The sequence below is a fragment of the Podarcis gaigeae genome (genome assembly GCF_964106915.1).
Source record: "Podarcis gaigeae genome assembly, chromosome: 7".
Taxonomy (NCBI): Eukaryota; Metazoa; Chordata; class Lepidosauria; order Squamata; family Lacertidae; genus Podarcis; species Podarcis gaigeae.
In genome coordinates, this window is record NC_139683.1 from 83,660,147 (window position 1) to 83,904,900 (window position 244,754).

Sequence of the window (244,754 nt, forward strand, 5' to 3'; positions counted from 1 at the left end):
CCTGAAAGGTTTGGCGGTCGAAACAGAAGGCTTTTTATCACAGGACAAGAAATCAGCCCTCGACAACTTAACCGGCACAAAAAGATTTTTTTGAAAATATCCCTAAGCCCCGGGGTCACAATTTCAGCCAAAATCTGACTTTCGGCAATTCACTCAAAAATGGAGCCAAACAGTTGCAAATGCTCCCCTGAAAGGTTTGGCGGTCGAAAGAGAAGGCTTTTTATCACAGGACAAGAAATCAGCCCTCGACAATTTAACGGGCCAAAAAAGATTTTTTTGAAAAAATATATAAGCCCCAGGGTCACAATTTCAGCAAAAATCTGACTTTTGGCAATTGACTCAAAAATGCTGCCAAACGGTTGGTAATGCTCCCCTGAAAGGTTTGGCAGTCGAAAAAGAAGGCTTTTTATCACAGGAAAAGAAATCAGCCCTCGACAACTTAACCGGCAGAAAATGATTTTTTTGAAAAAATCCCTAAGCCCCGGGGTCACAATTTCATCAAAACTCTGACTTTGGGCAATTGACTCAAAAATGATGCCAAACGGTTGCAAATGCTCCCCTGAAAGGTTTGGCAGTCGAAAAAGAAGGCTTTTCCTCACAGGAAAAGAAATCAGCCCTCCACAACTTAACCGGCACAAAAAGATTTTTTTGAAAATATCCCTAAGCCCCGGGGTCACAATGTCATCCAAACTCTGACTTTCGGCAATTGACTCAAAAATGATGCCAATGCTCCCCTGAAAGTTTTGGCGGTCGAAACAGAAGCCTTTTTATTACAGGAAAAGAAATCAGCCCTCGACAACTTAACCCGCAGAAAAAGATTTTTTTGAAAATATCCCTAAGCCCCGGGGTCACAATTTCATCAAAATTGACTTTCGGCAATTCACTCAAAAATGATGCCAAACGGTTGCAAATGCTCCCCTGAAAGTTTGGCGGTCGAATCAGAAGGCTTTTTATGACAGAAAAAGAAATCAGCCCTTGACAACTTAACCGGTAGAAAAATATTTTATTGAAAAAATCCCTAAGCCCCGGGGTCACAATTTCATCAAAATTCTGACGTTCGGCAATTGACTCAAAAATGATGCCAAACGGTTGCAAATGCTCCCCTGAAAGTTTTGGCGGTCGAAAGACAAGGCTTTGTATCAAAGGAAAAGAAAGCAGCCCTCAACAACTTAACCGGCAGAAAAAGATTTTTTGAAAAAATCCCTAAGCCCTGGGGTCACAATTTCATCAAAAATCTGACTTTCGGCCATTGACTCAAAATTGGTGCCAAATTGGTGCTAATGCTCCCCTGAAAGGTTTGGCAGTTGAAACAGAAGGCTTTTTATCACAGGAAAAGAAATCAGCCCTCGAAAACTTAACTGGCAGAAAAAGATTTTTTTGAAAAAATCCCTAAGCCCTGAGGTCACAATTTCATCAAAACTCTGACTTTCGGCAATTCACTCAAAAATGATGGCAAACGGTTGAAATGCTCCCCTGAAAGGTTCGGTGGTCGAAACAGAAAGCTTTTTATCACAGAAAAAGAAATCAGCCCTCCACAACTTAACCGGCAGAAAAATATTTTTTTGAAAAAATCCCTAAGCCCCGGGGTCACAATTTCATCCAAACTTTGACTTTCGGCAATTGACTCAAAAATGATGCCAATGCTCCCCTGAAAGTTTTGGCGGTCGAAACAGAAACCATTTTATTACAGGAAAAGAAATCAGCCCTCGACAACTTAACCGGCAGAAAAATATTTTTTTGAAAAAATCCCTAAGCCCCGGGGTCACAGTCATCAAAACTCTGACTTTCGGCATATGACTCAAAAATGATGCAAATGCTCCCGTGAAAGTTTTGGCGGTCGAATCAGAAGGCTTTTTATCACAGTACAAGAAATCAGCCCTCGACATCTTAAGCGGCAGATAAATATTTTTTTGAAAAAATCCCTAAGCCCCGGGGTCACAATTTCAGCCAAAATCTGACTTTCGGTAATTCACTCAAAAATGGAGCCAAACGGTTGCAAATGCTCCCCTGAAAGGTTTGGCGGTCGAATCAGAAGGCCTTTTATCACAGGACAAGAAATCAGCCCTCAACAACTTAACGGGCCGAAAAAGATTTTTTTAAAAAAATATATACGCCCCAGGGTCACAATTTCAGCAAAAATCTGACTTTTGGCAATTCACTCAAAAAGGGTGCCAAACGGTTGCAAATGCTCCCCTGAAAGGTTTGGCGGTCGAATCAGAAGGCCTTTTATCACAGGAAAAGAAATCAGCCCTCAACAACTTAACCGGCAGAAAAAGATTTTTTTGAAAATATCCCTAAGCCCCGGGGTCACAATGTCATCCAAACTCTGACTTTCGGCAATTGACTCAAAAATGATGCAAATGCTCCCGTGAAAGTTTTGGCGGTCGAATCAGAAGGCTTTTTATCACAGTACAAGAAATCAGCCCTCGACATCTTAAGCGGCAGATAAATATTTTTTTGAAAATATCCCTAAGCCCCGGGGTCACAATTTCATCTAAACTCTGACTTTCGGCAATTCACTCAAAAATGGTGCCAAACGGTTGCAATTGCTTGCGTGAAAGGTTTGGCGGTCGAAACAGAAGGCTTTTCCTCACAGGAAAAGAAATCAGCCCTCCACAACTTAACCAGCAGAAATATATTTTTTTGAAAAAATCCCTAAGCCCCGGGGTCACAATTTCAGCAAAAATCTGACTTTTGGCAATTGACTCAAAAATGCTGCCAAACGGTTGGTAATGCTCCCCTGAAAGGTTTGGCAGTCGAAAAAGAAGGCTTTTTATCACAGGAAAAGAAATCAGCCCTCGACAACTGAACCAGCAGAAAATGATTTTTTTGAAAAAATCCCTAAGCCCCGGGGTCACAATTTCATCAAAACTCTGACTTTCGGCAATTGATTCAGAAATGGTGCCAAACGGTTGCAAATGCTCCCCTGAAAGGTTTGGCAGTCGAAAAAGAAGACTTTTCCTCACAGGAAAAGAAATCAGCCCTCCACAACTTAACCGGCAGAAAAATATTTTTTTGAAAAAATCCCTAAGCCCCGGGGTCACAATGTCATCAAAACTCTGACTTTCGGCAATTGACTCAAAAATGATGCAAATGCTCCCGTGAAAGTTTTGGCGGTCGAATCAGAAGGCTTTTTATCACAGTACAAGAAATCAGCCCTCGACATCTTAAGCGGCAGATAAATATTTTTTTGAAAAAATCCCTAAGCCCCGGGGTCACAATTTCAGCCAAAATCTGACTTTCGGTAATTCACTCAAAAATGGAGCCAAACGGTTGCAAATGCTCTCCTGAAAGGTTTGGCGGTCCAATAAGAAGGCCTTTTATCACAGGACAAGAAATCAGCCCTCAACAACTTAACGGGCCGAAAAAGATTTTTTGGAAAAAATATATACGCCCCAGGGTCACAATTTCAGCAAAAATCTGACTTTCGGCAATTCACTTTAAAATGATGCCAAACGGTTGCAAATGCTCCCCTGAAAGTTTGGCGGTCGAATCAGAAGGCTTTTTATGACAGAAAAAGAAATCAGCCCTTGACAACTTAACCGGTAGAAAAATATTTTATTGAAAAAATCCCTAAGCCCCGGGGTCACAATTTCATCAAAATTCTGACGTTCGGCAATTGACTCAAAAATGATGCCAAACGGTTGCAAATGCTCCCCTGAAAGTTTTGGCGGTCGAAAGACAAGGCTTTGTATCAAAGGAAAAGAAAGCAGCCCTCAACAACTTAACCGGCAGAAAAAGATTTTTTGAAAAAATCCCTAAGCCCCGGGGTCACAATTTCATCAAAAATCTGACTTTCGGCCATTGACTCAAAATTGGTGCCAAACAGTTGCAAATGCTCCCCTGAAAGGTTTGGCGGTCGAAAGAGAAGGCTTTTTATCACAGGACAAGAAATCAGCCCTCGACAATTTCACGGGCCGAAAAAGATTTTTTTGAAAAAATATATAAGCCCCAGGGTCACAATTTCAGCAAAAATATGACTTTTGGCAATTGACTCAAAAATGCTGCCAAACGGTTGCAAATGCTCCCCTGAAAGGTTTGGCAGTCAAAAAAGAAGGCTTTTTAATCACAGGAAAAGAAATGAGCCCTCAACAACTTAACCGGCAGAAAATGATTTTTTTGAAAAAATCCCTAAGCCCCGGGGTCACAATTTCATCAAAACTCTGACTTTTGGCAATTGACTCAAAAATGATGCCAAACGGTTGCAAATGCTCCCCTGAAAGGTTTGGCAGTCGAAAAAGAAGGCTTTTCCTCACAGGAAAAGAAATCAGCCCTCCACAACTTAACCAGCACAAAAAGATTTTTTTGAAAATATCCCTAAGCCCCGGGGTCACAATGTCATCCAAACTCTGACTTTCGGCAATTGACTCAAAAATGATGCCAATGCTCCCCTGAAAGTTTTGGCGGTCGAAACAGAAGCCTTTTTATTACAGGAAAAGAAATCAGCCCTCGACAACTTAACCCGCAGAAAAAGATTTTTTTGAAAATATCCCTAAGCCCCGAGGTCACAATTTCATCAAAACTGACTTTCGGCAATTCACTCAAAAATGATGCCAAACGGTTGCAAATGCTCCCCTGAAAGGTTCGGTGGTCGAAAGAGAAGGCTTTTTATCACAGAAAAATTAATCAGCCCTCCACAACTTAACCGGCAGAAAAATATTTTTTTGAAAAAATCCCTAAGCCCCGGGGTCACAATTTCATCTAAACTCTGACTTTCGGCAATTCACTCAAAAATGGGGCCAAACGGTTGGTAATGCTCCCCTGAAAGGTTTGGCAGTCGAAAAAGAAGGCTTTTTGTCACAGGAAAAGAAATCATCCCTCGACAACTTAACCGGCAGAAAAAGATTTTTTTGAAAAAATCCCTAAGCCCCGGGGTCACAATTTCATCAAAACTCTGACTTTCGGCAATTGACTCAAAAATGATGCCAAACGGTTGCAAATGCTCCCCTGAAAGGTTTGGCAGTCGAAAAAGAAGGCTTTTCCTCACAGGAAAAGAAATCAGCCCTCCACAACTTAACCGGCAGAAAAAGATTTTTTTGAAAATATCACTAAGCCCCGGGGTCACAATTTTATCAAAACTCTGACTTTCGGCAATTGATTCAAAAATGGTGCCAAACGGTTGCAAATGCTCCCCTGAAAGGTTTGGCGGTCGAAACAGAAGGCTTTTTATCACAGGACAAGAAATCAGCCCTCGACAACTTAACCGGCAGAAAAATATTTTTTTTGAAAAAATCCCTAAGCCCCAGGGTCACAATTTCAGCAAAAATCTGACTTTTGGCAATTGACTCAAAAATGCTGCCAAACGGTTGGTAATGCTCCCCTGAAAGGTTTGGCGGTCGAAAAAGAAGGCTTTTTATCACAGGACAAGAAATCAGCCCTCGACAATTTAACGGGCCGAAAAAGATTTTTTTGAAAAAATATATAAGCCCCAGGGTCACAATTTCAGCAAAAATCTGACTTTTGGCAATTGACTAAAAATGCTGCCAAACGGTTGGTAATGCACCCCTGAAAGGTTTGGCAGTCGAAAAAGAAGGCTTTTTAATCACAGGAAAAGAAATCAGCCCTCGACAACTTAACCGGCAGAAAATGATTTTTTTGAAAAAATCCCTAAGCCCTAGGGTCACAATTTCATCAAAACTCTGACTTTCGGCAATTGATTCAGAAATGGTGCCAAACGGTTGCAAATGCTCCCCTGAAAGGTTTGGCGGTCGAAACAGAAGGCTTTTTATCACAGGACAAGAAATCAGCCCTCGACAACTTAACCGGCAGAAAAATATTTTTTTGAAAAAATGCCTAAGCCCCGGGGTCACAATTTCAGCCAAAATCTGACTTTCGGCAATTCACTCAAAAATGGAGCCAAACAGTTGCAAATGCTCCCCTGAAAGGTTTGGCGGTCGAAAGAGAAGGCTTTTTATCACAGGACAAGAAATCAGCCCTCGACAATTTAACGGGCCGAAAAAGATTTTTTTGAAAAAATATATAAGCCCCAGGGTCACAATTTCAGCAAAAATCTGACTTTTGGCAATTGACTCAAAAATGCTGCCAAACGGTTGGTAATGCTCCCCTGAAAGGTTTGGCAGTCGAAAAAGAAGGCTTTTTAATCACAGGAAAAGAAATCAGCCCTCGACAACTTAACCGGCAGAAAATGATTTTTTTGAAAAAATCCCTAAGCCCCGGGGTCACAATTTCATCAAAACTCTGACTTTTGGCAATTGACTCAAAAATGATGCCAAACGGTTGCAAATGCTCCCCTGAAAGGTTTGGCAGTCGAAAAAGAAGGCTTTTCCTCACAGGAAAAGAAATCAGCCCTCCACAACTTAACCGGCACAAAAAGATTTTTTTGAAAATATCCCTAAGCCCCGGGGTCACAATTTCATCAAAACTGACTTTCGGCAATTCACTCAAAAATGATGCCAATGCTCCCCTGAAAGTTTTGGCGGTCGAAACAGAAGCCTTTTTATTACAGGAAAAGAAATCAGCCCTCGACAACTTAACCCGCAGAAAAAGATTTTTTTGAAAATATCCCTAAGCCCCGGGGTCACAATTTCATCAAAACTGACTTTCGGCAATTCACTCAAAAATGATGCCAAACGGTTGCAAATGCTCCCCTGAAAGTTTGGCGGTCGAATCAGAAGGCTTTTTATGACAGAAAAAGAAATCAGCCCTTGACAACTTAACCGGTAGAAAAATATTTTATTGAAAAAATCCCTAAGCCCCGGGGTCACAATTTCATCAAAATTCTGACGTTCGGCAATTGACTCAAAAATGATGCCAAACGGTTGCAAATGCTCCCCTGAAAGTTTTGGCGGTAGAAAGACAAGGCTTTGTATCAAAGGAAAAGAAAGCAGCCCTCAACAACTTAACCGGCAGAAAAAGATTTTTTGAAAAAATCCCTAAGCCCCGGGGTCACAATTTCATCAAAAATCTGACTTTCGGCCATTGACTCAAAATTGGTGCCAAATTGTTGCTAATGCTCCCCTGAAAGGTTTGGCAGTTGAAACAGAAGGCTTTTTATCACAGGAAAAGAAATCAGCCCTCGAAAACTTAACCGGCAGAAAAAGATTTTTTTGAAAAAATCCCTAAGCCCTGAGGTCACAATTTCATCAAAACTCTGACTTTCGGCAATTCACTCAAAAATGATGGCAAACGGTTGCAAATTCTCCCCTGAAAGGTTCGGTGGTCGAAACAGAAGGCTTTTTATCACAGAAAAAGAAATCAGCCCTCCACAACTTAACCGGCAGAAAAATATTTTTTTGAAAAAATCCCTAAGCCCCGGGGTCACAATTTCATCCAAACTTTGACTTTCGGCAATTGACTCAAAAATGATGCCAATGCTCCCCTGAAAGTTTTGGCGGTCGAAACAGAAACCATTTTATTACAGGAAAAGAAATCAGCCCTCGACAACTTAACCGGCAGAAAAATATTTTTTTGAAAAAATCCCTAAGCCCCGGGGTCACAATGTCATCAAAACTCTGACTTTCGGCAATTGACTCAAAAATGATGCCAAACGGTTGCAAATGCTCCCCTGAAAGGTTTGGCAGTCGAAAAAGAAGGCTTTTCCTCACAGGAAAAGAAATCAGCCCTCCACAACTTAACCGGCAGAAAAAGATTTTTTTGAAAATATCACTAAGCCCCGGGGTCACAATTTTATCAAAACTCTGACTTTCGGCAATTGATTCAAAAATGGTGCCAAACGGTTGCAAATGCTCCCCTGAAAGGTTTGGCGGTCGAAACAGAAGGCTTTTTATCACAGGACAAGAAATCAGCCCTTGACAACTTAACCGGCAGAAAAATATTTTTTTTGAAAAAATCCCTAAGCCCCAGGGTCACAATTTCAGCAAAAATCTGACTTTTGGCAATTGACTCAAAAATGCTGCCAAACGGTTGGTAATGCTCCCCTGAAAGGTTTGGCGGTCGAAAAAGAAGGCTTTTTATCACAGGACAAGAAATCAGCCCTCGACAATTTAACGGGCCGAAAAAGATTTTTTTGAAAAAATATATAAGCCCCAGGGTCACAATTTCAGCAAAAATCTGACTTTTGGCAATTGACTAAAAATGCTGCCAAACGGTTGGTAATGCACCCCTGAAAGGTTTGGCAGTCGAAAAAGAAGGCTTTTTAATCACAGGAAAAGAAATCAGCCCTCGACAACTTAACCGGCAGAAAATGATTTTTTTGAAAAAATCCCTAAGCCCTAGGGTCACAATTTCATCAAAACTCTGACTTTCGGCAATTGATTCAGAAATGGTGCCAAACGGTTGCAAATGCTCCCCTGAAAGGTTTGGCGGTCGAAACAGAAGGCTTTTTATCACAGGACAAGAAATCAGCCCTCGACAACTTAACCGGCAGAAAAATATTTTTTTGAAAAAATGCCTAAGCCCCGGGGTCACAATTTCAGCCAAAATCTGACTTTCGGCAATTCACTCAAAAATGGAGCCAAACAGTTGCAATTGCTTGCGTGAAAGGTTTGGCGGTCGAAACAGAAGGCTTTTCCTCACAGGAAAAGAAATCAGCCCTCCACAACTTAACCAGCAGAAATATATTTTTTTGAAAAAATCCCTAAGCCCCGGGGTCACAATTTCAGCAAAAATCTGACTTTTGGCAATTGACTCAAAAATGCTGCCAAACGGTTGGTAATGCTCCCCTGAAAGGTTTGGCAGTCGAAAAAGAAGGCTTTTTATCACAGGAAAAGAAATCAGCCCTCGACAACTTAACCGGCAGAAAATGATTTTTTTGAAAAAATCCCTAAGCCCCGGGGTCACAATTTCATCAAAACTCTGACTTTCGGCAATTGATTCAGAAATGGTGCCAAACGGTTGCAAATGCTCCCCTGAAAGGTTTGGCAGTCGAAAAAGAAGGCTTTTCCTCACAGGAAAAGAAATCAGCCCTCCACAACTTAACCGGCAGAAAAATATTTTTTTGAAAAAATCCCTAAGCCCCTGGGTCACAATGTCATCTAAAACTCTGACTTTCGGCAATTGACTCAAAAATGATGCAAATGCTCCCGTGAAAGTTTTGGCTGTCGAATCAGAAGGCTTTTTATCACAGTACAAGAAATCAGCCCTCGACATCTTAAGCGGCAGATAAATATTTTTTTGAAAAAATCCCTAAGCCCCGGGGTCACAATTTCAGCCAAAATCTGACTTTCGGCAATTCACTCAAAAATGATGCCAAACGGTTGCAAATGCTCCCCTGAAAGGTTCGGTGGTCGAAAGAGAAGGCTTTTTATCACAGAAAAATTAATCAGCCCTCCACAACTTAACCGGCAGAAAAATATTTTTTTGAAAAAATCCCTAAGCCCCGGGGTCACAATTTCATCTAAACTCTGACTTTCGGCAATTCACTCAAAAATGGGGCCAAACGGTTGGTAATGCTCCCCTGAAAGGTTTGGCAGTCGAAAAAGAAGGCTTTTTGTCACAGGAAAAGAAATCAGCCCTCGACAACTTAACCGGCAGAAAAAGATTTTTTTGAAAAAATCCCTAAGCCCCGGGGTCACAATTTCATCAAAACTCTGACTTTCGGCAATTGACTCAAAAATGATGCCAAACGGTTGCAAATGCTCCCCTGAAAGGTTTGGCAGTCGAAAAAGAAGGCTTTTCCTCACAGGAAAAGAAATCAGCCCTCCACAACTTAACCGGCAGAAAAAGATTTTTTTGAAAATATCACTAAGCCCCGGGGTCACAATTTTATCAAAACTCTGACTTTCGGCAATTGATTCAAAAATGGTGCCAAACGGTTGCAAATGCTCCCCTGAAAGGTTTGGCGGTCGAAACAGAAGGCTTTTTATCACAGGACAAGAAATCAGCCCTCGACAACTTAACCGGCAGAAAAATATTTTTTTTGAAAAAATCCCTAAGCCCCAGGGTCACAATTTCAGCAAAAATCTGACTTTTGGCAATTGACTCAAAAATGCTGCCAAACGGTTGGTAATGCTCCCCTGAAAGGTTTGGCGGTCGAAAAAGAAGGCTTTTTATCACAGGACAAGAAATCAGCCCTCGACAATTTCACGGGCCGAAAAAGATTTTTTTGAAAAAATATATAAGCCCCAGGGTCACAATTTCAGCAAAAATCTGACTTTTGGCAATTGACTAAAAATGCTGCCAAACGGTTGGTAATGCACCCCTGAAAGGTTTGGCAGTCGAAAAAGAAGGCTTTTTAATCACAGGAAAAGAAATGAGCCCTCGACAACTTAACCGGCAGAAAATGATTTTTTTGAAAATATCCCTAAGCCCCGGGGTCACAATGTCATCCAAACTCTGACTTTCGGCAATTGACTCAAAAATGATGCCAATGCTCCCCTGAAAGTTTTGGCGGTCGAAACAGAAGCCTTTTTATTACAGGAAAAGAAATCAGCCCTCGACAACTTAACCGGCAGAAAAAGATTTTTTTGAAAATATCCCTAAGCCCCGGGGTCACAATTTCAGCCAAAATCTGACTTTCGGCAATTCACTCAAAAATGGAGCCAAACAGTTGCAAATGCTCCCCTGAAAGGTTTGGCGGTCGAAAGAGAAGGCTTTTTATCACAGGACAAGAAATCAGCCCTCGACAATTTAACGGGCCGAAAAAGATTTTTTTGAAAAAATATATAAGCCCCAGGGTCACAATTTCAGCAAAAATCTGACTTTTGGCAATTGACTCAAAAATGCTGCCAAACGGTTGGTAATGCTCCCCTGAAAGGTTTGGCAGTCGAAAATGAAGGCTTTTTAATCACAGGAAAAGAAATCAGCCCTCGACAACTTAACCGGCAGAAAATGATTTTTTTGAAAAAATCCCTAAGCCCCGGGGTCACAATTTCATCAAAACTCTGACTTTTGGCAATTGACTCAAAAATGATGCCAAACGGTTGCAAATGCTCCCCTGAAAGGTTTGGCAGTCGAAAAAGAAGGCTTTTCCTCACAGGAAAAGAAATCAGCCCTCCACAACTTAACCGGCACAAAAAGATTTTTTTGAAAATATCCCTAAGCCCCGGGGTCACAATTTCATCAAAACTGACTTTCGGCAATTCACTCAAAAATGATGCCAATGCTCCCCTGAAAGTTTTGGCGGTCGAAACAGAAGCCTTTTTATTACAGGAAAAGAAATCAGCCCTCGACAACTTAACCCGCAGAAAAAGATTTTTTTGAAAATATCCCTAAGCCCCGGGGTCACAATTTCATCAAAACTGACTTTCGGCAATTCACTCAAAAATGATGCCAAACGGTTGCAAATGCTCCCCTGAAAGTTTGGCGGTCGAATCAGAAGGCTTTTTATGACAGAAAAAGAAATCAGCCCTTGACAACTTAACCGGTAGAAAAATATTTTATTGAAAAAATCCCTAAGCCCCGGGGTCACAATTTCATCAAAATTCTGACGTTCGGCAATTGACTCAAAAATGATGCCAAACGGTTGCAAATGCTCCCCTGAAAGTTTTGGCGGTAGAAAGACAAGGCTTTGTATCAAAGGAAAAGAAAGCAGCCCTCAACAACTTAACCGGCAGAAAAAGATTTTTTGAAAAAATCCCTAAGCCCCGGGGTCACAATTTCATCAAAAATCTGACTTTCGGCCATTGACTCAAAATTGGTGCCAAATTGTTGCTAATGCTCCCCTGAAAGGTTTGGCAGTTGAAACAGAAGGCTTTTTATCACAGGAAAAGAAATCAGCCCTCGAAAACTTAACCGGCAGAAAAAGATTTTTTTGAAAAAATCCCTAAGCCCTGAGGTCACAATTTCATCAAAACTCTGACTTTCGGCAATTCACTCAAAAATGATGGCAAACGGTTGCAAATTCTCCCCTGAAAGGTTCGGTGGTCGAAACAGAAGGCTTTTTATCACAGAAAAAGAAATCAGCCCTCCACAACTTAACCGGCAGAAAAATATTTTTTTGAAAAAATCCCTAAGCCCCGGGGTCACAATTTCATCCAAACTTTGACTTTCGGCAATTGACTCAAAAATGATGCCAATGCTCCCCTGAAAGTTTTGGCGGTCGAAACAGAAACCATTTTATTACAGGAAAAGAAATCAGCCCTCGACAACTTAACCGGCAGAAAAATATTTTTTTGAAAAAATCCCTAAGCCCCGGGGTCACAATGTCATCAAAACTCTGACTTTCGGCAATTGACTCAAAAATGATGCCAAACGGTTGCAAATGCTCCCCTGAAAGGTTTGGCAGTCGAAAAAGAAGGCTTTTCCTCACAGGAAAAGAAATCAGCCCTCCACAACTTAACCGGCAGAAAAAGATTTTTTTGAAAATATCACTAAGCCCCGGGGTCACAATTTTATCAAAACTCTGACTTTCGGCAATTGATTCAAAAATGGTGCCAAACGGTTGCAAATGCTCCCCTGAAAGGTTTGGCGGTCGAAACAGAAGGCTTTTTATCACAGGACAAGAAATCAGCCCTCGACAACTTAACCGGCAGAAAAATATTTTTTTTGAAAAAATCCCTAAGCCCCAGGGTCACAATTTCAGCAAAAATCTGACTTTCGGCAATTGACTCAAAAATGCTGCCAAACGGTTGGTAATGCTCCCCTGAAAGGTTTGGCGGTCGAAAAAGAAGGCTTTTTATCACAGGACAAGAAATCAGCCCTCGACAATTTAACGGGCCGAAAAAGATTTTTTTGAAAAAATATATAAGCCCCAGGGTCACAATTTCAGCAAAAATCTGACTTTTGGCAATTGACTAAAAATGCTGCCAAACGGTTGGTAATGCACCCCTGAAAGGTTTGGCAGTCGAAAAAGAAGGCTTTTTAATCACAGGAAAAGAAATCAGCCCTCGACAACTTAACCGGCAGAAAATGATTTTTTTGAAAAAATCCCTAAGCCCTAGGGTCACAATTTCATCAAAACTCTGACTTTCGGCAATTGATTCAGAAATGGTGCCAAACGGTTGCAAATGCTCCCCTGAAAGGTTTGGCGGTCGAAACAGAAGGCTTTTTATCACAGGACAAGAAATCAGCCCTCGACAACTTAACCGGCAGAAAAATATTTTTTTGAAAAAATGCCTAAGCCCCGGGGTCACAATTTCAGCCAAAATCTGACTTTCGGCAATTCACTCAAAAATGGAGCCAAACAGTTGCAAATGCTCCCCTGAAAGGTTTGGCGGTCGAAAGAGAAGGCTTTTTATCACAGGACAAGAAATCAGCCCTCGACAATTTAACGGGCCGAAAAAGATTTTTTTGAAAAAATATATAAGCCCCAGGGTCACAATTTCAGCAAAAATCTGACTTTTGGCAATTGACTCAAAAATGCTGCCAAACGGTTGGTAATGCTCCCCTCAAAGGTTTGGCAGTCGAAAAAGAAGGCTTTTTAATCACAGGAAAAGAAATCAGCCCTCGACAACTTAACCGGCAGAAAATGATTTTTTTGAAAAAATCCCTAAGCCCCGGGGTCACAATTTCATCAAAACTCTGACTTTTGGCAATTGACTCAAAAATGATGCCAAACGGTTGCAAATGCTCCCCTGAAAGGTTTGGCAGTCGAAAAAGAAGGCTTTTCCTCACAGGAAAAGAAATCAGCCCTCCACAACTTAACCGGCACAAAAAGATTTTTTTGAAAATATCCCTAAGCCCCGGGGTCACAATTTCATCAAAACTGACTTTCGGCAATTCACTCAAAAATGATGCCAATGCTCCCCTGAAAGTTTTGGCGGTCGAAACAGAAGCCTTTTTATTACAGGAAAAGAAATCAGCCCTCGACAACTTAACCCGCAGAAAAAGATTTTTTTGAAAATATCCCTAAGCCCCGGGGTCACAATTTCATCAAAACTGACTTTCGGCAATTCACTCAAAAATGATGCCAAACGGTTGCAAATGCTCCCCTGAAAGTTTGGCGGTCGAATCAGAAGGCTTTTTATGACAGAAAAAGAAATCAGCCCTTGACAACTTAACCGGTAGAAAAATATTTTATTGAAAAAATCCCTAAGCCCCGGGGTCACAATTTCATCAAAATTCTGACGTTCGGCAATTGACTCAAAAATGATGCCAAACGGTTGCAAATGCTCCCCTGAAAGTTTTGGCGGTCGAAAGACAAGGCTTTGTATCAAAGGAAAAGAAAGCAGCCCTCAACAACTTAACCGGCAGAAAAAGATTTTTTGAAAAAATCCCTAAGCCCCGGGGTCACAATTTCATCAAAAATCTGACTTTCGGCCATTGACTCAAAATTGGTGCCAAATTGTTGCTAATGCTCCCCTGAAAGGTTTGGCAGTTGAAACAGAAGGCTTTTTATCACAGGAAAAGAAATCAGCCCTCGAAAACTTAACCGGCAGAAAAAGATTTTTTTGAAAAAATCCCTAAGCCCTGAGGTCACAATTTCATCAAAACTCTGACTTTCGGCAATTCACTCAAAAATGATGGCAAACGGTTGCAAATTCTCCCCTGAAAGGTTCGGTGGTCGAAACAGAAGGCTTTTTATCACAGAAAAAGAAATCAGCCCTCCACAACTTAACCGGCAGAAAAATATTTTTTTGAAAAAATCCCTAAGCCCCGGGGTCACAATTTCATCCAAACTTTGACTTTCGGCAATTGACTCAAAAATGATGCCACTGCTCCCCTGAAAGTTTTGGCGGTCGAAACAGAAACCATTTTATTACAGGAAAAGAAATCAGCCCTCGACAACTTAACCGGCAGAAAAATATTTTTTTGAAAAAATCCCTAAGCCCCGGGGTCACAATGTCATCAAAACTCTGACTTTCGGCAATTGACTCAAAAATGATGCCAAACGGTTGCATATGCTCCCCTGAAAGGTTTGGCAGTCGAAAAAGAAGGCTTTTCCTCACAGGAAAAGAAATCAGCCCTCCACAACTTAACCGGCAGAAAAAGATTTTTTTGAAAATATCACTAAGCCCCGGGGTCACAATTTTATCAAAACTCTGACTTTCGGCAATTGATTCAAAAATGGTGCCAAACGGTTGCAAATGCTCCCCTGAAAGGTTTGGCGGTCGAAACAGAAGGCTTTTTATCACAGGACAAGAAATCAGCCCTCGACAACTTAACCGGCAGAAAAATATTTTTTTTGAAAAAATCCCTAAGCCCCAGGGTCACAATTTCAGCAAAAATCTGACTTTTGGCAATTGACTCAAAAATGCTGCCAAACGGTTGGTAATGCTCCCCTGAAAGGTTTGGCGGTCGAAAAAGAAGGCTTTTTATCACAGGACAAGAAATCAGCCCTCGACAATTTAACGGGCCGAAAAAGATTTTTTTGAAAAAATATATAAGCCCCAGGGTCACAATTTCAGCAAAAATCTGACTTTTGGCAATTGACTAAAAATGCTGCCAAACGGTTGGTAATGCACCCCTGAAAGGTTTGGCAGTCGAAAAAGAAGGCTTTTTAATCACAGGAAAAGAAATCAGCCCTCGACAACTTAACCGGCAGAAAATGATTTTTTTGAAAAAATCCCTAAGCCCTAGGGTCACAATTTCATCAAAACTCTGACTTTCGGCAATTGATTCAGAAATGGTGCCAAACGGTTGCAAATGCTCCCCTGAAAGGTTTGGCGGTCGAAACAGAAGGCTTTTTATCACAGGACAAGAAATCAGCCCTCGACAACTTAACCGGCAGAAAAATATTTTTTTGAAAAAATGCCTAAGCCCCGGGGTCACAATTTCAGCCAAAATCTGACTTTCGGCAATTCACTCAAAAATGGAGCCAAACAGTTGCAAATGCTCCCCTGAAAGGTTTGGCGGTCGAAAGAGAAGGCTTTTTATCACAGGACAAGAAATCAGCCCTCGACAATTTAACGGGCCGAAAAAGATTTTTTTGAAAAAATATATAAGCCCCAGGGTCACAATTTCAGCAAAAATCTGACTTTTGGCAATTGACTCAAAAATGCTGCCAAACGGTTGGTAATGCTCCCCTCAAAGGTTTGGCAGTCGAAAAAGAAGGCTTTTTAATCACAGGAAAAGAAATCAGCCCTCGACAACTTAACCGGCAGAAAATGATTTTTTTGAAAAAATCCCTAAGCCCCGGGGTCACAATTTCATCAAAACTCTGACTTTTGGCAATTGACTCAAAAATGATGCCAAACGGTTGCAAATGCTCCCCTGAAAGGTTTGGCAGTCGAAAAAGAAGGCTTTTCCTCACAGGAAAAGAAATCAGCCCTCCACAACTTAACCGGCACAAAAAGATTTTTTTGAAAATATCCCTAAGCCCCGGGGTCACAATTTCATCAAAACTGACTTTCGGCAATTCACTCAAAAATGATGCCAATGCTCCCCTGAAAGTTTTGGCGGTCGAAACAGAAGCCTTTTTATTACAGGAAAAGAAATCAGCCCTCGACAACTTAACCCGCAGAAAAAGATTTTTTTGAAAATATCCCTAAGCCCCGGGGTCACAATTTCATCAAAACTGACTTTCGGCAATTCACTCAAAAATGATGCCAAACGGTTGCAAATGCTCCCCTGAAAGTTTGGCGGTCGAATCAGAAGGCTTTTTATGACAGAAAAAGAAATCAGCCCTTGACAACTTAACCGGTAGAAAAATATTTTATTGAAAAAATCCCTAAGCCCCGGGGTCACAATTTCATCAAAATTCTGACGTTCGGCAATTGACTCAAAAATGATGCCAAACGGTTGCAAATGCTCCCCTGAAAGTTTTGGCGGTCGAAAGACAAGGCTTTGTATCAAAGGAAAAGAAAGCAGCCCTCAACAACTTAACCGGCAGAAAAAGATTTTTTGAAAAAATCCCTAAGCCCCGGGGTCACAATTTCATCAAAAATCTGACTTTCGGCCATTGACTCAAAATTGGTGCCAAATTGGTGCTAATGCTCCCCTGAAAGGTTTGGCAGTTGAAACAGAAGGCTTTTTATCACAGGAAAAGAAATCAGCCCTCGAAAACTTAACCGGCAGAAAAAGATTTTTTTGAAAAAATCCCTAAGCCCTGAGGTCACAATTTCATCAAAACTCTGACTTTCGGCAATTCACTCAAAAATGATGGCAAACGGTTGCAAATTCTCCCCTGAAAGGTTCGGTGGTCGAAACAGAAGGCTTTTTATCACAGAAAAAGAAATCAGCCCTCCACAACTTAACCGGCAGAAAAATATTTTTTTGAAAAAATCCCTAAGCCCCGGGGTCACAATTTCATCCAAACTTTGACTTTCGGCAATTGACTCAAAAATGATGCCAATGCTCCCCTGAAAGTTTTGGCGGTCGAAACAGAAACCATTTTATTACAGGAAAAGAAATCAGCCCTCGACAACTTAACCGGCAGAAAAATATTTTTTTGAAAAAATCCCTAAGCCCCGGGGTCACAATGTCATCAAAACTCTGACTTTCGGCAATTGACTCAAAAATGATGCAAATGCTCCCGTGAAAGTTTTGGCGGTCGAATCAGAAGGCTTTTTATCACAGTACAAGAAATCAGCCCTCGACATCTTAAGCGGCAGATAAATATTTTTTTGAAAAAATCCCTAAGCCCCGGGGTCACAATTTCAGCCAAAATCTGACTTTCGGTAATTCACTCAAAAATGGAGCCAAACGGTTGCAAATGCTCCCCTGAAAGGTTTGGCGGTCGAATCAGAAGGCCTTTTATCACAGGACAAGAAATCAGCCCTCAACAACTTAACGGGCCGAAAAAGATTTTTTTGAAACAATATATACGCCCCAGGGTCACAATTTCAGCAAAAATCTGACTTTTGGCAATTGACTCAAAAATGCTGCCAAACAGTTGCTAATGCTCCCCTGAAAGGTTTGGTGGTCGAATCAGAAGGCCTTTTATCACAGGAAAAGAAATCAGCCCTCAACAACTTAACCGGCAGAAAAAGATTTTTTTGAAAATATCCCTAAGCCCCGGGGTCACAATGTCATCCAAACTCTGACTTTCGGCAATTGACTCAAAAATGATGCAAATGCTCCCGTGAAAGTTTTGGCGGTCGAATCAGAAGGCTTTTTATCACAGTACAAGAAATCAGCCCTCGACATCTTAAGCGGCAGATAAATATTTTTTTGAAAATATCCCTAAGCCCCGGGGTCACAATTTCATCTAAACTCTGACTTTTGGCAATTCACTCAAAAATGGTGCCAAACGGTTGCAATTGCTTGCGTGAAAGGTTTGGCGGTCGAAACAGAAGGCTTTTCCTCACAGGAAAAGAAATCAGCCCTCCACAACTTAACCAGCAGAAATATATTTTTTTGAAAAAATCCCTAAGCCCCGGGGTCACAATTTCAGCAAAAATCTGACTTTTGGCAATTGACTCAAAAATGCTGCCAAACGGTTGGTAATGCTCCCCTGAAAGGTTTGGCAGTCGAAAAAGAAGGCTTTTTATCACAGGAAAAGAAATCAGCCCTCGACAACTTAACCGGCAGAAAATGATTTTTTTGAAAAAATCCCTAAGCCCCGGGGTCACAATTTCATCAAAACTCTGACTTTCGGCAATTGATTCAGAAATGGTGCCAAACGGTTGCAAATGCTCCCCTGAAAGGTTTGGCAGTCGAAAAAGAAGGCTTTTCCTCACAGGAAAAGAAATCAGCCCTCCACAACTTAACCGGCAGAAAAATATTTTTTTGAAAAAATCCCTAAGCCCCGGGGTCACAATGTCATCAAAACTCTGACTTTCGGCAATTGACTCAAAAATGATGCAAATGCTCCCGTGAAAGTTTTGGCGGTCGAATCAGAAGGCTTTTTATCACAGTACAAGAAATCAGCCCTCGACATCTTAAGCGGCAGATAAATATTTTTTTGAAAAAATCCCTAAGCCCCGGGGTCACAATTTCAGCCAAAATCTGACTTTCGGTAATTCACTCAAAAATGGAGCCAAACGGTTGCAAATGCTCTCCTGAAAGGTTTGGCGGTCCAATAAGAAGGCCTTTTATCACAGGACAAGAAATCAGCCCTCAACAACTTAACGGGCCGAAAAAGATTTTTTGGAAAAAATATATACGCCCCAGGGTCACAATTTCAGCAAAAATCTGACTTTCGGCAATTCACTTTAAAATGATGCCAAACGGTTGCAAATGCTCCCCTGAAAGTTTGGCGGTCGAATCAGAAGGCTTTTTATGACAGAAAAAGAAATCAGCCCTTGACAACTTAACCGGTAGAAAAATATTTTATTGAAAAAATCCCTAAGCCCCGGGGTCACAATTTCATCAAAATTCTGACGTTCGGCAATTGACTCAAAAATGATGCCAAACGGTTGCAAATGCTCCCCTGAAAGTTTTGGCGGTCGAAAGACAAGGCTTTGTATCAAAGGAAAAGAAAGCAGCCCTCAACAACTTAACCGGCAGAAAAAGATTTTTTGAAAAAATCCCTAAGCCCCGGGGTCACAATTTCATCAAAAATCTGACTTTCGGCCATTGACTCAAAATTGGTGCCAAACGGTTGCAAATGCTCCCCTGAAAGGTTTGGCGGTCGAAACAGAAGGCTTTTTATCACAGGACAAGAAATCAGCCCTCGACAACTTAACCGGCAGAAAAATATTTTTTTGAAAAAATGCCTAAGCCCCGGGGTCACAATTTCAGCCAAAATCTGACTTTCGGCAATTCACTCAAAAATGGAGCCAAACAGTTGCAAATGCTCCCCTGAAAGGTTTGGCGGTCGAAAGAGAAGGCTTTTTATCACAGGACAAGAAATCAGCCCTCGACAATTTCACGGGCCGAAAAAGATTTTTTTGAAAAAATATATAAGCCCCAGGGTCACAATTTCAGCAAAAATATGACTTTTGGCAATTGACTCAAAAATGCTGCCAAACGGTTGCAAATGCTCCCCTGAAAGGTTTGGCAGTCAAAAAAGAAGGCTTTTTAATCACAGGAAAAGAAATGAGCCCTCGACAACTTAACCGGCAGAAAATGATTTTTTTGAAAAAATCCCTAAGCCCCGGGGTCACAATTTCATCAAAACTCTGACTTTTGGCAATTGACTCAAAAATGATGCCAAACGGTTGCAAATGCTCCCCTGAAAGGTTTGGCAGTCGAAAAAGAAGGCTTTTCCTCACAGGAAAAGAAATCAGCCCTCCACAACTTAACCAGCACAAAAAGATTTTTTTGAAAATATCCCTAAGCCCCGGGGTCACAATGTCATCCAAACTCTGACTTTCGGCAATTGACTCAAAAATGATGCCAATGCTCCCCTGAAAGTTTTGGCGGTCGAAACAGAAGCCTTTTTATTACAGGAAAAGAAATCAGCCCTCGACAACTTAACCCGCAGAAAAAGATTTTTTTGAAAATATCCCTAAGCCCCGAGGTCACAATTTCATCAAAACTGACTTTCGGCAATTCACTCAAAAATGATGCCAAACGGTTGCAAATGCTCCCCTGAAAGGTTCGGTGGTCGAAAGAGAAGGCTTTTTATCACAGAAAAAGAAATCAGCCCTCCACAACTTAACCGGCAGAAAAATATTTTTTTGAAAAAATCCCTAAGCCCCGGGGTCACAATTTCATCTAAACTCTGACTTTCGGCAATTCACTCAAAAATGGGGCCAAACGGTTGGTAATGCTCCCCTGAAAGGTTTGGCAGTCGAAAAAGAAGGCTTTTTGTCACAGGAAAAGAAATCAGCCCTCGACAACTTAACCGGCAGAAAAAGATTTTTTTGAAAAAATCCCTAAGCCCCGGGGTCACAATTTCATCAAAACTCTGACTTTCGGCAATTGACTCAAAAATGATGCCAAACGGTTGCAAATGCTCCCCTGAAAGGTTTGGCAGTCGAAAAAGAAGGCTTTTCCTCACAGGAAAAGAAATCAGCCCTCGACAACTTAACCGGCAGAAAAAGATTTTTTTGAAAAAATCCCTAAGCCCCGGGGTCACAATTTCATCAAAACTCTGACTTTCGGCAATTCACTCAAAAATGGGGCCAAACGGTTGGTAATGCTCCCCTGAAAGGTTTGGCAGTCGAAAAAGAAGGCTTTTTGTCACAGGAAAAGAAATCAGCCCTCGACAACTTAACCGGCAGAAAAAGATTTTTTTGAAAAAATCCCTAAGCCCCGGGGTCACAATTTCATCAAAACTCTGACTTTCGGCAATTGACTCAAAAATGATGCCAAACGGTTGCAAATGCTCCCCTGAAAGGTTTGGCAGTCGAAAAAGAAGGCTTTTCCTCACAGGAAAAGAAATCAGCCCTCCACAACTTAACCGGCACAAAAAGATTTTTTTGAAAATATCCCTAAGCCCCGGGGTCACAATTTCATCAAGACTGACTTTCGGCAATTCACTCAAAAATGATGCCAATGCTCCCCTGAAAGTTTTGGCGGTCGAAACAGAAGCCTTTTTATTACAGGAAAAGAAATCAGCCCTCGACAACTTAACCCGCAGAAAAAGATTTTTTTGAAAATATCCCTAAGCCCCGGGGTCACAATTTCATCAAAACTGACTTTCGGCAATTCACTCAAAAATGATGCCAAACGGTTGCAAATGCTCCCCTGAAAGTTTGGCGGTCGAATCAGAAGGCTTTTTATGACAGAAAAAGAAATCAGCCCTTGACAACTTAACCGGTAGAAAAATATTTTATTGAAAAAATCCCTAAGCCCCGGGGTCACAATTTCATCAAAATTCTGACGTTCGGCAATTGACTCAAAAATGATGCCAAACGGTTGCAAATGCTCCCCTGAAAGTTTTGGCGGTCGAAAGACAAGGCTTTGTATCAAAGGAAAAGAAAGCAGCCCTCAACAACTTAACCGGCAGAAAAAGATTTTTTGAAAAAATCCCTAAGCCCCGGGGTCACAATTTCATCAAAAATCTGACTTTCGGCCATTGACTCAAAATTGGTGCCAAATTGTTGCTAATGCTCCCCTGAAAGGTTTGGCAGTTGAAACAGAAGGCTTTTTATCACAGGAAAAGAAATCAGCCCTCGAAAACTTAACCGGCAGAAAAAGATTTTTTTGAAAAAATCCCTAAGCCCTGAGGTCACAATTTCATCAAAACTCTGACTTTCGGCAATTCACTCAAAAATGATGGCAAACGGTTGCAAATGCTCCCCTGAAAGGTTCGGTGGTCGAAACAGAAGGCTTTTTATCACAGAAAAAGAAATCAGCCCTCCACAACTTAACCGGCAGAAAAATATTTTTTTGAAAAAATCCCTAAGCCCCGGGGTCACAATTTCATCCAAACTTTGACTTTCGGCAATTGACTCAAAAATGATGCCAATGCTCCCCTGAAAGTTTTGGCGGTCGAAACAGAAACCATTTTATTACAGGAAAAGAAATCAGCCCTCGACAACTTAACCGGCAGAAAAATATTTTTTTGAAAAAATCCCTAAGCCCCGGGGTCACAATGTCATCAAAACTCTGACTTTCGGCAATTGACTCAAAAATGATGCAAATGCTCCCGTGAAAGTTTTGGCGGTCGAATCAGAAGGCTTTTTATCACAGTACAAGAAATCAGCCCTCGACATCTTAAGCGGCAGATAAATATTTTTTTGAAAAAATCCCTAAGCCCCCGGGTCACAATTTCAGCCAAAATCTGACTTTCGGTAATTCACTCAAAAATGGAGCCAAACGGTTGGTAATGCTCCCCTGAAAGGTTTGGCAGTCGAAAAAGAAGGCTTTTTATCACAGGAAAAGAAATCAGCCCTCGACAACTTAACCGGCAGAAAATGATTTTTTTGAAAAAATCCCTAAGCCCCGGGGTCACAATTTCATCAAAACTCTGACTTTCGGCAATTGATTCAAAAATGGTGCCAAACGGTTGCAAATGCTCCCCTGAAAGGTTTGGCGGTCGAAACAGAAGACTTTTTATCACAGAAAAAGAAATCAGCCCTTGACAACTTAACCGGCAGAAAAAGATTTTTTTGAAAAAATCCCTAAGCCCCGGGGTCACAATTTCATCCAAACTCTGACTTTCGGCAATTGACTCAAAAATGATGCCAAACGGATGCAAATGCTCCCCTGAAAGGTTTGGCAGTCGAAAAAGAAGGCTTTTCCTCACAGGAAAAGAAATCAGCCCTCCACAACTTAACCGGCAGAAAAAGATTTTTTTGAAAATATCCCTAAGCCCCGGGGTCACAATTTCATCTAAACTCTGACTTTCGGCAATTCACTCAAAAATGGTGCCAAACGGTTGCAAATGCTTCCGTGAAAGGTTTGGCGGTCGAAACAGAAGGCTTTTCCTCACAGGAAAAGAAATCAGCCCTCGACAACTTAACCGGCAGAAAAATATTTTTTTTGAAAAAATCCCTAAGCCCCGGGGTCACAATTTCATCTAAACTCTGATTTTCGGCAATTCACTCAAAAATGGTGCCAAACGGTTGCAATTGCTTGCGTGAAAGGTTTGGCGGTCGAAACAGAAGGCTTTTCCTCACAGGAAAAGAAATCAGCCCTCCACAACTTAACCGGCAGAAATATATTTTTTTGAAAAAATCCCTAAGCCCCGGGGTCACAATTTCAGCAAAAATCTGACTTTTGGCAATTGACTCAAAAATGCTGCCAAACGGTTGGTAATGCTCCCCTGAAAGGTTTGGCAGTCGAAAAAGAAGGCTTTTTATCACAGGAAAAGAAATCAGCCCTCGACAACTTAACCGGCAGAAAATGATTTTTTTGAAAAAATCCCTAAGCCCCGGGGTCACAATTTCATCAAAACTCTGACTTTCGGCAATTGATTCAGAAATGGTGCCAAACGGTAGCAAATGCTCCCCTGAAAGGTTTGGCAGTCGAAAAAGAAGGCTTTTCCTCACAGGAAAAGAAATCAGCCCTCCACAACTTAACCGGCAGAAAAAGATTTTTTTGAAAATATCCCTAAGCTCCGGGGTCACAATGTCATCAAAACTCTGACTTTCGGCAATTGACTCAAAAATGATGCCAATGCTCCCCTGAAAGTTTTGGCAGTCGAAACAGAAGCCTTTTTATCACAGGACAAGAAATCAGCCCTTGACAACTTAACCGGTAGAAAAATATTTTATTGAAAAAATCCCTAAGCCCCGGGGTCACAATTTCATCAAAATTCTGACGTTCGGCAATTGACTCAAAAATGATGCCAAACGGTTGCAAATGCTCCCCTGAAAGTTTTGGCGGTCGAAAGACAAGGCTTTGTATCAAAGGAAAAGAAAGCAGCCCTCAACAACTTAACCGGCAGAAAAAGATTTTTTGAAAAAATCCCTAAGCCCCGGGGTCACAATTTCATCAAAAATCTGACTTTCGGCCATTGACTCAAAATTGGTGCCAAATTGTTGCTAATGCTCCCCTGAAAGGTTTGGCAGTTGAAACAGAAGGCTTTTTATCACAGGAAAAGAAATCAGCCCTCGAAAACTTAACCGGCAGAAAAAGATTTTTTTGAAAAAATCCCTAAGCCCTGAGGTCACAATTTCATCAAAACTCTGACTTTCGGCAATTCACTCAAAAATGATGGCAAACGGTTGCAAATTCTCCCCTGAAAGGTTCGGTGGTCGAAACAGAAGGCTTTTTATCACAGAAAAAGAAATCAGCCCTCCACAACTTAACCGGCAGAAAAATATTTTTTTGAAAAAATCCCTAAGCCCCGGGGTCACAATTTCATCCAAACTTTGACTTTCGGCAATTGACTCAAAAATGATGCCAATGCTCCCCTGAAAGTTTTGGCGGTCGAAACAGAAACCATTTTATTACAGGAAAAGAAATCAGCCCTCGACAACTTAACCGGCAGAAAAATATTTTTTTGAAAAAATCCCTAAGCCCCGGGGTCACAATGTCATCAAAACTCTGACTTTCGGCAATTGACTCAAAAATGATGCAAATGCTCCCGTGAAAGTTTTGGCGGTCGAATCAGAAGGCTTTTTATCACAGTACAAGAAATCAGCCCTCGACATCTTAAGCGGCAGATAAATATTTTTTTGAAAAAATCCCTAAGCCCCGGGGTCACAATTTCAGCCAAAATCTGACTTTTGGTAATTCACTCAAAAATGGAGCCAAACGGTTGCAAATGCTCCCCTGAAAGGTTTGGCGGTCGAATCAGAAGGCCTTTTATCACAGGACAAGAAATCAGCCCTCAACAACTTAACGGGCCGAAAAAGATTTTTTTGAAAAAATATATACGCCCCAGGGTCACAATTTCAGCAAAAATCTGACTTTTGGCAATTGACTCAAAAATGCTGCCAAACAGTTGCTAATGCTCCCCTGAAAGGTTTGGTGGTCGAATCAGAAGGCCTTTTATCACAGGAAAAGAAATCAGCCCTCAACAACTTAACCGGCAGAAAAAGATTTTTTTGAAAATATCCCTAAGCCCCGGGGTCACAATGTCATCCAAACTCTGACTTTCGGCAATTGACTCAAAAATGATGCAAATGCTCCCGTGAAAGTTTTGGCGGTCGAATCAGAAGGCTTTTTATCACAGTACAAGAAATCAGCCCTCGACATCTTAAGCGGCAGATAAATATTTTTTTGAAAATATCCCTAAGCCCCGGGGTCACAATTTCATCTAAACTCTGACTTTCGGCAATTCACTCAAAAATGGTGCCAAACGGTTGCAATTGCTTGCGTGAAAGGTTTGGCGGTCGAAACAGAAGGCTTTTCCTCACAGGAAAAGAAATCAGCCCTCCACAACTTAACCAGCAGAAATATATTTTTTTGAAAAAATCCCTAAGCCCCGGGGTCACAATTTCAGCAAAAATCTGACTTTTGGCAATTGACTCAAAAATGCTGCCAAACGGTTGGTAATGCTCCCCTGAAAGGTTTGGCAGTCGAAAAAGAAGGCTTTTTATCACAGGAAAAGAAATCAGCCCTCGACAACTTAACCGGCAGAAAATGATTTTTTTGAAAAAATCCCTAAGCCCCGGGGTCACAATTTCATCAAAACTCTGACTTTCGGCAATTGATTCAGAAATGGTGCCAAACGGTTGCAAATGCTCCCCTGAAAGGTTTGGCAGTCGAAAAAGAAGGCTTTTCCTCACAGGAAAAGAAATCAGCCCTCCACAACTTAACCGGCAGAAAAATATTTTTTTGAAAAAATCCCTAAGCCCCGGGGTCACAATGTCATCAAAACTCTGACTTTCGGCAATTGACTCAAAAATGATGCAAATGCTCCCGTGAAAGTTTTGGCGGTCGAATCAGAAGGCTTTTTATCACAGTACAAGAAATCAGCCCTCGACATCTTAAGCGGCAGATAAATATTTTTTTGAAAAAATCCCTAAGCCCCGGGGTCACAATTTCAGCCAAAATCTGACTTTCGGTAATTCACTCAAAAATGGAGCCAAACGGTTGCAAATGCTCTCCTGAAAGGTTTGGCGGTCCAATAAGAAGGCCTTTTATCACAGGACAAGAAATCAGCCCTCAACAACTTAACGGGCCGAAAAAGATTTTTTGGAAAAAATATATACGCCCCAGGGTCACAATTTCAGCAAAAATCTGACTTTCGGCAATTCACTTTAAAATGATGCCAAACGGTTGCAAATGCTCCCCTGAAAGTTTGGCGGTCGAATCAGAAGGCTTTTTATGACAGAAAAAGAAATCAGCCCTTGACAACTTAACCGGTAGAAAAATATTTTATTGAAAAAATCCCTAAGCCCCGGGGTCACAATTTCATCAAAATTCTGACGTTCGGCAATTGACTCAAAAATGATGCCAAACGGTTGCAAATGCTCCCCTGAAAGTTTTGGCGGTCGAAAGACAAGGCTTTGTATCAAAGGAAAAGAAAGCAGCCCTCAACAACTTAACCGGCAGAAAAAGATTTTTTGAAAAAATCCCTAAGCCCCGGGGTCACAATTTCATCAAAAATCTGACTTTCGGCCATTGACTCAAAATTGGTGCCAAACGGTTGCAAATGCTCCCCTGAAAGGTTTGGCGGTCGAAACAGAAGGCTTTTTATCACAGGACAAGAAATCAGCCCTCGACAACTTAACCGGCAGAAAAATATTTTTTTGAAAAAATGCCTAAGCCCCGGGGTCACAATTTCAGCCAAAATCTGACTTTCGGCAATTCACTCAAAAATGGAGCCAAACAGTTGCAAATGCTCCCCTGAAAGGTTTGGCGGTCGAAAGAGAAGGCTTTTTATCACAGGACAAGAAATCAGCCCTCGACAATTTCACGGGCCGAAAAAGATTTTTTTGAAAAAATATATAAGCCCCAGGGTCACAATTTCAGCAAAAATATGACTTTTGGCAATTGACTCAAAAATGCTGCCAAACGGTTGCAAATGCTCCCCTGAAAGGTTTGGCAGTCAAAAAAGAAGGCTTTTTAATCACAGGAAAAGAAATGAGCCCTCGACAACTTAACCGGCAGAAAATGATTTTTTTGAAAAAATCCCTAAGCCCCGGGGTCACAATTTCATCAAAACTCTGACTTTTGGCAATTGACTCAAAAATGATGCCAAACGGTTGCAAATGCTCCCCTGAAAGGTTTGGCAGTCGAAAAAGAAGGCTTTTCCTCACAGGAAAAGAAATCAGCCCTCCACAACTTAACCAGCACAAAAAGATTTTTTTGAAAATATCCCTAAGCCCCGGGGTCACAATGTCATCCAAACTCTGACTTTCGGCAATTGACTCAAAAATGATGCCAATGCTCCCCTGAAAGTTTTGGCGGTCGAAACAGAAGCCTTTTTATTACAGGAAAAGAAATCAGCCCTCGACAACTTAACCCGCAGAAAAAGATTTTTTTGAAAATATCCCTAAGCCCCGAGGTCACAATTTCATCAAAACTGACTTTCGGCAATTCACTCAAAAATGATGCCAAACGGTTGCAAATGCTCCCCTGAAAGGTTCGGTGGTCGAAAGAGAAGGCTTTTTATCACAGAAAAAGAAATCAGCCCTCCACAACTTAACCGGCAGAAAAATATTTTTTTGAAAAAATCCCTAAGCCCCGGGGTCACAATTTCATCTAAACTCTGACTTTCGGCAATTCACTCAAAAATGGGGCCAAACGGTTGGTAATGCTCCCCTGAAAGGTTTGGCAGTCGAAAAAGAAGGCTTTTTGTCACAGGAAAAGAAATCAGCCCTCGACAACTTAACCGGCAGAAAAAGATTTTTTTGAAAAAATCCCTAAGCCCCGGGGTCACAATTTCATCAAAACTCTGACTTTCGGCAATTGACTCAAAAATGATGCCAAACGGTTGCAAATGCTCCCCTGAAAGGTTTGGCAGTCGAAAAAGAAGGCTTTTCCTCACAGGAAAAGAAATCAGCCCTCGACAACTTAACCGGCAGAAAAAGATTTTTTTGAAAAAATCCCTAAGCCCCGGGGTCACAATTTCATCAAAACTCTGACTTTCGGCAATTCACTCAAAAATGGGGCCAAACGGTTGGTAATGCTCCCCTGAAAGGTTTGGCAGTCGAAAAAGAAGGCTTTTTGTCACAGGAAAAGAAATCAGCCCTCGACAACTTAACCGGCAGAAAAAGATTTTTTTGAAAAAATCCCTAAGCCCCGGGGTCACAATTTCATCAAAACTCTGACTTTCGGCAATTGACTCAAAAATGATGCCAAACGGTTGCAAATGCTCCCCTGAAAGGTTTGGCAGTCGAAAAAGAAGGCTTTTCCTCACAGGAAAAGAAATCAGCCCTCGACAACTTAACCGGCAGAAAAAGATTTTTTTGAAAAAATCCCTAAGCCCCGGGGTCACAATTTCATCAAAACTCTGACTTTCGGCAATTCACTCAAAAATGGGGCCAAACGGTTGGTAATGCTCCCCTGAAAGGTTTGGCAGTCGAAAAAGAAGGCTTTTTGTCACAGGAAAAGAAATCAGCCCTCGACAACTTAACCGGCAGAAAAAGATTTTTTTGAAAAAATCCCTAAGCCCCGGGGTCACAATTTCATCAAAACTCTGACTTTCGGCAATTGACTCAAAAATGATGCCAAACGGTTGCAAATGCTCCCCTGAAAGGTTTGGCAGTCGAAAAAGAAGGCTTTTCCTCACAGGAAAAGAAATCAGCCCTCGACAACTTAACCGGCAGAAAAAGATTTTTTTGAAAAAATCCCTAAGCCCCGGGGTCACAATTTCATCAAAACTCTGACTTTCGGCAATTCACTCAAAAATGATGGCAAACGGTTGCAAATGCTCCCCTGAAAGGTTCGGTGGTCGAAACAGAAGGCTTTTTATCACAGAAAAAGAAATCAGCCCTCCACAACTTAACCGGCAGAAAAATATTTTTTTGAAAAAATCCCTAAGCCCCGGGGTCACAATTTCATCCAAACTTTGACTTTCGGCAATTGACTCAAAAATGATGCCAATGCTCCCCTGAAAGTTTTGGCGGTCGAAACAGAAACCATTTTATTACAGGAAAAGAAATCAGCCCTCGACAACTTAACCGGCAGAAAAATATTTTTTTGAAAAAATCCCTAAGCCCCGGGGTCACAATGTCATCAAAACTCTGACTTTCGGCAATTGACTCAAAAATGATGCAAATGCTCCCGTGAAAGTTTTGGCGGTCGAATCAGAAGGCTTTTTATCACAGTACAAGAAATCAGCCCTCGACATCTTAAGCGGCAGATAAATATTTTTTTGAAAAAATCCCTAAGCCCCCGGGTCACAATTTCAGCCAAAATCTGACTTTCGGTAATTCACTCAAAAATGGAGCCAAACGGTTGCAAATGCTCCCCTGAAAGGTTTGGTGGTCGAAACAGAAGCCTTTTTATTACAGGAAAAGAAATCAGCCCTCGACAACTTGACCGGCAGAAAAAGATTTTATTGAAAAAATCCCTAAGCCCCGGGGTCACAATTTCATCTAAACTCTGACTTTCTGCAATTCACTCAAAAAGGGTGCCAAACGGTTGCAAATGCTCCCCTGAAAGGTTTGGCGGTCGAATCAGAAGGCCTTTTATCACAGGAAAAGAAAACAGCCCTCAACAACTTAACCGGCAGAAAAAGATTTTTTTGAAAATATCCCTAAGCCCCGGGGTCACAATGTCATCCAAACTCTGACTTTCGGCAATTGACTCAAAAATGATGCAAATGCTCCCGTGAAAGTTTTGGCGGTCGAATCAGAAGGCTTTTTATCACAGTACAAGAAATCAGCCCTCGACATCTTAAGCGGCAGATAAATATTTTTTTGAAAATATCCCTAAGCCCCGGGGTCACAATTTCATCTAAACTCTGACTTTCGGCAATTCACTCAAAAATGGTGCCAAACGGTTGCAAATGCTTCCGTGAAAGGTTTGGCGGTCGAAACAGAAGGCTTTTCCTCACAGGAAAAGAAATCAGCCCTCGACAACTTAACCGGCAGAAAAATATTTTTTTTGAAAAAATCCCTAAGCCCCGGGGTCACAATTTCATCTAAACTCTGATTTTCGGCAATTCACTCAAAAATGGTGCCAAACGGTTGCAATTGCTTGCGTGAAAGGTTTGGCGGTCGAAACAGAAGGCTTTTCCTCACAGGAAAAGAAATCAGCCCTCCACAACTTAACCGGCAGAAATATATTTTTTTGAAAAAATCCCTAAGCCCCGGGGTCACAATTTCAGCAAAAATCTGACTTTTGGCAATTGACTCAAAAATGCTGCCAAACGGTTGGTAATGCTCCCCTGAAAGGTTTGGCAGTCGAAAAAGAAGGCTTTTTATCACAGGAAAAGAAATCAGCCCTCGACAACTTAACCGGCAGAAAATGATTTTTTTGAAAAAATCCCTAAGCCCCGGGGTCACAATTTCATCAAAACTCTGACTTTCGGCAATTGATTCAGAAATGGTGCCAAACGGTAGCAAATGCTCCCCTGAAAGGTTTGGCAGTCGAAAAAGAAGGCTTTTCCTCACAGGAAAAGAAATCAGCCCTCCACAACTTAACCGGCAGAAAAAGATTTTTTTGAAAATATCCCTAAGCTCCGGGGTCACAATGTCATCAAAACTCTGACTTTCGGCAATTGACTCAAAAATGATGCCAATGCTCCCCTGAAAGTTTTGGCAGTCGAAACAGAAGCCTTTTTATCACAGGACAAGAAATCAGCCCTCGACAACTTAACCGGCAGAAAAATATTTTTTTGAAAAAATCCCTAAGCCCCGGGGTCACAATTTCAGCAAAAATCTGACTTTTGGCAATTGACTCAAAAATGCTGCCAAACGGTTGGTAATGCTCCCCTGAAAGGTTTGGCAGTCGAAAAAGAAGGCTTTTTATCACAGGAAAAGAAATCAGCCCTCGACAACTTAACCGGCAGAAAATGATTTTTTTGAAAAAATCCCTAAGCCCCGGGGTCACAATTTCATCAAAACTCTGACTTTCGGCAATTGATTCAAAAATGGTGCCAAACGGTTGCAAATGCTCCCCTGAAAGGTTTGGCGGTCGAAACAGAAGACTTTTTATCACAGAAAAAGAAATCAGCCCTTGACAACTTAACCGGCAGAAAAAGATTTTTTTGAAAAAATCCCTAAGCCCCGGGGTCACAATTTCATCCAAACTCTGACTTTCGGCAATTGACTCAAAAATGATGCCAAACGGATGCAAATGCTCCCCTGAAAGGTTTGGCAGTCGAAAAAGAAGGCTTTTCCTCACAGGAAAAGAAATCAGCCCTCCACAACTTAACCGGCAGAAAAAGATTTTTTTGAAAATATCCCTAAGCCCCGGGGTCACAATTTCATCTAAACTCTGACTTTCGGCAATTCACTCAAAAATGGTGCCAAACGGTTGCAAATGCTTCCGTGAAAGGTTTGGCGGTCGAAACAGAAGGCTTTTCCTCACAGGAAAAGAAATCAGCCCTCGACAACTTAACCGGCAGAAAAATATTTTTTTTGAAAAAATCCCTAAGCCCCGGGGTCACAATTTCATCTAAACTCTGATTTTCGGCAATTCACTCAAAAATGGTGCCAAACGGTTGCAATTGCTTGCGTGAAAGGTTTGGCGGTCGAAACAGAAGGCTTTTCCTCACAGGAAAAGAAATCAGCCCTCCACAACTTAACCGGCAGAAATATATTTTTTTGAAAAAATCCCTAAGCCCCGGGGTCACAATTTCAGCAAAAATCTGACTTTTGGCAATTGACTCAAAAATGCTGCCAAACGGTTGGTAATGCTCCCCTGAAAGGTTTGGCAGTCGAAAAAGAAGGCTTTTTATCACAGGAAAAGAAATCAGCCCTCGACAACTTAACCGGCAGAAAATGATTTTTTTGAAAAAATCCCTAAGCCCCGGGGTCACAATTTCATCAAAACTCTGACTTTCGGCAATTGATTCAGAAATGGTGCCAAACGGTAGCAAATGCTCCCCTGAAAGGTTTGGCAGTCGAAAAAGAAGGCTTTTCCTCACAGGAAAAGAAATCAGCCCTCGACAACTTAACCGGCAGAAAAAGATTTTTTTGAAAAAATCCCTAAGCCCCGGGGTCACAATTTCATCAAAACTCTGACTTTCGGCAATTCACTCAAAAATGGGGCCAAACGGTTGGTAATGCTCCCCTGAAAGGTTTGGCAGTCGAAAAAGAAGGCTTTTTGTCACAGGAAAAGAAATCAGCCCTCGACAACTTAACCGGCAGAAAAAGATTTTTTTGAAAAAATCCCTAAGCCCCGGGGTCACAATTTCATCAAAACTCTGACTTTCGGCAATTGACTCAAAAATGATGCCAAACGGTTGCAAATGCTCCCCTGAAAGGTTTGGCAGTCGAAAAAGAAGGCTTTTCCTCACAGGAAAAGAAATCAGCCCTCGACAACTTAACCGGCAGAAAAAGATTTTTTTGAAAAAATCCCTAAGCCCCGGGGTCACAATTTCATCAAAACTCTGACTTTCGGCAATTCACTCAAAAATGGGGCCAAACGGTTGGTAATGCTCCCCTGAAAGGTTTGGCAGTCGAAAAAGAAGGCTTTTTGTCACAGGAAAAGAAATCAGCCCTCGACAACTTAACCGGCAGAAAAAGATTTTTTTGAAAAAATCCCTAAGCCCCGGGGTCACAATTTCATCAAAACTCTGACTTTCGGCAATTGACTCAAAAATGATGCCAAACGGTTGCAAATGCTCCCCTGAAAGGTTTGGCAGTCGAAAAAGAAGGCTTTTCCTCACAGGAAAAGAAATCAGCCCTCGACAACTTAACCGGCAGAAAAAGATTTTTTTGAAAAAATCCCTAAGCCCCGGGGTCACAATTTCATCAAAACTCTGACTTTCGGCAATTCACTCAAAAATGGGGCCAAACGGTTGGTAATGCTCCCCTGAAAGGTTTGGCAGTCGAAAAAGAAGGCTTTTTGTCACAGGAAAAGAAATCAGCCCTCGACAACTTAACCGGCAGAAAAAGATTTTTTTGAAAAAATCCCTAAGCCCCGGGGTCACAATTTCATCAAAACTCTGACTTTCGGCAATTGACTCAAAAATGATGCCAAACGGTTGCAAATGCTCCCCTGAAAGGTTTGGCAGTCGAAAAAGAAGGCTTTTCCTCACAGGAAAAGAAATCAGCCCTCGACAACTTAACCGGCAGAAAAAGATTTTTTTGAAAAAATCCCTAAGCCCCGGGGTCACAATTTCATCAAAACTCTGACTTTCGGCAATTCACTCAAAAATGATGGCAAACGGTTGCAAATGCTCCCCTGAAAGGTTCGGTGGTCGAAACAGAAGGCTTTTTATCACAGAAAAAGAAATCAGCCCTCCACAACTTAACCGGCAGAAAAATATTTTTTTGAAAAAATCCCTAAGCCCCGGGGTCACAATTTCATCCAAACTTTGACTTTCGGCAATTGACTCAAAAATGATGCCAATGCTCCCCTGAAAGTTTTGGCGGTCGAAACAGAAACCATTTTATTACAGGAAAAGAAATCAGCCCTCGACAACTTAACCGGCAGAAAAATATTTTTTTGAAAAAATCCCTAAGCCCCGGGGTCACAATGTCATCAAAACTCTGACTTTCGGCAATTGACTCAAAAATGATGCAAATGCTCCCGTGAAAGTTTTGGCGGTCGAATCAGAAGGCTTTTTATCACAGTACAAGAAATCAGCCCTCGACATCTTAAGCGGCAGATAAATATTTTTTTGAAAAAATCCCTAAGCCCCCGGGTCACAATTTCAGCCAAAATCTGACTTTCGGTAATTCACTCAAAAATGGAGCCAAACGGTTGCAAATGCTCCCCTGAAAGGTTTGGTGGTCGAAACAGAAGCCTTTTTATTACAGGAAAAGAAATCAGCCCTCGACAACTTGACCGGCAGAAAAAGATTTTATTGAAAAAATCCCTAAGCCCCGGGGTCACAATTTCATCTAAACTCTGACTTTCTGCAATTCACTCAAAAAGGGTGCCAAACGGTTGCAAATGCTCCCCTGAAAGGTTTGGCGGTCGAATCAGAAGGCCTTTTATCACAGGAAAAGAAAACAGCCCTCAACAACTTAACCGGCAGAAAAAGATTTTTTTGAAAATATCCCTAAGCCCCGGGGTCACAATGTCATCCAAACTCTGACTTTCGGCAATTGACTCAAAAATGATGCAAATGCTCCCGTGAAAGTTTTGGCGGTCGAATCAGAAGGCTTTTTATCACAGTACAAGAAATCAGCCCTCGACATCTTAAGCGGCAGATAAATATTTTTTTGAAAATATCCCTAAGCCCCGGGGTCACAATTTCATCTAAACTCTGACTTTCGGCAATTCACTCAAAAATGGTGCCAAACGGTTGCAAATGCTTCCGTGAAAGGTTTGGCGGTCGAAACAGAAGGCTTTTCCTCACAGGAAAAGAAATCAGCCCTCGACAACTTAACCGGCAGAAAAATATTTTTTTTGAAAAAATCCCTAAGCCCCGGGGTCACAATTTCATCTAAACTCTGATTTTCGGCAATTCACTCAAAAATGGTGCCAAACGGTTGCAATTGCTTGCGTGAAAGGTTTGGCGGTCGAAACAGAAGGCTTTTCCTCACAGGAAAAGAAATCAGCCCTCCACAACTTAACCGGCAGAAATATATTTTTTTGAAAAAATCCCTAAGCCCCGGGGTCACAATTTCAGCAAAAATCTGACTTTTGGCAATTGACTCAAAAATGCTGCCAAACGGTTGGTAATGCTCCCCTGAAAGGTTTGGCAGTCGAAAAAGAAGGCTTTTTATCACAGGAAAAGAAATCAGCCCTCGACAACTTAACCGGCAGAAAATGATTTTTTTGAAAAAATCCCTAAGCCCCGGGGTCACAATTTCATCAAAACTCTGACTTTCGGCAATTGATTCAGAAATGGTGCCAAACGGTAGCAAATGCTCCCCTGAAAGGTTTGGCAGTCGAAAAAGAAGGCTTTTCCTCACAGGAAAAGAAATCAGCCCTCCACAACTTAACCGGCAGAAAAAGATTTTTTTGAAAATATCCCTAAGCTCCGGGGTCACAATGTCATCAAAACTCTGACTTTCGGCAATTGACTCAAAAATGATGCCAATGCTCCCCTGAAAGTTTTGGCAGTCGAAACAGAAGCCTTTTTATCACAGGACAAGAAATCAGCCCTCGACAACTTAACCGGCAGAAAAATATTTTTTTGAAAAAATCCCTAAGCCCCGGGGTCACAATTTCAGCAAAAATCTGACTTTTGGCAATTGACTCAAAAATGCTGCCAAACGGTTGGTAATGCTCCCCTGAAAGGTTTGGCAGTCGAAAAAGAAGGCTTTTTATCACAGGAAAAGAAATCAGCCCTCGACAACTTAACCGGCAGAAAATGATTTTTTTGAAAAAATCCCTAAGCCCCGGGGTCACAATTTCATCAAAACTCTGACTTTCGGCAATTGATTCAAAAATGGTGCCAAACGGTTGCAAATGCTCCCCTGAAAGGTTTGGCGGTCGAAACAGAAGACTTTTTATCACAGAAAAAGAAATCAGCCCTTGACAACTTAACCGGCAGAAAAAGATTTTTTTGAAAAAATCCCTAAGCCCCGGGGTCACAATTTCATCCAAACTCTGACTTTCGGCAATTGACTCAAAAATGATGCCAAACGGATGCAAATGCTCCCCTGAAAGGTTTGGCAGTCGAAAAAGAAGGCTTTTCCTCACAGGAAAAGAAATCAGCCCTCCACATCTTAAGCGGCAGATAAATATTTTTTTGAAAAAATCCCTAAGCCCCGGGGTCACAATTTCAGCCAAAATCTGACTTTCGGTAATTCACTCAAAAATGGAGCCAAACGGTTAAAAATGCTCTCCTGAAAGGTTTGGCGGTCCAATAAGAAGGCCTTTTATCACAGGACAAGAAATCAGCCCTCAACAACTTAACGGGCCGAAAAAGATTTTTTGGAAAAAATATATACGCCCCAGGGTCACAATTTCAGCAAAAATCTGACTTTCGGCAATTCACTTTAAAATGATGCCAAACGGTTGCAAATGCTCCCCTGAAAGTTTGGCGGTCGAATCAGAAGGCTTTTTATGACAGAAAAAGAAATCAGCCCTTGACAACTTAACCGGTAGAAAAATATTTTATTGAAAAAATCCCTAAGCCCCGGGGTCACAATTTCATCAAAATTCTGACGTTCGGCAATTGACTCAAAAATGATGCCAAACGGTTGCAAATGCTCCCCTGAAAGTTTTGGCGGTCGAAAGACAAGGCTTTGTATCAAAGGAAAAGAAAGCAGCCCTCAACAACTTAACCGGCAGAAAAAGATTTTTTGAAAAAATCCCTAAGCCCCGGGGTCACAATTTCATCAAAAATCTGACTTTCGGCCATTGACTCAAAATTGGTGCCAAACGGTTGCAAATGCTCCCCTGAAAGGTTTGGCGGTCGAAACAGAAGGCTTTTTATCACAGGACAAGAAATCAGCCCTCGACAACTTAACCGGCAGAAAAATATTTTTTTGAAAAAATGCCTAAGCCCCGGGGTCACAATTTCAGCCAAAATCTGACTTTCGGCAATTCACTCAAAAATGGAGCCAAACAGTTGCAAATGCTCCCCTGAAAGGTTTGGCGGTCGAAAGAGAAGGCTTTTTATCACAGGACAAGAAATCAGCCCTCGACAATTTCACGGGCCGAAAAAGATTTTTTTGAAAAAATATATAAGCCCCAGGGTCACAATTTCAGCAAAAATATGACTTTTGGCAATTGACTCAAAAATGCTGCCAAACGGTTGCAAATGCTCCCCTGAAAGGTTTGGCAGTCAAAAAAGAAGGCTTTTTAATCACAGGAAAAGAAATGAGCCCTCGACAACTTAACCGGCAGAAAATGATTTTTTTGAAAAAATCCCTAAGCCCCGGGGTCACAATTTCATCAAAACTCTGACTTTTGGCAATTGACTCAAAAATGATGCCAAACGGTTGCAAATGCTCCCCTGAAAGGTTTGGCAGTCGAAAAAGAAGGCTTTTCCTCACAGGAAAAGAAATCAGCCCTCCACAACTTAACCAGCACAAAAAGATTTTTTTGAAAATATCCCTAAGCCCCGGGGTCACAATGTCATCCAAACTCTGACTTTCGGCAATTGACTCAAAAATGATGCCAATGCTCCCCTGAAAGTTTTGGCGGTCGAAACAGAAGCCTTTTTATTACAGGAAAAGAAATCAGCCCTCGACAACTTAACCCGCAGAAAAAGATTTTTTTGAAAATATCCCTAAGCCCCGAGGTCACAATTTCATCAAAACTGACTTTCGGCAATTCACTCAAAAATGATGCCAAACGGTTGCAAATGCTCCCCTGAAAGGTTCGGTGGTCGAAAGAGAAGGCTTTTTATCACAGAAAAAGAAATCAGCCCTCCACAACTTAACCGGCAGAAAAATATTTTTTTGAAAAAATCCCTAAGCCCCGGGGTCACAATTTCATCTAAACTCTGACTTTCGGCAATTCACTCAAAAATGGGGCCAAACGGTTGGTAATGCTCCCCTGAAAGGTTTGGCAGTCGAAAAAGAAGGCTTTTTGTCACAGGAAAAGAAATCAGCCCTCGACAACTTAACCGGCAGAAAAAGATTTTTTTGAAAAAATCCCTAAGCCCCGGGGTCACAATTTCATCAAAACTCTGACTTTCGGCAATTGACTCAAAAATGATGCCAAACGGTTGCAAATGCTCCCCTGAAAGGTTTGGCAGTCGAAAAAGAAGGCTTTTCCTCACAGGAAAAGAAATCAGCCCTCGACAACTTAACCGGCAGAAAAAGATTTTTTTGAAAAAATCCCTAAGCCCCGGGGTCACAATTTCATCAAAACTCTGACTTTCGGCAATTCACTCAAAAATGGGGCCAAACGGTTGGTAATGCTCCCCTGAAAGGTTTGGCAGTCGAAAAAGAAGGCTTTTTGTCACAGGAAAAGAAATCAGCCCTCGACAACTTAACCGGCAGAAAAAGATTTTTTTGAAAAAATCCCTAAGCCCCGGGGTCACAATTTCATCAAAACTCTGACTTTCGGCAATTGACTCAAAAATGATGCCAAACGGTTGCAAATGCTCCCCTGAAAGGTTTGGCAGTCGAAAAAGAAGGCTTTTCCTCACAGGAAAAGAAATCAGCCCTCGACAACTTAACCGGCAGAAAAAGATTTTTTTGAAAAAATCCCTAAGCCCCGGGGTCACAATTTCATCAAAACTCTGACTTTCGGCAATTCACTCAAAAATGGGGCCAAACGGTTGGTAATGCTCCCCTGAAAGGTTTGGCAGTCGAAAAAGAAGGCTTTTTGTCACAGGAAAAGAAATCAGCCCTCGACAACTTAACCGGCAGAAAAAGATTTTTTTGAAAAAATCCCTAAGCCCCGGGGTCACAATTTCATCAAAACTCTGACTTTCGGCAATTGACTCAAAAATGATGCCAAACGGTTGCAAATGCTCCCCTGAAAGGTTTGGCAGTCGAAAAAGAAGGCTTTTCCTCACAGGAAAAGAAATCAGCCCTCGACAACTTAACCGGCAGAAAAAGATTTTTTTGAAAAAATCCCTAAGCCCCGGGGTCACAATTTCATCAAAACTCTGACTTTCGGCAATTCACTCAAAAATGATGGCAAACGGTTGCAAATGCTCCCCTGAAAGGTTCGGTGGTCGAAACAGAAGGCTTTTTATCACAGAAAAAGAAATCAGCCCTCCACAACTTAACCGGCAGAAAAATATTTTTTTGAAAAAATCCCTAAGCCCCGGGGTCACAATTTCATCCAAACTTTGACTTTCGGCAATTGACTCAAAAATGATGCCAATGCTCCCCTGAAAGTTTTGGCGGTCGAAACAGAAACCATTTTATTACAGGAAAAGAAATCAGCCCTCGACAACTTAACCGGCAGAAAAATATTTTTTTGAAAAAATCCCTAAGCCCCGGGGTCACAATGTCATCAAAACTCTGACTTTCGGCAATTGACTCAAAAATGATGCAAATGCTCCCGTGAAAGTTTTGGCGGTCGAATCAGAAGGCTTTTTATCACAGTACAAGAAATCAGCCCTCGACATCTTAAGCGGCAGATAAATATTTTTTTGAAAAAATCCCTAAGCCCCCGGGTCACAATTTCAGCCAAAATCTGACTTTCGGTAATTCACTCAAAAATGGAGCCAAACGGTTGCAAATGCTCCCCTGAAAGGTTTGGTGGTCGAAACAGAAGCCTTTTTATTACAGGAAAAGAAATCAGCCCTCGACAACTTGACCGGCAGAAAAAGATTTTATTGAAAAAATCCCTAAGCCCCGGGGTCACAATTTCATCTAAACTCTGACTTTCTGCAATTCACTCAAAAAGGGTGCCAAACGGTTGCAAATGCTCCCCTGAAAGGTTTGGCGGTCGAATCAGAAGGCCTTTTATCACAGGAAAAGAAAACAGCCCTCAACAACTTAACCGGCAGAAAAAGATTTTTTTGAAAATATCCCTAAGCCCCGGGGTCACAATGTCATCCAAACTCTGACTTTCGGCAATTGACTCAAAAATGATGCAAATGCTCCCGTGAAAGTTTTGGCGGTCGAATCAGAAGGCTTTTTATCACAGTACAAGAAATCAGCCCTCGACATCTTAAGCGGCAGATAAATATTTTTTTGAAAATATCCCTAAGCCCCGGGGTCACAATTTCATCTAAACTCTGACTTTCGGCAATTCACTCAAAAATGGTGCCAAACGGTTGCAAATGCTTCCGTGAAAGGTTTGGCGGTCGAAACAGAAGGCTTTTCCTCACAGGAAAAGAAATCAGCCCTCGACAACTTAACCGGCAGAAAAATATTTTTTTTGAAAAAATCCCTAAGCCCCGGGGTCACAATTTCATCTAAACTCTGATTTTCGGCAATTCACTCAAAAATGGTGCCAAACGGTTGCAATTGCTTGCGTGAAAGGTTTGGCGGTCGAAACAGAAGGCTTTTCCTCACAGGAAAAGAAATCAGCCCTCCACAACTTAACCGGCAGAAATATATTTTTTTGAAAAAATCCCTAAGCCCCGGGGTCACAATTTCAGCAAAAATCTGACTTTTGGCAATTGACTCAAAAATGCTGCCAAACGGTTGGTAATGCTCCCCTGAAAGGTTTGGCAGTCGAAAAAGAAGGCTTTTTATCACAGGAAAAGAAATCAGCCCTCGACAACTTAACCGGCAGAAAATGATTTTTTTGAAAAAATCCCTAAGCCCCGGGGTCACAATTTCATCAAAACTCTGACTTTCGGCAATTGATTCAGAAATGGTGCCAAACGGTAGCAAATGCTCCCCTGAAAGGTTTGGCAGTCGAAAAAGAAGGCTTTTCCTCACAGGAAAAGAAATCAGCCCTCCACAACTTAACCGGCAGAAAAAGATTTTTTTGAAAATATCCCTAAGCTCCGGGGTCACAATGTCATCAAAACTCTGACTTTCGGCAATTGACTCAAAAATGATGCCAATGCTCCCCTGAAAGTTTTGGCAGTCGAAACAGAAGCCTTTTTATCACAGGACAAGAAATCAGCCCTCGACAACTTAACCGGCAGAAAAATATTTTTTTGAAAAAATCCCTAAGCCCCGGGGTCACAATTTCAGCAAAAATCTGACTTTTGGCAATTGACTCAAAAATGCTGCCAAACGGTTGGTAATGCTCCCCTGAAAGGTTTGGCAGTCGAAAAAGAAGGCTTTTTATCACAGGAAAAGAAATCAGCCCTCGACAACTTAACCGGCAGAAAATGATTTTTTTGAAAAAATCCCTAAGCCCCGGGGTCACAATTTCATCAAAACTCTGACTTTCGGCAATTGATTCAAAAATGGTGCCAAACGGTTGCAAATGCTCCCCTGAAAGGTTTGGCGGTCGAAACAGAAGACTTTTTATCACAGAAAAAGAAATCAGCCCTTGACAACTTAACCGGCAGAAAAAGATTTTTTTGAAAAAATCCCTAAGCCCCGGGGTCACAATTTCATCCAAACTCTGACTTTCGGCAATTGACTCAAAAATGATGCCAAACGGATGCAAATGCTCCCCTGAAAGGTTTGGCAGTCGAAAAAGAAGGCTTTTCCTCACAGGAAAAGAAATCAGCCCTCCACAACTTAACCGGCAGAAAAAGATTTTTTTGAAAATATCCCTAAGCCCCGGGGTCACAATTTCATCTAAACTCTGACTTTCGGCAATTCACTCAAAAATGGTGCCAAACGGTTGCAAATGCTTCCGTGAAAGGTTTGGCGGTCGAAACAGAAGGCTTTTCCTCACAGGAAAAGAAATCAGCCCTCGACAACTTAACCGGCAGAAAAATATTTTTTTTGAAAAAATCCCTAAGCCCCGGGGTCACAATTTCATCTAAACTCTGATTTTCGGCAATTCACTCAAAAATGGTGCCAAACGGTTGCAATTGCTTGCGTGAAAGGTTTGGCGGTCGAAACAGAAGGCTTTTCCTCACAGGAAAAGAAATCAGCCCTCCACAACTTAACCGGCAGAAATATATTTTTTTGAAAAAATCCCTAAGCCCCGGGGTCACAATTTCAGCAAAAATCTGACTTTTGGCAATTGACTCAAAAATGCTGCCAAACGGTTGGTAATGCTCCCCTGAAAGGTTTGGCAGTCGAAAAAGAAGGCTTTTTATCACAGGAAAAGAAATCAGCCCTCGACAACTTAACCGGCAGAAAATGATTTTTTTGAAAAAATCCCTAAGCCCCGGGGTCACAATTTCATCAAAACTCTGACTTTCGGCAATTGATTCAGAAATGGTGCCAAACGGTAGCAAATGCTCCCCTGAAAGGTTTGGCAGTCGAAAAAGAAGGCTTTTCCTCACAGGAAAAGAAATCAGCCCTCCACAACTTAACCGGCAGAAAAAGATTTTTTTGAAAATATCCCTAAGCTCCGGGGTCACAATGTCATCAAAACTCTGACTTTCGGCAATTGACTCAAAAATGATGCCAATGCTCCCCTGAAAGTTTTGGCAGTCGAAACAGAAGCCTTTTTATCACAGGACAAGAAATCAGCCCTCGACAACTTAACCGGCAGAAAAATATTTTTTTGAAAAAATCCCTAAGCCCCGGGGTCACAATTTCAGCAAAAATCTGACTTTTGGCAATTGACTCAAAAATGCTGCCAAACGGTTGGTAATGCTCCCCTGAAAGGTTTGGCAGTCGAAAAAGAAGGCTTTTTATCACAGGAAAAGAAATCAGCCCTCGACAACTTAACCGGCAGAAAATGATTTTTTTGAAAAAATCCCTAAGCCCCGGGGTCACAATTTCATCAAAACTCTGACTTTCGGCAATTGATTCAAAAATGGTGCCAAACGGTTGCAAATGCTCCCCTGAAAGGTTTGGCGGTCGAAACAGAAGACTTTTTATCACAGAAAAAGAAATCAGCCCTTGACAACTTAACCGGCAGAAAAAGATTTTTTTGAAAAAATCCCTAAGCCCCGGGGTCACAATTTCATCCAAACTCTGACTTTCGGCAATTGACTCAAAAATGATGCCAAACGGATGCAAATGCTCCCCTGAAAGGTTTGGCAGTCGAAAAAGAAGGCTTTTCCTCACAGGAAAAGAAATCAGCCCTCCACAACTTAACCGGCAGAAAAAGATTTTTTTGAAAATATCCCTAAGCCCCGGGGTCACAATGTCATCAAAACTCTGACTTTCGGCAATTGACTCAAAAGTGATGCCAAACGGTTGCAAATGCTCCCCTGAAAGGTTTGGCGGTCGAAAGAGAAGGCTTTTTATCACAGGAAAAGCAATCAGCCCTCGACAACTTAACTGGCAGGAAAAGATTTTTTTGAAAATATCCCTAAGCCCCAGGGTCACAATGTCATCCAAACTCTGACTTTCGGCAATTGACTCAAAAATGATGCCAATGCTCCCCTGAAAGGTTTGACGGTTGAAACAGAAGCCTTTCTATCACAGGAAAATAATAATAATAATAATAATAATAATAATAATAATAATAATAATAATAATAATAATAATAATAATAATTTATTATTTATACCCCGCCCATCTGGCTGGGCCTCCCCAACCACTCTGGGCGGCTTCCAGAAAAGCCAAAAATACTGTAAAATATCACACGTTAAAAACTTCCCTGAACAGGGCTGCCTTAAGATGTCTTCTGAATGTCAGGTAGTTGTTTATCGCTTTGACATCTGCTGGAAGGGCCTTCCACAGGGTGGCCGCCACTACCGAGAAGGCCCTCTGCCTGGTTCCCTGTAGCTTTGCTTCTCGCAATGAGGGAACCGCCAGAAGGCCCTCAGCGCTGGACCTCAGCGTCCGGGCAGAATGATGGGGGTGGAGACGCTCCTTCAGGTATACAGGACCGAGGCCGTTTAGGGCTTTAAAGGTCAGCACCAACACTTTGAATTGTGCTCGGAAACATACTGGGAGCCAATGTAGGTCTTTCAAGACCGGTGTTATATGGTCTCGGCGCCGCTCCCAGTCACCAGTCTAGCTGCCGCATTCTGGATTAGTTGTAGTTTCCAAGTCACCTTCAAAGGTAGCCCCACGTAGAGTGCATTGCAGTAGTCCAAGCGGGAGATAACCAGAGCATGCACCACTCTGGCAAGACAGTCCGCAGGCAGATAGGGTTTTAGCCTACGTACCAGATGGAGCTGGTAAACAGCTGCCCTGGACACAGATTTGACCTGTGCCTCCATGGACAGCTGTGAGTCCAAAATGACTCCCAGGCTGCGCACCTGGTCCTTCAGGGGCACAGTTACCCCATTCAGGACCAGGGAATCCTCCACACCTGCCCGCCTCCTGTTCCCCAGAAACAGTACTTCTGTCTTGTCAGGATTCAACCTCAATCTGTTAGCCCCCATCCATCCTCCAACCGCCTCCAGACACTCACACAGGACCTTCACTGCCCTCACTGGTTCTGATTTAAAAGAGAGGTAGAGCTGGGTATCATCCGCATACTGATGAACACCCAGCACAAACCTCCTGATGATCTCTCCCAGCGGCTGCATGTAAATGTTGAAAAGCATGGGGGAGAGGACAGAACCCTGAGACACCCCACAAGTGAGAGCCCAGGGGTCTGAACACTCATCCCCCACCACCACTTTCTGAACACGGCCCAGGAGGAAGGAGCGGAACCACTGTAGGACAGTGCCCCCAGCTCTCAGCCCCTCAAGACGGTCCAGAAGGATGTTATGGTCGATGGTATCAAACACCGCTGAGAGATCCAGCAGAACTAGGAAACAGCTCTCACCTTTGTCCCTAGCCCGCCGGAGATCATCAACCAGTGCGACCAAGGCAGTTTCAGTCCCATGATGAGGCCTGAATCCCGACTGGAAGGGATCCAAATGGTCCGCTTCTTCCAGGCGTGCCTGGAGTTGTTCGGCAACCGCTCGCTCAATCACCTTGCCCAAGAATGGAAGATTTGAGACTGGGCAATAGTTGGCCATTGTGGCCCCATCTAAAGATGGTTTTTTAAGAAGCGGTTTAATGACCGCCTCTTTCAGCGGGTCTGGGAAGGCTCCCTCACGGAGGGAAGCATTCACCACCCCACGAAGCCCATCGCCCAGTCCTTCCCGGCTAGCTTTTATAAGCCAGGATGGGCAAGGATCCAGGAGACAGGTGGTTGGTTTCACTCGTCCAAGCAGCCTGTCCACATCCTCGGAGGTAACAGATTGGAATTGACCCCACTCAACTTGACTAGATAGAACTCTAGCACTCTCCCGCCCCGGCCCTGCTCCCACGGTGGAGTCTACTTCTTCCCGAATCTGAGCGATTTTATCTGCAAAAAAAACTTTGCAAAATCATTGCAGGAGAACATGTGGCCCGTACTGGGCCCCGATGTTGCAGGTGGTTCCGCTAAATTGTGAACCACCTGAAAAAGTCTCCTGCTGCTGTTTTCTGCAGATGCAATAGAGGCAGTGAAGAAATTTTTCTTCGCCGCCACTACCGCCACTTGGTAGGCTCGACGTTGAGCTCTAACCTGTGTCCGGTCAGATTCGGAATGAGTTATCCGCCACCGGCGCTCTAGCCGTCTCAACGATTGTTTCATTGCCCTCAGATCCGTGGAAAACCACGGGGCTCAGCCCTCGACAACTTAACCGGCAAAAAATGATTTTTTTGAAAAAATCCCTAAGCCACAATCCCTAAGGTCACAATTTCATCAAAAATCTGACTTTCGGCAATTCACTCAAAAATGGTGCCAAACGGTTGCAAATGCTGCCCTGAAAGGTTTGGCGGTCGAAACAGAAGGCTTTTCATCACAAGAAAAGAAATCAGCCCTCGACAACTTAACCGGCAGAAAAAGATTTTTTTGAAAAAATCCCTAAGCCCCGGAGTCACAATTTCATCAAAACTCTGACTTTCGGCAATTGATTCAAAAATGGTGCCAAACGGTAGCAAATGCTCCCGTGAAAGGTTTGGTGGTCGAAACAGTAGACTTTTTATCACAGAAAAAGAAATCAGCCCTTGACAACTTAACCGGCAGAAAAAGATTTTTTTGAAAAAATCCCTAAGCCCCGGGGTCACAATTTCATCAAAAATCTGACGTTCTCCAATTGACTCAAAAATGGTGCCAAACGGTTGCTAATGCTCCCCTGAAAGGTTTGGCCGTCGAAACAGAAGCCTTTTTATCACAGGACAGAAAATCAACCCTCAACAACTTAACCGGCAGAGAAAGATTTGAAAAATTTCTCACTGCCTGTGATGGGCCCAGTGGCCATGATCTTCATTTTTTTGACGTTGAGCTTCAGACCATATTTTTCTCTCTCCCCTTTCACCCTCATTAAAAGGTTCTTTAATTCCTCCTCACTTTCTGCCATCAAGGTTGTGTCATCTGCATATCTGAGACTGCCTACTAACTATAACTCTATATAGAAAAATAGTGGGCGGGCAAGGGGCAAAAGCCTCCTGTGGCCCAATGGTTCTCTGTTCAAAATTACTACCTTTCTCAACCTGTTTTTTCTTACTAAAAGTGCCTTCGGGGACCATTGCACATTTGCATGGAATGAATGTTGACTTGAAGTTGCTTGTATTTGACACATATACCACCCACAGTCTACAGTGGTACCTTGGGTTGCAGACGCTTCAGGTTACAAATGCTTCAGGTTACAGTCTCCGCTAACCCAGAAATAGTGCTTCAGGTTAAGAACTTTGCTTCAGGATGAGAACAGAAATCGTGCAGCAGCGGCGCGGTGGCAGCAGGAGGCCCCATTGGCTAAAGTGGTGCTTCAGGTTAAGAACAGTTTCAGGTTAAGAACAGACCTCCAGAACGAATTAAGTACTTAACCTGAGGTACCACCGTATATGTTTAACAGTGAGGGGAAAACTGGTCTGAAGAGGCAAAAATAATAATATTCACATATACGGTAAAGTGTGGGGAACTGTCCAAAGTATTGTTATGAGCAGATGTTGAGCTAGATGGATTCTAGAGTTCCTTTCAACCCTGTGATTCTTACTGTAAGCGATGAGGGCTGCTAAGGTGTTCAGACTGGTTGGACAAGTATGGTATTTTGCTCAGTACACTAAGGAAATGTGTTGCCGTGGAAACGAATTTGTCAGACAAACTTCCAAAATAGCAAGGAAACAGGCAGAGACTTTCCCCACATTTTGGACGGTGGGAGGAGGCAGACTAGGTCTACGTGCAATGTGGAAACTATCAGACAACATTACAATTTGGAGTCAGATGAGAGCTGAGTTTTCTAGTCGTTGCTGACTCTGGGGTTGCGACGCTCATTTCGCTTTATTGACCGAGGAAGCCAGGGTACAGCTTCCAGGTCATGTGGCCAGCATGACTAAGCCGCTTCTGGCAAACCAGAGCAGCGCATGGAAACGCCTTTACCTTCCCACCAGAGCGGTACCAATTTATCTACTTGCACTTTGACGTGCTTTTGAACTGCTAGGTTGGCAGGAGCAGGGACCGGACAACAGGAGCTCACCCCGTCGCGGGGATTCGAACCGCCGACCTTCTGATCGGCAAGTCCTAGGCTCAGTGGTTTAACCCACAGTGCCACCCGCGTCCCATTGGGGGGCACTGATAAGTTACCATAATTCCCTAGAAAACTGATTTGGGAGCAGTGAATATCCCTATCTATTGGGAGAGTTTGAACCGCGTGCATCCACCTGTGATCAGTAAATAAACTCATAGAGATGACAAAACACCAGGAATTGCTTTTTATTTTATTTTTTTGTGTTTCTGTATATGTCACTAATCTGAGTTCATTTTCAGATGGGAAAAAACGAATACTGCACAAGGCTTTGCATAAATATCAAGTCTCTTGTTGGATGGCTATATGTCATGAATGCTTTAGCTGAGATTCCTGCACTAGCAGCAGGTTGAACTAAATGACCCTAAGGAGGTTGTAGCAATGTTTTCAAAGCATTTTGCGCTTCTTTGAGAAAATACCCTGCATGAGCAGAAAACCGTATTTTTCGCTCCATAGGACTCACTTTTCCCCCCAAGGGGAAATGTGTGTGCATCTTATGGAGCGAATGCAGGGGGGAGGCAGGCGGGAAAAGCCCCCAAGCTTGTGTACGGCTCTTGCAGGCTTTTCCCCAGGAGGGAGAAGGGACTGACTGGCCGCATCAGTCCCTTCTCCCACCTCCTAGAAAAGCCCACAGGAGCCACCCACCCTTTAAAGAGCGCGTGGCTCCTGCGAGCTTTTCTACGAGGTGGGAGAAGGGACGGACGCAGCCAGTCCGTCCCTTCTCCTTCCTCAGGGAAAAGCCCCCAAGAGCGGCGCGCTCTTTAAAGAGTGTGCGGCTTCTGCAGGCTTCGGCAGGAGGTGGGAGAATTCCCCCACCTACTAGAAAAGCCAGTAGAAGCCATGAAGCCCCTTTAAAGAGCGTGCAGCTTTTGCGGGAGGTGGGGAATGCTCCCAGAGCTTGTCGGGGCTGGTGGGGGAAGCCCGGGCTTCCCCCGCCAGCCCCGATAAGCTCCTGAGCAGCTCTGGGGTAGCCCGCAAAGCCTCTGCAGGCCAGCAGCGAGCCTTCATCCCGCTGCCCTGCGGAGGCTTCACATGGCTATCCGTGGCTCTGTCCCTTTCCCCACCTCCTGCAAAAGCCAGGGATAGCCGCGCTCCCTTTACAGAGCCGCGTGGAGAAAGGGAGCGGCTTGTGAAAGGGAGCGCTGAGCAGAGCCTGGGATGCATACAGACTCTGCTCAGCGCTCCCTTTAAATAATTTTTTTCCTTAAATATTTTTTTTCTAGAAACTAGGTGCGCCTTATCATCAGGTGCACCTTATGGAGCGAAAAATACGGTAATTAAAGCTGCCACAGGAGAAGGCTGGAAGGTATAGCCCAGCAGAAAGCTCATTTCTAAAAGAAGAAGCTGCAGGGTTTCCCCTCTCCTTGGGGGGGGGCAAGGCTGGTTTCCCCACACTGCATGTTTTGTGCCTCTCACCCCCACACTTAAGTGCGCTGTCTCCTTTGTTGATTTTTTTCCCCATGAGTAAAGGTTACAGCATTTGGAACTTTTTAGCTTAGCAAAAAAGTGAGGACATAATAGAAGGGAATACAATTATGCATCACGAGGAGAAAATGGACATGGGCAAAGTGGGTTCTCCTTCATGGAGAGCACGTGTTGCAGTGGGTTTAACAAGGCACCTCTCTGTTGCCGGGCAGGTTAGTTTGGATGTCCACCATTGTGATTGGGCTCCTCTGGTTGTTGGGGAGATTTTGATGTTGCCAATTATTGATTGTATATTCAATTATAAGTTATATATTTCCTGCGCACAGCGTTGAGCTTCCTCTTTCTGTTGCGTGCATCAGATCACCCGCCCACCCTCCCTAATTTTAGGGCTTGTGTGTCTGACCTTGCTATGCCTGTCATGGGGTCGTCTGCCGTTGGGGCAGGGGCCTGGCAGGAATTTTGTCCATTTGGCAGATTGGCTGGTGCCATTTGGTTTTTGCCTACTGCGTAGCAAATCGTCACAACTTGTAAGGTTGCGGTTAGGCATTGGTTTTATGAATTGGTTGGTGGAGGAGTAAGGATTGGCGGTGCCTGCCCCTCCAATGCTGCTGCTGCAAGGGAATTCCATTAAAGGAATCCAGGGGCTCACCATGCTCTTGTCTGAACCCCTGTCAAAGGGCTAGGGCCACGCAAGAGCCCCTGGGAGCATCTAGGGAGAGGTAAGGATCTGGCACCCAGCTCTATTCTCCCCAAAAAAATGTTTTCCCATACTGACTTCGCAGGCTTGTGGGTGTCAGTTCTGTCCCTAGGCAGGGACAGATAGTCACAACCAATGCCTAAGCAGCCACTCACATTTGGCCAAAATTGTGCCAAAAATATTAAACAAAAATTCTGTGTGAAGTGTGAATTTATTTGAGGACCTCGACACGCAAACGTTTCTTTCCCTCTCATAATGCTATAGCCAAGGAATCAGCCAATGAAACTGAATGGTTGACAATGCAGCATCTTCCATAGTTCATCTGTGCACAATCGGCTATTGGCACAGCATCCTCCCCACTTGTGAATCCCATCAGCTGCCATTGAGTGGCAGACTGCCTCTGGCAGTGTAGAACAGAATGCAGCCATCATGGCTAGTATAAGGGGGTATGGGGTTGCTTGTGTGTAAAGCGCAAACTGCTCCGAGCTGACTTTCCCCCCAGGCTGGACAGTCAGTACACCGTGACTGTCTCAATCATTGGAAGAATCCGTCAGTGGGCGTTTCCTGAATTTCTTCCAACATAAGAGTTCTTTCACACCCAATCGTCGTCTCCCTTCTGTGCATGAAAGCTGTCTGCGCAGAGTGGGCATCCCCGGAGGAGGTTCTGTGCTCTCCCCGCTGGTTTCACTGGCAGAGTCATGGAGCCTTCTCTCCGCAGCTCCCTCGGACTCCCCTTTCTCCCTGGTGTCACCTCTATCTCCTTCCCCAGTGGAAGCGTCCTCTCTCCCTCTGCTGGTTCCCTCTCCAGCATCATCATTTGGGAGCCTCAGCGCCACCCTTGGCTCCGATGGCAGTTCCCTGACAGCTAGCATCCATTGATTGCCTTATCCATAAAGTCCATCAGCCTTTGTTTTTAGGCAAGTCCATATGTCCTCTGGTATTTGGGGAACACCATCGCTCACCATAGCTTTGCCTGCAGAAGGTCTCCAGGGTCAATCTGCAGGTGATAAGAGAGAAGCCCCCATTGGGAGAGCTGCTGCCTATCAAGGTAGATAACAGTGGGTTAGGAAGATACATTCTAACCTGGTCAAAGGCAGCCTTCCTATAGAATTGGCAAACCAAGCAGGCCTCATTCCAAGTTTTTCAACCTTGGCACAAGACAATTTCCCTGGAAGCAGATACCGTTTTTTTCGCTCTATAGGATGCACTTTTTCCCCTCCAAAAATGAAGGGGAAATGTATGTGTGTCCTATGGAGCGAATGCAGGCTTTCACTGAAGCCTGGAGAGCAAGAGGGGTCGGTGCGCACCTTTTTTTTTCTTTATTCCCCCCCCCCTAAAAACTAGGTGCACCCTATGGTCCGGTATGCCCTATGGAGCGAAAAATACGGAATTCTGCCATGTGTCTTTCCATCCTTCAGCACGTTTTCCTTGCTGCTCAAGATACAATTATTCAGACATGCAGTCCATGTGTCTGTCATCTGTGACTCATCCTCTTCTTTCTTCTACATCCAATTCAGTCATTTCTTCCTGTCCAACTGACTACAATAATAGCTTTCCCCTTTGAAGTTGTTCCTTATCTATCCTACTGCTTTCTATGCTGCTGTGACTGACTCTCCCATGCAAAATAAACAAAAAATGTTTGTGTGTGAATCCTGACTAATCAAACAGCAACATAAAGCAAAAAAAATCAATAATAAAATAATAAAAATGAAGGTGGCAGGCTTAAATAAACTTCATGATCAGTCAATATATGCCCCAAATCTAATAGCTGTGTTCCCCTCACAGAGCTGCAAGCTCCAGTTCCCAAGGAAGAGGAACTAATCTCTCAGCACCCTTAATAAACTATAGTTCCCAGGATTATAGAGAGCGACTCATGACTGTGTAAATAGGTTTGATATTGCTTTAAATGTATGGTGCAGATGGGGCCTAAAACCACAAGGAGAGGAACATCTGGGGCAGAAGGGAGAGGGCAAGGAAGACCTTACACAAGAATGGGTGTATTATGAAGTCACATAGAGCTAGAAGGGACTTGAGTTCAACATTCTGCATTGCAGGGGCTCGAACCCATGACCTTGACCATACATGCATACATAAATGTATGGTTTAGATGCAACTGCAGTCTAACCTCCCTGGAAACAAATCAGAATGAATGTGCAATCAAACGAGTTGCCCAAGCCTTAAGGTTTCTTTATTTTCAAAGGGGCGATGGTTGTAGCCCCAACCTTAAGGCTTCTTTGTTTTTAAAGGGGTGATAGTTGTAGCCACGCTTTTACATGTGAAAGCGCAGGCATGTGTTATCAACCATTTAGTTGATGAGCTGGTAAAGCGCAACTATGCCCTGATTGATCCAGTGTTTCTGAGACAAATCAGAAGTGAGCTCAATGTAGAGGATGTAATTGGTGGACTGGCCATTTGAGTGGACAGTGTGCCTCTCCCAGCACTGGTTTCGAATATGGCACACAGGTAAATTCCCTTGTGTAGAATTTTGGTACCCTCACCAGGTTTCAGCCAAATGATGGGCAGGGAGTCATAGAGGGTTTTGGGAAAAGGCTCTCCAATCCGCATGGTCTCCGTGTCCCAACAGGGCCCTTCCAGATAAAGCCCTTTCACATAGGCTCCATCTTCAGGCAGTTGAGTCATACTGTGCTCCTGTATCATCCCCTAAATTGGGTGGGGGAAGGAGAGAAGAGATGGGGTATTAAAACATGGTCTAGGTCTTGTGGAAGGAAGGTTCTATCCAGTGCTAGTTGCTAGCCATGGCAAGGAATGTCTCCTGTAGGTTACCAAGTATTATTTTTGCATAGTACACAGGAGCTCTTAAACATGGAATGAAATGGTTTTACTTACCTGAAATTCAAGTCCAGTGTGATCTATTGTGATGCCGTATTTCCTGGCATAGTTCTGTGAAACTATGACAACTGAGTAGCAGTTGGAACCATAGCAACTTCCAACAAGATCAAATGTTGGGGGTTCAATATGTATCTTCCCCATGTTGACTGCAATGAACAGTTGGGTGGCTGGAATGATTTTCTCCGGTCTCAGGCATCAGAAGATGACCATGCAGTCAAGACCTATGAACAGATTCCATTCAACGGAAAACTCTTCTTTATGAAGTTTGGCAGACTCATAAATCATTTTGTATTCCACAACATTGGACTCCAATGTCCTTATAGAGTTGGTGTCGGACAACTTGATAACGGAAAGCTTATTGCCCTTTTCCATATTTTTGACCCACTTGTTGGCTTGTCCTTGAGGATCAATCATTAAAGCCCTTCGTCTTGAGATGGAAACAATGATGCCATTGTCAATCGAAAAGGAATCAATTGGCAACCCAACAATCTGCCAGGCACAGATCTTGACTGGTTTCGCTAAATTGCTACTCAGGCTGAAATCAGAAGAAGAAGAAGAAGAAGAAGAAGAAGAAGAAGAAGAAGAAGAAGAAGAAGAAGAAGAAGAGTAGTTTGGATTTGATATCCCGCTTTATCACTACCCGAAGGAGTCTCAAAGCGGCTAACATTCTCCTTTCCCTTCCTCCCCCACAACAAACACTCTGTGAGATGAGTGGGGCTGAGAGAATTCAGAGAAGTGTGACTAGCCCAAGGTCGCCCAGCAGCTGCATGTGGAGGAGCGGGGACGCGAACCCGGTTCACCAGATTATGAGTCTACCGCTCTTAACCACTACACCACAGTAGAGCATGGGACTTTCTCCTCCTTGCACAAAACCAGCCATTTCTTCTGAAATTCTGTATGGTAATCAACAGTAAAGGCTTCCTTTACCACCGTCCCTGAAGATAACAAGACATCCCCAGTGAGGTCAGGGTGCCGAAGTCCTGGCAAGTGTGTTGCTTCCGTCCAACTATCCTTCTTGCTTCCCAAGCCACTGTTCAGCTTTTCAGCCCTGTCCAGCTTCTGAGAGCATTCGTCAATGCTGTTTTCAAGTTCTTTCTTCTGGTTATTAAGTTCTTCACGTTCATCGTTCAGGTCCTGGAGGCGGTCCATCACTTTCTTGAGTTCTGCTCGCTTCGTATTGAGCTTCTGCATTTTTGCAGTGAACAAACCTTCATCTTCCCTGAGTTGTTCCTGTTTTGGGGCTCCTTTGTGACACGGTCGTGCACGTCCATAGCTCTCACCCCGTTGCACGAGCCTTCGCAGGTGAATGATACATTATTTATGACAGCTCTCTGAAAGTCCGAATGGTTGATGAACTTCTCTCTAATTCTCTTAGTTAAAGCTGGTGGGATATTACCTTTGTCATGAGTCTTCAAGCCTTTGTGGAATTTCAGATCCCCTAGAGCCTTTTTGGAACTACCTGAAATTTCACATAAACACATACATATTAAAATATTTTCAAAATAAGAATATCTCATGAAAAAAAATCTGGAAGATTTTCGACCGCCCTCCTTTTACCCCGAAATAGTTTTTTGAGCAGCCAGGTGATTCTTAAGCCAAAGCAAATGGATAAAGTAATATCATGACTCACTTCCCAAAACAATTGTATCTATGGTCCATTTTATTGCATTGAATGCAGGGGAGGCTGATGCCCATTGGACTTTTAGGGCAAACTGTGGGAGAGTCAACAGTGGTGGGGAGGTAGAGCCAATGATAGGCAGAGTCAACTAATTCTAGATTTCTCCTCTCCCTCCTTCCTGCTGAGTTCTATAACAGCAACACTGGGGCTGAGGAGGAGCAGGTGCAGAAGGGGGCTGTCTAAGGACAGGCTTAGCTTGGAGGGGCAGTGCCCCACTTGCCCATATGGACTAAAGTCTACTGGTTGAATATCTCAATATATAATATAAAGTGAGATGATGACAATGCTCAATATCAGCACATGACAAACCCCACCCCACCCCATAAATGATTTTTGGTTGTGTTTGGTTTTTAACAGCTTCCACTTGGATCAGGTTTTCTTTCTGTCTTATGTCTCAAGTGCTTCATGACCAACTTGACAGGTCCTGGTGGATTCTGCATGGATTTGACAAGGGAGGTATTTGTCAGCTTCAGGTTATCGATAGCCGAAAGGGCAGCTTCCAGGACTGGCATTGGCTCCGGTAGGTTCCCCTTGCACTCCTCCTGTAATCGCATCAAATATATTCGCAGAACATGGTCAGGATGCTACCGCACAGTCCAGTGGAACGAGAACTTTGCAAGAGCAACCCTTTCCTTTCTTACTGCAGCTGTAGCCACTGGATGTGCCTTCACTGGAATTGATTGAGGGCCCTCTCGGTGGCTGGTCCCCTCCTGTCAAATGCACTCCCTGGCGCAACGGGCACATGGTCACCCAAAGAGTTTTAGAACTCAGTGGGGATTTGAACCCTGTTTGCCCTGGTCTAACACTCTAACTGTATCACACTCACTCCCTTGTGACCCCACAAAAGCGGAGCAGTTTTAGCCCAATGTTACTTTTAGCATATGTGTGTTTGGAAGAAATAGTTTCTCCCTGCTCTGGGGTAAATAGCAGTCCTAGGGAGGCAAATCAGATCTGGGGGGGGGGGCAAGTGGTTGAATTCCCTCTCAGCAACATCATGTTCCCAGTGTGACCATCCCCTCTTATGTCGCTGCTCTTTAGTTAGAAACCAACCATGGAAGGGCACATCCTGTGCTGACAGTGCAGCCCTGTGCATATGTATTCAGCTCCCGTTGCTCAGTCCCTGCTCCTGCCAACCTAGCAGTTCAAAAGCACGTGAAAGTCCAAGTAGATAAATAGGTACCGCTCCAGCGGGAAGGTAAACGGCGTTTCTGTGTGCTGCTCTGCTTCGCCAGAAGCGGCTTAGTCATGCTGGCCACATGACCCGGAAGCTGTACGCCGGCTCCCTCGGCCAATAAAGTGAGATGAACGCCACAACCACAGAGTCGGTCACGACTGGACCTAATGGTCAGGGGTCCCTTTACCTTTAAGTCTTACTGAGTTCAATGGGGCTTACTCTCAGGTAAGTTGGCATAGTTGGCATAGGATGGAGAACCCTCTCTTCCTCTCTCTCTGGCCTTCAGAACTCTCCTATGGCAACACCCCCTCACTTTGTCCCCCAATTGTTTTTGTCTGACTGGACTGTGTCCATGAACTCTGGCAATGTCCCTTGCTTGTCTGGATGGGGTGTGGATATGAAGAAACCAGCCAGCTGTACAAAAGGTAAAATGGGCATTTGTCGCCCCTTCCACTTCTGTCTCTGGCCCTGCCCACCACTAGCATGTGGCCCTCAGAAGGTTGCCTGGGAGGAGATGTGGCCCTTGAGCTGATAAACATTCCCACACTTGAAGTGCAACCTTAGGACTAGAGTCAATGGTAGTCCTGCTCAGAGCAGATTCACTGAAATTAAAGGACAGAACTAACTTGGGTTTCTTAATTGCAACGAGCCTACTCTGAGAAGAACCAGCATTGCATACATTCCTCCAGGGAAACCACAGATAGGGCAGAAGCAGCACATAGCTGATAGCTCTTTACACCTCTCTTAGTTTGGATTTCTCATTTATAACGCTGCGCTGTTGGAAACATGAGCTCTGATGGGGAGGGAGCGCCAGGCTGCACATCACAATGACCCGAATACCCTGAGCAATAGCTGCAGCTTCATTGGCCTCCTTCTCATCTGCAGCCACAAGCTCCTTCTTGGCATCAGAAACCTCAATGGTTTCCTTTTCTATGTGGCTCACCCCTTTATCCCTTTCTGCGGAGGTCTGAGTCAATTCCGAGTGAAGAGCTATAAGCTCCTTTGGCATCACTGCAACCTAAAGAGGACAATCAAGGTAGAGGGCATAATCAAGATATTAATTCCTTACTGTTCCAATCTTCAGTTCACCACATTTCCTAATCAATTTCAGATACGGGAGGGAAAATGATGACAAAAATGCACCAGCATTTTAGTGTGCAATTAGGTACCAGAATTGGTCAGTGATTTTGCTTTCTAACTAATCAGGAACTGTAGTTTGTTAAGGGTGCTGGGAATTGTAGCTCTGAAAGATACAGTTCCTAGCATTCTTTGGAAGAAGTCATGTGCTTTCAACATATGGTGTGTACACAGCCATTGTCTTTGAACAGCCCTGTTAATAAGACTGAGCTTGCAATGGATACTGCAGATAATGAAAACAGTTACAAGTTTCCATATAATCTACCTGTTCCAGTACACACTTGCTTGTGAAACTCCAAAATCAAGCTTTTGAAGGTCCACGGGATAGCAGTTTGTCATTGTATCCACTTCTTGCATGTCGGCCCTCTCATCTGCTGCAAATATGTTAGGCATGTCCCCCGTGTTCAATAGCACGTTAATGTCCTCTACAAAGGTAAAGGTAAAGGTACCCCTGCCCGTACGGGCCAGTCTTGACAGACTCTGGGGTTGTGCGCCCATCTCACTCTATAGGCCAGGGGCCAGCGCTGTCCGGAGACACTTCCGGGTCACGTGGCCAGCGTGACATCGCTGCTCTGGCGAGCCAGAGCCGCACACGGAAATGCCGTTTACCTTCCCGCTGGTAAGCGGTCCCTATTTATCTACTTGCACCCGGAGGTGCTTTCAAACTGCTAGGTTGGCAGGCGCTGGGACCGAGCAGCGGGAGCGCACCCCGCCGCAGGGATTCGAACCGCCGACCTTTCGATCGGCAAGTCCTAGGCGCTGAGGCTTTAACCCACAGCGCCACCTGCGTCCCTCTACAAAGGACTCGTCTTTTATTCGGTTATCGCATAAAAAGAACACAGTGTTTTTGTTGGCCACCTCTGACTGCAGCATGTCCTTCTTAATTTCCTCTCTCCAGTCCTCTGTGGTGTTGACCTTCAGGAGTTTGTCGTAATTGCAGAAGGCTCCCAGCTTGGTGGCACTCCCAACATTGCCCGCATTCCATAACTGAATGACAGTGAAGTTGCAAACAAAAGACTTTGCATGAAACACATGTTTCGCTAAATCAAGAGAAAAGCCCTCTGTGCACCAGATAAGCTCAATATAGGACTTGCCGATCAGAAGGTTGGCGGTCCGAATCCCCGTGACGGGGTGAGCTCCCGTTGCTTGGTCCCTGCTCCTGCCAACCTAGCAGTTCAAAAGCACGTCAAAGTGCAAGTAGATAAATAGGTACCGCTCCAGCAGGAAGGTGAACGGCGTTTCCGTGCGCTGCTCTGGTTCGCCATAAGTGGCTTAGTCATGCTGGCCACATGAGCCGGAAGCTGTACGCTGGCTCCCTCGGCCAATAAAGCGAGATGAGCGTCGCAACCCCAGAGTCGGTCACGACTAGACCTAATGGTCAGGGGCCCCTTTACAGAAAAGGAAAATATTAAAATGACAACATATTAGGTTGTCAACAACAAATATCCTATGGCATCTGACAACAGAAGAGGGAGAAACAGAGTTTCAAATTGAAGATAAAAGGTTAAACGGTTGAAATGGATGCTGCTCATTATTTCTCCACCATCTTCATTCATAATTCAATGGCAAAGCACATGGCTTTACACATTGGTCCCTGGCATCTCCAACACCTGAAACCCTGGACAGCTGTTGCTAGTCATTGAAGACAGGGCTAAGTTAGATGGACCAGTGACAGCGACAGCTTCCTATTTTGCTAACCATGGAGGTTTTTAATCAACCTCCTGATCCTAAATCAAGTGTCCCTTCAGATAACAAACACACAACAGTACAGGATTCTATAGCAAGAGCAGTGGCAGTCGAAGATAGTGACTAGATGTGGTTGGGGGAAATGTGTTAGGGAAAGAGTTAATGTAGTCTGGAATCCTAGGATGTTCTTTTTCAGTTAGGTCTGTTATCAAGTGCAGAGAGGGAGTTTTACTGTGAGTTTGCTTTATACTGCTATGTGCCTCAGAATAAGTCTGTAAAATCTCAGAAATCTGCCAGGTTCTCTTGTGTGTGTGTGTGTGTGTGTGTGTGTGTGTGTGTGTGTTTTCAGTGCTTTTTTCGGGGGGGGGGTTACGCAGGGGTATGCATAGTCCTGAACATTTTGTGACTCTAACGGGAGAAGAAACTAAACATTTTATTTTCTTCTCTATCACGGTGAATCATCACTACCATTGCTACTCAGACAGAAGCGAGCGTTTAATGTGTGAAGTAGGAGTTGGAATCTACCCTCAGGTAATGCATGTTTTTTGCACTTTTGTCCATTTACTATATTTATTTTCTCTGATTTGAACTATAAAATGGTGATTTCTTGAGTCAAAATGAGATTACCCCAAACATTTTTAAAGAAAAAATCACTGTATGCTTTAGTATACAAACTGAAGTAATGTGCTATGTTTAAAATCCTGGAGCAGCTTCTGCGCATATAAAAACCACAACAATGTGCTTTCTTGAAGAGAAGCACATTCCTCACGGACCATTTACCCCAGAAAAGTGGCCTCAAATCTCAAATCCAAAATTTCATCAGCAATGGCACGGATGGAAATAATGGACAGGTAACTTGTGAAACGCCCTGTAAGAAACAAAGGAAGACAGGAAGTCTCAGGGCAGCTTTGCCCTTCCTTCTGGTGACCCCAGGCAGATAGTTGAAACTGCTGGTAAAGGTGTGGCAAAGTCACGTCATGTCAGAGGTTGTACGTCTCCAACTCCCAGCATCCCTGACCACTAGTCACTTAGGGATGATGGGAGTTGTAGTCCAACAGTATTGGGGACCCAAGGTTGAGAAAGGCTGTCCTATTGCATTTAATCTGACATCATACCTGTAATATCATTCCTTCCACCTCCTGGAGGCCCCATTGCTGAAAGGAGCAGAACCTCAATAAGAGTGAGCCTTGAGGTGCCCTTCTTTTTTTCTTTTTCTTTTCTTGCATTGAGGAGTTCTTTAATCAGATGCAACACTAAAACGTCATTACAGTGTCATGACAATCCACATTACCATCTGCTCGATTTTGCACTCTCCCCACAACAAAACCAATTCTAAAGAGAGATAGAGAGCCAACCCATATGTCCGCACCTGCCAGACAGCTAGACCCTAAAGACGCTTCTTTGTAAAAAACCAACTTGGAACACCCCCAGCAAACAATCTATTCATTCATGGAATCTTTTAAAAAATACAAGGAATTTCCTGTCCTCATCTGTAAACCTCAGAAGCCTCAAGTCTTTTGTTGCTGTTGGTACAATGGATGCTTTTCTGGATTTTCTGGATATTGAAGATGTGTGACTCCCCCAATCTGTACTCCCTCCCAAACTGAACACAAGCCTTAGGGCGGAGAGAAGGACAGGGGATATGAAGAGAGACACGCACAGATTCAGTACATTATTTTGGTATTCTCTTGGAAATAAAAGAGACAGGAGAAAAGAAGTTGCGAGTCTAGGAGATGGTTGGGATGGAAACAGAGAAATGACAAGTGTCCCTACCCATGCTTCTAAGGGTCTGGGGAGACACGGAGGAGACGATCTTCCCGGTGGAGTTGATAGTCCCTTCGCTGTCCAAGCTGAAAATCCCAACAGGATTTTCTTGCCGTACCAGGAGCAGTGATCACTCCATTGCCTAAGGAGTTCTATAGGAGGATGGGCTCCATACTGCTCCTTGGCAGGCACATTTAAGTCACATAGGGGGAATATTGATGCATTTATATTCCAAAGACAAAAACTAACTCCCTCTTCCCATCAACACAATCAACCAAAAAAGGGAGAGGATGAGAATGAGGCTATTAGCCTCAATGGTCAGGGGCAGTAATGCTTCTGAACACCAACACCAGAAGCAGAGTAGTGCTCTTGTGCTCAAATTCTACTTGCAGGCTTCCTAGAGGCATGAGGGTAGCCAGGATGTTGGGCAAGATGGGCCATTGGCCTGGTCCCGGAGGGCTCTTTGTATGTTCTTTAGAGAAGGGAATAGAGCCTTTTCTATATCAAACTTTTATTTGTTATCAAAAGCTGTGGGGGAGGGGGATGAATGTTTTTCAGAATGAAAATAGCACAGGGAACCTCCCACTAGGCCTGGGCGATATATTGATACACCCCCAGTCTCAGGGCCAGAGCATGATAGCACCTTCACCCAGCAGTATCTTGTGGTCAGGTTACACCTGTCATATACCACCAGGTGAAGGTGCCATTGCGCTCTGGTCCTCAAACTGAGGGAGAAATGAGTTGTGATGTCCCAGAACCGATGGAGTTTGTTTTTCAATTGATGTGCTGGGCACTGACGGAGGAGGGACCATGTCTGAAACAGAAATCAATTCAATAACTACCGTATATTCAGTATTCACTGCTCTTGTTGATTTCAAGAGCCAGTGTGGTGTAGTGGTTAAGAGCGGTAGTCACGTAATCTGGGGAACCGGGTTCGCGTCTCCGCTCCTCCACCTGCAGCTGCTGGGTGACCGTGGGCCAGTCACACTTCTTTGAAGTCTCTCAGCCCCACTCACCTCACAGAGTGTTTGTTGTGGGGGAGGAAGGGAAAGGAGATTGTTAGCCGCTTTGAGACTCCTGAAGGGGAGTGAAAGGCGGGATATCAAATCCAAACTCTTCTTCTTCTTCTTCTTCATTGATGGTAGTCCTGCTCACTGCCAATTTGCATTGTGTTTCCTTTGCACTGAAATCATTAATGTGGAACAACGTAATAAATGGTTCTATCCAACTTAGTTCTACTCAGAGGAGGCCCCTAACAGGGTTATTTTTGAGTACAGCTTGCAATGTAGGTCCCGGGCAGCTGCTCAGCTGCTCTGACCTTTGATGGTGGTCTGGCCAGTCAGATAAGGCCAGCCTGAGCAATTATGAGGCAATCAATGCAAATGGTTTCCCTTTACTCTATCAGGGATTGTTTGCTCTTCCTTCATAATATACTTTGTCCACATGGTCCATTGTCCAATGGCTAGCTTATGGAAGTAAATGTTGTACACAGTCCATCAAGAAAGCTCCGTACAAGGCAGCAAGGTTGACTTTGCCTGTTATTTCAGATTGCAAAATTTGGATATGTTTCTATGTATGCTTTCTAACCAAACAAAAGCAACCCAAATGCTGCCAAATCATGATTTTGGCACAGAAGGGCAGCTACAGCAGTAGCCCACCAATAATTTCTGTCTCCCAGTCGTGTAACAATAGCAGCAACTCCCCATTCCACACATCACTTTCACCGGTGCAAAAATAAAGAAAAAGTAAAAACCATAGGGAAGACCAGGAATGGATTTTCTGTGAAAACAAATTCCTAGGTAGGAAATTTGCAGTCAGAGGCAGGGATGGAAGGCTCTGGCAGTTTCAGTTCTCTTTCAGTTACTCTTAAGGCTAATCATAGAGTTCCTATGACCTTCTAGATATTGTTGAATATGAACTCTCGTCATCATCTTCTTCTTCTTCTTCTTCTTCTTATTATTATTATTATCATTATTATTACTACTACTACTACTACTACAGTGGTGCCCCGCAAGACGAATGCCTCGCAAGACGAAAAACTCGCTAGACGAAAGAGTTTTCCGTCTTTTGAGGTGCTTCGCAAGACGAATTTCCCTATGGGCTTGCTTCGCAAGACGAAAACGTCTTGCGAGTTCTTGCAAGTTTTTTTCCTTTTTTTTTTCCTTTTTCTAAGCTGCTAAGCCACTAATAGCCGCTAATAGCGCTAAGCCGCTAAGCCGCTAATAGCCGTGCTTCGCAAGACGAAGAAACCGCAAGACGAAGAGACTCGCGGAACGAATTAATTTCGTCTTGCGAGGCACCACTGTACTACTATTTTATGTATATTGTTGCTTTTATTACCTTTGTATCAACATGCACCATTTTATGAATTGTTGCATACAACCCTGGGATTCTTCAGGCTGAAGGGTGGGGTATAAATTAAATAATCTCAGGTCATACTGCTTGGGGCTTATGGGAGCTGGAGTTCCCCATCCCTGGTGTTCAGGATGATCAGTTCCTTTCTTAATCTCTGGGACCTATTACAAAACCATTCAATGCCCATACTGGAGATATGCTGCTTCCTGGTGCATAAGCAAAGCCACTTATTTAAATTTGCACAAGTATATGTGTTTAAACAGACCTCTTTCTGGAAATACGTTATTCTTCATCAGCTTTATGCTTTTGGGACGTGGCGTTGATGGTTATCATCCATTCCCATCAAAACTTCTTGGTAATAAAGGTCACATTTCTTTCTTCCCTCAGCATTGGTGCACACTATGGCAAATAGGAATAGACCCTGCACCCACCGAGTGGAGATGGTCATCTATTAAAAAAGAAGAGATGAAGATGAAGATTGTTCTTTGACAGAAGGCACAGTCATCCATGTAGACCTGTGTCTTGGGGCAGATCCAGTAATCCTGGGCTCCACTCTGTCATGTGTCAGCCCTCTTCCAGGCCTCCAGCGCCTAAGCTAAATCCAACCTACACCCGGAATCAAGAGCTGGTGGGGCCAACCAGGAAAAGACCACACAGCCACAGAATGGACATAATCTATTTAAAAAGAAGAGCAGATGAAGATTGTTGCATGGCGAGAACAATAGAATTTCATTATGTGCAAGGACCGTTACAAAAACACGTCAGCTACAATAGCTTCAGAGAATGAAACACTTTTATTAAATTATGCTAAGAATAATTCCCACACGGTGACAAATATTCAGCATATGCTTGTTTGGTAAATTTCTTCATAATTCTTGCCAAAAAAGAAGTCTTTAACAATGTTTGCATATATATGTCTGCAGTTGCAATAATACTTGGAACTATTGTGGTCTCCCTGATATTTGCTAAACTGTATACTGTACAGTACTGCTAAAACTTACCAATCAGTTTTTACTGTTCAGGTCTGGAAACCAGCTACAAATTTGCTGGTGGATGGGAAAGGTTGGCTCTTCCACACAATTGACTCAGTAACACGTACACATTTCTAGTATGCTCAAAACACTTTATTGGTGTATTTCTCAGCAATGCTGCCATTTGCACATAACGGGGAGCTGAAGTCAAATGTGCTGAGTAAACCTTTGTTTTAAATTGGGGATGTGGGAGTGTGCTTCGTTACTGAGGAGCATGTGAAAGGCTTTGCAGGGCTGCCTGGTTTAAAGAAAACAGCAAGAAGGGCGAGTAGAGTATGGGAATATCTGTCTGTCTATCTGCTTTGTGTGAGTGATGCTTCCCACAGTCGGGGTGCTGCTCCGAGTCGGTTTTATTCGGAATATTGACACGACGTGCAATGAGAAAAGTTCTTGGGGTGGTTCACAACAATAAAATACAGAAATACCACTATTTAGCTGCCCTTTATGGGCACGGGAGTCAACCCCACGGAACTGGAGACGTGTGTCTGGTGGTCACCTGGTGTCTTTTTCCCGCATTCTTGCAGGTTGGGGTTGGCAGAAAAGACACGTGTGTGCGTGCACACGTGTGAATGAGCGAGCGAGCGCGGGGAAGGAATGTCGAAGGCCAGCCGGGCCCCGTCCCTTTGCCCTCTGACCCGGAGGATCCCTGGCCCTCCTAGCCAAGGAACACGCCGCCCCCACGGCAAAGGAGGGCGGCAGTTTGCTGGGGAAAAAACGCTTATTAAAGCTGAATCAGTGGAAACATCCATTTGGGTTTTCCACTGATTGACATTTGCTCCAGTTGAGCTTTTAAGAGTGTGTTTTACAGGGAATGCTCCACAGCAGGCTTCCTCAAAGATGTTTTGTAGTTTTGAGACTACAGTTCCCATCCCACTGGTCCTGCTAGCTAGGAATCATGGGCGTTGTAGGCCAAAAACATCTGGAGGGCCAAGGTTGAGGAAGCCTGCTCCAGAGCTAGAAAGAGGTGATCAGAAACAGAGCTTTAAATTGTGGGTTGTGCCAGGAAAGAGCGGAGGACAGATGAGTGTGGATCAACCCTAAATTATTCCAGGAAGACATTATAGAGAAGGGAAAGGGCTGCTGATTAATCCCTGGAGTTTGCTAGCCCTGTGTTTGGGTGCACAGTATCTTAGGGTGCTGGCCATCTCCTCTGGATACCTCCTTCAGGGACAGGGGTATTTAGCTGTCTACTGGAATGCTTAAGCAGGGCCTCCACTTACGCTCAACCTGCATGTTTGTAAATAAACTCAAATATTACAAAACACAAATTAAGTCTCCAGTGATTTCCTTCCAAAGGAAACCAAACCTGGGTAGGCACCACACCTGGGAACTTTCCACTGCTCAGAGAAGAGCAAATATATTGGGCTGCTGCAAACTTCCACTGAAGAAAGTCAGGAGTGTGAAACACAAGGATGTTTGGTCTAAATGGGAATATGTGTCTGTTTGTCTCTCTGCTTTGTGTTCGTGACGCTTCCCTCAGCTTGGGTGCTGCTCCGAGTTGGTTTTATTCAGAATATTTACAGGACGTGCAGTGAGAAACGTTCTTGGGGTGGTTCACAACAATAAAATACAGAAATGCCACTATTTAAGCTGCCCTTTATGGGCACGGGAGTCCACCCCACGGAACTCGAGACGCGTGTCTGGTGGTCACCTAGTGTCTTTTGCCCGCATTCTTGCAGGTTGGGGTTGGCAGAAAAGACGCGTGTGTGCGCGCGCACGTGTGAATGAGCGAGCGGGCGCGGGGAAGGAATGTCGAAGTCCAGCTGGGCCCCGTCCCTTCGCTCTCTGACCCGGAGGATCCCTGGCCCTCCTAGCCAAGGAACACGCCGCCCCCACGGCTGGCTTTGACGCGCGCCCGAAGCTCGGCAGCCGCCGCGCGGGCCTCGGTTCCAGGCGGGACCGTTAGAGCGGGCGGGCGGGCGGGCGGGCGCCGAGCGAAGCGTCGCCATGAAACTGGTAGCGGCGGCGGCGGCGCTGCTCCTCTTCGTGGCCGGCCTCGGTGAGTGAGGGCGGGCGGGCTCCCTCACGCGCGCGCCCCGTTTAGGGACCCGGACTGGACAAGCCCAAGTTGTGGCCTCCAGGCGCTGTTGGACTCCAACTTCCATCATCCCTGTCCTCTGGGCCTGCTAGCTAGGGGATGATGGGAGTTGTAGTCCAGAAACACCGGGAGGGGGGACACCCCAGCTTGAGAAAGGCCCGAGCACCTGTGAGCTGCTGTCTATCACAAAATGAACACGCTGCCTGATTGTTTAAAAAAACCCTCAAGGCGGTTTGCAAAAAGATAAAAGCACTGAGAAGACCTACAAAAGTTAAAATGCTAAAACGGATTGACTCAACTTTCTGAGCGTCTCTGAGCAGGAGCGTTTTGCGCAGGCGCCTGCTTGATCTCAAGAGGCAGGGAGTTTCCCAGGGCAGGTGCTGCCACACAAAACGATCAGGCGTTGAGCAATAAGCGGAGCAGGTATTGTAGGTAAACGGGTCCCTATCTGAAGATAGTATGTGGAAGTTCAGTGTTCAAAGTATTCCATGTATATTCTCAGCCATCCTTAAAACGGCACAGAAAATTAGTCCGCTATTACCATTACAGTGGTGTCCCGCAAGACGAACGCCTCGCAAGACGGAAAACCCGCTAGACGAAAGGGTTTTCCGTTTTGGAGGCGCTTCGCAAAACGAGTTTCCCTATGGGCTTGCTTTGCAAGACGAAATGTCTTGCGAGTTCCTGCGGGTTTTCCCCCCTTTTCCTAAGCCGCTAAACCGCTTATCAGCTGATCCGCTAAAAGCCGCTAATAGCGCTAATCCACTAAGCTGTCAATGGGCTTGCTTCGCAAGACGAAAAAACCGCTATACGAAGAGCCTCACAGAAAGGATTAATTTCGTCTTGCGAGGCACCACTGTATAACACTATCTGAAGAAGTGTGCATGCACACGAAAGCTCATACCAAGAACAAACTCTGTTGGTCTCTAAGGTGCTACTGGACAATTTTATTATTTTATATATATATTTCTACTCCGTCAGATCAAGCCACCTACCTGAATCTGGGTCCCTATTTGTTAAGGGCTTTATTTTGATCTTGGCCAGTGCCGATCTCCGAACGCAGGCACTCCATGCTTACCAGGTCTGTCAGCAATTACGCTGCATAATTCTGCCCTAACTGCAGCTTCCAGCTCAGTCCCGAGGGAAGCCCCACACAGAACACAGAGGCATCCTAATAGAGATTGGGTACAGCAGATTGTTTAAGGCAGATGTGGGTATCTAGTTGTCAGATTACTATCTAGGAAGAGGGGTCAACCTCAGTGTGGAGGAAATGTCCTTTAAAATCTGTCTCTGCCTTGAAACATAGGAACCTAGGAAGCTGCCTTAACCGAGTCAAACCATTGGTCCATGTAGCTCAGTATTGTCCACACTGACTGGCAGCAGCTCTTCCGGATTTCAGGCAATAATCTCTCCCAATCCTAGCTGGAAATGTCAGGGATTGAACCTACCCCTGGCCCAGGGCCCTTCTCCCTTAAGGGAAGAGTAGCACTTGTTGTTTAGTCGTTTAGTCGTGTCCGACTCTTCGTGACCCCATGGACCAGAGCACGCCAGGCACTTCTGTCTTCCACTGCCTCCCGCAATTAAGTCAAACTCATGCTGGTAGCTTCGAGAACGCTGTCCAACCATCTCGTCCTCTGTCGTCCCCTTCTCCTTGTGCCCTCCATCTTTCCCAACATCTTTTCCAGGGAGTCTTCTCTTCTCATGTGGTGGCCAAAGTATTGGAGCCTCAGCTTCACGATCTGTCCTTCCAGTGAGCACTCAGGGCTGATTTTCTTCAGAATGGAGAGATTTGATCTTCTTGCAGTCCATGGGACTCTCAAGAGTCTCCTCCAGCACCATAATTCAAAAGCATAAATTCTTCGGCAATCAGCCTTCTTGATGGTCCAGCTGTCACTTCCATACATTACTACTGGGAAAACCATAGCTTTAACTATACGGACCTTTGTTGGCAAAGTAGCACTTAAAATAGTGCAAAAATGGTATCTCACATCAGTACAATCAGCCCATTTTCGTTACTCCTGCTCACCAAACTGTTGTGGGGAGTTAAGCTCATATCAACACATATTTGAGGTGGGAAAGTTCTGGGAGGAAAGTATTTGTCAAAATATATCTCAAAATGTCCAGAGCTGATGCTCCTCAAGTCTTCTCATGGGCGATGATGTTAATGTATGGCTCAAACCTCTAAGTTCTCTTTTCATAATGAGATACTAGAAGAAGTTGTAGGGTGCATCTCTGACAAATTAGTACAATAAAATATGGCAAATAGCACTTGTGGGGAAATCGACACGAATAAAATTGGCATAAGGTTTGAAACATAAATTCTCTTGAAACAGATTGGTATAGCTTTGTTATGCATATGGCTAGAAATGAAAACGGACTAAAAGTTTTTGGTTAATGAACTGTTTATTGCTTTCTATACAAATGGTAGTCTGGGATAAGAACTTATTGTGTTATTTGGATATTATTTTAGATGTATTGCCTTCTGGGTTAGCTTGGGATACAGTATTTTATTACTTGTGTACAATGTCATTATATGTATAAGAATTTAATAAATGGGGAAAAATAGAAAAAAGAAGAATGGTACTGATAAAGGCACAAGGGTTTGTCTTTCCTACGTCTCTATTCGGTTAGCAATCCTAATTTATATGACGTAAATGTATATAGCATTTCTAGAGAGACAGCCCCCTTCTCCCAAGCAGGCTGCAATATAATCTAAGGACCTCCAGACTAGTTTGTTGTGGGTGTAACCTGCCACAATATCATTAAGGGTGTTTCCAGACTCACTGTTTTCATGTGGGATTCAGCCATTTCTCAGCGAATTCAGAATGTGCAACTGAATGTGATTGGATGTTATTCTTAGGTGTCTTACGGTGCTGTGAAATTTGCGCCTTATAGACATTAAATGGTGATTAACTTCTTAGCATTTTTCCTCTTCTCCAGATTGTCAAACCTTTTTGGATATCACAATTCCAAAGAAAATTCCATCCAACATGACTGAAGATGGTCTAGGAGAAGATGAGGTATTTGGAATTAAGAAATATACTTATTCAAAAGTTTGTGCTATGGAGTGAACATCTACTCAGTGGATGATATTTTGCACAGTGATTCCCAAGCTTGCTTCCCATGGGAGTCAACTAGATACCTCTGGAAAACCCACAAACGGGGCACATGTTCCACACCTGGGGTCCTCCAGGTGAGTGAATGAGCAGAGATCCTCATGTGTGCACTTTACAGTTGTGCATAAGAATCTTTGGCTCCAACCGCCTCCAGACACTCACACAGGACCTTCACCACCTTCACTGGTTCCGATTTGAAAGAGATGTAGAGCTGGATATCATCCGCATACTGATGAACAACCAGCCCAAACACCCTGATGATCTCTCCCAGCGGCTTCATGTAGATGTTAAAAAGCATGGGGGAGAGAGGAGGGAACCCTGAGGCACCCCACCAGTGAGAGCCCAGGGGTCTGAACACTCATCCCCCAACACCACTTTCTGGACATGGCCCAGGATGAAAGAGCGGAACCACTGTATAACAATGCCCCCAGCTCCCAGCTCCTCTAGATGGTCCAGAAGGATGTTATGGTTGATGGTATCAAAGGCTGCTGAGAGATCCAGCAGAACTAGGAAACAGCTTTCACCTTTGTCCATAGCCCACCAGAGATCATCAACCAGCATAAGCAAGTTACAGATAGGTAGCCGTGTTGGTCCGCCATAGTCAAAACAAAAAATTCCTTCCAGTAGCACCTTAAAGACCAACTAAGTTAGTTCTAGGTATGAGCTTTCGTATGCATGCACACGAAAGCTCATACCTAGAACTAACTTAGTTGGTCTTTAAGGTGCTACTGGAAGGAATTTTTTGTTTTCAGCATAACCAAGTTTCAATTGCATGATGAGGCCTGAATCCCGATTGGAAGGGATCAAAATGGTCCACATCCTCCAGGCGTGCCTGGAGTTGTTCAGCAACTCGACAAGACAGGACTCTAGCACTCTCCCTCCCCGGCCTTGCTCCCATGGTGTAATCTACCTCTTCCAAATCCGAGCGACTTTATCTGCAATAAAGCCTTTGCAAAATCGTTTCAGGAGATCTTGGGGTCTTTATCAGGGCCTGATGACAAAGGTGGTTCTGTTAAATTATGAACCACCTGAAAGAGTCTCCTTCTGCTATTTTCTGCAGATGCAATAGAGGCGGTGAAGGAAGTCCTCTTCACCATCGCCACTTGGTAGGCTCAACGTTGAGCTCTAACCCGTGTCTGGTCAGATTCAAAATGAAGTTTCTGCCACCAGCGCTCTAGCTGTCTCAGTGATTGTTTCATCACCCTCAGCTCCGGGGAGAACCACGGGGCTGTCTGGGCTTCATGCAGTCGGAGAGGGCACTTCAGAACCGGACAGTCGACAGCGCTGGCTCAGCCAATCGCTGGGCAGCAGCAACAGAAGCAATCCTTAAGAGCCCTTCAGGCCCTGCCCCAAGCCAGGTGGAAAGAGGCCAGGCACGGCCCTTCGGGCTCTTCTCAGGCAGTCCTCCTGAGATAAAGAAGCTCAGCCAATCCCTGCCATAGCTTTTCTGCCATCATCAAATACATTTCAATAGAGACTGTTCATTTCATTTGTAAAAATACTGTTTCAACATACCCTTCTGATTGATTTTTTTGTTTTCTTTTGAATTGTCCAGAGCACACAGACTTACATTATTACAATAAAAAAGAAGACATACACAATTCACCTGCGGCAACAGTAAGTGACCGCCTAGTCTTAACCCTTTGGCTTCTGTGTGTGGGATGTAAAGGTGCAGCCAGGTGCGACATTCCGACAGAGGACTGACGACCTCCATGTTCTAACTGGTTGCTGTGACAACCAGTTTGTCCGGTTGCTGGTAGTTTTGAAAGATAACTGCTCAGCTGCAGTCACCTCAGGACCAACTTCCCTCTGGTATAGTTTATTTGCTTGTTATGTAACCTAAGCCTGCCTTCAGTTCCAGTTCAGTAAACCTGAATGAATCTGAGAGTAAAATAGCGTTATATTGACATGAATCAGATTCATGTGTGTATTCTTTAAGAGGGATTCAAAGGGATTTTTAACCAGGAGGGCATCTTTATTAGTAGAACTCAGACAAGTCAGCAACAAGCTGATCGCTGCATAAACTTATAAAGGGGATTGTTTAACTCTGCTAAAGTAAACCTTCCCACAATGGGGAGGCTGTAGCTCAGTGGCAGAGCATGGGCTGTGCATGGAGAAGGTCCCAAGTTCAGTCTCCAGGGTCTCTAGGCAGAGACCCCGTCTGAAACCCTGGAGAACCATGGCTTGTCTTAGCGCGACACGTGACCCAGGCCACTTACTAATCTGCTCCTGATTTTGATTTCAGGCGCCCATAATGGCTAGCTCCAGAAGGTGATCAGATTGGGCCTTTTCTAGTCCACTACTACCTCAACAGGGCCACTGGTCTTATTTTGCTCAGAACTGTTCAGAAGGTCAGAGGCAGTATGAGAATTCTCAGTTTATGCCTGCTAGGCAAAAGCGCCCCAGAAAAGATTTATTTGTTTATTTCTTAGGAAGCATATTACCCAAACTGTTCAGAAGCAAGCTCCCGGAATGGGTTACAAGGGGTCAAAGAAGCCCAGTATTAGTAGTAGTAGTAGTAGTAGTAGCAGTAGTAGTAACACAATAAAAATGACAACACATACATACCAATGGAACTTCCCAAGAAACCAGCATGGTGGGGAAAAATTCCAGGAATGATTAAAAATGGATGAATCTAATAGGCACTGAAAGGAAAAGAGAGATGACATGCTAGAAGCCTCCTTGGAGAGGGAAACTGATAAGGCTGCAGGCGCCATGAGGCAGTAAGGGGTACCGAGAGAAAGGCCTAAAGTTCACGTGAGATTCTGCCCCCCCCCCCCCCATTCAAATTCTGGAGCCAGCCCGGAGTATAATTTATATTGTTATTCCTATTTCTGTCTTTAAACACCAGCTTCCAAAATGTCATTCCACAATTCCAACATGCTGTTATGCTTTAGTGTGACCTGGAAACAGAAGTCAGGAGAAGACTATGTGGACACCAACTAATTTAATTTATTCTTTTTCCTTAAAAATAATAATACATGTTTTATTAGTTTCATATAAAACAAATATAATAATAGCAATAAAGAAATAACACTCAGACCACATTGCTTATTAATTGCCAAGGACATCAAAAGTAAATAAAATATTTAGTTCAACATCCCCTATGGTGTCTCTTGAGAACAAGCCTTGGATTTCCTCTGTGGAAATTAATGGTTACTATTCAATCCAGTGGGAGGAAAAGCAAACCACTTCAAAGGGAGACAGCATTGTGGTGAGAACAACCCTCCCTCCATTCCCTGACACTGTGTAATCATAGAATCATGGAATTGTTGAGTTGGATGGGACCCTTGGGTCATCACCGCTTGCAATGCAGGGATCTCAGCTACAGCATCCACGACAGAGGGCCATTCACCCTCTGCTTAGAAACCCCCAATGAGAGAGAGCCCACAACCTCCCAAGGTGATCTGGGCCTCACTTATGGGAAGCACTGCAGTAAAGAGCTCGGCCTCCATCATTGTGATAGGCAGTTTGCTACTAGTATTTATGAATGCTGTACCTCTCCACTTAGCACTGCCAGCATATTTCAGAAGCACCCCCTGTTTCTGTTCCTCAGCTTGCTAGCTGACAAAGACAAAGTGCAGCGTTCTAGGGGATCTTCATTAGTTACCTCTTCAACCCAACCCTATGAGACTTTTCCCAGAGGGAAGTCAGTGATTCTTTTTGCAGTGCCAACGTAAATATCATTTTGTTGTTTTCTTCACAGAACATTTTTGCCCAATGACTTTTGGGTTTATACGTACAACCGAGGAGGCTTTGTTAATCCCAGTTCCCCACATATTCAGGTAAAGGTTCTTAATTGTGTTTGCATGTCATTTCAGACATTTATTGATTGATTTTAAGTGTTTGTACACCACTTGTCAGATGCATCACCTCCCAAAGCAGTGTACAGAATTTTGAGGCAATACAATATTGTTATGGGTGTGTGGGGTACCATGACTCTCCTAAATTCCTGCATGCAAGATTCTGCCCCACCCCCCAAATAAGCAGTGTAAAATACAGGCTAACCCTGTTTTTCCCCCCGATGGAGAATTCCCTGGCAGATAAGTCATTAAGAAACAAAGACTGCAAAGCAGAGGCTGTGTCAGCTACAAAGGGGGTATAGTTAGCAAAGACAATGCCAGAGTTGGGCAGTAGAAATTTCAGAATTACCTTGGGCCTGAAGTAAGCAAATAGAAAGGAAGTGTTGGTTTTGCAAACTTGAAGGCGGCGGGGAGCGGGGCAGGGGGTGGGGAGATGCCGGAGCATGAAGTGAGTGCGAGGAAAATCCTCTCCAAGCAGAAGGGTGGCAAGCAGAAGGGAGATATGCAGAGCTATGGCTGAGGTCTCTTTAAAATCTGAGACGCAAGAGATCCTCTAGGATCTCACCCATCTAGAATCAGGTTGTATGTATGTGTAAATAAACCATATATCATAAAGACACCCCATTCTCCACTGTGCCTCATTCCCAAAAGGAAACCCAGACCCTGGGTTACAGTGTGCCTGCAACCCCTGGAATATCACACTGCTCATGGAGATTGGGGTGGCGTGTAACAATAAAGATTTAACTTCACCACAGAAGAAGATTGTGCGGAAAGGGCATTTTGAGATCAGATAAACCCTTCAGTTTAAACATTGCCAAAAGCCTGGGGGCAAGTCAAAAAAATAATGCATATGGCATTTGTAAGGAGGTGATGGGCAAGCTTCTCTGGTGAGTAATTTCCAAAGGAGGGGTTTCGCAGCAGAACACCCCACACACCCCAGTTACCTCCCACAGCTTGCCTCAAATAGCCCAGGGACTTGCAGAAAGGTCTCTGAAGGAGTTGGTACACAGCTTTGTTGCGCTTCTGCATCCATTGCTTCCACTTAAGGCTCAAGTGGTCTCAGTTGCATTGAGTGCCCAGCTGCGCCCCATCTGGAGAGGCATAGCCTAACTTCTGCAAAATATGCTCTGGTAACCTTTAGCTTAGATTATTGCAAACCCCATTATATGTGGGGTTGCCTCTGAAGATGGTTTGGAATCTTCAGCTGGTGCAGAATTCAGCAAGTAAAGGTAAAGTAAGAGACACAGGTGGTGCTGTGGTCTAAACCACTGAGCCTCTTGGGCTTGCCAATCGGAAGCCTGGTGGTTCGAATCCCCGCAACGGGATGAGCTCCCCCTGCTCTAACCCAGCTTCTGCCATCTTAGCATTTCGAAAGCACACCAGTGCGAGTAGATACGTAGGTACCACCGTGGCAGGAAAGTAAATGGAGTTTCTGTGCGCTCTGGCTTCCATCACGGTGTTTCTGTTGTGCCAGTAGCGGTTTAGTCATGCTAGCCACTTGACCCAGAAAGTTGTCTGCAGACAAACGCCGGCTCCCTCAGCCTGAAGCAAGATGAGCGCCACATCCCATAGTTCACCTCCAGGGGTCCTTTACCTTTACCTAGAGGGCCGCAATATGAGAATGTCTGGGGTGGGCCCCTGCTTATGGAATGCTCTCCCAGGAAGGCTCACATGGCACCTTTGTTACATATCTCTGGGGGCCAGGCAAGAACATATTCCTCTTCTCCCAGGCCTTTGGCTGATTAAACAATCTATGGCCTTTTAAACGGTGGGTGGTGGGTGGTAGTTATTGTTTTTGCTTGTTACTACAATAATCTATTTTTGTATTTTTACATTGAAAACTGCCCTGTGATCCTCAGATGGAGTGCACAGATTTGATAGATAATAGTAATTCCCATGAACAGCACAAATAACTGTGGCTGGGCTCTCTCTTTCTAAGACAAGCTATCATTGGCACATCGACTTGAATGGATAGAAGATGGTTAGAAGCACAATTCTGGGGGAATTGAAACTGTGCGGCAGGAGGGGGAGGGTTAAAAACTGCATGTAAGCCTAGTTGATAGAGAATTTCAATTGTGTAAATGCTGCATCAGTTGCTTTTTTCTAATTTAAAAAAAATAACTTTAGAGTGAATGCTTCTATCAAGGATACATACAAGGGTTCCCAAACTCTGTTGCAATACTCAGCACCTGTCATGGGCTCAGGTAAGAGATTTCAACAGCCTAAGTCAATTATCTGTCAAGCCTAGCAGCAACCTGTCTCTGGCATAATCCAGGCACCAGATGTTTCACAAAAGTACATGCACTATATAATAATAATAATAATAATAATAATAATAATAATAATAATAATAATAATTTTTTATTTATACCCCGCCCTCCCCAGGCAAGGCCGAGCTCAGAGCAGCTTAAAAGCAATAATAAAAACAAGATGAATGATTACAAACTTAAAAACAAAAATAAAATATAACATTAAAATAATGGAACATTAAAATATTAAAATGTAGCCTCATCGCAGGAGGAGAAGGAAAAGAGGGGGGGGGAGAAAAAGAGAGAGAGGGACGGAGGGAATCAAATTGGCTCCAAGCCAAAGGCCAGGCGGAACAACTCTGCCTTACAGGCCCTGCGGAAAGAAATCAGATCCTGCAGGGTCCTGGTCTCATGAGGCAGAGCGTTCCACCAGGCCGGAGCCAGTGTTGAAAAGGCCCTGGCTCTGGTTGAAGCTAATCTAACTTCCTTAGGGCCCAGGACCTCTAGGGTGTTGCTATTTATGGACCTTGAGGCCTATATGTCCTGTCTCTCCCATCCCCACCCTTGTGTTTCACACTCCTGACTTTCTTCAGTGGAAGTTTGCAGCAGCCCGATATATTTGCTCTTCTCTGAGCAGTGGAAAGTTCCCAGGTGTGGTGCCTACCCAGGTTTGGTTTCCTTTGGAAGGAAATCATTGGAGACTTACTTGTGTTTTGTTCTTATTTACAAACATGCAGGTTGAGCGTAAGTGGAGGCCCTGCTTAAGCATTCCAGTAGACAGCTAAATACCCCTGTCCCTGAATGAGGTATCCGGAGGAGATGGCCAGCACCCTAAGATACTGTGCACCCAAACACAGGGCTAGCAGACTCCAGGGATTAATCGGCAGCCCTTATGCCAAGCGTTTCCTTCTCTATACATTCATACCTCGGATTGAAGTAGCTTCAGGTTGAGCATTTTCGGGTTGCGCTCCGTGGCGACCCGGAAGTAATGGAGTGCATTACTTCCGGGTTTCGCCACTCACACATGCGCAGACACTCAAAATGACGCTGTGCAGAAGCAGCTAATTGCGTCAAAGTGCAAGTAGATAAATAGGCACCACTCCGGCGGGAAGGTAAATGGCATTTCCGTGCACTGATCTGGTTTGCCAGAAGCGGCTTAATCATGCTGGCCACATGACCCAGAAGCTGTACGCCAGCTCCCTCGGCCAATAAAGCGAGATGAGCCCCACAACCCCAGAGTCGTCCGCGACTGGACCTAACGGTCAGGGGTCCCTTTACCTTTAAGCTCACCTTTCCTATAGTCTCCTTGAACCTTGGGTAGTACTTTCTCTGTTTTCCAGAGGGCTGTTGCAGTTTGAGAATGTCAGCTATGGAGTTGAGCATTTGAAAGACTCGGCTAATTTTGAGCACCTGATTTATCAAATAAACAACAAAAACCTCCAGAGTCTACTTAGGAGAGAAGATTTGCCATCTACAGAAAGACAACTGGGGAGCGAGGGCATGCCTTATAAGTTGCTCTCAGATAATGCGGTAAGTGCTAAGAGGTTTCTTTCATTCTTAAACAGGCCTTTAGAAGTGATTACCATCAATATTCATGTTTTATTTGGAGTCTTCCCTGAGAACTTAGGTTAGTAGGCTTACAATTCAGATGCAATGCAATAAATAGACATTAGCTACTGGGGTTTGGAAAGGTGTATTTTCCTTTGTGTAATGGGAATTGGGGTTGCTCGTGCGTAAGTTGCCTCTACTCTTGGCAAAGTTGCCTGGTTAAACCTTTCCCTGGCTGCACAGCCCTTACTCCGCGGCTGTGTCAGTCACTGGCAGAATCCATCAGTGGGCGTGTCCTGAACTACTTCCAGCATAAAAGTTCTTTGACGCCAAGTCTCCGCCTAGCCTCCCTGCGCGGAAGTCTTCTGCGCAGGGTGGGCGTGGCCAGCGGAGGACCTGTGCTCTCCCCGCTAGTTTCTGTGGAAGAGTCCTGGAGCCATCTCTCCGAAGCCCTCCCCTGCTCCCCTTTCTTCCTGGTGTCACGCTGATTTCCTTCCTCAGTAGATGAGTTCCCTCTCTCCCTGCTGGGCCCTTCTCCGGCATCGCTGGGAAGCCTTTTACCTCCACTCCTGGCTCCGATGGCAGTTCCCTGACACTTTGTAAGCTCATTCCATAACGTACCTGTACTGGATGTCTGTGATGTACCTGTACACAGGATATGGAGAATTTTTTTTTTAAATTAAAAAGAACAGAAAAAGGCAGTGGCATAGCATTGGTTGCTGGTGTCCGGGAGTGTGCGTGTGTGCATGTGCCAGGTGGGGGGAGGGTGCACGTGCACTGGGCGGAGGGATGCCAGCCCAGCCCTCAGTGCTGATGCCACCGAAATGATTCCATCCCCAATGGAGCAGAGTGGGGCCATCCTGAGCCACCTGCCTGTGTTTCTCACCCGAGGCCTTTCTTAGTGGGCCCTGTCTGAGGGTAGTGCGGATAGTGGCAACCTGAACATGGGACTTTTCACTGGTGACTCCCCAGTTGTGGAATGCTGTCTTCAGGGAGGTGCACATGGCACCATCATTTTAAGCTTTTAGGTGCCAGGGGAAAATGTTCCTGTTCACCTAAACATTTGATCCCTAATTGGGGTTGTATTGTATAGCCGGTTGTGGTGTTCATCTCTTAGTAGTATGGCATAGGATTTATCCTTTCTATAGTATTGCAGAATGAACACTTCTAGTTTATTTTTCTTTTTGATATCTGTTTTAAACATCCGTACTTGTATCCTTTTTATGACGCCTTAAGACATTTTATCTAGTAAATGGTGAATAAATGTAAGAAATAATAATACCATCAGGTTGACTTGATGGCCCTCTTGCTTTGACTCTCATCTTCATGTCTTGACCAATACCTGCTTGCCTCCAGACATCAAACCCTAACGCTAAACCGTATCAAAACACCTTTCTGGCCACAGCTGTGCATATTTTCCGAATGCGGCTTTGGATTTTTTAAACATTATCCACACTCCTCTGCTGAAACCCTTAGACAGCAATGGGACTTGGGTGCATTGGTGCCTATTCTGGAGAGATTTTCTGTAGATGAATAAATTGGGAAAGTGAGAACCACTGTTAGGTGAACTGGGCAAAAGCACAGCTTTTGAAGTGATTTTTTTTTAGTGGAGCAGCTTGATGCAGGCTTGGTTCTAGTAATCTGCTGCTAACATTAACCCATTTTGTATAAAAACTCCAGGGACCAAAATACAAAAATTATTACTAAATGTAATTTATTTTGTCTTTCCTCAGCCACTGTCAGATGTCACTAGAGTACACAGATACATAGAAATATATATCGTTTTGGATAAGGGTTTGGTAAGTTACAGACCACGAGAAACACATCTTGTTGGAATGCTAACAAGGGCAATTCATTGAACCAGCATGGTGTTGTGCAGAGGTTTTCAACCTTTTTGAGTCCATTCTCCCTTGACCAACTACCGTATTTTTCGCTCTATAAGATGCACCAGACCACAAGACACACCTAGTTTTTGGAGGAGGAAAATAAGAAAAAAAATATTCTGAATCTCAGAAGCCAGAACAGCAAGAGGGATCGCTGCGCAGTGAAAGCAGCGATCCCTCTTGCTGTTCTGACTTCTGTGACAGCTGCACAGCCTGCATTCGCTCCATAAGACGCACACACAATTCCCCTTACTTTTTAGGAGGGAAAAGGTGAGTCTTATAGAGCAAAAAATACGGTACATTCTTTCTGCGGCTGCCCTGTGGGGAAACACACTCCAAGCCTCAGAAGCCAAGTTAGTCACCCCTTGCCTGCAGCCTCTCACCCCTTTTCGAACACCCTCTCTTGTGGGGTATTCCCTCAGCCTCCTCTTTTTGGGAGTCCTCCAGGCAGCTGCTGCCACTGCCCCTGGTCTCTGAACTACCCCAAAGAGGCCCTGGGAAGAGGATGCCCCCAGCCTTAGTGGCCCAATGGACATTGGCCAAAGGTGAACGTGAGGCCAGCTCCTTACTCACCTTGGGAGACTGCTGTGGGTGGCGCCAGGCCTGCAGGGCGGAAAGGCTCCCTTTGGCACGGGGTACTCAGCTCCCAGGAAGGCATTGCACACAGCAAGCACAAGAAAGGCCATCATGGCGCCTGCCTGCCCGGTTTCCTACTTATTCGTCCATTCTGAACAGTAAGGGCTGGTGGACTGGCTGGCTGGGCTCCCTCACCCACTTGCTTGCTTACTCCGAGGCCACCTCAGCTCCTGGCAACCAGCATCCCCTGGCCAGCCTCAGAGGCACCATTCGCCTGTGGAGCTTGTAGCCAGGGTTGCTGTAGCAAACACCTCCTCCTTTGGGAGGCAGAGACACAAGAGGCATCAGAGGAGGAGGGAAGGAAAGAGGGACAGAGGCCAGGGTTGCCTTCGGCACCCCTGGCCATCTTTTAGGCACCCCAGGGTGCCATGGCACACGGGTTGGAAACCACTGGTGTAGTGGATAGAGTGTTGGTCTTAGATGGTGAGATTTGGCATATAGGGTCAACTTGGCCTAGCCATTTTCTTTCAGTCTAATCTGGTTTGCAGGGCTACTACTGAGTATAAAATGAGATATATTAGCAGTAGACTGCAATTTAAGCATGACAGAAGGTTGTTGAGGACCCTGAAGAGCATCTCACCCTGCTAATATTGTTTGATTCACTGCTATCCTACAGACACACATGCCCTGAAAGGCGAGCTCTAAGTGCATTCAAAGCACTTCACATCTCTTTTCCATATATGGTGGCCCAACGTTTGGTTCAGCTCTCAGACCAAGTTGCATATGACCCAGTGTTCTGTTGCCAACACTGGCAGTCTACCATAACTATTGTCTATTTTATTGTTTATTTTTGCTATGATGCATGCAACTGTTTTTCTCTCCAGTACAACTTTTTGGGTGGAAACAAAGAAATTGTAACTGACAGCATAGCACAGCTTATTGGTTTTGTCAACAGTGTAAGTGACTGCCATGTTTTGTTTTTCTTTTGTACTAACAAGAACCACTTGGATGTTTAACTTGGCTATCACTCTTTAACAGCCTTGTCTTGCAAGCATCTGCTCTGGCAAAATAATTGCATAGCATTGGATGATAGCTGTACATGCACACTCATGAGGTCATGGCTTGTGATCTTATTTAAGGTTACCAGATGTCCCCGTTTCCTGGGGACAGTCCCCGGATTTACAAATCAGTCCCTTGACAAATTCCATCTGTTTAGTAGGAAGTTGAAAAGTGTCCCCAGATTCATTGAAAAAGATATGGTAACCTTAATCTTATTTCAACATTACAATGTTACATTAAATGTTCATCTTGGAAAGGGAGCATATAAATAATGTATGCAAATAAATAAATGGCCAACGCTGATCATTATGTTCTGTTATGTTAGACAATTAGGTCTTGATCCAGCTAAATTAGTATAGATTACATTCCATTTAAATTGAGACACCACTTAGTTGTGACTAACTTAAATAGCATGCATGGTTTCAGTGGTACTGACCCTACAACAGAAGACAAGATTGGCATGTCTGACCCTTTTAGGACATAATGTTAAACCATAGTTTAACATGGTTTAAACAAACAGAGGTGCTCAACATGATGTCTTCCAGCAATTATTAGATCACAGCTCACATCTGTCCCAGCCAGACCTACATTGGCTCCCAGTATGTTTCTGAGCACAATTCAAAGTGTTGGTGCTGACCTTGAAAGCCCTAAATGGCTTTGGCCCAGAATACCTGAAGGAGCATCTCCAACCCCCATCGTTCAGCCCGGACCCTGAGGTCCAGTGCCGAGGGCCTTCTGGTGGTTCCCTCACTGCGAGAAGTGAGGTTACATGAAACCAGGTAGAGGGCCTTCTCAGTAGTGGCACCCGCCCTGTTGAATTCCCTCCCATCAGATGCCAAGGAAATAAACTATCTGACTTTTAGAAGACATCTGAAGGCAGCCCTGTTTAGGGAAGTTTTTAATGTTTGAAGTTTTATTCTGTTATTAATGTTCTGTTGAAAGCCGCCCTGAGTGGCTGGGGAAACCCAGCCAGATGGGCGGGGTAGAAATAATAATAATAATAGGCGTATGTACAAGATTCCAGTAGGGTTAAGTACAAAAAAATAATAATCACTCATCAGAAACCTGCATCTAACACTTATGTTACGTGTAGTATAACATTCATGAATCCTCATTTCATGTTGCCGAAACCTGGCTACTATCTCCATCTTATCTGCCCCACCCCAATCCTGAAGGTTTACATTTGTCTGAATGGCCACTCCCTACTAACAACCTACAGATTAATAAGATTAGATTGAATTATCTGATACCAAGATGTGGGTGACTGATTCTATTTGTCACAGCAGTCGCCATTTGCTGCCCACCATCGACATGCACCCGGACAGTGTGTGTGTCGCAATGTGTGAACTGTGGTGCCCCCCCCCAGCTGTCTGGAGGCTGCCTCCCTGAGGCCACCCCCTCATTTGCCTCATGGGCACACCAGCCCTGAGCCCCTGGCTTCTTGCACGTGTGATGGCAATCTGGTGCGCCCTGGCACAAATTAGGAGCAGGCTCTTACAATCACCCAAATCTTTATGATGAATTCGTCAAAAATTAAGTTGGAACCGCTGAACATGTATTTTTCTCTGCCTTTATTTGAGCTTGCATTCTTTCCATCTTTTCAGATGTTTTCTAGCCTTAACATTACAGTTGTTCTATCTTCTTTGGAGTTCTGGACGGACCATAATAAAATCTCAACATCAGGAGAGCCCGATGTGTTGCTACGGAAATTTTTACGTTGGAAAAATTCATATCTTGTTCTACGGCCTCATGATCTGGCACTTTTGTTAGTGTAAGGAGATATATTTTCTCATATAGAGCACTCTAATACTGCTATAGCATGCATACTCATCTACACTGAGAGATAGTGACTCACTAACGTAGGCACTTTCTCCCTGGGGCTCTGGGTGCCCAAGCACCCACAAGATTTCACCTATAGAGGCTGGGCACGCACAAAATACAGGGTCAGGGGCGTGGGCACCACACCCCATGGAAGAGAGAGTGCAGAGTTTGGGCGGAGGGTGGAAGAAAGTGTGGATTTCGGGTGGGAGGGGTCCAGTCTCCTCGCTGCTGGAGCTCACGCCCTGCACTACGACATCATGATGTGGGGTGTGCTGGGCACCCACAGTGTGGGGCCCGAGTCAGTGTTGTTGTTCTCTAACATTTCAGAGAGGCGTCTTTCTGGCGAGGATTGAGCCTGGAACCTTCTCCATGGAAAGCAGGCATTCCACCCCTGAGCCATAGCTTTCACCCGTTACTGAAATACAGTGGTGCCTCGCAAGACGAAATTAATTCGTTCTGCGAATTTTTCCGTCTAGCGAATTTTTCGTCTTGCAAAGCACGAAATCCCATAGGAATGCATTGAAAATCAATTAATGCGTTCCTATGGTCAAAAAAAGTCCAAACAAAGCCAAATTTGGTACAACAAGAGTTTATTAAGTGCTTTTTAAAGTCACACATACTGTAAAGAGCATTTCAAAATACAAACCCAGATTTTTTTTAAAAAAAACAGCAGAGTGGCCCAATGGTTACAGAAAATCATAAACATGCAGAAAAAACCCACAAGCTTCCAGATTCTTGAAACCCCCTCCCCAACTGTTCCCCCAGCCACCCAGCACACAGAAATTCAAATCTAGATTTTTTTAAAAAAAACAGCAGAGTGCCCCAATGGTCACAGAAAATCATAAAAATGCAGAAAGAAAACACACAAGCTTCCAGATTCTTGCAAACCCCTCCCCAACACCAAGTCCTTGAATTCCAAACACCCCAATCCAAAATCCAACCCCCCCAAAAAAAGTTTTAAAAGCTTAACTTACCAAATGGCGGCAAAAGAAGTTTTGGAAAAGTTTCAAAAATCACCAAAGTCTTTAAAAACCTCAAAAAAGGCTACTATGTACACTGCATTCTATGAGTTGATCCCCGAAGTCAAGTCGCAACTGTAATAACAGTGTTAAGAAAAAGGAAACAAACTTTCAAGACATTTTCGTCTTGCGAAGCAAGCCCATAGGGAAATGCGTCTTGCGAAGCAGCTCATAAAACGGAAAACCCTTTCGTCTAGCGAGTTTTCCATCTTGCGAGGCATTCGTCTTGCAGGGCACCACTGTATTTATCATAGAACATTGTGCCCTTCAACAATATTTCTTCCTTAGAGTAGGTAGCAAATATAAATAACATAGCCTTCCATTAAAATGCAGTGCTGTGCAAACTAGTTTCAGTCCACTTCATATAGCCGTTTTGCATGTGCTCACATTTGACGTGTGTTGTTTGCACATTCCATGTGCAGAATTCCACCCCACACACACACTGAAAAATCATCCCAAATGTAGTAGTTTTTTAAAAAAAACACTTACATGGTGGTCTGATGGATGACTCTACATGTTTTCTTTTGTTTAACAACTCAAGCAGCTAGAAAATGATAACTGCCGTATTTTTCGCTCTATAAAATGCACCAGACCACAAGTTTTTGGAGGAAAACATGAAAAAAATATTCTGAATCTCAGAAGCCAGAACAGCAAGAGGGATCGCTGCGCAGCGAAAGCAGCAATCCCTCTTGCTATTCTGGCTTCTGGGATAGCTGCGCAGCCTTGCATTCGCTCCATAAGACGCACACCCATTCCCCCTTACTTTTTAGGAGGGAAAAAGTGAGTCTTACAGAGCAAAAAATACAGTATGTTCTCCCTCCACTGTCAGTGGTAGAATGCCTCTGAATACACTTGGTGGGACTCACAAGTGAGAAGAGTGCTCTTGCGTTGAGACCCTGCTTGGCCACTGAGAACAGGATGTTGCACTAGATGGGCCTTTGGCCTGATCCATTAGCCAGGCTGCAAAAGGGGGCTGCAAAAGCATCTGGGAGTGTTATGGTGTATTCTCTCTCTAATGGGCTTCAGATGGGAAAAGCAGGTGGCTGCTCTGATGGCTGTTGAGGGGGGTAACCTTTTTACTGTACTAATTTCCTACAAGGGTTGTCATGTCACCATGCCTTGTTGCTGCCACATTCCCTGCTTCATGTGGCTAATGCCTGTTTTAAAAAGGAAACTGTGTTAATGTCAGCCCTCGGACCATTTAGTGGAAATCCTGCCCACTTTCCTAGGAGCATGCCCTGTTGAGCTTAATGGGACCTACTGCTGGGCTTGGGATTGCGCTATTAGGATCAAAGGATTTTCAGCCTTTTTGTGCAGTTATCTGAAAAATATAGCATTGCAAGAGCGCCAGCAGCTGGCCATAGAAAGTGAACCGACCTTTCCATAGGTAAAGCTGAAATAAAAAGTGCCTATGATTAGTCACTGTGTTGTAGATAGCATACCAGAGTTAAACCAGAGAGACCTGTTTCCAGATTCCTCTTCAGCCATGAAGCTCACTGAATAATCTTGGTCCACCATTCTGTACAGTGGTACCTCGGGTTAAGTACTTAATTTGTTCCGGAGTTCCGGAGTTCCATTCTTAACCTGAAACTGTTCTTAACCTGAAGCATCACTTTAGCTAATGGGGCCTCCTGCTGCCACCGTGCCACTGGAGCACGATTTCTGTTCTCATCCTGAAGCAAAGTTCTTAACCCAGGGTACTATTTCTGGTGGTGGAGGAGACTCTTGAGAGTCCCATGGACTGCAAGAAGATCAGACCTCTCCATTCTGAAGGAAATCAGCCCTGAGTGCTCACTGGAAGGACAGATCCTGAAGCTGAGACTCCAATACTTTGGCCACCTCATGAGAAGAGAAGACTCCCTGGAAAAGACTCTGGTGTTGGGAAAGATTGAGGGCACAAGGAGAAGGGGACGACAGAGGACGAGATGGTTGGACAGTGTTCTTGAAGCTACCAGCATGAGTTTGACCAAACTGCGGGAGGCAGTGGAAGACAGGGGTGCCTGGCGTGCTCTAGTCCATGGGGTCACGAAGAGTCCTAAACGAATAAACAACAACAACTATTTTTGGGTTAGCGGAGTCTGTAACCTGAAGCGTATGTAACCTGAAGCGCATGTAACCCGAAGTACCACTGTATTTGTTTATCGAGGAATAAATCCAGCATTGCGTTGTTACAAATGTTATGTCAGTGCAAGCATTTCTGCTTGCCTTATGGAACCATCTCCCCCCCCTCCCCATGCTGTTCTTGGAGTACTCAGGATCCTGCCCCCAGTCAATTAGAGGGCATGGGGGAGATGGGAGAAAGCCCCATTGTGCTAGTTTAAGTCTTTGCACAAGTTTGGACCAGTTAGTTGAGTCCAGCACAGTATTTATTTCGTGCCCTTCCTCACAAAGCATTTTGTCACAGAGTTGCTTGAGTTCATTGGATGAAGATGTGATGAAAAATGTCTGCATATGAAATAATAGTTGTGCCACGTTAAATGCTCTTCATGTGGGGCAACATAAGGAAAAGAAATCAACTGTATCTTTGGACAACTGTAGGATGTTATGTTCACATTATCGATGGATCCAACGGAAAGCCAATTTAAGATATCTAAGAGAAAACTCCAACCAAAGGGTATGTGAGAGACAGAGGCTTCGCCAACCTGCTGCCCTCCAGATGTTTTGGATTACAGTTTCTGTCATATCCAGCAATCTGTTGGCTGTGGCTGATGAGAGTTGGAATCCCAAACAACTGGACAGCACAAAGTTGGCATAGCACCTGTCATAGATGCAAGACAAAACTGCACAAGAAAATGGAGTCCTTCTCTTATAGAATCATAGAGTTGGAAGAGACCACAAGGGCCATCGAGTCCAACCCCCTGCCAAGCAGGAAACACCATCAGAGCACTCCTGACATATGGTTGTCAAGCCTCTGCTTAAAGACCTCCAAAGAAGGAGACTCCACCACACTCCTTGGCAGCAAATTCCACTGTCAAACAGCTCTTACTGTCAGGAAGTTCTTCCTAATGTTTAGGTGGAATCTTCTTTCTTGTAGTTTGGATCCATTGCTCCGTGTCCGCTTCTCTGGAGCAGCAGAAAACAACCTTTCTCCCTCCTCTATGTGACATCCTTTTATATATTTGAACATGGCTATCATATCACCCCTTAACCTCCTCTTCTCCAGGCTAAACATGCCCAGCTCCCTTAGCCGTTCCTCATAAGGCATCGTTTCCAGGCCTTTGACCATTTTGGTTGCCCTCCTCTGGACACGTTCCAGTTTGTCAGTGTCCTTCTTGAACTGTGGTGCCCAGAACTGGACACAGTACTCCAGGTGAGGTCTGACCAGAGCAGAATACAATGGCACTATTACTTCCCTTGATCTAGATGCTATACTCCTATTGATGCAGCCCAGAATTGCATTGGCTTTTTTAGCTGCCGCGTCACACTGTTGGCTCATGTCAAGTTTGTGGTCAACCAAGACTCCTAGATCCTTTTCACATGTACTGCTCTCAAGCCAGGTGTCCCCCATCTTGCATGGGAAAGCATAGAAGCACAGCTCAGGGGCCCCTGCCAGGCAAAGTTTCCCTTCTACTGAAAAATTCCAGCAGATGTTAGAGCTAAATAGCAGATTGCTCACCTGGGATTGTGGGCAAATGATGGTGGAAGGGACCTGCTGTGGCAACAAGACCTGGGAAAGCCACTGTGTCTGTAATGTTCTCCACACCTTCTTGATTATGTGAAGACTTTGCCATTTCTTTTGAAGACACCATTCCTTTAGCTACTCCACCATCTCCTTTTGTGTTTTAGTTACAGGGAGAAACCTAATTATATAGGAGCAGGATTTATGGGGAAGCTGTGCCTCCGGAATTTTGATGCAGGAGTTGCTCTGGTACAGTATTGCTGAGCTTTCTTGGCTAAAGTGTATATGTTGCCTGTCTTGGATTTAGGGATTGCAGGGGTGGGTAACCTGTGACCCTTCAGAATGAACATGCTCTGCAGACACACCCTTAGGGTATGAACAGGGGTGCCTATTCAACTTCCCTGTCTTTAGAGGAAAGCACAATACGATCTTAGGTTCTACAAAATGAACTTAAATACAGTACCTTGGGTTAAGAACTTAATTCGTTCTGGAGGTCCGTTCTTAACCTGAAACTGTTCTTAACCTGAGGTACCACTTTAGCTAATAGGGCCTCCTGCTGCTGCCATGCCACTGCCACACAATTTCTGTTCTCATCCTGAAGCAAAGTTCTTAACCCGAGGTACCACTGTGCTGAGAAGCTCCTAAAATACGGTCCTAAGAGATTTCTTTGCATTTAGTCACCCATAATGGAGTGGAATAATCTGGTTCCTGATTCCAGTTTTCCCTTTTCCTTCTAGTATCAGAAGTCCATGAGCAAAGAGCCATTCTCCGTCATCCTGGCCCAATTGCTGGGCCTTAACCTGGGGATGGAATATGACAACGGCAAAGAGTGCAAGTGCCCAGAAGGCTTCGTCTGCATAATGAACACGGAAGCAGTGTAAGTACTATGACTATTGCACTGAACAGCTCATAGGTAGTCCTACAGTGTTAGGACATAAGCCTCTGCTTGCACTTTTGATAGTGGAAGGCAGCAGTGGAGCTTATCTCCTATCTCAGCACTGTACTGAGATTGGAGAATACAGAAATGATGGCTACTCTTCTGCAGTTTACCATCAAAGAACAGGCACAGGCTTATCTCCTGTGGTTTGTCAGGAGACATTCATGTTGTCAGAACAACATTCATTTATGTGCTGCCCGTCTGACTGGTTGCCCCAGTCACTCTGGGCGGCTCCCAACAAAAAATAGTAAAAGCACAATACAACACCACACACTAAAAACTTCCCCTCAAATTCTGGGACAAATTCAGAGGCCAGGAAAGCCTAATTATGCCTGTGGGTCTGATGTTCCCCACTCCTGCCACAGCGGCGTAGCGTGGGTTGTCAGCAACCGGGGCAAGGCAAGTAATTTGCGCCCCCTAACCCCTAACCTGCCGCCGCTGCCAGCTTCTTCTTGCTGCTGCCTGGGCTGGGGTATTTACGGTTAGGTAGCCACGGTGACGGCGGCAGGTCCGTGTCAGGTGATCTGAGGCGAGTTGCCGCTGGCGCTGCCGCCCAAACGACGCCGCTTGCCCAAAGGAGGAGGAGGGCAGAGAGGCGAGGAAAATGCAACATGGCCCAGCAGCTGCAGCAGCAGTGGCGGCGGCAGGGCTGTGAGGAGGGGCTGCCTGGCGCGCCCTCCGCGGCCCTGACGCGCGGGGACCGCGTCGAGCGCTGAGAGCCGCTGCCTGCTGGACGCCTTCAGCCCGGACGCGCGCACAGCTCGTCGGTTCCGCGAGACATGGGGCTCTGCTACAGCCTGCGCCCGAGGCTCTTCGGCGACTCCGGAGGCGGCGAGCGCCCCCCCCCCAGATGTTGCGCCCGGTGCGGCCGGCCCCCCCTGCACCCCCCACGCTACGCCACTGTCCTGCCATAAGGGGTAAAGTTCTGCTATACCTGTGTATAAATAAGGCTTGTGCATCAGCAAACTTTGAAGAGCCAAAAATCTTCCACTGCTATTGATAGATTTGGTATCTGCTGTTATCATTTTTTACCAAATGTAACTGGGAAAAATCCAGTAAGTAGAAAGTGCAAAGCTTGTTTAATACTGGTAAAAGGTAAAGGGACCCCTGACCATTAGGTCCAGTCATGGCCAACTCTGGGGTTGCGGCGCTCATCTCACTTTATTGGCCGAGGGAGCCGCCGTACAGCTTCCGGGTCATGTGGCCAGCATGACTAAGCCGCTTCTGGTGAACCAGAGCAACGCACAGAAACGCCGTTTACTTTCCCGTCGGAGCGGTACCTATTGATCTACTTGCACTTTGACGTGCTTTCGAACTGCTAGGTTGGCAGGAGCAGGGACCGAGCAACGGGAGCTCACCCCGTCGTGGGGATTCGAACCGCCGACCTTCTGATCAGCAAGTCCAGCGCCACCCGCGTCCCTTAATACTGGAGACCTCAAGATAATTGGAGGTGGTTTTAAAGAGGGATCATGCTGTGTACACTCATTTCTCCTTTTGTCTCTAGACAGCAAGTTCTTTCAGGTCTTTTGCATTCTTTCAATAATTGCAAAACACCCACAATTTACATTTAAAATACCTGGCTTCCCTCCAAGAATCATGGAAAGTATACTTTGTGGTTGTGAAGTGTAGCTCTGTGAGGGATATACAACAATTCCCAATATTAATTGGGAGAAGTCATGTGCTTTAAATCTATGGTGTGGATGTTAACCAGCTGAAAGTAGGACAAAATAATGGTCATATTTAAAAACTGGATCCTACCTTTTATTGTTTTATAGTGATTTAATATGATGCCTCGGAGCCATGTCTGCAACTATGCAGACTGTAACAAAACTTCTTGAAAACTTCATAAAAATGTTAAAAGATTTTTATTTGTTTGTTTTTTGGTGGAAAGAAATGTTGCTCGGGTCACCTTCCAGGTTTCAGAAACTGGCCTGGCCTCCTGCTGCATGTGAGGAGCTTGCCCTATACTCGAGTAGGACCCTGGCAGAGACACATGCCCGACTGGCATGTTTTCTCCCTCCTGGTCAATCGGAGGCTTCAAAAGCTTTCTTCTGCCTGAACATCACAGCGACCAATGCCAACAGATACCGGCACACTTAGGGATCCGCAGAGTTTGCGCAGCTTACGTAACAGACCTCAGCAACTCAGCATTTTGGCTAATCTACTTTATTTACATATAAACACACAGAGAGCACTGCAACATGGCTCCCTCTCTCTCTAGCATCAGACAGCAAAGAGAAAGAACAAAGGACAATAGTCCCACTTCACGGAACACAGTACAGTGGTACCTCAGGTTACAGACGCTTCAAGTTACAGATGCTTCAGGTTACAGACTCCACTAACCCAGAAATAGTACCTTGGGTTAAGAACTTTGCTTCAGGATGAGAACAGAAATCGTGCGGCGGCAGCAGGAGGCCCCATCAGCTAAAGTGGTACCTCAGGTTAAGAACAGTTTCAAGTTAAGAACGGGCCTCCGGAACGAATTAAGTTCTTAACCTGAGGTACCACTGTAACACAAACATCCTGTCTCCATCACTTCCCACTCTGTGGAGTCAAAACATACCACGTCATGTGAAAGACAACAATCCCATGACTGCAATCATGGAGCAGGAATTCTAACACTTCACTCGGCAGCCCTCCATTCAGCATGCATAAGAAGGGGCCCCTATTTTTATTTTTGTATTTAAAAATGTGTTAAATGTGTATGTGTGCTTGCCATATAATAATATCAGATTCATCTTACTATGTTTCAGACTTTCAAGTGGAATTAAAGCTTTTAGCAGCTGCAGCATTGAAGACTTCCAATATTTCATTAAATTCAGGGGAGCCCACTGTCTCTCTAACCGACCTAATTTAAAATTGTTTTATAAGAAGCGCAGTGCCAGAAGCAGAGCGCTTTGTGGGAATGGTGTTCTGGAAGCTGGAGAGAAGTGTGACTGCGGCTCTGAAGAGGTCAGTATACCTCCTAAATGTTTCCCAGGTTTGTTCATTTGAATGTGTGTCCTGCCCTGTTCCAGGGGTTTTGGGTTGATTATTTAAAATAGAGAAGCAGACATTTAGAATAACTCCCACCTACCTCTGCCTGACGCGGGTGGCGCTGTGGGTTAAACCACAGAGCCTAGGACTTGCTGATTCGAAGGTTGGCGGTTCGAATCCCCGCGACGGGGTGAGCTCCCGTTGCTTGGTCCCTGCTCCTGCCAACCTAGCAGTTCGAAAGCATGTCAAAGTGCAAGTAGATAAATAGGTACCACTCCAGTGGGAAGGTAAATGGTGTTTCCGTGCGCTGCTCTGGTTCGCCAGAAGCAGCTTAGCTGTCTGCAAACAAATGCCAGCTCCCTCGGCCTGTAAAGCGAGATGAGCGCACAACCCCAGAGTCAGTCACGAGTGGACCTAATGGTCAGGGGTCCCTTTACCTTTACCTTGACCTCTGCCTGCCTTCCACTTTTGCTCTGGGAAGCCTCCAGGGCTGCTGCAAACTCCCCTTTTGGAAAATTGGCAGCTGCCTTAAACCAAGTGGCTCTCCAAGGTTTCAGGCAGTATTCTCTCCCAGTCCTACCTGGAGATAATGGGGATTGAACCTTGGAACTTCTGCATTCAAAGCCGATGCTCTAGCACTGAGCTACCGTAAGGTTACCAGATTTTTTTTCAATGAATCTGGGGACACTTTTCAACTTCAAACAAAAACATCTTGGAGGTCCCAGGCCACAGAGAGATTAGGCTGGCCTCATCCAGAGCCAGGGCTTTTTCGGCTGTGGCTCCGATCTGGTGGAACGCTCTGTCACTTGAGACTAGGGCCCTGCAGGACTTGACATCTTTCCACAGGGCCTGCAAGACAGAGCTGTTCCACCAGGCCTTTGGCCAAGGCACAGCCTGACTCCCTCCTTTGGCAATCTTCACAGAACTCTAGCCCAATGGTTGCCATCAATTTGATTTGAATTTATTTTATAATGAAATGTTTTTAGAATGTTGTATTATTTTATTGTTGTTAGCCGCCCTGAGCCCGGCTTCGGCTGGGGAGGGCGGGATATAAATTAAAAATTATTATTATTAACTTCAGTAGGAATGATAGGATTTTGTCAGGGGACTAATTTGTAAATCTGGGGACTGTCCCTGGGAAACAAAGATATCTGGTAACCTTAAGCTACGGCCCTTCTGGTTGCTTCTGCCTGCTTCTGGTGTGTTTAAATTGGAAAAATACTTGTCGCATTCTCTTCTAGCACAGCTTTTGAAATTTAAAAATATCAACAACATGGTTATCAAATGAAAAACTAAGTAGCAGTTACCGTATTTTTTGCTCTATAAGACTTACTTTTTCCCTCCTAAAAAGTAAGGGGAAATGGGTGTGCGTCTTATGGAGCGAATGCAGGCTGCGCAGCTATGCCAGAAGCCAGAACAGCAAGAGGGATTGCTGCTTTCACTGCGCAGTGATCCCTCTTGCTGTTCTGGCTTCTGAGATTCAGAATATTTTTATCTTGTTTTCCTCCTCCAAAAACTAGGTGCGTCTTGTGGTCTGGTGCGTCTTATTGAGCGAAAAATACGGTATTTGAAAAGCCAACCAAAGCCAACAGGAGACCATATATGTGAAGACCAGTTTACTGTTAGGAATTTAAAACTAACCCTATATCCAAACAACAGTACAAAAAGCTCATTGGCTTAGAGCCAGGTTAGTTTAGGAACCGATATATATCTGCCTAGAATTAAATTTACCTTCAGGATGCCTCATGGGAATTGCTTTGTATATTAAAAATAGTATTATAATCAGGTTTATTTGAGTAAAATTTGAAGTCAGCCTTTCCCTCTTGTCTTTTCCTGCCTTTTGAAATTCCTCTGTGTTAAAAAGCATAATGTAGCAGAAAAGATTTGGGCAGATTCCATGTATAAACCTTTACTTTTATTTATTTAATAAAATTTATACACTGCTTGATTATAAAACAGCAACCCTCAAAGTGGCTTACAAAAAAAGCTTTGGAGTTTCAGCTTTTACTTTCATATTTTTTTTCACTGTCTAAACTTTTTACTGACCCCAAACAAAAAGCTGTATGATTTTTGTTTTCAGGAATGTAAGTACAGTAAATGTTGTACTAGCTCATGTACATTTCTCCGTGGAGCAGTGTGCAGCAATGAATTGTGCTGTGAAAATTGTCAGGTAAGATGCTAAAGTACACTCTTCACTGCCTTGGCCACACATTCACCTCGGTTTGTTTGAATCAACACTACAACTTCCTCTGAATTTTATCTCCGTAACCTCTGTGTTGCAGCCAATGCTCATCCTACACAATGCTGGCCCATCAAAGTTAATGGACATGGCAAGTTTAGTTTGATTAATTTCAGTGGGTCTACTGTGAGTAGAACTTAGTAGGTTACAACCATTTACAGCCTGATGTAAGATGCTAATTACAGTGGTGCCTCGCAAGACGAAAAGAATCCATTCCGCGAGTCTCTTCGTCTTGCGGTTTTTTCGTCTTGCGAAGCAAGCCCATTAGCGGATTAGCGCTATTAGCGGGCTTAGCGGATCAGCAGCTTAGCGGATCAGCTGCTAAGCGGCTTAGTGGATCAGCTGATAAGCGGCTTAGCGGATCAGCTGTTAAGCGGCTTAGCGGATCAGCTGTTAAGCGGCTTAGCGGATCAGCTGATAAGCGGCTTAGCGGCTTGGGAAAAGGGGGGAAAGGAAAAAAAAACCCGCAGGAACTCGCAAGACATTTTCGTCTTGCGAAGCAAGCCCATAGGAAATTCATTTTGCGAAGCACCTCCAAAACGGAAAACCCTTTCGTCTAGCAGGTTTTCCGTCTTGCGAGGCATTCGTCTTGCGGGGCACCACTGTAACTTTGAACTGCAATCAGATCAAGGAAGAATTTCCTTTAAAGATGGAATGCCACTTTTGAGGATTTCCATATCAGCATTAAATACTGGTGTTGTTCAAGCGTAGCGAAAGAATCTCAGGGTCTCAGCAACAATGTAAGCACTTACACAGGTGAATGTGAAGGTTTACCAGAGTTCTGCAGGCCATGTAGGAGAAATCCAAATCTCAAAAAGGAGACACAGTTTTATTGATTGCAAAGCAATGCACATGACCACCAGGCTAATGCAGTTACAGATCAAAGACTGCTCACTGCACTCAGAATTATACCTTCAGCGGCAACTCATCTAGCCTTCTGGCAGAAGAGACTCTTGAACCTTTTCTGCTCAGCCCAAGGCAGGGCTTCACTAATCTCTAGGGAAGAGGCAGGATATAAATAAATATATAATAAAATGGTACTACTACTACTGAAGCACGCGAACGTAAGCAGGTACTTGCTTGGTGTTAAATAAGGATCAGGCAGACTCAGCAATGGAGAATAAGAAGGTGAAGTTTATTGCCAGGCAATAAGGACCCAGTTTGGAATCTCTTCCAAAAGGAACTGGGACCCCGACTGACAGAAATCCAGAGGTCTTATACCTGAGCAGATCACGGCAAATCATAGATCATGAGACAACCATGAGGCAGTCACGATATTGTCAGTGAAAATTAGCCAATTAGCAAGCTTCTTGCCATGCTACCAGCTCCTGGTCAAGCACTGGTCAAGCACCGAGTTCTAGTTCTGCTTTCCGATGGTTGCAGTGACGCTCTGTCTAACCTCTCCCCTAGTTATGACAGGACAGGGAGTTTGGAGATTTTGCGGTTTTGCTCTTCCTGTTCTGTGGATTAATTTAGCCTGTATCTGAGGGGATTTTGTACCAGAATCTCTGATTCACGTTTTCCCCTTGTCCAGGGAACACAGATGTTTGTCGGGGAAAGGTCGGCTCCTAATTTTGCTGTTTCAAGCAATATGCAGTTAGCTAAGGCACAGCTTCCCTTTGATTCAAAATGGATTATAAAATACTGTAAGCCCTGATTATGTGTGAGCATATATGAATATATTGATTACTGATAACTGATTATATGGATAGCATAGGGGTAGCCCTTCTTCCTTGCCTCACTACTACTACTAATAATAATAATAATGGATCAGTAAGTTAGTCCCACAGTCTGTTTCCCATGGGATTCTTCATAAAAGCCTTGTTGCTCCCATTGCTCTGTCCTAGCTCCTACCAAGCTAGCAGTTCGAAAGCACACCAGTGCAAGTAGATAACTAGGTACCACTGCGGCGGGAATCCTCCTCAACCCTAGCTGTAGTCCTCCATGAAAAATGCTATTGATACTTTCCTTCTTCCTTTTCCTTTTCACCTAGTTCAAGCCAAGAAACACAATCTGTAGAGCAGCTATAGATGGTGTCTGCGATTTCCCTGAGTACTGCAATGGCAGTTCAGCATCCTGCCCAAGCAATGTTTATGCCCAGAATGGCTATAGCTGTGCCTCTGATTCTGGCTACTGTTATGGTGGATCCTGTCAGTCGGCTGATCTACAGTGTCAGGATCTTTTTGGTGAAAGTAAGTGAGACAATTTGCTTTTTTGCTTCTTTTAAAAACAAAATGAAATATTTACCCTTAAAAACAACAAGCAAGCAAGCAAACAGCATCCTTCTGTAACCAAATTGTGTGCGCATGCCCATTCACACCTATACCATGAGCATTCCTCAGCTTTTATACCAATTTGCCCAGCCAATGAGTCCTGGTTTTCTCTTGGACTCTTTGAGCAGAATTCAGCGTCATACTATTTAGATTGTTCCATCCAATGGCGTAGTGTGGGGGGTGCAGGGGGGGCCGGCCGCACCGGGCGCAACATCTGGGGGTTAGGGTTAGGGGGCGCAAATCCACGGGTTAGGGGGCGCAAATCCATGGGTTAGGGGGCGCAAATTACTTGCCTTGCCCCGGGTGCTGACAACCCACGCTACGCCACTGGTTCCATCAACAATGCAAGCATTTCTGCTTGGCAGATGAAATCATCTCCCCACTCCTCCCCCCACACCCTGTTTTGGGGGATCTCCTGACACACCTGCCCTTTTGCCTGAGCTGGCTGGAGGGGGAAGCCCATGACATTAGCAACTAGTCCCCAATATGGCTGGTTGCCAAGGCATGCTTCTTCTTAGTGCAGAAGATGGCCACCAGAATTCTGACTGGTATGGCCAGGTTTATGCATTTTATGCCAACTTTAAAATCACTCTACTAGCTACCTAACTACACTTAGGCACAAGCCAAACTGTTGTTAGTTACCATGCCAACCTGTTCAGTTAGGTTGTTTTGGTGAAGCCCTTCATCAAATGCCTTTATGAGGAATCCTGCTGAATCAGATCAAAGGCCTATCTGGTCAGGATACTGTTCTCACGGTAGCCAACGAGATGCCTATAGGAAGCCTACAAGTAGCTCTCCTGCTCCTTCTGCCTCTTTCTACAGGAGGTTATACTGCATATAGATCCGTCATAGCTAGTAGCTATTTATAGACCCACCATTCATAATTTTGCTAATCCCCTTCTAAATCCATCTAAGTTGGTGGCCTTCACTACATGTCGCAGTGATCTCCATTGTTTAACTATGTGCTACATGAAGAAAATATTTTAAATAACTAAATAATTCTGCTTCAGTGAAAACAACGAGTCTTGCAGCACCTTCAAGGCTATCAAATTTATTATTTGCAGAGGCAAATCCAATATATCAGACTTTATGCATCAGACTGATATGTTTTTACACATATGAAAATACCTGTTAAGAGCATTGCTAAAAGAAAACTATTAAATGTTTCATTTTAGTCCTTCTAATCAAAATCCTTTTAATATTTATAGAGTCAAAAAGTGCTCCACAAGCATGTTATGAAGAAATTAATGGTGAGACAGATAGATTTGGACACTGTGGGATTGACATAAGAAACGGATTTAAGACTTGTTCTTTGCGGTATGTGATTAGGAAACAGAAGAAACCGTGGGCTGGCGGCTAGGGCATCTTCTATTGTACGGTGCATGTTTTTACTGTTGATATAGTATTAAGGTAGCCAGTGGGCTGTCATGACCCTCCCACAGGGACTAGGACACCCAGCTGGAGGCTCCTGTGTCACTAGCTGAGGGACGGCACTGGGTTTCTGACCCTGACGCTGGTGGTCAGTCCCACTAAACTGTGGTTGACAGTCAGGTGTCTGCTGAACCACATCCTACAATATCAAGGCCAATGGTGCTGGAGCCAGGATTGTCACGGGCATCTTTTTCCCCAAGACCAAGTAACACAGTGTCTCCCACACTGTCAGTCCAATGGTGCAAGAAGCATACCAGATGGGAGGTCATGGAGGTTTACAAGCCCTCAGTTCACTACCAAGTAGGGGCAGATCTTGGTGATATGGTGCCCTGTGTGAGGCCCAAATTTGACGTCTTCCCCACTCCATTCAAAGCTGCTTCCATCATCCAGGGAAGGGAGGCACCGAGCTTTGGGAAGGAGGCACAAGTAATTTCCATTACTTATTTTCTTTTAACTTATTTCCCAGACCTCCCTTTCTTGTATTCCAATTCAAATTGTTAGATCAGCAAATCCTCACCATTAGTTTTTTACTTATTTCTAAACCTTTTTTTTTTCATATCTCTTAAGCATTACAGTTGGAAACCACTTAATTTCTGTCCAACATCATTCTAACATTCTTTAATTTTACAATATTTCTGTAGATAGTCTTTAAATTTCTTCCAGTCTTCTTCCGCTGACTCTTTTCCCTGGTCTTGGATTCTGCCGGTCATTTCTGCCAGTCCCATATAGTCCATCACCTTCATCTGCCATTCTTCCAGATTGGTTAGATCTTGTGTCTTCCAGTATTTTGCAATGAGTATTCTTGCTGCTGTTGTGGCATACATAATATTATGTCCAACATCTTGTGCCCATTTAATCATAACAGACTTCACCGTTTCATCCTGAGTGTTCCATTTCAACAGCAAGTTATACATCCTTGACAAAATCTTTGTTTTGGGTTCTAACAATTCTGTTTCTAATTTTGATTTTTCCACCTGGAATCCAATTTTCTTGTCCAGTCAAATCTGATATTTTGGAGGTGAAAAGAAACAGATATTTCCAATACATAATCCCCAACTCTTTGCAAATGTGTGATCCTGTTCTTTTCTCCAAATGCCTTTGACAGGGATATCAAATGTGGAAAGTTAATTTGCCTCTATCCAACCAGAAATCCTTATGTTGACATGGACGTTCCAGTTCTGTACATTCCGTTCCAAGATACCCTTTGTATATCCCTGGACCTTCAACAACCAGAGGGCTTTCCGGACCCAATGCTGGTGAAAGAGGGTACAAAATGTGGAACTGAAAAGGTAAGGGATACAATCTGACTTAAATGTAGTCACCAGTGCGTATGGTGTCCTAAAGAGCAGCACAAGCCAAAAGGAAGACCACTGGTCTCATGCTTGAAGAACTTAAAATCTAAATTTCCACTATGAGGAGACGGTATGATGGGCTGGGAGTGATGGGAGAAGCAGAGATGGAAATCAGCAAATGCAGTTAGATGTTGTTTGTTCATAAAATGCCTAAAGCGGGGGGGGGGGGGACCTCAAGGCCAGGGGGCTTAATTCAACCCTGCAGATTTTCCTGTCTCCTCAGGCCATGCCCCCTCCACAGATCTCTTTTTTAAAAAAATAATTTTTATTAAGTTTTCCATTTAACAATCCAATCATATCACATTAATTATTCCAAACTATACCAATACATATCATAAAGTCCAAATATTTTGCCAAATTATAAATTTTTGTTGAGGGTTTCCATGCTTCGAATTCAGTAAGGATAAGGATCCAGTCGTCTCATATTTCTGCTGCTTTTAGTATTCGCCGGTCCCATCTTTCAATCTTCTTGTTGTTATCCTTTTTCTTCTTAATAGCCTCTGAGTTGTTTCCACAGGTGAGTTAAAGTAAGCAATATTATGCTTCTGTGTGAACTTTGTAAGGCTCTCCCTTTTTTTAAAAAAAGCTGGTAAGTCTTTTGTTTGCAATAAATTCTCATACGCTGATCCAAAAGTCCTCCTCGGGCGGCAGACGCCATCATTCTCAGTTCTGATGAAATAAAATCTAGGCGTTTGCTCATTAATTTTCCCAGACAGCTTGCATCATAAATTGGGCTTTCCAGGGAAGATTTCGCCAAGTCAAACTTAGAATACAAACATGATAACAGAGTAATGGCTCGCCTCCCCCTCCACAGATCTCACCCCTCGTTGGCCATGCCCTGTGCCCTCCTGGACTGCTTTTGCTCGGCTGCAACAAGTCCCTGAGCAGTGCTGACGCCTCTTGTTGCCTGGGTGGAAGAGGGAGAGAGGGGTGCGCATGTGAACCCACACAGCACGGCCACAGACTTGCATGGATGGCTTCTGTCACCCCTCTTGTTCCATCCACTTTAGCATATGGCCCTTGGAAGACTAGTCGGGGGGGGGACGGTCTTTGGCCTGAAAGGGGTTCTTTGTCCCTGGCCTTCAGGTATTTACATGTTTGGCTTCCTTTCAGTTGGGGATGATGCAGTGTTCCTGGGGGCTCCGCATATGCCCGTTAGGAATGCTCCTCCTGCCATGGTGTTCTTCCTCCAGTTCTTCCTCTTCCTTTTCCTCTTGCACCAGACTGAGACCAAGCAAGAGTTGCTACTACTGTTGATTGCAAAGGGGAAGCAAGTGAGAAAATAGCTGCTCATTGCAGCGGCCAGAGACATGACCACTATCCTCCCCCAGCTTGTACTCCCCCTAGCAGCCACTTGGGACACAAGTGGCGCTGTGGGTTAAACCACAGAGCCTAGGACTTGCCAATCAGAAGGTCGGCGGTTCAAATCCCCGCAACGGGGTGAGCTCCCGTTGCTCGGTCCCTGCTCCTGCCTACCTAGCAGTTCGAAAGCACGTCAAAGTGCAAGTAGATAAATAGGTACCACTCCAGCGGGAAGGTAAACGGTGTTTCCGTGCGCTGCTCTGGTTCACCAGAAGCGGCTTAGTCATGCTGGCCACATGACCCGGAAGCTGTACGCCGGCTCCCTTGGACAATAAAGCGAGATGAGCGCCGCAACCCCAGAGTCGGCCATGACTGGACCTAGTGGTCAGGGGTCCCTTTACCTTTACCTTTACCTTTACCTTAGCAGCCACTTGCCACTCACTCCTTAATCTGCCTGTAGGCTTCATTAGCTGCTCTCTGACTTGCTTTTAAAAACAAAAAACAAAATAAAGATCTTTATTGAAACTTAACATATATACATAATAACCAAAATTCCCAATGATTCCCTCACATAAAATATAATATCTAAATTGCAACAGCTGCATAATTATACACTTAATTATAAGACCCACCTCCCACCCTCTACTTCCCTCCACAGCAATTCGACTTCTTTATATTTCTTTCTACCTTATTTCCATTGCATTCTGTAATAAATTATTTTTGTTAAATTCTGATTTTTCCTTCTTTCTTTATTTGTTTTGTTATTGCTTACATTTTTTATTCTAAGCCTATTAACATGTCAATTTTTAGAACAATATTTTGACATATAATCTTCGAAATGCTTCCACTCCATTCTTAACTTTTGATTTGATTGATATCTTATAATTGAAGATAATTTTGTCAATTCTATATACTCACTTAATTTACAAATCCACTCTTCCTTTGTTGGTGTGTCCTGAGATTTCCATTTAGTAGCAATCGCTACTCTGGCAGCTGTGCCCTCTGACTTTCATAGAAGGTGGAGGAGACTGGAAGAGGAAAAGGTTTTTAGGCATCAGTGCTGGACAAGAGGATGGGATGAAAGCAGGGCATTATGGTTAATCTTGTCCCCTACCCCCAACCTCCCATGATAATGCGGTTTTCCTGTAAAAAGGGTAGATCTGGATTAATGGAGGAGGGGAAAATACAGACTAGCACTTCGATGCAGATGATGTTGTGCATACAATGGAAAAATCTTGCATACAGATCTCGCAATAAACACCTGTCTGGAAACACTCATAGATGCGGTCTGGTGAATGCAAAAGGTCTGTTGCAGGGCAGCAACTCTTCTAAAAACTGAAAAATGCTATTGATTTATTTATTTTTAAGGTTTGTCTCAAACAAGTATGTGAAAAGTATGACGTCCTGAAATATGATTGTGATCCTACAAAAACGTGTTTGGGGCATGGAGTAAGTAAAACGAATGTTATATTTTCCATGTTAGTGTTTCTGCTGTAAAAAGGAGGTGGTGGTGTTTTCCCTCAGAAACTATTTGGTGTTTTCTTGTGTGCCTGAAGTTGGCTGTACATATGCAAGAGATTGAGATAGTGGAGTGGACTTAAGACTACAGCTGGGGAGTTTCATTTTTTACTAAAACCACTTTGTGGGTAGAAAACTAGCGCAGCAAGAAGAGCTCAGGTTATCCTTCTAAATGCTGTGTTAATTTTCTGCTTGGAAGGAATTAATATAGGAACTTTTCTTTAAAAATCTCCAATCCATAGCTTGAAGTGGTACAGCCAGCTCTTACCGCTTTAGGATTCTTCGACTCCATTCTCCTTCATGTGAAGATATCCAGCCGCAGACACTCAGGGTTCTTGACAGTTTCTGAGGGCAGCCATAGAGAGAAGAAAACTAGATGACACACTGTCCCCCTTCCTGCTTCCTGAGCTCCAACGTACCATCAGTGGTGGAGCAAGAGAAAGCCTTTGCAAGGTATCTACCTTTGCATCACAGTGCTGAGCTGGGAAGAGAGACAGCGTTTCTTAATCCTTATGGAATGCTGGCCTGGGAGAATTTTCTCTCTTCCCAGCACACTGGTGGGAAGGGAACCCCCCCCCCCATCTTCCGCAGGTGTGATTCTATGATTTCATGTATGTTTGCGCGGGGGGGGGGGGGAATAGAGCTACTTGCCTGCATGTGTGTCTCTGGTCAGCATGTGTACTAAGCATGTGTACTTTATGTGTGGTAACTTCAGAATTTGCATGATCGCTGTTGCCACAACCACTGTTGGGTTTGTAGAGGGTTGACCAGTCGTGAATGTAGCCCATGGCCTGAAAAACATTAGCCACCACCCCTGACCTAAATGCATGCTTTCCGCTGCTAATTGTGAGATCAAGGCATCTGTTAACACATTCTAAAACATGACTTGGTCGTGGATAGAGAAATTGATCTGGCATACATAACAGAGACTTGGTGGGACATGGCAGATGGGGCTGTTATTGCTTCTGCTTGTCTACCAGGTTTCTCTTAAGCACTGCAACCCAGGGTATGTGGGTGGCGGAGTGGTGGTTATTGCGGCAATTTTTAGGAAGTCATTAGTTTTCACCGGGCATCCTATTAAAGAGACTCAGTTTCCTGAATGCATGTTCTAGAAGTTGGGCAGGATTCCTATTGGGGTACCGACTCCCCACTGAACCAAGAATTCCCTGCCTGAGCTGCTTCAGGTCATGGCAGATGTTCTGCTGGAGACACCTAGGCTGGTGGCCCTAGGGGATTTGAACATCCATGCTGACATGACCTTACACGGGACTGCTTGGGACTTCATCGAAAGCATGGCCTTATTAAAGATTGTGCGCCCTTAAGGGGAGAGGTACAAGGAATTTAAATCCTGTCTAAAAATTACAGTTAGGGGCTTGGAGGAGGTGGAGATTGAGAGATGGCGGGAAAGGACGGGAAAAAACCAGGAGGAACACCAACAGAGAGGAAAACCTCACGACAAGAGGAAATTAAGGACCTAGATATATTATGGGTGAAAATAAAGGAAGAATTTAAACAGAACGAGACCCACTTGGAGAGAAAACTTGCAGAAATGCAGGAATCCATTGATAAGAAGATAGAGGGTGCAGTTGGGGAATTGTCAAATAAAATAAAAGAGTTAACGATTAGATCAAAGTCCCTAGAAGATTCAAACAAAAAAATGCAAAAAGAGATGAAAGATCAGAAAAAGGAGATAGAGAAATTAAAAGAGAATTTCGGGGAATTGAGCAAGAGTCAAGACCAAGTTCTGGACAACTTAGCTTTGACGGAAATGAAACAAAAACAGCTAAATTTAAAATTTAGAGGTGTAGAGGAAGAAACTAACGAGGATATTAAAGGAAAAATGATTAAAGAACTGGCGAGGTGGCTAGCTTTGAAGGAAGAGGAGGTTGTACAAACAATAGAAAACGCCTTTAGAATAAAGATAAGACCTAAACAAAATAAACTAAAAAAGGTGCCAGGAGATTGTCTGGTGATTTTCAAATCGATAGAAATGAGGAACATAATTTTAAGAGAAAGTTACAAGAAAAAACTCGTAATTGGTGGAAGACCAATTATCATTTTTAAAGAAATACCAACCAGACTTCTGCGCAAGAGAGAGGGTTACAAACAGTTAGTAAATACACTAAATAAAAATGGTATACAGCACAGATGGGAATTCCCTGAAGGGATTTCCTTCTTCTACAAGGAAAAAAGATTTAAGATTACTGAAATTCAGGAAGTGAGCAAATTCCTTCGCAGGTATGAGAAAGACCTTGGAAGGACGGAGGAGAGAGGTGGTAGAAAAGGCAGAGCCATGGAAGAGAAGGGCAGCACGGAAGGGAGAGGAGCGGGGGAGGGAGGGAGAGGAGTGGAGGGGGAGGAGGAGGGGGAAGAAGTAGGAGAAGAGGGGGTGAGAGAGGAAGACGAAGAGACAGAAAGTAAAACCACCCGAATTTAAATTTCCGGCTTAGTTGCAGATAAAAGTCAAAATGATCTTAAAAATCTTAACATGGAATGTAAATGGTCTGAATGAAAAAACCAAAAGAAATAAAATAGCAAATGTTTTGAAAAAGAAAAAAACTTGATGTTATATGTATACAAGAGACCCATGTGGCCAAAAAGCATAAACATGTTTTGGTAAACAAAAAGCTAGGAATAGAATTTATAAACTCCGCGGCAGTGAAAAAAAGAGGCGTAGCAACATATGTCAATGAAAAATGGGAACCTAAATTGATCTATAAGGATGAAGAAGGAAGGATTTTGGGAGTACAAATCAACTTCCAGGGAGAAAAGATAAATGTGATAAATATATACGCTCCAAACTCTAATAAACCAGAATTTTTTAAGAAACTAGAACAAGTCTTAACAGAATTAGAAAGTAACAGGACGATTTTATTGGGAGACTTTAATGCAGTCCCGATACCAGAAATGGACAGACAAACAGAAAAGAAAAAATGGAACCAAGGGAAATTACCAAAATCATTTCAGGACCTGGAAGAAAACATGGATTTAATAGATATGTGGAGATACAAACACCCAATAGAAAAGCAGTTTACATTCTTCTCAGAGGTACATAAAAGCTGGGGTAGAATAGATCAGATCTGGACCTCGAGAGAACTTACTTTAAGAGCCATGAGGTGTGAAATCCATCCAAGAACCCTCTCTGACCATAACTCAGTATCTTTGGAAATAAAGGGTGTAGTACAGGGGGGTTTTAGATGGAGATTGAACGAATACTTACTAGATAGTGATGAGGTGATTGAAAAAGCCAAAGTCACCCTAAAAGAATATTTTGATCTGAACCTCAATGCAGGAACAAATATAGAAGTAGTATGGGACGCCAGTAAGGCGGTCCTCAGAGGCTTTTTCATTCATCAAAACAACTATAAGAAGAAAAAAAGAGAGCAAAGGAAGGATGAAATTCTCAGACAACTAAGGGAGTCTGAGAAAAAACTAATAGAAAACCCGAAAGATGAACAAAGCTTACAAACAATAAAAATACTACAAACACAATACTCGATGGTCACAAATCAAGAGATTGAATGGAAAATTAAATTAACGAAGCAAAAATATTTTGAATCAGCAAATAAATCGGGCAAATTACTGGCCTGGCAATTGAGAAGAAGACAAAAGCAAAATGTGATAAATAGAATAAAGGTAGATGAAGAATTGATAGAAGACCCAAAAAGAATACAAAAAAGTTTCCTAAGATTCTATGAGGAGTTATATAAGAAAGGAGAAGAAAATCCTACCCAAATAGAAAAATATCTTGCGAAATGCAAAGGGAAGACCGTAACAGAAGAAGAAAGATCTCAACTAAACAAACCCATAACAATAGAAGAAATTCAGAAAGCGATAAAAAAAATGAAATTGGGTAAGGCACCGGGACCAGATGGCCTTTCGGCCAAATATTATAAAGTTTTAGGAGACCAATTGATACCAACGCTTTGTGCTACCATGAATAACATTTTAGGAGGAGGGACCATACCTGAGTCTTGGAGGGAGGCACATATAACATTGATCCCTAAATCAGATACGGAAAAATTGAATATAAAGAACTATAGGCCGATATCCTTGTTGAATAATGACTACAAAATTTTTGCTGACATCATGGCTGATAGGTTGAAAAAGTGTTTAATAAATTTAGTCCATAAAGACCAGGCGGGATTTCTCCCAAACAGATTCTTGAAAGACAACGTGAGACATATTTTAAATATAATTGAATACTTGGAGGTTAACAACGTCGTTCCAGCAGTATTGATTTTTATAGACGCGGAAAAGGTGTTCGATAATGTCTCCTGGACGTTCTTACTAAAATCTTTAGAGAAGGCAGGGATAGAAGGGAAGTTTATGAAAGGAATAGAGGCAATATATTCAGCCCAATCTGCCAAATTGGTAATAAATAATAACATCTACTTTTAAAATCGAAAAAGGAACAAGGCAGGGATGTCCTCTCTCCCCGCTTCTATTCATCATGGTACTAGAAGTACTAGCGAATAAAATAAGATCGTCTCCAGGGATCCAAGGGATCAAAGTAGGAAGAAAAGAATACAAACTCAAAGCCTACGCAGATGACTTGGTCTTATCCCTAGAGGACCCTAAAGATAGTATTAGCAAAGCGCTGGAGATAATAGAGGAATTCGGCAGGTTATCCGGCTTTAAATTGAACAGATTAAAGACAAAAATGCTGATAAAGAATATGGGTAGTGATGAAAAAGAAGAATTAGAGAGACAATTTGGAATTAAGGCAGCTAAAAAAATAAAATATTTAGGAATATGGCTTACACCAAAAAATATAAATTTAATCCAGGACAACTATTCGGCAACATGGAAAGAAATTAAAAAAAATTTAGAGGTTTGGGGCAGAATTAAAATCTCATTGATGGGTAGGATGGAGGCAATAAAAATGATTGTTCTCCCAAAAATGTTGTTCTTATTCCAGAACATCCCAGTAATTAGAGGACTTAAAATATTTAAGGAGTGGCAGAGAACCCTCTCAAGATTCATATGGCAGGGGAGAAGGCCGAGGATTAGATTTAAATTATTAACGGACAAAAAAGAGAGAGGAGGCTTTGGAGTCCCAAATCTAAGATTATATTATGAGGCTTCCTGCCTATGTTGGATTAAGGACTGGATAACCCTAGAAAATACAGACTTACTGGACTTGGAAGGGGCAGACAACAGGTTTGGATGGCACGCCTACCTGTGGTCAAACAAAGAGAGGGCCCATAAAGGGTTCTCAAGTCATATCATTAGGGGCCCATTGCTTGAAGTTTGGGAAAAAAATAAAAAGTTGTTAGAGTGGAGAACACCTTGGTGGCTGTCCCCAACTGACATTTTAATAACCAAAAAGACAAATATGGAAGAGGAAAGACTGACATATGAGGATTTATTGATAAGATCTGAAGATAGCTGGAAACTAAGACCGTATGAGGAGCTGAGAGGAAGATTAACAGGTTGGATCCAATACCATCAAATAAATTCAATATGGACAAGAGATAAAAAAATTGGAATGAATGAAAAGAAATCTAAGTTCCAGATCGAAATAATCGAAAGTAAAACTAAGTTACTATCTAAAATGTACGACATTTTATTGGAATGGGATACAAAAGATGAGGAGGTTATTGCGGCAATTTTTAGGAAGTCATTAGTTTTCACCGGGCATCCTATTAAAGAGACTCAGTTTCCTGAATGCATGTTCTAGAAGTTGGGCAGGATTCCTATTGGGGTACCGACTCCCCACTGAACCAAGAATTCCCTGCCTGAGCTGCTTCAGGTCATGGCAGATGTTCTGCTGGAGACACCTAGGCTGGTGGCCCTAGGGGATTTGAACATCCATGCTGACATGACCTTACACGGGACTGCTTGGGACTTCATCGAAAGCATGGCCTTCATGGAGCTGTCCCTGAATAACTCTGACCCTACTATTTACCACTGTGGATGTGGGTGATCTGACATTAAGTTCCAGTACAACAAAAGAAGTGCCAGGGTCAAATCACTTCCTGGTGCAACTAGACTTCTCTGTAACCCTTCTCCTCTGCAGGGAGGTGGGACTGATTCGAATGGTCACTTAATGGATCCAAATGACTTCCAAAGAGTGGTGGGAGGTGTCTTGTTCCCATGTTGATGGCCTCTCAGCTGATTCCCTCTGGATCCAGCCATTATGGCCAATTATTATCTAGTCTCAGCTCTTCCATTCTTGGGCAAGGTAATTGAGCAGGTGGTTGCTCAACAACTCCAGGCATGTCTAGAGGGTGGGGAACATTTGGATCCCTTCCATTTAAATCAGAACCAGTGAATGTCTTGTGTGTCTGGAAGCAGTTGGAGGATGGAAGGCAGCTAACAGATTGAGGTTGAATCCCAACAAAACAGAAGTACTGGTCCTGAAAGACAGCCCTGAATGGGGTAACTGCCCTTGAAGGACCAGGTGCTCAGCCTGGGAGTCACAGCTGTCCATGGAGGTGCAGGTTAATTCTATTTTCAGGGCAGCTGTCTACCTGCTCAATCTGGTATGCTGGCTGAGACCCTACCTCCCTGCACACATGTCTTGGTTATCTCTCAATTGGACTACTGCAGCACACTCCTTTGAAGGTCCAGCTCCAAGGGCCTTCTGGTGGTTCCTGTGAGAAGTGAGGTTACAGGGAACCAGGCAGAGGGCCTTCTCAGCAGTGGTGCCCTCTCTGTGGAACGCCCTCCCATCAGATTTCAAGAAGTTAAGTAACTATTCAACCTTTAGAAGACATCTGAAGGCAGTCCTGTATAGGAAAAAATTTAATGTTTAATGTTTTAATATGTTTTTATATATGCTTGAAGCAGCCCAGCGTTGCTGGGGCAAACCAGTCAAATGGGTGGAGTACAAATAATGAAGCTATTATTATTATTATTATTATTATTATTATTATTATTATTATTATTATTATTATTACTGCTACTACTACTTTACCCTTAATTTTATTTTAGACTAGAGCTGAGGCCCTACTCAGGAAATAATAAGAATAAAGTTTTCTTAAAGCATATTTTTCTGTTTAAGATAAAGCACGTAAGCAAGGAGTAAATGTTTGCTATTCCTCCCCCTCTTCAGATTTGCAACAACAAAAGAAACTGCCACTGTGATCCAGGATGGGCACCTCCAAATTGCAAGGAAAAAGGAGGTCCCCTCGGAGGAAGCATTGACAGTGGGCTTCGCATGCTGGCTTCTGGTTAGTAAAAGCAGGACCCTCCATCCTGACAAACAGCTCTGCTGCAGTAGTTTCCAAACTGTTTAGAATTAGGACCCACCTTTCACCTCAGCCTGAAACCATGGGACTGGGTTTGATTTTTGTTTTAACCCATTCATTCCCCTCTTTATTCTTCCCTTGAATTTTCTGTCTTTCTCAAGGCAGAAAGATAAGAAGTGACAACACATCAGCTTAATAATCACTCCTTCTTCCAAAGGAACTTTAGGATTGTAGGCTGTGTGTTTATGAGAGTCAGTGAGTGAAATGTTTTAGAATTCTTGGTACCTGAACTAAACTGCAATTCCCAGGAAATGGGGGAAGGGCGGCAGTTAAGCTGGTATAAAATTGGTCTATGTTTTTAGTACAGTGGTGCCTTGCAAGACGAAAAGAATCCGTTCCGCGAGTCTCTTCGTCTTGCGGTTTTTTTCGTCTTGCGAGGCAAGCCCATTAGCGGATTAGCGCTATTAGCGGCTTAGCGGATCAGCTGTTAAGTGGCTTAGCGGATCAGCTGATCTGCGGCTTAGTGGATCAGCTGTTAAGCGGCTTAGTGGATCAGCTGATAAGCGGCTTAGCTGCTTGGGGAAAAGGGGGGGAAAGGGAAAAAAACCCGCAGGAACTCGCAAGACATTTTCGTCTTGCGAAGCAAGCCCATAGGAAATTCGTTTTGCGAAGCACCTCCAAAACAAAAAACCCTTTCGTCTAGCAGGTCTTCCGTCTTGCGAGGCATTCGTCTTGCGGGGCACCACTGTATAGACATAACCCCTCTCTCTATCCCTGTATTTCTAGTTCTTTTTCAAAGAGCAAAAGTGAAAAGCAAATGTTTTAGTACTACTGCCCCTCTCTAAACCAGGCTGTGATGGACTTGTGGATTCTGATGGGCCAGCTGAATCCCTGTGGGCTAGTACAAAGTCAATGTGGGTGTACTTGCTGATGTACAATTAACTGGGCCAGATCAAAACTTATTGGTGCCAGAGTAAAAAATCCAAACAGTACCTTCTTCTTCTTGTAATAACCCTGGAGCACAGGAGACACTTTACCAGGAGAGACTCTTGCCCAAACTCCAGTGAAAGGAACAGGAGCTGTACATGAGGATAACACTTAGACACAGAAGAGAGAGAGAACACTGCAGAGAAAGGGGCTAACACATTCCTAGTGCTACCCTGTTACTGCTTTTCTGCTGTAAGCTGCAAGCAGAACTGCAACTGATTTCTTACATCATTAGTAGTAGGGCATTTTTCTTTGTGTATAACCTGCTATGTTCTGCTGACACCTGTGGATTTGACATAACTTCTGTCTGCAGCTTCACTGTGACCTTTGTGAAGGATGCCATTTTATAACCCCATTTTATATATATTTTTAAACGGTCTTTTAATTTAACACTTTTCCAGCTCTCTGATTATTTTTAATGAAAGAGAGGAATAGTGCTGTAAAACTGTGTTACTACAATATTACATTTTTATACCTCAATAATGCTAAATTAAAAAATAAAAAACCTTTCTGGTTGTTGCTGTTTTAGCAATGTGGAAAGAGTTTGCTTCCTAATCTTTAAAAAATTCTAAAAAATTGGAGCATCAGGCGGTGCCACACTACAAATATCTAATGCGGAAGCTCTCCTGGTTCAGTCTTTGCTGTGAAATTTGTTTCCATCTAGATATTACAGAAAGAGCCATAGAAGACAACATGCGGACGTGGGTGCTCCTGAGCATATTTCTCTTTCTGCCCATTGTGGTTGGGTCAGCCGTCCTGATTGTCAAATGGGCACGAATCAGCAACTACTTCATAGAGGACAGCGGGTCCCTAGGTGATTCTGAGTAAGTCACTTTGGCCACAGTTTATCAGGGCCTGCCCTGTACACACCTGAAATCTTCTGGTCCACCAACAATTTGGACAAGTAGGACCTGCAACAGAATGCAGTCTTATTCAGCCATGACCACCTCCACATGCCCTTTCCCCTCTCATCCACTTTTGCATTGGGCTGTGGGGGGGGGTTGGGGGGAGTCCCTTGCTTTTTCCTAATATTTTTGTGGTGTTTCTGCAAACCTTGGGGTTCGTCTGAGCCTGCTGATGTGTCAGAGGTGCCATTTCAGCTACATAATAACACAGATAGGAGTTTGCTGTTAGTATACAGTGGTGCCCCGCAAAACGAATGCCTCACAAGACGAAAAACCCGCTAGACGAAAGGGTTTTCCGTTTTGGAGGCACTTTGCAAAACGAATTTCCCTATGGGGTTGCTTCGCAAGACGAAAATGTCTTGCGAGTTCCCACAGGGTTTTTTTGCTTTTTTTGCCCTTTTCCTAATTCGCTAAGCTGCTTAACAGCGATCCGCTGATAAGCCGCTTCTCAGTTGAAAGCTAAAAGCCGCTAGACCGCTAATAGCGCTAATCCGCTAAGCTGTCAATGGGCTTGCTTCGCAAGACGAAAAAACCGCTAGACGAAGAGAATCGCGGAACGGATTCTTTTTGTCTTGCGAGGCACCACTGTACATCGGGGGGGCTGTATCCCTCCAGATGTGGTTGGCCATACTGGAGGGAGATGATTTCCAACAACAAAAGAAAGAAAAGCAAGGACAGGAAACCTGTGACCCTCCAGGTGTTGTTGTACTGCAACAACCCATTACGGCTAGTGGTCAGGAAAGATGGGAGGTGTAGTCCAGCAACCTTTGAAGGGCCATAGGCTGCCCACCCCAGTACATATAATAATAAGTAATTTTCAGACTGTATAGTAAAGCTAGCTCCATGACAAAGCCAAGGTATGTTTATCTGTCTATAATTGAGGTTAAGTACCAGTAATCTTAATTCTCATTACATTTCAGTTCTTATACTAGATCCGATGAATATAGCATGTCAGACAAAACAAGGTAAGCTTCAACTAACTTAAAGTATACTGATTAAAAAGAAACTAATTTTCCTTCCAGAGCTGGCTGCAGTCTAGAAAAGGATCACTCCCTAATTTATTTTCTCCCTTGGTGATAGTGAAACGTGGATTAAATTGTCTAGTTTTCCCCACCAATTAAAGAAGGACTGGGTTTCTCTGCAAAATCTGCATGTTACCTTTCCTTCCAAGGAGCCTCAAGGGAACACACAGTAAAATAAGACCTGAAAACAAACTATTCAGTCTCACTCTACACCAGTCCAAAAATTAGAAGTCAGCTTGGGATGTGAGGGCGATCTGGCTGCGACATCTGTCACCCCACTGATCGCCAGGGTTGATCCGGCTGATCTAGCTGGGTAGGCGGGTGTCCCCTTCCCCCCTCACCGCTCCATGTGCATCCCTCCCGAAGCTGTGCGCTCGGTGGAAGAGGACGACCATCCCAGATAGAAGGAGTGTATCGTTCTTCGGTCAAGGGTATACAATAGCTGCGCTCCGCTGCTAGAACCTCCAGGCGAGCTCAAAAATTAGAAGTCAGCTTAATAGTCACAATAGACACAGCATTCCTGAAAACCATCAAAGCCTACCAATCCTGGACTCCCATCAGCAACGATGCCCACAAGCTGCCCCCTGCACCACTGCATCATCTGACACACAGTGTGCATCACAGTGTCCCCCCAATGGCACAGATTCAGTGGCACAGCCAGCAGTCAGCCCCCTACTGCTTGTCTCCAGGCTCCCTTACAAGCCAGACTGCTTGAACTCACAGCTGTTGTTCTTTTAGCACAACACACAAAGGGGAGGAAGGAGAACCCCCCACAACACAACACCCATATAGCTCTGGGCTTCGGGGGCCTTCAAAGAGCACTCACATTTGTCCTGAGCCGAGACAAAGGTTCAGGGCCTCCCCACAAGGTTCCAAGGCCAAGAGTGGAAGATGCAACAGGCAGAGTCACAGACACCGCGCAACAGCCATCAGCCTCCAGTTGATCACTGCACTGAGTGACAGATTGTGATGCAGAAGATGAGAGTTTGTGCCACATCAAGGTTGAGGTGGAAATACCCTTACTCAGCTTTTGTATACAGTGGTGCCCCACAAGACGAATGCCTCGCAAGACGGAAAACCCGCTAGACGAAAGGGGTTTCCGTTTTGGAGGCGCTTCGCAAGACAAATTTCCCTATGGGCTTGCTTCGCAAGACGAAAATGTCTTGCGAGTTCCTGCAGGTTCCCCCCCCTTTCCCCCCTTTTCCTAAGCAGTTAAGCCGCTTATCAGCTGATCCGCTAAGCTGATAAGCCGCTAAAAGCCGCTAAACCGCTAATAGCGCTAATCCGCTAAGCTGTCAATGGGCTTGCTTCGCAAGACGAAAAAACCGCTATACAAAGAGACTCACGGAACGGATTAATTTCGTCTTGCGAGGCACCACTGTACCTAACTGGGGGGAAATCCAACAGTGATGTCAGGGGTAAAAGAAAGGGAACTTTTAGAAGGCTGCCAACATTGATTCCAGCCCAGAGCATTTCCTGAATCAGTCAGCCAAAGCAACACAAATGGATGACACAGCTTATGGGGCATTAATTTCCCCTGAGACCCTCATCATTAACACCAAGAGGAGTCCATCAGTACCTTAGAAAATGGCAGCAGATTATTTGGGCAATTTTTATATTAGGGCACCAGCTTGATGTTAGGAACACTTTTGCTATAACACAACCCCAAAGAGGTGGGCCTCGCTTGTGGTTGACATGGAACATGAGTTGGGATGGATCATACCGCTTGCAGGAATCAGTCGCACAACCCCAAGCCTTTCTTAACAAGGAGGAATTTTGCTTGTCTCCTGGAGGGGACTGTCAGGCAGGATTCCAAAGAATTAAAAAAAAATTCTATGGGAATATATGACTATGAGTCTCCTTAAATTATAGATCATAAATATATAAATACTACAACTACAAACAAAAGACTCATTAAATACTGTCCTATTAATGACAGCGATGTTTGCTTTTTCTTATTTTCTTTTGAATTTTTTGTTTACAGCATTATACATTCTTATATTATTATTCATCATTACTCAATTTTAACTGTATTTAGTCTGTTTAAAATATATGATAGTATTTGTTCTAATCGTTTAGATACTGTTTTCTCAATTCACATGGTTTCATCAATTCAAAAATGTTAAATGGCACACCTAAAACTCTGCCAGCCTTCACCACTGTGGTGCCCTCCAGATGTTTTGGAGGGCAGCTCCTGTTGGTCTCAGCCAGCATGGCCATTTGATGCCAGGGCTGAGGGGAGTTGTGGTCTGAAACATCTGGTGGGCACCACATTGGTGAACGCTAAACAAAGCAGTGACAGGCATTGCTTGGGAAACTGTTTCATAACAGCAGCAGCACTTCCAGGCAAAGCCCCACACTAGATCTTGCCTCCCATAGGAAAGGTACAAAGCAGGGCCAGTCCACCCAAGAGGCAAGGGGAAGCGACTGCCACAGGCAACAGGATTCATAGGGGCAGCAGATCTGGCCTCCAAAGTAGGCACCACCACCTCCTCCTGCTGTGGTGGCAGTGACAGCACTCCTTGGAGGCCGGATCTGTGTTTTCTTTGGCAGCCCACCCCCCATGCCACCTCTACAGCAGCCTCTTGGTGAACAGGTCTCCTCCGACTCTTGTTCCCAATGCACAGCTTTATTCCCCCCAGTTCGTGATGTAGATCTTCACTCACAGGCAGGAGGTGCCAGTTTGTGGTTTGCCTTAGGGGCCAAAGTGTCTTGGGCCAGCCCTGGTACAGAAATTTCAAAGACTATGCAGGGAGTGGAGAGGCTTCTATGGGAGAAGATGGTTTTCCCAATCTCTTCTCCGTCTTTCTGGGTGGTGCTAAGGAAATGCAGATGCACCATTTATTTTTTTGCCTCATTTTGTGGATTCTCCTTATTGTATTGCTCCATCATGTCTTCTCTCCTCTCTCCTCCCTCCCTCCTGCTGCCCCTGGCATGTGAGTAGCTTGAGCAACCGAGAAGACACAACGTGACCAGACCTGGGCCGGGCTCCTGCTGTTTATATGACTTGTAGCTGCCTAATAAATTACTGCTTGCTTATACAGGTGAAAAGTATTCTGTGAATGGTTCTCCAGGTCCTTCTTTGCATTTGGATACAGCATGCAGGGGCTTCATTATGGGTTGGCATCAGCAGGTGTATGCTGAGACTGCAAGTCCTGCCACTTACCCATCAAAGCTCTACCTAAAAGCAAAGTTTGTATTCTTAGGCACACATCCAAGCATTCTTTACAGCTAAAGTTGCCCCCCCCCTCCAACCAACTCTTAGGCTTACCAGCTGTGTGGAAAACAGAAATGAAACCTTTACAGTGGTACCTCGGTTTACGAACTCAATCTGTTCCAGAAGTCCCTTCTTAAACCGAAACCATTCTTAAACTGAGGTGCACTTTCCCTAATGAGGCCTCCTGCCACCAGTGCCCTTCCACCGTTCTGATTCCGTTCTTAGACCGAGGTAAAGTTCGCAAACCGGGACACTACTTCCAGTTTTGCGGAGTCCGTAAACCGAATCACTTGTAAACAGAACTGTTCTTAAATCGAGGAACCACAGTACTTTGTTCCCTTCTTCCAGCTTCACATGGATTTTTGTTTGTGAATGAAACTTTGTCGCCTCGCACACTACTGCTAAGACAGGTGATCTGGGGGGGAGGAGCAGAATGGCAGCGCAAATCTTATGTCCCAGCCAACCTAATTTACTGAGGGCAGCTCCTCTTTTCTGGTACCTATTCTGGTAATTTGGGTTTGAGGACACATTGTGGCGCAAACACACACAAAGGGTGGCAAAGCGGGGCTGGCATGGGATGTGGCCTGGGAAGACTCTTAGATCTAGAAAGCCGCATGTGACCTGGAGCCTGAGGTTCCCCATTCTGGGTTTCATTTAATCAGGCCTCCCATTATCCAAAGCCACCAGGCTGATGTCTGTGGAAACTACAAGTCAAACAGCTGCGCTGGCCGCACCAAAGTGACCACCCCAAGGCACAAGCCCAGGTGGCAGGGTCCCTCCCTTGGCCTCACTGATGAGATCTAAAGGAAAGCACCAGCTTGGCTGCAGGAGTTGCCAGATGGAGGTGTACAAGGTGCCATCCAACCGTTTTAGAGACTGCACTCTGGATTTGTGTAGGGCTCCCTGATGATGCCTTGCAAGGCAGCAGAGATTTCAGATCAGCTTTCCTTCTACATACAGGGAACGAGGCAGAGGGCCTTCTTGGTAGTGCTGCCCACCCTGTGGAACGCTCTCCCAGCAGATGTCAAAGAAATAAACAACCATCTGACATTTACAAGACATCTGAAGGCAGCCCTGTTTAGGCCTTTCTTCTTCTCCCTGGCAAGCAACTCCTTCCTTCTTTCCGTCTTCTCTCTGGCTTCCAACGCCTTCCGTCTTTCCTTCCTTCCTTCCATCCAACCAACCAACCTTTCCTTCCTTCTATTCTTCCTTCCACCCAGCCTTCCTTGCTTGCTTCCTTCTTCTCTCTGGCTTCTTTCTTTCCTTCCTTCTTTCCTTCTTCTCTGCTCAGAGAAGAGCAAATATATTGGGCTGCTACAAACTTCGACTGAAGAAAGTCAGGAGTGTGAAACATAAGGATGGGGATGGGAGAGACAGGACATACAGTGCATGTACTTTTGTGAAACATCTGGTGCCTGGATTATGCCAGAGACAGGTTGCTGCTAGGCTTGACAGATAATTGACTTAGGCTGTTGAAATCTCTTACCTGAGCCCATGACAGGTGCTGAGTATTGCAACAGAGTTTGGGAACCCTTGTATGCTTGATAGAAGCATTCGCCCTAAAGTTATTTTTTTAAATTAGAAAAAAGCAATTGATGCAGCATTTACACAATTGAAATTCTCTATTAACTAGGCTTACATGAAGTTTTTAACCCTTCCCCTCCTGCCCAGTTTCAATTCCCCCAGAATTGTGCTTCTAACAATCTTCCATTCATTCATGTCACCACCCACCACCCGGCGTTTGTCTGCAATAATCTAAGCTAAAGGCCTTCCTCTCAGTACCCCTTACCGCCTCATGGCGCCTGCAGCCTTATCAGTTTCCCTCTCCAAGGAGGCTTCTAGCATGTCATCTCTCTTTTCCTTTCAGTGCCTATTAGATTCATCCATTTTTAATCATTCCTGGAATTTTTTCAACCATGCTGGTTTCTTGGGAAGTTCCATTGTTATGTATGTGTTGTCATTTGTTATTGTTTTACTACGACCACTACTACTACTAATACTAATACTGGGCTTCTTTGATCCCTTGTAACCCATTCCGGGAGCTTGCTTCTGAAGAGTTTGGGTAAGATGCTTCCTAAGAAATAAAAAAATAAATATTTTGTGGGGCGCTTTTGTCTAGAGCAGGCATGGTGCGTAAACTGAGTATTCTCACTTCCTCTGACCTGCTGGACAGTTCTGAGCAAAATAAGACCAGTGGCCTGTTGAGGTAGTAGTGGACTAGAAAAGGCCCAATCTGATCACCTTCTGGAGCTAGCCATTATGGACGCCTGAAATAAAAATCAGGTGCAGGTTAGTAAGTGGCCTGGGTCACGGGTCGCACTAAGACAAGCCATGGTTCTCCAGGGTTTCAGACGGGGTCTCTGCCTAGAGACACTGGAGACCGAACTTGGGACCTTCTCCATGCATAGCCCATGCTCTGCCACTGAGCTACAGCCTCCCCATTGTGGGAAGGTTTACTTTAGCAGAGTTAAACAATCCCCTTTATAAGTTTATGCAGCGATCAGCTTGTTGCTGACTTGTCTGAGTTCTACTAATAAAGATCCCTTCCTGGTTAAAAATCCCTTTGAATCCCTCTTAAAGAATACACCCATGAATCTGATTCACGTTAATATAACGCTTTTTTACTCTCAGATTCATTCAGGTTTACAGAACTGGACCTGAAGGCAGGCTTAGATTACATAACAAGCAAATAAACTATACCAGAGGGAAGTTGGTCCTGAGGAGACTGCAACTGAGCAGTTATCTTTCAAAACTACCAGCAACCAACAAACTGGTTGTCACAGCAACCAGTTAGAACATGGAGGCCGTTAGTCCTCTGTCGGAATGTCGCACTTGGCTGCACCTTTACACCCCACACCCAGAAGCCAAAGGGTTAAGACTAGGCGGTCACTTACTGTTGCTGCAGGTAAATTGTGTATATCTTCTTTTTTATTGTAATAATGTAAGTCTGTGTGCTCTGGATAATTCAAAAGAAAACCAATCAATCAATCAATCAATCAATCAGAAGAGTATGTTGAAAAAGTATTTTTACAAATGAAATGAACAGTCTCTATTGAAATGTATTTGATGATGGCAGAAAAGCTATGGCAGGGATTGGCTGAGCTTCTTTATCTCAGGAGGACTGCCTGAGAAGAGCCCGAAGGGCGATCACTGGCCTCTTTCCACCTGGCTTGGGGCAGGGCCTGAAGGGCTCTTAAGGATTGATGCTGTTGCTGCTGCCCAGCGATTGGCTGAGCCAGGGCTGTCGACTGTCTGGTTCGAAGTGCCCTCTCCGATTGCATGAAGCCCGGAGCTGAAGGCGATGAAACAGTTGCTGAGACGGCGGGAGCACCGGTGGCAGAAACCTCATTTTGAATCGGACCGGACACGGGTTAGAGCTCAACATCGAGCCTACCAAGTGGCAACGGCAAAGAGGACTTTCTTCACCGCCTCTATTGCATCTGCAGAAAATAGCAGAAGGAGATTTTTTCAGGTGGTTTGCAATTTAACAGAACCACCTTTGTTGAATCCCGACAAGACTGAAGTAGAGTTTTGGGGGGACAGGGGGCGGGCGGGTGTGGGGGACTCCCTGGTCCTGAAAGGGGTAACTGTGCCCCTGAAGGAGCAGGTGCGCAGCCTGGGAGTAATTTTGGACTCACTGCTGTCCATGGAGGTGCAGGTCAATTCTGTGTCCAGGGCAGCTGTATACCAACTCCATCTGGTACGCAGGATGAGACCCTACCTGCCAGCAGACTGTCTTGCCAGACTGGTGCACACTCTAGTTATTTCCTGCTTGAACCTCTGCAACGTGCTCTACGTGGGGCTACCTTTGAGAGTGAGCTGGAAACTACAACTAATCCAGAATACAGCACCTAGACTGGTGAATGGGAGTGGCTGCCAAGACCACATAATATTGGTCCTAAAAGACCTACATTGGCTCCCAGTACGTTTCTGAGCACAATTCAAAGTGTTGGTGCTGACCTTTAAAGCCCTAAACAGCCTCGGCCCAGTATATCTGAATGCTCTCCCACCAGATGTCAAAGAAATAAACTACCCTCTGACGTTTAGAAGACATCTGAAGTCAGCCCTGTTTAGGGAAGTTTTTAATGACTGATGTTTTAATGTATTTTTAATCTTTTTTTGAAAGCTGCCAGTCAGTGTGGACAATACTAAGCTAGGCAGCTTCCTAGGTTCCTATGTTTCAAGGCAGAGACAGATTTTATAGGACATTTCCTCCACACTGAGGTTGACACCTCTTCCAAGATAGTAATCTGACACTGGATACCCACATCTGCCTTAACCATCTGCTGTACCCATCTCTGTTATGATGCCTCTGTGTTCTGTGTGGGGCTTCCCTCAGGACTGAGCTGGAAGCTGCAGTTAGGGCAGAATTCTGCAGCGTAATTGCTGACAGACCTGGTAAGCATGGAGTTCCTGCGCTCAGAGATTGGCACTGGCCAAGATCAAGGTAAAGCCCTTAACAAATAGGGACCCAGATTCAGGTAGGTAGCTTGATCTGACGGAGTAGAAATATATATACATAAAATAATAAAAGTGTCCAGTAGCACCTTAGAGACCAACAAAGTTTGTTCTTGGTATGAGCCGTTTTCCTATGGCATGAAGGCTGAAATTTCAATTCGGTGGAGGAGGATCAATATATTAACTGATATGCATGAAATTTTAGATATACTGTAGCTATATAATGCCTATTATAGTAAGGTAAGACCTTTGGAACAGGCATTTTCAATAAAAAAAATTATGAACCACCTTAATGATTTATCATCCATTCCCATAAAAACTTCTTGGTAATAATGGTCACATTTCTTTCTTCCCTCAGCATTGGTGCACACTATGGCAAACATGGTTGGATAGTGTTTTTGAGGTTACCAGCATGAGTTTGACCAAACTGCGGGAGGCAGTGGAGGACAGAGGTGCCTGGCGTTCTCTGGTCCAGGGGGTCACGAAGAGTCGGACACGACTAAACGACTAAACAACAACAACAACAAATGGCAAACAGGGAAAGACCCTGCACCCACCGAGTGGACATGGTCATCTACCGTATTTTTCGCTCTATAAGACGCACCAGACCATAAGACACACCTAGTTTTTGGAGGAGGAAAACAAGAAAAAAAATATTCTGGATCTCAGAAGCCAGAACAGCAAGAGGGATCGCTGCGCAGTGAAAGCAGCAATTCCTCTTGCTGTTCTGGCTTCTGAGATACTGCGCAGCCTGCATTCGCTCCATAAGACACACACACATTTCCCCTTACTTTTTAGGAGGGAAAAAGTGAGTCTTGTAGAGCAAAAAATACGGTATTTTAAAAAAAAGAGCAGGTGAAGATTGTTCTTTGACAAAAGGCATAGTCATCCATGTAGACCTGTGTCTTGGATCCGCATCCAGTAATCCTAGGCTCCACTCTATCATGTGCCAGCCCTCCTCCAGGCCTGCAGTGCCTAAGCCTAATCCAAACTACACCCGGAATCAAGAGTTGGTGGGCCTCAGCAAGGCAACCAGGAAAAACCAAGGAGCACAGAGTGGACTTGGTCATATGTTAAAAAAAGAAGAGCAGATGAAGATTGTTCTTCGACAGGAGGCCTAGTCAACAACTTGAGTAGGGATCAGTGAGTTCCGCCTAACAAACTACTTACTCAGCATTCATCTTGATTTGCTTGCACAAAGCTTATGCAGAAGTTAGATTATATCTGGACTTTATAGAGCAATCTGAATGACTGAGCACTTCAATCCAATTTAACTGCAGCAACCTAAATCTCCTGTGCACACTTGAATCCCTCCCACAAAATACCAACAAGGAGGTGGCCAGAGAGAATGGCAGCTTACCCAGACTGGTGCTCAGCTGCGACTAGGTGGCTGGCAGCTGGGGAATTCCTATGCCGACCGCTTGGATTGGCAGGCTTTCCCACCACCCATTTATTTGATTCCTGACCAATACAGCCAGGCTAAATAAAAGGCTTCCAATTCTTCTCATTGTACTTGTATTGTTATTTACGTTTAACACACAGCCTTCTTTTACCCTAATTTGTTTTCGTGTACTCTAACAAATTAACATTTGCACATTGTATTTTACAAGGATCAGTTTAATTCCGCAAGGAAATTGTTATTTGGACAATATGTTTTTAGGTAATCTTTGAATATTTTCTTTTATTTACAAATTCAATGAACGATTGTATAATAATGCAAATTCTTTCTTGTCTTAATCTTTTCTTTTCTTTTTTATTGAATTAAAATACAAATATATAAACATACATAAAGATAATTAAAAAATAATAATAATACAGCAGTCTAAGTGGGCTGGTCTTCACCCCAGTCTGCCCCCAGCCTACAAAGGCTGGCTGTGCCCAATCCCAGTCGGCTGAAGAACATCCCTCCTTTCCCACCCTATTCAGTAATACTGTGGGTTTTGTAGGTTTACCTTTTGCTTCCTAGGGTACTGTGTTTGTGGGCCCTGCTATGGTTCTATAATGGTTGCTGTTTTGGAACCGGGAAGCAATTGGCCTGCAAACAGATTGGCCCCATTTGCAGGTTTTGCTTTCCCCATAGCAACAATCACAATTTTTGCTATTTGTTGTTAATATCCGTTGAAAATATTAAAATTTCCTTTTCTGATGGTTATTTATTAAAACAGGGGTCAGCAAACTTTTTTTGGAGGGGTCTGGGTCACTGTCATCCACATACTGCCAGAACCACCTTTTGTGAATCAAGAGCAGTTTCCCCTCTTTACCTGGCCTCATAGTCATTGTGGATTAGCAGGAGATGCTGCAGAATAGAAAGGAGATGCTGCTCTGCGTTGACTCGTTAACTTGCAGGTTTTGCCTAAACCTAATCCAACCTCCACCTGGAATCAATAATCCACAGGGTGGACATGATGAACATAGCTGTCAAGCGTCCCTTATTTGGCAGGACAGTCCCTTATCCCAGCGCCATGTCCCGCTGCTGTCCCTTATTGATGATGTCCCTTAAATAAGCTACTGAAGGTAATGGGGCCCTTTCTATGTCCAGTTGTGCTTTGTCAACAACAAATTGTTGCTGTTTTTGTGTGTTGAATATATGCTATATGGTAATTTATGGACCTAATAGGTATCTAAAGCCATTTGCACGCAACAAAACATGTATTTTATCAAAGTAATTGTTGAGCCCTTATTTTGGCTGCTGATCCCTTATTTTCGAGGCTGCTGGTCCCTTATTTTCAAATCTGTAAGTTGACAGCTATGATGATGAACTTCATGAAGAATTTGTAGTAATTTCCAAAGGTGCCCAGGGTGGACATGGTCTTAATGGGGTACAAATAATAAATTATTATTATTATTATTATTATTATTATTATTATTATTATCCTCTTCAACAACTGAAATGTCCTCTGTGCACCCCTTCCTTGAATCACTATCTATTAAATGCTGTTAAAAGTTAAGTACTATGACAAATATGAACAGTACATTGTTCCAAAATAATTATGTCAAAACATGGGTTGAAGTTTAAAAAGATATGTCCAGATGGGACAAGTTAAAATTGTCATTGCTTGACAAAATTTCAGTAATAAAAATGAATGTTTTGCCTAGAATGATGTTTTTATTTCAAACAATACCTTTTGTGACTAGTGATTTGTCGAAGAACATCCATCCCTTCCTACTCTGTTCAGTAGTGCTCTGGGTTTTGTATGCTAACCTTTTCCTTCTTGGGTTACTGCCTTTGCTGGAGTTCTATAATGGCTGCTGTTTTTAGAGCTGGAAAGCAATCTGCCTGCAAACAGATGGGGGAAAAATAAAAATCTTTATTGAAAGTTCAAAAGTCCATCATAATATGTGCACTAAACATGGTGAGACACAAACAAAAAAGAGAAACAGAAACAGAACCCCGTGTAGAAAGGAAGATAAAACTGGGGGGAATCCTAAACTGTATATTTTACAATGTTATTGTACTTCACCAGATCTTAACCTATTACGGTATTTGTAAGAATGGATTCCAAAAATCACTGAATTTGTCCATGGCAAGTCTGTGTTTATATGCAAGTTGTTCATATGTTGGAATTTGTATAAGTCTTCAGTCCAATCACAGACGGGAGCCACATTACCCTTATTACATCAACAGTTAAATACCTTTGATAGCCCTTTTTAAACAAATGTAATGGGGTCCAGTATATTCTAAATATTTTGTTGTTGTTGCAGGAGCCTCAAATTAAAGTCCAGAGACACCCTTGTTATGTTTTTTAATTTACTTAAGCACTTATTTATTAATTACTGTTTCATTGTATTTTATTCTTGTGAATCGCTTTGGGACGTTACGTTACGGGACGTGATCCGTACACTTAATAAATGAAGCTGACAGGTAGTTCCATATTTGGTCTTGGTTTGAGCAGACCTGCCAAGCCATTAAGTTCATCAGGTGGCCTTGGGCAAGTCATGGTCTTTCAGACTAGTTTCTAGGCTTCTTTTGACTATGAATAGAAAATGAGAAATTCATGAGCTCCTTGACATAAGAATGGGATAAAGGTAAAGGTAAAGGTACCCCTGCCCGTACGGGCCAGTCTTGACAGACTCTGGGGTTGTGCGCCCATCTCACTCTATAGGCCAGGGGCCAGCGCTGTCCGGAGACACTTCCGGGTCACGTGGCCAGCGTGACATCGCTGCTCTGGCGAGCCAGAGCTGCACACGGAAACGCCGTTTACCTTCCCGCTAGTAAGCGGTCCCTATTTATCTACTTGCACCCAGGGGTGCTTTCGAACTGCTAGGTTGGCAGGTGCTGGGACCGAGCAACGGGAGCGCACCCCGCCGCGGGGATTCGAACCGCCGACCTTTCGATCGGCAAGCCCTAGGCGCTGAGGCTTTTACCCACAGCGCCACCCGTGTCCCTTAAGAATGGGATATGGGATAGTAAATATGATTATTGTTAATAATAATTTGTAGAGCAATCACGGGGAACCTTTAGTAGTCCAGATGATGCTGAACTACAGCACACATTGGCCATGCTTGATGAAGCTGATGGGATTTGTTGTTCAGCAACAACTGAAGGATCTAAGGTTTCCCACAGCTGGGAAACAGTGAGTTGCTTTAAATATAAGCACTATGATGTAGCTTGATTTTGGAAGACTCTGTGTAGTTGCAGTTGTTGCACATACCTGGTAGAAATTGCACCTTAAGACATTTTGCTGCCTGTATTGAAGTCCAAATTGTGTGTGTGTGCACACACACACACACACATACACACCAGCTCAGGTGTACAAAGTCTTGCTGCACCATTCAGATACAAGAATTCCTGTCTTCATGTAATCCTCCCTCCTCTTGCAGACCAGTTTTGCCAGGCTACCTTACAGTCTAATCCATATTTATTTCGGTAAAATCCTGTTGAAAAGAACAGGACTTCTAAATAAACATGCATAGGATCGGACTTTATAGCAGCTATGCTATTCAAGATACTTATGCATACTTACTTTGTAGTAAGTTCCACTGGACTCAGTGAAACTTACTTCCATTTAATCATTCAGATAATCAGAGTGCAAAGCTTTTTTGTGCAACAGAGACATGGAAATGTACTATCAATTAACACATTTACTATGATTCCATGACAGATTTATGACTGATATATGAGGGTAGTCTCAGAAGCAAAAGCAAGATGGAGACAGCAGTGTGCCTGTTTTCTGAAGTCTAGCAAAAATAATCCCCACATGGAAAGTTTATTCTAAATATAATAAAAGTTTCAAGTCAAGTTGAAACTTTGTCCCATTCCACAATGAAAATTTTACAATTAATCTTCACACATCTGACTGCATTGCCCCAGCCACTTTGGGCCGCTTCCAGCATATATAGAAACATAATAAAGCATTAAACATTTTTTAAAACAAACAAACCCTTCCCTATACAGGATTGCCTTCAGATGGCTCGGGGGTCAGAGAGCTCCATACCTCCAACATTTCTACCAATGAAAATAGGGACATCCTAAGGAAAAGCGGGACATTCCGGGACCAAATCAGAAACCAGGACGGCTTCTCTAAATCAGGCACTGTCCCTGGAAAACAGGGACACACGGAGGATCTGCTGTGTATGCCATGTTGATATTCAAGATGACGCCATTCTTAATGGGCAGCAGTAGCTGCAGCATTGAGCTCATACACAGCTCGCGTTGATACCCACAAATTGGCCTGCTTGGATGGTACCCTTATCTGTGAGCTTGGGGGGCTGGGCACAGAGCCCAGAAAGGGGAAAGAAACGTCGGTAATCTTTGGGGGATCAGCCACCACTTGAACAGGGAGCTCTTCACATGCCCCAAGGTACTGAAAAGGGAACTCTTCACATGCCCCAAGGTACTGAAAAGGGAACTCTTCACATGCTCAAAGGCACTGAACATGGAACTCCTCACACGCCCCAAGGCACTGAACAGGGAGCTCTTGACATGCTCAAAGGCACTGAACAGGAACTCTTCACATGCTCAAAACAGCCCCTCTCCTTGCTGTGGTGTCTGTCCTACAGGAGCTGCTGAACAGGTACTTTCTCTTTAACAAAGCACTAAAACGTTTGACTGTCGACCACAGCAAACTATGGCAAGTTCTTAAAGAAATGGGAGAGCCTGATCACCTCATCTGTCTCCTGAGAAATCTCTATGTGGGACAAGAAGTTACAGTTAGAACTGGATAGGGAACAACTGATTGGTTCAAAAATGGGAAAGGAGTACGGCAAGGCTGTATATTGTCTCCCTGATTATTTAACTTATATGCAAAATTCATCATGCAAAGGGCTGGACTGGATGAATCCCAAACCAGAATTAAGATTGCCGGAAGAAGTATCAGTAACCTCTGATATGCAGATGACACAACCTTGATGGCAGAAAGTGAGGAGGAATTAAAGAGCCCTTTAATGAGGGTGAAAGAGGAGAGATAAAAATATGGTCTGAAGCTCAACATCAAAAAAGCTAAGATCATGGCCACTGGGCCCATCACCTCCTGGCAAACAGAAGGGGAAGAAATGGAGGCAGTGAGAGATTTTCCTTTCTTGGGTTCCATGATCACTGCAGATGGTGACAGCAGTCACGAAATTAAAACACGCCTGCTTTTTGGGAGAAAAGCAATGACAAACCTAGATAGCATCTTAAAAAGCAGAGACATCACCTTGCCGACAAAGGTCCGTATAGTTAAAGCTATGTTTTTCCCAGTTGTGATGTATGTAAGTGAGAGCTGGACCATAAAGAAGGCAGATCGCCGAAGAATTGATGCTTTTGAATTCTGGTGCTGGAGGAGACTCTTGAGAGTCCCATGGACTGCAAGAAGATCCAATCTCTCCATTCTGAAGGAAATCAGCCCTGAGTGCTCACTGAAAGGACAGATCCTGAAGCTGAGGCTCCAATACTTTGCCATCTCATGAGAAGAGAAGACTCCCTGGAAGAGACCCTGATGTTGGGAAAGATGGAGGGCACAAGGAGAAGGGGACGACAGAGGACGAGATGGTTGGACACCGTTCTCGAAGCTACCAGCATGAGTTTGACCAAACTGCGGGAGGCAGTGGAAGACAAGAGTGCCTGGTGTGCTCTGGTCCAGGGGGTCATGAAGAGTCAGACATGACTAAACGACTAAACAACAACAGAACTCATCACTTGGCTTGAGAGGACTGCCTGACCTAATGGCTGGGTAAGGATCTGAACCCTGGTACCCCAGGTCCAAGCCCGCCCCTAGCGCATTGGCTTGGGCTTTTTGCCTGCACTTAAAAATATTTTTATTTTTAAAATAATTTTTTTTAAGAATGTGACGTCACGCGCACCGCCACTCGTCTTTCTTTTCCTTTTTGGCCTGCCTGCGATCCCGTCCCCAAACTTTGTCACCCCGGTCAAAAGCAAAAGCGAGAGTCGCGCGCGGCATGTTGGGATTTGTAGGCCGCTCCCTTGCCGGCTCCTTGGCAACGAGGGAAGTCGTCGCCATGGTTTCCCGCCTTACCTTTCCTAGTGCCTTGTCGGAGGACGGAAACCCCTTCACAGCGGAGCATTTAAGGGCAGAGTCCGTTCAGCGGGTGGCTGCGGAGGCTGAGAGAACCACTGTCGTTCTGTGCCTGGAAAAGCCTAAAAATATATTCATATATCGTTTTTGTTAGGCAGCGCCATGGACAGCTTTTCCACCAGGAGGCGGGTGGTGGGGACCTTTCCCGCTGGGCGTCGCGTCGCGGCGCGCCCGGAGAGCACCTTCCTTGCGTCTGCCTCCGGATTCCGTCACTGGTGCCGCTGCCTCTGCCGCCCGAGGCTGGTCGGTGACCGGCGACGGATGGGCGAAGGCGGCAACCATGATGCCCGGGGAGACCCCGCCCGCCGCGGGCGCAGCGGGGATCGCGGCGGAGGCGGCCACGGCCTGCGCCAACTGCGGGGCCCTCCAGCAGGTAGGGAGCGAACCCGGGGGCTTGTGGCAGGCTTCTGAATTCAGGCCAGTGCCCTGAAACGAGCCTTGGGGCATGTCAAGAGTTCCCTGTTCTGTGCCTTTGAGCATGTGTTCCCTTTTCAGTGCCTTGGGGCATGTGAAGAGTTCCCTGTTCAGTGCCTTGGGGCATGTCAAGAGTTCCCTGTTCAGTGCCTTGGGGCATGTGAAGAGTTCCCTGTTCAGTGCCTTGGGGCATGTCAAGAGTTCCCTGTTCTGTGCCTTTGAGCATGTGTTCCCTTTTCAGTGCCTTGGGGCATGTGAAGAGTTCCCTGTTCTGTGCCTTGGGGCATGTGAAGAGTTCCTTGTTCAGTGCCTTGGGGCATGTGAAGAGTTCCCTGTTCTGTGCCTTTGAGCATGTGAAGAGTTCCCTGTTCAGTGCCTTGGGGCATGTGAAGAGTTCCCTGTTCTGTGCCTTTGAACATGTGTTCCCTTTTCAGTGCCTTGGGGCATGTGAAGAGTTCCCTGTTCAGTGCCTTTGAGCATGTGAAGAGTTCCTTGTTCAGTGCCTTGGGGCATGTGAAGAGTTCCCTGTTCTGTGCCTTGGGGCATGTGAAGAGTTCCCTGTTCAGTGCCTTGGGGCATGTCAAGAGTTCCCTGTTCTGTGCCTTTGAGCATGTGTTCCCTTTTCAGTGCCTTGGGGCATGTCAAGAGTTCCCTGTTCTGTGCCTTTGAGCATGTGTTCCCTTTTCAGTGCCTTGGGGCATGTGAAGAGTTCCCTGTTCAGTGCCTTTGAGCATGTGAAGAGTTCCTTGTTCAGTGCCTTGGGGCATGTGAAGAGTTCCCTGTTCAGTGCCTTTGAGCATGTGAAGAGTTCCTTGTTCAGTGCCTTGGGGCATGTGAAGAGTTCCCTGTTCAGTGCCTTTGAGCATGTGTTCCCTTTCAGTGCCTTGGGGCATGTGAAGAGTTCCCTGTTCAGTGCCTTGGGGCATGTGAAGAGTTCCTTGTTCAGTGCCTTTGAGCATGTGTTCCCTTTCATTGCCTTGGGGCATGTGAAGAGTTCCTTGTTCTGTGCCTATTGGTGATTTGAACTTAGAGGATTGGGTAGGTTTCTTGGTAATTTTTTATATTGTTAGTCATTCCCTGAAAATAAATATAGCTTTAAAATATTTGTGTATGCAGTGAGAAATACAGCTGTAAACTCCTGTAATCTAAGGAACCTATTTTGGCTTTTGCTACTGGGAAAACAGGACTAAAATAAGCCCCCCCCAAAAAAAAAAAATGGGAGGGGGGAAACTATTAGTGCTGTTGTAAACAGAAACAAAACTTTTATTATCTCAACGTTATTGTACAGAACACCATAAAATTAAGTAACAGCAAACTTTTCAATACACACAAAGTAAGGTTGCCGTCCTAAATACCTGGAGTAAGCCCCCTTAAACACATTGGGACTTGCTTCTTAGTTAACACTTTCAGCCTGATCATTTGCATATTCTGCTAACAATAGACAAAGTCCACTACCCTAAACTCATATATAATTACTTTATATGCTATTCGATTCTAGTTAGTAATATATCTTTGAAATTCTAGCATAACTCAGTACCATTTTCCTAATTGCACCATTGTTTGAAAGAGCCATAGCTTCCTGAACATAAAGGTTTTAATGTGATCATTGCTTCCCATTGCTGTGACTTGGAAATCTATTCGTGAAATTCCATTGCTTGCTGCAAAGTGAGAATGGGTGAAAGAACATATTTGTGTTGGTGCATGTATATGTCAGCCGAAGGAGAAAGCCTTCTGAGGTACAGTTTAGCATAGGAATTTGTAGTACAGCTCACCTCCACTGCATCCTATTTTTCCTTCATCCCTTAATTGTAGTTTGTAGAATATCACAACTGTACAGTGTTTGCAGGTATGTTACATCACCCTTTCCTCCAAGTTTTGCTGACCCTTCAAAGGATTCTCTTCTTCCCAAAGGCCTTATGCTACTTGTTCTTCCATAGCAAATTTTATAGGAAGCCTGTCTTCAGCGACAACTCTGGGAATCACCACTGTATAGCAGGAAGAGGGCAAGCTGTCCATACCTCAAATAGAAGCTGTATCCAAAATGCTAGAAAGCTGCAGTTTGGCTTTGAGGTTCTTGCATCTATCATATTTGATAAAGTAAAGTTAAAGGGACCCCTGACCATTAGGTCCAGTCATGGCCGACTCTGGGGTTGCGGCGCTCATCTCGCTTTACAAGGGAGCCGGCGTACAGCTTCCGGGTCATGTGGCCAGCATGACTAAGCCGCTTCTGGCGAACCAAAGCAGCGCACCGAAACGCCGTTTACCTTCCCGCCAGAGCGGTTCCTATTGATCTACTTGCACTTTGACGTACTTTCGAACTGCTAGGTTGGCAGGAGCCGGGACCGAGCAACGGGAGCTCAGCCCGTCGCGGGGATTCGAACCGCCGACCTTCTGATCGGCAAGTCCTAGCCTCTGTGGTTTAACCCACAGCGCCACCCGCGTCATTTGATAAAAGGTAAAGGTAAAGGTACCCCTGCCCGTACGGGCCAGTCTTGACAGACTCTGGGGTTGTGCGCCCATCTCACTTAAGAGGCCAGGGGCCAGCGCTGTCCGGAGACACTTCCGGGTCACGTGGCCAGCGTGACAAAGCTGCATCTGGCGAGCCAGAGCCACACACGGAAACGCCGTTTACCTTCCCGCTGGTAAGCGGTCCCTATTTATCTACTTGCACCCGGAGGTGCTTTCGAACTGCTAGGTTGGCAGGCGCTGGGACTGAGCAGCGGGAGCGCACCCCGCCGCAGGGATTCGAACCGCCGACCTTTCAATCGGCAAGTCCTAGGCGCTGAGGCTTTAACCCACAACGCCACCTGCGTCATTTGATACCTCACTGTAAAATATGAGTTGATGGGTGACATAGCTGATCACTTGTCTCAGAGGGAGATATATAGGCATGTGTCTTCACATTCTCAACTGTTTTTCATATGAGCGATCTGAGTATTTATTTATTTATTTAAAAAAAAACCCATTCAGGTGCTACAGAATTGTTCTGGCAAATTGTGGATAAAGGAAACTATGAGGCATTCCAGGAACCTATTGCAGTCCTTAGTTGATACTTGAGAGGCTGCCTTATACACCCAGTAGAACGCCACAGTCTGTGGGGGAGCTTCTCCTTCAAGTCCCAAATATCTCAGAAACCCTCTCCACAGTAACTCACAGCAGGGCTACCCCAGTTCTGTATAGAAGCATTCTTGTTGAGACAGGCACCCAGTATCTGCACTTTTCAGAAGCAGCTGAATATGATTTTTGTTTCAACGAGCTCCCCAAACTTTGTGAGTGTCCACTTGCTAAGATTTAGTCTCATTTTAAATATATTTGTTGTTTTTGTGTTTTTAACTATTTACTGAATTTCATAAAATTTATACGCTGCCTCATTGTAAAAAAAAAGCACACACAAACCAAAGCAGTTTACAGAAAGATAACACAATAAAATCAAGAATAATTCATATCCATGCTTTAAAAGATACAAAAGTTAAGAAAAACAAAAATGGATTAAAATCACCTCAACTTTCTAAGTATCTAGGTAGCCTTGTCTAAAACAGGAATGTTTTTAGCAGGCGTGGAATTTGTAAATTGTCTTGTCTTGTGTGTAAATTGCCTTGAGACAGTGATCTAAAAGGCAACTAATAAATGGTTGTTGGCATCTGTCTCAGGGGACAATGGATGCTCCTTTAGGGGTGAAGTCAAACTGCATCACCAGACTGACCTCCCCAGAGCACAAGCCTGGGCAGTTGTATGGAGGGGGGGGGCTGCGGGGCCTAGATGACACAACCCTCGTTGATGGGGTCCAAACAAAAGCAGAGCAGTACGTTTGGCACCAACTTAGGTGCAGGAGCTGCCGGAACATAGCTGTCAACTTTTCCCTTTTCTTGCGAGTAATAAAGGAATTTCCCTTTACAAAAGGGAAACGTTGACTGCTATGTTCCAGAAGGTAGCATACATGACACCATCCAATTGTCTTAGGGTCTCCACTCTGGATTTGTGGAGGGTTTACTCCTTAGCCTTCTAAGCAGTTTTCTGCTGCTCCAGAGAAGCGGACACGGAGCAATGGATCCAAACTACAAGAAAGAAGATTCCACCTAAACATTAGGAAGAACTTCCTGACAGTAAGAGCTGTTTGACAGTGGAATTTGCTGCCAAGGAGTGTGGTGGAGTCTCCTTCTTTGGAGGTCTTTAAGCAGAGGCTTGACAACCATATGTCAGGAGTGCTCTGATGGTGTCTCCTGCTTGGCAGGGGGTTGGACTCGATGGCCCTTGTGGTCTCTTCCAACTCTAGGATTCTATGAATCCCACAAGGAAGCAGAGGTTTAAGACCTAAATGGTCTACCTTCCTAGGTTGATGAGCCCCATCTACCCCTCGCTTCCCTCTACAGCATGTGCAGAAACCGTCTTCTTGACTGTTGCACCCGCTATTGGTCTCATCCACACAATCTGCCAGAGCATGCAGGGGAAGTCCCTAACTCACAGAGGGTTTGAGGCCCATTGGCTCCCCTCACCTGGTCTAGCTGGCCAGCTGAAGCCGTTTCCTGGGATTGTGGCCGCTGTCCCATGCTGGCAGCTTCTAGGAGATACAGGTGAGAGCTGAGTGCAGGGTGGGTACCAAAGGTGGACAAACTACCCCAGAAGGAACACAACATGTCCTCCCCTAGCTACACCTCCCCTAACACCCCATACGCCCCAATGAATCTATTAAAAAAATGTAATAATAAAAGATTACTACCAATAATAATAGTGGTATGTTGCAAGTGTGATTTCAGAGGAAGGAAGGAAAAGATAACTAACCGAAGTCTATAAAATCAAGTGAGCACCATCATAATCCGATATGTATATTCAGTTGAGTTCAGTGGGATTCAGCACTGGAGAAGTTGCAGTAAGATCACAACCTAAGGCTGTAGTTGTAATCCCACTTACCTGAGAATAAGCCCCATTGAAATCAGTTGTATTTACTTGTAAGTAGACATAGTTAGGATTGTGCTGTAAGAGACTTCAAAGTCATTGTGGGTAGTTCACTGAAAATGCTGATTTAGGGCCACGAGTCCTTTAAAGAAATATGTGGTGGACCTTGTCACAGAAGATAGAGAGAAGAAAAACAGAAAAGGATCAAGACGATTGAATAATTGAAACCCAATAAAATTTGGATGGAACTGCTTGAGATAATATATACAAGTAGGAAATGTTTGTGGGCTCACTTGCCTGCTCACACATACCTGTTTCAAGCATTTGTAACACATTGACAATTTGAAAGGAAAAGAAAGTATCTTCCAATGAACAAATGAAAGTATCTTCCATGATCTTCCCTACTTGGTCACCTGGTGATGATTCTTACTTGCTGTAACCAAGCCGGCAAACAATGATCTACAAGCCTGCATGAATATGAGACATATAGTCACAAATAGCTTAAAAAACTCTGTTGTTATCGCTTGTTGCCTTCATTGTCTAATACTAATGCCCTATAACTTCTAATCCATCTTGTCCCTGACATTTTGAAATTAGTTTTAAACTGCACTATATGATGCTGCTGAACAAATAGATTTCAAATCCCTCTCACCCCTCCCACATTCCATTTAAATTAATTTTACTAAATTCTTTAAGATGCTCAGGTTCCAAGTTTCCCACCAAATGTTAGGAAACCTGTTGAGAATTGGCCAGGAAAGGAGCACAATAACATAACTGCCAGCATCGAAACTCGGGAATGACTCTTCCCCACCAACCTCTAAAAGTGCGGCAAAAAAGATGAGCTTTTGCCTGTTGTCTAAATGAATATAAAGTGAGGGCAAGACAAACCTCGAAAGGAAGGTCATTCCACAATTGCAGAGCCACCACTGAAAAGGCTAAACTTGAGTTTGTATGGTCTAATGCTTAAAGGTAAAGGTAAAGGGACCCATGACACTTAAGTCCAGTCGCGAATGACTCTGGGGTTGCGGCGCTCATCTCAATTTACTGGCCAAGGGAGCCGGCGTTTGTCCGCAGACAACTTTCCGGGTCATGTGGTCAGCATGACTAAGCCGCTTCTAGCGAAACCAGAGCAGCGCACGGGAACGCTGTTTACCTTCCCGCTGAAGCAGTACCTATTTTTCTACTTGCACTGCATGCTTTCAAACTGCTAGGTTGGCAGGAGCAGGGACCGAACAACGGGACCACACCCCATTGCAGGGATTCGAACCACCGACCTTTCGATCAGCAAGCCCAGGCGGCACAGTGGTTTAACCCACAGCACCACTCGCATCCCTTATTCTAATGCTTAGGATATGCCTAAAATTCCTAATTTCTGGGCACCTGGGGCATGGAGCTCTGTCCACTGCTTCTTTTTAAAATTTAGGTACTGTAAATATACTAACCTAAGATTATTCGGGTTCTTTTCCCTTTTTATTTTTAAAAAAATCATTTAAGTGATTTTTACATATTCATTTGCCACCTGCTTCATCTTGTCTGTGATTGCATTGATTTCAGTTTTCCTATCTTTTTTGCTGTCTGCAAAACGTGTGCCCAGTTTGAGTAGTACGAACTTAGAATATATTATTGGAGTGTGGGAGCTGAATTTCCTTAACTGGCTTCTACATTTTTTTCTTTCAGAATTTAAATGAATACGTAGCTGCCCTAATTGCATTAAAGCAAAAAATCATTGATACTGAGTAAGTAGGTTGTCACCATTTTTGTACAAGTGTATTTTTTGCCTGTGTATCCATAACAACTGTTTTCATTTGTCCGCTCTTGTGCACAGCTCGACTGCTTTCAATCCTATTCAAGCCCAATGGGAGTAAAAATCCTCTGCTCTGCAAAATTGCATTCAGTATGGCCCTGATGCAGTGCAGCAAACTTAACTTTTGAGCACAGGACTGCAGATCTTGTAGTCCACAAAGGCGGTGTGTCAGGGAAGGACTGTAAATGGGCAAACATTGATTCAGGTAGCACATAATGCTAAGCTAAAGATGACTTAGCATGAGCACACAGGCTACTGAAGAGAAGGTGACAACAATTGCCCTCTTCCTGCTGTTGTGCTACCCAGAGCAAAGCCATGGTTTGGCATAGTGTGGCATCCTCCTAAATATGGTACAAAATGTAAACCAGGAGTAGACCTTGGTTACAGCTCGTGGTTTGTCTGGAGCGAGCCAATGCATGAGCTTGGATTTGGATAACATTGAGAGCCAAACCATATCTTACTCCCAGGTAGCCTTCACGGATAACCCACACACTTACATTAAGGCATGTTTGGCTTTACATCATGTGCGAACATTTGTGCAACATATTATCTATACTGGTGTGAGAAATGGAAGGAGGACGTGTTACATTTTTTAAATAAATAAATCTGATTTTTTGTAGTAATGTGAGAAAGCATATCTGCCCTTGCTAACTAATCTATAAAGCACAGAGATCAGTTTCAATATGCACCTGGCACAGGAATATTTCATGTATTTATTTGTTCAGCATGGACCTGCATTTAATTCTCTCCCCCCCTTCTCTCTCTTACAGCCACTTGCTGACAGAATACCAGCAAAAGTGCAACGATATCCTTTTGCGTTTCTTTTCCTAGGAAATAAATTTAATGCATCTTGCTTGGAGCAAAGCACTGTTATGGGAATTCTAAAGTGGTGGTAGGGTGTGTTTAAGTATTAGAACTTAATTATACATAGTGAGCATGTCTGTACTGGGTGGCTGAACTGCACACCCTACAGATGTTGTTGAAAAGGTAGCAACTTTGTGACTTGAAATCTTGGTGGCGTAATTTGCCAAGGCTCAGATTACCCTGAGTTGCATCAGGCAGCAGCACACAGGTAGGGAACATCAGCCACAGTGTCCTTGACAGAAAGGAGGCATCCCGTTTCCTTGGCAACGGGAACAGCTTTTGTGAACATTGTGTGAAAGAGGCTTCTGTAACTGAAGCCGCTAGTGCATCCTGACCCCATCTTTCACTCTCATGCTGAAGCCTGAAGGTTGCTGCTTTGAGGTTAATTTTTTAATATTTGGGGGCAAGTGCTTTAGGAACAAGTCTTGTTGGGCTTTCATTGAAAAATGCATACATGCTGGGGGAAAAAAACCAGGTTCCTAACTGCACAGATTGAAAGGGAAAATCCAGAGTGTGCAAGCTCAATATATTCATCATAAGCAACACTACATTTTGTTTGTTAGGTATGTATAATATGTGTATCCCAAATACTGCTGAAGGCTGTTAACAGAGTAAAATACAAAGGATAAAATGGGAACAGCATAAAAGAAGGTAAAACTTATAAAAAACAACATCCAATTGAGCAACCTGCAAATCATAACAAGTCAGCTTATTAGATCAAAAGTCTGTCTGAATAAAAATGCTTTTTGCATGTCAGCAGAAGATCATCAGAGAAAATGTTTCTCCTGCTGGAGGTGTAGTTTGTAGGTAGACCCCAGGCCTGTACAGCATAGGTAGGCAAACTATGGCCCAGGGGCCGGATCCGGCCCAGTCGCCTTCTCAATCTGGCCCACAGACTGTCCAGGATTCAGCATGTTTTTACATGAGTAGAATGTGTGCTTTTATTTAAAATGCATCTCTGGGTTATTTGTGGGGCTTAGGAATTTGTTCATTTAAAAAAAAAAAAAATTCAAAATATAGTCCGGCCCCCAACAAGGTCTGAGGGACAGTGGACCGGCCCCCTGCTGAAAAAGTTTGCTGACGCCTGATGTAGAGGCTCAGATCTTGCATGTGAGATTGCCAGACAATGGTAGGAAAAATGAAGCATGCAAAGACAAGCTACTATTCACATACATGGTTAAAGCAAACCCAGCCATTGACGTGTCAGGTTCTGCTCTGTATAGTTCTCAAGTTCTTGGGCCCTTGAGAGTAATAATAAAATATCTCCTTCGTGCTTCCTTCTAGGCAAGACATGAAATGCATCCTTTTTGTACATGAATATTGCTACCAGACTATCAACAGACTCATAAGAAATGCCTCTGAGGCACAGTGGGTTTTGTTGATCTGTAACTGTGGCCATCGAGCTAATCTCTGCATTTCAGGTTTTCCTTAACCAGATATCACAGCTTCAATTTGCTGTAAGGTAAGAACTCATTCTGCTTGAATTCTGACGCTGTGCCCACTGCTTTGGGCTTGGGAGTTATCCCCGCTGGATGAATCTCTGGGTGTTAATAATTGGTTCTGTACTTTGTCTGCTCCCTGAGACAAACGAGTGAGGTGTTGGGAATAGTTTTTAAGCAAATATGTTTGAGAGTTTAATGTGATATTATAAGGACATTTTGGTTTGTGTTTGCTATGTGGCTTGGGCCATGGTGGGAGGGCATGGGACTACTGTGGCTTCGTGTCCACGGAGACAGTAAGATATTGCATGCAAGTCTCTTGTTTCATTTCCACTCCTGTTATATTAATTGCCCAATTTCAGAGAAAATGACACACTTCGTCACCAAGTGGAGCAAATGCTGCAGAAAATATTGCCTCTAGAAAAGTGTCAGGAGGAGCTGGGATCTGTGAAAGCAGAGCTGGAGGAGAAGAAGGTAATTAGAAAATATTTAGAAAGAAAGAAAGTGGTGAGGCCTGCTTTGAGACATCTGGATTCCCTGTCCCTAAGTGAGGGCTTGCACCTAGGAGCCCAAGAGTAACCTTAAGAAGGTAGCTGGAGGGTTGTTCTGTAATCCCTTCGTGCAGGGAAGGGGAGCTTCAGACCCACAGGACTAACTGATTAACCCCTCCAGGCCTCCCCATTTGGCCTATGAGAACATCTTTTTATTCTGAAATATTCTGGCCCTCAAACCAAGGGAGGAACGTGGCACTGGAGCCAATGGATGTCAAAGAGAACAACAACTACCAGACTTTTAGAAGACATCTGAAGGCAGCCCTGTTTAGGGAAGCTTTTAATGTTTGATGTATTACAGCATTTTAATATTTTTTGGGTAGCCGCCCAGAGTGGCTGGGGAAGCCCAGCCAGATGGGCGGAGTATAAATTATTATTATTATTATTATTATTATTATTATTATTATTATTATTGAGCTTGTTCCTCCCTTGGCATGCCAGTGCTGCCAGCAGAGGGACTCCCTCTGTCACCAGTGTGCGGAGGAAGGAGCTGCATCGGACCCATGGCCAATGGAGCTCATTCTTTCCTCGGCTCCTCCGCTTTTCAACATCACAACATTGAAAAGCTAATATTGCCCAGCCCTAGTAGGCATCAGGCCCAGAGTCTTTTTAGTGGTGGTTCCACAGCTGTGGACACCCCTTCTCCTGCAATCTTATTCAGTATATGTCTTCTGACTTTCGCGATGCTGTTTTATGATATTAGGAATCAATTCATTAGCTATAAGAAAATATTTGTTTATTTGCATGTCTGTATTTTAATCACTATCTGTTTCTTTAACTAGAGTTCACTCAAGATATACCAGGAAACTCATCTGGAATATGTTCGGGTAAAAGATGAAATGAACAAAAGTGACACGATGTGAGTCGTATAAATGAACCACATGGTGAATTTATACTATTTTTCACCTTTGGAGTTAGATGAAAAAATCTTCTGTGTTCAGATTATAGTCGTGTTTGTGTGGAAGGAGTGGGAATTAAGAACCTTCTCAGTGTAGGAATTAATCATATGCGGGTGGCGCTGTGGGTTAAACCACAGAGCCTAGGACTTGCTGATCAGAAGGTCGAATCCCCGCGACGGGGTGAGCTCCTGTTTCTCGGTCCCTGCTCCTACCAACCTAGCAGTTCGAAAGCATGTCAAAGTGCAAGATGATAAATAGGAAGGTAAACGGTGTTTCCGTGTGCTGCTCTGGTTCGCCAGAAGCGGCTTGGTCATGCTGGCCACATGACCCAGAAGCTGTACGCCAGCTCCCTCGGGCAATAAAGCAAGATGAGCGCCGCAACCCCAGAGTCGGTCACGACTGGACCTAATGGTCAGAGGTCCCTTTACCTCACTTCTTGTACATCTTATCAGTTGTTAGGGCCATGTAGCCAGTACTGTAACACAAAACCATGTTAGGTGGTGTTTGAGGGAGGGGGAGCCTAGCAGTCCAAAAGGAGAGACGAGCAACCCGTTCTGAATTCATTCCCTACCTACCCTTCTCACTGTTTGGGACTGGGATTATCAGAACCCACATTCCATAAAGTGGACTACACAGGGTGCGGCAAATTAAGGCCTGTTGATTACTTGGAAATGGTTGCTGGCTGAGGGGACATTCATTTAACTTCTACTAGTCTTCCAGACAAAAATGGCTAGGTTGATTTTGATCCTTGCATGAAATGCACAACATGAATATGTCCCACGGTGGCTTGAGGTAGGGTGCATTGCAAGATTTGGACGGCAGGTGCACTAATATCTACATGGTGCCTAGGGAACAACTTGCACCTTAATATCAGCAAGACAAAGGACATGGTGTTGGACTTTTGGAGGAAGAGAGGAGAACCAGCCCCGCTGTACATCGTGGAGGGCTGTGTGGAGAGAGTCTCTTCCTTTAAATTCCTAGAAGCTTATCTCAGTGAAGACCTTACTTGGAAAATAAATACAACCCAGGTGGTTAAGAAAGCCCAACAGAGACTCCATCTCCTCAGATTATTGCGGAAGAACGATGTCAATCAACATTTGATGATCTCCTTCTACTGGTCAACAATAGAAAGTATCCTTTCATACTGCATCACGGTGTGGTACGCTGGTTTGACATCAACTGATAGGAAGTGCCTACAGAGGGTGGTGAATACAGCACAAGATATTATGGGCTGTCCCATGAATCCGCTGGATAAAATAGCAGGAAAAGGTTGCCTCAGGAGAGTGAGGAAAATTCTCAAGGATGATTCACACCCCGGCCAGCACTTTCTTGATCTCCTGCCCTCGGGCAGAAGATATAGAAGCATGATTAGTCACACCAACAGGGTAAATAACAGCTTCTATCCGTGGGCTGTTAGGCTGCTAAATGAAAATATAACAACAGGGCAACTGACTTTCGGGTTTGGTGGGTGTGCGTCAGTAAATGAGGGGAATTAAGACTAAGAGAGCTGGGTAGGGGGTGCTCGTGTAATCTCACTGTATACAAGTTGTACAAGTGTCAATAAAGTATTTCAATTCAATTACCGTATTTTTCGCCCTATAGGACGCACTTTTCCCCCTCCAAAAATGAAGGGGAAATGTGTGTGCATCCTATGGGGCGAATGCAGTCTTTCGCTGAAGCCTGGAGAGCGAAAGGGGTCGGTGCGCACCGACCCCTCTCGCTCTCCAGGCTTCGCGGACCTCTCTGCAAGCAGCGGGAGCACTCCCGCTGCTTGCGGAGAGTTGCCTGCATGCAGAAGCCTGCACGCGCTGAGCTCAGCGCGTCCAAGCTTCGCAGACCTCTCAGCAAGCAGCAGGAGCCAGCACTGGGCTTCCACGGCTTGCAGAGAGCTGCCTGTTTGGGGGCTGGGGTTGGGGGAAGCTCGGGCCTTCCCCGCCCCAGCCCCGCGCCTGGGGGGGGAAATAATTTTTTTCCCTTTATTTCCCCCCCAAAAAACTAGGTGCACCTTATGGGATGGTGCGTCCTATAGGGCGAAAAAACAGTGTGCAAGGGGACGCATGTGCTACATCTAACCTAGCTGTCTTCCCTATTCAACAGTGCAAAGAACTCTGGGGCACACTTTGAATTAGTGCACTTCCGACCACTTCCATTCTGGGAGGTGGTGTGTTCTTTGCTGCAGTGAATAGAGTGGCCTGTAACCAAAACTCATTCCCCAGCTGGGCAGCATGCTGTCTCTCCTTTGGCATGACTTTCCTACCTGCTCCTCTCCCTTGATGTATGATATATTTTATGGACAGACGGTGTAGCAGTGGTGACTATTGTGGGGTCCTAGCATCACAAAGAACTGGGCGCGGGTCCAGTTTCTGATTCAAAACTCAACCGGAAGTGTAAGCCTGAGCTACACAAATCATAATAAACCTGTGTTATCAAGGAAGCTTTTATGTTCTGTATATTAGATTGAACAACAAGCCAAAAATCTGTATCAATAGAATACGATCCTCATTTTTTGGTGTGTTTTTTTTTAAACATGGTCAGGAAGAAGAAACTGGAAACTAAAGTGAAGAAACTTGAAGGTAATTCACTGCAAATAAATTCACATTTCAGATACAGAAAACCTTTAGGTTTAAAGTAGTACATTGTTGTAAGAAAAGAGAGTGTTGCATAGTTTATGTGTATTTTAAGTAGGGTTGAGAGGTACACCAACAATTTTGCCCCAGTCAGTTTACCTTAAAAACCTGAGTTTGATTCACCTTTTGCTTTCTTCGCTGTTGCCTTTACCTTTTGCCCCATTCAACTAATGTCAGGATTGCAGTGTCAAATGCTGTGCTTCTATTTCATGGGAATAAAAGAGAGAACAATTCCTTAGATAAAATTGAGCTAGTTAGTGCGAGAATGAATTGGCTTGTAAAAGGTTAATTATACATCTGGGTGGAATGTACACTCATATAAAAACCATTCTGAAAATGCTTTTTTAAAAGCGTTTTTAAAAATACATTGAATTTTCCATAAGGCTCACCATCTAGTGTCACATTGTATATTGCACTTAAAACCTTTTAGTTGCAACTGTGTAGCTGTTTTAATGAAACTGTCAATCAAAGTATAAAAATTCCAAGATTGCCTTAAGTCATGAATTGTTAGAATTTAGAGTGGTCTGTTGTTAGAAAGCTGTAAAATAATTTCATTATTTAAATCATAAAAGGTTTATACTATATTTCTCATGAAAATATATGAGAAATGACAGCAGGAAGATAATTGTGCTCTCCTGTCCTGGCTCTGGGCAGTTGTTAGTAGCTGTGACAAGATCCTGAAATTAAGAATGAAAGCTCCTTAAAATTATTTCTTGTTTGTTTTTGTCCTGATTTTCATGTCACGTATTACTCTACTTGTTTAATGTCCAAAGGAAAGTAAAATAACTGTTAAGAAATTTGTCTCTTGGGTGTTAAATGTCAGTGTACCACCTCTGCCAAACCCCTGGTAGTTGAATAACTTGCAGAGCTTGATCCACTTACAACAAACCTAGTTGGATTTCTGCATAAATTTTTATCCGAGTATAACATTATGCAAAGAACTCAGACTTGATTATTGCCATTTAAGGATATCTGTATGCATTTTAGGGTCTCACAGCAAACCTTGACAAAGCACAGTTTAAGAATTTGACCTGTTGAAATGGAAGGGTGCAAATATATATTTATTACATGGAAAGGTTTTGTTGTCCGTGGTGTTTAGTATGAATAAAATTCTAGTTCCCTAGGGCTCATTAAGCAGAATTCTAAGGCATGTGGGCATTTACACATTTGGAGAAAAAGGTGTGGAGCTGCTGTGTGCCGTTGGTAGGATAATACATGTCTCTGACCGTGCCAAGCGGCATTCATCCAGTGTGATGAAATCCTAATGAAATACATGATAGTGCAGAGCTGAATGCTGCAACCCCTAGATAAACTGTTAGAGTTTGACAAATCTGAAAGAGACGGCATCACCATGCAAGTGCATTTCGCTCTTGTTTGCTGACTTTTGTGCCATTAAGTCGAGCTTAATGGTTTTCATGCATTTTGATTGCTTTTTTCCTTTAAATGAAGAGGCTGCAGCAAAGCACATCCAGGAATTCAAGCAGCTGAAAGCAGAGAAGAAAGTTCTTGAGAAGGAATTGAAGAAAGCACAGGTAACTTTCTTAAGCAGGGGTTTGGGGAGGTTGTTTTTTTGCATTTTTGCAGTAAACACAAATTAGTGTTTCTTTGCATGCTTTGTTATAAGTTACAGAGTAAGTATCTCCTAATGATTCCCCCCCCCCCCAAGATGCAGAGTGTGTGTCATAAATGTGGACTTGGCATGCCTACTTTTCCCACTGTTCTTGTCTGTTGATGACTTATTTCCCATCATTGCAATGGGTAAACTGGTGGAAGACTAGACAATGTGGGGAGAACTGATCACAGAAATGGTTTAGGCTGCTGGGCAGAATTGTTGCTGGTCCAAAGTAAAAAAGTTATTGTTACACAGTACCCATGTGCCATGATAATTGGGGGGGGGGGGTTAAAATAAAAGACAGCTCTTTCCTCCTCCCTCCACCTTGGACCTTACAGTCTAAATTTGGACAGAGGGAATGAAGAGGTAACAATAAGCACAGAAGGGGAGGGATAGGAGATGGCAAGAGTAACAAGGGACAGTTCCGATTTTCCACCAAGCCTATGAAACCAGGGAGCCTGTGACCCTCCAGATGATGGTGGACTCCAACCCCTAGCCAGCATGACCAGCTGTAAGGGACGATGGGAGTTGTAGTCTAGCTAAATCTGGAGGCTCCCAATCCCTATACAGTGGTATCTCAGGTTACGAACTTAATTCGTTCCCGGGGTCCGTTCTTAACCCCAAACCGTTCTTAACCTGAGGCGCGCTTTCGCTGATGGGGCCTCCCCTCGCGCCGCCGGCACGCAATTTCCTTTCTCATCTTCGGGCAAAGTTCTTAACCTGAGGTACTACTTCCGGGTTAGCAGAGTTTGTAACCCGAAGCGTTTGTAACCCGAGGTGCCACTGTATAATACATTTGAGAGGTCATGAGGTAATTTAAACAGTAACCAGAGTCGAATCTCTTTCCACTGACAATACTACAAGTTAAGGATGTTAATGTGGTTTGGTTTTCTTCCCTTGATGTTGACAGGAGAAGACTGATGGCTTCCCGAATGCAAAGCAAAAGAAAGGTGATGCTTCACTTTATTTTACCTTAACGGATTTTCAGTGGCAGGGTTCCAGTTTTAATTGTTGATCTGATATCTGTGTCTGTCTTATTTCCCCTCAGTGCTGAAGAATGCTGAGACCCAAAGTGAGAGAGCAAGTCCTGTAGCAGACCTAGACAAAGGTTGGTATGTATAAATATTTTCTCTGTAATATAAGAAGGTTGCAATTGCTCATAGCTGCTGTTCTTTGAGTTGTCATCTGTACAGTCATCACATCCTCATACTACAAGGCCTCACCCTTCAGCACACTACTTGGATTCTTGAAGGTACTCTAAAGGAGCTGAATAGGAGAGATTGCCCACTGCATGGAACATGTGCAAGGCCCCAAGATCTGGCTGAGAAAAGGGCTTGAGAGCATGGCCGCTTCAGCCAGCAAGCCCAAAGGTTCTGCTTTGTGGTCATCCACATGTAACAAGCTGCATGACGATAGGTCAGGGGTCAACAACCTTTTTCAGCCGTGGGCCAGTCCACCGTCCCTCAGACCATGTGGTGGGCCGGACTATTTTTTTTGGGGGGGGGGGATGAACAAATTCCTATGCCCCACAAATAACCCAGAGATGCATTTTAATTAAAAGCACACATTCTACTCATGTAAAACCCCCAGAAAGGCCCTTTTAAAAAAGATTTCTATTAAAGTTTCAAACTTTTTATAAAAACAAAACTAAACAATACAATAATACAAACAAACAAACAAAAATAAAAACAAGTATAATTTCAGTCCCTTATTTTCTTATAACTTACTTCCCCGACTTCCTCATACCTCCCCTTTCTATATTCCAATTTCTAATTTATTAATTCAGCAAATCCTTTCCTTTATTTTTCATTTAATTTTTAGTCTCTTTTCTTTTTTACTTATCCATTACAGCTGGAAACCACATATTTTCTAAACCAACGTCATTCTAACATTCATTAATTTTACAATATTTCTTAAGATAGTCCTTAAATTTCTTCCAATCTTCTTCCGCTGTCTCTCTCCCCTGGTCCCACAAATAACCCAAAGATGCATTTTAAATAAAAGGACACATTCTACTCATGTAAAAACACGCTGATTCCTGGACCATCCACGGGCCGGATTGAGAAGGCGATTGGGCCACATCCGGCCCCCGGGTCTTAGGTTGCCTACCCCTACGATAGGTTTTATGTCAGCTTGAACTTGTTACTCTGCTGTTAGTATTCTTTGCTTCTTAGAACTGCAGTTGGATGGAGACAAATTATTTATCATTGCCTAAGACGAGGTCGTCAGACATGATACCCAAGACCTTGCTTTCCAGCATCTAACCCCCTACAAATTATTGAACCACTGAGAGACTGATTCATTGCTCACTAATGCTGGGTGTCTCAGCCGTGGCCTGTCACCACAGCTCCCTTGAAATTAGCAGCACGTTTCAATGAGCGTGGAGAGCATTGGACGGCCAAGCAGAAGGCAACATTTGCAATTTCCCCAGTTTTGTAGAGCGAGTGGAAGCCTAGGGGATTAGATGGCAGACAACAGAGAGCTATAAGGAATTGATCTGTGTGGGTGGGGAGCAAGCTGTTGGGTTCTGTTGCGCTCATGGGGGAATTTTAGAAGAAAAGTTGTGATGCATTTGGGGTGGATTGTAGAGAGGTGTTTTAGAATTTAACCCTGGCAAAGCTAGTGATTTGGGGATGAAAACATTTGTGCTTTTGTATATGCTGGGCATCTGCTGAGTGGGAGTTTGGGCTCTCTCTTCAACCAACCCTTCCTTTCCCACTGCAAGCTGTTTAGGACACTAGAACTTTTTTTGTTTAGAAGGCCATATCTGAAGTGCAGTTGCCATTTTCAGATCAACAGGCAAAAATTTGACTAGTCTGCCCACCCAGGTTCAGTTGGGTGCATTCATGACTTGTTAAGGGCTGGGAAGAAAGACACATTTGCTTTCAAAGAAGCTTCTCTACCTGGTCGCCTGGAAGTGCTTTCTTTCCTGCTCCAGGTGACAAGACCTGAATCTATCCCTCTCCTTTTACATGCAAGTACCAACCAGGAGTGGGACACGGGTGGCGCTGTGGGTTCAACCACAGAGCCTAGGACTTGCTGATCAGAAGGTCAGTGGTTCGAATCCCCGTGACGGGGTGAGCTCCCGTTGCTCGGTCCCTGCTCCTGCCAACCTAGCAGTTCAAAAGTACGTCAAAGTGCAAGTAGATAAATAGGTACAGCTCCAGCGGGAAGGTAAACAGTGTTTCCATGTGCTGCTCTGGTTCGCCAGAAGCGGCTTAGTCATGCTGGCCACATGACCTGGAAGCTGTACGCTGGCTCCCTTGGCCAATAAAGCGAGATGAGCGCCGCAACCCCAGAGTCGGCCACGACTGGACCTAATGGTCAGGGGTCCCTTTACCTTTACCAACCAGGAACCCATTCCCACATCATAGGCAAAGCTATCGGTCTCCCTTGTTATTTTTGCAGTTGCCAGAAGGTGTAATCTTCTTATATTTATAATGCTGAAATATTGGTGTGTGTGTTTTTTTGTTTGATGTTATATTTGCTATTATGTTGCTGTGGAATTGCTATGGAATTGTTCTTGCAGTGGCTGATTTTGAGATGCATTCCTTTTGTTTGCAAGCCGCTTTGAGCATGAATCTTTTCAAGGAAAGGTGATATGCAAATAAAATGGTGATCATGCCACAAAGTGCTGAGAATACCAACAAAGGGATACAACCAGAGCTCCTTAATTTCATTCCTTTTTTTTTTTTTAAATCACCGCTTACTTAGCAAAGAGGCAAGAAGGAAATGATGCAATTTAAATAGATTCAGGTGGATTTCTTGCTATTGCTTATCATGTCAACAGGCTGAATCCTCTGAGGAGGCTCAGGCTCAAGGGAGTTGCCAAGAAGGGGAAAAGAACATGTTCGTTAGCTTCTATCGTAACAAATTGTGTCAAGTCAGAACTTCTGCTGAACAGTGGCGTAGCGTGGGTTGTCAGCACCCGGGGCAAGGCAAGTAATTTGCGCCCCCTAACCCCTAACCTGACACCGCTGCCAGCTTCTTCTTGCTGCTGCCTGGTCTGGTCTGGTGTGGTTCTCTCCTGCGCTCAGCTGGGCGGCCGCTGCACTGTCCCTCCCCCAGATAGTCCCTCGCACTCTCTCCGCACCGCACGCCTGGCACCCACCCCCTCCACAGTGGGCGGCGGCTCGGATCGGATTCGCACAGCCAGCACTGCAGTGAGAGAGAGTGAGTGAGCCAGGTAGGGGCAGAGAGCTGTGAGTGCGAGCGTGCGCCCCCCAGATGTTGCGCCCGGTGCGGCCGGCCACCCCTGCACCCCCCACGCTACGCCACTGCTGCTGAATATCCATCGATTTATCGAGAAATTGGGCTGACTCATTTGTGCTGCCTCGGGTTAAGTACTTAATTCGTTCCAGAGGTCCATTCTTAACCTGAAACTGTTCTTAACCTGAAGCACCACTTTAGCTAATGGGGCCTCCTGCTGCCGCCGTGCCGCCAGAGCACAATTTCTCTTCTCATCCTGAAGCAAAGTTCTAAACCCTGAGGTACTATTTCTGGGTTATCGGAGTCTGTAACCTGAAGCGTATGTAACCTGGAGCATATGTAGCCTGAGGTACCACTGTATTTTTGTATAGCCCTTCAATCATTTTCCAAGGGCAGTTTGCAAGAAAGTGCTGCATTCATATCACTGCTCATATGTTTCCTGAACATTGGACCAGAGTGGTGGGCCTCCGTCCCCTGCTCAACTCTCCAAGGAAATAGCTAACCAGCAGCAAAGAGAGAGCTGCTCTGTTGGGAGTTGTCACCTCCAGATGTCTTTAGGTAACAGATCCTGACATAACAAGCTTCCTTCAACTTTACTGAGAAGCCTTGGCAAGTCAATAGAGGAGGCCTAGAGGGGACGCGGGTGGCACTGTGGGTAAAACCTCAGCGCCTAGGAAATGCCAGTCGCATGGTCGGCGGTTCGAATCCCCGCAGCGGGGTGCGCTCCCGTCGTTCGGTCCCAGCGCCTGCCAACCTAACAGTTCGAAAGCACCCCCGGGTGCAAGTAAATAGGGACCGCTTACCAGCGGGAAGGTAAACAGCGTTCCGTGTGCTGCGCTGGCTCGCCAGATGCAGCTTGTCACGCTGGCCACGTGACCCGGAAGTGTCTGCGGACAGCGCTGGCTCCCGGCCTATAGAGTGAGATGAGCGCACAACCCTAGAGTCTGGCAAGACTGGCCCGTACGGGCAGGGGTACCTTTACCTTTAGTAGGCTAGAGGTTTGCCATCACTGGAACAGACATAACCTCAGCAGTTTGGGATTTGCTTCTTATTCCCTGTATTAGTGAAGAAATGTGTGTGCAGATACAGATATAGATATATATTCTATTAATCCATGTTTCTCTGCAAGTACCATAACAGTTTGGATGCCTCTTCGGTTATTTTACAGAGAAAATTAAGCTGCTATTGCAGGAGCTCTGGATGTGTATTGACAGCTCGACAGGAAAAAGTCAAATCAACAAAAATGACTACATCTTAGGTGAGACCCAAGTACTGTAGCTCTAGAGATAATTGGAAGTAGTCACTTTCCTTAGAATCATAGAATCATAGAATTGCAAGAGACCACAAGGGCCATCGAGTCCAACCCCCTGCCAAGCAGGAAACACCATCAGAGCACTCCTGCCATATGGTTGTCAAGCCTCTGCTTAAAGACCTCCAAAGAAGGAGACTCCACCACACTCCTTGGCAGCAAATTCCACTGTCAAACAGCTCTTACTGTCAGGAAGTTCTTCCTAATGTTTAGGTGGAATCTTCTTTCTTGTACTTTGGATCCATTGCTCCGTGTCCGCTTCTCTGGAGCAGCAGAAAACAACCTTTCTCCCTCCTCTATGTGACATCCTTTTATATATTTGAACATGGCTATCGTATCACCCCTTAACCTCCTCTTCTCCAGGCTAAACATGCCCAGCTCCCTCAGCCGTTCCTCCTAAGGCATCGTTTCCAGGCCTTTGACCATTCTGGTTGCCCTCCTCTGGACACGTTCCAGTTTGTCAGTGTCCTTCTTGAACTGTCCTTAGAGAGAGAAAAAGTATGTTGCAATTTTCAAGAAGAGTAAAGAAAAATTGCCTCTTTTCTCACCTGCAGCAACAGATTTTCATGGTCATTCAAGAGCACGTGGAAAAAAAAGTGAGTACTTTTAGAACGGCACTCTGCCGTTGAATCTCACAACAGACGGGTGCCAATAATTAACTTTTAGAATGACTTTGCACTAGGCTTTTAATATTTGCATAATTTAAATGCAAGAACAAAATATATGCTTTTGCAGGGCTTTTGTGGTTGTCTCTAGGCTGCTGGAAATCTTCCTTGGTGTGTCCTCATGCCTTCTTCCAAGACTGCGCTAGGAATGTCTTACACTTTTTAAGGAAAAATTTTGTGAGGGTCATGGGAAGGTTACAAAAACTGTACGGCACCCCAGAAACACAGCAGGGGGCCCCCGAGAGTGGTCAGTAAAATTAACACCTGGATTTTTAAAGTTAAAAAATAATAATTAAGGGGATACTTTCTGGAGGGCCTGTGGAGTTGCAAAAAACCTTTCAACAGCACAGTGGTGTACCTGTAGGGCACTCAGTAACATGTATAATAAACCATTTGTTTTAAAATTTTAAAATTTTAATGTTCCATTATTTTAATGTTGTATTTTATTTTTGTTTTTAAGTTGTAATCATTCATCTTGTTTTTATTCTTGCTTGTAAGCCACTCTGAGCCCGGCCTTGGCTGGGGAGGGCGGGGTATAAATAAAAAAATATTATTATTATTATTATTATTATTATTATTATTATTATTATTATTATTAAATTGGTTTGAAAACTTTTTTAAAAACCTTCAGAAAGTGGAGGAAATATGGAAACCTTGTTTACATTGTAGATGATCTTCTGCCCCATAGAAACGCCGCGGAATCCTCAACAATTCAGGAAACCTCGAGAAGAGAGGCCTTCTGGTTGTTCTTCACCTGAAACCTGTACGACGCACGTTTCTTTGGCACCGTTGCAGACAAAGCTGGGCGACAGACTTGCTGGGCATGGTAGCCCAGTAGAAAGCAAGGCCATGGAAACCACGGGGGCTTACAATGGTGGCGGCACTTTTTACGAAGACAGATCTCTAGAAGTCATTTCAGAGACAGATTTGGGAGAGGGCAACGTGGGTGTTTTTAGCACGGAACAGGACGAACTTGGTGAAAATCTGCGAGATATTTTGAAGTGGGTTAGGCCTCTTCCTCCTCTACTGTCTCCCATACAGTTTTCACCTGCTGCTACTCCAGTAAGTCAAAATATGGGTTAAAATCGTGTGCCCTAGTAATGTCATAATCTTGATTGAATGTTGACTTAATACAGTACAGCAAGTCTACTTGTGGATGGTGCCAGGTGGCCAGAAAGAGGCAGTGCTATCCATGGGTAGTACACTTGGCTCATTCTCATTCTCAGTTGAACAGGCTTTGCAGGTATTCATAGTGCTCCAAAAAGCAAAAAAATACTACACCCACCCTCCCGATAGCAGGATAAAATCAGTAAATGTGTAATATACCTGGGCAGTGATTTCTCTGTTATACCACTTTCAACTATCCTAAAAGAATCGTTACCATTGTATCCAGTTTAATGGAACATAATAATAATAATAATAATAATAATAATAATAATAATAATAATAATAATAATTTATGTATACCCCACCCATCTGGCTGAGTTTCCCCAGCCACTCTGGGCGGCTCCCAATCAAGTGTTTAAAACAATACAGCATTAAATATTAAATTCCTTAAACATATTGTCAAACAGTGGGATATAAATTAAGACAATAAATGTGGTGGCAGCTCCTGTTGTGATTCATGAGAGCAGCGGCTCTGTCATAGGGAGCTGTTGTTTTTTCTCCTTCCCCGACTTCCTTAAGTAAGAACTGTTAAAGTGTAAAATGATAGCTTTCTCGGTTAGGATGTCATCCTTGCTAATTCCATTGCTAGGTTAAAACAGTTTGGTTTTAGAATACAGTGGTACCTTGGTTTAAGAACAGCTTAGTTTATGAACAACTTGGAAACAGAACGCTGCAAACGTTCTGGTTTGTGAACTTTGCCTTGGAAGCAGAACATGTTCCACTTCCTGTTGAGTGTGTTCCATTTGTAAACTGAGTCCTCCGCTGCTATGAGAAAGCACACCTTGGTTTAAGAATGCTTTGGTGTAAGAACGGACTTCCGGAACAGATTAAGTTTGTAAACCAAGGTACCACTGTATATTGAACGCCTGGATTTTCAGCTTCTGGCTGCTGCTATTTTTGTGGTGGTCCTGTGTTTTAGTTTTATTGACTGTGCGTCACTTTGAGCATTGCTTTTTAAATAGTGAAATGACTCATGTTTTTATGGATTAAGATGAACCTTTGCAAGTGAGCTAAGCCCTGTAAAAAGGAACTCTCTCTCTTTGTTTCTGATAGATACTCTTTAGTTTATCTTGGTCTTAGTTCTCATTGAAGTCGTAAAACCTCTGTGCAAAAAATCTCAATAGAAAACTGTTTCTCAGAAAGAACTACTTCCTGTTTTCTAGCTCTCTATGGTTTGGTTTATAAGGAACGCGGGTAGCGCTGTGGGTTAAACCACAGAGCCTAGGACTTGCCGGTCAGAAGTTTGGTGATTCGAATCCCTGTGACGGGGTGAGCTCCCGTTGCTCGGTCCCTGCTCCTGCCAATCTAGCAGTTCAAAAGCACGTCAAAGTGCAAGTAGATAAATAGGTACCGCTCTGGTGGGAAGTTAAACGGTGTTTTCATGCGCTGCTCTGGTTTGTCAGAAGCGGCTTAGTCATGCTGGCCACATGACCTGGAAGCTGTACGCCGGCTTCCTCGGCCAATAAAGCGAGATGAGCGCCACAATCCCAGAGTCGGTCACGACTAGACCTAATGGTCAAGGGGCCCTTTACCTTTACCTTTATGGTTTTGTTTTTATGGTTTTGAAGAGAATGCTATCATGTAAATCTGCAGCTCTGATCTGAAGTGGAACAGCGCAGAAGTAGGTTTACTACACCTCAGTCATGTTTTTAGTGCATATCTGTTTAGATGTGTCTTTAGCAGTACCAGTTTTTTAAAAGGGAAAAAGGTAATGAACATTGTAACTTGAATGGCTGTTCATAAAACATTTGAACTGTTATGAGTACTATATTAATTCTTCTCATTTATTTCTTTAAGGATACGTTATTTGGAAACTTAACAGATTCCAGCGATGAAGATGAAATGAACCAGGATGTGCAAATGCTTGAAAATATTTTGGAAAAAAGTGAATCAAAAGCTGAAATTTCTTACGAGAATCTTTCAGCAGAATCTCGGAGCAAATGTGTCTCTTTTAGCGCAAACAATACAAATGGCAATTCTCAGGAGTCACCTGAAAGACTTAGCAAATTGACGGAAGAAGAGTCAGCACTGTGTCACGACCCTGTGACAGAAACATCAGTATATCCTAATGAGGGAGGTGCCATATCAAAGAGTGAGAAGTGTCTGCAGGAGAATTCTGACTTTTTGGAGGCACACACAGCCACTGAACCAGCAGCACACGGTACAGAAAACATCAACAAAAACATAGATAATAAGATGAAAGACAAACTCATGATGCCTGCTTTATTGTCTCCATCAGCTAACTTACAAGATCAAGAAAAAACAGCTGAGTCAGTGCCCATGAAAAAAGAAGTTGGAAGCAGCATTGACCATGTGCACAAAGAGCCTAGTAGCTTCTTGAAAGATGAGAAGGAAGAGCTCATTGAGACAGTGGAAGGTGATTGGCTTCAAACACCCAAAGGTGGCTCTCAGCAGCAAACCAAAGGGTCAATTTTAGCTACTGAAAATGAGCTCGTAGCTCCTGAAATTTTTAAGGATGTTTCTGGTGATGTGCGAGGAGGAATGGGGCCTGGCCCCATTGACATCCAATCTAAATTTAATTTTGAGAAAGCAAAATGCATTGGTGAAGAGCACACTGAACCTGTAACAACAGACAAACAAAATGCAACTGAAGGGCTCTGCTCAGGCAGCAGTGATGAAGCATTAATGGAAGAGAAAATGAATTTCGTTAACCATAATTTCCTCTCTGAAATGGAATGTTCTAGGGTGCTGCTCCAGCAACAAGATGCTGAGATAACATTTACACAGGACTTTGAAAAAGATTCTCACGTCTCCGATGCAGCCATCAAATCACAATGCGTAGAAGAAAATCACAGTAGTGAAGAGGAATGTGACAAGCAATATGAATTAAATGGGGAGAATAAACTAGGGAATGCTGATACCTTGCGGCCCCACTCCCATATTACAGTGGCAAGTGGTGGATGCAATAATTCATTGTATCCTATAGGTGAAAGCAGCACTCTCCCTTCTGTGCGTACTAAACATGGAGAAGATGACCAGCAGAAAGTTGAAAATGAAAACGTTGTAGGCAAAACGAAACCCAAATCAATGGATGTAAAAAAAGAATGTGTAGAACTAGAACAATACATTGACCAAAAAGATTCTGTTAAATCGCTACAAGAGGAGCCAGATTATCAAAGCAGTCCTATGTTAGCAGCACAAGCATTTATTATTGAAGGGTGTCCTGAGGGGTCTCTTGAAAGTAAACACACACTCTTTGAATCAGAGAATGTCACTCAAAGTGCTTCAGAATCAGGGTATGTTGAAAATGCAGACGTTAAACCTGAGTGTAAGTCCAAAACGCATAGCGTTTCAATTAACTTTCAGCACACTGAGGCTGTTGCGGAAGATTTATGCTTGACATCAGAACGGCTTGAGAAGGAAGATAGTGAACGGCTGAAAATAACAGAAACTGGGACTGCACAGTTTATCATAGAAGAAGGAAGTGAAGAAACATCTGCTCTTGGAACTCTGTGTGACAGAAATATGGAGCCCAGTTTGATTTTTAAAGATTTGCAACATGGAATAAATGATGCACCACCTCAAGAAAAGGCAACCTATAATGCTAAAAGCAATTCATCTGATAAAATGAAGCATGCTGCGGAAGGGACAGAAACAAATTACAAGTGCTCTGTAACAAACGGGGTGGAATTAGAACAGAACACAAATGAAGGTCTTGCTCAGTCTGTTCAAGATGAATTAGAATCAGAGAGTGCAGTTATTGAAACTTCCTCTGTCACTACAACAGTTGGTTCTAAGTCCACTGCAGAGCCCTCCGGTGTTACTCTGTCCAACGTTGAAATCAATTATGAGCTCTTCAGCAGAAATGGCCAAAGCTCTGTCCCAGGGTACATTACCCCTTCCTCTCCAAGCAGAGAAGAAGATGCTGATCATAGGGATCACGATTCTGGGGAAGACTTGACAAGTAAAGAGGCGAATGTTCTCGATTCTGACATAGACAAAAATAAGTCCCTGGATTGTTGCAGTTTCCATGAAATGGAAATCAAAGAAGCCAGAGAGCTGCCAACTCTCAGGGAATCCCAGATAATGTGTTGTGGGGAGCTCACTAAAGCACAAACTCCCGAGGCATCGAGCCTAAACAGTGTTAATATTGTAGACATTTTTGTAGTGAACGAATCTGTTCCAAGTGATGAGAAGCTTCTTGTTCCTCTTGATAAGACGTCAGGGATTCCTTCAAGAAAGTGTGAGCTAGAACATAATCTGAGTGAAGCAACAGCTAAAGAAACTGAGGCAATATCGAGCAGAGGCACAAGATCTGAAGGGGTGAATGAACTGACAGTGTCTGAAAGTACTATCCTGCTTATGAAATCATCTCCCTTGGATTCACCAGAGGGAGAGGTTTTCCCATCAAGGAAGGTGAATTGCACAAAACCACAACCAATGTTTGCAGCGTCCAGAGCAGATGTGGGTGGTGAGCAGGAGCTGTCCCATGTAACAGAAGAGGCATCGCCGAAATATACTCCGGCTGCAGCACATGACACCGGCTCCCATGTTGCTGAAGTAACGGAAGGGATATGGGAGCATTCATATGCAACAAGACGGACGTGTAGCGATGAAAATACCTCCTTAAAATCTGAATCTCTTACAGCAACAGAGAAGTCAGAAGAGAGGCAAGCAGGACAAAACATTTCAGCAGTCGTTTCATTGATGAGACAAGGGCTAACACATGACCGAAAATCTCTCTCCAGGAAGTCTCCTGCAAGTGATCCAGAATTTAATAGTGATATAGTTGCACCACACTCGGAATACAGCGGCACTAGTGTAGAAACCCCAGAAATCCAGTTAGATTTCTTTAAGGGGAAATCCAGCCTGATGCAGAACCAGTTAACACCCGTCGGTCTTGATGAGGACGCCAGTTCCTCCCACAACCAGGGAACCCATATAAAGAACGAGGGGGAAACTCTTGCTGCTCAAACCAGCCGGCATTCCGTACCACCTGCCTCTGAACCTTCCAGCTCTAAACCACAAAAAATAGTGTCTGAGAAAGTGGCATCTCCCGCTGCTCTTGCATCTCACGGAAATAACGGAGCAGGACAAGCGCTTGAACCATCAGACTCTAGAAATGTTTCAGCAGAGGCAGGCCTTAGGCCTCTCCAGAGAATACCTAGCTGCAAGGGGAAGAGGAAAAGTCGGCAAGCACTGCTCACTGAGACCATTTTTGCCAACGCAGATACTTCCACGCCTACAGTGTATTCTCCTCCAAAAACCCTGACAAAAATTAGGGAAGAGATGGGCCCTCCATTACCTCCCTTGCTCCCACCTCTGATACCTACTCCGCCAAGAACGGTTAGGCCCCTCTCCCCGGTGATGTCATCATCTAGCCAGTCTTCTTTGCCTTCCCCACTTGATGGAATGAATTCTCCTTTATGGGAAGCTGCAGTTCCTCCTCTAAGGTCGCCGCTGTTGGATATCCCCAAATGCAAGTCTCCCGCTACATTTACCACCCCTTCACCCTCGGGCACGCCGATGCGTCAGAGGGCTCTGTCTTCGCCTCTTCAGTTTTGCGCCACCACTCCCAAGCACGCCCTCCCCGTGCCTGGCAGACTTCCTCCATCGGCAGTTGGCGGCACTGCTCCCCCCGTACCCCAGGAAAACTCGGTGAAGATATTGGACAGCATGTATCCAGAGCTATCCGCCCGAGCCAGAACTCTCAGCATCCTAAAAGGTAACATTCAGCTGAGTAGGTCGTCTTCTCTAGATGGCAAGAACGCCCCACAGCCGGTCCATCAGATCAGTGGCTTTAAAGCAATTGCTTCTGTGTCCACTGCTTTTGTTAAAACGGGGAGCAGTTTCAAGCCTGACCCAGAGCAACTGTCTTCCAATGTGTGTTATACTGGGAAAAGGGCTTTAGTACCTGTGACTGTGCCAAAGAATGCCAAAAGGCTAAGACTAGATAGCAAGTCGCCAAAATCAAACTTCTGCAAGGAGGAGCCTTCAGGTAGAGTCCCAGATGCTGGCGTACGGTGCCCTGCTGAGGAAACCATCCATCTGAGTAGCGAGGGTGGTACTCACTTAACCGGTGAAGCCGATTCACAATTGCTTGTGGCTGCGAAGAAAAGCGATGACTCCGATAGCAACATTGTGATGGTAGCATTGGAGAAAGTTTCCAAAGCCTGTTTTGACCTGTTACCTGTTATCCGTAGCCACGTTTTGGTGGGCAATACCTCGAAGCTCCCAGCCATGAGAGATGAAGAGAAAGAAGCCGTTTATGAACTTGGCGTTGCTAAGAAGGTCAGTTACACTTGTTGTTGTTGTTGTTGTTGTTGTTGTTTAAAAAATACCAGTAAACTGGTTTAGCTCATACAACCAAACAATGAGCGTGGAACCTTCTGGAATAGTAGTTAAGATGGTAGAATCCGTAGAGGTGACCATTTGAACCCACCTCTCTGCCAGGCTAGCATGTTGCCTCTTGCAGTTCATATGTGGACATATAATTATGTTTGCTGTTGCTGATTAGGGATGTTGACTCATATCTTGGTTTTTGAAGCTGGATTTGCATGGCTTAACACACACCCGCACACACAGACATACACTTTTGAGCAAACGGTGGTTTTTCAGTCCCTTACAGTTAATATCCATGGGGATTTTGATGTTGTGTTTACCCCAGTGTTTCTCAAACTTTTTGCACTCTCTCATTTCTTGCAAACTTAGCTGCTGTCACCGCCACCCATCCCGGCTCGTCTCTTCCACAGGTGAGCAAGTGCACAAGGACTTTGCTCACAGTTGTCTCTATTTAGCCTGTTGTATATGAGAATCTGCAGGTGGCGCTGTGGGTTAAAGCCTCAGCACCTAGGACTTGCCGATCGAAAGGTCGGTGGTTTGAATCCCTGCGGCGGGGTGCGCTCCCGCTGCTCGGTCCCAGCGCCTGCCAACCTAGCAGTTCGAAAGCACCTCCGGGTGCAAGTAGATAAATAGGGACCGCTTACCAGCGGGAAGGTAAACAGCGTTTCCGTGTGCAGCTCTGGCTCGCCAGAGCAGCGATGTCACGCTGGCCACGTGACCCGGAAGTGTCTCCGGACAGCGCTGGCCCCTGGCCTCTTGAGTGAGATGGGCGCACAACCCCAGAGTCTGTCAAGACTGGCCCGTACGGGCAGGGGTACCTTTACCTTTACCTTTTATGTGAGAATCTGCAGGCTGAAGTACTAATCTTGGCATTAGCATTCAGAGCAGAGGAACTGTTACGCTCTCTTGAACACCAAAGCAACATCTTCTGCTGGGGTGATGGGGGTGCAGTCATCCCCAGAAATCAAATGTGCAGAGGGTCCTCGCTAGGGACAGTATGGGCTTTGGCTGGTAATAAAGAATGTGCTGTGTGTTTTAAGACCCCTGTATTTTCGCCCCACTCCATGTGACCCACAGACCCCCCCCCCAAGTGAGAGTCCTGTCCTTTAGTTGTGTGTTTCACAGGTTTGAACCAGAGCAGTGGACGGAAACCTAGCAGTTCCTGCCAACCTAGCAGTTTGAAAGCACGTCAAAGTGCAAGTAGATAAATAGGTACCGCTCCGACGGGAAGGTAAACGGCTCCCAACTTAGGCCCTAGCATATCTTCAACCTTATATTGGTATGAATTAAGGCCTTCCAAAATGCCCTGCATGGATTCCAGGTCTTTCAAACTTTTTAAGGTGACAGAGCGACAATTGTGCACAAATGTGAAGTTATCTCAGAATCTGGCAGAGAACCTTTTTCACTGGAGGTGATAGGGATTGGATCTGCATGCATTGCTTGTGCTCTGCTTATGGCACCTCCCCATAAATTCCTTTACACACATCACTGGCAGAGGTTGTATCAGAATTTGGCCTGCATGTGGAATGGCCAATTGGTCTTCTTTCATATAACGTTTCAGATGGCTCATTAAAAGAACATTCACTATGCTGTTACTTCTTGTACCTGCCATGCATTTAGTCCTTCACTCCTACTATTGTGGTGTTTAGTTGCTGGTTTTCTGTATTTTTAACCTTTGCAGCTTACCACTTTCAGCTGCAAACTGCCACGAGTGCACTTTTCCAGTGGTTTTAAAACATGTTTGTCCTTGTCCTTGCTTGGACAGATCTGTTCTTCTCTATTTTATCGCCTGTATCTGATAAAGAATTAGCTCTGAAGATCATCAGCATTTCTGTTCAAGGACATAAGTACCGTATTTTTTGCTCTATAAGACTCACTTTTTCCCTCCTAAAAAGTAAGGGGAAATGTGTGTGCGTCTTATGGAGCGAATGCAGGCTGCGCAGCTATCCCAGAAGCCAGAACAGCAAGAGGGATTGCTGCTTTCACTGCGCAGCGATCCCTCTTGCTGTTCTGGCTTCTGAGATTCAGAATATTTTCTTTCTTGTTTTCCTCCTCCAAAAAATAGGTGTGTCTTGTGGTCTGGTGCGTCTTATAGAGCGAAAAATACGGTATATTATTTTCTGATAATAAGGTATATTATGCATGTTGAAATATCCTCAATGGAAAATACCATTTTGCATGTTACAGCACTTAGCCGAGACGGCGTTGCAGACCATTCTGAAGAAACTGAAGAAACAGAAGACGACCTTGGGCCACAATCACATTCAGGCCCTCTGCAGGGTGTATGTTGGAATATGCCGGCAGCTAGGAGACCTTGAAAAAGCACGCCTGTTTTGCTACAGTCTTCTTAAGGAAGGTATGATCTGTCTTTGTCTTTTTTATGGTGGAAAGCATCTTACGCATTGTGTTCCAGCTGAATGCAGATATGTTAATCGCTTTTGGATGTTTCATGGGAAGCGGTTCATAAACGAAATAAATCAATGTATACTCACTGTTTTGGCAAAGGTCTGTTTACCAGGGTTGTTGGCTGATTAAACAACCCACAGGCCTGGTTCATACATTTCCATCAGAGTAATGCTGCAGAAGAAGTGGTGCAATCCTCTCTCCTCTGTGATACAGCCTCCCCTGCAAACCACACCCTCCACACAAATGGCGAACTGGGCAGCGGGTCTGGTCTGTGTGATTTCCTGCCCTCCATTAATAAACAAAAGGGGGAATAATTGTGTGGACAATGGGCCATTGCAGGATAAAGAACTAATGCAGAGGACCTTATTCACACCTGGGGCTTCCTCCCTAATGGAAGGGCTTGATCTCCTCTACTGCATTGAGGTTAGGTTGGATTTGTTATATATATATATATATATATATATATATATATATATATATAGTGGTGCCCCGCAAGACGAATGCCTCGCAAGACGAAAAACTCGCTAGACAAAAGAGTTTTCTGTTTTTGAGGTGCTTCGCAAGATGAATTTCCCTATGGGCTTGCTTTGCAAGACGAAACGTCTTGCGAGTTCTTGCAAGTTTTTTTCCTGTTTTTTTCCTTTTTCTAAGCCGCTAATAGCCGTGCTTCGCAAGACGAAAAAACCGCAAGACGAAGAGACTCGCGGAACGAATTAATTTCGTCTTGCGAGGTACCACTGTGTGTGTGTGTGTGTGTGTGTGTACACACACACACACACACACACACACACACTGCTTCTCATTACAAAAAGTCCCGAAGTGATTCACAAGCCAGAACAAAAATACACAAGCATATTAAAAACCTGAATCGGAATATATACATCCAGGCATCAGGCTACCCAAATGGAGGGGAAACAAAATGATTTGTGTCTTTACGTATTTGTGTTTTTGTTTTTTTTTTAAATAAAAGTTTGTAAACTGTCCTGGAGGTAGAGGTCCAACCACTGGACCCACTGGATCCTAGGTCAGCACAGCCATGGTGATCTCAATGGGCTCTATCAGGGTCTCTTCACTATGCCAACCTGGGAGCGTTCCCCCTCCCCCTTCCTGGCTGCCTATTCTACCCTAGCAACACCAGCTGCCTATGCAGGCAATAAAGTTTTTGGATGTTTGCTTTTAATTTCCTTTTGCTTTTAACTTGTTTTTAACATCCTATGATGCTGTAGTTTGGTTTTATGTTTTTATATCGTAAACTGCAGTGATATACAGTGGTACCTCGGGTTACATACGCTTCAGGTTACATACGCTTCAGGTTACAGACTCCGCTAACCCAGAAATAGTACCTCGGGTCAATACCTTTGCTTCAGGATGAGAACAAGAAATCGTGCTCCGGCGGCGCGGCAGCAGCAGGAGGCCCCATTAGCTAAAGTGGTGCTTCAGGTTAAGAACAGTTTCAGGTTAAGAACGGACCTCCAGAACAAATTAAGTACTTAACCCGAGGTACCACTGTATGTATATATATATTTATCATACAGCAGTACAGTCATACCTCAGAATAAAAAGCGCATTACTTCCGGGTTTCGCTGCTCACGGCTGCGGACACGCGGGTGCATCTTACGTTCTGTTCAGGGTGCGAACGGGGCTCTGGAACGTATCCCGTTCGCATCCCGAGGTACCGCTGTATCTAACATCTGTTTTTATAAATAGAATAGAATAAGAAACAAGTCCCACCACTGCCACCCAGGGGTTAGGATTGCAGCCTAAATCCTTGGTGCTACCTTTAGGGTATGGCTGCTTGAGGAGAGCCTAAGCTCCTTAAATCAAAATAGATAATTTTGCGAGTATGTGCAGGAGACACATTTAGCTGGTATGGAGGCGTGATTAATATACTGAGCATGCTCAGTGGTCTCCACGAGAGAGAGATAGTATTGAGAGAGAGAGAGTATTGAGCATAAACTGGAAAAGGGACATGAAAAGGGGGAAAGGTAAGTGCTTTAGCTCCTCACTGCTTATATAGTGAACCCCCTGCAACATTTTGTTTCAAGTCCAACTTGTAATATATATATACATATTGATTATTGTCTAGCCTAAAGGGTTTTCCTTTCTTATTTTAATTTCTCCCTGCCAGATTTCCCCAAATCGGCCATACTAACTTTGTTTATTGCGAACATGTGGGATGAGATCTTTTCCTCGGAAGGTGTGATCAGCAAAGCTATCCAGTTGGTTGCCAGGCAGCGTGCAAGAGGGGAGGTGCTGAAGTGTCTGAGAACTTACCTGAATTGGGAAGAGGTATGAGCATTTGACAGGATCCCTTTTTTGCATTTGGCCAGAAGAGAGTTGGTTGTTGATTATACAAGAGCAGTACCTCACTTTTCACAGAGGCATAAGAAAGGGCCAGTGTGCATATTTCTTGTGTTATCTGTTAATCAAATGCTGCTTTCTGAAGAGCTGGGCATCACTTTGAAAAAAGTGGGTTTGATTTTGGGATGGGGGGGGGGGCAGTTTCACATGCCGCTGAACCAAATATGAGCCAAATAAAACCACTGGGGGGAAAAACCACTACTTATAATATTGCCATTTTCACTGTGAGGTGGGTAAAAAAATACTTTTATAGGCATGTGGGGTAGTAGGAAGGGGGAAATATAAAAGACAACATGTTCTCCACTTAGAGCCTGCGGATGAGAGGAAATCAGAGCCGTGGAACTCCTTGGCACAAGGAGAATGCAGAGGCAAAGAATTTAGCAATTTCCAAAGGCAAAGATGGATTTGATAGCAGTTGGAATGTGATGTCAGTGATAGCCAGCTGATTATACCCAATTCTGCTCCATTTTGGGACTGGTTGTTCGTCTGCACTACCATTTTGGAACCAGTGGTCTCACTAATCTATAATGTCTTGTGGGTAGAATGTTTGAGAACAAAATCAGCATTCATTCATTTTTCCAGAATGCACCAGCAGATGTTGGCATGATGGTCTCTAGCCTGCTTTTGGCGATACAGTTGTGTCCACAGATGGAATTTCAGCTCAGTGAGCAATTTGGAGAAGACCTGAAAGAGAGCACATGGGAATATGTGTTTGCTGTTGATCTGTTGTGCTCACATCAAAAGTGGTGCTGGACCCACGATCATATCATAAGGTATTACGGGTCTTTGTTGTTTATTGTACTTAATAATTAAAATAAAGGTGTGCAGCCTGGCTCATCCATTCACCATAGGCTGTTTCCTCCAATACGCTTGCTAAGCCAACCTTGTTGTTCTGCTGTTACTGCAACTTAATATGTTTTCTCAAATCGAAAGCATTTGGAGGTTTTTCATTCCAAAGGAGTGTGGTGTAGGTCTGGCAGGTCGAGCTAGTTTCAAAAGGCAAAAAGGGAGGCAGTCAGCACATATGTACTCATTGTCCGCTTCGTTCCACAGCAAAGAACTCTGGCCTATCATGGATAAGTGGATAAAGAACAGAAAGGGCAACGGCAACGTCTCTTCCCCTTCTGATATAATTGTAGCAACAGTGCTCAGACTGATTGGTGAGTATGCACTCCTGCAGCGCTTTCTCTGTGGCTACCAGGCTTGTTGGAATACTCTTTCCATTTGTCTGCTCGGGACATTGCTATCCCCCACTTAGTCCACATCTGTGTGCATGAGTAAAAGGAGCCGGTAACTTGCGGTGGTGATGGCTTTTACGTTCTGGCTGCAGTCTCTTGAGAACTAATAGGAGAGGGTTGTTGGCATCTCTCCCCACATCCCACCCAAAAAAGAAGACTACTGTATACCGTATTTTTCCGTGTATAACACGCCTCCAATTTGGGGGGACTCAAAATTAAGAAAATGGGGGGGGGATTGCCCAGAGTTGATGAGCTTTTCAGGGGCCAAAATTCACTCACCCGCCAGAACAACAGTGGCTATCGCACATGTCGCCGAGACAACCTATTCCGCTCAGCAACAGCAGCCGCCCCAATCACACACACAGCCTATCAGCAGCAGCCCTTGCCGCAGTCACCAATCACCGCTGACGAGATCATTCTCACAGCAGCAACCAATCCCCTATCCCAACAATGCGCTAACTGTGTATAAGACGAGCCCCAATTCTGGACATTGCTTTAGCAAAAAAAAACCTCGTCGTATACATGAAAAAGTACAGTACCTTTAACCCGTACACTACAATTAATCCAGAATGCGGCAACTAGATTGGTGACTGCGAGTAGCCACTGAGACCACATAACACCGGTCCTGAAAGACCTACATTGGCTCCCAGTATGTTTCCAAGCACAATTCAAAGTGTTGGTGCTGACCTTTAAAGCCCTAAACAGCCTCGGTCCTGTATACCTGAAGAAGGGTCTCCACCCCCATCGCTCAGTCCGGACACTGAGGTCCAGCGCCGAGGGCCTTCTGGCAGTTCCCTCCCTGTGAGAAGTGAGGTTACAGGGAACCAGGCAGAGGGCGTTCTCAGTAGTGGCGCCCACCCTGTGGAATGCCCTCCCATCAGATGCCAAGGAAATAAACAACTACCTGACTTCTATAAGACATCTGAAGGCAGCCCTGTTTAGGGAAGTTTTTAATGTTTGATGTTTTATCGTGTTTTTAATATTCTGTTGGGAGCTGCCCAGAGTGACTGGGAAAACCCAGTCAGATGGGCAGGGTATAAATAATAAATAATTATTATTATTATTATTATTATTATTATTATTATTATTATCTCTGCAGCATCCTGTATCCATTTTATCTCTGGCTGAATGGCAACATGCCTCTTGGAGTCAGAGGGCAGAAGGACTGATTAATAAACATGGATTTGGCTGTCTTTGTTCTTCCTTCTTCGTCTCTCTTCTGCCTTCTTAGCTGTGCCCTGCACGACTCTCTCACGCTTGCTGCCACATCAGAACCAAATAATATGTCCAGGATCTGACTCTTACCCATTCCCTCATATTATGCAAGTTCCTTGCTTATAAAGTGCCAGGAGATCTTCGCTTCCTTCAGCAGGACAAAGACGATCACTTTAAGCTCCTCCATGCAGCAGCTAGATGTCCGATGGGGGGGCAGAAGAGATTTTCTTCATCCTCATTCTTTTTCGTATGGAGTTATATCAGTGCCCCCCAGCCCCCCACACTCTGAAGTACTTTACATAACAATCACCCCTTTCTGTTGATTCTTCACAGGTCGTCTAGGCCAAATAGGACTGAGAGAAGGATTTTTTTCTGCGGTCGAAAACATCAGTTCCGTTATTGGGGTCTTTCTCCAGCATGCCAAAGAGAAAGGTAACAACCATTCTGCCCTGTACTGTAATGCGGTGAAGCATCTGACAGCTATTGCCCTGTGCTAAGGAGACGCCCAGGAACATTTGTGCGCATTCTGCTTATTTAGACCATTTCTATACTGCTTCCTAGGGACGCAGGTGGCGCTGTGGGTTAAACCACAGAGCCTAGGACTTGCCAATCAGAAGGTCAGCGGTTCGAATCCCCGCGATGCTCAGTCCCTGCTCCTGCCAACCTAGCAGTTCGAAAGCACCTCAAAGTGCAAGTAGATAAATAGGTACCGCTCCGGCAGGAAGGTAAACGGCGTTTCCGTGTGCTGCTCTGGTTCGCCAGAAGTGGCTTAGTCATGCTGGGCAAATGACCCAGAAGCTGTACGCCGGATCTCTCGGCCAGTAAAGCAAGATGAGTGCCGCAACCCCAGAGTCGGTCACAACTGGACCTAATGGTCAGGGGTCCCTTTACCTTTACCTTTATACTGCTTCCTATATAAAAATAATAATCTCTCTAGAGGCACTGAAGCCCAGCTTCTGTGTGAGGGGAAATTGAAAAGCGAGTTTGACCTGGGGAACGCAAATGCTTAAGAGACCAGGATGCCAGAAGAAAGTGCCATATTCCGCTGAGTTGACTGTGTTCCTTTCGCAAGCCTGAATGGCTTTTGGTCAAGGGCATTATTAATGGTTCTTTTTCCCATCTTTGCAGATGTGGCCTGGGGGGTCCAGTTGGCAGCAGCATATGCACTTTGCGAGTTGGGTCCTAGCAATCCACCTAAAGTCTTGGAGGCCATGCAAGCTTGGGAAGCAGGCAATGCGAAGAGCCTTCCTCCTGCTGTCACGAGCGGCATAGCAGAAGTCCGCAGTCTACTGAAGTGTGCTGGGAGAACCGAAGGCTGCTCATAAAGTTCCTGGAGGACGGCTTTTTTTTACCACACAGGAAAATGTGGCAATGCCATCTGAAATAACCTCCTTCAGATGGGAAGAGTCATGAACCTACCTCCTTGGAGGCTGGCAGAAAACATAAACTCTTGTTGAGATGTCGTGAGGACATCTTTGTTCAATGTAGCCTGAAGTACTTTGTGTGGCAGTAGAAACAATAAGCTATTGAGCATTGCCTTAAATGCCACAGGAAGACAATAGATTGTCTTACTAGCTCTTTAAATCGGGGCAGGGAGGGGGGGAATGTTCATCTATGCAAATAGAAGTGTTCTCTTGCAAACGGCCTTGCAGGAAGTGAATTCCCGAGACTACAAAGTCTCTTTTTAGTTACGCCAAATGTTCTCCAAACAACTTTCACTGGAAATGTGGATGAAACAAACTTTTAAAAAAACCTTTGTTTTGCTTCTTTGTTCACTAGTCTCTGCAAAGCTTAAGGCACTTCTCATGATGTGAAGCCTGCATCTGTAAGCAGGTTTTGTAGATTTGAGGTATTGTTTCTAAATCAAGTGCGTCTTTTTGACCAGAGATGACAGTGGAGGAAAACAAATAAATTCACATAATGAGAAGTGATAACTCTCTGGCCACTTTCAAAACTGATTTGTCTACTCCCTAAATTTGTCAATTTGCCTCAAAAGGAAAAGAAGATTTTTGATCAAATCATGTCCTTTATTCATGCTAGTAGGCCTTTCAATTTTAATGAATTTAACTGAAGCATGGTTTGAGTTCTGTACACAATATCTACAGTATATAGAAAAATGAGATGCTTTCTCTGTGAGAATGTGTATATATGGTATATTCATATAATGTGTTTCACATTTCATGTTGTTCCACTTTGGGAATTTTACTACATATATATAGAAACTGGAGTTTAAAATAATAATTAAAAACCTTGAAATTGTATAAACATCTAATGTAGGTTCACTTGTTTTCAGATTATTTTTTACATGTCTGTATAATTTTTTCTAATAAATATTATTTGTGCATTTAACAGATGAATATTTGCAGAAGTGTCAAAATGTAATTGAAGTGACTATTTAGATTGTTTGTTTTGCAGGGATCAAACTTCATTTGCTACTCCCATGCATGCTGAAAATATGTATTGTTTTTAAGTTTTGCCTCAATGTTGGTTGATTGTGATAAGGATATCAATAATTTATTTTTAAAAAGACTCATTCTTTGCTTTTCTAACTACTCAGAGCATCTGAAACTCACCCAGTTGTAAAACAGCTAAAATGTTTAAAGCAAGCCATCACCTGGAGTACTGTGTCCAGTTCTGGGCACCACAGTTCAAGAAGGACACTGACAAACTGGAACGTGTCCAGAGGAGGGCAACCAAAATGGTCAAAGGCCTGGAAACGATGCCTTATGAGGAACGGCTAAGGGAGCTGGGCATGTTTAGCCTGGAGAAGAGGAGGTTAAGGGGTGATATGATAGCCATGTTCAAATATATAAAAGGATGTCACATAGAGGAGGGAGAAAGGTTGTTTTCTGCTGCTCCAGAGAAGCGGACACGGAGCAATGGATCCAAACTACAAGAAAGAAGATTCCACCTAAACATTAGGAAGAACTTCCTGACAGTAAGAGCTGTTCAACAGTGGAATTTGCTGCCAAGGAGTGTGGTGGAGTCTCCTTCTTTGGAGGTCTTTAAGCAGAGGCTTGACAACCATATGTCAGGAGTGCTCTGATGGTGTTTCCTGCTTGGCAGGGGGTTGGACTCGATGGCCCTTGTGGTCTCTTCCAACTCTATGATTCTATGATTCTAAACCTTAAAGCAGGTTTCTAACATGGAAAGACCCGTTTGCTTTGTAGAGCCAAAACAAACACCAGGTTCTGCAGTATCTACCCCTTGCCAATAGAGGGCGCTTTGGTAAAACAATCGTTTCCATGAGTGGTGAAATTCACTTGACTGGCTATTGAGTGCTTATGCAGAAAGCGTAATTTGGGATTAACATACTACTTTGTTTTTACAGCAACATCAAAGTGCATTTAGAATTTCATAAACACACACGATAATCAAGAAATACACTGCCCAAGACCTCAAGGGATGAATTGCATGGACTTATTCTGTGTGAAGGGTTGGTAGAAGATGGGGATTTTGTTTCAGTCAATATCATAACATATGCCGTAAGCCTTAAAATATAATTTGGTCCCTATAGTACCATTTCCAAAGTAACAGCAATAAAATAAAACAGCAATGTGTGTGCCCATCAATTAAAAGCCTTTTGAAACAAGTGGTTTTTAGAAAGCCCCCTTGAATACTACAATGGAAGGGGCAAAGTGACCATCTCTTGGCCACCCACTGCTGAGGAGGTCCTCCCCCTGATGTCTGCCAGTTTCTCTGATTTTAAAGCATGAGTAAAGGTAAACAAAAGGTAAAGGATCCCTGGACAGTTAAGTCCAGTCAAAGGCGACTCTGGGGTTGTGGCACTCATCTCGCTTTCAGGCTGAGGGAGCCAACATTTGTCCACAGACAGCTTTCCTGGGTCATGTGGCCAGCAGGACTAAACCGCTTCTGGTGCAATGGGACACCGTGACGGAAGCCAGAGCATACAGAAACGCTGTTTACCTTCCCGCCACAGCGGTACCTATTTATCTACTTGCACAGGTGTGCTTTCGAACTGCTAGGTTAGCAGGAACTGGGACAGAGCAATGGGAGCTCACCCCTTTGTGGGGATTTGAACCGCCAACCTTCTGATCAGCAAGCCCAAGAGGATCAGTAGTTCACAGTCTGACCCCAAACCGGTTAGGGCTTTAAAGACCAAAATTAGCACTTTGAATGTGGACTGGGAAATGAACCACCCCAACTGGTACAGATATGTGATATGTACCAGCCATCTGGCTTCAATGAACACACGACGAGCCGTATTCTGCAGCAGCTCAAGTTTCTGGGTTTCCTTTAAAGGCAGCCTCATATTATTGAGTTTTTTTGGTTTTTTTATTTATTACATTTCTATACTACCCTTCACCCTGCTGCACATCACCCTAACCTCCAAGCAGTGCGAGGTTCTAGGGGGTTCAGGGCTCTTACATTGTGTTTCCTGCAGGACAGCGGAGACTGTGATCTCTTTAGTATATACAATTTGGGGTTTTCATCAGCGGTATGCCATGATCATCACAATTATAACAAATAAAGGCTTGGCATATCTCGCTTGGCATGTCATGAGTCTATCTCATATATTAGTTTCACCCTTTAAGTTGAATTACTGAAATAAATGAACTTTTTCACGATATTCTAATTTTTCGAGTTTCACCTGTACGGTTTATTTACACATATGTACAACCTGACCCTGCAATGGAAGAGTTCACAACATTAACACCCAAGAGGTACTTGCTTGCCTCTTAGCCTTGGATTCCCACAGAAATCAGGCATGGTTCTGTCTCCCCGCTGTCCAGCCTGCAGCTTCTAGCTTCTAGCTCACATAATGCAATTCTCAGCTCTGGCCTTTGTCTTGCTAACTACCAACGAGTTGAGAGAGGGAAGCCTACTCAAGTGCTGTCTGGCACAGAGCCACTTCCTTTTGACAACAATTTTTTTATTACTGTACCCTGCCCATCTGACTGGTTTGCCCCAGCCCCTCTGGAATTAAATCCAAGCTGGATCCAGGAATTAGAAAGTTCTCAGGGATACAGTTTACCCCTCATACAGCTCAGGCATATACAGCACATTACAATACAGTGGTGCCTCACAAGACGAAAAGAATCCGTTCCGTGACTCTCTTCGTCTAGCGGTTTTTTCGTCTTGCGAAGCCCATTGACGGCTTAGCGGATTAGCGCTATTAGCGGTTTAGTGGCTTTTAGCGGCTTTTATCGGCTTAGCGGATAAGCGGATAAGCGGCTTAGGAACACAGGAACTTGCAAGCCATTTTCGTCTTGCGAAGCAAGCCCATAGGAAATTCGTTTTGCGAAGCACCTCCAAAACGGAAAACTCTTTCGTCTAGCGAGTTTTCCGTCTTGCGAGGCATTCGTCTTGCGGGGCACCACTGTAATGTAGGCTTGAGTAGCCAGTGCATGAAGGACAAAGGCTAGGTCCACTTTCTCTGGGTAGGTTTGCAGATGGCATACCAACTGAAGCTGGTAAAAGGCACCAAGGCTTTCACGCAAGTGGCTGGGAAACAGAAGAACCCCCAAACTGCAAGCTTGATTCTCTGCCGGAAGTACAACCCATCCACAACTAGCCCCTCCCTCTACCCAAACCATTGAGTTTCCTGAGCCTCAGCAACCCCTTCTGGTCTGGATTAAGGTCGAGGGTCTTAATCTACAATGGGGGGAGATATGGCACCATGTCAACAGTGTAAGAGAACATGGGCATTAAGGGAGAATGAATATAGGAGATGGAAGGGAAGGAGGGAGGCAGCAGCAGAGAAAGGCACTTGGGCACCTGGGGCAGTGTGCCCTGGGGCGGGGCGAGAGCAGAGCTAGCCACCCATAAGCCTGAGGCAAACCACAGAGCCTCCAGATTGAGGTTGAATCCTGACAAGACAGAAGTACTGTTTTGGGGGGACAGGGAGCGGGTGGGTGTGGGGGATTCCCTGGTCCTGAAAGGGGTAACTGTGCCCCTGAAGGACCAGGTGTGCAGCCTGGGAGTTATTTTGGACTCACAGCTGTCCATGGAGGCACAGGTTAACTCTGTGTCCAGGGCGGCTGTTTACCAGCTCCACCTGATACGCAGGCTAAGACCCTACCTGCCCGCAGACTGTCTCGCCAGAGTGGTGCATGCTCTGGTTATCTCCCGCTTGGACTTCTGCAACGCACTCTATGTGGGGCTATCTTTGAAGGTGACCCAGAAACTGCAATTAATCCAGAATGCGGCAGCTAGACTGGGAGTGGCCGCCGGGACCATATAACACCAGTCCTGAGAGATCTGCATTGGCTCCCAGTACATTTCTGACCACGATTCAAAGTGTTGGTGCTGACCTTTAAAGCCCTAAATGGCCTCGGTCCAGTATACCTGAAGGAGCGTCTTCACCCCCATCGTTCAGCCCGGACACTGAGATCCAGCGCCGAGGGCCTTCTGGCGGTTCCCTCGCTGCGAGAAGCCATGTTACAGGGAACCAGGCAGAGGGCCTTCTCCGTAGTGGCGCCCGCCCTGTGGAACGCCCTCCCACCAGATGTCAAAGAGATAAACAACTACCTGACATTCAGAAGACATCTTATGGCAGCCCTGTTCAGGGAAGTTTTTAATATGTAACGCTGTACTGTTTTTAACACTTGATTGGGAGCCGCCAAGAGTGGCTGGGGAGGCTCAGCCAGATGGACGGGATATAAATAATAAATTATTATTATTATTATTATTATTATTATTATTATTATTATTATCCAGAGTCTGCCTGCCTCCTCCCACTCAGCCACCCTACAGCTGGTGGGGAGGCAGTGGGCAGACTGTTTGGGTAGCGTGGAGCCTGCACGTGCCCAAGCCATGGTGTCTCTCCCAGGAGAGACACGTGGCTCAGGCGTGCTGCAGGCCCCGCGCCGAGTGCCACCTGGCATTTCGTCACCCCCCTCAGTGGTGACACCTGGGACGGACTGCACTCACTGCACCCACACACACTCTGTCCTCCGCCCCGGAGGGAGGGAGATTTGGCATTGCAAAATTCAGAGAAGTGCAATTTTCAAAGAATGACTGTGTTTTAATTCATATACTGGTTTGGTGTCAAGTAAGGTAAAGGGTAAAGGGGACCCCTGACCATTAGGTCCAGTCGTGACCGACTCTGGGGTTGCAGCGCTCATCTCTCTTTACTGGCCGAGGGAGCCGGCGTACAGCTTCCGGGTCATGTGGCCCGCATGACAAAGTCGCTTCTGGCGAACCAGAGCAGCGCACGGAAACGCCGTTTACCTTCCCACCGGAGTGGTACCTATTTATCTACTTGCACTTTGATGTGCTTTCGAACTGCTAGGTTGGCAGGAGCTGGGACCGAGCAACGGGAGCTCACCCCGTCGCGGGGATTCAAACCGCCACCCTTCTGATTGGCAAGTCCTAGGCTCTGTGATTTAACCCACAGCACCAACCACGTCCTGGAAACCACCTTAATTAAATACAATTCAGCCAGTAACAATCAGAAGAAGAGAAATCTCACAGCACCTGCAAGCTTTTCAGACTGGATGCTGCTTCCCCGACAGGTGGTTCTCCAGGGCTCAATTTGTATATGTGAAAATATACAATTATCCAGCATTTCCTCCTCACAAAGGAATTTAACCACCCAAAAGCTGTCCCTGAAACTTTCTACCACTTTGGTGAAGTGAGGAGCGTGAAACACTATTTTATTTTATTTTTGCAATCGCCCAACTCTTTCTTTGTTCACACTTTAGATATAATACAACAAATGCAAGGAAGAATATGCCGCTGTGGAGGAGCACGTTGACGTCTTTGTTCCTCCCCTTTTTCCTCTTTTAACTGCAAATTAGACCCTCTTTGCAGAGAAGCGCAGCAGATGGCGAAGGCTTAGTTTAAAGTGCTCATTACAATAATGCACAGCGCCAAGTTGCCGTTGCCCTTCGGAGCTTATTGGAAGGGAATCAGATCAATCAAGTCTCGAGGTAAAACGCATGGCAGGTTTGCAAGATGTTTGTATGTCGCATCAAACAACAAGATTTTTAAAAAAGAAAAAACACCAGCGAAACAGAACTTGGGCTTATTGGACGCTGGCAGGTCCCAGCACAGCTCCAGAGGCTTAGCTTAAACCCCTGGGGCTCAATGCAAGACCTCCTGGGGCAGAGCATCCCCAACAGATGGCAGTCCAGCCTCTGCTTAAATACCTCCCATGAGGAAGTGCCTGCCCATTCTGAGGAACTGGTTTGATTGTCAAAAAATGGTCTTTTTTTAAAAAAAAAACAAACACTTCTATTGAACGATTTTATGTTACAAAAAACATTACAACCATACTACCACTAAATATAATTGAGAAATAAAAACTACATGCATCAATATTTAATTTGTTATTTGTTATTTACCGTCTTATTTCCTCCCAGAGATTCCATACAAAAACACACATATGTACAGACACACACACACACACAATGATAATAATGAAAGTAAATATTTCCCCCTTTTATCTTACAAAATCTTTTCTTCAACTTTGACTTCCTGGCAAGTCCCTTTGCAGATATTTTATCTTACAATCGAATAAACAAAACAATAAACCTTTCTATATAAATTTTCCAATATGTTCTGAAAGCATAATAAATCCTTAATTGTTGTCCACCTCCTTTTAGTTCCTTTATCATTCAAATGCTAGCACGGAGTCAAAACTATTATTGTATTTTTGAACATATCTTCTATAACCATCCCATTTTCCCGCCAATTTTTGCTTTGAGTTTCCTCTGAGTTTGCTAGTCAATTGAGCCGTCTCCACCAATTCCTGTAATTTGATTTGCCAATCTGTTATTTTTGGAGCCTCGTGATCCATCCCTTGGCCACAAGTATTCTTGTGTGCAACCGCAGCGGTTCAAAAAATGCTCTTAAAGAACTTCTCGTGTTCATCTCATGTACCCTTGTACCCCAAGCCCCTGAGACCCAGTCCAAGAGTCACTTGGGCAGAAGAGAGCAAGCTGTTTTGACTGTCCTTTGGGTATTTGTAGAGTGTCATCATTGGGTTCCCCCCCTCCTGCCCCACTCGGCAGCCTTCGCATGTGGAACAAACAAAGTGCCTGATCAGCTATTGCACTTGCTTCTGACACGACCCTTCTTGGCATTCTCTCTCCAGGCATAACCAAAATGATGCTTTCCAGATGCTGCAGACGATAACTCCCAGCATGGTCAATGGTCACAAATGATGGGAGCTGTGGAAAACAGAACTGTTGTTCACTGAAAGAAAATTATATGAAAATTATGTATGTTGTTGTTGTTGTTTAGTCATTTAGTCGTGTCTGACTCTTCATGACCCCATGGACCAGAGCACGCCAGGAAGAGAAGACTTCCTGGAAAACACCCTGATGTTGGGAAAGATGGAGGGCATAAGGAGAAGGGGACGACAGAGGACGAGATGGTTGGACAGTGTTCTCAAAGCTACCAGCATGAGTTTGACCAAACTGCGGGAGGCAGTGGAAGACAGGAGTGCCTGGCGTGCTCTGGTCCATGGGGTCACGAAGAGTCGGACACGACTAAACGACTAAACAACAACAACAGCAATGCCCATCCATCCAGCTCTGCCAAGCCAGCTTGGCTCTTTAGCACAACTAAATCCAGGGGGTTTCCATGGCAAAGTTTAATCAAACCTTTTACTAAATCCAGGAATTAAGGGGAGGGTCCAGCACCCAGGAATTTAGGGGAATCTGGGCCTCCCACAAACCTACAACACTACTAATATAGATCAAAATAACACAAGGAAATCAAATCCTGTCATATGATGCACATGGCAGACATGTATGTAAATTTTGTGTCATTTTGAAAAAAAGTTTTACAGTTTAGTATTGTTTTTATGGAGGGGACACCATAATATTTTTAGTGCCTTTGAAGGTCTTACTCTGGCCCTAAGCGCAGCAGCCTTTTCCCACTCGTCTTCCGTAGCAACTGGTCTCTGGAGGCACAGAGCCCATGATCCTGGGTGTATCTGCATAATGTAGTGCTCTTTAGCTGCAAGGAATTTGTAAAGAGAATCCTGGCATATCCATGGCAACAGCAGCTTTCTAATCTACTCTCTGCAACTAGTTACTCTCATGTTCTTCATCTATTCAAATAAGCTCCAGCAGAGTTTGCTTCCTGGGAGTGTTCCATAGTATTGACTCTAGTAGGAAAAGCATAGCACTCATAATTTTGATCACAAGCGTTTTGAAAGCAAAGAGTTTAATTAACCCTGTGTTTCCATCCTTCAAAGAGGCAGGGGGAGAATATGGTCGACTGAGATAGGCTGACCATGTCTTGGGCTGCCTATAATGAACAAGCTTTGAGTAATTGTTCTCTGGATATCAGAGTGAGAAATACTTGGCACTAGTTCACATAGTGAAGGTGACTCGGAAACTGCAATTAATCCAGAATGCGGCAGCTAGACTGGTGACTGGGAGTGGCCGCCGAGACCATATAACACCGGTCCTAAAGATATTCATAGGCTCCCTGGCTCTCAGTACGTTTCCAAGCACAATTCAAAGTGTTGGTGTTGACCTTTAAAGCTCTAAACAGCCTCGGTCCAGTATACCTGAAGGAGCATCTCCACCCCCATCGTTCTGCCCAGACACTGTGGTCCAGCGCCGAGGGCCTTCTGGTGGTTCCTTCATTGCATGAAGTGAGGTTACAGGGAGGGCCTTCTCGGTAGTGGCGCCTGCCCTGTGGAACACCCTCCCAGCAGATGTCAAGGCAATAAACAATTTTACTTTTAAAAGACAACTGAAGGTGGCCCTATTTAGGGAAGTTTTTAATGTCTGATGCTGTATTGTTTTTAATATTCACTTGGAAGCCGCCCAGAGTGGCTGGGGAAACCCAGCCAGATGAGCGGGGTATAAATTATTGTTGTTGTTGTTGTTGTTGTTGTTGTTGTTGTTGTTGTTGTTGGCATATTCATTACTTCAGGACTGCAACATTACTCCTAGCCTCACACGTAACATGCGGTTGAATGAATCTTTCCCTCCCCACTACTAGGGGTGCATGTTTTTCCAAGTGAGAGAAAAGTACCTAGGGAAGCAATTTTTAGCTGAAAAACAGCCAGAGGGGGGAATCATTGAGCAGACCTTTCTCCCTTCGCATTCCACTACTTGAGCTCACACTTGTGAAGGTGCAGAATTGGCAGCCCTATTCAGCGGCAAGTCATTAAGTGTGTAGTTATCAACTGAGTGCTTATACTGACTCCCTTGAAAAGGGCCGTGTATCAGTTACAACCGTTGGCAGGCTATTCCTTTGTCAGGTGGGTTGTGAGCTGAGCGTCCAGTATGGCTGGCTGATAATTGCTTGGCAGGAAACAGGAACCTCCCCGTCTAGGAACCTCTCTAAAAGATAACTATCAGAGTTTGGAGGAGGTGGCACCCCTCCAGCTGAAGAAAGGGGGCAAACAGGCCGCGGGTAAAGTTGGGTGCAATTCAAGGAGGCAAGGACAGTAGCCAATGGCACAGGGGAATGGCTGTGCTTACCTGACCTCCAGGTGGCTGAGTAACTTCTGTATACCAGGAGGGAGAGGGGTGAGGTGGTGTGTGAGATCACCACAATGCAGCTGTGATGGCGGAGCCCCCCTCCCACCTTGCCCCTCTCCCTCCTGGCGACTCAGCAATAAGGAGGTCAGACAAACTCAGCCACACCAAACTCACTGTCTGCTACTGGACAGGGTGTGTTGTGCGTGGAAGGGGGAGCAGGAAAAAACTTAAACACGTAGCAGAGTTAAAAAAAATAAAAATAGACCAGAGGCAATTGTACTTCATCCAGCAGAGCTTTACTAATACTGAAGGCAAAATGCCGTATTTTTTTATCTATAAGACTCACTTTTTCCCTCCTAAAAAGGAAGGGGAAGTGTGTGTGTGTCTTATGGAGCAAATGTGCGGCTATCCCAGAAGCCAGAACAGCAAGAGGGATTGCTGCTTTCACTGCGCAGCGATCCCTCTTGCTGTTCTGGCTTCTGAGATTCAGAATTTTTTCTTCTTCTTGTTTTCCTCCTCTGAAAACTAGGTGCGTCTTGTGGTCTGGTGCGTCTCATAGAGCGAAAAATACGGTAAGCATAATGGTCATGAATCCAGAACATTCAGGATTGGCACAGACCATAAAAATCCAGTTGCAGCACTTACAATAAAACTTACAAGAACTTATAATAAGACTAAACTAAGCATACAGAAGAGAGCACCAGAAGAAAGGAGACAGAAAGAGAAAGTAAGTAAATAAGTGTGTGAGACCCAGACTCCTCCTGGTCTTACTATTATTGTCAGCATGACCTTGACAGAAAGATAACAGAACCAGCTGTGCTCAGTTTCCCAGCAGAAATAACCAAAACATCACGTCCCTCTGCTTGCTTCTTTCACAAAGAAAGACATATTCCAGAACAGTTCTGAACTAATCAGAATAGGAAAGATCAATATTTTCTGTACTAAGAAACGAAAACTGAGATGAGAGTTTTCAGCTGTATTTGGTTGAAATGGGTACAGCCTGGAAGTCTGTCTCAGTTATTTTCTGTTTTGCGGGAGTGTCTGTCTGCCCCTGTGTACTTATTGAGTTGTTGGGGTTTTTTTTAACCTTTCCATTTTGAGATCAGAGTTGAGATTATCTCATGTTGGCTTGAGCTCCACAAAGCTGGGAAATTGGAAGTGAAGGTTGATGTCCAGGGATCAGCAACGATGCTCAGAGAGCCAGCGTGGTGTAGTGGTTAAGAGCGGTAGACTCGTAATCTGGTGAACCAGGTTCTTGTCTCCGCTCCTCCACATGCAGCTGCTGGGTGACCTTGGGCTAGTCACACCTCTTTGAAGTCTCTCAGCCCCACTCACCTCACAGAGTGTTTCTTGTGGGGGAGGAAGGGAAAGGAGAATGTTAGCTGCTTTGAGACTCCTTCGGGTAGTGATAAAGCGGGATATCAAATCCAAACTCTTCTTCTCCTCTTCTTCAGTGTTGCATATGGTGCTTGCTTACAAACTATCCCTGTTATGTACTGAAGTTCTCACCCTGGGCCAGCAGGGAGATACTGTAGATAGTTTTCACTCAGGTCCACATATGCAAATAGGGGATTGAAAGTGATGTTCAGTGATTGGATAGTTACAGAAAATGGTTACAGTTGCGTTGTAGTGGAGCTCTATATAAGCAGGCTGGCTGAACCCTTCAGTTCTGTTCTGGCCTGTGAATAAACAAGAGCTGTTTGAAGAATCGCTGTGTCATCTGATATGTTCACCCACAACTTAACAATCCCCATGCGCATGTTCCCTTGGTTGTTCTGCCTAAATCCAGAAGGGGAGTGTCAGAGACCAACAAAGATGCCCCAAGTTGTTCAAGCCCTTATTGATTTATGAAGCATCCTACGGGATTGCTAGAAGACTCTTCCTGTGTCTTGACACATGCCTGTTTGCTGCTTATATAAATAGCTGGCAGGATGCATTTAAGAGTGGGAGGGGACCCTTTTCTAACACCCTGTGTTAAGTTGTGGGTTGACATAACAGACGGCACAGCGATTTCTCCAAGTAGCTCTTTATTTTGTAAGCTGGAATAGAACTGACTGCAAACAGCTCAGCCGGCTTGCTTTTATAGGCAGCTGGCTGTCAACATTGTAGCAACAACAGCCCAGAGTTTCCCGCCTAAAATAACTGACGCGGACCTGAGTGAAAACTATCTACAGACCTGAGTGAAAACTATATACAGTATCCCCCTGCTGGCCCAGGGTGAAACTTCACTACATAACACCCCTCCCCACCGAGATAAGGCGTTAGTTACAATCGTAATGGTTTCCTTATATACAGCACTACGCGTTAATGGTTCAATTAGGCACAAAAGCATATCGGTTACATTTCCCATACTTAGACCAACAGTGATACATGTCCAACAACATAGTCCTTTAAATAAGTTGGGCGCTTGGAAACTCTGCCAGACCGCCGGGGACTGGTAGCCAAGTCCGGAGGGCCACCCAGTTCTTGCTGAGGCTGTGGTGCGACCCTAGGTGGCGTTGGAACCAACTCCCCTGGATCCGCTGCTGTGGGTGGAGCCTCCGCAAGTGGAGTGGTCTGAGTCTGTGGTAAGTCTGGCAGACCCTCTGAAGCGGCTTGGTTCGGCTCCACGCTGGCAGTTTGCGAGGGAGGTGTAGGTGGGGCCTCGCCATCTGTACGTGTCTCTTCTGGAGCCGCAAGCGCAGTTGGGGACACAATCCTTATGCTGGCTCACCACAGTAGAAGCTTTTTTGTGTTACTAGTATGACTGAATAACGTGAGTGCTCGGATTTCTTTTGTGGATTTGGCCCTGTAACATGAGGAACAAGCGGAGGAGATCATTCATTACCATGCTGAGATTTTCATCAGAAAGGCATGCTTCAAGGCAGCTGTGGTTGCTTTGAAACCATAAATGCTTGGTGGGGATACAATGGGCTGGGTAGGCTGCTGCTACAGTTGGAGGCCTCTGCAGCCCGTGGGCCTAATTATTTTATTTTTATTTATTAAATTTGTTTACCGCCCTTAAGCAGAAAAACTGGAAGCACAGGAATGAGGCTGTGAAGCATTCTTTTATGTCCAGCTGCAAAGCAAGCTGGTTCCCCCGTTTCTGACTCTGCTTAACAAAGAAACAGACAACAGATTGAGAAGTAAGTTTAAAATATGTTTTACTTACTCATTCATAGTCTTGCACTAATCACAGGCAAAATAGTTATATTTACAGTACAGTCATACCTTAGTTTTCGAACAGCTTAGTTCTCAAATGTTTTGTCTCCCGAACGCCGCAAACCCGGAAGTGATTGTTCTGGTTTGCGGACTATTTTTAGAAGCTGAACCTCCAATGGAGCTTCCTGCAGCCAATCAGAAGCTGTGCTTTGGTTTCCAAATGTTTTGGAGGTCAAATTGACTTCCAGAACGGATTCCCTTCGACTTATAAGGTACAACTGTATAAGAAAGCTCATGCATATGCCCATAGCTGTCAACTTTTCCCTTTTCTTGCGAGGAATCCTATTTGGAATAAGGGAATTTCCCTTAATAAAGGGAAAACGTTGACAGCTATGCATATGCCTGTGCTGGAGCAATTGGATATACGTCTGCTCCCACTGCTGGCCAAAGAGAAAAGGAGGAAGAGAAAGGAACAGGAAATACAATATGTTCCTTCCCCCACAGGACAGGAAGGGAAATGACCTTACACAGAGCCCCCTCTATCAAATACATTTCTATGGTGTGGGCTTGCCTATCAGCGGCACAGCTCTGTGGTCTTAACCCCTTCACTAGCAGGAATCTACATTGTTGGATGTGGCTGCTAACCTCCCACAAAAGCTTCAGTGCCGCCCCTGGAATGACTCACAGTTCAGGGAAGTGGGGAGCACATGACAGTTCTCTTTGCGGTTTGCTCTGTGTTGGTTTATTGACATAGGCAGATCATCACTACAGTCTAAGGAACACAGCCATTTTAGCCCAAGATATAAATATGAACTTACTCCACTGCCCTGCAAAAAACTTAGCTTGAAGGACTGTATCATATTTCCCCATGCAAGTCATCACTAGTCAACAGCATGTATTGTCATCATTATTATTTACAACATTGTTTACTATAATTGCTACTACCATCGGTATTTATAGGCTGCCTTTCAAGGTTTTTACTCCCTCAAGGAATCTCTCAAACATATCTGTAACATCACGAATAAGAAAACAATAGCAAAAATAAATAAAACACAACAGCGCATCTAAAAATATCACCACAGTAGCAGATTAAAAGAGTATCAACAGACCATAATAAAACAAGTGTAAAAGCAGATAGCAAAAATAGTACACTATAAGACCAGAGCAGAAAGTAGTAAAATAACACCAATGAAAAGCAGTTTGGAATAATAGTCCTCAAGATCCATTGAAAAATCATCAAAGAAGGAGCTGTCTATACCAATCTAGAGAGGGCATTCTAAAGTCATGGGACCATCACTGAAAAGGCCCTGTCTCTTTTGCCCTGCACTCTTTCTTACTTTATTAACAGTCAACAGACCGTTAAAACATTTTATAACAGTTGACAGTTACACTTGATGACGTTAATTTAAAAATGTACATTAATGCAGCTGAAAAACACAGAATTAAACTACTAGACTCTCTCTGAATATGAATGGGAGTGCTTTAGGCTGCATTCAGGTGTTGGGTTTATTGTGTTAGTTTTACTGTGTATAATGCTAGTGCTTCCGTCCCAGTTTCCAGTGTTCCTTTCACACTACAGTTCCCCTTCTGCTACGGAACTGGGGATTTTTGATGGTTATACTGCCTTCTCACCCTAAATTTTAAATGGCGGAAATGAACTGTATGTCAGAATACCACCAAAAATTTCATCACATGAAATTACAGCACAAAACTCCTGCAATGTTTTGAAGTTACAGAGTTGCAAATCATTTTTTTCTTTCTTTCTGGAAACAATTAATATGGAAATGAACACTAAACTTCCACTAGATTTCCACAAGTGACTTTTATGTCATGAGAACTATGGCATAAAATGCAGGAGTTATCAGGTAAGAAAACGTCAGGGAAACAAAGTGCCATCTGAATGCAGCCTTAGCCTTATGTTTGAGTAATTAGGTACTTGAGTTGAAGGCGAGAGACCTGAAGAGCAAGTCCTAGGAGGAAAGGTCAAAGGAGCTGGCTATGTTTAACTTGGAGACGAAATGATTAAGTGGTGATTTGAGAGCCACATCTCCAGAAATCTGAAGCAGTGTCACATAGACATTAGAGCAGATTTGTTTTGTGTTGTTCCAGAGGGCAGGAGAGTTTAAATTATGAGAAAACAGATTTCATTCTATACTTTAGGGAGGACTTCCTGATGTTATGCGCTGTCCAGCAGAGGAGCAGACTGCCTCCGATTGTGGTGGACTCTCCTTCATCAGAGATTTTAAAACAGAGGCCATAGTGTAACAGCAGATTCTCTGTATCGGCAGAGATTCGACTAGATGGCCCCTGAGGTATCTCCCAAAGTTGTGATTCTACGATTGTTTTGGCAGGCATCAAATATGACACTTCACAAGGTGTCAAACACTGAACATCACTGCATTTCATCTGTCAAATGCTGACGCGTATGAAACAGCGCTCCATGCCAACAATCAAATACAGCCAATTACTAAATATCGTCAGATGCCAAACATCCAACACTGTCAGATTAAAGGAAAAAAACCAATATTGCATGGCAGCCATTAGATATTGTAAAATACAAATTATTTATTATGCTGGGTTTTTTTGGGAGGTTGTAATCCCTGCGGCGGGGTGCGCTCCCGCTGCTCGGTCCCAGCGCCTGCCAACCTAGCAGTTCGAAAGCACCTCCGGGTGCAAGTAGATAAATAGGGACCGCTTACCAGCGGGAAGGTAAACGGCGTTTCCGTGTGCGGCTCTGGCTCGCCAGATGCAGCTTTGTCACGCTGGCCACGTGACCCGGAAGTGTCTCCGGACAGCGCTGGCCCCTGGCCTCTTGAGTGAGATGGGCGCACAACCCCAGAGTCTGTCAAGACTGGCCCGTACGGGCAGGGGTACCTTTACCTTTACCTTTAATCAGGGGATGGGGAAGTCAACAGGTTCATTCAGACAAGTTGTATAGGAGAGAGGCCCTTACTTGAATTGTGATGGTCGTTTGTTCCTTTCTTTGTTTTCCTTCAGAGAGATGCCAACAAAGCACCTCCTCTCTCCCACTCAACCTCCCACGTGTAAAATTAAAATAAGACCTCCAACCCACTTTCAGCATGCCTCTGGAATGATTTCAAAGATGTACTGGTTGCTGGCAAGCATGGTGGCAGCTGAAACATGCTATAGCTATAGTTTTTTTTTGGGGGGGGGGGAGAAAGGCCTCTGTTGCTACCCTGATAGGCACACATAAAGTATAAAAGCGGGAAAGGTTGAAAAGCACCCCTACACCTGAATCGGATGAACTAGTTTGACTTCTCACATACAGTCCTCTGAAAAGAACTGAAATCGACATTCCAATTTGCCACCTGCGAATGAAGGTAATCGTTCACTTTCATATCTGTGGGATGTGATCCATGAGAGCCAGTCAAGTACAACATTCATTGTAATGCTAGACAAGACGTGCGAGGGAATGTTTGGTCCAGCCAGTCGAAACTTCCTGTTCCTCCAGGCTGGAGCATCCTTCCTTTTGCATGTGATAGAAGGTGGGCGTGACCTAACCTGTCCAGGTAACAAAAGGACGAGTCACGCAGCACTCTCCCTCTTTTTCACTTCCTACGTTGTTTGACCAGCTTTTAGCTAGGACTGCTCTTCTAGCTTTTAGATAGCAAAGGCAGTGGGATTATCCCCCCATATGGGCTAGATCCACATGTACATATTTGTAACTAAGTCTGCCTTCATGGATCCAACTGTGAACTGATGTAAGTAAACTTCTTTTATTGACTTTGAATAAGATTATGGTCTTTATTCTTTTAAGAGGGACTCATGGGAAGTGACCCGGAATGTACAATTCAATCTGAGACAGACTGAATTGTATAATAGTGAAAGGCTTACACAAGCCTGCAACCAGCTATCTGCTGTGCATGTAAAAAGGGGAATGTAAACTCTGTTAAGTAAAGGAACTTGCTAGTGCAAGTTAGGAAGGATATTAATCAACAATATATCCTCTCCTGCCACCCTGAACATTCCCACAGTATCCACAGATAGGTAACATGGAAAGCGAGGCTTCATAATGTAGTGGGCAGGTATTGTGAGCTCTTCCATTGTGACACAACAATGTGCTCTTTGAAGCACTTTTTGAATACAAAGTAAGAACCGGGAGAATACCCTAAGCCTTCCTTTGCAGTCAAACTTTCCTATGTTTGATGTCATGTGAAGATCTCTCTGCGTGTTAGAGAAAGGGTAGTACCTCTGGCGGGGGAAGGGAGACATGTTGTACTTCACCAGATACATTGTCCACCATTGGTCCCCACCCTGCACTCAGCTCTCACCTGTCCTCATTTGAGAGCAGCCACACCCTGGGAATAGCCAGGTGAGGGTAGCTGATGGGTCTCAAACTCTCAGTGAGACAGGCTTTGGCGGACTGAGTAGACGAGAACAATGGCGGGCCCAATGGCCAAGGAGGCTGTTTCTGCACATGCTGTAGAGGGAAGTGAGGGGCAGATGGGGCTCACCAACCTGGGAAGGTAGCCCACCTAGGAGAAGAAAACATCTGATCTGAAACCTCTGCTGCCTTGAAGGATGTCTTTGGTAGAAACCAAGGCTAAGGAGTAAACACTACAGAAACCAGAGCAGAGTCCCTAAGACGGTTGGTTGGTTGGTTGGTTGGTTGGTTGGTTGGTTGGTTGGTTGTACGCCTCTTTCCGGCAACTCCTGCAGCCAAGCTGGTGCCAAACATATTGCTCTGCTTTCCCTTGGACCACATCAGTGAGGCTGAGAGGGGGAGTCTTCATCTGGGCAGCCCAGGACCTCCATGCACACTGCCCAGGCATGCCCCCCAGGGAAATCACTTCGGTGCTGCTAACACAGTGGTCTGACTTCACTCCATTGCCTCTCAAGATAGATGGATGCCAACAACAGTCGGTCTGCCCATGAGCTGGAGGTTCCCCCACCTTTGCTCTACATTTTAGAACATGTGTCAGTCTTCATTCATCTTTGTTGACACCATCTCCACCACTACGAATGGATTTCCAATGATATTCAAGGCCAAGCAGCTTCCGTTACATTCTGGCTTGGAAGCCTCAGCCCAGTCTCAAGTCTTACCCTGTTTGTTCCTAGTATAACAAGCAACTGACACCAACACCAGCATGCCTATGGAGGGATCGGTACTCCAGTCCCCCTTTGATACATATAATAAATAAAGACAAAAGGGAAAGCAAATTTTCAGAAGACCGTGGGGGCTATACACACACCTTAAAAGAATCAGGCTGCCGAGGATGAAGCACACTTTACTAAAGGGCTGCAATTTGGCAAGCATATAATTAAGAAACTTTTTTTAAAAAAGATAATTTCCATGAATTATCTTTATAACAAGCTGTTTGTGTGCTCCTCTTGGGAGGTTACGCGATGCAGCTTATTAAAACGGCACTGGCAAATATATCCCAATGGTTTTTAAGTATTAGGATGACGTGCAGTAATTAGGGACTCTGTCTGAAGATGCTGGTAATTGGGGAAAGGACAGCCTTATGCCTGGGACTCTCCAACTGTCTGCTCTGCAGTTATCTCCTTGGTATCAATGGAACTGCACTGGACTAAAGGTTTTGCAGAACTTCAGGCTTCAGCGGGATGAAATATTAAACTGCAGGAGGATGTGGAGGAATAGAAAGTAATATAAGCAGCTGGGAAGTAACTAATGGAGCATTAAATTAAAAGAGACGAGAGGGTGGGGGGAGTTATTTATAATTTCTGAAACATATTTCTGTCTGAGATATGCTTTTCAAGAATCTCTGCTGCCTTATATTAGCAGGCTGGTGCCCCAAAAGGAATTTCACACTGAAGCATTGGCAGTAAGCAAGCAGGTTATTAATATGCAAAAGTCCTTTAAAAAACCCTGCAGTACTGAACATAGCCAGATGACGATGAAGTTGTTAGAGCTAGGTGGCAAATGTGTGGCCTTGGGAAGCTGTGAGGCAGCATTCACCCAGCTGGTGCTTTTCAAACATTTTGGACAAGATCTCCAATCAGTCCAGAAGAGATTGGAGTGATGGTCCTTGTAGCACCTGCCAGAAGGTCAGCAGCATTCTGCATCAGCTCAAACCTTCAGAGTAGTCTTCAAGGGCAGCTCCAAGTGAAGCCCATTTCAGTAGTCAAGTCTGGAAGTTACAGAAGTATGGATCAACATAACAAGTTCTCGCTTGCCCGGAAAAATGGAAATGCTTCCTGATGAGTCAAAAAACCTCCTAATGAGTAAACTATAGTTGAAGGTACTTCTGTCAACAACTCCAGCCTGCTTCTCCATCAAGAAGAACCCCCAGGCTAATCAGAGACAACAACCACAGGCGGGCTGATTCTCTCCAAACCATGGCCATTTACTGTCAACATCACCTCCATCTTGTCTATGTCTCCATCCTCCATCTTGACCTGTCTTTCTGCTGCCCCAAAGAAACAGACCAACCATGGTGCTGTGCCTTTCCAGAATGCATAGCAATAGAATAAACATGACCAATCCTTGCTTCTTTTCTTTAGGAGCTGAACTGTGAGCAAAGTGGCTAACCTTGGTTAAAAAAAATCAGGTCTCCTAGGAGCCAGATGAAGGCCCTTTGTGGGTTAGATTTGCCTTCTGGGCTACCAGGTAGCAGCTCCTGATTATTTATGGAGTCGAAGTAGAAGGGATCTGTCCATCATTCATAATCACACATTCTTAGTGTGAGGAGTCTGAGCATATTCAGTTCTGGTTTACTTTGGTTCAAGGGGAGATGGAAGGTGGCAGAGGATGTGTGGGAGGAAGGCGATGCCTTCTCAAGAAAGGTTCACTAATTTCCGTCTGTTGTGCAGAATGAATGTGTCTGAAGCGCTTATTTTTGTACTTATGATGGGCCTTCAGCCAGAACAAGTCATCAGCCTGTATAATATGAGTCAAAACACAAAACATGTAATTACTTGTGCGTCTGTCAAGCTTTCCTGAGCCCTTTCTTTCAGTTTATGTAACTACCGACAAATATAACCTATTTCTTGCTGTTCCATGAACAAAGGAAATTGGGGGCTATATTTTTACAAGAAAATGCTGCTGATTGCAACAGGTCCTTTCTAGCACGGAAACTGGAGAAATAACTTGTATTAGCAAAAGCAAATGCTTGTTATTTGGTGGCATTCTCACTATAGATTTTTGAAACAGGGAGACAGAGCTATGGAAAATACAATAATTTGAAATACCTTGGTGTTAATATCAAAATAGTCTACCCTAGAGATGCTGGGATGGAAATAGAATGGATATTTTGTTATCTATTCACTTTAGCTAAATTTTCTTTCGCATTGACTCATCTCATTTTCAGTTATTTTGGGTCCAAGCCTCCATCTCCAATCTTCTTCAGCATCTTCACTTAAGTGATGGAGTAAGTGTCTAAGGACCGCAACGTCTCACATGAAATCTTAATTCTTTTAAACTGTGGCCATCCCTTCTTATATTCTCTTTCCACTATTATCAACAAATTCTCTGCAATGAGCTAAAAATTATCTATGGCCCAAGAGGCCTGGCTGGATAAATTTATCACTACTTGTTATGCCTACCGATGTGGTTGCTCGAGAGAGAACAGGCGAGATCCCTCACTGGTCTTTTCAAAGGCTTTATTATTGGTGCAAAAACATTTACAATGCAGAACGCCTCTATTCCATGTCTGGCTCAGTCACTGGCAGAATCTGAGAGTGGGAGGTCCTTAAACTTTCCCCAGCAGAGTAGATTCTTGACCCCCAGCCGATGCCTCCCCTCTCTGCGTGAAAACCTACTGCACAGGGAAGGCTTGGGTAAAGGTGCACCTCCCTCCTCCCCGCTTTGCTCAGGCACGGTGTCTTGGCTCCTTCTTGAATCCTCCAAGCCCTGCAGCTCTTCCCTACTAGAGGAGGGGCCTACCTTCTCCACTGAGAAAGTGCTGCTTCCCACGATCTTTGGAGGCTCTCTGTAATCCATCTGCCCTTCCACCTCTCGCCTCTGAGCTGATGGCAGTTCCCTGACACTACTCTCTGCAGGCTTCAAGACCTCATCAAGGACATAGTTTTGTTCTACCATTATCTCAGCTTGTGATGACTTTCCGTGTAAACAGCAAAAGACAACACAATGTCTTTTCTTGCCTTTACTGCTTGCAACACTGACCTCAACAAGAGGAAGGGGCTCTCGTTTATTTTGTCATAAGTCACTTGCCTAGATGTCAACAAGGTAGCCAACCTGTGTCTGAGCTGTACCGCAGCAGACTGCAGATGCGGACTTGTATGATGAAATACCGTATTTTTTGCTCTATAAGACTCACTTTTCCCCTCCTAAAAAGTAAAGGGAAATGTGTGTGCATCTTATGGAGTGAATGCAGGCTGCACAGCTATTCCAGAAGCCAGAACAGCAAGAGGGATTGCTGCTTTCACTGCGCAGCGATCCCTCTTGCTGTTCTGGCTGCTAAGATTCAGAATTTTTTTTTTCTTGTTTTCCTCCTCCAAAAACTAGGTGCGTCTTGTGGTCTGGTGAGTCTTATAGAGCGAAAAATACGGTAACTCTCCATATACAAAGAAGAAAACTTCCAAACAGAAAACTGGATAAACCAGGTCGTCTCCCTGACATGGGCATTTTCTATGTGCAGGGATTTATTTGTGTTTTTTTAACAGGAGCATGCAATAATGTAGACCCAGATCTGCAGCTTGAAGAGGCGCAGCTTAAACACAGGGTCACCACCAAGGAGAAAACGTGACGTGAATATTTTGTGTAATGCAGAACCTGATTCTAAGTCCAGGTCTACTGTGGTTTTGTGACTTGGTTCTGCCTCTGCCATGTGTCTCATACTGATACCATCGACAGCCTTATGAAACAGAAACTGTTTCATAATGCTCTCGTAGGGGTTCCATCTGAGTGGGGAAGAGCAGACTGGGTGTTTTGCTATAGGAATACGTGTTACAATTCCCACCTATCTCATTTCATCTGCTTTAATATCCTTCCCTGTCTGTCTGGCATGCTTAACAGTTTATTACGGTGAAGCAGCTATCATTGTGCAACTCCTGGACTGAACAGGATATGAAATGATGGCAGAATAAATTCACCATTATATATAGAGAGAGAGAGAGAAAGAGAGAGTTCCTAGCTTCATCTATTTTACTTTATATTATTTACAAGCATTTGCCCTCCATATTCAATCAATCTCTAATGCAGTGGGTATGCTATACTATACTACGCTACGCTATGCTAAAGAGTATAGGTTTTGTACAGTAGTAGGCTGCATAGGTTTGCCGGCTATCTCCACGATCTCATGGGGAGTGTTATGTACTGAAGTTCTCACCCTGGGCCAGCAGGGGAATACTGTAGATAGTTCAGGTCCACATATGCAAATAAGGGATCAAAAGTGACGTTCAGTGATTGGATAGTTACAGAAAATGATTACTGTTGCGTTCTAGTGGAGCTCTATATAAGCAGGCTGGCTGAACCCTTCAGTTCAGTTCTGTTCTGGCCTGTGAATAAACAAGAGCTGTTTGAAGAATCGCTGTGTCGTCTGATATGTTCACCCCCAACTTAACAGGGAGGTTTTTCCCAGTCATGCTACCTGATTGTCATAGCTGTCAACTTACAGATTTGAAAATAAGGGACCAGCAGCCCAAATAAGGGACCTGCAGCCTCACCTGTTCCAGGCACTCCAGTCTTCCTGTCCTCCTGCAGTCTGGTCAAACTCATGCTGGCAGCTTCAAGAACACTGTCCAACCAACTTTGTAACCAGAGGTTCAACTGAATAGAATCTGAATCACATGCACCACAAGGCTTAGGTAAAGGTAAAGGTACCCCTGCCCGTACGGGCCAGTCTTGCCAGACTCTAGGGTTGTGCGCTCATCTCACTCTATAGGCCGGGAGCCAGCGCTGTCCGCAGACACTTCTGGGTCACGTGGCCAGCGTGACAAGCTGCATCTGGCGAGCCAGCACAGCACACGGAAACGCCGTTTACCTTCCCGCTAGTAAGCAGTCCCTATTTATCTACTTGCACCCAGGGGTGCTTTCGAACTGCTAGGTTGGCAGGCGCTGGGACCGAGCAACAGGAGCGCACCCCGCCGCAGGGATTCGAACCGCCGACCTGATGATCGACAAGTCCTAGGCACTGAGGCTTTATTTTTTTTAAATAATTTTTATTAAGTTTTACAAAAAATTAACAACCGACAAAAATCAACAAAAATCACATAAACAACAAACATCAGAAATACAAACAGAAAAAACAGAAAAAAGGAAAACATAAATAAGAGAATTTAACATAAAAAAGAACTCTCTTTCAAATTAATAACCTTCAAGACCTTATTTTCCTTACTTCCACCCCCCTTCCTTTCTTGTATTCCATTTTAAAAATTAGTTCAGCAAGATCATTCATTATTCATTTTCATCCTTTGTCCCTCCCTTTATACTCTTATTTATCTTAATCACTAGAACCCCTTTATTTCATTTTCAGTGCCCTCAGCATTCATAAATTCTACAATGTTTTTGTAGATAAACTTTAAACTTCTTCCAGTCCTCTTCCACCTGCTCTTCTCCTTGATCTCGGATTCTGCCGGTCATTTCTGCCAGTTCCATATAGTCTATTACTTGCACCTGCCATTCTTCCAGGGTGGGTAAATCTTGCGTCTTCCAGTGCTTTGCGATGAGTATTCTTGCTGCTGCTGTGGCATACATAAAAAAGGTTCTGTCCTTCTTTGGCACCAATTGGCCGACCATGCCCAGGAGAAAGGCCTCTGGTTTCTTCAGGAAAGTATACTTAAATACCTTTTTCAATTCATTATAGATCATTTCCCAGAACGCCTTAATCCTTGGGCACGTCCACCAAAGGTGAAATAATGTTCCTTCAGTTTCTTTACATTTCCAACATTTATTATCGGGCCAATGATAGATTTTTGCAAGCTTGACTGGGGTCATGTACCACCTGTAAATCATTTTCATAATATTCTCTCTTAAGGCATTACATGCCGTGAATTTAATACCGGTGGTCCACAACCGTTCCCAGTCAGCAAACATAATGTTATGACCAATGTCTTGTGCCCATTTTATCATAGCAGATTTAACCGTTTCATCCTCAGTATTCCATTTCAACAGCAGATTATACATTCTCGACAATATCTTAGCACTGGGTTCTAACAGTTCTGTTTCCAACTTTGATTTTTCCACCTGGAAGCCATTTTTCCTGTCCAAATTATAGGCCTCTCTTACTTGAAAATAGTGTAGCCAATCCTGCACCTTGTCTTTAAGTTTCTCATAACTCTGCAATTGCAATTTGTCCCCTTCCTGCTCCAAAATTTCCCAATATTTTGGCCAATTCGATCCCATATTAGATTTTTTCAAAGCCTTTGCTTCCATAGGTGAGAGCCACCTTGGGGTTTTGTTCTCCAAAAAGTCTTTGTATTTAACCCAGACATTAAACAATGCTTTCCTGACAATATGGTTTTTAAATGCCTTATGTGCTTTGTCCTTACCATACCACAAATATGCATGCCATCCGAAAACATTGTCATACCCTTCCAAATCAAGCATATCTGTATTCTCAAGAAGTAGCCATTCCTTCAGCCAGCAAAAAGCTGCTGCTTCGTAATATAACTTAAAGTCCGGCAGGGCAAACCCCCCTCTGTTCTTTGTATCAATAAGAATTTTATATTTTATTCTGGGCTTTTTGCCCTGCCAGACAAATCTAACAATTTCTTTTTGCCCATTCTTGAAACAGTCCATCTTGTCAATAATTTGTAACGTCTGGAACAAAAACAACATTCTTGGCAATACATTCATTTTAATAACCGCAATTCTACCCAGTAAGGAAAGCTTCAAATTTGTCCAAATTTCAAGATCTTTTTTCACTTCTGACCAGCACTTCTCATAGTTATCTTTAAATAAGTTAACATTCTTAGAAGTCATATTCACCCCTAGGTATTTTACTTTTTTCACCAATGTTAAACCTGTTTCTCCCTGAAACCTTTCCTTCTCAATCGGCGTTAAATTCTTCTCTAAAACCATAGTTTTTGATTTGTTCAGTTTAAAACCTTCCACAGTGCCACCCGCATTCCCACCACAAGGCTTATGCAGCCTCAAATTAAGATGGCTCCCCGGCCTGGCTTTGCACAGCAAAGTTTGCAGCAGCACGTGCAACAAAATGGCGTCCTGCATTCAAAACCCCCCTCAGCTTGCATTAACTAGCCACACACAAGGCATGCAAGCTCCCCCCCCCCCCCAGTCGTTCTTAGACTTCTTATTGGGTGAGCAACACAGCCAAGCAACACAGAGGAGCTGCTTCCTTTGAAATTTAAGGGACATCATTTAAGGGACATTTAAGGGACATCCATCAATAAGGGACAGCAGCGGGACATGGCGCTGGAATAAGGGACTGTCTCTTCAAATAAGGGACACTTGCCAGCTATGCAGATTGTACCTGTTATGTGTGAAGCGCATGCACTCAACAAGCTCCGCCTCCAAATATGGAATACTTCACTAGTAAGACTGGACCCCGTTTTATATGTCTGAATCTCCCAGATCTGTTTTATTTGCTCTTATTTGCTCCCATGTGTTTTTGTTGTTGTTGCTGTTGTTTTGTGTTTTGATGACAACTTGCTTTTTCGACAGTACACAGCTTAGAGATTATGAAGCATCTTACAAGTGCTTCTTAAATGAATGAATGAAAGTGGGGAGAAAATGTGCTCTTGCCATGCTAATCTGCCCTGCATCGTTCTGACTGTAGAGCATGTGCCCCCCATGTAAGCATGTTCCTGCTCTCAAATGCATGAATTAGCCTCAAGAAAGACAGAAAAGGTTATGAAGTTATTTTCCCTCTTTGATGTCTACTCCCTCTTGTCATCTAATGGTTATGTGATTGAAGGCATGTGGAGGACTTTTTGTTTTGCATCAAATGAAAGCAATTCACAGCAGGATAATTGACATTCCTAGTATTTTCCTGACAAGATAATAAGAAGCTGATTAATCTTTCCCTCTTATTTACCTTAGAATGAGTTTATAATTGTGTGTGTTCATCTTATGTGACAAAGAAGATACCCCTCCAGTTTACTACCAGCACTTCAATTCCCATCTAGCATATTGATTGTAAAAGTTTGAAGTCATGGCAATGGGGCGGGAGGGGGGTTATGTTGCATGTTGCTTCTTTCGGGAAGTTCAAAAAGTTCTACACCTACTGAAACAGTCAAATGGTCTCCTTTAATTATACAGATAAATGTAATCAAGCTGATTAACTATCGAGGATCTGGCTGCCTGAGGCAGTTGCCTCACCTTGCCCCATGGGTGGGACGGCCCTGTGTATAGGCATGAGAAAGAATTATGTAGCCTGATAAGAAGGAGCCATGGGCATGCTGTTTACTTTTGAGTAGAGGATGCTTCCTGCTGTCTAGCTGGCTGTCAGTCTGCCTCCCCATGCTCTGCATGTATATTTGTAAATAAACAGATATTACACAAAGAGTCAAGAAAACCAAACCTTTAAAAGGCTGCCATGGAAACTTTCTGCTGCTTGAGGAGGTAGTGAGCGTGAAACACTGTTCAAATAAGTGCTTTCTTCCCTTCAAACATTAAACATACACATACAAAACAGAATACTCACTCTCCCCCCCCCCCCCTTTTAATGCTTTGAAAGATTTGTCCGGGAGCAATTTTTCCACTACATTATCTGGCTCTGCTTATGTAACAACTGTTTGCGCAGAGAGCCATTGGCTTTAAGAATACTGCACTCTACCCATTAGATGGCAAAATGTTTTCCTAGAATCAGGCAAAAACAGCTGAGAACAAAATGGCTTTTGCAGTGTCAAAAGCTGCAAGGCCATTAGTAAGGCGAATCAGCTAATGGATGATATCTGAGGCAGCTGCCTCAATGATGTCAAGAGTGATGACGAAGATATTTTGGGAGGTTGACTTCTCTTGATAATAATTGAACAAAACGTACCTTTGGTGGGGGCAAAACATTTCAAAACAACAGGCAGAAACACCGTCAAACACCTTCCAAAGGAAATCTCTGAAGAGAATATTTATTTTCGACCTTACTACTTATCTCTAGAACAGGAGGAAACCAACCTTGTATCTCTGCCATTATACTCTGGAAAATAACCTTGTAGATAGAGGTGGCAGAGAAGTCAAGACTAGGTGGTTTTCCCCCAAAAGTTCCCATTACTCTATGGGGTTCTGTTCAATAACCTGGACTAAAGTAGAAAAACAGATAAACCTACCCTTAAGTCAGAAATTGGAGTCACCAGCAGGAGTGGGCTTTGGTAATCTTTGGTAATATGGTGCCCTAAGCTAGCCCAAAATCTGGCACCCCAAAATGGATCTTCTCAATTTTGCGCCCCCTCAGCTCAGTGCCCTGTGCAGGGGAACCGCCTGTCACCAGAGTGAAGGTAAAGATACAGCTAGGCCACAACTTATGAGGGGGTTACATTCTGAGGATCGTGCCTGTTATGTACTGAAGTTCTCACCCTGGGCCAGCAGGCGGATAGTGTAGGTAGTTTTCACTCAGGTCCACATATGCAAATAAGGGATTGAAAGTGACTTTCAGTGATTGGATAGTTACAGAAAGTGTTACAGTTGCATTGTAGTGGAGTTCTATATAAGCAGGCTGGCTGAACCCTTCAGTTCAGTTCTGGCCTGGCCTGTGAATAAACAAGAGCTGTTTGAAGAATCGCTGTGTCGTCTGATATGTTCACCCACAACTTAACAGTGCCTAAGGTAAAATTGCATATAGTCAAAACGCAGTGGGTTCAATAGCAGGTGGGACTGCCAAAGTCTTTCCCCCCCAGATGCCCACCCTCTTTTATTTTTATTTTTAAATTGCCAAGCGCATAAAGCTGAATGTGCAATAAGTTGCAGGTTTACTGTATGTGGAAAAGTCTAGCACAGGACTTACATGCTGAGTCCCAAAACCAGGATGTGCATTTTCCCATGCGAGATCATGGAGCCCAAAAGATGTGGCTTTTCCAGGGCTGTTCTCTCACAGCACCCCAAAAGGCACAATGCAAGATCACAGCCCCAAACAAATGTTTTCCTGAGGGGAGATCTCAGCATGGAATTGAGCAAGATCACCACACCCAAAGTGGCTGCAGTGTTCTTGCAGCAAAAAATGGATGTCTCGGTTTTTTCCAGGACATTTGAGGGGTATGCAATCAGAAACACCACTGCAGTGTTGACAAAGCCTCATGCAAACAGTGTAAGCTATTTCCAGGCCTTGAGAATGATAACTGGACTTTGTTTTTTCAACAAGCTATTGGCCCGTGGCAGGGGAGAAATAAAATCACCCACTATATAAATAACTAATTTTTGAAATCAATCTGAATTGATCATCTCTCTCTCTCTCTCTCTCTCTCTCTCTCTCTCTCTCTCATACACACACTTTTCTTGAATTGTTTCAGAATCTAAGGCAGTGATGTCCCGGGTGATCAAGGAACCTTCAGTAGGTGGTAATCACAGCTGTTAATGTGATACCTAGAAGGAAAAATAACCAGTGTAATTGAAGATTCCCTAATGTTCTGCTCCCGGCCAAAGGGGGAACACCTTAAATGGAGCAGAGACGCATGCCAGATGGTGCTGAAATGAGATTTAATCATAAAGGACAATCAATGACAAAACAGGTTGACAAAAACCCAGAAGAAGAAGAAATATCACTTGCACAAGTAGCCAAAACTACAGATTTCATGGTAGGATACAGACAGAACAATGATGTGCATTTTTGTGAACTAGATGAGGAAAATATTTTCTGTATGTACAGTGGTACCTTGGTTCTCAAACGCCTTGGTACTCAAACAACTTGGAACCCAAGCCCTGCAAACCCGGAAGTGTTCTGGTTTGCAAACTTTTTTCAGAAGCTGAACGTGCTCCATTTTGAGTGTTACACTTCCGATTTGAGTGCTACACTTCCGCTTTGAGTGTTACACTGAGGTCTGTCTGGTTTTGCTATTTACTTTGCTGTCAAGTGCAAGTAGATAAATAGGTATCGCTCCGGCAGGAAGGTAAACAGCGTTTCCGTGCGCTGCTCTGGTTCGCCAGAAGCGGCTTAGTCATGCTGGCCACATGACTCGGAAGCTGTATGCCGGCTCCCTCGGCCAATAAAGCGAGATGAGCGCCGCAACCCCAGAGTCACCCGCGACTGAAACTAATGGTCAGGGGTCCCTTTACCTTTACCCTATATGCTATATGGTAATTTATGGACCTAATAGGTATCTAAAGCCATTTGCATGTAACAAAATATGTATTTTATCAAAGTAATTGTTGAACTGAAATACAATTAACAAGTATACAGAGTTTTTTTCTTTTAATTTTTTGGGGGGCCCGAAGAGAGTGGGGCCCTAAGCTATAGCTTGTTTAGCTTATATGTAAATCCGGCACTGTATGCATAAGAATGTTACTTGCCCAAAAACAGAAATAAGAAGTCCCAGCAAAGGAAGAATGGATACAAAAACCTGTGAATATGCAGAAATGGCGGAACTTACTGGAAGAATAAGAAATCAAGATAACAAACTTTTTAAAATAAAAGAATGGAAATGGTTTATTGAATATTTGCAGATAAATTGTAAACAGATTACAACACTGGCAGGATTGCTGTAATAACCTGCAGCTACATATGAGTCAAGAAATGTCATGTTCCACCGGCACTCGCCCCACAGCTGGCCAAGAATGGTAACTTTGCCATTAGCCTTCCTAACCACTACATTAACACAATTGATGGCTAAAGGTATCTCTGCATCCCAGTTTCCCTTCCCAAGTGTGCCATTCACATTGATCGTTGCGTAACAAGCCTTTCTCCACCTTCATTCCCAATATTATATGAGAGTCTCTAGACTCCTATTATGACATACCCTCATGCATAAGAAGGTCATGCTACAATAATTGAGCTTTTAATCATGCACATGTCAGAATAAAAGTCCGTATCATGACTGTAACTCTTTCTGCTTCCTTCCACATAACTACAAAAATTGCAAGTTTTATTATATGGCCTCCGAGCAGGAGTCTTGGGGGAGCTTTGAAACTCAAGTTACTTACTATGTGACAGATACCTTTGCTCACTTTTGTTTGCTCTGAATGGGAAATGTGTGTTCTATGGGAAAACCCACAAATTAAAAATGGACTGTACTTCATAATGTAAAGATTCCACAATACAACATGTGGCAAACTGTGTGATTAGCATTCTTCAGTCTATACCAGCACACGGTAATAACCATGCCTAATGTGTGTTCCACAAATCTCTACTTATCTCAGTGACTCAAGGCTAGTTCACATAAGTATTTTCATTACTTGAAGACTGCATATGAATATAAAGCACTGCAGATCTTAACACCAAGGGTGTTGCTTTTTAACAGAGCGGCACATTCAGTTGCTAGTCACCTCGTGCTGAAAAATAGCCCATAGTCTATTCCAGACCTTTCTTGGGTGCTACATCCCCAGCTATACCAGCCATAAATCAAAAGGCTGAGAGCCAATTATCCCATATTTGGGAAGAGGAATCCTTGAATTTCTCATTATCCTGCTCTGATAGCCCCTTTCCCTTCTTTTATGCATGCTAGATCTTTGAAGGCAATGGTAGTCGAACATAACTATGCATGACTTCTAGTTAGTGTATGAAGGGGTAAAGGACCATAGAGTTGTATTACTAGATAGACCCAGCTAGGCCACGCCCCCTCTCCTCTAGAGAGGAAGTGAAGCCTTTTTACTTCCTTTCTCTATCTCTCTCTGCATTGTGTAATGAGACAGCCATGTGTGAGCTTGTTTACAAGCTTACAGCACATGCTCAGAACTATAGTCTGTTCTTTCTACCCAAGAGTATTTTGCTTGTATTATCCTTGCTGTCGCGTGGAACAATGCATGACTGAGACTTTGAATCTGTAAGTAAAGCATTTTAAACTTACTTAACAGTGTGTGGTCTGCTCATTGCAAAAGGGGTAGAAACTTGCCATAATAATAATAATAATAATAATAATTTACAATGTTTCTGTAAGTAGATTTTAAATTTCCTCCAGTCTTCTTCCACCAACTCTTCTCCCTGGTCTCGGATTCTGCCAGTCATTTCCGCCATCTCCATATAGTCCATTACTTGCATCTGCCATTCTTCCAAGGTGGGAAGATCTTGTGTCTTCCAATACTTTGCAATAAGTATTCTTGCTGCTGTTGTAGCATACATAAAGAAAGTTCTATCCTTCTTTGGCACCAATTGGCCGACTATGCCCAGGAGGAAGGCCTCTGGTTTCTTCAGGAAAGTATATTTAAATACCTTTTTCATTTCTTTATAGATCATCTCCCAGAGAGCCTTAATCCTTGGGCACGTCCACCAAAGGTGAAAGAATGTTCCTTCAGTTTCTTTACATTTCCAACATTTGTTATCGGGCAAATGGTAGATTTTTGCAAGCTTGACTGGGGTCATGTACCACCTGTACATCATTTTCATAATATTCTCTCTTAGGGCATTGCATGCCGTAAATTTAACCCCAGTAGTCCACAACTGCTCCCAGTCGGCAAACATAATATTATGTCCTATAACTTGTGCCCATTTTATCATAGCAGATTTTACCGTTTCTTCCTCAGTGTTCCATTTCAACAGCAAGTTATACATTCATTGAAATGAAATGAAGGGGTTCTAGTAATAAGGTAAAAGACTAGGCAAGAATAGATTGATATTAGATGAAAGTTTGAAGCTAAAGCATGTGAGGAAAAATAATAAAGGATAAACCAATAGGATGAATTTGCTGAACCAATTTTTAAGTGGAATACAAAAAAGGGAGGCGTGAGAAAGTCAGGAAAATAAGTTAACTAAAGAAGAGAGGTTAAAAAAGAGGAAATTTTTGTTATTCCTTTTTCTTTTTTTTTCTTTTTTCTTTTTTCTATGTCAATTGTGTTTTTTTGTACTTTTGTATTTTTGTGTTTTTGTATTTTTTCTTGTGTTTTTTCTATTTATTGTCTTATTCTGAAAATTTTAATAAAATATCATACAAAAAACACATAATAATAATAATAATAATAATAATAATAATAATAATAATAATAATTTATTATTTATACCCCGCCCATCTGGCTAAGTTTCCCCAGCCACTCTGGGCGGCTCCCAATCAAATGTCAAAAACAGTACAGCATTAAATATTAAAAACTTCCCTAAACAGGGCTGCCTTCAGATGTCTTTTAAAGATAGCATAGCTGCTTATTTCCTTGACATCTGAAGGGAGAGTGTTCCACAGGGTGGGAGCCACTACCGAGAAGGCCCTCTGCCTGGTTCCCTGTAACCTCACTTCTCACAATGAGGGAACTGCCAGAAGGCCCTCAGCACTGGATCTCAGTGTCTGGGCTGAACAATGGGGGTGCAGACACTCCTTCAGGTATACAGGACCGAGGCCGTTTAGGGCTTTAAAGGTCAGCACCAACACTTTGACTTGTGCTCAGAAACATACTGGGAGCCAATACAGATCTCTCAGGACCAGTGTTATGTGGTCCCGGCAGCCACTCCCAGTCACCAGTCTAGCTGCCACATTCTGGATTAATTGCAGTTTCCGGGTCATCTTCAAAGGTAGCCCCACATAGAGCGCATTGCAGTAGTCCAAGCGGGAGATAACTAGAGCATGCACCACTCTGGCGAGACAGTCTGCGGGCAAGTAGGTTCTTAGCCTGTGTACCAGATGGAGCTGGTAGACAGCCGCCCTGGACACAGAAATAACCTGTGCCTCCATGGACAGCTGTGAGTCCAAAATGACTCCCAGGCTGCGCACCTGGTCCTTCAGAGTCACAGTTACCCCATTGAGGACCAGGGTGTCCTCTACACCTGCCTGCCTCCTGTCCCCCAAAAAGAGTACTTCTGTCTTGTCAGGATTCAACCTCAATCTGTTAGCCGCCATCCATCCTCCAACCGCCATGGAAGCTTCACAGTGAATTGGTTGGGGGGAGGGAGGGGTGGAAACCTTTCTAGAGCAGCAGAAACCATTTAAATAAGGCTGTGAAATTTCTCAGAGGGGTTCTGCCCATTGCTTTGGTATGAAGCTGACTCAGACTGGGTTAATCCAGTCATCCACTTAGCCCCGGGTCAGCAATTTTTTTAGCCGTGAGCCGGTCCACTGTCCCTCAGACTTTGTGGCAGACCAGAGAAACGGCACCAGGGGGGGCTGGAAGAAGAGGCGAGGGGGGCAAGTACTCCTCCCCACCCCAACCCCCAGCCTCAGCCGCTACGCTTACATCCCAGGGGCTGCCGCCACCACCACCACCGCTGCTTCTCGTGGGTAGGCAGAGTGAGCTTGTCCACTCCACTCTCTGGCCCACAGGAGCACCAGGGCAGCGGTGGTGGCGGAGAAGGGAAGATGAGTGGTGGGAAAGGGCTGGCTCCAGAGAGGGGCTGCTTAAAATGGCACTCAGCCAGCTCAGCCCAGTCCCCTTCCTCCTCTAGGCAGGGCAGGGAGAAGCCAGGAGGAGGGAGGGAGGAGGCACCACCGCGGTGTGTGTGAGGGAGTGGGGGAATGGAATGGCGCAGGGGGAAATGGCACAGCCTGAACAAATAGAATCCCCACGCCGATCCACGGACAGTCTATGAGCCGGATCCTGAAGGCCATTGGGTCTGATCCAGCCCGTGGACCTTAGTTTGCTGACCCCTGACTTAGCCTTATACTGTCTAACCTAAGTGACAGTAGCTCTCCAGGGTCTCAAATGGAGGTCCTGATACAATAAATCTCTCTTGTTTATTTATTTATTTATTTAAAAAAATGCTTTTCTAACTGGAGATCCCAGGGATCAATACCTGAAACTTTCTGCCTCCAGTCCATGACCCCATCTCCCCTATGACAGTTTGTAGTAAAATGACGCCCAATTTCTGAAGCACACCAATATTCATCTGTGTGGGGCTTGTTTACAATTCAGACTGCAAGTCAATGAGCACAACAGTCTGATTTTTACACTCTCCTCCTTGTTCTCAGCATGCAACAGATGTTTGAGTTGATGCCCCATAAATTCCTGGTGGATGCTGTCAAAACGATAGCAGGTGGCTTTGGCACTGACAAAGGCTTCCAGGCAGCTTTGGACATGGGAATAGGCATGTTTGCTGGATAAGCCAGCTAAAAGAAAAACAGAGCAGTTGGCAGGCTGCCTTTTCAGGAGATGGTGGGAATTTTAAGATACATCAAATCTTTCACATATCACTTTGCTTTTTGCTTCAAGCCAGTTTCCGATAAAAAATAAATAAAAATACAACATTTGACTTGTGGTTTCAAGGTTGTCTCAATATTCCTAGAAGATTGGGGGGGGAGAGGTTTATTTATTTTTATATAAATGAAAGCTGGAGAGCTGACTAATTTTTAAAAGAATGGAAATAAGCGCTTACAGGCTTCAATTTGGAGAAGAGTGTGTGTAGGTTAATTCTTTCTGATGGCTGGTTTCGCACTTAAAACCCCCTCATAGTAGCTTTCTCTCCCTCCCACCAATCCACCCCCGCTCCAGATGCATGTTTTAAAAACTAAGTCTTCCCTCTCTCACCCCTCTTTTCCAAATTGCAGCCTCCTGAGGCTGCTTTTCATTTTAAATAGCTGTCAGGGCTTTAATACCCTGTTTATCCTTTAGGCTGCAATGCAGAAGAAACCAATTATCTCAGTGGAAATATTGGTAATGTGCAGGGATGTGCAAGGGGGAGGGTGGCAGTTATGATTTTTCTCATAATAGATGCTAAAGAATATAAAAACAGCCGGGTGAAGAACAGAGCCGGCCCACCAGTGAGGCGAGCTGAGGTACTTGCCTCAGGCGGTACCCAAGAGCAACAGCAGCAAGAAGGAAGAGGAAGCCGCTGCCCTGATGCTGCTTTGCAGCGAGGTCACCATAGCAGCTGTGCAAAGTGGCAGCACCTTCTCTTCCTCCTCGTCCATGTGCTGCCCATCTCTGGGTGCCCTCAGCAAATAGGCTTGCTGCTGTCCTAGCTTATGTGTGAGAGAGCAGCACGCCTATTCACCGAGAAGCAAGCCTGCAGGAGAATGGCATTCTAGGAGAAGGCTGCCACTGAACCTTGGCCACCAGTCTCTTCACTCGCTTGCCTTTCCTCTGCCCCCCAATGCCTGTTCCCTCGATTTTTGCCTGGGTCACCTCCTCCACTTCATATTTTGAATGTTTCCGGACTGCAATTTATTTATTACATTTCCAAGACTTGGAAGGGACCCTGATGTCAGGGACTGTGCAGAGGAGGAATGGCAGAGATTGCCTCCCCACCCTGACCCCCTCCAGGGAGGAGGAAGAGGGAGTTGTTGTTGTTGTCATTTAGTCGTGTCCGACTCTTCGTGACCCCGTGGACCAGAGCACGCCAGGCACTCCTGTCTTCCACTGCTTCCCACAGTTTGGTCAAACTCATGCTGGTAGCTTCAAGAACACTGTCCAACCATCTCGTCCTCCGTCATCCCCTTCTCCTTGTGCCCTCCATCTTTCCCAACATCAGGGTCTTTTCCAGGGAGTCTTCTCTTCTCATGAGGTGGCCAAAGTATTGGAGCCTCAGCTTCACGATCTGTCCTTCCAGTGAGCACTCTGGGCTGATTTCCTTCAGAATGGATAGGTTTGATCTTCTTGCAGTCCATGGGACTCTCAAGAGTCTCCTCCAGCACTTCAAAAGCATCAATCCCCTTCATGGATCACTGCCTTGCCATGGCAAAGGGGCTTGTATAACTCAGAGAAGCTATGAGCTATGAGCTCCCGTGCGGGAGGCAGTGGAAGACAGGAGGGGCTGGTGTGCTCTGGTCCATGGGGTCACGAAGAGTCGGACACGACTAAGCGACTAAACAACTAAACAACAACATGCTATGCAGGGCCACCCAAGATGGACAGGTCATAGTGGAGAGTTTTGACCAAGCATGATCCACCTGGAGCAAGAACTGGCAAGCCACTCCAGTATCCCTGCCAAGAAGACTCCATGGACAAAGACAACAGGAAGAGGGAGGCAGTATAGATTGACAACAGGGGTTTGAGGGAGGTCGCAGCTCTGAGGCAGATGAGGAGGAAAGCTGGGAAATAATGGAAGAGGAGGAGGCAGGACCGGAACGGCAGCTGGCTGACACGGAGTCTTTAGAAAGCATTCCTGACCCATCATCTCCCAGAACCTGGCAAGCGTTAAAAGTAGGAGAGCAAAGAGCTCAAAGACAGAGGGCATGTAGCAGCACCAGTAGAAGAGACGGTGAGAATGAGGAATGAGGAAATGGGAGAGACGGGGTGTGGAGATTCACTTGGGACAATGCCATTATCCAAGAAGCTGGGTTCTATAACCTCTCTCTGTAATATTGAAATAAAAAAGCAAGGTAAGAAATTTTTCCTTTTCTTTATACTTTCCTGGGCAACCAGCCAGGAGCTACTGACAGCATCCTGACACCTAAGGATCATCTAGTCCAACTCCTTGCAATGGGGAATATGCAGCTGTCCTTTAAAAGGATTGTGGTGTTTGCCCTCCTAGGTGGGTCATAAGGAAAGGGTTAAATGAGTGTGAAGTGATTGGCCAGTGGGAACCCAAGGGGAGGAGTTAGAGTTAGAGTTGGAGCTGTTGGGAAGTCAGCTGGGAGTTGGAGAAGGAAGAGGGAGGATAAGGCTGTGGGTTGGTCTAGTTTTGATGTGAGAGAGTGAGAGAAACTGTTAGGAGGAGTCAGATAGACAGTTGGGATAATCAGTTAGAAGTTATTAGGAAGGTATAGGCCAGTAAAGAAACTAAGATTAATAAACTGACAAGAAAAATTATCTGAAACCATAACCTTGTTCATGCTTATAAAATAAACTTGATTATTTGTTTTAATGTTAACAACTGTCTGGACTCAGTGTGTACCCGAGAGAAACGGGTTGGTGGCAGCGAAAAGCAATCACCGTGGTGGCACAGGGATCAATAGACCGTCAAACGTCCGGGGACCCTGTGTCGCCACAAGGATCAAACCTGCAACTTTAGCTCCAACCAACCGAGCTATCCAGCTGATATGTTCCACCTTTTCATCCCAGGAGCTCAAGGGTTGGCCCCCTCGTCATTTAATCCCTACAACAATCCTGTGAGGTAGGTCTAGGCAGAGAGAGAGAGAGAGAGAGAGAGAGAGAGAGAGAGAGAGAGAGAGAGAATATGGATTACTTAGGTACACCTATCTAACCAGTTCCAAATGACCCATCTTACATCTTAATATTTTTGCATTATTGCAGGCACTAAGGTTTCCAGGGTCCTATTCACACACACATGCGCATCATGTTACTGTTCTGCATTTGATTTCTATACAGTTCATGATTGGCAATTGAACGTGTGAACAGATTCTGTTGAAAAGCTATGCATTTCATGTAATGAGAGACAATAGCCTCATTTTGACATGCAAGAATGAGACGAATTGAGATTTGAACTTGTGACTCTCTTCTCCCCCCCACCCCAAAAAAACCCCCACCCAATGTTCCACAAGGAGTTAGGAAGCTTCTGCTTTAGGGTAACAGTACTTTTCTGTGACATCTGAACCCATACAAAAATCATGGTTCATCTTAGCTACAGTTTGTTGAAATAAGTCAGCTTCAAACCAGTTTATGAAACTTGCTTGTTACAGCAAACCATAGTTAAGATTAACCACAGTTTAGGCTTTGAATGGCCCTAGGCTCACTGCAGCTTGTTTTCAGAATGCCAATCCATTGTTTAGGATTGCAGCTAAATGCAGTTAATATGAAAGTTTTGGTGGTGTGACATCTGTGATGGCACATTCACACATACCGTATTTTTCCGTGTATAAGACAATGCTTTTTGCTATAAAGCAATAGGCAAAAATTGGGTGTCGTCTTATACACGGATAGTGAATGCGCGGGGGGGGGGGCGTGCAATTAATGGCAGCAGCAAGCAGGAGATTGGCAGCGGCGATTGGGCGGGTGATTGGCAGCTGCGGTGAGGTGTGCAGTCAGCAGCGGCTGTAGCAAGTGATCAGCAGTGGCGGGCAGGTGGGTGAGCGATTGGCGGAGGTGACCTCCCCCACCCCCCCAAAAAGCTAAACAACTTAATTTCTTAATTTGGGGTTAAAAAAATAGGGGTCGGCTTATACATGGGGGCATCTTATACACGGGAAAATACGGTACATTCCATCACTGGATTCTGCAGTCATCAGCTGAGGAATATGCATTCCTCCCAGGTGGGCCATTTGCCCAACATAGCGTGTTCTCATTAAAGGAGAGCACATGTTGCAGATGGGGCCAGGCAAAGCACCCTGTAGTTGCCAGGCAGGACCGAAGGAAGGGGCCTGGCGTGGATTGGTGGTGGTGTTGCTGGGGGAATTTGTATGTTGCCAATTTGGGGGTTTCTCTTTCGCTGTGGGCATTGGATCACCCGCCCTCCCTTGTTTGGGCTTGTGCTTTGACCTTGCTATGCCTGTCATGGGGTCGTCCGCATTGGTGCGGGGGCCTGGTAGGACTTTTTCCATTTGGCTGATTAGTGTGTGCCATTTGGTTTTTGCCTACTGCGTAGCAAATCGTCACAACTTGTAAGGTTGGCGGTTAGGCATTGGTTTAAATTGGTTGGTGGAGGGGTATGGATTGGCTGTGCCTGCCCCTCCAATGCTGCTGCTGCATGGGAATTCCGTTAAAGGAATTCAGGGGCTTACCATCCTTTCGTCCAAACCCCTGGAATCGGGTTTGGGCCGCGTAAGCCCCTAGGAGCATGCGGGGAGAAGCTGAGGGTCTGTGTCACAGCTCCAGTTATCCCTGATCTTGTTCCTCCACACTGGCTTTCGCTGGAATCCAGGAGTCAGTGCTGTCCCCAAGGCGGGGGGGGGGCGACAGATAGTCATAACCAATGCCTAAGCAACCACTCACAATATGTATGTTTAATAAAGTTGTGGCCAAAATTATGCCAAAAACCTTAAACAAAAATTATGAGTGATGTGTGAATTATTGGGGTAGGGGTGTTTTGGGGGACCTCAGCACGCAACTACTGCTCCTGTGAAACTGGCAAAACCAAAGCACACTTCCATTTAACTTCTATTTTTTATTCTTTTAGAAAATCCAAATTCAAGCAAACCTAAATATTGCATACCTGGACACAAATCTTGACAGAACTCTAATTTTAAGCAAATTCTTAGAGGAGGAGTTGGAGGAAATAATCTCACCATTTAGGATTCATGTAAGAGTTTGCTTTTATAAACAGAGCCCCTTGCTATCTTTTCAGGATTTGTTGATTCAGGATTTCTAACATGATTCGAATCCCTTCTTTACACAGCTTGGGGACAGCCAAGGGGGTTTACTTCTGCATCTTTGCTCATTATCAAGAAGCGCTCTGCCCATGTTTGATTTCGCTCACCACCATTTGGTCTAACTGAAATAAAGACCATGCTGTTGTTTGCCCAGCTACTTTTGGAAAGATGAAAAGAGGCAGATTTCTTAGCCTGTATGCATTCAGGGGCATTTTAACCTCTTTTTGAGTTTGCTTCAGCGGGTGATTTAAGCCCACTGATGGTATAAACGGATCAGAGACTGAAAGAGGAAACAAATGCTTTTTATCAGGGCCACGGGCTGCCTAAAACACTTTTATGTGCAGGCTGTTGGGTCTAAAAGCTTTTATTTTATTAAACGTCCCCCAAGTAGAAGGTTGTGAAGTATGCATCTATGAAAAATGTTTTAACACATCTGTGGCTTCAAAGTGATAAAATTCAATGGGGGGGGGGAATACTAAATAGGACTCTCTCTGTCAAAAGCATCAAGCTGTCTGTATGCCTGCAGTGCAGGATGAAAAACAAAAGATAGTAAGAATTATGTGAGGAAGGTAGTAAACCTCAGAGGGGATAAACCTCCAGGAGCAGATGGCCGTCAGCCTTAGATACAACATGCAAACCGGAAGAGTAGCAATTAGCTGAGGATTTGATTACTAATAATCTGACACAAAACTGTGGGAATCCTTTAGCCCGTGGAAGCAACAAATATGCAAAACACAGAGCTGTGGTCCATTAATGCAGTATATAGGGGTGTGTTCAGAGAAAGTTCGTGCATTTAAAAACACACACCTCCAATTTCACTGTAATTACAGGTCTGAAAATGTCAGCTACAGTATACTATCCAGAGATCATACACCAGCACATCCTCCAATATTGCATATGCCATCACCTGCCAACCAATTCTTTCTTTGATTTAGGGCCCAGCAACAATTCTGTTTGTCTTGTGATTTCAAGTGATTTTAAGTCACAGGTCCGAGAGATTCCTGCCCTCCCCGCCCCCCATTTTCCCTGAGAAACCTCGCTCTTTACTGCTGAATCTGAACAAATGTAAATCAGGTTTTCTGCAGATCGACGTTTGTTTGGATTCAGTAGTAAACCACAGGTTTTGCGTGTGGAGGTCCCCAAGCCACCCCTCAAAATAATTCACAAATCACACATAATTTTAGTTTAAGGTTTTTGACACTATTTTGGCCACAACTTTATTAAAATACAAAATCTGTGAGTGGTTGCTTAGACATTGGTTATGACCATCTGTGCCCCCGCCTGGGACAGAACTGACTATCCAAACTCCATCAGACGCCAGTGAAGGGAAAACAATGTTGGGGATCAGTTGAGCTGAGCGTCAGTCCCTCACCGCTCACCCAACCTGCTCCCCAAGGCTTGCCGGCCCTGGTCCCATTTCAGGGATTGGACGAAATCGTGGCAAGCCCCTGGATTCCTTTAACGGAATTCCCTTCCAGCACCATTGGAGGGGCAGGCACAGCCTATCCTGACCCCTCCACCACCAGCTTTTTATAACCAATGCCTAACCGCAACCTTACAAGTTGTGACGAATTGCTAAGTAGTAGGCAAAAACCAAATGGCACCAGCCAATCAGCCAAATAGCAAAATTCCTACTAGGCCCCTGCCCCAAGGCAGACGACCCCAAGCAAGGTCAACCGGATCACAGGGCGGGCGGGCGGGCGGGTGATCCGATGCACTCTGCGAAAGAGAAAGCAAAAGGCAGAGTGCCTCAATATTTAAAGACTATGGTCCCTCCCACCCAATTTGCTACATGCAATTTGCCCCAGCAACCCGGTCAGCCAATCGTTGTGCCAGGCAATACCCATTAACCTGCCTGGCAACAGGAAGTAGCCCCCACCGCAACCCGTGCTCTCATTTTAGGGAGAACACACTTTCTCAAAGAAAGCAGCAGGACAAAAGCAAAGGCTCTCAGACCTACAACTTTAAATCACTTGGGCCATTGGGATAGCTCAGCTGGTAGAAGATGGGACTTAATCTCAGGGTTGTGGATTTGAGCCCCATGTTGAGTAAAAGCTTCCTGCATTGAAGGGGGTTGGACTAGATGACCCTCGTGGTTCCTTCCATCTCTACAATTCTATGATTCTTTGGAACAAGCAGAAGTGTGGATAGGCCCACTAGGTGGCGCATCGGAAGATGGCTGACAATAACATCTCTCCGACCCACACGAGGTAATTTGGAGGCTATGATGGGGGTAATTAGCCTCCTTAAACCCCCCCCCAGGATTGTGGGGGGGACAGCCCTTGCCTTATACCACCCCCAAATTTGTGGGGATGGGGGCACTAGGCGCAAAGCCCTCCTGTGGGATTCCGGCACTCCTGGACGCCGTTCCTGATTCGCGCCGCTAGTTGCAAGGATCTTCAAAAGAAACAATTTGGACGAGATTAATTGCACATGCTTCAAGGAAAAAGGGGAGTAAAGACTGCTGACAGAAGAGATCTCTGATAACAAGACAAGAATAAAATATGAGAAGATACGTCAAGATATGGTACGACAAATGACTTTTTCATGTGATTTAACAAGAATCCCCTCCCCTAATGAGTCAGAAATTAAGGACTTAAGCTGTGGATTTAAGGCTGTGTGGAGATAAACTTTCGATCCAAAGCAATGTTTCAAGCTGAAGCTGGAAAGCTAAGAGTTTTGGAATGACGCAGTTAAAAATGCCGTCGCCATTTTGGGAGGCATTGTTGGAGCTCTTGGGTCTGGGAGGAGAAAGAGAGAAATAGAGTTGTTTACATATCGTGGATCAACTCCTCGGTGGGACTTAAGAGCGACAATGCCAAATTTATGATGGAAAGAGTGATGTTATCTACGAAGGAGATATATGGAAACCATCTGGACTTAGTGGAGGAACGGGAAATCCACACAGGATTATTATACTTGCTTATCGGCTTAAGGAGACTAACCGAAGAGATCGTAAAGGAAAAAGAGAAATTATACGAACAAGATATGATGTGGAAACACCAAGATAAGACTGGATAGAATTATGAACTTTGTCTGGATTGATTGGGACTGATTTGGACATTAATGCAGTAATAAGATGATCTGAATCCCCCTTTAGATCTTGAAGTATGGGTTTCCCCAACAAAATTTAAAAATTTGGCTTTGTAATTTGGAATTTATATGATGCGATTTAATTTGATGTAATTGGCCAGTTAATAAAAATTATTTTTTTTAAAAAAAGAAGTGTGGATAGGCCCTTACCTGAGGCAAACCAAACATTCTCTGGCCGTGAGAGTTAAGAGATGTACATTGGACATTACAGACAACAATGCAGAGAAACCAGTGACTGAACATTTAAGGCTTCCTAAGAGTTTAGTTTCCGACTTCATGGTCACTCTATGCGAGCAAATAATGTTTAAGGTATGGATGGAATATGAGGCTGCTGAAACAGAGGTGATAAATTTCATCAGGCCTCAGCCATGGCCAGGATGGTTAACTCTATGCAATGGCAATGATCTCAGATGTGGTGTCATGCTAATTGGGTCCCAGCTGGTAAACTTGGGGGTGTGCCCAGACCCATCTGTTGGCTTATTGAACCCATGTGAATAAGTCCCATTTCCTTCCTTCCGTTGATTGACTCCTGTGTTGCAGAGCTCTGGGGTTTTTTTTTAATGTGCTCATTCATATGTGGCATGCTGGGCCCCATCCTCGCATCAACACTGAGGGTATTGACTTGCACAAAGGTACCCTGTGTGCTTCATAGCTGGGGGAGATCGCCAGATGCTGCCATCTAAAGGATAATCTCATTAGGGGGTACACAGAACCACCAACCAATTCATGAGGGGGGCAACAGGGTCATGTCTACCATCTCCCTCCCTTTAAAATGTAGGTGCTGACCATCAGGTCCTCACATTCAGCACAAGTGCGAAAGGTTATGCATGGGTACAGGAAGTAGCCTTTGGGAACACATCTGTAGTCTCCTGGAAAAGACCCTGATGTTGGGAAAGATGGAGGGCCCAAGGAGAAGGGGACGACAGAGGACGAGATGGTTGGACAGTGTTCTCGAAGCTACAAACATGAGTCTGACCAAACTGCAGGAGGCAGTGGAAGACAGGAGTGCCTGGCGTGCTCCGGCCCATGGGGTCACGAAGAGTCGGACACGACTAAACGACTAAACAACAACAACTGTAGTCTCCTGTGTCTCTTTCTCACTGAGGCCGAGCACACGGTTGACAGGCACATGGCCAGTGTCTGCATTGGTGTAGGGTGAGCACAAGGCCATTTCACTTCCATTAATGCATGAGGAGTATCTGTGACTAGGAGCTAAATCTTTTCCCTGCCCATTGTACCCCAGCCACTAGGAAGCAATGCTTGTCCTTACCACAAAGGCCCTGGGATGGTGCTGTGGGTTAAACCACAGAGCCTAGGGCTTGCCAATCAGAAGGTCGGCGGTTTGAATCCCCGCAACAGGGTGAGCTCCTGTTGCTCGGTCCCTGCTCCTGCCAACCTAGCAGTTCGAAAGCACGTCAAAGTGCAAGTAGATAAATAGGTACCACTCTGGCGGGAAGGTAAACGGTGTTTCCGTGCGCTGCTCTGGTTCGCCAGAAGCGGCTTAGTCATGCTGGCCACATGACCCGGAAGCTTTACGCCGGCTCCCTCGGCCTGTAAAGCGAGATGAGCACCGCAATCCCAGAGTCGGTCACGACTGGACCTAATGGTCAGGGGTCCCTTTACCTTTACCTTTATGGTGGAATGAAGGTAACCATCTTTCTTTCTTTCTCTCTCTCTCTCTCTCTCTCTCTCTCTCTCTCTCTCTCTCTGTCAGGAGGCTGTCAGCAGCTCCCGGGTGGTTGCCTCCACTATAAAGTATAAAGTATAAAGACAAGAAAAAGTATCTTACAGTTCTTTTTTATTTCAATCTTTACAGAGAGAGACTATGGAACCCAAATCCACTGCCCCTGTGGATCCTGCCACCTGAGGTGGCCACCTCAATTTCATTTATTTTGTTTATTAAATGTCTATACCGCCATTCATCTGAGGATCCCAGGGTGGTGTACAATATAAGAACACAAAAATACATAACATAGTAACGAATGAAAACAATAGCCCACTCCCCACAGTTCCAATAGCCATAGATTGTTTAAGTAGCCAAAGGCCTGGTTGTGCCAGGAGGCTCCTGGCTGGTAGCCCAGAAAAGTATAAGACAAGAAAAGGTTTCTTACACTTCTTTTTCATTTCAGTTTTTACAGAGAGAGGCTATAGAACCCAGCTCTTGGATAACTGCATCGTCCTGAGTGAATCACCATCCACACATCTCTCCCACTTCCTTATTCTTCATTTTCATCGTCTCTTCTACTGGTGCTGCTACGTGCCCTCTGTCTTTGAGCTCTTTGCTATCCTACTTTTAAGGCTCGCCGGGTTCTGGGAGATGGGGGGGGGGGTCTGGAATGCTTTCTAATGACAATGTGTCGGCTCAGTGTTGCTCTGGCTCTCCCATAATTTCCCAACTTTTCCCCTCATCTGCCTCTCAGCTATGACCTCCTGCAAACCCCTGTTGTAAATCTATACTGTCTCCCTCTTCCTCCTCCCTGGAAGAATCAGTCTGCCCAGTCCCTGACTCTCTTTCAGAACATGGCAAGTTGAAACCAGTTCTCCCGTTATCATTTAACACTATTCCACACCCACCCACCCCATTTTGAAGGAACCTATAAGATTCAGGCTGGTACATTTTGTATTATTTGAAACAGAGGCCATGGATCCAAAAAATTCTTCACATAATTTGAAGAAAGAAGATGATATGAAAGTAACACTGCGCTGGTGGGGGTTTTCCCCCCTCAGATAGTAATGTGAACAGCAGTCTGAACTCAATGTTGCCTTTGACAACATGTTAATTGAATCTATATTGACCATCTTCAAATACTGGGAAAGGTGAAGAGTGGCAAGATTGTTTATTCTTTTAATAAACGAGGGAATCAAAATGTGCCAATTTATTCACTCGGGCAAGCGTTTAGAAATAAATAAGGCTAATTTGGGGATGTTGTCAAGATTGTGACATACGTTTAGTAAGCGGTTTTTAAAAAATGAATGATGAAATACGCTAAACATATTGTGTTCTTGTACACAGTCCCTATGAGAAGTGCTGCGTAGAAATGCATGTTTACATCTGTGAAAGAAAAGATCACAATTCGTAAGGATTTTATTTTGCACGTGTTGATCCATGAGCTCCCCTTGCATTTTGGGGAGGGGGGTGAGGGTCTGAGGGCAGGCAAATTAGAATGACATGAGGTATATTTCATAATAAAACTCTACAGCTTAGATCCAGACTGTTTCTTCTGCCAACAGGTGTGTTCCACTTGTGGGATGCTCACACGCAGTGGGAAAAGTCTGGCTCTAGCCCTATGTCTTTATCATAAAGTATATCCTGACATTCCATTTTGCTGGCATCCGTCTGTCTCAAGAGACAATGGCATGCGCCTCAGGAGTGGTCAAACCACTGGAGAATCACAGCGCCTGCTGTGGCTGCAAAGACCACAGTACTTGTAACTTCTGCCTCCCGCATTGTTTTTCTTCTGTTAGCAGCACCAAAGTGACATCTCTGGAGCGCAAGCCTGAGAAGTGTGTATGGAGGTCCTGGGCTGTGCAGACGACAAGATTCACTGTCCTATATTGAAAGATTTTTGGCAGAAGGTAGCTCAAACCATCAACAGAACTGTACGGAAACAACCTTACATTTACAGAGCAAAATATCCTCTTGAATTATATACCCAGAACATGGAACCTTACAAAAGGACAATATGAGCGGACTCCTTGTGCCCTTACCCCAGCAAAAAGAATGTCACTGATGAATTGGAAAAATAAAAATGCTGCTCCCTTCTACGATTGGATTGAAGACTTATACAAACTCGCAACATATGAACAACTTACATATAAACCCAGACTTGCCATGGACAAATTCAGTGATATTTGGAATCCAGTCTCACAAATACTGTAATAGGTTAAGATCTGGTGAAGTACAATAACAACCTTGTAAAATATACAGTTTTGGGTGTGTGTCCCCCTTTATTTTCCTTTCTACATGGGTTCTATTTCTCCTTTTCAGGTTCTCTCTTTTATTTACGTCTCACCATGTTTAGTGCACATAAAATTATGTACTTTTTGAACTTTCAATAAATATTTTTTTTAAAAAAAAATCTGTTTGCAGGCAGATTGCTTTCCAGCTCTAAAAACAGCAGCCATTATAGACCTCCAGCAAAGCCAGTAACCCAGGAAGGAAAAGGTTAGCATACAAAACCCAGAGCACTACAGTGGTACCTTGGGTTAAGTACTTAATTCGTTCCGGAGGTCCATTCTTAACCTGAAACTGTTCTTAACCTGAAGCACCACTTTAGCTAATGGGGGCTCCCGCTGCCACCGGAGCACGATTTCTCTTCTCATCCTGAAGCAAAGTTCTTAAACCAAGGTACTATTTCTGGGTTAGCGGAGTTTGTAACTTGAAGCGTATGTAACCTGAAGCGTATGTAACCCGAGATACCACTGTACTGAATAAAGTAGGAAGGGATGGATGTTCTTCGGCAAATCATTAGTCACAATTGGTATTGTTTGAAATAAAAACATCATTCTAGGCAAAACATTCATTTTTATTACTGAAATTTTGTCCAGCAATGACAATTTTAACTTTTCCATCTGGACATATCTTTTTAAACTTCAACCCATGTTTTGACACGTACTTTTTCAACTTTCAATAAAGATGTTACTACACACACAAAAGAAGATTCCCCTCTTCACCTTGCTGATGTGGTCCAAAGCAAAGCAGAGCAATATGACTGGCACCAGCCTTGGACAGCAGCCTAGGGTAGGGACACAGATCTCCTAGTCACATACTGTACCCCATTTCTAGGCACAGATCCGCACTGTAACGCTCCATGTCAGAGGGCTTTTAATTTTTTGCCCTTGCACTCTCCCCACGAAAACCCATTCTTTACTGCAGAATTGGAGCAAACAGCGAACTGTGCGAAACCCAAATTGCCATTTGTTTGATGTTAAAGAGTGAGGAAAACAGAAGAGTTTGGGGGCGGTGGAAGTGCTTGGACATGGAGCTAGAAAGTGCAGATCTGTGCCCAGAAAGTGGGGGTGTGTGTTTTCCTGGGGGTACTCAAGGGTACACAGTACTGGCACCCCCCATGTTAATTGTGTGGCACTTACTGTAACATCTTCATAGTGAGTGTCAGAAGCTTTTTTTTTCTTTTAAAATGTCACCGATCAGATGTATTACGTTGTTTTTTTTTAATTACAGTAATTGTTTCTAAATTTGAATACACACTCACACACTTCTAGACATGCATATGCATAAATTTCCTATTTTTTTGCAAACGTATGTGTCTTCTTTGGTCCTCTTTTTGTGATTCATGTCCTCTTTTCATGAATACATGAGTAGTCACCCTACTGTTCTTCAGACTCTCTGTCTATCTTTCTGTGTATGTTTGCTTGTGTGTTTGTGTGTGTGCATTTGGGAGGTGATGAAATTTTTAAAAATTACAACAAATGACTGGTCAAAACTTGGGGATCAAACAAAATATCACAGAATCAAAAGCCTTTCTGAGCCAGAGTGTAAACCCAAGGCAGAAACCTAAGTAGCAAGAAGGAAGTCCAGAAAATTTATAATACTCGGGTTTCTATAATACAATTACTGCTACACCAAGAATTTCAAGATGAATGTTCTGGAGATTAAAAAGGGTGGATTAATCCCAAGAGAAAGGATGATTCATAGTTATAATCAATTTGCTAGGACGGATCTGTGGAAGAGTCATCAAAGGAGCCCTCAGGATTCAGTGTTAATGTCATTAAGGCTGCATTGCCAAATGAGAAAGTACTTAATGTCACAGTGACACGGTATATTAATATTATATCTCTATCAATATATTAATTGGCTGAATTAGGTCACATAGATAATTCAGAGCGGTTAAATTTTGCAAAACTTTGGTCTGGTGGCTTAATTCCCTTCATGGGAAGGTTCCAGCAAATAGATCCTATCTTACTGATTCTGAAAGAAAATTTCTGTTACCCTATCGGCACACAGGCTTACAACCAAAAGGGTTTTTAAATGTATGCTTTCCGAAACGCAGGGCTGTATGGAAGGGTCAACATAAGATCTTTGTAGATCCTTTTATCCTTTCTTACTCAACCGATCATTTGTCTGATGCACATTTTGCCAAACATATCCACCCACTTCCTTAAACGGAGGCCCCAATAGTGGTGGCCCCATATTGCTCCAGCTGCCCGGGGTCTCAGCTACTTGGTCTTTGTATGGCCTAAACCACTTAGCCTCTCAGGCCGATCAGAAGGTTGGTGATTCGAATCCCTGTGACGGAGTGAGCTCCCGTTGCTCGGTCCCAGCTCCTGCCAAACTAGCAGTTCGAAAGCACACCAGTGCAAGTACAGTAGTATCTCGGGTTAAGAATTTAATTCGCTCTGGAGGTCCGTTCTTAACCTGAAACTGTTCTTAACCTGAAGCAACACTTTAGCTCATGGGGCCTCCTGCTGCTGTCATGCCACCGCCGCACAATTTCTGTTCTCATCCTGAAGCAAAGTTCTTAAACTGAGGTACTATTTCTGGGTTAGCAGAGTCCTTAACCTGAAGCGTCCATAACCTGAAGTATCTGTAACCCAAGGTACCACTGTAGATAAATAGGTACCGCTGTGGCGGGAAGGTAAATGATGTTTCCATGCGCTCTGGCGTCCATCACAGTGTCCCGTTGTGCCAGAAGTGGTTTAGTCATGCTGGCCACATGACCCGGAAAGCTGTCAGTGTAACTTGCTGTTGAAATGGAACACTCAGGATGAAACGGAGAAATCAGCTATGATTAAATGGGCACAAGATGTTGGACATAATATTATGATGGCTGACTGGGAACAGTTATGGACCACAGGTATGAAGTTCACGGCATATAATGCCCTAAGAGAGAATATAATGAAAATGATTTACAGGTGGTACATGACACCAGTCAAGCTCGCAAAAATATATCATTTGCCTGATAATAAATGTTGGAAATGTAAAGAGACTGAAGGTACATTCTTTCACCTTTGGTGGACATGCCCAAGGATTAAGACTTTCTGGGAGATGATCTATAATGAAATGAAAAAGGTATTTAAATATACCTTTCTGAAGAAACCAGAGGCCTTTCTCCTGGGCATGGCCGGCCAATTGGTGCTAAAGAAGGATAGAACTTTCTTTATGTATGCTACAACAGCAGCAAGAAGTATTGGAAGACACAGGATCTACCCACCAGGGAAGAGTGGCAGACGAAGGTGATGGACTACATGGAACTGGCGGAAATGACTGGCAGAATCCAAGACCAGGGAGAAGAGTCGGTGGAAGAAGACTGGAAGAAATTTAAAGTTTATTTACAGAAACATTGTAAAATTAAGGAATGTTAGAAGGATGTTGGAATGAAGTTATGTGGTTTTAGCAGAAATGCTATAAAGGATTAAGAAAAAATAGATTGTTAATTGGTGAAAGGAGGGAAGGTAAAGTTACATTAGTTTAAGATAAATTACAGGACAAAAATTGGGAAAGATGGAAAGGATTTGCTGAAATAGCTAACCGAACTAGAATACAAAAAAGGGAGGTGTGAGGAAGTCAAGGAAACAAGCAAGTGAAAGATAAGTTAAGGGAAGGGTTTTTTTGTTGTTGTTGTTTCACATTTTTTCTATTTTTTTGTTTTTTTTGTTTTTTTTTGTTTTTCTATTATGATGTGTTGTCTTGTTTTTGTGTAATTTGGTGTTTTTTCTTTTCTTTTTCTGTAACCTTTAAAACCTTAATATTTTTTTAAAAAAAAAAAAAGAGGAAAGCTGTCAGTGGACAAACGCTGGCTCCTCAGTCTGAAAGCGAGATGAGTGCCGCAACTCCATAGTTGTCTTTGACTGGACTTTACCATCCAGGGGTCCTTTACCTTTTTACCTTTTACATTTGTGAAATTATCCTGCACTCTGGCTTCCTGGAAAAGATTGCATACCTCTATGTAAGGCTAAGAGGTCCCTTCCTCATGTATGCAGCCCATCCTGACCTTGAAGTGTTGTGAAGTTCCTTCTTATCCTACTTTCACCTCCATAGCCCATCTCCCCTGTTTTTCTCCTTCCGGCTCCCTCTTTCACATATGTATTCCTCACATCTTCCCCTCCCTCCTCACCAAAAATACAAAGAAAGCAAAATAAATAGCCTGCTCTGTTGCTTCTGGGCCTTTATCCCCAGTTATCCTTTTGCTAGGAATCCACAGAGAGGCAACTTAAACCCTAAAATATTCCCAGAGATCTGATAAACAAAGAGTTTATCCACACTCACCTTTCCATGCACAGTTGACGCTTTAAAAGACTGCTTCTGAGCGCTCTCTCTTTTTGCTCTTGAGTTTTGCCCCCGAAAACCCACTCTTTACTGCTGAATTGGAGCAAACAGCCATCCGCAGAAAACCCAAATTGCCATTTAAAGAGCAGGCTTTCACAGGGAAAGCTCTCAGGTGAAGAAAAAGAATGCTCAGAACTTCAAAGTGCAGACCTGTGTCTAGAAAGAACAGGGCAAAATGTAAGTTTGGATAAGCCCCTAGGCAGCTCAGCCTTGAGATAAAACTGCTCAATTTCCTTCATGCTTGACTGTCCCAACCTTATAACCCAGCTCTGCGCTTAATGAACACTTTTGACCCCTGACTCAACTCTGTGTGAGTTTCACCCGCTTCCCCTTGATATGCTCAAGAGAGAGCTCTGCCTCTGGCAAACGTACAATTTTGCCTTCAGCGGAAGCAAGATTTCAGTCACTCCGTTCCACTGGCAAACTCAGAGCCACTTCACACAAACGCATGACAAAACCAACACAAAATCGCCTTTTGCATAAACTGCTTTGAAGTTTTTACACCGATCAAGCAGTATCGAAATTTTATGAAGGAAAGAAATAAGTAATACCCAAAAGCATGATTCCGCATTTACGTAGCTACCTTCGTACAATTGGTTTCCACAGAATTCTGAAATGATATCCATAATATCCATGTGTCCGGACAGTCTTCATGTTCAAATTTCAGTGCATTACAAAGATGCTCCATTTGCCTGGGATCTTCCTGCCTTCTCTGACTTTGACAATATTTTAAATCACATCTTTCTCTACATGGAGGTGATCCTGTATGCAGAATCAGTACTTTTTGATTTTGTTTTAGCCAACAATGTCAGCTCTCCAGCAGCATGGCCTTCTATTCATACAAGGCTTCCTCTTCCCCCTCTTCCCCTTCCCCACTCTGCAGATCCCCATGCAACCCCCCCCCCAAAAAAAAATGCCCCAGAAGGTTGGAGGAGCCTCCAGACTCCATCTGGGACTGGGAGGGTGCAGTGAGCTCATAGCCCAAGCAGAGGTCCACTCGCAGAACATTGGGTCTCACCCAGTAATTTAAAAATAGAAAAGATATATTGCAACAATGCAAATTATGCTGGAAAGCACTGGTGATCTGGTTTACAGTCCACAACCAGGGCATCAAAACAATCTGGGAGCATTTTGCATCCAAAAAACAAACAAAAATATATTGCTGTTAGGCCAAAAAGACCAATAACTGAGAAAAAAATGTGTGCATGTTTTGTGGGACAGTGGGACATACAGCATGGTATGGACTCAGCATCGTGATAATGACAGTTAAAAGGGATGTTATTATAGCACTCAGATAAAACTGGAGATTTTAGTATAAAACCCATTTTCTCAACTATTTTATAGATCAGATAAATGGGGATTTTTATGTTATACCTGAACTGGAGCCCCTACCAACAGAAATGTAAGACTACAATCCTACCTGCTTGGGGGTAAGTCCCATTTAACTTAATGGGACTTATTTCTAAGTAGACATTTATTGGATTTCACTGTTCGATGTATTATGAGAGTCCTCATTTGGCTGAGACATTCTGCCTAGAGGTGGAGATCTGAGTCTGTGGAAGTGCAGAGTCACTGGATAAGGATGAACTAACTTAAACATAATCTTGGCAAAATGGAGGTTGTGCTGACCAACAACGTGTTATTCTGTGTTGGGTGTACCTAAACTCTCAAACTGGCCCTGTAACTGTGCCTTAAGAAGAAGGTTTCAGCAAACAGCAGATGATGTTGATGTCCTCCATGCTTAAAACACTTCTGCTGCTCATTTCTGCTATTATCCAACTTGGAGCAGACCAGGCCATGTTTTCCCCTGTCATTTTTCAACCTCCAATCCAACAGGACAGTTCTCCTCATGGTTGTCCTTGCTTATATGAGAAAGGTCTTGTCAAAAATAGTAGCGTATTTTAGTTGTTGAATTATTCCAAACCCCTTCCTTCTCCCAGCTTCATTTGATTTTCATGCCAAGAACAGTGAGTGGTTTTTCTAAATTGCCTATTAATCCCCCAAAATGAATGGGGTAGACCTAAAGCCCATTTTCATAACAATTTAAAAACCATCAAGATACAGAACAAAGTATTTAAAAAGTCAGGACATCGGATCGATTTACCATGCATCATTTATACCCTTCAAGGATGACTGATATAAGGAAAGAATGGAAGGAGACGAAACGCTCAAATATACCGGGTTAGTTCAGACATAACACTAAACCATAGCTTAGTGTTACAAGAATAAGTTTAAGTGACCCTCAGTTTTCCCCTCCTTCTTCTGGTGTATCTGGGAGGAGTTTGGAAGCTTCCATTTTAGATTAACCACAGCTTCCTCCATACTCTCCAAGTATCCCTACTTTCCAGGGGCAGTCCTGGAATTTCCAAAAGCCATCCTGGCTTTTGATCTGATCCCAGAATGCCCCTATTTTCCCCACCAGTGGTGCCGCCACCAAGCTCAGGGTGGAGCATGAGGCAGCATCGGCTGTAGTGGCTGCAAGGCAGCATCCCGTTGCCTCTCCATCCCATTGCCAGCCTCCTCCCTTGGGCAGCTCCTAGCGTAAGGTTACCAGACGTCCCCGTTTCCGGGGGACAGTCCCTGGATTTACAAATCAGTTCCCTGACATCTATTTAGTAAAGGTAAAGGGATCCCTATGGGACACAGGTGGCGATGTGGGTTAAACCACAGAGCCTAGGACTTGCCGATCAGAAGGTGGTGGTTCGAATCCCCGCGATGGGGTGAGCTCCCGTTGTTAAGTCCCAGCTCCTGCCAACCTAGCAGTTCAAAAGCACAAAGTGCAAGTAGATAAATAGGCACCACTCTAGCGGGAAGGTAAACGGCATTTCCGTGCGCTGCTCTGGTTCACCAGAAGCGGCTTAGTCATGCTGGCCACATGAGCACCCAACCCCAGAGTCGGTCACGACTGGACCTAATGGTCAGAGGTACCTTTACCTTTACCTTTAAAGGGACCCCTGACAATTAAGTCCAGTCACGGACAACTCTGTGGTTGCGGCGCTCATCTTGCTTTACTGGCCGAGGGAGCCAGCGTACAGCTTCTGGTGTACAGCCAACTTTCTCCTTGCCTTGCTCCTGTGCCTTTAATAGCAAGCCTGACATGCATAAACTAGAAATAAACTACTGGGGTGAAAGCTCCAACCTACTGTTTGTTGTGCAGCTATGAAAAGAACAGGAAGGGGGTGTAGATTGGTAGCGCTAATCCGTAAAAAGCAAGCAATGATGTTGGTAGTTGTATAATGTCCCACACAATGTCCCACACTGATATCATGCTTCGTTGTACCTGGTTGGTGACCATCTATATGCTTTCCACCCAGCTTCTGTTTTCTTGCAAAAGGGGGAAACCATAGCAAGAATATAGAGGAAGTTTAGCAATGGGCAATTAAAATTAGGAAGAGAAGGGATGTGACATAATAAGCAAAGCATCAAACACCTTGGATCAAAGAGGTTTTGGATCACTTTGCAGGAGAGCCTTAGTCGTCTTAATTAGGTGTTTTCCGTCACTGACAGTGAGAAAATAATGAGTAAAGGCCTGAAAACCAAAAACAACATTTGTGAAATGTATTCGTGATCAAGCATAATGGCCAATTAAACCGCTTGGGGGGGTGGAAGAACCACAAAAGCCCCTTAATCAGAATCTCTAGCAGTGGTCAACGTCAAGCCTAGTTAAGGACTCAAGAATAGTCATTTCTAACTAGCATGCAATGAGAGAACTTCTAGCATGCTGTGCAAATTAAAATAATTTAATGATCTAAAGCTCCCATGAGTCAAAGCACCCACCCATAGAAGCCTTCGCCCCACAGTTGCCTGCTGTGTCTCCCAACATACGTCCGGATTGGGGAACCTGGCCACGGGCTGTTCTGACCAGCGCTGGTGAGAGCTGGTGTCCTCAACCCTTACTCATTCTGCTATGCTGAACATTTTAGGGTTGCCACCTTTGCGCTGGCAAAATATGGGACGGGGGGTGCGGTTGGGGGGGCCTTGTTTTTCATCTGGTGCTGAAGTGACTTCAAAACAATCCATCACAATCTATTGCAGCCTAAGAGAGTGGCCCCTCTGTAATTTGCCACACACACACGTGTGCACACACATACACATGAATTTGTAACTCTTTCGCTGCTTGGCTACCCAGAGCTTAAATACATTAATAGAATTATCGAGTTGGAAGGGGCCCTGAGGATCATTCTAGTCCCTGCAATACAGGAATATGCAGCTGTCCCAGACATAACCTTGGTGTTATGACGTTTCAAACACATGCATTTGGAGAGGATCCCTAACTTGGCAGAGAAGGAGAAAGAGGACCTGAAATACAGGGCAAAACTGTATGTAGGATGTAGCATTTTACCTTGGCTCTTCCTCCAGAACTCCTAGTTCATTCACCCAAGGTCTAAACCACTGAGCCTCTTGGGCTTGCCAATCAGAAAGTCAGCAGTTCGATTCCCCGCAACGGGTTGAGCTCCCGTTGCTCTGTCCCAACTTCTGCCAACCTAGCAGTTCGAAAGCATACCAGCGTGCACAGATAAATAGGTATCACTGTGGCGGGAAGGCTTTTCCATGCGCTCTAGTTTCCATCATGGTGTTCCGTTGCACCAGAAGTGGTTTAGTCATGCTGGTCACATGACCCGGAAAGCTGTCTGTGGACAAACACCGGCTCCCTCAGCCTGAAAGCAAGATGAGCACTGCAAACCCATAGTCGCCTTTGAGCGGTCTTAACCATCCAGGGGTCCTTTACCTTTTACCTTTTTTCATCTCTGTTGGAGAACAGAATTGTGTGTGACGCATTGCTGCTTTCAGCTTACCCAATGCTCCCTAAGCTGTCCTGCCGCTGCCCTCACTTGCAGTGGATTATGCTGTCCCGTGCTGAGGCTCCAATACTTTGGCCACCTCATGAGAAGAGAAGACTCCCTGGAAAAGACCCTGATGTTGGGAAAGATGGAGGGCACAAGGAGAAGGGGACGACAGAGGACGAGATGGTTGGAGAGTGTTCTCGAAGCTACCAGCATGAGTTTGACCAAACTGTGGGAGGCAGTGGAAGACAGGAGTGCCTGGCATGCTCTGGTCCAGGGGGTCACAAAGAGTCGGACACGACTAAATGACTAAACAACAACAACAACATGCTGTCTCACTGCAGTGAGATCCCTTCGAGGGGTTTGTTATGTGTAGGATGGTGGAGGCTCAGCTAGGAATGGGCTGCAGTTGAGAGCTGTGAGGCAGTTAGCACAGAACAGGACCATGACAAAGTAAAGACTGCTCTCCAGTACAGTGGTACCTCGGGTTAAGAACTTAATTCATTCCAGAGGTCTGTTCTTAACCTGAAACTGTTTTTAACCTGAGGTACCACTTTAGCTAATGGAGCCTCCCGCTGCCACTGCGGTGTGATTTCTGTTCTCATCCTGAAGCAAAGTTCTTAACCCAAGGTACTACTTCCGGCTTAGCGGAGTCTGTAACCTGAAGTGTCTGTAACCCAAGGTGTCTGTAACCCGAGGTACCACTGTAGCTAAATAAATGAAGCATTGTATTGAAGAAATCTGGGATGCATATGAGAAAACATCACATCCATCGCCAGTAATATTCAGTTGCGTGGACTATATGGAATTGGCGGAAATGACTGGCAGAATCCGAGACCTGGGAGAAGAGTTGGTGGAAGAAGATTGGAAGAAATTTAAAGACTATCTGCAGAAACACTGTAAAATTAATGAATGTTAAAATGATGTTGGATTGAAAATAAGTGGCATTAGCAACAAAGTTAATAAGAATATGCAAAAATGAATTGATAATGGATGAAAATATAGAGTTATAATATGTAAAGATATAGAGTTAAGATAAATGAAAGAGGGTAAGGATTTGCTGACTTGATTATGTAAATGGAAATACAAAAAGGGGAGGTGTGAGGAGATCAAAGAAACAAGCTAATGAGTGTAAAGTTATAAAAAATGGATTTGTTTTTCTACTTTTCTCATTTTCTGTATTTTGTATTTTTGGTTTTTGCTTTTTGCTTTTTTGTGCATTTTTGTATTTATGACTTTGTAAAATCTTAATAAATATTCTAATAATAATAATAATAATAATAATAATAATAATAATAATAATCAGTTGCCAGTCTGGTAAGTGTCTGTGCAGAGAGAGGGTCAATCCTAGCTCAGGAAGCAGCTGCGGAGCATATGCCCACACTGCCCAGGGTGGGCATGCTCCCAAGGGGGGGCTTTCCCGGGCGTGGGAAAGCTGCTTGGGTGCCCGGAGCAGTGCACGCCCTGCAGCCGGGGGCGGAGCAAGCCGCCCATGGCGGACATTCAGTGCACCACCCACCCGCGACTCCCAAGCCTCCCCCAAGCTGTCAAAATGAAGGGGGAGGGGGGAATGTCGCTGGCAAAGCAGCACAGCTCCCCCCCCCATCCCGACGGCTCGGGGTAGGCTTGGAGTTGCGGGTGGCACACCGAATGTCACCTCCCTCAGTGAGGGCACCCGGGGCAGTGCACCCCCACCGCCCCCCCCCTTCCTATGTCCCTGTCAGGAGGCAAAATATTTTGTCTTGGCCCTTTTGACACATTGGCTAGAAGCTATGTTCTCCCTCCCCAAAATTCATTTTAGAAGGAATGGGAAGACTCAGCCTTCCAATGTGCTTCTTTCCACTGTTATTTATAAACCAATATATTATTATATGGGATGCGGGTGGCGCTGTGGGTTAAACCACAGAGCCGAGGACTTGCCGATCAGAAGGTCAGTGGTTCGAATCCCTGCGACGGGGTGAGCTCCCGTTGCTTGGTCCCTGCTCCTGCCAACCTAGCAGTTCGAAAGCACGTCAAAGTGCAAGTAGATAAATAGGTACCACTCAGGTGGGAAGGTAAACGGCATTTCCGTGCGCTGCTCTGGTTCACCAGAAGCAACTTAGTCGGCCAATAAAGCGAGATGAGCGCTGCAACCCAAGAGTTGGCCACGACTGGACCTAATGGTCAGGGGTCCCTTTAAAAAAGGTAAAGGTACCCCTGCCCGTACGGGCCAGTCTTGACAGACTCTGGGGTTGTGCGCCCATCTCACTTAAGAGGCCAGGGGCCAGCGCTGTCCGGAGACACTTCCGGGTCACGTGGCCAGCATGACAAAGCTGCATCTGGCGAGCCAGAGCTGCACACGGAAACGCCGTTTACCTTCCCGCTGGTAAGCGGTCCCTATTTATCTACTTGCACCCGGAGGTGCTTTCGAACTGCTAGGTTGGCAGGCGCTGGGACCGAGCAGCGGGAGCGCACCCCGCCGCAGGGATTCGAACCGCCGACCTTTCAATCAGCAAGTCCTAGGCGCTGAGGCTTTAACCCACAGCGCCACCTGCGTCCCTTTACTTTTACCTATATTATTATTTATAACAAAGACACCATAAATCTCCAGTGCTCTCTCATCCAAAACAAACTAAACCCTGCAGTGTTGCCTCTGGGACCACTCATGGAAGAGGGGAGCATGCGGCAGTCATATTAAACGGGTCCAGATGGATTCAAAGGCAGCTGACTCCTTGTAGAAGCTACCACACTGAACCTTACATTTTTAATCCACAAAACAGATGCACGTTGACAATTCACATAGCCAATCCCAAGAAAGCAACGAGGGATTTAATGGGGATCGGGGGTGGGAATCCCTTTATGACTTCAGGCCCTTGCCTTCCCCCATTGTGCGTGATGATTAATGCAGTTGAAGGAATACACAAATTGCAATCGCTTCTTAATGACCAGCAAAATGCCTTTCTGATTAGTGTAAAATGGCACGTGGTTGCTTAAAAGCTCTCTTTGTGGAGACTTACCTTTCCACTCTGGAGTGCTTTTTGGGGGGAGGTGGGGCTCCCTAATTAGAGCCTTGTGTTACAATGGCAAATATAATGGGTATTGCGCAAAAGCTGGGAGGACAAGACCGGCATCTGGTGGAGTCGACAGATGAAGAAGGAAGTCTCAGTGGATGGATGGCCAGCAATTCAGGCCCCAGGAAAGGGGGGGGGGCGTGTGATTAATGAGCCTTACGCCTCCCCTCCATGGACTCTCTAGCCTTCTCGCTTGGCACAATTCATTAAGCACTTATGTGCATCACTATTATGGGACTGAAAGGGGAGTGTCCAGCGGCTGCCGTAATAACAGCCATGTAGCATTCAAAACGGGAATGTGGAAATTGGGGGGGGGGGAGAGAAAGAAGGGTGAAAAGGGCAGGTGAAGCAGTTTGTTGTCACTGGCTGTGCAATCCATTTGCTCAGCGTTTTAAAAAGGCGCTTTTAGTTGCAAATGACGTTGTAGATGCATTTCACAATTCCTAGGTGGACCCAAGTGCTTTAAAAGCATTTAAAAAGCCTAAGGGGGGGGGGGTTACTTCATGCAGAAAGCCACTTTGCACTTGCACACTGAAGCAAAATGACTGTGATCATTAAAAGATTTTTAGAAGATTTGAAGCAAGCAGTTTATTTTAAAAAAATATTCTGTCCCTCTCGTCTCCTTTTAAGAACATGTTTATGGCTCTGGCAGCAACCCAAAGTACATTTTCTGCAAAGTAAATAAGACCTGGCATTCATGTAGGGCTGCCAACTGGTTAAAAAAAGTTTTTGGATTGTTTTCCTTTTATCTGGTTTAATTAGATAAATGTAGAAGGTGGATGCCATTTAGAGAAATTGATGGAAGTGTGGCAGAACTTACAGTTTCATAAACAATATTACAGTTTAATATTGTTGGGGTTTTTTTGTCATTAACTAATCTGGAACCAATAGCCCTTTTATTTCTCTCTCTAAAGGAAATAGGAAAACCTCTTTGTAGGACAAAGAAAGGGTTGCAGCAAAGCTATCACTCACATGTGCCCTAAAGCTAACTAAAGCTAACTAAAATTTGTTCTTACAGATGAAGATTTCCCTTCAAATCCTGATTAGCCTTTCCAATTAGGTGGACAGAAACTTGCAGCCCTACTCCTAGGGAAATCAGTTTAGAATGGGAATGCAAGGCTTTTGCTAAGACCCTGTTCTCCACTTGGAAAGAGGGGGTGATACGTGTTATCAATACAACCACCACAAAACATTCCTGGCCTAGTCATCAAGCCACAAGGAGCTGGTAGCAATGAAATGAAATCATTCGAGTGGAAGCTATGGAAGACTAAGAACAAACACAACAGTGAACACATCTTTGATTTTTATCCTGCTAAGAAATTATCTTTCTTCTCTGCCACCATTGTGGTCCCATGGTACTCTTTCAAGGGGTGAAGGATCTCTATTACAACAGCTTGAACTTTCAAAGACCTGCTGAGGGCAGTCATTCTGATCTACTACGACTTGTTGTTGTTTAGTCGTTTAGTCGTGTCCGACTCTTCGTGACCCCATGGACCAGAGCACGCCAGGCACTTCTGTCTTCCACTGCCTCCCGCAGTTTGGTCAGGCTCATGTTTGTAGCTTCAAGAACACCATCCAATCATCTTGTCCTCTGTCGTCCCCTTCTCCTTGTGCCCTCCATCTTTCCCAACATCAGGGTCTTTTCCCGGGAGTCTTCTCTTCTCATGAGGTGGCCAAAGTACTGGAGCCTCAGCTTCAGGATCTGTCCTTCCAGTGAGCACTCAGGGCTGATTTCCTTCAGAATGGATAGGTTTGATCTTCTTGCAGTCCATGGGACTCTCAAGAGTCTCCTCCAGCACCATAATTCAAAAGCATCAATTCTTCGGCGATCAGCCTTCTTGATGGTCCAGCTCTCACTTCCATACATCACTACTGGGAAAACCATAGCTTTTACTATACGGACCTTTGTTGGCACTACTACTACTACTACCACTACTACTCAGATTCAAATCTGCTGTTTGGGGGTAAACTGTTGGATCAAGTAGCTGCCAAGTGGATTGTGACTCCAGTACGGTCCAGTTTTAGATCTGGTGTTTGGATGGAAACAGAAACTTAACACCAGAGAATGGATGGGAGTGATACTGGATTTGTTAGGCACTGTCAACAATGATATCCCTCCATTTCACTTTTCTGGGTTGGGTTTAGGAGTTATTATGTCAGTGCACCTATGCAGCCTTGCTTGACCTCACTGCTGGCCTTCCCTGTCTGGTACCATGCAGGTAAGTTGCAGGAACACAAGTTTCAAGAGGGAAGCTCCATCCCACCTCACAGGCCAGCATTACTGTACATCTGTTTCTCTGAGGTGTGTGTGGGTGTTTCTGTTATAACTTATCTCTCACTCTTTTGTACTTTGCTTTGTAACAGCTCTGAAGAACAACAACCAATGGAGTTTTTCCTCCACTAGTGGTTTGAAAAGATTAAGAAAATAATTATATTATTACTTTTAAAAAAAAAAAAGGTAAAGGACCCCTGGACGGTTACATCCAGTCAAAGGCGACTCTGGGATTGCAACACTTATCTCACTTTCAGGCCGAGGGAGCCGGTGTTTGTCAACAGACAGCTTTCCGGGTCAGGTGACCAGCATGACTAAACCACTTCTGGTGCAACGGAACACCGTGATGGAAACTAGAGCTCATGGAAATGCCGTTGACCTTCCCGCCGGAGCTGTACCTGTTTATCTACTTGCACTGGTATGCTTTCGAACTGCTAGGTTGGCAAGAGCTGGGACAGAGCAATGAGAGCTCACCCCGTCATGGGGATTTGAACTGCCAACCTTCTGATCGGCAAGCCCAAGAGGCTCAGTGGTTTAGACCACAGCACCACCCACATCCCAATATTATTACTACTCCTATTACTTCATACAGGGACGCGGGTGGCGCTGTGGGTAAAACCTCAGCGCCTAGGACTTGCCGATCGCATGGTCAGCGGTTCGAATCCCCACGGCGGGGTGCGCTCCCGTCGTTCGGTCCCAGTGCCTGCCAACCTAGCAGTTCGAAAGCACCCCCGGGTGCAAGTAGATAAATAGGGACCGCTTACCAGCATTCCGTGTGCTGCGCTGGCTTGCCAGATGCATCTTGTCACGCTGGCCACGTGACCCGGAAGTGTCTGCGGACAGCGCTGGCTCCCAGCCTATAGAGTGAGATGAGCGCACAACCCTAGAGTCTGGCAAGACTGGCCCGTACGGGCAGGGGTACCTTTACCTTTACCTTTACCTTTATTACTTCATACTACAGTGATGATGACAACTTTGCATTGTGCCCCATAAAGCTTACAATCTCAGTTTTGACTGTGAGAAGACTATAGGAAAAGGGGAGAACAGCAAAACCTGTTTGTGATCCGCAAAAATGCATACATTATAGTCCCCAGTTAAATTTGTTTGCTGCTCTTTTCAGTTGTCCTTCAGCTGAATACAAGATTCGTCTGTGTGCGTACCACATGCTTGTATTATTGTTTGAAACAGAATGAGGAAGATAAAAATGAAAAGATAAATGAACACGTGGGTTCAGGTGTCTGGACTCTTTTTAAAATGAGCACCTGCCAGTAACATTCAGTGTAGTTTATTATCAAACAAGAATGTCAGCAGGATATAGAAGAGCTGTTTCCGTCACACACCTGGTTTCTCCCCAGATGTAACGAAATAAATACTGCCTGCTCCGTTCAATTGCAAGACAACATTTGAGGCACCGTACAGTGGAAAGACCCAGACAGATACAGGACTGGCTTCTTACTCATATAAGTATCTAGAACTACCAATTTCCTGACACTGTGTGTTGAGAAATTGATTGGCTGAGGCAGTTACAAGGTTAGATGGGGTGATGAGCTTCTACCTAAGTTTTCAACACACTTAAAAATTAAGAACCATAAAGGAGGAGAGAGAGAAATAATTGTTTGTTGTTTGTTTGCTACATAAAGTTTCTTTCCCAAGGCTATTTAATCACATGAAAATAGAGGGGAGACGTCACCCTGGGGAAGGTTGTGTAAAGGTAAAAGGTAAGGTAAAGGGACCCCTGACCGTTAAGTCCAGTCACGAATGACTCTGGGGTTGCGGCGCTCATCTCACTTTCAGACTGAGGGAGCCGGCGTTTGTCCACAGACAGTTTTCAGGTCATCTCACTTTCAGACTGAGGGAGCCGGCGTTTGTCCACAGACAGTTTTCAGGTCATCTGGCCAGCATGACTAAGCTGCTTCTGGTGAAACCAGAACAGCGCACCGAAATGCCATTTACTTTCCCGCCAGAGCAGTACCTATTTATCTACTTGCACTTTAATGTGCTTTTTGAACTGTTAGGTTGGCAGGAGAGGAGCAGTGACCGAACAACGGGAGCTCACCCCGTTGTGGGGATTCGAACCCCCGACCTTCTGATCGGCAAGCCCTAGGCTCAGTGATTTAGACCACAGTGCCACCCACGTCCCTTAAGGTTGGGTAAGTGGCAAGCCAATATCTCAGCACCACAAACCCTGGATCCCAACACAGCCAAGGTGTTTCACGAATGCCCAAAGCCTGGTTTCCCAGCATCTGTAGCAAATATCTTAAATTGTGCACTCAAACCAGGTCTGGCCCACAGCACTATCCATTTTGCCTCTAACAACAAAACAGAATATGCCGCTCCTGACTCTACCAAATGTTCCTGTCACTTCCTTTCAACAGTTTCAATGTGTAGCAAGAGCCCCTTGATCTGACTAGTTAAATTTTTCATTCACTCACTGATGAAGTTCTCAGACCCTAACCATTCCTAAAAAAAATAAAAATCTGCTCTGTTATGTACTGAAGTTCTCACCCTGGGCCAGCAGGGGGATACTGTAGATAGTTATGCAAATGAAGGATCGAAAGTGACGTTCAGTGATTGGATAGTTTGTATGCAAATGAAGGATCGAAAGTGACGTTCAGTGATTGGATAGTTTTAGAAAGTTGCTACAGTTACGTTGTTCTGGAGCTCTATATAAGCAGGCTGACTGAGCTCTTCAGTTCAGTTCAGTTCTGGCCTCAGAGTAAACAAGAGCTGTTTGAAGAATCGCTGTGTCGTCTGATATGTTCGCCCACAACTTAACGTGCTCCTTGAAACTCAGAACAGGAAGCCCACCCACATCAACGCCCTTTGCTTCGGCACACAGCAAGGTCATTCAATGACAGGAGATGGAGTGGGCTGTGGGAACAGCCCAGAACATTATCTCCTGTCTGGATATTCTCAGCTCGGCGCCCCAAAACAATTTTATTAAAAAAAACAGCTGCAATGCTGATATTCAACATATACAACCGCCCAGACATCTCCTTGGAGTTTATTATTTAACATGGAGTAGCCTTAAATAATGTTCGTTAGGTGACACCTTAGCAAACTGGATCTCATCAGCGTTTCAGGCACCCTTGCAAGTCATGTAGCAATGTTTGCATTTTGTCAAGTAAAGCAACCTCCCCCCTTTTTATGAGAGAAGAAGAAAGCAGAAGTTATCATTGTAATATCAAGGAAGGACATTATCTCTGCTTTTAGAAATGAATAAGCCTTATGACACCATCTCCAGCAGCCTCTGAATAGTGCTTTTAATATTATGTCCCTGAATGACTAAATGGGTTTTTTTAAAAAAAAAGATTTCACTTTCTTCTTTTTTAATAAGAATCCGCTCTAATGAAACACAGGGACGCAAGGGTAGGCATATTCCCTGACCTGCTTTCAAAATGATGCATGGCTTTGTGAGCTAAGGAGTTTCTCCTCTCAGCTCCACCCCAACCCTTCACCTTCTAGTATGCAGATGTTGTCATCTGCTGCAAATCATAACTCAGATCAGCTGCTAGGAGAATTGACTTGCAGAGCAATCCATAATGGACGCATTAAAAGCTATTTGTGGAATATGGACTTGAGTGGTCCTTTGCAAGGCATGCCAGTTATGTCCAATAAAGGGTTTGGTCCTACCAGGATCGTAACAATATATAGTAAATCAGACACGGACACTATATTCCCTAATGAAATCTACAGATATCTCGGGTCAACGATAAAATGTAGTGCTTGAATTTCTTGTGGTTCCATAAGTCAGGGGTCATGTTATCCTCTACATCAGTGGTGTTCAAATTGTGTCACCGGGGGGGGGGGGGGAGAACCCTGAAGATGCTGGGAAGCTTATTGTTACTGAGAAGTTTGGTAATGGCAGCCTGCTTCCTTGAAAGGCAACGTTCTTCCCCACCATCAGTCTTCTCTTGCAGTACTCAGCTGAGCAACACCCAGTGGTCTCATCCACTATCTAGCATGAACTGAGTGCGTACACTACCGTATTTTTCACTCTATAGGACGCACTTTTTTCCCTCCAAAAATTAAGCAGAAATGTGTTTGCATCCTATGGAGCGAATGCAGGCTCCTTGGCTTCAGTGATAGCAACGTGAAACCTCCAAAGCGCAAAGGGAGCATTCCCTCCACGCTCCGGAGGCTTCGCGTTGCTTTTGCTGAAGCCTGGAGAGCGAGAGGGGCTTCAGGAATAGCTGCACTCCAAAGGCTTCGGGTTCCTTTCGCTGAAGCCAGGAGAGCAATACTCTCCTGGCTTCAGCAGAGAGGGAGAGCTGCGCAGCGCCCCTTCAGCGAAGCGGGATTAGAAATGAAAGGGGCTCCGTTTCTCCTGCCGATTCGCTGAAGGGGTGCTGAACAGAGAGGGGGAGAATTATTTTTTTCTTGTTCTCCCCCTCTAAAACAAGGTGCATCCTATGGTCGGGTGCGTCCTATAGAGTGAAAAATACGGTACTTCATGCAAGACTACTACTAAAAATACCTGACAGGCACTATTGCCATTGTCTTTCTGGCACGTGTTGAAGACATTTTGTCTTCCAACAAGCGTTTTAAGTTGAAACCTTTCCCAGTCTGCATCAATAATGGAATTGTTTTTAATGCCTTATCGGTTGTTGTTTGCCACCCTGGATTCCTCTGGGAGGAAGGGTGGGATATAAATTTAATAATTTAATAAATAATGTCTCACAATTGTCTGTAGTGCTTAGGGATTTCTTGGTAGTTCTTAAGCATTTTACGACAACCAAGTCAACAGGGAAAGCGTTCCTGAAGGGTGAAAGTTTGGGAAACGACAGTGACTTTGAGAAATACAACATTTGCTTTCATATGGAGGAAATGGTAGATATGCCGTTTTGCATCTTTGTTGTGGATCTTTTTGCTGTACTTCTTTAAACAGATTTGCTAGCTCAGCCAGGCTGCTACCATCACTTCCAGTCAAATAGCCTAAAGGTCATTAACTTCTGAAAGAATCCATTTCCAATGAGCTGTGGATCAAGATTCTTTGGCAACCACATAAAGGCCTGTCAAAAATCAGATCATCACATTGGTCTGCTAAGACTCATGGGGTTTGAAGATCCTTCACTATAGCCATCCAGTGTTAAGAATGTTGGTTTTTGCAGGCCATCAGGAAACGTGACTTAGGAAGGTCTGCATACCCTCCCACGTTTCTCCAATGAAAATAGGGATATCCCATTCCATAATGATAACTTTGCTAATTATACCCCAAACCTTACTGGGTTGCTCCAGCACTCTGGGCAGCTTCCAACATATATAAAAACATAATAAAACTTTAAACATTAAAAAAAACCCATCCCTATACAGGATTGCCTTCAGCTGGCTCAAGGGTCAGATAACTTCATACCTTCCAACATTTCTCCAATGACAATAGGGACATCCTAAGGAAAAGTGAGACATTCCGGTGTCAAACCAGAAACCGGGATGGCTTCTCTATATCAGGGACTGTCCCTGGAAAATAGGGAGACTTGGAGGGTCTGTTCGTTTTTGTACTGCAAACTTTGTAAACCACTTTGAGACCATTGTGATTAAGTGGCCTATAAAGTGCTTTGGAAAAATAAACAATCACATATTGTGCTTTTGTGTTCCTGTTTCTGTGTTTCATTTCTTCCCTGGACTCAGTGGGGTGGGATTCTGGCTACGATTTGCTGTTGGCTAGGAGCTGAAAAGAGAACATTGCTTGTTATGAGATTATGAACAAACAAAAAAAGAGTTGGAAGGTGCAAATTCTACTTTCCGTAACTGAAAGGAGGAGGATTTAAAGAATGTGGATGGACACAGAAATTTTTCAGGCTGATGGCCTGGTCACCCTTATTGTAAGGCAGCCTCTACTAGGCTCTTGGCCTGCAAGTCCAGCCGAATACACACAATGGGATCCATAACAATTCTTCTGGCCAAATCAGAAACCGGGATGGCTTCTCTAAATCAGAGACGTCCATGGAAAATAGGGACACTTAGAGAGTCTGGGTCCCTTTGCTGTGCAAGAGGAAGGCAAGGCATGGCTAAAAGGAGAGGAAATGGAGCAGGTGAACAAAGAGAAAGAATGTGCAGAATCATCTGTGAAGTTTGGAGAACACCCTTGCGTGTCGAGGTCCCCAGGTCCACCCCAATAACTCACACATCACACAGAATCTGTGTTTAAGATTTTTGGCATAATTTTGGCCACAACTTTATTAAAATACAAATTTGTGAATGGTTGCTTAGGCATTGGTTGTGACTATCTGCCCCCACCATGGGGGACAGACTGACATTCCACACAATGCGAAAGTCAGAATGGGGGAATACACTTGGGGGTTATGCGGAGCAGGGAACCTGCCCTCACCCCAAATGCAACCAGGAGCTCATTGCTATGGCCCGAGCCCCCTTGACAAGGTGAACAAGCTCCCAATTCCTTTAATGAAATCCCTTGCAGCAGCAGCATTAGAGGGGCAGGCACAGCCAAACCATGCCCCTCAACTAACCAAACCATAAACCAATGCCTAACCGCGAACCTTACAAGTTGTGACGATTTGCTACGCAGTAGGCAAAAACCAAATGGCCCCAGCCAATCAGCCAGATGGACAAAATTCCTACCAGGCCCCCGCTCCAAAGCAGACGACCCCATGACAGGCATAGCAAGGTCAAAGTGAACAACCCTATTCTAGGGAGGGAGGGACGGGCAATCCGATGCACGGGCGAAAAGAGGAAGCCCTAGCCTTGTGCAAGGAGTTTTAGTATTTCTGGCTGTCAATCAATAAATGTCAACATTAACTTCTTCCCAACAACAAGGGAAGCCCCAATCGCATCAGTGGCCAACGATCAGTTAGCCCGCCCCCAACTTTGGAGTGTCCTAGCGGCCCCCACCGCAACACGTGCTCTCCATGAAGGAGAACACACTTTCCTGGACAGACAAAACCCACCAAGGTGAAAGACAGAGGGTGCTATCTCCACCTGCCTCTTTATGGGACAGGGCACCAAAGAATGCCCAGTGCCACCAACCTCTGGTGCCAGCCACTGTAAAAAAAAAAAATGTGGTATATATCTCTTCCTCAATCTGCATGTTGTTGTTGTTTGAATTTTACAAATTCAGGATAGACATTTCAGAACAAAGGACATTTATAAATTCCCACTTACCCTTTTAAAAATCTGATTCTGAACTACATCCCCACCGCAAAAAACAACAACAAAGGTTTTGTTAGGAACTTCCTGCTGAAAATATCTAATCATGTGAGTTTCTCGGTAAGGTAATCGAACATTTATTAACGCCAAATGGTTCCAGATAGTCCCTACCTACTTCACAGGGCACTCGGACAGCAAGAAAATGGAAATATTGAAGTTCCATGGACGTTTTTGCTGTTCGACGTGTCAGCTCTGTTCTGGAGACTGTTGTTATAGATCTTGACAGCTGCAAATGGACAGCTCTCTTTCTGAGAACGGAAATGTTCTTGTCTGTCACTTTTGTTGGTTTAAAATAGCTTTTTAACCTGAGAAGCTCACTTTCTGATGGATGTGACATGTTTAGGACTGACAGGGTGAGTAAAAATATATTGCTTTAAACAATCGCAAAATGAATTAATACCATTGTAGCAAGAACTGAAAACACGTCCCATTTAAATCAAAGAACAAAACCCTTTTTATAGGGCTCCAGGGATGTCGCCAAAATAATTCAACATATCACTTTTTTATTAGTAGTAGTAGCTAGCTAGTGTGGAAAACATGAAGCTCAAACACACAGAGAGATTTACAAAAGCAAACCAAAAACCAAGTGCACAGGTGACCAAAGTCAAAAAGTCAGAGGTTTTCTGCTATTCATCAGGATCCCCATCTAGGCATGGAGACTTCCATGTCTTTATCGATTATATCACTTCTCATATTCTCATAAAGACTGGGTAAGAGCTGAAGAGATAGTTTTTGCTGATTAAATGACCTCAGGAGTTGGATAACATTCAAGAAGGAACCTCCTTTTTTACAGTGCTTCCTTAAAATAAAATTCATTTTTTTTATAAAAAAAAAGAAACAATTCATTGATCTGGATTGTATTCTTTTGCACTGAATGTGCACTATCTCGGATTCCTAAGGTCGTACATCGATATATGACTTGGTTTAACCCGAAAGCAAGTAATTTTCCTGCCTTTCACCCTAACTCTCAAAAAAGATTGCTTAACACAGCTTTTTAATGCAACCTGTTTAATGCAGAGTGAAATTCTGGCTGAGCTGAATTGTAATTATCTACCTCAAACTTTTCAGTGATAATTTCCAGGCATTTGTGATTTGGCTTAAGATTCCAATAATTTAATTTTCCAATTTGGTTCGCTCCTCCCTACAAGCTTTCGTTTTATATGTTGCACGTGCTATGGCAATCCTTCTCTTAAATTTGCTCTTGTGGTGTTCCAGACCACAGAGAATTTTACATGTGAAATATCATTATCTATCAGGAATTGTGCAAAGCTGGAACATGTGCAGAGGAGGACGACCAAGATGTTCAAGGGTCTGGAAACCAAGCCTCATGAGGAATGGTTGAGGGAGTTGGGCATGTTTAGCCTGGGAAAAAGGAGACTGAGAGGAGATATGATTGTTGTTGTTTAGCTGTTTAGTTGTGTCCGACTCTTCATGACCCCCTGGACCAGAGCACGCCAGGCACTTCTGTCTTCCACTGCCTCCCGCAGTTTAGTTAAACTCATGCTGGTAGCTTCAAGAATACTGTCCAACCATCTTGTCCTCTGTCGCCCCCTTCTCCTTGTGCCCTCCATCTTCCCAACATCAGGGTCTTTTCCAGGGAGTCTTCTCTTCTCACGAGGTGGCCAAAGTACTGGAGCCTCAGCTTCAGGATCTGCCCTTCCAGTGAGCACTCAGGGCTGATTTCCTTCAGAATGGAAAGGTTTGATCTTCTTGCAGTCCATGGGACTCTCAAGAGTCTCCTCCAGTACCATAATTCCATCTTCAAATATCTCAAGGGCTGTTGCATGGACAATAAAGCTGTTTTCTCCATCTGCAGAGGGTAGGATTCGAACGAGTGGCTTCAAGTTACAAGAAAGGAGATTCCTACTAAGCATTAGGGATAACTTTCTGACAGTAAGAGCTGTTCGACAGTGGAAGAGACTCCCTAGGGAGGTTGTGGACTCTCATTCCTTGGAGGTTTTTAAGCAGAGGTTGGATGGCTATTTGTCACTGATGCTTTACTAGAGATCCCTGCATTGCAGGGGGTGGGACTAGATGACTTTCGGGGTCCCTTCCAACTCTACAATTCTATGATTCTATGAATTTCTTCTCTCAGATTTGGCATGAAGTCTCTGTCTGTTAACCATGCCAGATTTGAGCACCATCGCGAGTGTTTAATTGGGGAGGAGACGGGAGACAAAATTAGTCTTGCTTGGGCATCGGCTGAAATAGTGCAATTCTGCACTGGTTGACTTGACAAATGCACAACTGGCCAAGAAATAGGGCAAAAGCTCTTCTGGTGCACTAAGTTTAAGAAAATATCATCACTGAAATCCAACAACAAACACATTGCTTCTAGTTGACTTTTGAATGCCTTTAACCATCTGTTTTTAAGTGTGTTTTGTTGAGAATTTCAGTGCTTTGTTTCACACTTTTGTAAGCTGCTTAGAGTTCTCTCTATTTTACAATCAAGTGCTATAGACATTTTGTTAACTAAAAATCACCTGTAGGATAATCAGACACCAAATATCTCTCAGCAAGATCTTGCTGGAAGGTTTGAAACATGGTCCAACACTCAGCATCGCAAAGCATGAGTTCTAGGATTCCAGGCTACATAAGCACACGTTATTGAATGTAGGCTGTAACCATACTCCCTTGCCTTAGAGCAAGTCCTGTTGAATTCAATTGAACTTACTTCTGAGAACCTACAGTCTGACTCAGTAGGAAGTATAAACATCAGGGGACAGATGTTGTTGCCTCTGTCTCCTGCTTGCAAGCTGGTTGCTGCTAAACCAGATGGCCCCTTGGTCTGATCCAATGCGGCAGTGTGACTTTCATCGTAACAAAATGGTCCTCATGCCGATTTGAGTTATGCAGAACCAGAAACGTCCCTTCAAAGAGACTCCATAGCCTTTCGCATAAATCGGGTCAGCAACCTTTTTCAGGCGTCCACCATCCCTCAGACCATGTGGTGGGCCGGACTGTATTTTGAAGGGGGGGGAAATGAACGAATGCCCCACAAATAACCCAGAGATGCATTTTAAATAAAAGGACACATTCTACTCATGTAAAAACACACTGATTCCCGGACCGTCCGCAGGCCAGATTTAGAAGGCCTTAGGTTGCCTACCCCTGGCATAAATCAACTAGGCCACCTGCCCTGGGGGCAATCCATTATTATTATTTATGTGTTTGGTTAAGTTTTACTCTGCCATTTCATCTTTCCATTTCATCTTGCAAAGTGTCTGGGCTCTGTGAATGATGGGACAAATGACCTGCTTGCATGGCCTGAATATCTCCGCTCCTCAAATGCCTTTTAAAATATGATGGCATCCTGACCACCCAAGCATAATGGTGCATTCTGTGTGTTGTCCTAACCTTGTTTGGGGTCACAGAAGATCCCCAGGCCTTAATAGTCAAGTCTTTCTTACTTTATAAAGGCTGAAACCATAACCATTTCATTCAAAGCAGCTGCAATGTTTTCACAGAGTGTACACCAGGGAAAGCATAATGGGCAGATCTAACTGATAATGCCTGTTTGTCTGATGTTTATCTGTTAATTGATTTTACAATTTAGGGATTGGGGCTGGGGGTTCGGAGATTTACTTGACGGTCCATGTGATATTTAAAAAGTGCACCCAAGATCATTGGACAAAAGACATTATGAAACCACTCCCCAATGGTCACAGGGCTTTCCAGCATGGTGTAGTGGTTAAGTGTTGTGGACTCGTAATCTGGTGAACCGGGTTCGTGTCTCCGCTCCTCCACCTGCAGCTGCTGGGTGACCTTGGGCCAGTCACACTTCTCTGAAGTCTCTCAGCCCCACTCACCTCACAGAGTGTTTGTTGTGGGGGAGGAAGGGAAAGGAGAATGTTAGCCGCTTTGAGACTCCTGAAGGGGAGTGAAAGGCGGGATATCAAGTCCAAACTCCTCCACCTCCTCCTCCTCCTCTTCTTCTTCTTCTTCCTTAAACTCTGCTGATTGCAGGAGTACAGTGGTACCTTGGGTTACAGGTGCTTCAGGTTACAGATGCTTCAGGTTACAGACTCCACTAACCCAGAAATAGTACCTTGGGTTAAGAACTTTGCTTCAGGATGAGAACAGAAATTGTGTGGCGGCGGCGCAGCAGCTGCGGGAGGCCCCATTAGCTAAAGTGGTACCTCAGGTTAAGAACAGTTTCAGGTTAAGAATGGACCTCTGGAACGAATTAAGTTCTTAACCCAAGGTACCACTGTATTTGTGTTTTGTGCAGGTTTGTGTGCAGAGCTCCAGGCAAAGTCCAGCCTTGGAGAGAGGCTTATGTACTAGAATTCTACTGACAGCTAGGGTGCCCATGTGTCCTACTCTACAGAGAACAGCCCTCTATTGTAAGCTGTCCTCTTTTTAGAGGACTGTCTGTTCTAAATCCAGTTTAAAGATGAGCAGAGCACAGCCAGTCCACTCATGAGGCAAGACAATACCTCAAGGACCGTCTTTCCCCCTACGAATGCACCCAGACCCTGTCATTATTATCTGAGCCCCTTCTTTGTGCGCCTCCTCCATGAGAGGCTCAGAGGGTGGCAACACAAGAACGGGGCCTTTTCTGTGGTGGCTGTCCACTTGTGGAATGCTCTCCCCAGAGAGACATCCCTGGCGCCTTCATTATATAGATTTAGGTACCAGGTAAAAACATTTCCCTTCAGCCAGGCCTTCGGCTAATTAAACAATCTATGGCTTTTGAAAGGGACGTGGGTGGCGCTGTGGGTTAAACCACAGAGCCTAGGACTTGCTGATCAGAAGGTTGGCGGTTCGAATCCCCACGACGGGGTGAGCTCCCGTTGCTCGGTCCCTGCTCCTGCCCACCTAGCAGTTCAAAAGCACATCAAAGTGCAAGTAGATAAATAGGTAAACGGCAGGAAGGTAAACGGCGTTTCCGTGCGCTGCTCTGATTCGCCAGAAGCGGCTGAGTCATGCTGGCCACATGACCCGGAAGCTGTACGCCGGCTCCCTCGGCCAATAAGGTGAGATGAGCGCCACAACCCCAGAGTCGGTCACGACTGGACCTAATGGTCAGGGGTCCCTTTACCTTTACTTTATGGCTTTTGAAACTATGGGGAGTGGGTTATTGTTTTCATTTGTTACTATGTTATGTATTTTTATGTTTTTATATTGCAAACCCCATGTGATCCTCAGATGAATGGCGGTATAAACATAAAATAAAATAATAAAATAAAATAAAATAAATTTGAGGTGGCCACCTCAAGCGGCAGGATCCACAGGGGCAGTGGATTTGGTCTATTATTATTATTATTATTATTATTATTATTATTATTACCATCCCACCCATCTGGCTGGGTTTCCCCAGCCACTCTGGGTGGCTCCCAACAGAATATTAAAAACACAACAAAACATCAAACTTTAAAAACTTCCCTAAACAGGGCTGCCTTCAGATAGTTATTTCCTTGACATCTGACAGGAGGGCATTCCACAGGGCGGGTGCCACTACCGAAAAGGCCCTCTGCCTGGTTCCCTGTAACCTCACTTCTTGCAGTGAGGGAACCACCAGAAGACCCTCGGAGCTGGACCTCAGTGTCTGGGCTGAATGACTGGGGTGGAGACGCTCCTTCAGGTATACTGGGCTGAGTCCGTTTAGGGCTTTAAAGCCCTAACACCAACACTTTGAATTGTGCTCGGAAACATACATGGAGCCCATGTAGGTCTTTCCAGGTCTCAAAGGTAGCCCCACGTAGAGCACATTGTAGTAGTCCAAGTGGGACATAACTAGAGCATGCACCACTCTGTCGAGACCGTCTGCAGGCAGGTAGGGTCTCAGCCAAGGAGTGCATCTCCCACTAATGCATTCTTGTGTCAGGGACTGGGCAGAGGATAAGGCCTGCCCATCCTGACCCCTCCAGGGAGGAGGAAGAGGAAGACAGTATAGATTTACAACACGGGTTTGAAGGAGGTCACAGCTCAGAGACAGATGAGGGGGAAAGTTGATAAGTAATGGGAGAGGAGTAGGGGGGAGTGGCAGCTGACTGACACATCGTCACTAGAAAGCATTCCAGACCCTCCATCTCTCAGAACCTGGCAAGCCTTAAAAGTAGGAGACCAAAGAGCTCAAAGAAAGAGGGCACGTGACAGCACCAGTAGAAGAGACGATGAGAATGAGGAATGAGGAAATGGGAGAGTCGGGTGGGTGGTGATTCACTCTGGACAATGCCATTATCCAAGAAGTTAGGTTCTATAGCCTCTCTGTGTAAATATTGAAATAAAAAAGGACAGTAACAAACTTTTCCTTGTCTTTATACTTTCCTGGGCAACCAGCTGGGAGCTGCTGACAGCATCCTGACACCTCGGCAGCCCCACTGACCTGCTGTCTATATATATAAAATCCACAATATTATTTAGGCAAGTTTGCCTCTGTCATTGCTTTACCGCTGCAAGCACCAGTTGATGAGATGGTGTGGGAACAGGCACAATGTGGTGGTGTCATGCGACACATGCAAGTCTGCAAAAGTGTCATGGGAAACAGATGGAGAATTCAACGTGGGGCTGCTGTTTTCAGTGCTGGCCCTCGATCAAGTGTTACGTCTAGTTCTGGCATGATATATGATCAATCGGAAGTTGTACCCAACCTGGCTCCCTGACAAGAAGGCTTGTGACAGTAGCACTAAAAGCCTTAGGCTGAATAAAATTGTAAAAAGTCTCCAGGTAATTGATTAGTATTGCACATATTACTTAGAGCATAGATGCATTACGTATAAACATGCCCAGCCATTCTTTATAGAAATTAGGAAGAACATTCTGCCTCCCATTAATCATGTAACTCTTTTTCACTTTTCTATTTCCCAGTAGGTAGTAGCGAGATATGAATGAGCGAGTTCCTTTAAGCTTCTGCAACTCCCTGAAATAACTACGTAGGTAAGTGCAGTAATAAAATCAATCTAGTAAATGGATTAGTTCTTCTCCCCCCTGCCAACTGCACTAATACCAATAAATACATTCTTTGACGCTGAACGGAGAGGTGCTCAATGGAACTGAAAGTTCTGTCTTTGCTGAATCCATATTGTTTTCGATAGTTGGGTGGAGGCTGTTTCGCAGGCTGCCAAACAAACTGTATTTCCCTTTGAGGTGGAGGAAAGTATTCTCTTCTTTCAGACACACTGCCTTCATCTTTCCCTAATTTACAAAATGTCTGCCCTGGCTCTGACCCTAACGATCCACTGTATAGGGACACAGGTGGCGCTGTGGTCTAAACCACTGAACAGTGGGCTTGCCAATCGGAAGGTCGGTGGTTCGAATCCCTGCAATGGGGTGAGCTCCGGTTGCTCTGTCCCAGCTCCTGCCAAACTAGCAGTTCGAAAGCACACCGGCGCAAGTAGATAAATAGGTACTGCTATGGTGGGAAGGTAAAAGGCATTTCCGTGCACTGTGATTTCCGTCACAGTGTTCCATTGCGCAAGAAGCAGTTTAGTCATGCTGGCCACATGACCTGGAAAGCTGTCTGTGGACAAACACTGGCTTCCTCAGCCTGAAAGCGAGATGAGCGCCGCAACCCCATAGTCACCTTTGACTGGACTTAACTGTTCAGGGGTCCTTTACCTTTTTTTATGATCCACTGTATGCTATCTCAACTCCACCCCTCGCCTGCCATATTCCTGCACGCTTCTGATCCACCAACTTCTTCCCAGGAAATGGTAAGTCTTTTTGAAATCCAGATTTGTCCACCCTTGAAATCAAGCCTAGCAGCTGCCAAAGATGAAGACTCTTTCCAGTCCCTGTGAAGTTAATTTGTCATGTTTTGCTTCAAAGGAACACAAACACACCAATATATGGACTGATGCTAGCCTGTCAATATTAGCATGTCACACATGTTTTAGTTTTCTCCAAAACATCCATGGAGGTTCATCCATTATTCAGTTACAAAGCAAAAATTAGACATATAAAAATACCTTCTTAAAACAATGCTCTAAATGTGCTTTCTATAGTTTCATACAGTACTGTGTTGCAATTCCCCAATTGCTCTATGTTTAGAAAGATCGGATGATGAGAGGCTATTATATCCTCTTCCAGATTTCTGTAACACTTGCCAAAAATCCAGAGTGCTTAATTGCCTTGTACAATTTGCTAATTGACTCCACGGGATTCATTAGGAATGCCTGTCTATATCTTCTTATTTATAATGTTGATGACCTCACTCTTAGCCTTTATTCTCAATCAGAACATGAGATTTGTCATTCTGCATAAGGCCAAGGTACATCTAGTCCAGCATTTCTCCAACGGTGACCAGATGGATGCCTTAGGAAGGAAGCCCAGGTATATGAGGACAGGATTATATTTCCCCTATAAACCACGTGTACCTGTTTCCCTTCTGCTGCGGTTCGGCTTCTGACAAAACCTGTGGGTTTTGACTCATGGTCTGGTGTGGCAGAATTCTACATAATCAATTGTGCACCCAAGGGCTGAGCAAAGACCACTTATGACAACATTGCATGGTTGAAATTAGGCCACAACTTTACTGGTTACAGATGTAAGGGTTTGGCATAGGCATTGGGTTAACCGATATCAACCAACCCAGTGTTGAGGAGGCCGTTTGACAGACATCCTCCACAGGATAGCCACCTCAAGGAGTGCATGGCCCAAACCCCTGCCTGGCCATTCAGACAGAAGTGCTTCCTCCAGGATCCCTTTAACGGGATACCCCATACCCTTGGAGAGGCAGGCAGAGACTTACAACCTCCATGACTAAGGTTTAACCCAATGCCTTACCTGCCAGAGTTGTGACGATTGCTATGAGGGAGGCACACAAAAAACTCATATTGGCCAATAGGAAAAATTTTGCTAAACTGAATTCAGTTCTGGACATGGGGTGAATAAGTGAGCAATTTCTGCTTCCTTTTCTGTTGGAATTCTCTGACACCCTTATCGGTGGGCAACAAAAGGGAGGAGCCTTAGATATTTGGGAGGAGAGGAGCTTTATGGGAAGGGTGGGGAAGATTGCAAAATGTCTCAATTAATACATGGTTTTCTCATCGCTTCTGGAAAGGCTACATCTGTACACCTCAGGAAATTGACAGATGTTGCTGTGGGGTTCTTTTGATTTAATCACACACCCATGTCTTGGAGGGTGTCTAGCTACATTATACTAAATACACTTCTGGTCATCATCTTGCAAAAAGGAAACCATGGGGTAAGTACAGAAAGGGGCAACTGAATTAATGAAAGGGTTGGTAGGCTCCTCTATGACTAAAGTCTAGAACATCTGGGGGTGAGGGTTAGTTTATAGAAAAAATATCATTAAGGGAGAACATGAAAGAAGCCTGTACAATTATGTATGGTATCAAGAGAATGGCTGGGGGGAGATCATCCTTCTCACAACACAAAACTGAAAGGTAATCAGCTATACCAGGCATGATTGTGATCTACTGGTAGATCACTGGGCATCTGTGGTAGATCACTAGTAGCTAGTAGATCACTGGCTCGCCCCAAAGAAGCTCAACAACTTTGCCCTGCCCTCCTAAAAAACGGGGCCTTCCCCTTCCTCCTCCCTAAAAAAAGTGTTACGTACTGAAGTTCTCACCTTGGGCCAGCAGGGGGATACTGTAGATAGTTCAGGTCCACATATGCAAATAAGGGATTGAAAGTGATGTTCAGTGATTGGATAGTTACAGAAAATGGTTACTGTTGCGTTGTACTGGAGCTCTATATAAGCAGGCTGACTGAACCCTTCAGTTCAGTTCAGTTCTGGCCTGTGAATAAACAAGAGCTGTTTGAAGAATCGCTGTGTTGTCTGATATGTTCACCCACAACTTAACAAGAAGCTTAACAACTTACCCCCCAAAAGGGGGTAGATCACTGCCAGTTTTTAACTCTGAGTAGTCTCTTGGGAGTTGGCCACCCCTGAGCTATGCAGTTACAAATAGAATGGATAATTCTCTGCCAAAAAATGTGGTGATGGGCACTAGCTAATTTAAAGGAGGACAGATCTATCAACAACAGCTATTAGATATGGCCATTAAATTAAACTCCCATGTTCAGGGGCAAGATGCCTCTAAAAACCAGAGCTGTTGCCTTCATGTCCTGCTTGTGAACTTCCTGAGGCATTTGGCTGGCCACTGCCAGAACTGATGGAACAATAGCCCAGTCCATCAGAACCTTTCCTTCCATCTAGTCCGGCTCTTGATGTGCCTTTCCACGACACTTTTTAAAAACCCCTATCATTGTCATGGAAATCTTGGAAGCGTGGCATTATTATATGCCCTGAATAAAAAAATATCAGCCTAGAACAACCACAATACATGTTTGTAATGGCCTTAATTGCAACTTTTTGTAAGTGACAATCTGGCATCTCATTCAGACATCGCTTGCTGGCACTGAAGTCAACATAGCTTCACAGAGCGGGAAATAACCATACCATTAACCATTCACAACCTCACTTAGGATTTCAAGCTGTCGCCTTCCCTATTAGAAACAAGATAATTTCCAAGTCCGCAGTTAAGAAGGAATTTTGAATTCCAGGCAAAGGACATACCCATTATCCCAGCCTTATGTAGCTCTCAGGTCCATTAGGCAGAGAGCGGGAGCTTGATTATCCCCATAACAAAAGAAAAAAAGGAGGGGAATGAAGATTTATTACTTTTCGAAAAAAAATAATTGAAGAGAAAGAGTATAAGCTAAGAACATAGAGCCTCCAACCCACTGAAAAGGATATGGTTTTAGAAACCTTTGGGACAAGAGAAAGAAGGATGGGCTTGGAACAGCTTTCAGAAATGAACATGCCAAGCATCCTTTGGGAGCTATTACAGGTACATACAGAGGAGCTATTACAGGTACATATAGAGGAGCACCCAAAGCTGCCTTATGCTGAGTCCTGGCCATTGGACCATCTGACCTGGTATTGTCTCTCTGTGATGGGTCTTCAGGCAAGAGACAGTTGTGATTCAAGGACCCACCACCCGCTTGAGGATACGAAAGACACATGGACATGGTATATAAGGTTAATGGGCTAAAAAAGGCCACAACTTTATTGGTTACAGCATGTGAGAGGTATTGGCTTAGGCATTGGATAAAACAACAAAGCATGACTCGACCCCCTCGGGGAGAGGTGAGTCTATCAAGGGTTAACCACCAGTAGGAGGAGCCTGTTGATGCAAATACAACTGAAAGCTCCCCCTGATTTCACTGGGGGTCGTGCCATGGCCCTAGCCACCAGCAAGGGCGTCAGACAGGATCCACGACCGCCGGATTCCTTTACCGGAATAGCCATAAAATGGAGGGGTAGGCGATGGCCACACCTGCCCTCCAGCACACAACCATATTCCAATGCCTAACCGCCAATACCCAAAAGTTGTGACAATTTGCTACGAGGTAGGCAAAAAACAAAGTGATCGGTGCCAATTTGCCAGTTGGATAAAAATTCCTACCAGGCCCCCTTGGCCAACCAAGGTGACCAACCACAGGTCCATAGCAATGTCAAGAACCATGCAAAAACTCTAGGGAGGGTAGGTAGGTGATCCGACGAAAGGCAGCAGCACAATGGCTGAGAAACGCTGCTGGGCCATGTTTGAGTGGCTAAACCCCGCCCCCAAGCCTCCAGCCGATTGGCTGGCCACCTGGGGGCGTGGCACGGCAGCCAGAGCAGTTGGGCAGGGGGTGTCACACCCCCTGCCAAGCAGGAAATGGTTCCTGCTCACAACTCCTCCCCTCCCTGAGGAGGAGAGGCTTTTCAGCCCAACTCAGTGATTGCCAGGGTTTGAATTGGCAATCTTTTGCATGCCTACTACTAAGTTGCAGCCCTTCTCCAAACAAAATGCTTCATTTAATCAAGCATCAAATCCATCTGATCCAGAATTTAGTTTCTGCTAGTGGAAAGCGAGGTAGATCTAGCAAACTCATAAGGAGGGTATGGTCATGATAGCTATCCTCTGTCCCCAGCATCTGGTTATCAGAGGAATACTGTGGCCACAAAAGTTCAGCTTAGTGAACATCACTAATAGCTGTCAATAGCTTCTTATTGTCCGTGAACATCTCAAATGTACCTACTAAACTTCCATGCTCATATTTAGTTTAAATTTTTAAAAGCATGTTTCATCAGCAGGCATAAATGCAGACAGGCTTTGAGTTTCCCTCAGCGGCTCCTGAGGCAAAACAGAAAAGATAGCTTCTTGTCTGCCATGCATACAACAGGAATTGACCTAACAAGAGATCACCTTATCATGCCTCCTTTTCTGTGGGGTCATCATCCAGAGACCGCTAAATATCACTCACTTGGCTTTTCAGACTTTTTTTTGTAAGAAAAATAAACAAATAAATACCTCAGATAGAGAAAGGATAGCCTTTGTTTTAACTGAAAGCACAACACTGAATAATTGGCAGTGGTAAAGAAATTAATCTGTGGAAAATACATCACCTTGAAATTTAATAATATCCTGGTGAGGATTATTACAGTCTGTTGAGGATGAGATCATTGCCTGCTCCCATAAGTTATATGTTCATAATTGTAAATAAATAGATTACAAAGAGATCATAAGTCTCCATTACTCTTCCATCACAAAGTAACAGACCCTGTAAAATCTTGCCCTCTGAGATTTTATAATTTTTGGATAAGTGCAGAATAGCAAGCATACAACTGTTAAAGGCTTAAGGAGAGAAAAGGTATTGATGTTTGGTGTGATGTTTGGTGTCAAGGCTCTCAACTGTCTATTTTTCTTTGATGGCTCTGATTTAATAATGTTGGGTATATTCTTTTCCATTGCAAAACATGCTTTGGTCAAAGAAACACATTTTGAAGTGGTTCCTTGGCACTCGGTTTTGCTTTGTTTCTGCTTTCATTGTGGAAAGAATGATTATTATGCAATCTCTAAACATCCCCCAACATTGACATTCATTACCTCCTTGAATCAAAACTGGTTTTGGTGCAATATTATACAGAATATGATCAAATAATAGCACAATGGCAAATCTGGGACGAAACAGAACTTGTTTACATATTCCTTGACTAACTTCAGGCCCAATGTGGCAAGCAAGCAACATTACATCATTATATAATTTCAAAACGCAGTAACAGCATGGCTGGCTGATCTTAATACCTGGCTAATGCCTTTGACACTGTAATTCACACTGCCCTATGGACTGCCCTTCTGAAAGTTGGCTGCCCAGATAAATCTGTGAACATCATTCAGCTCTTCCATGATACTATGATGGCAACAATCACAGCTCTCAAAGTGAACCATTCACAGTGGGATCAGCCGTTAAACAGGGATGTGTTATCTTCCCAACTCTATTTCTTACCTTCATCGTCATGATCCTACGCATTGTTGAAGGGAAACTCCCCACCGGGGTAGAAATCATATACTGAACAGATGGAAAGCTCTTTAATCTGAGTAGGCTGAAAGCAAAGAGTAAGGTTACCATAACCTCTGTCATAGAGCTTCAGTATGCTGATGACAACACAGTGTGCACTGTGACCTCCAAACCATCCTAAAATATCTTCACAGAAGCTTAAGGAAAGCTTGGCCTATCGCTCAATATCCAAAAAAAACCAAAGTGCTGCACCAACAAACACAAAAAAACCCTTTGCAGTGCCACAGATCCAACTTAATGGTGTAACGTTGGAAAATGTCGACCACTTTTCCTACCTGGGCAGTTTTCCTACAAGGGCCAACATCAATGCCAAAATCCAGCATCTCCTCAGCTCTGCGAGCACAGCTTTCTCTCGACTGAAGCACAGAGTGTTTGAGGGACATTTACAGGGAAACCAAAATGCTTGTTTACAAAGCTATTATGCTACCAACTTCACTGTACACTTGTGAAACATGAACCACTTATAAATGCCATCTCCAACTCCTCGAAAGATTCCATCAACGGTGTCTCCGAAAAATTGTACACATCACTTGGGAAGACAGGCGAAATAATATCAGTGTACTGAAGAAGCAAAGATCACCAGTGTCAAAGCAATGATTCTTCAACATCAACTTTGTTGGACTGGTCATGTTGTTTGGATGCCTGATTATCGTCTTCCAAAGCAACTACTCTATTCCCAACTTAAGAATGGAAAGTGAAATATAGGTGGACAACACAAGAGGTTTAAAGATGTTCTCAAGGCAAATCTTTTTAAAAATGTAGTATAAGCACTGATAACTGGGGAAAACTGCCCTGCGAGTGCTCCAACTGGAGAACAACCTTTACCAAAGGTGTCGCAGACTTTGAAGAAGCACAAACTCAGGGCAAGGATAAATGAGCTAAGAGGAAGGCACTTTTGGCAAACCCTCACCGTGATCAACTCCCACCCAGAAACCTATGTCCCCACCATGGAAGAATGTGTGGATCCAGAATTGGCCTCCGTAATCACTTACGGACTCACTGTTAAGACCGTTTTTATGGCCCATCTTACTTGGATATGAGTGATATCCAAAGAAGAAGAATGGAGGGGGGGGGAATGCACAGTTAATTTTTGAGTACGTTGAAATGTTACAGAAGTCAGACATGCCAGATAGCAGAAATCAGCAAAATGCTCCTCATTATGATGTGTGTGAGCAAAGGCTAACCTTGTACAGAGGAACCATCTTCTGAAGAAGATTGAGGGGCCCCAACATGACATCCTGTTGTCGTGCATGCAGTGTCACGTGACGTCCTGAGGTCGCTCTGCACCTGGTCCTGCGTTTGGCCTCAACAATGGAGGGGGGTTCAACCCACTTAAAAACAGAAAAAACATTGAGGTGGCCCAAAGTGCCTCAGCCACCAGTAACCGGCACCTATTACCTT

At 44.3% G+C, this 244,754-nt stretch overlaps 3 protein-coding genes and 4 long non-coding RNA genes across 16 annotated transcripts; 4 read left to right on the forward strand and 3 right to left on the reverse strand.

The window, feature by feature from the left end:
* Window positions 1–51,179: 51,179 nt before the first annotated feature.
* On the reverse strand, window positions 51,180–55,724 carry LOC310848898 (dynein axonemal heavy chain 3-like; the record flags this gene model as incomplete). Of its 2 annotated transcripts, XR_014566673.1 has the most annotated exons (4): window positions 51,180–51,674; window positions 51,861–53,322; window positions 53,897–54,083; window positions 55,548–55,724. XR_014566673.1 is itself a non-coding variant. In XM_083748495.1 (3 exons), 3 exons carry the CDS (start codon window positions 55,722–55,724, stop codon window positions 53,012–53,014), a joined length of 675 nt encoding a protein of 224 aa, XP_083604621.1. In that variant the 3' UTR covers window positions 51,180–53,011. The 2 variants fall into 2 exon arrangements, 1 of the variants encoding a protein (XP_083604621.1); XM_083748495.1 differs by having other exon boundaries at window positions 51,180–53,322.
* Window positions 55,725–56,149: 425 nt separating this feature from the next.
* Window positions 56,150–62,297, forward strand: LOC310848912. The gene is made up of 4 exons (XR_014566679.1): window positions 56,150–56,285; window positions 56,655–56,807; window positions 58,024–58,069; window positions 62,045–62,297. It is a non-coding gene; the product is annotated as an uncharacterized lncRNA (long non-coding RNA).
* A 2,336-nt stretch (window positions 62,298–64,633) lies between these two features.
* Window positions 64,634–112,598, forward strand: LOC310848874 (disintegrin and metalloproteinase domain-containing protein 2-like). Of its 2 annotated transcripts, none has more exons than XM_083748422.1 (21): window positions 64,634–64,687; window positions 67,664–67,743; window positions 69,395–69,456; window positions 71,546–71,624; window positions 73,770–73,846; window positions 75,232–75,421; window positions 77,173–77,238; window positions 78,783–78,854; window positions 80,562–80,728; window positions 85,584–85,665; window positions 86,154–86,293; window positions 89,107–89,305; window positions 91,410–91,499; window positions 93,562–93,760; window positions 95,050–95,158; window positions 96,378–96,561; window positions 99,295–99,375; window positions 106,505–106,622; window positions 108,292–108,451; window positions 109,453–109,497; window positions 112,499–112,598. In XM_083748422.1, exons 1-21 carry the CDS (start codon window positions 64,636–64,638, stop codon window positions 112,524–112,526), a joined length of 2,280 nt encoding a protein of 759 aa, XP_083604548.1. In that variant the 5' UTR covers window positions 64,634–64,635; the 3' UTR covers window positions 112,527–112,598. The 2 variants fall into 2 exon arrangements, with proteins under 2 accessions (XP_083604548.1, XP_083604549.1); XM_083748423.1 differs by having other exon boundaries at window positions 96,420–96,561.
* On the reverse strand, window positions 98,339–114,728 carry LOC310848913. Of its 3 annotated transcripts, XR_014566681.1 has the most exons (5): window positions 114,561–114,728; window positions 114,258–114,330; window positions 107,634–107,719; window positions 99,713–99,789; window positions 98,339–98,954 (listed from the first exon to the last, which is right to left on the reverse strand). It is a non-coding gene; the product is annotated as an uncharacterized lncRNA (long non-coding RNA). The 3 variants fall into 3 exon arrangements; XR_014566680.1 differs by lacking the exon at window positions 99,713–99,789; XR_014566682.1 differs by lacking the exons at window positions 99,713–99,789; window positions 114,561–114,728 and adding an exon at window positions 108,498–108,538 and having other exon boundaries at window positions 114,258–114,311.
* A 43-nt stretch (window positions 114,729–114,771) lies between these two features.
* Window positions 114,772–239,794, reverse strand: LOC310848923. Its single transcript, XR_014566695.1, has 3 exons — window positions 239,572–239,794; window positions 115,666–115,727; window positions 114,772–114,845 (listed from the first exon to the last, which is right to left on the reverse strand). It is a non-coding gene; the product is annotated as an uncharacterized lncRNA (long non-coding RNA).
* ICE1 (interactor of little elongation complex ELL subunit 1) lies at window positions 124,894–163,068 on the forward strand. 6 transcript variants are annotated; one of them, XR_014566645.1, is made up of 21 exons: window positions 124,960–125,116; window positions 131,728–131,786; window positions 132,625–132,659; window positions 134,162–134,180; window positions 134,520–134,631; window positions 135,491–135,567; window positions 138,143–138,180; window positions 139,684–139,766; window positions 140,757–140,796; window positions 140,895–140,954; window positions 145,224–145,313; window positions 145,919–145,960; window positions 146,718–147,091; window positions 148,994–153,448; window positions 153,869–153,909; window positions 155,687–155,855; window positions 158,034–158,194; window positions 158,849–159,039; window positions 159,320–159,426; window positions 161,053–161,151; window positions 161,848–163,068. XR_014566645.1 is itself a non-coding variant. In XM_083748356.1 (20 exons), exons 1-20 carry the CDS (start codon window positions 125,024–125,026, stop codon window positions 162,042–162,044), a joined length of 6,501 nt encoding a protein of 2,166 aa, XP_083604482.1. In that variant the 5' UTR covers window positions 124,965–125,023; the 3' UTR covers window positions 162,045–163,068. The 6 variants fall into 6 exon arrangements, 2 of the variants coding, with proteins under 2 accessions (XP_083604482.1, XP_083604483.1); XR_014566647.1 differs by lacking the exons at window positions 124,960–125,116; window positions 134,162–134,180 and adding exons at window positions 128,875–129,154; window positions 129,431–129,728 and having other exon boundaries at window positions 132,625–132,671; XR_014566644.1 differs by lacking the exon at window positions 134,162–134,180 and having other exon boundaries at window positions 124,894–125,116; window positions 132,625–132,671.
* On the forward strand, window positions 142,750–143,536 carry LOC310848926. The gene is made up of 2 exons (XR_014566698.1): window positions 142,750–142,824; window positions 143,200–143,536. It is a non-coding gene; the product is annotated as an uncharacterized lncRNA (long non-coding RNA).
* Window positions 239,795–244,754: the final 4,960 nt, after the last annotated feature.

Bases quoted from the DNA above. Each gene is read 5' to 3' on its own strand.
- ICE1 (XM_083748356.1), top strand. From the start codon at position 125,024: ATGATGCCCGGGGAGACCCCGCCCGCCGCGGGCGCAGCGGGGATCGCG. The intron at 140,797-140,894 runs GTGATGCTTCAC...ATTTCCCCTCAG, and splicing joins GAATGCAAAGCAAAAGAAAG to TGCTGAAGAATGCTGAGACC. The intron at 161,152-161,847 runs GTAACAACCATT...CCATCTTTGCAG, and splicing joins CCAGCATGCCAAAGAGAAAG to ATGTGGCCTGGGGGGTCCAG.
- LOC310848874 (XM_083748422.1), top strand. From the start codon at position 64,636: ATGAAACTGGTAGCGGCGGCGGCGGCGCTGCTCCTCTTCGTGGCCGGC. The intron at 69,457-71,545 runs GTAAGTGACCGC...TTTTCTTCACAG, and splicing joins ACAATTCACCTGCGGCAACA to AACATTTTTGCCCAATGACT. The intron at 86,294-89,106 runs GTAAGTACTATG...ACTATGTTTCAG, and splicing joins ATAATGAACACGGAAGCAGT to ACTTTCAAGTGGAATTAAAG.